The sequence below is a fragment of the Tympanuchus pallidicinctus genome, unplaced genomic scaffold (genome assembly GCF_026119805.1).
Source record: "Tympanuchus pallidicinctus isolate F22 unplaced genomic scaffold, pur_lepc_1.0 scaffold25, whole genome shotgun sequence".
In the NCBI taxonomy this organism is placed as follows: domain Eukaryota; kingdom Metazoa; phylum Chordata; class Aves; order Galliformes; family Phasianidae; genus Tympanuchus; species Tympanuchus pallidicinctus.
The window spans coordinates 9630295-9900494 of NW_026294742.1; the positions used below are offsets into that span (position 1 = coordinate 9630295).

Genomic DNA, 270200 nt, shown 5'->3' on the forward strand with positions numbered 1-270200 from the left:
TAGACATTGTTCCTTAAAGCAAATTCAGGACCATATATATGGAGCTTTGTGTCACCATGTCTTCAACAGAATTTTTTATGGAGGCACAGCATGCCGATGAAATGAAATCTTTGCTTTAAATCCGAAGAGAATTAAAAATGTGCAATGCCGTTATATAAATCAAGATCAGCTGTTCTGAAACAGCACTGCAGGAGCTGAATGCCCTCAGCCTGCCTGCTGGAAATGGGCCTCCGATGCATGGAAGGAACTCCCACACGTCCCCTGTGCTGGGCAGCGCTGGGTGCCCGGGGCCGGGGGTGGGTCTGGGGGTGCTGCCCCCTGCATGGCCAAAATGGAGCACGGCATGGGCTCTGCTCTGCTCTGCTGAGCTGCTGTGCTTTCTGCCAGAGATTTGGTGAGAACTCACTAAATGTTCCCGGGATGTAAATAGAAGTAGAAACAAGAGTGTTTGAACAGCTACCCTGCGCTGTGCTGGAGCACACCACGTGTGCGAGGGCTGCAGGGCTGTGAGAGGTGTATGCAGGTGGGTTTGCAGGGAAACCTTTGGTTTTCTCCTCCTGAGCCCGGTGTGCCCAATGCACGCACACTGTGAGGCTGTCTTTGCATCGGCCCTGGGTCCTCAGAGCATCGTGAGGGCAGCTTGCACTGCAGTGCAGGGATGGACCTGCTGCCATGCAGGGTAGAAGCTGAACCCCAGCAGCACACAGAGCTGGAAGGGGGACAGAGCCAGGAGTGCAGCTCTGAGCTGAGTACCGTGCATTGGGCCTGTCTGCATCTCTTGTTCAAAAAAGAGAAGACAAGCAGAGTGGATTGCGGCTGTTTGAGCTCTTCAGAGACACAGTGAGCAGAGCTCTGCACAGAGCTGCAGCATTTATGGCACGCAGAGAACATCCCTTCATCTGCAGAGTTTGAAATCCTCTTCCAGGGCCACCTGTAGGACCGTGCTGCTCACAGCCTGCCTGAATTCACATGGCAAAACACGTGAAGGGACATCAGGGCTGGAAGACAAACCAGGCAATGAGTTGGGCGGGATGGATTGCGACGGCTGCTGCAGGGTGGAGCTGTCTGAGGGGTGTATGGGCAGCAGCAGTGCAGCACAGGGGCAGGACTGCAGTGCAGACAGCGGTGCGAGCAGCCATCCTGCAGCCCTGCAGCCGGAGCACGGTGTGCGGGGATCCGAGTCGGGGCGGTATTTAATGTTTGATGTCTCAGTTGTTTCCAAATCTGTTTTCTTCCCCAAATGCCAGAACAAATCAGTCTACAAACATCACCACGTTACGGCCTGAGTGCAGTTTTCTGCCTGTGGGAAAAAAAAAAAAAAAAGAACAATTCTCCTTCAAGCAGCGCAGTGAGAACATGCAAAAGCATCCGGGGAAAGGTGCCGACTTCTGTCTATTGCTGGGAAGGAGGACTGCTTGCTCCCCGGGCCGTGCGGCGGCTGCGCTCTGCTCACACTCGGCAGGGCTGCGCCCTCAGCCCAGGCTGTCCTCCCGCCCTGCTCCGTATGGGGACGCGGCTGGGATCCCTCCGCCCCGCAGACGCGGCCAAGCCGACCGGGGACGCAGGAAGGCGCGGGCAGCGGTGAGCGGACACGTGAGCGAGCGGGCGATCGGCAGCGCCACGTGTGCGACGGGCCGCGTTGCCACGTGCACCGCGGCGACATGGAAAACGCATCGGGCCCCGCCGCTGAAACCTGAGGCGATTGGCCGTGAGAGCGCACGGCCTGGGACCGAGCTGATGCCGTTACCCGGGACTCCGCTGCGGAGCCGAAGCACGGCGGAGCGGCGCGTTGCTGCGATGCACGGCGCTGCCCGGCGGCCCAAAGCTCACCGGAGGCCGAGGCGCTGCCCGGGGAGCTCTGCCACAGCTCTGCCCTCAGGGCCCGGCCGTGCCCCTGCTCCCCAGGCTGCTGCTGCGTGCTGCTGGGCCCGGCGGCCCCCTCGGCCTCCGCCTGTTCCTCCGTCCCCGGAGCTCTGCGCTCAGCCCTGCCCTGGGGAACCGCGGCCCGGGGCCTCGTGCTGTGCCGCCGGGCACCCGATGGGCAGCAAATGCTGGTGAGCAGCCTGGGCCCGTGGTGCCACCGCGGGGAAGGAGCGGCGCAGGCACTGTGAGCGGCGGAGCAGGGACCGGGGAGCTGAGCACCTCGGCGCATCAATAATTCATAAAATGCCAGCAGCAATGAAGGGAGAGAGGGACTGGAAGTAGGAGAACAGAATATCATAAAGCTTTTTAATGGTCTTTTTCCATTAGTGTCAGATATGTGGCTGCTCTTCACGCAGGGGACGTTCCCCGGACTCCCACGGAGTTCAGCGTTCCCGGCACGCTGCGCCCTGCCGCCACATCCCAGGCGGGCGCTGCTCAGGGGCTCCCCATGGCTTTGGGGGCATCCACAGGGCCAGGCACCCTGTGAAGGCGCTGCAGTGCGGAGCGGTGCTGTGCCCACCAGCAGTAAAGCTGGCCCAGCTTTGTTGGCCGTGTTCACTCCCTGACGTCCAAAAAAGCCCAGGTTTGAGGACCCTCTGCTCTCGCTGCCAGAGGGCACCCTGCAACCTGTCCCATCTCTGCAGCCTCACCTCAGCCGAGTGCCGTGGTCCTTTCTCCGCAGCAGCACCAGGCATGGCCAGGGCAGTGTGACCAGGGGGTGGGCACAGGGTGCCAAGGGAGGAGCATTGTGCTGGGACAGGGGGATGGGGGCAGCATCAGAGAGGGGGGAAGGACAGACCGAGTGTTTTCTAACTGCACAGCAGCTGATGCAGCCAGATTTCTGTTCTCTTACGAAAGCACCTGAGCTGTGCTGAAAGGAATCTGTATTTTTCTTCACGGAACAATAGGGAAGGAATGAGGCCAGAACAAGTTGCTCTGCGCCCGGGGACTGAGTGCACTGTGCTTCGTGGCAGTGAATGTGGCATGCAGAGACACACCTCATTAAAATTTAACCACAGGCTCTGCCCCATGGCTGAGCACAGTGCTCATGGCAGCCAGAAGGGTGTGAGGGGCATGTGCTGCACGTGGGGCAGGGGATGGCCATCACCGGGCGTCAGCCCTTACATCTGCCTCCAGAGCCATTCAGGCTGCTGTGCTGGGGCTGTGGTGCCAGGAACCAGCATTGTTGGAGGATGCCCAGCACAGACGCTCAGTGTTCCTGTTTGCTGCATTGTTTGCTATGGGTCTGCTAGCAGCTGGGGTCTGTCCCAGGCCCCTGTGCAGACCCTGCTCAGACCGAACCCATAGCCCTGCTGTACAGCACGAGGGGTGAGGGAGGGCAGGGAATGGGGACACTGGGAATGGGGACATCAGGTATGGGAATGCCAAGAGTGCTGCCCTCCCCCTCCAGCTGGGCTCCCCCACTGCTGCCTGATGCCAACCCAGGGCTTTGGCCCTGCGACACAGCACCCCTGGGTCTCCTTGGCAGATGCTGGCACTGCAGTAGCCTGCAGGCCCTGCAGACAGCCCAGGGCAAGATTTTTAATTCAGCATCACACTTCAACCTGAAGTCTGAAACAAAAATGGAAAAAGGATGACAGCATGTCAGCACCTCTGAGTGTGTGGTGGAGCTGCTGGATGTGGTGGGGTTGGGGCAGCATGTCGGGGTGCCTGGCACAGTGCTGGGGTCAGCATTTGTCACATCGCTGTGAGCGGGGAGCAAAAGGCCACCCGATGTACCCAAAGGAACTTGGGAATTTGAGCAGATTTGGGAGGGAGCAATCACAACATGGAACTCCAAGCATCCTTCCCATATGTCTGACAGTGATGTGGGACCACTTAAAAAATACTCTTTTAAAAATTACAGCAACCTGAACACTTGGAAAGGTGGAACATTTAGAAACCTCCACAAGAAAATACTCCCTTCCCAGTGACCCCGCAGCAGCAGCTCCGTGCTGTGATGCTCAGAGCAGAGCCAGCTGCTGCTGAGCTGCCCGGAGCTGCAGGGCCATGGGTGCAGCACCAGAGCAGCATGGAGGAGCAGCAGAGGAGCACAAGGCTGCAGCTGCCGCCCCGGCTGCAGGTTTTACAGAAGCTCTCTGGACACCCCTCTTGCTTGGAGACATTTCATTCGCACAGTCACATCTCTGCTTACTGCCCGCAGTCACTGGAGCTAATGCAGTGCTGGGTTCTCCATGAAGGGGTCCAACCCCAAGGCCAAGTGCTTGCTGAATCCACACTCCCCCAAGGAGCAAACCCAAGATGTGTTTCCAGCCACGGCCCTGAGGATTTCTGCCCACGCTGTGCATTACGTGAGCAGCCTGGCCCTGCTGGTGGCTGCGTCCCACTGCTCCCGTTTTTTCTCTATGCTCCCAGAGTCCTCTCAGCTGTCAATTAGCGTCCCTCACACAGCAACTTGTGGAATAAGAATATAGAATTCAACTAAATTCTGGGTAAAGTTTAAACCTGGGTATTGAAAATGCAATAGATGGTACCATTTCCAAAAGCCACATCGTGCTGAACAGCCGGCTGACATCAAATTCATCACAGCGACTTGCACATTGCATCTCACAATTAATTGCTCTTGAAACAGCTGCAGTCTCAGAATTACTGACTGATGCTTTCTTGAGAAAACAAACCTGAGCAGCGAGGGAGGGGCTGTGGTGAGGGGCTGTGTGTGGAACGGGGCCAGATCTCTGCTGAATGCAAGAAGGGGGCCTTGCAGATGCTCCTCTCTGCCAGCCCGTAATTAATGAATTATTGAGACAATCCTGAAACAAGCAGATGAAAAAAGAGGATGAAAGACGCTAGTGGCAGACAGACAGTCCCACTGTTTGGGAGGATCTAAGCAATCATGTCCAAAAATTGTTTTAATTCCTGCTGTCACAAAGCACAGCGTTCCTGTTGGGGCGCAGGGTGGGGATGCTCAGCCCGTCCCGTCCCTGCAGAGCAGCACAGGCGCCCATCTCACTGCACGCACAGCTCCTCGGGGTGAAAGCAGCGGGGCTGCGCTGCCGGGAGCCCCAACCACCCACAGCTGTCAGCTGCTCTCACGGCTGCAGCGACTTTGAGCAAAACTCATGAATAAAGAAACCGAGCTGCAAAATCAAAGTATCCAACAATCTCTTCAGCACAGCCCCAGCAAAAAGTCCCTTAGTAATTTCAATTATTATTTAAGAAAAGACGGATTTTTATTTTTATTTTATTTTCTGTGACATAAAGAAAGAGATGGGAAAAGTGGGACGGCAGAACCAAAGCCGGCTGGGACGAGAGGACCCGGCGAGCCCTGCTGGGGCTGTGATGCTCCTGGAGCACCGTGGCCTTGCAGGGACGTGCTGAGATCCGCCTCCTGGCGCTCTCAGGCGCTTCTTGCCTTTGAAACATGCAACTCGGCAGTGGGGGCTTCTCAGCAGGATGTTTTATAACGTCTTGCATCTCAAATGGAACATCAACGCCACACCTGAGCTCGCAGCTCCTGCAGCCGGTTCCTACAGGCTGTACCTACAGTCTGCTCAGCCATCAGAGCAGCCGAGCCAGCGAGTGTGCCACGGAAATGCCACGGGGACTGGCCGTGTGTTTCAGCGACGTGAACAAACACAGTCGCGGCTGAGCCGCTGAGCTACGGCCGCATTTCCCGCACAGACTCCTCGACTCCCGGCCGGCTGTGCCCGCATTCCGACGCTTCAGCGCTGGGCACGCACCTCCAGCCGCCTTTTGCGGGCAACATCCCTGCTGAGCGGAACGGGGCAGCGCCGCTGTGCTGGAGCTGCGGGCGGCCATCGTTCCGCATCTCTCGTGGGATCGCCCCGTCACCGGCACCCGCTCCCTGGGGCCGCGGCAGGACCGGACCGCGGGGCTCCCACCCCAGGACTCGTTACGGACGGTCCTCCGGCACGGATCAAGCTGACCGCAGCTCAGGCGCTGCCCGCCGCCCCCCAGCGCCGCCCAGACGCGGCCCCTCGCACGGCGCAGGGCGGAGCGGCACCGCCCACACGCGGACAGGGCGGCGCGGCGCGGTGCGGAGCGCCCCCATGAGGCGGTGGAGATCCGCGCCCGCTCATTGGGCGCCAATTCGCCTTTTGCGATTGGAAGAGCGCAGCCGCCTGCGCGATCCGTTTGGTGCACGTGTTCCACCCGCTCTGCCCGCTGATTGGACGCGGTTCCCGTCGCTTTTTTTCCTCCCGCCTGTTCCGGCGGACGTGACGTTATTTCCCGTCTTCTCACTGGGTCACGCCTCACGTGACTGCTTCTCGAGCGGCGCCGGAGGGACTCCGGCAGCCAATCCCGGTGCGTCTGGCTTCCCCCATTCAAAGTCGGCGGGCGTAACGACCAATCGCGGGGCGGTCCCGCCCCCGCCGTCGCTGACAGGCGTGGGCGGCAGCCAATGAGGCGCGGCGGGGCCTGGCCGGGGCGGCAGCGGCTCGGCGGCGCTGCGAGGTGGCGATGGCGGAACGGGGCGGCGGCGGCGGCGCGGGGGCTGGCGGCGGCGAGGGGGAGGCGGCGGCAGCGGCGGCGGAGCGGTTCGGCGGCGAGTTGAGGTACCGCGCGGTGCGGGCTTCGACCGGGCGCCGCGGCCACGACCGGCCTCCCGCGGCCTAACCGCGGCGCGGCCTGAGGGGCTGAGGGAAGCCGGGCTGCGGGCTCCGCTCCCGTCCCGCCCCGCCCCGCCCCGTCCGCCTTTGTCCGCGCCGCGCGGGGCCGTGGGGCTGGGCTGGGCCGGACCTCGCGGACGGGCGGGGAGTGCCGGTGCGGAGCGGGACGCGGCTCCTCCTTCCGGGCCTGGCGCCGGGCCGTGCCGCTCCCCGCTCCCCTCGTGCCGTCGCGGCGCAGTTCCGCTCTCGGAGCGGCGCCGGGCGCTGCGATCCCCGCATGTGTGCTGCGCTCGGGGCCTGGAGCCTGGCCTGGCGGGGCGCTTCCAGCCCCAAGCGGTTGTTTCTCCCCGTGCGTAGAAGTTAACGAGCGCCGTCCTTTGAGTTTGCGAAGGGAAGAATCTGCTGGAGGTTGCAAGTGGTTTTTACATACGTAGTGCAGGCTTGGTGTTTTTTCCTCGCGCGGTTGAGCTTTGTTAGCTTTTTTTCTGTTTTAACGAGCATTGATTTCCCTGCAGCTCAGCAGTGAACGATAGCGAGCTCGGTTTCTCTCCCCTCCCCGCAGGATGGCCCAGCAGCAGGCACTGCGGTTCCGCGGCCCGGCGCCGCCCCCGAACGCGGTGCTGCGCGGCCCCCCCCCCGCTGATGCGGCCTCCGCCGCCCTTCGGGATGATGCGGGGCCCCCCGCCGCCGCCGCGCCCCCCCTTCGGGCGCCCTCCCTTCGACCCCAACATGCCTCCGATGCCGCCCCCGGGAGGGATCCCGCCGCCAATGGGACCTCCGCATCTGCAGGTAAGCCGGGCAGTCCGTCCTGTTTGTGGGAACGGGGAGATGAGAGCGGTGAGGAGGGGGAGGAAGGCAGCTGGGATGGCACGCCGTTTCTGTGTGGCATTATGGAACGCAGGCTGACGTGTGGCAGTGTGAAGAGCCCTGCATTCAATTCCTTACAGCAATTCTGTGTTAATGGTTTAGTGAGTTCACCACCTGTGTTAACCAAAACCCAACTGCACTTCGGTGCCCTGTGGCTGTGCAGAATGCAGAGTTAACTGTGCACAGCCCTCTGTGCTTGGAAAAACGCACAGCTGATGTGTGTGTCGGCCTTCTGGGGTGTCCTGGTGTGCTGTGACTGCTTGCTGGGCAGTGGTGAATGAGCACAGACTGGCAGAAGGTACTGTGGTACAGTGAGCTGAATTCTACCTGAGTTCCAGCATGCACTGTAATGGCAGTTGCTGTGGAAGTTTGCTGCTAGTTCTCACTGCCAATCGACCGGTCAGATAGGCAAGCAGTAATTCTGATAAGCAGATCTGTAATCAGCGATCGAGTATGTTTTGTTTCAGTGCTGTATTCAGAAGGTTATGTCAACAGTGATGCACCAGAAATTGTCAACGGACAAACACTGAGCAAACATCTGAAAAACCTGAGAGTAGACACAGGGTTTGACCAAATCATCAGCACAAAGCTTTCACACTGACATGAGTCTGTGTGTTCCTTTGTCTGGGGGAGAACCTTCTTTACCTCACAGTACCTTTAGTGCTTGTCTGGATTTTGTTCTTTTTTAACTTTGAGTGCTCCTGGCATCTACAGGATCAGTCTGAGCGCATCGTGAGCCTGTTGGGCTCAAGTCAGGTGCATCTCTGCTCACCTTTTATCATGTTGTATGTTTAAGTACTTCTGCTTACTTTGCAGATACCTAGACAGTTTGAAAGGCACGACATATCTGGGAGTAAGAAAAGTTCTGTTGTAATAGCAATGTAGGGGTGTCAGGACGGTGTGATTACCATGCAGGGCTGTAGGTGGTGCATAATACTGTGTGGTGTTTAAATAATAGTTTAAATCCACGCTTTGTAGTGGAATACTGAACACTTCTGTGCTGTGAAATTTATTTGAAAGAGTAGGGATGTGAGCAGGAAGGAAAGAAAACATGGTGACGTGGGTCATTCTATGGTATTGTTGGTACTTTTATGGTATTTTTGGTCTTGATTTGCCTGTGTCTTTGGCAGAGCTAAAGGAGCTCTGAGCTATAGGAGCTTCTTTCCTCTTCACTCCTAATGCATGGGAGTGTGTGGCTCTGCATGTAGCTTTATGCAAGTGGTGGAGCAGTAAGAACGGAAGCAAAGCGGCCACCAGTGCAGGAGCAAGGAGTTCATGTGGATTTCACGTGAAATAAACCAACATCAGACTGCAGTCTCATCTTGTGTCCTGTCATCACCTTGAGTATGAGATCTTTAAAAAAAAAAGTGTGTGCTTCCCACAGCAGGCTTTTTTTCCCTTGGACATGAGGCCCAGTATTAGAAATTGGCAGTGTGAAGCAGTTGAAAAGACTTGTGGAGTTGAAGATGGAAACAGTAACTTTGTGGGATGTCAGCAGCCACAACTCATCTAGTGCAAAGTCGTCTTTTCTGTTCCCTTCATCTGGTACCAGGACCTTGTTCTTGGTCTTGGATGATTTCACGCTCAGCTTAATTTTTTTTAACACTATTTCCATATGCCATGCCTTTCTCTTGGTGCTCTGTGGTCCCGTTTTCCCACTGATATGGTGTTAAAATTCATGCACCCATTCTCAGACTAGAGAGATCCGAAGGAAATGAAGGTGTGGGACCTGGGAAGGAAGCACAGGACCACGCTTCCTGGTGCCTGCACCATTTCAAGAATCAGCCAGTTAATTTGAAACCCAGAGCCCTGACATCTCATTGTTTTGTGTGCTTGATTTATATTCTGAATGTGCTTTTGCTCTCAGCTGTTAGTTGTGGCTGTTCAACACACCATGCACTAAATGTCTTCTACAGCTCGTTGCCATACATGAAATTCACACACCAAGCTTGTCTGCGTTTCTTCGTGCTGTCGGCACCACGCTCTGCTTTGCACATGATTCTGAAGGTGATGTGGTGCTCAGTGGGGAGCTGAGCTGTTTTCTCGATCCCCTGACTGCACACTGGATCCTCTTCTCTGCTCCTCGTGCTGCCCTGCATCCATCCAACTCGTTTTTCTTCAGGAAGCAGCAGCAGCAAAGTCAAAGTGGGCTACTGGGGTTCTTCTTACAAGCTGCAGGGTAGTAAAGATAGAGATCACCTAACGGCCAGATGGAGGAGCTGCAGAGAAGTCATGAAGAAAGGAAGTCACCTGAATAGCTTTCTCGTTAGTTTTTAATCCTGTCGGTGGCCTTTTGTCTTCCTTTACAGTGGTATGGAGCAAAAATCAGAGCTGGTCCATGAGTTTAAAAAGCAGTTAAAAATGCAGCTCTTAAAGCAGAGATCTCGGGAAAACTTTCAAAAGAAGCCAAATGTGTACAGGACCCAAGGATGCTGCACCCACTGAACACTGCCATGGGTAGGACTCAGGTTCCAGAGTGTGGGTGCAGCTCGGTGCTGGCTTGCACGGCACATCCCACTGAGCCACCCAGTTGCTGCTAATGGGGTTTCCAATGTTGTGATGGTGAAACATCACCGCTTCAGCAGAGCCTTCGTCTGTCCTGCTGTGTGTGTGCATTTCTGTATGGAGCCAGTCAGATAGGAGGGTAGGGCTGGAAGCTTTTGTGGTGTCAACTGTCTCGGTATTGCTTTTGCAGGAGGAAGTCTTCTGAAGTTTAATTAAAACAGGAGTTATGTGGATAATTGGGCAGTTGTAGGTGCCTGCAGAGTGAATTAAACAAGTTGATGAATTTTGTCGACTGCCGTTTTTTATAGGGGAGCATCTGTTGTGCTTGTTACACACAGGAAATCTCAGAACAGTCCAAATAAACAAGTGAGGTAAATGAACGTACCTCTAATTAGAAAACCAGGCATTCAGTTTTCATGTGAGAGCGAATGTGCAGGGCAGTTCTGGATTTCTTTTCATCATGTGACAGTGAAGGTGTGTGATTTTTTTTTTTAATTAGCGTTAGCTGGTGTTGTAGTTAATGGATGTTTGAGATGCATAGAGGATTGTAATAAAATCTACAGCTCTACCGTGCTAATTAACGGGATGCTTGCTTGTGATTTTAATCTTTAAATAATTATCATTGTGTGACTGCAGTAGTAATGCAAGAAATCATTTTGCTTCACAGTGTGAGCAGTCTGAGGGGCAGTTGCTCAGGAGTAGTTCGACCACTCGTTCTTTTTTGCCTAGGGATTTTTTCTCCTTGTTCAGAGCATAGTTTTCCCTCACCCCGCTCCTTTTCATACTGCTCCTTGCTGCTGCTTTGCATTTACAGCAATGTCTCAGGTGTGCAGTGCTTCCCTCTGCTGTTCCGCCATGCTCGGTGGTTTGCTGGGGAGTTCTCTGAGCCGAGGTTGGTTTGTTAAAGCTCTCAGGATGGGCAGTTACCCTCAGCGTGGCTGTAATGAGTGTTGATGCTTCAGTAAATGCAAGCTTGAGTATGGTATTACATTATTACTGTTGTTTGCCTTCAGAGACCACCATTTATGCCTCCTCCCATGGGCAGCATGCCCCCGCCTCCCGGAATGATGTTCCCTCCAGGGATGCCGCCTGTCACTGCGCCTGGGACGCCAGCGATGCCCCCAGCTGAGGAGATATGGGTGGAGAACAAAACTCCAGACGGCAAGGTGAGACGGTCACCAGGGACAGCAGAGCCACGGGTGTTGGCTGCCGTTGTCAAGGTGTGGCCTTGTACAGCCCTACATGCGGGCGCCCCAGATCTTTAAAGAAAGCTTGCGTGGTGAAATCCCATATAATTCTATGGATGCTCTTGTTAAAGTTACGTAGTTGCGCTTAGAGCAGGAGTAGCTGAAGCACTGATGAATGCTCCCTTTCTGCACTGCGCCTGTTTGATGGTGACATCCTGAACTCGTAGGTCTATTTCTACAACGCACGCACGCGTGAGTCAGCGTGGACTAAACCGGACGGGGTGAAAGTCATCCAGCAGTCGGAGCTGACGCCGATGCTGGCAGCCCAGGCCCAGGTCGGGGCCTCCACACCAACAACCAGCAGTGCCGCGTCGCCGTCGACCTCCTCGAGCACTCAGTCCTCCACAACCTCTACCACAACCACGGCCACGTCGGTTTCACAGACAAATTCCAGTGAGTCCCTGGGGGCTTCTCAGCTTTGCGCTGTTGGGGTGCTGCTTTGGGGAGCTGCTGCAGCGAGAGCTGAGCATCCAGCAGGAAGCAGTTTCCACCTAGAGTGGGATGTGTTCAAAGTACAATATTTAATCCAGGAGAACATTGCATGGGTTTTGTTGTTGTTTTTTTTTCCTGATTTGGAAGAGTTAGAGTAGTACTGTGCTGGGGTAGGCGAATCTCGGTCAGCATGCAGCCCTTTTTCTTTAGGTCTTTGTGTGTTGTTGTTGTTTTTTTAATCACATCATATCAAAGCTATTATACATTCATTTCCTTTTGACTGCAGTTAAAGCAAAACTGGTTTTAAAAGTACCTCTCAAAAGAAAAAAACTAAAAAAAATTGAGGTAGGAATTACAATTGTACCAATTTCCTCTGTTTCCAAAACTGCATTTGTTGCTTTAAGAGGAAATCTTTCAGTGCTGCTTTTGGGCTACGTAGAATTGGTTGATTGCAGAATAGAGCTGCTTCTGATGTCTTATTTTTACCACTAGTAGCTTTCTAGCTGAGCCTCATAAGTTTGCATTTGCTGGAGCTGCACAAAAACGGAAAAAGAAAGTCCTTAGCCCCATTATTAGTCACAGATGACCTTTGAATAAGACTCCGAAGATTACTGCTGATTACATGGTCTAAGCCTTTGCTTTTAAGGATTTTCTTACTCAGAAACCCTGGGAGTTTAGGGGTCTTATTTATGCAGCATGGACATAATGAACGTTTGTATGTAGCAATAGTTTACAATACACTTTGGCATATATATGCTCACAAATGCCTCTAGAGCATCGACACAGCTTCTTATCTTAGGTACTCCAGTCTGTCTGCATGCACATGTCACCAGCAAACAATTGAGTAAAATCGCAGTGTGTGGACAAAGCAAGGCATGCTAATTAACAAACGCTTTGGTTTGTGTTCTGCCCGTGTGCAGGGCACTGAAAGCACAGCATCTCTGCTGCTCTGGAAGCCTGTTTAATAGCCGTTGTTGTGGCTGTGCTGGCAGAAACATGTACAGTGGGCTAGGCAAAATCCTCTGCAGAAGATGAGCAATTGCTGAGCTGTCTGAACTCCAGCTCTAGCACACAGATGCGTCCCACTGAAATATTTGACCTCAATGCTGTCACAAGAGGGACAAGTCAGGCTTAATTTTTTTAACCCAAACTTCTGGTATCTTTGTTTGAAAGCAAGTGACATTTGGGTAACCCACAAGGTATGGTTTGTTAGTCCTGGAAGGAGGTCAGTGAAGGAGCAAAAGATCTGCATTGCTCAAAACTTTTCAGGGCTTTAATATGAAAGATAAAGCTGTGATCAGCTGCTGTGTTGAAATAGGTCTGGTGTCATCACCTGAGGCTGCGGCCATTTTGTTGAGAAACTGGAAGCAGGCAGAAGGTGAACGTTTGGTGCTGGCATAGATTCTGAGAACTGCTCCTAGTTTTGATGTCGCTCTTCATGCACCTTCTCTGAAGCAAAATGTCTTGGTACTAAATGCTGAGAGTCTGTTCTGCTTCTGCCTGTTCTACCTGCTAAGCTTTGTCTTTGCTTTCAAGAACTGTGACTGTTGGTGTCTGTGCCCAGGTGATAACATTTATCAGTTGAAATAATTTTACAACTCTTGGGCTTGGCCTGTAAAAGTCTGGGGCTTCTGGTACCTCGTCTGGTACTGATTTGATGCAGGCCTTAAAACAAATCACCTGCTCACTCTTGGCTCTGTTTCCCTAAATTTTAGGCTAAGAACTCTCTCTCGTCCTGAAGCACTTAAGAACAACAGACCAAATATCTTCTTCTAAGTAGCTTAATACTGATACCTGGTTGGGAGTGCTTCTGGTTATGGTTAAATAAAGAAGGCATCCAGGGTGCCCATGTATCATGTGCCTATAAGCTGGGAGTTTTGGTTGTTTTTTGTTATTAACACATTTTTCAACAGTTCCTCCTCTACCAAACCTCAGAGTATGAATTTCAGGGCTGGCCATTGACTTCAGGCCATCAGGTCTCTAGTTTCTGTTGTGCAGCACTGCTCCTGGTTACATGCTGGTTTCAGGCATGCTACAGGGATTGCTGAATTGAATGCTGGTATTGTCTTTTTCCACTGCGAGGCACTGAAAACCAAGAAAGTTCTTGCAGCTTCTGAACAAAAAGTACTTTCCTTTTCCGTGCTTAATTACACGTTCCTTAATTGACATTTGTCCATTCTTGGATCACAAATCCATGAGCATGGTTTAAATGAACTGTTGTCATGCACGTGCTGGTTATTACGCTCACTACAATGGAACCTTTGTTAATTCAATATAAGAATAAGCTTTTTCCATTTGAAACTTTCTGTAATGTTCCCTTTCTGTTCTTCTGAACAGGGATGCAGAGTAGAAGTTGATGTATTTACTGAATGAGCTCTGTCCTTTGCTGTACTCTTGCCTCCATACGGTCCTGTTAGCAGTAACGAATGGTACAAAGTAAAATCTGAAATGGACTTCCTTTGTGTAACTCAGTGTTACAGAGAAGGCAAAAGCTATTTTCTGTCCAAGAGCGTCTTCCTGTTGATTCTAAGCATACCTGCTTATGTAACATCTGCTGGGAAACAGAGAGCCAGTATGTTTGCAGCGAATATATTGCAGTATCTGAGATACAAGGTGTTCTTTGTTTTTTTGTTTTGTTTTTTATCAGCACCTACTACACAAGACCAGACCCCAAGTTCGGGTGTTTCAGTTGCCACACCATCAGTCAGTGTTTCAACCTCTGCTCCTTCTGCTACACCTGTGCAGACTGTACCCCAGCCAGTCCCACAGACATTGCCTCCTGCAGTTCCTCATGCAGTACCTCAACCAACTGCAGCAATTCCTGCTTTTCCACCAGTAATGGTACCTCCATTTCGTGTCCCCCTTCCTGGCATGCCTATTCCACTTCCAGGTAAATTGGCAAACTGTGATTGTCTTGTCCGCTACATGTCCATGTTGTCAATTTGTTTGCACTCATGTGTCCACTGTGTATGGAACTTGCCTGAATCCTCTCCACTTAGGGCATTTTTGAAAGAATTCAGGGATAGCAGACAGACTTTTTAATTAACGGTGAGCGTTAAATTTTTCACTACTAATTCTTTGATATCCATATCAGAAAATAGGTACATCTAACCATGTAAACGTTTTTGGTTTTAGATTGTTGAAAATAGCAGGGAGTGTTTAGTGCAGTTCTTGTCTTACAGCAGGAGTCCATCTCATCGGCCCGTTTAAGGGTGAGATTCTGGGCAGAATCTATACGTGGCTGAGAGCACGGGAGGACTGCATTCTACCAATCACAGTTTCACTTCAATTTTATTCTGCTTGCTCGATTTAGACCTGAGTCTTGTTTGAGTATTAGTTAGGACATGGGTTGTGTGCCCCTCCCCCAGAAAAGTAGATTAAAATAACCTGTGAGCAGGAAAAGTTACCATTCGGATGCACTGCCCTTGATGATGTCAGGAGTTTTTAGCTCTTTTCTGTTGCAGCTCTCAAGTATGATGCCGAAAATTGAAGCAAAATGTGGAGGTTTAAACTGGGGACAATTTAAATGAAGGTATTCAGGATACTAGATTCAGATGCAAAGTCTTAGGGGGGAGCTCTCTGGTGTCTACGTAAATCAAATTTTATCAGGTTTCAATCAAATGTTTAGTTAGATACTGGAGTATTTTAGGCTGGCAAAACTTTGGACTTGCTGTTTGTAATCGATGAACGGGTCCTGACTGATTCTTAATTAGATAATTCAGTTTGCAGTGAGTTCCCGTTGAGTTCCTGCTCTAGTTCAAAAGTGACCACCTTTTTTTTCCCCTATGTGCAATGTCATGAACTATACACTGATGGTTTTCTGTTGCAAGGAAAGGTTTTAGGTTGTGTTGGATATGAGTTAGTTCCTACCTACGAGGAAGGACTCTCAGCTGCCTCCTTGTGCTTGTGGACAGACAGAGCAAGGTGACTCTTTCTCCTGTACCTTCAGTACATGGGTGCAGTACATAGGAGGGGTGCTCTTGACCTCCCAGTGAATGGATTGGATGAGAAATAATACTCTAGGACAGTTCCCACACCTTCTTTTATCAAAGGGTAGAGATGTCAAGGCAGCTGAGATGGAGATGAGTTTTGCTGATTAGTTAGAAATGCGTGGAATAAAAAGCATTTTTTTGAGAGACAAGAAGAGAGGACTGACTTTACTTACAGTCACTCTTTCTAAAAGAGTATTTTTTGTCAAACAGTGAGCTGTTGTCATCTGTGCTGTGCTTGGAAAGGCTGTCACAGTGCAGCTCTCACTGTTCTAGGATAGGCAAAAATATTGTTCTGAGCATAATATCCAAAGCTGAATGAAAAATAGATGAAGGATACAGGGAGGATGCTGATGTCAGTGTGTTGTGAGGTTTAGAGAACAGCAGAAGTGGCCTCAGAAGCAGTCAGCCAGCTGTTCTCAGCAGCAGTTCTTGACATTGTCAGCAAGGGGTCAGCAGAGCGTGAAGGGTTGGTGCACGTTAGGGGGATTTGGTCAGCCACTGAGGTGTGAACTCTGCTAACGTGGGGATGGTTGAAGCAGCAGAGATGGGTGCCAGTGGGATGGGCTGGGGCTGTGTGGTTGGTTTGGTGCTCTTTTGCTTGTTAAAGAGTTCCTTGGGTATTGCAATACAGGAGGAAAGACAGAGCGTCAGTCTTCTTGAGCTCATGTTTGAGAACATGGTTCTTCCAAAGCTTTCCTGGTACTGCCTTTGGTGAGATGAGCCTTCTGGGTTGAACTCATTACGTATGGGAGGATACCTGGCAGCAAAGAGTCCGTTCCCACTAATGAGTCTAAGTTGCTAGTTTGCCTGATCACAGGATAAAAACAGCTTAATCCTTTCAGCTAGCTCTAGCTTGATTGTAATAGTCATAGCCACCATCAAAGAGAAGGAAATCTTTAAACTACAATGAAGAGAAAGTGAAAAGAAGTTAAGACGACTCCAAGGCAGCACGAGGTGAATTCCAAAAGGCTCATAAAGTGTAATGTACAGATATTTGGGACTTTTGGCACCTTGCATAAAGTTAGCTGGATTGTTCTCAAGTTGCAGAGACAGAGCTGATGAATGCCATTGCCATGTGATTTCAAAGCTGCTCTCTGCATTATGCTGTAGTAGGACGGAGCAATGGAAGAGTTGATTAGTGATATGTCGTAATCTCAGATCTTAAAAAGTAAGTCTGCTTTCTCTTAATTCGTCTGTTAAAAGTAGCTGTGTGTTGGAGCTTGGCAGAGGAAACAGCTCGGGTGTTGCTCAGTGTGATCTGCACTGCAGGATCTCTGCACTGCGATCCCGCGGCGGCGCAGGTCCTGCTGCCCTGCTGAGACATGCTGTAACTTCCGTAACAAAACGAATCTGCTCGTTCGTCTGCAAGTGCATAACATGATTCCTCCACAATTTAGACAAATACTTCATTCAGTGCTGTTTGAGTCAATGTTTTTGTGTCTCAATTCACACTTTTTTTATAAGACTTGTTTTGGATTCTTTCATGGAAGTATTTAGTAAAGGTCATTGCAATTCTATCTTCTCACAAATATTTTTGAAATAAATTGGCAGTATTTTTAGTATGCTTTTGGTACTAGATCTCTACTGAAGAAAAACAGTAGTTACATTTGTTATAAACACAGGGGTTTAATTTCACTTTGTACTGGAGGTTTTCCAGCTTTGCATGGGGGTGTTGATAGAGGTTAGGGGAAGAAGTTTCTGAAGCATTCCTGTTTCCGAGTCAAAACCTGACTAATGCAGAGAGAACTTCTGCAGTTTCCTTCCATAGCCAAAAATGAAGAGTTTGGGAAATGCATTCTCCTTCTCCCTATCTAATTTCTTACTAAATTTTCCATCTGATTGAGGAGGATTTGATGCTTCCCCTTTGGGCTGTGCCATTTCTTAGGAGCTGGAGAGCAGAGAAGTTTGTGCTGCTGCCTTTTGAGGGCTGATGCTGTTTTTAGAGCATTTTCAGCTCGCAGCTTTCTAGGAAATGAAAAACGAGGGCCATGTTTGTTGCCTCTGCAGCAGCACAGTGCCGTGTACCTCTGCAGCTTCGTGGCTTTTACTGCTGCACCCCTTTCTTCCAGCCGCAGCCTTCCCCTGCCCCGCGTCTCCTCCGCAGTGCAGAGTGCAGCTCTCACCCCACAGCTCCCCGCTGGGCTGCCTGTCCTGCTGCCCTTCCCTGCACCTTCCAGGCACAGCAGCAGTGCTGATAGCTTCACTTTGCTGCTGCTGCTCGCATGGCTCTGCCTGAGCGAATGCTGTCTGTGGAGATCATCTCCATTAGCAGAATCTGCTCCCGTGGTGCTGCCCCTGCATGCAGGGCTCTGTTCCCCCCCTGAATGAACTTAAACCCCTGAGTCATCAATGCACACTTATTTTTTCTAAGCAGCATCCCAGTAATTGCTGAAAAGATGGTTTAATGGAGGTAGAAACTGTTGCTACAGCTTAAGATTGATTTGAAATTGGATCTGGCATAAAATATCAGTGTGAAAAACGTTTGTTCTCTTGCCGGGAGGCTCTTGTTGCCTGCCGAATGGCATCCCAAATTGTGGCAGGAGGTCTTAGCCCCCAGACTCCCAGTGGTAGCTGACGTACCATGGCAGCTTTCCAACATGCTTGCTTATCCGTTTTGCAGGTGTAGCAATGATGCAAATAGTCAGCTGCCCGTATGTAAAGACAGTCGCTACCACCAAGACCGGTAATTTTCAAACCCATCTTAGTTCGTTTTGTCTGTAAGTTGGCATGGTAGTGAATGTTGTGCTTTATATTTTATTTATTTATTTGCTTCTCCAATTGATTGAATATATATATATACACACACACACTTTATTTTCAAAACCAGTGTAAATGCAAATGCCGTGTTTGGCCAGGAAGTAGCTTTCCCAATTAGCTGTTAGCGTCAGCTAATTTTGTACATCAAACCCAGGACAGTGTTCTGTAACCATTGAGTTCTGTGATAGCTGTGTCCCTTTTCATGCCCATACTTCTCAGTTAACAGTTTCCTGTGTGTGGATTTTTGTTTTCCCCCCTCATGTGCAGTGCCATGGTTGTGCTCGCGTGTTGGTGTGCGTGTTTGTGTGTCTTACTATGAAACTTACCATTTTTCAAATTGTGCACTTAAGAGAAGCCATTTACTGAAATAAGTTCATGGCAATGTGTAGTGTGTACCTTCTCCTTTATTTAAAAAGAAACAATTTTCACGTCAATGTTAAAAGTCCAAAATTGTGATCTCGTAGTGCTAGTCATATCCAGCTTGCTCTTCTAGAAGTTGTCCCTCAAAACATGGTCAGCATATCCATTTTGTTTGATAGAGCAGAGAAATAATTATGTAGCATTTTGGTTGTTTTATTTTCCATATTCGCTTGTCATTTTGCTTTAGGATGTGAATAAAACGTTTTTTTCCAGTCTTTGCTACTAAACAGAACCATCACAAACTCTGAAATAGTTTCATTCTTTTTGCTTGTAATCCAAGGCTGTAAATTGATGCTAGGATGAAGTCAGGATTTAAGACTTAGCAAAGTTCTGCTCCTTAACGTGTCCTGTGGCTCAGAGTCAGGCCAGCATTGTTTCTTTTCACAGCAGCTGTAGGAATATCCTAAAATGACGGAACTATTCCGCAGTTTAAATCACTCTGAAGAAATAATAAAAACATATGTTAGAAATACATCTCCTTTTGATGTATTAAAGCAAACATCTAAAGCCCAGCTGTCCTTGTGCTATGCAGAATTGAATATTAATTAAAATTAAGTTGCATTTATGTAACTTTCCTGGTAGTATGGGCATTAGTGTTCATTAATATGTAGGAAGAAAACCCAGTAACAGTGCATTGCTTTCAGTCTCACGTAGAAAATAACCTTTTTTGATGTGGGATGATTACTTGTGAAGTCAGTCAGAAACGTGCCAGGTTTGGGGTCTCTGGTATTTCACTGTCACTCACTGTTCTGTTTCCTTCTCTCCTCTCCTGTGTTTGCTGCCCCTTCCTGCAGGTGTCTTGCCAGGAATGGCGCCTCCCATCGTTCCCATGATCCACCCTCAGGTCGCCATTGCTGCTTCACCTGCCACTCTGGCCGGAGCAACTGCAGTCTCGGAGTGGACAGAGTACAAGACAGCGGATGGAAAGACGTACTATTACAACAACAGGACTTTGGAATCAACGTGGGAAAAACCCCAAGAACTGAAAGAAAAAGGTGCTGTTTTTATAGATATAGCTGTGGGGGGCAGAACTGCTTAGACTAGTGATGGTTGTGTTCGAAATGTGAACAAGAAGTTCTCTAATCCCCCATCTGTCTTAAATGAATCTTCACACCTTGATTGTATGGATCCATTCAAGTCACGAGTCTGAGGTGGCAATCTAAGATGCACCTTTCCTCTCCTGTAGAATCTAAGTACTGTACAGACTCACAAATTTGAGGAGACCTCAAGTACAAGAAGATAGAAAATAGGGGAAAAGATCATTTATTTTAATGTTTGTAAACCAGGGAAAATGAAAGTCATTAAAATTCTGAAGGCAGAGTGCGAGGCTGAGTTTGTAAACAGCTTTGAAGTATGAAGAAAAAGGAAATTGCCTCCTGTCTACTAAGTCTGAAGTTGTGCTCTGGTCATGTTCTGCAACTTGCATTTGTTCTAATCCACTTTGTGTCCGTGGGTGTTGTTCCTTTGGAGGAAAATACTTGTATCAGAAAGAAGTAAGAAAGAGGAAAAATCTCGTGGCTCTTATTCAGTGTGTAAGGTCTTTTTTGGGGAAGAAAATCCAGTCAGACCAAAAAGTCCTTCCTCTTATTGTCTGATGGTTCTTTTGGTAACAAGAAGTCATTGTTTAGACATTCATACGGTTATTTAAGTAATTGCTCTCCATCTTTCTAATAATTCAACCAACTCTAGCCCATGTCACTCAGTGACACATCTGCCCTTTTCTTCAACACCTCCAGGGACAGTGACTGCTTCCCCGGGCAGCCTGTCCCCGTATCTCACCATCCTTTTTGAGGAGAATTTTTTCTTATTATCTTAATGTCTCCTCTGGTGCAATGGGAGGCCATCACCTCTCATCCTGTTGCCATTAGCTGGGAGCAGAGGCTGACCCCCACCTTACCACAGCCTCCTTTCGGGCAGCAGTAGAGTGATAAGATCTCCCCCAAACCTCCTCTTCTCCAGTTGAACCATCCCGGCTCCCTCAGCCGCTCCTCGTAAGACTTGTGCTGCAGAGCCCTCGTGGCTGCCTTGTCCTCCTGTGGACACGCTGCAGGGCCTCGGTGAGCACAGTGTGGAGGTGCAGCCTCACGCACTGTCTGCTGAGTGCAGACAGCAGGCACCTCCCTGCTCCTGCTGGCTGCGCTGAGAGCATCTGACACAGAGCCGGGGTGCCGTTGGTCTCTTTGGCCTCCTGTGCGCAGTGCTGGCTCGCGTTGGACTGACTGTCAGCTGGCCACCCCAGATCCTTTTCCTCCATGCAGCTTTTGTGCCAGTCTGCCCCGAGCCTGTGGCGATGCATGGTGTTTTTGTAACCAGGATGCAGAACTCAGCGCTTGCTCTGGAGGGTGGTGCGTTCAGCTGGCTTTTTAATGCATTGTCTTACGGTATTTCCGTGTTCAGTCCCAAGTAGATCTTGCACTGGAGATGATCACGTCTTTGTAAGCAGACGTTGTAAAGTGCAAGAATGGAATGTGGTGAAAATGCATTGAAAATAAGTTTTGGTTTTGCTGTTGTGCTGGACAGTCGTACTGGAAAAAACACGACTGTTTCTATGATTGTTTGTTAACAGTAGTAAGGAGAATTTTATCTTTATGCAGAAAAAATGGAAGAGAAGATTAAAGAGACAATTAAAGAACCTACAGAGGAACCCTTACCAATGGAGACGGAGGAAGAAGAGCCAAAAGAAGAACCTATAAAAGAACTTATAAAGGAGGTAAAAGACCTTGCAACCAAATAGTATCATCATTTTAGTTCCTACATCCTGCGGGGTGGATGCATCTGTAGACCAGGCATTATTGACAGGAAGCATGGTTAGTAATCTGAGTTCTTGAATTTCTGGGGGTGATTTTTGAAAGCCTTTTTCTTTTTTTTTCTTCTTTTTTTCGGCCTTATAGCATTTTTTAACAAAAAAAGACAACTTAAAGAAAAAAAAAAAGGAGCATGAATTAAGTTACAAAATTAATATGAACATAGCAAAAAGAAAAAGGTAATCTGATTGCACAGACGTAATCATCTTTTGCTCTTCTTAAGGTGTTCACAAAAATGAAACTTTTCCTTTAAAACCCCTGAATAGCTATTGCTTTGTTTCTTTACTACTTTGAAACAAAAGTTGCACTTTTCCATGTGCTGTAACAATCCGTTTAGTTTGTTAGGAAGGCACGAGCTAGAAGGTATTCAGTGCTTGTGCTGCAGTAAAAAAAATCAGCCTTTTTTTTCCTGAAAGGGATTTTGTCATGCTGAAAAAGCACAGGTTTTGAAGATGCCAAGGTGCTTGCATGAAAATAAATGAAATAAATGTTTTTATATTGATTTCTGTGAACCTGTATGTACACTTCTTAGCAAAAACGCAGAATTCAATTATTATTTTTGCTACCCTTGTGTCCTGTTTACTTTTGAGGTTGCAGCTCGTTTGTTTATTTGTTACAAAGGTCATTGCAGAATTTCGACTGTTCCATGCTCCACGGCTTTGTTTTGGATAAATGGATTTTAAGACCAAATACGTATTTCTTTGCCCCTGCATTTTACTCCTTGATGAACTACGTCAAAGATTGGTGCAGATCTAGGAAAGTATTGAAGTAAGGTTTCAGCGAAGCAAACACCTGGAGGTTTCCTAGATTGAGTTTTGGAGCAGCTCTGACAGTGTGTGATGAAATTCCAGTGCTTTTGTTTGAAGTGTGGTTGAGGTGAATTGTAAGCTGGTGATTGGCATTGTTTCGAAATACAATTGCTCGTTCAAAACAAGTACATTGCCCTGTAATAACCAAGTAATTGCCAAGCTATCATTGCCTAAATCCTGTAACTTGATTTTGTTGTTTGTTTGTTTGTTTCTTTGTTTGCTTGCTTTTATCTTGAGGAGCCAAAAGAGGAAGAAATGACTGAAGAAGAAAAAGCAGCTCAGAAAGCCAAGCCAGTTGCAACCACCCCTATTCCAGGAACCCCTTGGTAGGTACTGGTTTTCCCTGCAGCCTGCAACTGGAGGACTGAATCATCACAAGGAGTGTTGCTGGATAGGTAGAACAAGTAATAGTGCATGAAGATCCTTTCATGGCACACTTCTGATCCCAATAACATTGGATTCCTTCAGGCAGCAGTCTTTGTAGCATAGTCTTTGCATCTCACGCTCACTGCAGTCTGGGAGGTACATTGCCAGCATAGCTTCCTTAGCCCATTCCCCTTCATCTGCTGCCGGTTCCTCCTGATCTGGTATGAAATTCTGGCCCCTCAAAATTGTTTGCTACTTCTGCCCTGTGCTTTGGGGAAGGAATAGGTGCAGCTGCCAACCAAAACAATCCAGTCTTTTGAAGTGATGTGGCAATATGAGCACGATGTAACGAGACAAAACGAGACGTTCTGTTGTCTGTTGAATTTCTAGGTGTGTGGTGTGGACGGGTGATGAGCGTGTTTTCTTCTATAACCCTACCACACGTCTTTCTATGTGGGACAGACCAGATGACCTTATTGGAAGAGCTGATGTAGACAAAATTATTCAAGAACCTCCTCACAAAAAAGGGATGGAAGAAGGGAAAAAACTCAGTAAGAGCATTCTTTTCACCTTCCTTTAAAAGTCTGAATATAATTTATCATTTATTTTGTGTTCATTTCCAAAATTAGTGATGTCCAAACAAGTGAGAAAAATGTAGGCATGTCAAAAAAATGCATATAGTTTTGGAATTTCTTCAAGAAAGAAGGTGGGAATGCAAGGACATCAGCTACAGTACAGTTTGAAAATAGCTGCCAAGAACAGAGAGCACGTAAGAGGCTGCTCAGCTGAGGCATCTTTCTGATATGAGTTGTAGTAAATGATCCTGGGATGACACATGGGCTTGGTAGTTGGAGGAGAGCAAAGTGCAAGTATGTAATCAGGAGATCCAGATGTGCTTTGTTAGGCTGCTTAGTCTGATTTCTTTCCTGCAAATAAAAGGTCAGCGTTCATCATTTTAAATGCAAAGCCTGCCATCAATCTGTTAGTGCCCCCAGAACGTTGGGATGGCATTTTTCTGGAAGCAACTAAGAATGCCTCTTCCTTTATCAGAAAGCAGTACTGCATGCATTGTCCATCCTCTGATTTTGCATAAGGCTTCGTGTGTGAGTTACCGAAGATAAAAACCTAAAGTAGTGTTGAAATCTCTTACAGTTAGAGAAGAGCATGAATCTATAGAAGAAGCAAACGAGGATGAGCCAATCAAAATTAAAAAGCGCAAGTAAGTTTTGAGTTGGTGTTTGTCTTGCTTATGAATATCTATCTTTGGTGGACGAAGTCCAGCAGTCTAGGTTTTAATAGCAGTTATTTCTGTGAGATTTGTTTTCTCTCTGTTACGGTAGTTTAAATGCTTTATTTCCTTTTTCACGTTGCTCTCTGTAATGGAAGCAGTGGGCCTTACTTTAGTTGGAGTCGTTTGTAGGTGCTGTTTTACAAACAGTTTCACAGGTTTTTTTGTTGTTTTATACTCTTAGTGGTGATCATGAAGTTGTTGATAGTTTGTGAGTTTGTGTTTGGAGCTAAGCACTTTTGCCCATAGTAAATATAAATCAGCAAATTGTGCATTTCTTTCCAGAAAAGTTTTGATGGATAAATTTCTATTTCTATTACATTTTCTGCTTTAATCATTTTAAGGTATTCTCAATTTGAATTAACTGCTGTAGTCTTTTTCACAGAGCCTCAGTCTTGAACAGGAGATGAGAGAATTAGTGCAGCTAACCTAAAATCTAGTGCACGTCTGGCGAGGCCTCTGAACACAACCAGACCGTGTTCAGTTCTTAGGCTCGTTTGTTGGCACTGAAGTTGTTGAAAATATCTTGGTTGCTTGAACTCTTTCAATACGAAAGCATTCCTATCCAAGTCTCAAAGAATGGTCACGACTTGTAAGCCTGTACTTCTGAATTAACCTGTCCCATCTGCTGTGTGACCTGTCACCATTTAACCTCTGACCCGCAGAGCTGACTTGCTACTTCCCAAGTCATACTGTATATTTAATTTTCTTTCTTTTCCCAGGAAGGATGATAACAAAGATATTGACTCAGAGAAGGAGGCTGCTATGGAAGCTGAAATTAAAGCTGCTCGAGAGAGAGCCATCGTCCCATTGGAGGCTCGGATGAAACAATTCAAGGACATGCTTCTAGAAAGAGGGGTTAGGGAAATAATTGTGTGTGTGAATGAGTGACTGAGAGGAGGATCAGACAGAAATCTCAGTTCTTAGCCAGTTCAGGACCTGCAGCACTTTATGCAAGGAGAGCAGTTTCGTAATTCTTCCAATTCATGGTTGTGTTTGGTACAAGAGCCTGTATTTCAGTGAATGTTAAAATCAGCAACATTTCATTTCTAAATAGGTGGAATTAAACAGTTTAAAGATGGAGGTGAGGGGCGAGGAGAGAGGAAAAAATTAAGATAAAATAAAATCCAAGTTAAGTAAGCATAAAATTGGAAGATGCCAGTGAAAATAAATGAGAAATGGACACTTAATGTTTTGGGAGGTGTTCCTACATGGGAAAAGCAGTAAGTTCCAGTAAGTAGTAAAATTCGGTAGAGAAGCAGTAAATGGTTTGTACATCCTTATCCTTAAATGGAAGACTTTTTATTTTTAGCTAACTAAATTGGGAATTTGCTCTGTACCAATCAGTTCTGATAAATAAATTGGACTATTAGAGTGTAAATTCAGTTTTTTTGGAAGTTAAATATGTGAAGTGGTTCCAGCTGCCAATGAGCTTTTTTTAGTTTCAACAACTAAATGTCATGGGTTAATTGTAATAAGGCTTTCCTAAGATTAACTTGAGCCTGTTTAAGTTGGAATCTCTTGTACCAGAACTGTTGTTTAAAAATCATAGCATTTATATCCAACATCTGCTCTGTATTTTTTTCTAAAAACACAAAAGCTCAACAGTGACTTCTCAGTTTTCTTTTAATGCCACACAGCAGCAGTTATTTTAATGAGTAATTAAGTGTGTGTTACTATTTAAAGTTTTCAGAGCCAATTAGTGTTGGAATTTGCTCTGGCCACCCCCCATAGCTCATCATCTATTAGTGATGAAAACTTCATCATGAGTTTGTCTTTATCTTTTCATGCCTTATATTTTTTAAGCAAAACTGTACAACCTCTGTACATTCAAGATAAATTAAGCCTCAGTTAAAGTCTGACTTTATTTTTAATTAAAGGTCTCTGCTTTTTCGACGTGGGAGAAAGAGCTGCACAAGATAGTTTTTGATCCTCGTTATTTACTTCTCAACCCTAAAGAAAGGAAACAGGTAAAGAAGTGAAATTCACTCTCCTTCCAGCTGCTGCTGGTATCTAAATCCTCCGCCAATTATTTTTGCTCCATGCAAGTCTTTCTGAGTAATCTGTTGGAAGAGATTTTTGTTACGATTGGGGTTTGTTGTGAAATTGGAAAAGCCAAAAGAAGCTGGTTGATGGTTCTGCTGTATGCGTACAAAAACTTCCAAAACCTGAATGAAGTGATCAGAATCTTCAGTATCTTGTCAAACGACTGGAGTAATGATTAATGCAGTTGAAAAAATAATAGTGATAAAAAGTAATTAAAAAATCCCAACCACCTCATTTATTCTTAAGCAAGTTCTCACTCAGGAGGCTTTGAATGGACGAACGGAAACAGGAAACTCCAAAACACAAGAAGTGTCTGCTTGCTTAAACACAAGTCCCAGTGAAATGTGAACTGGAACATGTAAGGAACCGTTCGCTGTTCTCAGATCACACGCTCAATATATTGGAGTAATTCACATACTGAAGTGCAAAGCACTCGTAACCATTCTTTCTGCCTTGTCTGTATTGGTTCTGTGGTGGGAGGAAGGGGCCAGGGGAAAAGGAAAGCAGTGGGATTTTCTCCCTCCTTGCCTAGAGCTGGTGTGGGTGCAGGTTTTATGTTTGGTGTTGTTTCTGCAGGTATTTGATCAGTATGTGAAAACCCGGGCAGAAGAGGAGCGCAAGGAGAAGAAAAACAAAATAATGCAGGCCAAGGAGGATTTCAAGAAAATGATGGAAGAATCAAAGATTAACCCGAGGTAGGAACTTCTTTGTCATTCGTGTGCATAAGCACTGTAGGAACCAAGTATTTTGGGTGGTGCTAGGCAGATTGCCTTCATTAACCTCGTTCAAAATGGTGAAAGAGGAGAAAAATAAGGTATTAAAATCTTTTTTTGCTTACTGTATTATTCTATAAAATAATAGAACTTTATCATGCTTAATGTATTTTTAGTCATTTTGAAGAAATTCCCACAACGTTCTCTGGACTGTGAGAGGTTTCAAGGTCCACCACAGTTCTTCTTTAGTAACCCTGTTTTCTAAGAATATTTGTAGTCTCTGAGAAGTGTTAGGGAAGATTCCCCAGTTTGAGAGTTTGAAGGAACATTTTTCTGTTTAAGTGTCTTGATAATAATAAGACTTTTTAATGTTGTGATTACTTTCATATGAAAAGTGTTACTTACCCTTCTCAGCCAGGCCAGCATGCAGTGGTAACAGTGAGATGATAACAGTAAATGCACTAAGGCTCAAGATCACGTTGCTAGAAATGTTTGTTTCACAACTTTCTCACACAGAGCTCATGAAATAGGTGCTTATGTCTACAGGTGAGCGTTCTCTTTCAGCATCTCTTGGCTTACTTGGCATTAATTCTTTTGCAGTGAAGTAACTGCTTGTTCGGTTTGCTTCCATTTAATTGTTTTAGTGATCGGCGTTGGAAATTGATGGAACCCAGTGTTATGTAAATTCTTACATGACTTCAGATGTGATTAACTCTTACTGTGAAGCACCAGTCTGCTCGTTTAACGAGGGCAGAAAGTTTGGTAGTCTAGGACGGATGGAGCCATGAGAATGTTTTAAGAAAAAATGGATCAGTGAGTTCCACGTAGCGTTCACAGGCTAACACCAAAGGTTCCTGTTAGCTGTAGTGTTCTCAGCTTCCAAGGTATCTGCAGTGTGTCGGATTGGGACTAACTCTTACTTAATTATGGACTGGGGTGGGAAAGAGAACTCCGACTGAAAGACTGTCTTGTTTAATCTTATCCTTTGTCTTCTGGTTTCAGTGTTTGTCTAAAGATATTGCTGTACCTCTGTGAGCGTCAGACTGCTTTTAATCATCTATCTCAGTCCAACATGCTCAAGAGTTTGTGTTCCACTTAAGCAGCTCTTGTTCTTCAATATAGCTGTACATTCATTTTCTAATCTTTTTGAATAAGCTACCAAATTCTCTTCTTGTTTCAATTTACCCTACAGCAACAGTAGGCTGGATTTTCCAAGTCTAATTATTTCCATGCTGTGATGAAAACATTCGTATGATTATAAGTGTCTCACGTATTCTTGGGGCCAGATTTGCATCAGAGCTTGGAAAAAGCAGAATAGTGGTTTTTTTTGAGGTAAGTGGCAGTACTATATCTACTGCACAGATTGGAATCTGGCCCTGGAGGTGAGAGAACTGCCAGGAAAATGCTATGGGGATAATGGGTTAAAAGCCCAGTACTGCTGCAGCTGCCCATAGTGACTGAAGTATTTTCAACTCCATGTGTTTTAAGATAAGGCAATATGGTGTTCACTGTAGGGGAGGATTTCAGCAGCCAGTGTTACGTTGTGACTAGCACAGAAAGATTGTTTCCTCAGTAAACTCTTAGCATGGTTTGGCTGCAAGTGAATGCATGCGAAGTTTCTAATTTCACAGGTGTGAAATACCTGGACAAGACTGGTGGCTGAACTGCTTACCCACAAAAAAGACAACTTGTAGTCAGCTGAGTTTTCATTTCCTTTTCTTGGTTGTGTTGTAGTTTCTCTTCCTACACCTGCATGTTCTGCAGGTAGCTCTATTAAACCAAAACAGCAACAAACCAGTACCTTACAAGTGTCTAATGTGTGCGTGCCTACACCGGACTCCCTTCTGTAATTCGTTGGTCAAGCATCTCTACAGTGAGAACATAGGATGGTTTTTCTCTTCTTCTTTTTGGTTTTCATTGTGCTCTGGCATGTTTACCAGCAGAAGAAATGTTTTCTCTGCTGAACCTGCTTCCAAGCAAAGACAGCTCTGCCACATTAGTTCACTTGCCATTTTGTTGCAGAACTACTTTTAGTGAATTTGCAGCCAAGCATGCTAAAGACTCGAGATTCAAGGCAATTGAAAAGATGAAAGATCGAGAGGCCTTGTTTAATGAGTTTATCGCAGCGGCAAGAAAGAAGGAAAAAGAAGATTCGAAGACCAGGGGTGAGAAGGTAAGGTGAATTTTTTTAGCTCAGCGGTGTGAGTGGTGTGAGCCTGAGTGAGATGGGACAGAGCAGTGCTTGGTTGGCAGCATGCCTTGGCCGGGACGTAGTCCTTCCCTTCCTGTAGATGTTTTACAATGTAAGCACTTCACGGATGTCTCTTTGGTCTTTCTAAACTAACTGCTTTTAAGTTTGCAGGTATACTAACGTAGTGTGTGTTGAGCTCATATTTGTGACCCTGAGAACAGTGTAAGATGCCGTCCCTAGGCACTGAGAGGAGCACAGTTCTTGTTCTGCTTGGCTGGGAGGCCCAGAGCCGGCCATTATCTCTCTGTTCTTAGTGAAGGCAGTAAGATCTTAGAATTCTCTGCAGGCTGCTCCAAGTAAATTTCAAACAGCTTCCATATTTTCTTTGCATTTAAAGCTAGCACTTCCGTGACTTAATCTTTCAGTAAATATATCTTATGTATAAACTGCTGCTTATTAGAATTAAAGGTCAGCTATTAAAGATTAATGAATTCCAAATGTCATCTGACCGTAGTGTCAATAGTCAAGAGCAGGCTTTCATAGAATCAGAGAATGTTTTGGGCTGGAAGGGACCTTTAAGATCACCTACTTCCAGCCCCCTGCTGTAGGCAGCGATCCCTCCCATAGCCCAGGTTGCTTGCAGCCCCATCCAGCCTGGCCTTGAGTGCTTTCAGGGAGGAGGCATCCACAGCCTCTCTGGGCAGCCTGTGCCAGTGTCTCACTACCCTCACAGGAAAGAACTTCTTCCTAACATCTAGTCTAAATCTACCCTCTTCCAGCTTAAAACCATTTCCCCTTGTCCTGTCACTACCTGCCCTTATAAAAAGTCCCTCCCCAGCTTTCCTGTAGGCCCCTTCAGGTACTGGTAGACCGCTATGAGATCTCCCTGCAGCCTTTTCCAGGCTGAAAAGCCCCAGCTCTCTCAGCCTGTCCTCGTAGGGGAGGTGCTCCAGCCCTCATCATCATCACAGCCCTCCTCTGGACCTGCTCCGACAACTCCATGTCCTCCTTGTGCTGGGGGCTCCAGAACTGGGCGCAGTGCTCCAGGTGGGGTCTCACGAGAGCAGAGCAGAGGAGCAGAATCACCTCCCCTGTGCTGCTGGGCTCCCTTCCCTTGCTGTGCTCTCAGTGCTAGGAGAGCAATTAACTGCAGAGGTGATGCTGGGTGTTACCACCAAAATGTGCAGCCTTCCTGCCATGTCCCCGTGTGGTGTGTGAGTGGAGAAAACCTCTAAAGCCTGATTTTTAACATGTTGAAGTTTGCAGTGTTTATTTCGTAGCATAAAGTTAATGTATGTTGCACTTAGAATACTTGCAGAAGAGAAAAATGCTGAACAGCACATTAGATTTGCAGACAGTTTTCTTGTTCAGTAAGTCTCATGTATTTTTTTCCTTAATCCAGGTACTCTGGTCTTTTTTTTCCCAAATGTTGCCTTATTGCTGATATTTTCAATGAATAATTGTGCTCTTAGAGGAGAACTGATGTATTTCAGATCTAGAATTTTACATGCTGCGTTTTGGTTATGAATGAGGAACTTTAAAGCGCTCTTGCAGCTTAGTGCAAAGTAAAATGCAAAGTAAAATGTCGTATTGTTGCATGACTGTTCTTAAGTTAAAGTTAAAAGAAGAGAGACTGTGTTTGTTTGCTTTTGAAATAATGTTTTTTTTTTCTCCAAAGCCTTTTGTAACCATTTTATGTATTCTGTTTTATAACAAGTGGATAGACTTTACAGTTATGTGCTGTGCGGCCTGTCAATCAGTTCAGTCTGACAGCTGTCAATCACTGACACGCAAATATTATGGGATTCCCTAGTGAGGAAAGAATTGGTATCTCTGTGTGGTGACTTTAGCCTCCCGCAGCTCCGGTACTTTACATTTTTTTAGTTTTTTTCCTTGTGAAGTGATGAGAGTTGTACCTGCAATGTGTTAACTGCCAAAAAAAAAGACCTAAATACACCTGAAATATTTTCGCTCTTATTTTCCTTTGATTTTGAAAGTGTTTAAAGCAAAAGAAAATTTAAAGCATTGAACTTGAAGCTTTCTCAGTCTGTTTTAAAAGTCCAAAATCTCTATTTAAGGAGGATCCGCTTTACAGAAATCTTTAATGTAAGGGTTTGGGGTTGTCCAGTATTTTGTTTTTTGCTGGGAGTTGTGGCTCACTGGCTGCTGATGGGTGCTTGGGTTTTCAGCTGCCGCTCAGCGGCTGGGGGTGGAGGGGAGCAGGCAGGAGCAGATCCCTGTGCTGGCGCTGTGCCGGGCGGCCCTGCCGAGGGTTCCCCCTCTGTGCTGTTTGTCAGCTGGTTCCTGTGTTAAATGCTTACGTGCACTGAACTTCACATCCAGGAGCTGCGATCCCAAAAGGCCGTTCTTTGGTGAGACGTTCTGGAGTTTTAATTACAAAGCAAATCGCAGTGCTTCTCTGTAGATGCTGCAGATGAAAGATAGCTCTGGCCGGGGTTAAACCCGTGCTTTGGGAGTCGCTCATCTTTCTTAGGAAGGAATTGGCTCAACGCTCCCTTCCTTCTGCAGCCGTTGCTTGCGGAGCCCCGGTGTGGGGCTGGGCGGCGGTGGGGCAGGCGGTGCTGGGCTGGGCTGCCGTCCCTGACGGAGCTCTGGTCAGGCTGTGGTTTGCGCTGCCTGCAGTGCTGCCTCCCGAGGTCTGACCGCCTTGTTCCGTGGGATGTCTGTCACACGTTGTTTGTGCAGGGGCTTCTGGTTAAGCTCTGAGAGACCCTTACTTTATAGACTTCTGCATTATGATCTGGGCACCGTCTGATTTTTGACGTATTTCTAATGCCATGGCTTAGAAAGCTTCATATTTTTATACTGCATGCATGTTTAAAGATGTTTTGAAACAGCATTCTTTATCTTAAAATGAATAAATGGTTTGCTTAGCATTTTGTTAGCTTCTTTAAGCAAAATGATAGTGCTGTAGATACAGAGTAACTCCTCGGCTGGCTCTAACCACTGTTCTCTAAATCTCTGCTTACTATCTGAACCTTTCTGAGATAGTAAAGAAAAAAGTCTATCAATCCTTTATGTTTATGTATTAATATTGTGAAGGGTGCAAGTTATGGCTGGCTCAGCCTGCAGAATGTTGTTCTGAGCTTTGTTTCATTGGTGCCGTAACACAGAGCAGCAGGTGGCAGTTCTCTGCAAATGCAGAGTGTTCTCCTTTGTGAACCTCAGTGTTCCAGAGCAGAACTGCTTCTGGCGATGTTCTTTTCCAATGGACGAGGAGAGCTGACAAGTATCACAAACTGAAGGGCCAGTCCTTCTGAACCGATGGTTTTAGTGGTGTGCCAGGGCCGGGGACTTTGTTCCATCGGTCAGCGAGGCTCGGGCTGCTGCGAAGGCAGCGTGCTCAACCTCTGTGTCCAGCCTGTCCATTCGCTGCCTGCAGGCCCCTCAGGGAGCGAGGCTAACGGCTCCCTTGCTTCTGTTCTCACGCACGGGGTCTTAAATGTCAAAGCAGATTTCTGCGGCACCAAGTGTTGGAAATAAAAAGGAAAAATCAGCTAGGAGTTAACGCACATCAGGAAAGAGGGAAATCATCTACCCCAGAAAACAGAGGTGTAATAAGGCACAGGAGTTGCTCTTGTGACGGCTGATTCTGGGAGTTTGGGTGAAAATTGGTTGCTCGCTTTTGTCTTAAGATTCAAACAAACAACAACAAAAACGAACAAATAAACCAGAACAAAAATCCAGCAGGACTGATGCTCTGCCAGCCGTTGGTGGTGCTGTCATTTTGGACAGAGTGTTGACGTCCCAGTTAAACTGAAAATGTAAACTAAAAATTTTCCTTATTTGCATACCTGTCTTCTAATGTAATTCACTTAATTACTACTGCGTGGGTTCTTTATTGGTTAGATCCATCTTAAGATGAGTAGATCCAAGAGTTTACCTCTGTTTATTGCACACTTGGAATACGAGTCCTTAAATAGACGATCTATTTAGAGCCCTGTTTAAAACTGCAGAGCTTCTGTGATATTGATAGTACAATGCTACAGTGGAGAATCAGTAGCTTGTTATTTTGATATGTAAAAGCTCAAAAATAAGCTGAAATTGAAGAAATAAAATTGGTGAATCATTCTTTAATGAATATAGCTCATCGTAGATTTAGCAGATCTTCCTGATGTGAAATCTTCCCAAAGAGGAAGTGAGTTGTAGATGTGAGGTCTAAATTCAGAGTTTTAGTAGTTTTAATGCTTTTTCTAAATTAAAATGGTATGTAATGTTAGTATACTTCCCTCTCATGGAGGTAAGTTCATTTCTTCTTTCATAAGAGCAAACTGCTGCGTATCAAAGTCTCTTTCTCAAGTGTTATCTTTCTGTTATTGTCTGTAAAATAGATCAAAATGGACTTCTTTGAACTACTGGCTAACCACCACCTGGACAGTCAGTCTCGCTGGAGCAAAGTGAAGGACAAAGTAGAGACTGACCCTCGTTACAAAGCTGTGGATAGCTCTTCACAGAGGGAAGACCTTTTCAAACAGTACATTGAAAAAATAGCTAAGGTACGTGTGTGCCATTGGGAAGCAATTTTGCGTGTCCTGCTGTTGTGTTGCTAATGATGTGTGAAGGAACTAACTGTAAGACAGCCTCACGTGTGCTTTCTTTCCATGTTTAAGCAGGCTCTGCACGGGGGTTATTTGTAGCAGTACCCTGGAATGACTGCAGCAGATCTTAGCAGTGCTGTCCGTGGCTCTGCTGCTGCATGGTGTGTGCATGCCTGCATGCGTACATTGCATACGTGCACGGGTGAATTTAGTCAGCAGAGCAGGAAAAGCAGAGTGCTGTAAGGTCATTGGCTATAGAACTTCAGAACGTGCAGACACCGCTCTGATGGCTCTGAAACAGAATGGGCACTTTCCCGTTCTGTGGTTTTCGTGTCAGCTGAACTTTCAGGATGGCAGGTGGCTCACACGCAGCTCCTTCGCTGGTGCCCATCTCTGAGTGCAGCGTTCCTGCTTTTCTCTTCAAGGAATTAATGGTGGAGTGGGGAAAAGTTGGCTAAAGACAGTTATACTGCTTCCCTCAGCCATTATTCAGTGAGGGGATGCACTCGTGAGAAACGTCGTTCTGTGGTGAGAACAAGTGTGTGTTGTAACCTGGCTTCTTTCCCCCATGCAGCCCCAACAGCAGTTCAGCAGTTCTTGAAGCAGAGTTTTGCAGATCTTACATCGCTTTGAAGTATTTTGTTCTGAGATACTTTTGGTTTGATAATCCTTTAATTTGCTAACCTCCCTAATGAAAGCATGAAAGATGTCACGTTGTTTTTATTGAGGAAAAACTTCTATTCTTACATTCCAGAATTTAGACTCTGAAAAGGAGAAGGAGCTGGAAAGACAAGCTCGCATTGAGGCAAGTTTGCGTGAACGAGAAAGAGAAGTGCAGAAAGCTCGATCAGAGCAAACCAAGGAGATCGACAGGGAACGTGAGCAGCACAAACGGGAGGAAGCTATACAGAACTTCAAAGCACTGCTGTCTGACATGGTGAGGCACCAGCACGTTCTCTCTGATTCACTCCAGGAGCGTGGCAGTGCATTCTTTTCCAGTCATGCTGTGTATGAAAAGCACTTTGGCTTATATAGAAGTAGAATTGTCTTCACTTTCTTTACAAGAGAGTACTCTTCCAGGACAGTGATTTCTCCTCCTGCATTTGCACTAATGCATAGTGCTTCCCCCAGCTGCTGCTTGGTTAGTGTTTAACAGAAAGCTGCTGTTGTCTCTGAATTTTTTTGAAGAGCTTTAATTCTTAATTTGATCTATAGTTTAAAAGAAGGGATAGAAGAACACTAAGGGCTGGGTAACAATTGTCAGTGAACCACAGGGCACCACATTGACAGCAATAATCCTCCTTGTGGCCAGGTGCGTTCCTCAGATGTGTCGTGGTCTGACACCAGAAGGACCCTGCGCAAAGATCACCGCTGGGAGTCTGGCTCCTTGCTGGAGAGAGAAGAGAAAGAGAAGCTCTTCAATGAGCACATCGAAGCACTTACCAAAAAGAAGAGGGAACACTTTAGGCAACTTCTGGATGAGACTTCAGCGGTAAGAGCGATATGTGCTCAAACTGAGATATTTGCAAGTCCATGTTGGATTTTTCAGTTTTCTGCCAGGAGTTGATTTTTGTTTGGCTTTATTTTCTGGGACTGTTTGCTTCACCAGTCTCTTTTCTCCATAAGAAAAATGTAAGCGTTACGTTTCCTTGCTTATCTTGAGTTCTGTTTCACTTTAACATACAGTTCATTTGCATTTAAGCTTCTAATCAGTGATTTTTTTTTTTTATCTCCTGCAGGATGTTACGTTTCTTCAGTATTGAGTTGCTTGATATTCCTTTCTATATGGCATCTTGCTCTTTCAAATAACCAGTGTGTTTGTCTCGATACCAGTAGATGATCTTTTGTCTGTCTGTTTTAAGTCATGCTCTTTAATTTGAACTTCTGTGCCTGTCATCTTCTCAGTGTGCTGTGAGGTTCTGGAGAGTCTTGGTCTTTTAAAATTGTGTGCAAGCTTCAGTCAGCTTTCTTGACCCTGCAGCTTTGAGTGTTTTTAAGGCATTGGTTAAAAGCTGTTGGAACAGCAGGCAGATCTTAGTGTGACAGGATCATATGGCAGATGTTATTTTAAAGCAAGCTTCCTGTAGGTAATTTTTCACAGCATATATCCATAGATATGTTCTAGAAAAGGATCTTAGAATGTAAATGGTGTTTGGGAGGATGTTGATTCAAAAGTGTCTGAAGAAAAGTAAATGTGTGAGATCATATAACAGAAAATAGCAGTATAGTAATAGGAACGAGAAAAACCCAACACTTGGATACAGCAGTGATTTTGTTGGTGTGCTCTGGGGATATTTACTTTCAGATGTGGTAATACTTATATTCCACATCGGTAGGATATCATTTTCCTTGCAGTCTTAACTATTTTTGCTTCTTTTGAAAGATAACTTTAACATCGACGTGGAAAGAAGTAAAAAAAATCATTAAAGAAGATCCGAGGTGCATTAAATTTTCTTCAAGTGACCGGGTAAGAGCTTTGCATTGCTGTTGTTGGCCTTCACTGTGGTGCAGGACACGGAGAAGGAAAATCAGGGACTGCTGACATGGTGCCTGCTTGATGTGAACGTCATTAGTTTTTAATTAAAAAATGCAAGAAGTAAACAGAAATACATTCATCCTGTGACTTGTACTTATATTCAGTGTGTTGAGTTGCATGAAGTACTTTGTCTGCATTCGATGTTCTGGGTTCATCTTTTGTCTTTCAGAAGAAACAAAGGGAGTTTGAGGAGTACATTAGAGACAAATACATTACTGCCAAAGCTGACTTCCGAACACTTTTGAAGGAGACCAAATTTATCACATACAGGTGTGTAGCAGAATGTCACCCAGGAGCTCTTTTTGCGCGTTTGCATGTCAGTGGCAAGAAGCTGCTCTTTTGTTCCCTAGAATAGTCTTGCCTACATTTATTCTATAATTTTTTTCATAATCTGTCAAAAAAGAAAAATATATGTATGTGTGTGTGTGTGTGTGTGTGTGTGTAGTTGACAGAGGATTTGTTTTGGTTTAACTTGGCATTTCCTAATGGTTAACAAATAATGAAAATCAAACCAGCACAGAGGTCAGGTTGTCTTTTGCTTCAGAATAGCACTGTGTGTACCCTGGCTGCCAGGCAATGGGTTCATTTTGTGGTGAGGGCCATCTCCTGTGCTCGTGTCAGTCCTTGCCCCTCCAGTCATCACTGGAGTGTTTTGGAGTTTTGGTTTCAGGTGATGCTACTCAATGAGCAAATCACAGTGCTGTCAACTGAGGCAGTGCACACAGTTTAGTACCAAAGCTGTGAAATCCTAATTGTCTGCCTCAGTTGGATGCCTAATTTAAAACTCTAGATTTTTGTCCCCCTAGGTTTTGGCATTTAAACAGTTGATGTAGTGCTGTACAAGGCCACAGCAGCCAGACTCAGGTCTTCCATGATGCTTAATTAATTTAGCACAGAGGCTGCAAACACTCTAGCTCCTGTGCCTTGATACTGCCAGATACTTCAGCATCCTGCTGCTGACGGAGCAGAAAGCGCGCGTGGCCCAAAGCTCCGTGCAGGTTGCTGGCGTTGCTCCCCCCCCGGCTGCCTGCACCGCTGTGAGGGGTGGCACCCAGGCCCCGCCAGGCAGTAATTCCTTGCGCCTGCTTCCAGATCCAAAAAGCTGATCCAGGAGTCAGACCAGCATCTGAAGGATGTGGAGAAGATACTGCAGAACGACAAGCGCTACCTGGTGCTTGACTGCGTGCCGGAGGAGAGGCGCAAACTCATCGTGTCCTACGTGGATGACCTGGACCGCCGAGGTCCGCCCCCCCCGCCCACAGCCTCGGAGCCGACGAGACGGACGACGAAGTAGAGCTGAGTTCACTTAAGGCAAGAGTATCTGCTAAATCAAAAAGCTTGCATGAGCCATCTGTCAGGTTTATACATATACATTACCGTGAATATATTGCAAAACCATCTTAGGAACAGAGGAGAAAGCAGTGTTTGTGAGCATAAAGTGGTCTCTGTGTGAAAATAGAAGATGTATATAAAAAGAGGAAGAAAAAAGAACGTGGCAGTTATTTATGAGTGTCTGTAGGGCGGGACGGCGGGCCCAGCTGTGCAGGCAGTGTCGGGGCCGTGTCCCGCGGCGCAGGAGGAGCGGCGCTGTGCAGCTCCCAGAGCTGCGCGTGGGGCTCAGGTGTGAGCGTGGCCCTGGGGCTGCCTGGCTGTGATGGCGAGATGCTGCTGCAGCTGATGGCTGAGGGCCACGTTATGGTAACAGGTGCTGATTCTGTGCTTGATTTCACCCTTGTACGTGGTGATAAATCCGTTGGAGCCCCGAGTTAAAACTGAAAGGAGAATTAGCACTACAGAGACCAAATCAAATTTGCTCACAGGTCTGCTTTGTTCCTTACCCTATCCATGGATTAGAAACAAAATCAGGTTGCTCTGCCCAGGCAAAGATCTGTCCAATGATTTTTACTCCAGTTGGAAACACGTGGCTGGTAGCAGTGGCTACCCAACAGAGCAGGACGGTTGTATAAATGTTTTTATTTACGATAAGTGATCTTTGCATACTTCTGGATTAGACTGTGGATTCCCCCTCTGGGCAATTCTTGTAAACTATACTCCTGTTTTGAATGTTAAACTTGTGTTTCTAAAGTTTAATTTTGAAATGTTGGGATTGTTCAGTTTATGTATTTGAACTACAATAAACCAACTCCTTTTTTATATGGATTGTACAGGCCTAATGCCAGTTTTTGTTGGGTTTTGTTGGAGTTGTGAATTCAAGAGCAGAGCAAAGAACTGAAGTCCTATTGCCTAAAATGTTGGCTGTGTTTTGCCAAACTGTGTGATACTGTACAGCATCAAATTAAATTTCATAAACATTCAGATCAGCATCTGTGCAGTTCGGTGCCAAACAGAATTATTTTCCAGTTCAGTTCTTCAGGCTGTGGCGTTTCTTCCTTTGCCTGCACATGTGGTGTGGGTCTGTCTCTCCGGGCCAAGGAGTGGTAGATTAAGGTCATGCCATTAATATGAAGGTAAATGAGCGCCTGTTTGTATAACATTGCCTTTGCAGCATTATCCATGCCCTACAGCTTCTAATTAGGTGCCTCTGTTTAAATTCATCACCAGCAGCAGCTGAGAATTAGCGCTTGGGCTGTGGAGGAAGCAGCTCAGTGTCGCGTGTTACCAGTAATGAGTCCTGTCCCCGTGGGGGCGCAGGCCGTGCAGCTCTGTGCAGCGTTGGGTTTGGTTTCATTGTGAAACCAATTCCACTAGCAGCAGAGATTGCAGCTGCAGGAGAAGCCAGCGCCTGTTCCTGTGGTGGTGACTCCTTCACCCCTGCCTCTGTTCTGATGGCTGCTGCTCAAGGCGTTGCTGCCCTCAGCTGCGCCCCGCTGGGCAGCCTGGGGCCAGAATGAACTCTGAAGGACTCAGCACTGCAAAGCTGGCTGGGAGCTGCCAGTGCCCCCAGACACAGGGATGGTGCCCTGCGCTGCAGCGCCTGGGCTGGGGGCTGCCCGGCTCTGGTGCCCCCCGGCTCTCAGGGCTCCCTGCACCCCCCAGCGTGGCCCCAGCTGCAGCCGCCTGGAAAGCACAACAATCAGCAGCTCCACACAGGCACATTTGGAACAACTTTACTTCTGGTACCAGAGTGCAGGCTTTCTGTACAAGAACAAAAAAAAGAACATTTAAAAAAAAAAGTTACTTTATCTTGGCTTTTTTTTTTTTAACCATTTAAAAAAAAGGTACTCCTGGAAGCCACCACTTGTAGTAAATGTGTGAGGCAGTGCACGTCCCCCCTACTCATCCCTTTGGGATGGCGAATGCCCCCTGCTCCTGCCCCACAGATCCAGGCAGGGCCTCCCCAGGCTCCTCTTTAGGGGCTGAGGACTGGAGGCACCGCAGGAGCTGCAGGGCGTCCGAAGCGCGCAGTACAGGAGGGGCAGTGGGCAGGGAGCACTTTGCCCTTAGAGTGGGGTGGAAGCTTCCTGTGGGACACAGGTGTGGGGGATGCAGCACAGCTGCTCAGCAGGGCCGCCCTCCTGGGGACACTGCTGGGGTGGTGCTGCTGAGTGCTGCACTGACTTCATTTGTTCACTGGGTCTTGCAGGAGCGGTTTCCAGACTGAAAATTATTTTTTTAATTCAACATTTGCTCGAGTAAAAAAAGGATCTGAACAATCTTAACAGTAGAAAGGGGGAGCCTGGCCATGCACAGAGGAAGAGTTACTGATTTTATTATTGTTATTATAATCTAGGACCGTGGGCAGCCCATGGAGGAAGCGGTCAGGTGCTGAGAGCAGTGTTGGGCTGGATTCTCTTTTAGGATGTCATAAATTAGCAACTTACACTTTTTCTTTAAAAAAAAACAAAAAGAATAAATAAATAAATTAAAAAGAGAAAGAGTATGAGGTGCAGGTGTACAGCAACAGGACAATAACAATGACCACAGTGCAGGAAAAGAAAAAAAAAGGAAAAAAAATTAAAGCCCAGGTTCAGTTTGGTTTGCAATCAGTGTGTTTTGGAAGCATCATTTATAAAGGTATTTCATATACCCAAAAGGCACCACAGTATTGACAAAGCCAAATCCTGGGGAGTTGCCTGGGAGCTCCGGGCGCAACAATTCCATTCTGTGTTTGGTTTTGCTGTTGGTAAGAAGAGGAAATGATGAGGGCAAAATGACAGATGTGAAAAATGGGGACAGGGCTCTGATATCCTGAACCAGTAGCTGGGATCTTTAGGATTAAGCTTTAAAGAATCGGCACGGATTACAGAAGCCCAGCACCCCGCACTGCGCTGCACACAGCCGCCCCGTCTGCTCCCACTGCAGCTGATGGCGCCCCGCGCTGCCGCCCTGCCACCCATCAGCCACCTTTACAGCAACGCCTCGGGGACAGCAGGAGCTGAAGCCCCCCCAGCTGCTCCGCGCCGAGTCGGAGCTCCCAGCACTACATGGAAACTGGGAGCTGCTCAGCCCCGGCCCCACGGCAGCTGATCCGCCTGCCCCTGCACACTGCCATTCCCAGAGCAGCAATTTAACAGAGGAATGGGAAAGAAAGGAAAAAAAAAAAAGAAAAGAAAAGAAAAGAAACATTTGGAATCTTGTGTTTACTAGTATTCAGTACATGAGAGACTCCTAAAGAATAACTTGTCCTCCTAGTTAACCTTGTCCTGGAATATATACAGGTTATTTGTCGCTGCCACAGCAATGATGTTCTCTGAAGGGTGCCAAGCCGTATGCAGGATCTTTTTGCTGAAGTCCAGACTGTCCACGCTGATCTCATCTTTCCTCCTCTTGCCTCCCACGCAGACCTTGCGGGGTTTGAGGACGGCGCGCGGTTTGCTGTTCTCCCGCGAGGCCTCCAGCGTCACGTCGCGCTTGGTGTTGCGGTCGAACATGCGGAAGAAGTTGTTGTAGGAGCCGGTCATGATGACGCTGTGAGGGCGGAAGGGCGAGTCAGCGAGCACAGCCACGGCCCGGCACCGCACAGCGGACACCTCATGGAGTTGTGGAGAGGTTTGGGTTGGAGGGGACCCCGGGATCATCAAGTTCCAACTCCTGTGCTGGGGCAGGGCCACCGCCCTCCAGGTCTGAGCAGCTCCAGGGATGGAGCATCCACAGCCTCTCGGGGCAGCTGTGCCAGCACCTCACTGCTCCACCTGTACAGAACTCCTCTCTGACATCCAACCTAAGCCTTCCCTCCTCAAGCTTAAAACCGTCACCCCTTCTCCTGTCGCTGTTGACCCTTCTTTTTATCATCCCTTTTTAAACACTGGAAGGCTGCAATGAGGGCTCCCTGCAGCCTGTGCAAGCCCAGCTCCCAGCCTCTGTCTTCGCAGCTGAGGGAAAGCTCATGCAGGCAAGAATTTCTTCCAGGCTAATTACACAGATATCACTCTTTATGGCAAAGATTTGGCTGACCCAAACCAAGTGATTGTCACACCTTTTTCAAGGCAAACTCTCCCTGACTTAAATGGAACACACAGAGCTGTAACATGATTTAGATCAGACTCAGAATTCAGGCCCAGCTGTCTCACTGTGAGGTAAGCAAGGAGCCACTGCCCCGGGAGCCAGGCACGCAGCCCCAGGCACCCCGCACACAGACCCCAGCTGCCCCACAGCCACCCCTCACCTGTCAGAGCCGTTCCACACGCACTCGAACTTGTCGAAGATGCAGTCGTTCTCATACAGCGAGCACAGCTTGCTCCGCAGGTAGTCGTGGACCTGGAGGCAGGGATGGATGGGATGAGGCAGGGGGCATCCGCGCCAGGCCCCACGGCCGCTCCATGCTCCCATCCCGCCCTGCCCGCAGCCCCGCTCTGCCCACCTGGTAGGTCTCGATGGGCCGGTTCTCCATGTTCAAGTCCCACACCTTGACAGTGAGGTAGTCCCGGGTCATGATGTACCTGCCGCTGTGGCTGAATTTGACGTCGGAGATGGAGGAGATGATCTCAGAAAAGAATGAGCGGTTACTGGGGTCCTCAGGCTCCTCAAAAACTGCAAGAGAGGAAGGGACAGGCCTGGCATCGGTGACCCTGCGGGACCCGCTGCCCTGCCCAGCACACGGGAGGCCGTGAGCACCCTGAGCCTGCAGTGCTGAGCCCACTGTGAGCGCTGGGCATGGCGTAAAGCGAGCACCTGTGTGTTATGGACTCCGTGCACTCAAGTGCCTCCATTTTTAAATGAGTGCAATAACCAGGAAGGCTCAGCAGAGACCCATCCATCAACAGCACAAGAGAAGACCAAAAGATTTAGAGCCTCGTGTACCTTTTCTCTATAGAAATCAATGCGCAGTATAACTGAAAGTCAATGTAAATATTTTATAGCTACTGCAACCTACAGATTTAATCCGATGTCTTTGAATAAATCACAGCCTGTACAGCCCAAAGAGCATTGATGAAGGTCCAAATTAAATGCATTTACAAATTCAATTTCAAAGTAACGTCAGCTGGACAGGCATAGCTTTAAAGAAAACAATAGATCAGCACCACTGAACAGGCTGCATTTGGAGTGCATCTGTCAGACCTTTTCCTTCCACCCCTACAGACCCCTCACCACCTCAGCACTACAGAATACTGCTGGGGAACAAGGAGAGGCTCCTCCTCCTTCTGGAAAGAAACCCATTGTCCCAACACTGACTTGGCCATAAAGCTTATGAGCACGAGCACTGCCTGGCACCCACACTCCCTGTATCCAGAAAACAAAGGCAGGAGGAGCTGTTCCAAGAGCCAGGGCTGGGTTCGACCATTCACCTCCACTGCCCCAGCCCAGCCTTGTGCTCATCACAGCTATTCTCCAACACAGCAGGGAAGGCCTGACATAGAAATGGAGCCCTTTCTTAGGGCTGGGGATATTACACTTACAGTGAATAAACAACCATAGAAGTAGAAAGCATCAAACTGCAGATTGAAAAACCAAGATGCCTCAGAGACCAAACTCAAGAGGTGATGGCAGCACCAAGAACACAAGCAAGAGGAGAAGGGCAACAGCAAGAAGGGCTGGGTTCAGATCCTGACCCCGCAGTGCTGTGTGCTCTGCACGGGCTGAGCAGCGCCACGCTGCACTGCGCCCCGAGAGCCTGCAGCCCAGAGCAGCTCCTGCACAGCGCTGCTGTCCAAGCTCCTGCATGGCTGTGCGTGCAGCCCGAGGGCCCTGCGGGCAGCTGGGAGCACATGGCTCCTTTCCATTCCTTAGTGAACGCAACCACCCCTCCATTTCTGTAACACCAATTCAAACCCCGTCTTTTCTTTCTCTCCTTCATTTAAACTCTAATCGGGACCATTGGCCACATGTACCAGGAAATCCAAAGCAGCACAAAGCCTGTGGCACAGCACCCAGAGCCCCCTCTGCAGTGATGTCCCGCAGGGCTGCAGAGCCCACAGCCATCTCTCCAGGCTCTGACTCTGTGCTGCAGGCCACAACAGATTTCTCACTTAAAATGGAGATTGGGGAGTGCTGCAGAGGCAAAGAGGTTTGTTTCCTCATTAGCTAAATGAGCCCAGGGTGGCAGACAAGGTTTGTCATCCTCCGGAGATTCTGCACAATCAGCTTGTTAATTTTTAGCTCGAGGTCTTGCCAGGCTTATTACAGCATGCAGCAGGACGTCGTTAGCCGCTGCTCGGGGCTGAGGAAGGAGGTGATTTGTTTCTGGAGGCACTGCCACATCTCAGCTCTGCACCGGCTGTGTGCTGCCCCAACTGACAGCAGGCAACGAGAGCTCTGCACCACGGATCCTCAGCCCCGGGCAGGATGTGCTTCATGTGTCTGGAGCAGGGAGTTCCTAATGTGAGAGCAGATCCTTGCACCCCATTTATGTGCCCTTTTTCTAGTATAAAAGGCTTTGGTGAAAAGGAAAACAGAAAAACAAAACAAAACAAAACAAAAAAACAAGAGAATATTCTGTCAACAGGAAGGTGACAGCAGTCGTGCAGCAAGGTGTGCCTGTACCCAGGGCTCAGTCCTGTAAGGCTATAGCACAACGGAAAGTGCAGCAATAACCAGGGGGTGGCAAAGTCCTGAGCTGCAGCAAGTGAGGATTTGCTCAAACAGAACAGCTGTGAGCACCGAAACTAAAGGAAAAGGCTGCTTACCTTTGGAAGGCTTCAGATATGCAGGGATCTGTAGTGAGACTCCCTCACTGCCAGCCCTTAAATGAGGGCCCGGAAGGGGTGGATCCTGGCTCCAGCCCTTCCATCAGGTACATTGCATACAGCTGAGCTTCTCTGGGTCAGCCCTGCCTTCCCACCAGGTGCCCAATCACTGCTTCGAGCCACTGCCAGCAGCCTCAGCTCAAACAGGATGGCAGAATTTAATAGGAGATCATTTCAGTAAGTCTGCCCCTAAGCTGCAAAGTGTGTCTGTCTGATTGAACACAACAGGGATGTGCAGCGCTATCACAGAATGGCCCAGGTTGGAAGGGACCTCAAGGATCATGAATCTCCAACCCCCCTGCCTCAGGGCCACCAACCTCCCCATTTAATACTACTGACAGATATTAAATACCCCTGCTGGAGAATTTGCCTCCAAAGCCAATGTTGCTTTTCATTCTGAACTCCGATGAACTGTCTCAATTTCAACTTACACATCTGCTGAGCTGCAATCAACTCAGGCTGCTGCTTCAGAGGTGCAGAGGGAAATCAGTAAGAAAATTTCAACGGAGAGGTCAAACCAAACTCTTATTCACTGCTGGTCGGCGCTCACTGTGGGCTGAAGGATGTGGCAGCACCAAACAAAGGCAGTGGCCATGTAGGGACTGCTGCCTCCAGAGCATCAGGGAAAGGGATTGCCTTAGCTGTCACTGCACTCCAAGTCACTGTAGGACTGTGAGACAGTCATGAAGTGCAAGAACAGAGAGATGCGTTCTGCCAGGGTTTGGGATTCACAGATTCACAGAATTGTAGGGCTTGGAAGGGACCTCCAGAGACCATCGCGTCCAACCCCCTGCCAAAGCAGGCTCCCCAGGCATCCAGGCAGGCCTTGAGCATCTCCAGAGGAGACTCCACAACCTCCCTGGGGCGGCTGACACTTTCAAGTCTCCAGATGTCCGTGCAAGCTTCCCTCTGCACCTCCTGTGCTGCAGCACACAATGGCAGCTCGCACAGCACTCACACTTGGCGTGGCGGTCGCAGAGGGCGGAGGTGCGCATGTCGCACAGCCGGATGGTGCCTTTGCTGCTGCTGTACACGAAGGTGTTGCAGTGGTGGGGGTGGAACTCCGCGGCGGTGATCACTTCCGTCAGCTCCTCCATGTTGGCCGGCTTGATGTCCACGATATCTGGGGGTGAGTGAAGGAGCCCGCTGCTCCCTGCGTGGAATTGGTGCCTCGGGCCATCAAACCCCTCAAGCTTTGCCTAAATCCGCCCTTCGTTCACCAAAATAAGCAGACATGGCAGCGTTGCTCAGATGTGGGCCCCCACCAACCACACGCCTGTGGCTGCTGAACTCCGGCTGCCTAACGCTGCCACGTGCCCCCGGGGCTTCTCAGTAGAGAACACGACATAAATACCAGTGGCGCTTAGTGCCCCGCCGTGATTATTTCTGATGCAGCAGTTAGGAGGGTGACAGGCATGATCTCATTTGTGCGCCTGTGACTGGCAGCCTGTCACCCTGCTGCGCTATTAAGATTTCCCCTCCCCGTCTCCCCCAGGGCATCTGTCTTCTACATCACCCCCCATCCCTCAGCCCTGCAGGCAGAACTCAAAGCGGTGGCAGTGGGGGTCCCACAGAGCGGGGGGGCACAGCGCCCAGCACCGCCAGCACACTGCCATGGCTCAGCCCAGCAGACAAGCACAAGCAGCAGTGACTGCTCTGGGGATGAGGACGTCCGAAGCTGTGACCAAGGGTGCTGTGGGTACTGCGGAGCACTGAGCCCTGCGGCTTTGCTGTGCTCTGTGCCTGCACCCCCATCTCTCCTGCACCAACCTCCTGGCAGGATCTGGGGTAACTGGCAGTAATGAACCTGTAATGAGCAGGACCAGTTAGGAACACTGCCAAAGAAAATCACAATGGGTCGAACCTTTACCTTGGTTCTCCCTTGTCTGGGTCAGAAAGGACTGAATGCTTCCCTGTGCGCCCGGCCCCGTGGCTCTCTGTTAATACAGCTCCTGGCAGCAGAGGGGCCCAGGGACACCACGGGGTGCACGCACCAAAGGATACTGAAGCTCTGATTTGTGATCTCAAAGTTCCAGAGGTTTATCCGCAGGTCGTCAGCCGACATGTAGGTCTCGTAGTCGCTGTTGACGGATATGGAGTTGATGTGGTACGTGTGCGCGTTGGCAAACACCCTGCGGGGGGTGGCCTCCACCATCAGGTCCATGGGCCGCAGCACCGGCACCTGCAGGGGACGGGCAGTCAGCAGTGGCACGGGATGCTGGGAGCCACGTGGGGCAGCACCGCAGCATCGTCTGCTTTGGGAGACAACAGTGCCAGTCTGGAGCTCTTCTGCAGCAACAGTTCCTTCTTCGGTCAAACAACAGCAAAACCTCTCCTATTTTGTCACTTCGGAATGTGAAATTCCTGCCCCGCTGCTAACAGAAGTGCTGTATTAAGAGCTGAATCAGCTCCGGATTTTCTTTCAGATTTTCAGGATTTGCCCCACAGTGAATGGTAGAAGTAAAGGAGGGGAAGAGATAGAAGGGAAGGAGGGGCAGGGACAGATGGAGGAAATAGGAATGTTTGCCTTTGGATTTGTAAGCATAACTCACATAAACATGAGGGCATGGAGGGAGGCATGAAAGCAGCATATGCAAGGAGAGGTGTACTTAATAACTTCAGACATTGTGCTCTTAAGGCAGCTGCGTGCACCAGTGCTCCCCCCGCCAGGAGCTGCGCCCTCCAGCCACTCCATCACAGCAAATGTTTTCTGTGTGCTGCCCAAAGAGGTTTCCCATGGCTGCAGAGGTGGGGATGGGAGCATGACAGCCAGATCAAGTGACACAGGAACACAGGAACTGCCAGCCTGGAGCCTGAGCTTAATGTGATGCGCCTGCTTCCTAATTCAGCCTGACACACTCAATGATGCATCGTTTGCTGCTGAAGGACTCTGCTCAGCCATCTGGGGACAGAGGCTCGCATTGTGCTCAGAGATTGCAGGACGTGGGCTGTCACTCAGACCGTCAGAAACATGATGGTTTTGCAAAGGGTGTGGGCTCAAACATTACACTGGGCCACTCTGGACGCAAAAATAAATCATCACAGGCTCCGGAGCTCAGCACTGCTGTGCAGCCTGACTGCGTCCCAGTCAGACCCATGGCTGCGCCCAGCCCGAGTAGCACAGCAAACAGGGCGTGGGGTGACCTGCAGATCCAACACCTGCGTGGTCCCAGCCTGGTCTCAGTGCTACTGACACCGGCCGCAGCAGAAGGGAGCAGTGCAGCTGCAGGGCTGCACTCCGCCACCTCCTTCACCAACAGTGAGAACTCCTGGGTGCAGCCCTTCAGTTACTGAGTGGACCTGCAGGGTAGTGCCTGGTATTACATACACCCATTATTAAAGGGTAATTTGGTGTAACAAACCGCATCAAGTACATAGAATGGCTGTCAAATAAAATAAAGCACTAATAAATTACATTACTTCCTGTTCTGTGGAAGAGGGCAATGCCATTCATTACTCACTTTAAAAAAATTATGTCTTCATTTTTCTTTTTGCTTTTTACCAGGCACCTCCTGCAAAAAGCGCGCAATCACCACCCAACACGTCCCACCCCGCCGCTCCTCACCACGCTCATGGCAGAGCAGCAGCTTCACGTTCCTCAGGACTTGGCCTTACCGGGCTTTCCTGATGCCATCTGAGAAGATCCCTTCCCATAGAGTCAAACCTGCTGTCTGGCCCCTCGCCGTGCGCTGATGGAGCTCCTGGTTCAGTCATTTCCCCAGCACAGCCCTGCTCCCGGCCACCCGGTGTGCAGCGCCAGCAGAGCTCCAGGTGTGGGAGAGCCTTTCCTATGGGGGCCCAAAGCGCCCCGCAGGGCCTGGCCGGGGGAAGAGGGGCTCAGGAGCAGCACCTGCAGCAGTGAGGGCAAACCCAGCCCTGCAGCGCAGTCAGAGCACCTTGGAGGGGTCGGGGCAGTGACTGCCAGCCCAGCCGCCCCCCTGCCTTTCCTTGTTTTTGTAGCAGGACAGAATCCTTTTCCAGTTTGTAACTGAGAATCTGTCCCTGCTTTTACATTTCAGAATGACTTACATCATCTGCACCTGAATTCTGCAGTAAGAATTCAGAAAACAAACGGCCCTCCCGAGGCCACGGGTGTGTGTGAGCATGGATACATTTGATACAGGAGAAGTAAAGAACAAACTCTCCATGAAGCAGCACCCAGAAGCCAAAAAATATGAATGTTTTGGCAAAATGGGAGATATGAAACTATTTATGATGGATGCTGTCGGAACTGAGTGAAACAGCAGCTCTTAATCACCAACAGCACTGTGACAACAGCAATCGCCGTGCTCCTCTCGGCCCCCTTGTGCCGTGCAGGGATCTAAGACAACACAGTCCTTATTCAAAGGGTTTTCAGCCCTGGCTGTTATCTGTGTTAACGATTCCTGCAAGCAGCCCCCGGCGCACAGCGGTGCAGAGGCACTCCGGGAGCCCCGTGAGGTGGTGCAGAGGCTGCGGGCTGGGACCTACCCTGATGTGCAGAGCTCACCCAAAGAAAGCAAAGGCCCTTGTGGTCTGAACAGAGGGAAATAGTCCTGCATTGCACGGGTTAGAAATTCCTCAGGTAACAATGCTCATCGAGTAAATCCAAACCATTACAGTGAATAGGAAGAGATGACTGCAGCAAGGTGGTTTTAAATCTTTTTTCTTGCCTGCAGTTGAACATGGAACCATGGATGGATGAACAAAACGTGAGCAGCAGAGGAGCATTAAGTGCTCAGGATACACCAAGCAGCAGTAAAATCGAGAGCTATGTAAATATCTGCCTGAGGAAACCCATCAGTGTGAACTGGAGCAGACTGAAGGCTGCTCTCTTTTGCATCCTTAGGGACAGAAGGTGTTGTGCACAAGGATAGCAATACCCATAACACCGAGCACTCACACTGAGCTTTACCTCTACCTGCTGATATGGAGCAGGAATCACATGTTCCCATGGGGCTGCTTGCTATAGTTGTCAGGAAACTGTAGGGAGCATTAAAAAACACCAAAAAGGCAAACTTGTGCAGCCAACAAGCACCACACTGAGATCCAAGCTGTGACTTTGGGCTGAATGTCTGCAACAAATGCCCAAGTTGTTCTGACCCCGCTGCAGCCCAGCAGCTGCCAGTGCCAACGCCAGGATGCAGCCAACCTCTGCCAGCCAGCGCCAGCAGCCAACTGTGCAGACAGCAGCACGGGCTGGGAAGGAAACCCGGCAGATGTACCAACACCAGCATCACTTTGAAAAGCAGTTTGTGTTGGAAACTGAGACAGGCGTCTCTTCTACCCTGAGCTCAAGTTACTCAACTGCAGTGATACCCCTTAATGACACCATCCTTTAAAAACTCACCTGTATCCCACACACAGACAGTAAGCACAGCTCCTACAGCACCAACACCCAGACCCCAGGAAGGCCCCTCCTGTGGGCTGCACTGGGCTCAAACTCTGCCTGAAACGTGGCAGCAGATGCAGATGCATATGAAATGAAATGTCTCTGACTCAGCGAAGGAAACACCTGCTGGCCCCAGAAGCACCTGGAGCAGAGGTGAGAACTGGGTCTGAGGTTCTGGGAGGCTCAATTGGCAATGAAGTCTGAAGCTACAAAGTGAGCCAAGGGCAGACATATCAGCAGTGTTGTATTCATAAATACCGAACTTGAGTACTTAGAATGCAAACCCTGACAGGAGGTTAATAAATCACAAGCTGCTCTGGCTGATTAATGCCACCATGACATTACTGTGTAGCTGGAGCTCCCAGGCCTGCAGGTGAAGGGAGACCTTCAGTCTCTGCTCTGAATTCAGGCACAGGAGTGTGGCCTCATGGTGCAGCCCCCCCTCAGGACCTCACACTGCCCAGGCCAGGTCTCTGTGCACAAATAAAGTTCAGAAACAGCCCCGGGGACCCTCATAGGAGGAGTGGGTTCAGCTGCACCTTCTGCCAGCGCTGCCAGGCACAGGGTGACTTGCTTTAAAGGGTCCATGCCTGCATCTCTCTCGCAATAAATGGCACACATAGCCTAGGCTGTTTACACCTGACTCGGGAGGCCTGTTGTGATCCACCCAGGTGGCCAGAAAACTCACAGAGAAGGAACTGCTGCTGCAGAATCTGCCACTGTGCTGCAAATAGTGCAAAGGAGGCAGCTCTGCAGCTCCATCCCAGCAGGACAGCAGCTCTGGGCACGGCTGTGGGATCACTGTGCTCACGGTGTGCCTGCACCCCCAGCCGTGCAGCACTCCCCATGCCCCCAGCAGCCGTCAGCACCATCCCTGGACACACAGCCCTGCCAGCACTGCTGTCTGCATCCCACCCCCACAGAAATGCACCGCGCCGGCCGCTCACCCGCAGCGAGGTGATCATGGAGGGGTCTCGGAGGCGGCCATCCTCATCCTTCAGGTTGTAGCCCTCCGGCCTCTTGTCGCGCTCACTGACCTTCCATAGCTTCACAGTTTTATCTGCGAGAGAACAGAGTCACGTCTGGCTGCTGCTATGAGCCCCCTCTCCTTCAGGGTCGATCTCTGTGCCACGTTACTTCGAGAGTGAGAACGGAAAGAAAAAGGGCAACGTGGGAATGTGTTACAAAGCATCGCTTTATAACTCGCTACAATACGAAACACTGTCCTAAACACAGAGATAATATCCCTGTTAATCAAAAAACTGTTTAAAAACTCAATTAACAGATCGCCGTGCTCTATAATTAATCTTCATTGCATTTCAGTAATTCTCCCCCAGATGAGTTTAGTAAATCTTCGAATTTTATTACAGTGATCAATAGAGTCAATTCTGTAACACAAAGTTAGTTGGTTACGGGAGATAATTAGAATCCTCCTCGTCCCCTGAAGTAATTAAGTCACATCCATCCTAGGGCTCCATTCATCCCAAGTAATATTCCTGGATCCTCCTGCTATTTATCTGAATATAACACGGAACTGCTGAGCTGAGCGCAGCTGCGTGTAGAAACACAGCAGCCACGGCTTAAAAAAGCCAAAACAACAACAAAAACTTCACCCAGAGAGCTCAGAAAATGCCCAACAAGAGCCATCAGCAGAACAAAGCGCACAGAGGAGCCCCCCCTGCCTGCACCACACGCACCGTTGGTGGACAGCAGGAAATAGGCGGCGTTCTGCTGCGGGAGCCATCGGATCTTATTGATCTTCTCCTCGATCTCCAAACTCTTCAGGTAATCGAACTCCGGCTCGTGGCTCTGGAAAGTGCTGTACACATTGTACTCACCCCTGCGATGGGGCTGGTTCTTGCTCTGAGGAGGAGGACAGAGAGGATGTAAGACTTGGAGAGAACATTTCCCAGTGACTTCTTCGCCCCCAGGTTCTCTGCACATCTGACCCAGCGCTGCCCTGGGGCTGGGAGCTGAGCTCTGCACTGAGCCCACAGCCCTGCACTGAGCCCACAGCCCCCAGGGGACAGGTTGGCCCGGCACAGAGCCCTGAGGCACAGACTGCGTTGGGAACAGCACCACAAAGAGAGCCCATCAGGATGGGAATCATGCTGCTGGGAAAGGTGACAACGTCTGAGAACCATCTGCCCAGAGAGGCACAGTGCCTGTCTGCCAGGGGCTGCATTTCTCCAAATCACACAGAGCTGTGCAGCATGGGGCTCTGAGTGGGGCTGGGGCAGTTCTGAGGATCTGTGCTGCAGGTCGCTTCCTGCACACTCTGATGTTGGTCCCTTGGAGCAGAGGGCTGTGGCAAACAGGAGGCGGACAGAACGCATCGCAGGTGGTGTCAGGGAGGTGGAAGTTCAAGAAAAGTGGGAGAATAACAAAAAAGAGAGAAATATGAAATGGAATAGTAACAGAAAGGCCAACAAAGCATCTGTGTGTAACCTCATACTGATCAACTTCCCCCAGCACACACAAAATACTGGGCAGATTTAACGTCGGGAGAAACGTAACCCATTGATGCCCCATAGCATTGCTGGTGGCCTCATGCAGTGCAGCCCTCTCAGAACCTCCCGAGGAGTTCAGCAGCTCCGAGCTGAGGGCACAGTGCCCCAGGCCTGGGGGGCTTCTGAGGGTGGGACAGCATGGCCAGGGGTGGATGGCAGCCAGCTGTGCCTGTGCTGGGCTATGGGGAGCTACAGCATGGCTGGAGGTGTGTGGGAATGCAACATAGCATTTTAGAGCATTCTACCATGTTACTCCTGGTCTTGCTGCTAATTGCCTCTTTCCGATTCTCGGTCGGCTAGGAGAGAACTGAGGTTAAGAGTGACAGGCACAGATTAGGAAACAACAGGACACTGCTTTACAAGGATAAAATGGCATTTTGTACTTACCTCCTGCTCACGCTGAAATATGACAACCCGACCCCCCTTGTCCCCTGTTGCCAGCAATTCTCCGGTGTGGTTGAATTCTACTGTAGAGATAATGTCAGCTGAAAGGAAGAAGACAAAGACAATTTAAGTAACTGCAGAGTGGCTTTCACAGGCATCTAAATGCACCATTCCCACGCAGCTCAGGCAGCGCACACTGTCAGCGCCTTCTCTCCCCTGTGACATTTCCATGCATCTCAGCTTTTCTTTTGTACATAATGACAGTTGCAGCATTTTGGAGCCCTGCTCCGTGTCCCACAGCCTCGGGGCGCAGGGATGCTCCCACCATGGCAGGGGACAGGCGGGGAAGCACTCATGGATCTGCAGCACGTAAAGACTTTAATCTGCGCGCTTACCCTTGAGGCAAAGCAGGAGAGCTGCTAATGATTGGATTTATTGGGGCTATTTTTAAAAGAATGTCAGAGGTTAATTCCATGACAATTACTGCCCGACTGGTGTCACCAGCTGCCTCGAGCACAGCGCAGCAAACAGAGCAGGGGACAGGGAAGGGTGGATGCAGTCTCCGATATTTGCATCCCCCTGGAACACCCATAGGAGGCCACTACAGCAGATTGGCCACAGCCTCGTCCAGAGCACACGGCTCAGCACAGAGCAGACCCTGCCATCACCATTGATAACACACAGTCACTATTTCTGCCTAGCAGGAAGCAAAATTCCTCCTGGCTTTGTGCCCTGAAGTCCTTTAAATGTCTGTGCTTTCCTAAATGGAACCAGTGAGCAGTGATGGCTTTGCCCCACTTGCGTTGCTCCTGAGATGGTGGATCCCCTCTGTGCACCAGCCCCAGCTGTAACCACAGCCCTCAGCTGTCAGCTGCAGCTCCAGAGTAACCGCAGTCACTGGGACCTTCATAAGCTCACTGGAGTGAGTGAAAGCTTTGGGTGCTCACTCAGTTCCTGCATCCATTCAGCCTGGTGATGTGCACAGAGCCCCATGTCTGCCAAGCTGGGAGAATCCAGATGGCAGCAGGCAGGTGAGTGATGAACTCCACCCTGCTGCCATTAACATGCAACACGCGCTTCTCTTCCCCACATTACCCCATCTCTCCAGCATTCAGCAATTTGTAATGACACATGAACGCATTCCAAAGTTTGTTGTAATTCATTTACAACTTTTGGTGGCTGCGAACAGCCTCGGAAGCCCATTTCCCTGCACATGGAGATGGAACTGCAAAGACAAACCCCAGGGACCAGAGGTGAATGAATGGGACCAGGAGTGCAATGGGGGCTGAGGCACTGCATGGGAACGCTCCTCAGCAAAGCACTTTGTCCTCTGCATGGAGCCCTTCTGCATCAGCCTGCACGTGTGGGCAGCAGAATCTGCCGGGAAGGTTTTAACCATCTGTTACTAACATTAATAGAAGCACCGAAAAGCAAAGCAGAAAGGCCAGGCTGGCTCAGAGCCAGGCTAAGTGCAGCAGTGCAGGCTGCATCGCTGAGCACTGATAACACCTGTTCGGAATTTCACTCTTTTGGGGTTCATTTCAAGCTACCAAACAGATCCTGAGCTCCTTCAGACACACCTGTTATTTTCTGCTTGGCTGGATTTGAATTATTGCTTAAACATCATTCCCATTTTGCAATTGAAAAGATGGGGATGGGAAGCTTTCCTGCCTGTTTTCTTCCCCATGGAGTTATGGTAAGAAAAAAAAGCAAAAAATGGGAGTGAGAGCCCAAGTGTGGGTGGCAGAGCAGCCCGCAGCCCCCCGTGCACTCACTGCACCCACTGGGTTCAGGCAGAGCCCCCAGCTGCACAGGCTGACAGCACCACTGCCCACAGGCGATACTGAGGGGCGCACAGAGCCTTCCTCATGCTTTTAGCCCAGGCTGCCCCACAGCTGCACCCAGGAGGATGCGGTTCTGATGCTGCTGTTAATAACCAGCGCTGGGAAGCGCTCTGCCCCAGCACCCACTGTAACCGTGCTGTAACCTCAGATCTGCTGGGTCGAAGGCGGAACTGCAAGGAGACACAGAGTTCTGTGCACCAGGGAAAGCTTTGCACAGAAACCGTGCTGCATGGGCCTCCAAAATGAAATCAGCAGCACTTCGGTGAGCAAAGCATCCACCGGCACAGTGCCCTTCCGTCCGGTCCCCTCACTCAGTGGATGCCTCCTGCAGGCCAGGACAGCTGTTGGTATCTACAGCCCTGAAAAATCAGTCCAGAAGACATTTCCCTACATCCCCAGAGCAGATACGTATCTCAGCTAAAACGAAACACACTCAAACACTGACAGACTTTGTGCTTGGAACCAGATGGGGTTCAGCAGCGCCAGGTTAAGTCCTCATACAAGCCCAGGTTTTCACTGCTAATGTTTTCCAGCTGTCACTGCCTTGGACGCAACAGCTCAGGCAACATTTGCAACTGCAATGTTACTTTCCAGCAACGTTTAGGCAACATTTTCTAACTCCTATGCTACTTTCTAGCACAGTATAGGCAACAGCTCCTAATTCTAAGGCTACATCCCAACCACACACTGCTGCTAAAAGCCTTGTTTATCGGGAGGGCAGCAGCAGCCACAGCCCCGAGCAGCACAGCGCCACCCGCAGCGCTGAGGGCAGAGCAGCCCTGGGTACGGAGCGCAGGGCAGGAAAAGGCCCCGACTCCAGCAGAGCGCAGCGCAGGCGACCTCCAATGTGGTGAACATCACCACGGCCCCTCTGCCAACTCCACGCCGGTAGAAACGGCGCCTGGAGAGCACAGGGACAGGGCTGAGCAGACGCCGCTGCAGCAGCGCAGCTACGCAGCACAGAGCTGCGCCTCACACTAGGAGGCGTTTTTCCTTCTGAAACCCTTCCCATCAGCAGCTCTGCTTTTAGGTCACCGCATTTGTCAGTGCGTTGCAATAACTTCCCCTGCTGCACTGAGACAACTCCAGACAGCGGCCGCTCGCAGCGCTGCCAGACTCAACCTGCAGCCTCCCCCCTCCTCAGCACAGCGCTGCGATCCAGGGACTCGAGCGGCTTCTGCCCCAGCGCAGACGTCGTCCACAAACCACCAGAAGCTGCCCAGAGGCGGGCAAAGGGCGGCTGAGACACTCGGCTCATCCCCGGCTCCTGCCCCGGCAGCGGGACCTCACTGGGGTGCGGTGGGCCGGGCCTGGGCTCTGCCCCAACACCCTCAGGCTGTAACAGCAGGCGGGCAGCAGCAGGGAGAGCATCTCCCAAGGGAGAAGGACGGAGCTTAGAGATGACGGCGCAGCAGCGGAGCAGCGCTGGGTCCCACGCCAAACTTGCGGCCCCAGCACGGCGCACTGCGCGCTGCTGCCCGCCGCTCCCACCCCGCGCTCAGAGCAAACCGGCAATTATTCATTAAAATTCCTGTGCACGCGCATTGAAATGATCAGTAATTGAAGTCCAGTTCTCCTAAGGTTCCTATAGTAGTTTTGTGACAGTGGGAAGGAAAAATGCTTCTTTTTTTTTTTCTCCTGTTTCTATTTCCTTCATTGCCTCCTACACGCTCAGTGCCCCGAATGTGGAGAATTTAAAGAAAACTGTTTCCATGGAGACCCTCCCCTCCGAGCAGCACCAGCCCGCAGCTTTCCCTTCTGTGAGCATTAATGTTCCTTCACGCTTTCATGCTAAAAATATCGAGGGCTGGATTTGATTTTCACCCTAGCGATGCGGTTTTATCAGAAAAATAGAAAATTTATAATACACACACCCTGGTATGCACACGTGCTGCTGAATGGCAAGGTGTCCCTTCCCCTCTCCTATTGTGGGAGGAAGGCACATTCCCCAGCAAAGGGACAACGAGTGGTTGTTAAACATGGATGAGAAAGCCAGGGGCTGCCCTGGTGCCCAGGGCCCACACACCCCATCCGTGCTCCCAGACACCCCCATAACCCCACACTGGGACAGCCCACATCCCCACCTCTCTCTGAACACCTCCCCCTGAAATCCCTGTGTTCCAAGGGGCAGAACTGTGTCTCCAGAGGTGCGGTGGGGCAGCTCTGCACATCACGTGTGCAATGCCTGCTGGCACAGCAGCACGGATGCAGCGGGTTGTAGCACTGCACTGCTGCCTCATCACAGCAAACCAGGGCAAGATTCAAAGCCCAGGAAAGGTAGGAACACCATCTCAGCTGAAGCACTTCTGGTGGATGACCAAATCTCTGCAGTACCTCATTACAAACACATCCTTGATGTGCTCCCAGCACTCACAGCCTGTCCCACTGCTGCAGCAGCGCAGGCAGTGCTGGTGGGGATGTGCAGCTCCATTGCTCGGACCCCATCAGCTCCAAACAGTCAGCACATGATGGTATTTTCCCTCCACCCCCCTTTGCTCTGCAGCCTGGCAGCCACGCAGGTCTCCTGCATCCTGCTTCTCTCCAACTGCATGGCAGGACCATGGCACACACATATATTTTTATAAACCTTCTTTCTCCATGAACTGAAGAGAAAACGCTTTGGAGGCAGCAAGAGCATTACTGTAAGCATCATTATGATAAATTGGCTACAGTGGAAGATTGTGAATAGCAGATCTTATGTCTGAGATCCACAGATGAGTCAGGCACACAGCTGCAGTCAGTTGTTTCCAATCTAGCCAGGCCCAGAGCTGACATCTCCACGTCACCACACACAGCTACCCTGCAGCTCCACACCTTGCACAGCTCCTCTGCTCCACACAGCCATTGCAGACCCCACATGTCCCCATGTCCTGGTGCTGCTCAGCCCCAGGCAGTGCATGGCAGCCAGCAGCACCCCTGGGTCCTCCACGCCATGTGGGGGGCAGATGTGCCCACCCCACATCCCACTGCTGACACCACAGGCCAGCCCTGGGAGAACCCCTCACACATCTCTCCAGCTGTAACTGAGGCGTCCTCCCATAAAGTGACCCCAGATCCCTTTCCAAAAGCGACACAAACAGGTGCTCCTACTGCACTGGGACAAAGCAGAGCTTTGAGGGGGTCTCAGGACCCAGCGGGGCACTGAAACCCCGTGTTCTGTCGTTGGTAAGAATCACTCGGCCAATGGCAGCACACACAAAGCCTCCAAGCCTGCAAATGGTGATACATTGGGAAGCACCATAAATAACAGCAAACCAGGCTGCCAAACGAAGAATGGTTTAGATCATTCAAAACCCATGCTATAAGATGTCAAATCCAGTTTAACACCGATAAGTGTGGGATAGAAACTCACCATCAGCACATCTCCCACCCAGGGCAGCCCCCCAGCACTGTGGGGACAGGGATGCCGCAGGTCCTGCTCCTGCAGGAACACATTCACCTTTCACCACTATTGGACACAGAGAGGTAATGAAAAACTGAATGGTGCAGGGAGAGAAGCACAGAACTCAGCCATGTGCTGACAGCAGAGCCAGAGCATCAACTCTGCACCTGACTGCTGCATGGCACAGCACAACCCTGGAGCTCAGGAAGGGCTTTGAGGGCACAGCCCCTCGGATTCCTCCGGACAAAGCAGTGCAGATATGGGCCTCCACTCCAGGAGGATTCTCAGCCCTGAGCCCCATGGAAGCCTGTGGGTCTTGTCTCACTCAGGAAGTGGTGAGGCTCGCTGCTTTCACTGCTTAAAAGAGATTTCTTCAGTTATCCTTTTCATCTGCCTCCCAACAAGAAGGGGAGTGTGAGGTTTTCCCATTACCTGCAATTCACCCGATGTCAGCTATGACAACTTTGTGCCACACATCAGAACTTTAAATACACATCTGAAGTTTTGAAATAGAGTTGCAAAAGCACCAGTGCAAAGCTTGCACACTGCACAGCTTTTTAACAGGAGCTCTGTCCTTCTTTCTGTTTCGTAAGTTTGTATTTACAAAAGAAAATAAATTGACCTGCTCAAAACAAAACACTCAGCCCCAAGCACATGTAGGCAAATGGTGCCTTCCCTCCACAGGTGTGACTGGCTGACAAATGGAGAACATTTCTGGGAGCAGAGCCTCTGTGACCCACACGTGACAAGGACTTTGTGTATGGAACCTGTGGCACAGTCCTGGCCAGTTCATGGGCTTTGAGGCTGCACAGATCCCATTCACCTCTCCCAGTGATGGAACTGGGAAAGGCTCCCATAAGACAAAGCAGGGCTGCGGGTGGCTGGGAGCAGCAGGGGGTGAGCAGGACACGTCCTGCCTCCAGCACAGCCTGAGAGTTGCAGAGATGGGCTCTTCCCAGGACCTGAATCTCCCACTAAATTCCTCTGCGACCTTCTGCCCTGCCTGTGGAAAACGCCAAGAGGAAACCAAACAAGAAGGGCACCAAGGCTTCTGGGCTACAAAAAAGATGGACTTAAAAGGAATACTTAGGACACGTGGTGGGCATGCAGGGATGTGCTCCTCCAACCTACGTGAACACAGCAAAGTTTGGCTGTGGGTCACTGGGGTTGGGCTGGGCAGTCTGTCCTCCTGCAAGGTGTGGTGCCATGTGGTGAGAGCACGGAAGGGAGTGGGACAGCAGAGGTTCAGCGTGGATCTAATGACATGCAAAATCACACGTGATTGATCTGCATTGATTTTTCCCCACTGCGGGGAATGATAGGCTGGCAAACAGAAATCAATTCCACTGCATTAAGCCCAGTAAGAATCTCGTACCATCAGCATAATGCCCCACAACATTATTACACACCAACAAAGTGAAACACCGCACTGTGCCCATCCGAGCCCTCGCACTGCACCTCTGCAGGACTGCACCTCCAGCCCCTCCCCACAGCATGGCTTGGCACAGGAGGGCTGGCAGGGTGCAGCGCTCAGCAAGATGGGGACCATTTCCCAGCAGCACAGTGCAATGCTGCTGAGATAGCAGCAGCTGCGAATCTTTCCCAAAATGGAATAAATCTCCTAGATTTAAACGCTAAAAATACCATCACATTCAAAATTTCTCTGCCCTTGTTACAGTGCAGAATAATTCAGTGCTGCCGACCCAAACTGAAGACATTTCCATCTGGCAGCTCCTCCAGAGCAGCTCTGCAGCTTCCCCCACCACAGTGCCTATTTCCAAGTGCTTACATGAAAGAACGTGAATTTACTTCTCTCCCACTGTCCTCACAAGGCTGAGCGCACTGTCACCGCTCGACGCGGGCGCTCAGGAGCAGCCAGCCTGGGGGAAGTGCTGAGCACCGCGGTGCCCAACTCACCGCTCGCAGGCTCAGGGAGCCCTCACTGCCCACCTCCAGGGTGATCTAAAATAAATCAGATGTAGACAGCACCTTAGCATTGATCAAGTCCTCTGCCCTTCTCACTTTAAAACCTCTAAAAGCTCCAAGGAATTCCAAGAACCATCTAAGCCTCGCAGACAGCTCCATCACCGTGGGATCGGGGCATCAAACCCTGGAGCACCTCTGGTTCGTGGCACACAGCAGGAAGCAGCCAAGGAAGTGATCTGGTTTCTAAACACCTCCCGAAAGCCCATCGGTCCCAGTGACACCACATTGCTGCAGTCTGAACAGCTGGTATCCCAACTCCCAGATATTACCAGTCCTTTAGGGATAGAACATCTTTACGCTCAGCACAACTACAAAGATCTCTTTTCTAGCAGACTGTGTTGTGCTGATGACTACAGCAACCAGCTCTGATCATCATTACACACGTATTCTCCAGACAGCGCCTTGCAGGGCAAGGAAACCCCGATGCACGCGCAGCTCCGTCAGATCGCCATGGCAGCAGAAGGCTGGCTGTGCTGACAGCGGCACCGACGCTCTGCCAAGCGCTCAGCACGCCACGCATTCTGCCTTTCTGGTCATCTTGCCGAAGCCATCTGTCAGCTTATCACTAAAACCTATTGATTTTTAAAAAACTGTAATTAGAAGTACCCAAATGTCAGCTAAGTGAGTAAAATTTGGAAGCTGCGAGCTTTCCTCTCGTAGCCAGCAGCTGTTTTCAGCTTATGACTGAAATTTGTCACATTTTGCATTGATGTCACTTTCTGTTCTTCCACCATTACTCCCGTTTGATGCACAAGGAACAAGCAGGCAGGGTGAATGCTGAGAGCACGACATGCAGCAGCTCTCACAGACTTCCTCCTGCTGGGGGTTCAGGCAGGGCACTGTGACGGGGAGGTAAGGAATGGCAAATGCCGCTCGGCCGCCAGGATGCAGGGACAGCATAGGGGTCCAAACCCATGGGGAATGGGAAATCCAGCACAGAGTGTGCCTGATGGGAGGCAAACAGCAGCCCAGAGTGGCTGAGCCACCCCAGCATCTCTCTGCTCCAGAGGAACAGAGCGGAAACCACAGACCAGAGAGCACTGCATTGGAAAGAGCACACCTAGCATCCCAGTTCTGTACTTAGGAGAAAGTAAACACAGTGAAGCCACACACAGACAGTCGCTGGCATTTGTGGCTTGGATTAGAATTTAATCAGCTACAGATGGCTTAATCCAACATCTGGAGCAGTATTGAGGTGGAGGCACCAAGGAAGGGTTTCTCTCTGCTGGGCTCCAGCAGCACTGCAGCCCCTGCCAGGCTGCCCCACGGCCCAGCAGTGCCTCTGGGGGGCACAGCCCTTCTGGGAGCAATGGGCACAGCAGGGGAAGCCCAGCAGCCCCACACTGGATCTGCCCCCAGCGCTCGGGTTAAAGCTCCACTTCTGGCTCCCTTAGTGCTTCTTTCCATGGAAGATGAGCACTGTGCCACCACTTGCAGCCTGCCCTGAAGGAGATCGCTTCAGGACAGTTTCCATGCAGTGTTTTAATTAAACTTTCCTTTCCTCATCTTGGCATTAAGTTCATAAAACGAGGTTCTGAGTCTCCAAAATGAATTGCTTAAAAGTAATCTGTGAAGCAGCTGAAGACAGATTATAAATGAATTCATCTTCAGAGCTTGGCATTTTGCTCACATTGGTTCACACTGTGTGCTGTACACAGGGATGCTCAGCACCCCCCACTGTAAGCACACGGGTCCCCACTGCAGGCACCGGCCCCACCAAGGCTGTCCAACATCAGCACGAAGCTGCAGCAGCTCGCCCAGCTCTGCACACACCGGGCAGAGCCCACAGCAGTGCTGCCAGGTGTGCTGCTAGTAAATAACAGAGAGCCAAAAGCAAACAGCACCAAACGGCACCAAACCCCACCTGTTCTATGAGCTGTGAGTATCACAACAAGTATTTTTTTAAAACCAATCAGGGGTTTCTGTTTCAACAAACACACGCCTGCCTGTACTGCTCTTCTCCCAGCTCAGATAAGGATCTGGTACACAGCTGAAATACCATCTCAAGTTTGCCCAGGAGAAGTTACAACCTTGCTTACTTCCCTGCACAATAAATCACTTCACTCTGTCTTTGAAATGGAGAGGCCATGGCCATGCTATTTCTAGGGCCTGTGGTGCTGTGGTAATAGGAATTCGTCTTTACTATTGGAGAACGAATATCCTTAAGCTTAATGATGCCAACTGTCAGCATCCCCTCCACGCTGCTCATCGTCATCATCTGAAAGAAATAAACACAGCAGAACTTTGAGAAGCCCTCTGGTAGCACACAGACCTGGGCACCTGCTGGCTGCTCCCTGCCAAAGCCTTGCGTTACCACTAAAGCATCCTGCTCTCCTTACTGTGAGCTGAGCATGCAAACAGCTCAGTTTAAGAGCTGAAGGAAAAAATGACCTCCAGAGCAGCCCATGGGGTTCAGCCAAGCACCTTCCTGCTGGATGTGTGGGCTCCATGGGAAGGGTGCAGAGGCAGGACAGAGCCCTGAGCACAGCCCCGCAGCCCTCCAGGGATGCCCACCAGTCTGTGGGGCAGCCCAGAGCACTGCTGCTGCAACGCCCTTCCAGCCACCAAACTCACTCCCTGCCCCCTTTGCCTTTCATTTTTAATTAACCATCCCTCCCTGGATTTTGTCCTCCTGGGAGGAAATTTCCATTTGGCTTTCATTCTAGTCAATCTTTAGTGGCAACAGGCAGGCAAACAAACCTCTCTTGTTATTAGGGAATAAACTCCAGGATGTAAGAAGCTTCCAAATGGAAGTACGGACATTCATTAGACCAAACGAAAACCCTCTCTCAGTCAGATGGGATTTAATTAAGTTGATTCTGACAGGGAATTAAGGATCTTTGCTGGGAGCTCTGCTCCTGGTGGTGGGGGCTGTACCAACAGGTGATGCCCTGCCAAGGCAGCCATCCTCCCCAGCACCCCGCATCCCACAGACCCACTGACACTGGGGACAGTGGTGTGGACTGCACAAATTGTGCTGAGGAATTGCTACTCACTGCAATGGAAACCTGGGCATCACCAAATCCAGAACAGAAATCGCGCTGAGGGTTGTGAGCACATGTTTGGGCTTCTTTCAGAAGGGGAAAAAGTGAAAATGCAAATTAACCTCAGCTGTTGGAAGAACACCCTGCAGAAATGAGACTCAGAATGGGTCACAAATCAAAAAATAATAATAAAAAAAAGCCACAACGCTCTGGGGACATTAAGCTATTACACAGAGTTGTTATTTGGCTGATTTTCACACTTCATTAGCATATGCATAATTTAACAAGGGAACGTGCTGAGGGCTGGCAAGACATAAGAGCCACTTTCTCAGAACATGAACTGTAAATTGGGGCTGCCGCAGTTTGAATTTTTTTTAATCATGGCAGAAAAGCAGCAGACACCAATTCCAGGCCCTGGGCAGAAGGGACCAATGTTCAGGAACCGAGCACCAAAGGACAGACAGACTGACAGACTGACAGCTCGCCCTGCAGCAAGGCTGGGACGGAGCGCAGCACAGCCAGCTTTAGATGGCTCTGAGCTGCTTAGAAGCACTTTAAATAGAAATAGAGAAATGTAGGTGAAAATTACGCAGCGAATCCATGCCTTTCTACCACAAGAAGTGCCTGTGTTCTGCCACTTCATGAGGAAATCAGGAAACCAGTTCACATGTGCCAAGTGAACAGCCTGTGCCATTGGGTCTGGCTACTCCAATGCACAGATACTATTTTTTGCAACAGCAAAAAAACACTAGGAATAATTTCCCAGCCTGTAATTGTGGGAAGAAGGAACTAAATTTTTTCATGACAACATTTCCATCCAAACTTCTTAAATTAAAAGCAGAATTTCTCATCAGAATTTCCTCCCAGGCTGCCCAGCTTCCCATCTCAGCCCACCCCTGAATCGTGCCCAGCTCTGCAGCTCTGCCGCACAGCACAGCGATGTCAGCCCTGGGCACACACTGCTGTCCCGCTGCAGCCCAGCTCTGCACCATCACAAACCATCACTCTTGTGCCCCTGGAAGCTGCTGCCACTGCACTGAGCACTGACTGCACCTCGGGCAGGGCAGCATTACCTCCACTGCCTAATTGCTGCAGTAATTAATGAATTTTCTTCGGCCTGCCAGTCCCTGGGAGCATTGCTGCCGCAATCACAGGAAGAGAGAAAATCTGACTCACTGGCACTTGGGAAAGCTGGAGCTCACCCTGCTGCTGCTGCCCTGCTCCCCCACCCCATCTCTTTGGGTGGGAGCACCCCCTTGGCCTCAGCCATGGGATGGAGGCGTTGCCCTATGGGGCACCGTGGATGGAAAGCTGCTCCCACAGCCATGGGCACCACCAGAGCTTACTGGGAGCTCTACATGGGAGATGGGGGCAGGAAACAAAAGGTCCACCTGTACCCAAGGCTGCTGCAGTTGGATGGAAAGGGAAACCCCAGGGCCAGCCACAGCACACGGGGCTCAAGGCCACCACCAGCCCTGCCCACAAAGCAGGCACGCTCTTCACTGCCACCCACAGCTCCTGGGTGCTGCACTGAGCTGAGGGCACAGCACGGGGAGGCTGCAAGCTGACAAGGGCCATCCAAAGGCAGAGATGAGCCTCTGTGGGAAACGCCCAAAGACATTGCTCCTTTTCCTCCCCAGACTGTGGCAGCAATGTTCCCAACAACCATTCCAGGTCTAATTTCTCCAGATTATAGCAGATGTTCTGTTCAGGAAACTGCAAGAGGATTTAGGATTTAAATAATGCCATGAGACCTGGGAGATGTTTCTTTACGTGACTAACTGACCGCAGCTGTTTGTTTTACAACAAGAATACTCAATGATCTGTGCACACAGGTTGATTCAGACCCTGCCTACCATAGCGGCTGATGTCACTCTGGCACACATCACTGGCATCTGAACTCTGACTGCAGGGCTGCGAGCCATGAAAGAAGTCCCCATGGCTCTTGAAGATGGGTTGTAAGCTGGGGCAGAGCCAGTCAGCAGGGAACCCCAGATCACAACGAGAGGAACCTGACAATTAGGAAAGCAAATTTCACAAGCAAAGCAGGCTTGGAGAAGCCCCCACTTTCAGGGCATCCCTAGCACTCCAACTGCTGGCACTATTTTTGCACGGTGCATCCAATGTTTCCAATTTTTTTAATGCAATATTTGCTGCAAAGACAGCAGGATGACCTCCCCACTACCCCACAGCTGCCATCCAGCGCCGCAGGGCTCAGCCCTCAGCCCCACAGCAGCTCCAACTGCTAATGAGCAAACAGGAGCCCAGGGGATGAGCACCTCTCGGGCAGAACGCAAGGCAAAAGCTGACTGCTTTAGCAAAGAGTCTCTACACATAAGTAGTATTTTTCCATTGCTGTACAGTGAATAAACTGAGGGGAAGAAAATAATATCCCTGTCATATCCTAAAGCTCCCTGACATTATTTACAGCTGAAATCCTGCTGTACTGAGATGCTGAGCAATAACTGGCATGTGAAACTCACACTAACCAGAAGTGGATGTGACAAATACATCTTAACTGTCCAAACTGAACAGCTGATGGCAATACCTGTCATCATCCAGGTAACTACACTGGCTGTAAGCGCTGCATTTCAATTGGTCCAACTGCCAGGAAGGGCAAATGTTAACAGACCCTTGAAAGGTTATCCTTACTCTGACTTTTAATGAAGGTACAAGAACTTTGTGACTGTGGAAGAATGGCTGGAGTTTCCTCATTGGAAGCAAAGTCTTTAACACCGGGATGGCACTTCATGTTGTTTTGTTTTGCTGCACATAAATAATCACCAGTGAGACTGCAGTACTTTGAAGTTGAACTTATGAGTACGAGCAAAGCTACAGTGAGGGTAATAAATTATGCAGAACTGTTTGTGCTGGGAATGGCAATGCTTCAAGATGATGCAAATAGGCACTTTCTGAACCTCTTCTAAAAACCCAGAGAAACCTTGGGACCAAACCATATGGCTCAAATCAGCCACCCATAGCAAGCTTAATGCCTCAGCCAGTCAGCGAGGACTTGGGCAATTAGGTTATTAATGTGTTTATGCAAACACAGAGAAAAAGAGTTGGGGAAAGTCTCCTTGATTTCTCTCTACCAAACCTACTGAGCAGCACAGAGTCGAGAGAACATCAGTCCGGAATGAATTTAAGGGAGACGGAGCAGCTGACGCCGTGCCCAGAAAAGAGCACCGACAAACCAGCCCCGCAGGCAGCGACCCCCCGAGCAGCACCCAGCCGCCAGCCCAGCCCTGCCCTCACGTCCTGCTCCGCACAGCCGCTGAGCTCCCAGCCCAGCAACCCCTCAGCCCGCGGCACTTTGGGTCGCTCTGCGATCAGCTGAGAGCGTCCGTGTTCACACAGTGCCCTGCAAGGCAGCACAGCATGCCCGTGTCTGCAGGAGGGGAAGGCGGCTCCTTCAGAGCGAGCTGCGTTTTGCTAGGGGTCAACGGGAACAGGCGCAGCGATCCCTCGTGTCCTTGAAAGTCTACCAAATCTGAGGAGGAAATCTGCTGTATCGGTTACAGTTTATTATTATATATCCTTGGCTCAGGAACAGGAATATTTAATTACACTAATTGCTTCTGGTTGGGGAAGGGAGCCTTTACGCTTGGACAAAGCTGCCTATAAACCACTGCGCTTCTGCCGGTTCGGGCTGCGGGTCAGGTTTTACATGTTCTGAGAAGATTAACTTTACTCCTCGTGAAGAATTTAATTACAGGAAGTGATTAGCCAAGTGCTCCCAGTCAATACAACTGCAGCACGAACTCCTAAGGAGTGTGTTTTCTATTACATGGGTAGCCAAAGAATGGCGAAACTGTAGCAGGGCCATTTGGTTTAAGTGATACCAGCGAGCCCTGGGTCTCCACAGGAAAATTACAACATGCTGACTCAAGCAACATTCAGCAGGGCAGGAGAGGGGGAAACCAATAAGAAGGCAGCAGGAGACCAAAACTCCATTTTAAAATACAGAAATAACACCATTTTATAGGCTTCTTGCTTTCTAATTGCAGTGCTGCAAAAATCAATGGCTTTTGGAAAGTAAAAGAAACGCACACAGCAAACTGCTGGAAACCCCACTAAGCCATAAACCAATGCTTAAGGTAAATATCAATATTGCTCCCCTCTCCCCCCCCTTTTTTTTTCCTGAAGGGAGATGGGACAAGGAATAGACCTGCTTTGTCATTTTTCACTCCTGGTTAGGAAATATAATTGCACGCATCTCATGAGGGAGAAGACTCCATAATTCAGCAGACCGAACACAGCAGCATCATTCAGAGGCTGGAAGGCTAACAGCACAACAGAAGGCAACTGCAAGTCTAACCAAGTACCTTTGCATTCCCACCCTGGAGATAACAGAGTGCAGTGCCTACAACAAGCTGCCTTCCTGCTCGCTGCCATGCAGAGATTCTTAACCAGCACAAGGGAAGCGCAGCCCCTTTCTCCAGATGGGGATGTCCAGGATGGGCTGCCTGGCAGCATTCTGTGCAGCACAACAGAACAGCCCCACGGATCACCCTGCACACAGCTTTGGCAGCTGTGCAAGCAGAGCTGAAGGTGCAGCACATCCCAGAACCAATGCCACGTGGGTATCTGCCACCTGAACGGGACATTAACTTCACAGAATTACAGTATTTCCCAGCACTCTGTCAAAACAGGATTTTTCCCAACAAACCATTCCCATAAGCTCAATCTAGATGAGTTGTTAGTGTTGTCTGCTGGGAGCTTCTTCTCACTTAATGAATCCGATCATATTCATAGTCTGTCAGTCTCACTTGGCAGAGGCAGCCTGTCGCTGGGTGACTCCACCAGGCAGCTCCTGGCCTGTGGTCAGACTGCCCTCCGCATCACTGTCACTTCAGACTTCAGTGACCCTCACCTGCACCACTGGCACAAAACTGAGCTCCTGGAAACAGGGAAGGTGCAAAAAAATTGCATCTCGAGACAGGCTTAAAAGCAGAATTGAGGATCGCTCCCTTTGCAGGGGACACAATTGCTGCACATTTATCCAAAGAGAAGGGGAGGGTTTGGTGAGCAGTATCCAGCTCCTGGGGAAGCAGAGCTAACAAGGACAGCACCCTGGTGTGTTCCTCCCCTGCCAAGCACCGCCTGCACCGCCCCATAGGAGAACTGCTGGGCCCTGCGGTCACTGCCTGCAGCCACAGCTCTGCAGCCAGCAGCAGCACACGGGGCTGAAAGGGCGGAGGTTTCTTTTTGGAGATGAGTTGCATTATGAGGAGGAAAAAAACTGCTTCTTTCTGGCAAATCCTTGTCCACCAGATTTCATCACCTTGTCAATAACTTTACACATTGTCAGAAACAGATTGCAAGGAAAGAAGGAGGTTTGGTGAGACAGGAGCTCCGCAAAACAGGGAGGAATCGAGAGAACAAAGTGCTGCAGCACGTCGGGATTCCGCTCTGCAGTGGTGCTCCAAACCAGGCCAAGTTTCCTGCCTGGATTCATGATGAACATTTACAGCCAGTTAAGTAGCAGCTGCACATCCATCAAACTCATTGTATTAGCACCTTGAAAACATAAAAGTCATGAAACAAAGAAGGTAGCTGCAGCGCTCCCTCTGGGAGGGGAACACAGGTGCCGGCCGCATCTCCTGCAGCCAAGGCTCCCTGGTGCCCAGCCCCAGTCAAGGAGCACAGTGTAATGAGCAACGTAACCAACAATGAGCACAGTGTAACAGCAAGCTTACAGGTTGTGTCAGTGGGAGCCCCGGCGGGTGGAGGTCAGGGCACTCATACTGAGGAAGACTCAGCAAATGTTTTCTGCTGCCACAGTGCAGAGGGTTGGGAATGGGCCATTACTGGAGGTTGGGGCAGAAACAGGCAGTGTTGGGAGAACACTGTCACAGAGTCAAAAAAGTACAGCCTATAAACCAGCCGGCAACACCAGGTGTAACCCAACCTCTGCACCCATAGCAGGAGGTGGGGCAGGGCTGCCAGCACAGGGGGCAAAGGCACCATGAGGATCCCATCCCACAGCACAGCAGCACCAGGATGGCAGAGCACCCCCCAACCACAGCTGGCCTTAGCAGCCCAAAGGGAAGCAGAGCTCTCAACTAAAGGCACAAAGTCCTTAAGAATACAACTGCAAACTCCTGCTGGTTTCCAAGGCTGCGTGGGTCCTTGGCAAGTGGAACATGCCAGCCGTGAGCACAGCTTGGAGCCATTTCTGGCAGTTTCTCTAAATCCAGCTTAGTGCACAGTGCTTCCCCTTGCCTCCAAGAGATCCCCATCTCACCCACACTGCTCTGCAGCCCCACAGCTGCCAGCAGCTCCCTGGCACCATGCGCTGCCCCTGCAAGGGGATGGGTGCAGAACAGGCAGGTTTGTGTGCAGAACAGGGGAAGAACAAGGGCTGGTGCGAGGATGAGGAGAAAAAAATAGAGATTACAATACAAGGAAAGTGAAAAGAGTCTAAAATTAGCAAAGACAGACAAAAGATGAAAGGGAAGAGGAGAAGAGCTGACGGAAGAAGGGCTCAAACTGTGCAGAAAGCTGTGCAGAGATGGCTGCCCATCTCCTCCAGCCCCACTGCCCAGGGCAAGGATCTGCATGGCAGCAGCTCTGTGTGGCAGGATGAGAATGCCCTGCAGGCTCTTGAGCAGCTTAAGGAAGTGTGAAATTCCAGCAAAGGATCTATGAATGATGTATTGAATAATGTCATGGTTCTTTAACTTTAGCAGCAGATTTACACGGTTATGGAAGCAGGAGGCAAAATGCAATTTGGGGAATAAAATTAACTGAAATTCCTGAGACTCTGAGCAGAGCAAAAAATAAACTCAAAATCCTCAGCCATGAATGTATCACATTTGCAGCCACCAGCAGTGGAAGTGGCTGGGTGCTGCAGTCCCCCCACCTGCACTGCCCACAGCCACACACCCAGCCCACAGGAGGACACACCATGAGAACTGCACCCAGCTCACCTGAGCAGGGCTGAATTTACAATAACACAATTGCAATTAACACAGCAGACACACCCCACTTGCCCTCCTGAATGATTCCAGGGGGAGGCAGTGAATTTTTTCCCCTAGTCAAGAATGGCAAGCAGAATGTTCATGAAAGTTAATTGCAAAGCTGGGGCTGGTCAGTTAAGTGCATGGGTACATGAGGTATCAAGAGAAGGCACCAACAACCACTTCCAGCTGTAAGGGCTGCCAAATGCCCTATCCCTTGAGATAGGAGCAATGCTCATGTCTCCTGTCTTTCTGCTTCCTCCTGCAGGTAATATATCCCTGTTAGAATGGGAGATTTGGCTTCCTGTACAGAAAACCATCGTGCAGAGAGGGCAAGCTGCACTCCAGTTGATTCCAGCTTTTAACAGAGAAAGGCGAGTCCAAACCCTTAGCAGCCAACAGCCTGGGACAACATGGATGAGCAGCAGCCCAACACTTCTCCTATCCCAGTGCCATGCAAACCCATGGGACAGTGGGATCGGGAAGCTGAGGGTGTGGATCAGAACCCTGCTTGCTATCGAACAGACAGCACTGCTACTAGCGCCACGGCTGAGTTCTGATAACAGCCATGAGCAACAGGAGGATGTGCCGGGGGGGTTTGCATGGCAGGGCCCCAGAGGAGCTTCACACAGAAAGCAAGGGCAGCATTTGGCCCTCAGAACTTAACTTAGCAGGCCTAATTGCATTAACTACCACACAGCCTACTGCTTCATCTGTAGTGAGTTTTAGGATTCAGAAGCTCAGAATTGCATCTGCAGAAGCAGACTTGCAGGATTGAGCTATTAATAGCCCCTGGTCCACACTTAGTTCCAGTGGAGAGACGCAAGGGGGAGGAGACAGCCAGAAGGAGATAATGCACTTGGGTGACACAAAGCCAAAAAAAGGCTGATCTGCTTCCCCACCCCTCACACACAGCTCTGCCTTGCAGCAGGGAGCAAACAAAGCATCATACAATTAACTCATAAACATTCTAATTAGAAAGTTCTTACATTCGATCTGATGCCCAAACACAATGAGACTTCACTGTCTCCTCCTAAAGCCACGTAAAGATGAGGTAAGGCTGCGAGCTTCCGCCCAGCTCCAAAGCAGCACTGCCAAGATCTGCCAAAATCAGCACGTACCCTGGAAGGGCTTTAATGGATGCGAATCAGCACATCCACTTGTACCTCTCAGGCAAGAAGCCTCATCTCCTTTGAGAGGCGCTCTGAAATCTGCTGGTGTGAGGCTCTGGGTCAGCACTGGGACCATTGCTGCCATGGTGCAGCAGAAAGGTGCCCTGGGCACAAGGGTGGCAGCGCTGTCCCTGGGTCACCCCTGGCTGTGAGAGCAGCACAGCTGTATCTCGGGGAAGCAGACAGCCCCAGCCAGGAGGTGACCTCTGCATGGCATCGCAGGCAGCGCCTCGGGAGACTCAGGCAGGTCAGGTGTTGGCCTTTGGCTGCATTTTTACACAGAAGGAATGCTTCTTTACTACCTCCACATCTAAGAAACATTTAACAACCTGTTGCTGTACTTCAGCAGCAGTGCCCAGCTGCTGGATTTTGCAGCCCTCCTCATGAGAGCACCGTATCAGTGTCACACAGCAGCATGAGATGGGCTCTGTCCCAGCTGCGGTGCAGGAGCTGCTCTGTGCACAAGGAGTGCATGGCTCATGGCACCGCACAGCACAACACCACGTCCAGCATCAGGCAAGGCTGGCAGAGATGGCTGCTCTGCAGCTTCCCCGGCACACACACAGCCCTGGTACACCTGCTGGCATCAGCTTGAAGGCTCCTCACTGTCACCATGCCTTTCCTTCCCACCCCTGAGTTGGATTCTGCTCTGGCACATGATCATGGCAAATGCAAACATCAGCAGCTCAGAGCACAAGTCAGCACATTTCCCAGTCCAGCACAATGTCTGGGATCCACAGGCACTGCCATAGGGCTGAGACCCACTGCTATAAGACCCAGCTGTACTCTGTATAGCTGTGGACTGGCAACTGCAGGAACCCATGGCCCCGAGATCTGCGGGAGGAGGAGAGACACCTTCAGAGCACAGCCAGAACTCAGCAGCACATTGCTGCTTGGAGACCTGCAGATCCCAATTCACTTCAGTCTCTTCTAACATAATGACTTTTTGCAGAAGATAATTGCTGTGGAGACGCTTGCAAGGATTTTGATGGGCCTATGCAATGACACCTTGGCTTCTTCCAAAGAAACAAGCAAACAAACCACAGGAACACCAGAACCTGCATTACTTGTATCCTCCAGCTGAGAGTGTCACCCCTGAGCCGATCCTCACAGCCAGAGACAATCTCTCATCTATCGTACCATTCGTGCTAGCCAGAATTACGCAGTGGGGAACCAGCCACAAAGCAGCACTGCCAACCCTGTTATTATAATTAACGACCTGTCAGGCACAATCCAGGTCAAGTTCACCTAGTGACCTCTGAGGAAGGCCCTCAGAAACCTCCTCTCATTCTGCCTGCTCCACCCCAGCCCTCAGCAGAGGATCACTGCCCTGGCAGCCAGACAGGCTCAGAGTTCCACCCGCCGCTGCTTAGGGCTCACCTGCAGGGTAGCTGCGAGCATCCTCCCTCCAACAGCCACCACATCCTCTGCTCAGACAACAGCTACCTGCAGGCAGCCGGGGACTGGCTGCAGCATCTGATTTCAGAAGGATTTGTTTCATACTTATCTCCTTGTACACGTTCAGATAACTCATATTAAAAGTGTGAGATGTTCAGCTCCCTCTAGATTTCGGTAGATCTTGTGTGAATTAGCAGCCTATGAAAGCACTTCCTGCTGTATGTGGTTGGATGATGACCGTTCCCTTCCTCTGCATAATCCCATTGCCTGTGTAGAACAAAGTTCAACCACTGCCACAAGGGCAATTTCCCTTCCTCAGGAAGAACAAATTGTGCCTTAGCACTCCCTGCATCCAGACAGCTCACCAGAGCTCTGCAATCCAGGTATCATCCCTATGAACCATCGTGGTGTTTCACAACAGCATAGCTCAAAGCACTTCCCTTAAAATGAAAAGACTAAAGAAGAGCAATTCTCTGAGCTGTTCATAAGGGAGCTGGGAACACACACAAGCGGCTGCAGAGGCAGCTGGGCTGTTCACTTCTCTCCCACAATTCACGATCCTTGGAACACAGCAACAATGGGCTTCAGCTCCACGTCACCCCGCAGGGCCCCTCCGAAGCGCCCAGCGTCAGGGCAGCAGCAAGAACCAGCCTCACCTCAGCTGGAGGCAGCGCTCAGCAGCACCGCGGTGACAGGGGCTCCTCACCCACCTCAAAGACACACGAAGCACCGGGCGCTGAGGACACTGCATCTGGCAGCAATGCTGACGGGCCCTGAAGAAGCAAAGTTCATTTTCTCCCTGTTCCATGAGGGATGAGCAACCCACACCTGCACACTGCAGCTCTTATGGCATTTCCTGAGGTTGTGCTCTGCAGAGCTGCCACATTCCTGCAGCACCATGACAGACAGAGGATTCTTCCAGGAGCTGCACCGTGAACACAAGCACTTACTGCTCTGCAACATTTATCTGACCAAGTTTAATGGCAGCAGCCAGGTGTTAAACAAGCGATAGCTTCCCCCAGACAGCAGTCAGCATCTGGCTCCCATCAGCCTGAGCTCTGCGTTTGGACACATCCATCAGTGCTCACTGCAGACACAGCGAGGCGGAGAGGACGGCTCCTTTGCACTCTCCTGACCTCTGTCCCCTTCTCACCCAGCAATATTTACTAAACCTGCAACTGAAGCCATCAGTCATGCCTACTAACATTGCTCATCAGCTGCTAACTGCAACAAGGCTGCACAGGAATGAATTGTCAATAGCAGGTACTGACATTTGGCCTAATGCTCATGTTTGTCAGGCTGCTTTTCATCAGTCAGATTACTTTTCCTTTACTCACTGAGCACAACAAAGGGAACACAAGGAAATGCCTCATGATGAACCACTGGGCTGCACAGCTCATTTCAAGAGCAGTGACACAGCCTCACGTGAGCAGGATTGCACCTGGGGACGTGGAGCTCCACTGCTATGGGCTCAGCAGCAGCACCCGGAGCTGCCCAAGAGAGCACTGGGCTGCAGAATGCTCCATTAAATAACAGCTGGTACATTTGTTATTAATAGATATGTCAGTGAGGACCTCTAAATTAAGTATGAAAATGCTAAGATTAAACTTAAAGAAGAATCAAGTAGCTTCAAAAGTCTGCAAGACTCTGGAACCGATGCGCACACAGCTGAGCTCACTGGACTGACACCAGCGTGGTTGTTCCATGACACTGCGCTCCTCCTGCTCCCATGTTTCCTGGGGAGCATCAGCACTTTGTTCAGCCCCCACTCCCGTAATGTTCTCTAAGAAGAGCTGCAAATCCAACCAAACAGCCAACAGAATTTTTACACTAAACTAGAGATTTATATCAAATCCACTTTGAGGATGTTATCGCAGGGTTAACACCCACTCAGGCTTCAGACAGTACAGCAGCAATAAATGGTAACGTGCACTAAAGAACATGATTTAGATTTTGCTGAGCAGGCTTGGCATCTATAAATCTCAGCACTCTTAATATTTAAAGTTATTATTCCAGTGACAAAATAGACACGAGGGAGATAACAGTCTTCATCGCCATTAATGTTTTATTGTTATTCAGAGAATACGGACATGGACTGATCCAAGCCAAATCATGGCAGCTTGTTCACATACTTGGGGGGCAGAGATAGTGGTCGTGTTTTATGCCCGCTCTTTGAGCTGAACCACAGGGCAGAGGAGATCAAAATGGGGGATTAGTTGTCTATTTTGGTTTCTGCTTTCTATTTTCATTACCTTTCCATTCAAAGGATCTGCTTTAGCATGGATTTAGGAGAGATGACCGGCACACTGCTGAGCAGCTGACTGCCTTGCACACACACAAGAGAGCAAATAGCTCTAAAAAGAAACAAAAAGGCTGTGCAGAAATTCTGCCTGGAAATGGCTCTCTCCTGCAGCCCTGAAGCCCAAACCCCTGTGATTCCTTTAACCTCCCACAAGGTTGCAAGAAAATGCACCTAACCTACTTGGAGTCTTTCTTTCTTCCTAAGGTATGCATTGCACCTCAAAGCACTTCAGCATCCTTTGCAAGTTGACCCCAAAACAAAGCGAGCTGAAGCTGCAGTAAGGGTTGGTTTGAACTCAGCAGCCTGAAGCAGTAAAAGACTGAAAAGCAACAAAACAGAAAAGCCACAGAAGCCACACAGCCACCTCCACAGCTCCTGCATCTCCCATGCTGCTCAAGTTGGCACTGCTGGTGCCCAGGCACCCACCCCATATAGCTGAGAAGAGGTACCACCAATTTGTGCCTGTGCCTCCAGAGCTGCCAAAGGCCAACAGCACAGCACAAAGGGAAACAGTGCCGTTCTCCACCCCTCCATGGCTGCAGCCACTATGGGAAAACAAAATCTTTCAGTAAAAATCCATCAAAAGTTTCCCTTCGAGAAATTAGGCTTATAGTAGTACATCAGGAGAAAAGTAACAGTGCTGCAATGACTGCTCTGAATGGAGATACTGACTTCAATTGTTCAATTACACCTTTACTGGGGAGGACAGCAGGATGCAAGTTGTGAAAAGCACTTCTGACAATGCATGAACAACATCTCCCATCAGAAATGGGAGCTGCCACACAACTCACACCCGTTTCACACAGAATTACACTTCTGGGGCATCTGGGAAACCAGGCACTATGGATGGTGCAGGCACCACGAGGTGCTGTGTGCCCACTGCCTGAACCCCGCGGTGCAGGGGCTCCTGCCAAGGAGCAGAGTGGCTCCATCCTCTGGCCACGTCCACCCCTCCCTGCCTCAGCCTGCATGTCGACCTCCTGCCCCTCTGCACTGCACAGAGTGTTCAAGCAGCCGTAGCTGTGCTCCTGGCCCTGGTTCTGCCACTGCAGGGCCGGGATGCTGCCAGCACCTGAAGGCACAGCTCTGGGGAGCCAGGAAGAGCACAGGAGGAGCGTGGGATGTGCAGCCAAGCTCTGCAGGGGCGCTGGGAGAGGAGGGCACGTGCTGGGTGCTCAGCATCCAGCTCCCCCAGCGCAGCCCGGCGTGGCCCCACTCTCCCTGCGGTACCCATCCCCGTGGCTGCAGCTGGGCTTTGTGCCTGCTCAGCACGTCCACATAAGCATTTCCAGCTCCTGGTCGCAGCCACGCAGCCGAGCTGGGGAGGAGCAAGCAGCTGCTATTTTTAACCTGCTTGATCAGCATCCTGCCACGTCAACAGCAGCCTCAGCCCCGCTGTGCTGTTGCTCCACTTCCTCACCTCCACACACCTCTCACAGCCCATGCCAGCCCATTTCCAGCATCTCATACAGCTGGATTTGGTTTTCAGAGGATCTCTTCCCCCAGCTCTCCAGGAGTGGAATGTCTCTGCTCCAGTCCAGACTTCAAGTCAAGCAGCAGCTGACCATCAGCTTTCACGACCTTGCCCGGTTCTTCTTGCAGACACTGTTCACAGAGATCTAACGACCCACAAGCTGGGAGCTTCCCAGCTGTGTTCCCCTGTAGGTAACTGCTGCTCTGGGGAGGTTTCAGAAGTTTCCCCATCAGAGCTATCACACCTCTGTCCTAGCACAGCCCAGGGACACCACAGCCCCAACACGGCTGCAGGACGCAGCCCGGGGTGTGAGCACTCTGCATGGCTGCAGCCCCATCAGTAGTGGGCCTGAGTCTCAGCATTACCCACTCCCAGCACTTCCAGTAATCCAGGATTACAGAGCCCCAAGCAAATCTATTCTCTCATTAATCCACAGATTAGAGCATCCCAAGTCAGCTTTGACGCGGTACACCAGGAATGGCCAAGTTCGGCTCATCCCTTTAGCAGCGACCCCAGGATTAGATAGGAGACATGTCCACAGCCCTGCAGAACAACTGGACCACGTGCAGGGAGAGGTCGGGGAGCCCCATAATGTCTGTGTAACTGAAATAATATGAATTTTGAATAACTGAATATGAATTGAATAATTTTGAAATAATGAAAAAAAAAACAAAACCTGAAAGCACAAGGATGGAATTGTGTAATCAAAGTACTTATGTGATAAAGCAACCACTTCAAGGAGGTTCCTGGATTAATCAAATCTCAATCCAGATGATCCCCAGACCACAATTAACATCATTCATAACAACAAAATACCTGGTAGCTCTCATCCCGAGCCAGGCACGGGGGAAACGCCTCACTTCCTGCTTCTAAGAGGACTATGCATAGATGGAAAAAAAAAGCCACTGTCACTGCCACAGAAAGCTCTTAGCAAGTGGGCACTGAAAGCGAGAAAGCTTTTAGGCACTCAGCACAGCGAGACTCAGCTCCAGAGAGCAGCTGATCCATCCCTGCAGCTCTGTTGGTGCAAGGAGAATGCAGCAGCCACCCAGTGCCACCTGTGACCTGAGGGAACAAGTGGCCAGAGGCGTCCAGGTTTGGGTGCATGGATCATTTCTCCCTCCACAAACCAGAACAAAAGAGCCCTGAGGAAGCTGTTCACAATCCAATGCTCCTGGGGCCCATGGGGCAGGGACTGCTATGCATGGGGCACACCTGAGTGGGAATGGAGGGTGGCAGAGGAGCTACAGCTGGGAGGAGTGAGATTAAACTGGGAAAAAGAAATGGGGGTTTAATGACAGATTTCTTACTGGCAAATCCATTTGGTTTTGGAAACACAGTTCAGAGCAATTAAAGATTCACTGACCAACACCAGCGAGTGGGTGTGCAGGCAGGAGCTGCATCCTCAGCACCTGGCAGAGCCCTGGGGCCACCCCATGCCCCACGGACGTGGCCATGCTGCCAGAAAGCAGGGTCGCTACTGGGACAGCATCAGTTGGCCCAGGGCAGGAGCCAGGAGCGGCTGCTGGCGAGGCCAGGTATTCTGTACAGTTCCCCAAAGTGATCTGCTGGAAAGTGAGTGTGCCAGGGAAATGCCAGCCAATGCCTCATTGCCTGGCGCTGGGGCACTGGCTGCAGTGCGTACAGCCGGGGCACACAGCACACAACACACACTGCAGACCATTCCTCCCACAGCTCTCCTGCGTCTGCAGCATGGAAGGGAGCAAGGGAACAGACGTTTGGAAAGGAAGGGCACCTGTCAGGCCTCACACTATTTCCCTGTGTATCATACCAGGCCAGCAGGAAAGCTCTCCAAGAGCCCTACAGCAGGGCTGAGCTGCATGGGCTCTCTGCAATTGCAGCCCTGGAGTGCCACAGCAGCATAAAAGGTACAGACAGAGAGGACAGGAGGACCCAGTCCCACCAACCAGGCATCTGATGGGAGATGCACCCCATGGCCACACACACCTCCCAGAGCACAGCCCTCGTTCTGCCGTTCATCTGATGCCCCGCTGGCTGAGCCCTGATGGCCACAGCTCTCATCCCATCCAAACCACAGGGTACAAGCTCCCGGGCACCAAGCAGAGCAAAGACTCTTCCCCTGTCTGCAGGCATTCGCCCAACTGCAGCTATGGGAAGGGCTCAGAATGGCCAGGTGGGTGGGAGGGCTGCACAACTGCGGCTCACAGCCCAGCTGGGGGCTTCAGGAGATGATGCTTTTGACTGGGTTGCTGGGAACTGCCCAGCTTTAGGATAGAGGTGTGAGAAGCCCTTCAGCATCTCTAGCAAGCACATCTCAAAGTGGAAGTTATTCAGATGGTTGGTTTATATTCAGGTAGTCTTTATTTGTCCTGTTTTTGACTGGGAGCTCAGCAAAATTTCTAATCAAGATGGATTTCCGCGGCACAACAAAGCCACCCAGTGTTCCACACACACAGCCCCCACTCTGGGGACACACTGCGAGGCCCTGGGCCACCAACCCTGGGCACTGCCCTGCGGAGGACCCCGGGCCCGACCCCCTGCTGTTGTGCACCACACCTCTGAAACTCGATCTTCCCTGGCAGCTAGAGTTGAATTAGCACAACGGGTGCATCTCCTTCATTAGGATACTTCTGAGAGTCACACAACAGGGCACTGAGTGTGTGCTTTTGAAATACCATCCTCGCCCCGTATTTGCATAAAAATACCAGACCTATTTAAGTGACACTTCACTAAACCACGTTACATAAGTCTATTTACTTCCTCAGCTGACACACCACAGACAAAACAAGTCCTTGCCCTCCGAGCAGGCTTTGGGAGGGTTTTTAACTGAAGGCAGGTTATCAACCAGATCACTTTAGGAATACGCTGCTTTCGCACGCAGTAAATAAATAAATAAATTCAACATTTTCTTTCATAATTTCTTCCTTTCACGCCACACCAGTAAGCCCTTCCACTTCAGAGCACACACAGCTTTCTGGGGCAGAATAACTACACCTAGAATCAGAAGCAACGGGTTGCCTACAAACATTTCTGTCTATTTCATGTCTATGGAGAGGATTGGTGGAGTTTTCTAGTGCTGTTTGCTACACCACTCTGAAAACACCAGCGTACAACTTCGAGAAATTTACCATGGATTACCAGACCAAATCTTATCACTGCAACAGCAGGCTAGAAAATCCCCGGCTTCCCGAGTGCCACCGGCTGACCTCACTGCAGGCGCAGCTCAGCCCCTCGTCCCTCCCAGCCAGGTCACAGCAGGGCAGCCACATTCCATCTGCACTTTGCTGCCTGCCACAGTCATGGTAAGCTCATCCTTCCACAGACCACAACCAAGGCTGCCTGCCAGGTGGAAGCACGGAGCTCCCCTGCCCTGTGTGCACTGCCCCATTGGAAGCCCTGTCTTGCATCATCCCACAAACACAGAAAAGTCCCCACCTGTGCAGGCAGAGCCAGGCCAGCACCACAGCCCTGCCCCGTGGATCGAGGCACATGGGGACACGGTGCCAGGAGCCAGCAGCACTGCAGCTTCCCTACACTGCCTCCAGTCCTTGCCAGCTCTGAGTACTTGCATTTCAGCTACACACAAGCAGTGCCAGTTTGCACAGGATCTTCTTGTGCAGCTCATCAGGTATCCAAAACTCCCAGTTACTATATTAAGGTGTCATTTTTCCAATAGATAGATTAACTCTCCTTGAGTGATGCCCTGAAGTCATAACTTCCACCAGTTCCACCAGTTCGGTCCTATGCTATCTCTCTCCAGAGCCTTACAGGAATGAACCAATAAGGTGAGCAGTGTTTGGCTGCTAACCAAGCAGCTGATCAGCCTGTCCATGCCCTCTGGTGTGGAGGCTTTTTCAGGGTTTCCAGTAAGGTGTCAGTTCTGGCAGGAGAACCAATAACTGCCCAGATGGGGCACTGGGTTTTATCTCAAAGAAGCTGCATTTTCCTCTTGAGGCAGAAAGCAGGAGGGCTGCACCAGTGCTGATCTGTGGCTGGCTGCGCTCCGGCTGCCTGTTTGCCATAGATGAGCACTTTGCAGTTCACTGTTCAACCCCTGAACTGAGCACAGCCTCACTACCTCCCCTAACCCAGAACCATTACAGGAAATTCATGTCCCAGTGCAGCAGTGGCCAGGGCCCAAGGCTGAGCCAGGGCTATGACGCTGTTAATGTCTAACAGGCATCTCCTCACCTCTGTAATACACAAGTCAGAAAGCACGTTTCTTCTTGCAGAGGCTTGTATGAAGAATAGCCCTGAGACAGCCACTTAACTCCTTTAACGACAATTACACACATTTATACTTCCTAGGCCTGCAAGAACAGCTACTGTCCAAGGCTACTTAGGGAAGCACCTATACAATCATAAGATAAGGAAGCTTCTTTTGACCCTGTGCCCACCCACATCCCCCAAGCCTTCCCACTTAGCACAACAGCCATCAGGAACACTCACCCTTGCAGGGCAGCAGCAGCATGAGCGCTTTGTTGCAATCAGGAATTCCTCTGCTCCACAGCAGCCCCACATGAGCTCTGCTGACTCCCACGGAATGGAACAGGCAGTGGGACGACGAGTCCCATGCTCACCTGGCCCATACAGCCGTGCCCTGACACAGCAGCTCCCCGAGGAACGGACACACACCGGTGACACACACACACGCGCTCTCGAATCTGCAGGGAGCGGCTCGCTCCTGCTCAGGCACAAACCCGGCGCTAAGCGCTGCTGGCACTGCCCCGTCCCATCGGCCCCATTTGGGCTCCGCGGTACAGAGGCATCCGCTGCCCTTCCCGAGAATCACAGAGACGTCGGGCAGCTCTGGAGCGCGGCGAGGAGAAGGGCCGGGACTCGCGAGCGCTGCAGCGCTCCCAGAGCCTTTGCTACAGTTACGATCTTCTCTGACTCGCAAGCAACTGCGGAGCAACACACCGGATTGCGGCTCCAGCCCCTGCGGTATCCGTTGAGGGACAGCTCTGACTGACACCCGAGAGGCTCTCGTGCATCCAAGATGTCAGACCTCATCCTCAAAGCCGGATCCGGAGAGGACTGCGGCCGCAGCGGGCTGGCAAGCCGCGATGCTGGTGGAAATGCACCGGGTCCGGCGTTGCTGAGTCACCGGAGCGGGGTAACCGCAGCCCGCACGGCTCTGCGGGGCTCGGCCCGCGCCCCCTCCCGCTCCCCAGCAGCAGCTGTCGCTGCCAGGCGGGACGGCCGCAATACCCGGCCCCGGGCGGGCCGAACCGCGCCGCGCTCCGGGGAGATGTCGGGGAGGAGGAGAGAGGTGCCGGCGGCGCGAGAAGAGGGAAGACGGAGGCTCGAGGGGATGCTGCCGGGGGGCGGCCCCCACCTGCTGCCGCCGTCGCCCCCTGGGCGCTCACCTTCCGTCGCATAGCTGTGGTCTCGCAGGAAACTGCTGTTGATCTTGCGGGTCTCAACGTCCTCCTCCATTGACGGCGGGCTGGCGGGCTCGGGGCGTCAGCAGCCGCAGCCGCGGATCCATCATCCCCCCCCGCGCCCTGCTCCGCGGCGGCCGGCCGCGAAATGCGGCGGCGTGGGGGGAGCGCAGGGGCGGTGGAGCCGCTGGCTCCTCCCATACGGCACCGCACGGCTCCGCGCCGCGCTGCAGGGCGTGCCCCGCTCCTCCCGCCCCGTCGGGTACGGCGCAGCTCGGGCGGGCGCAGCGGCTCCAGGATGCTCCTACCGCGGCGCAGCTCTCGCCTGAAGGAGAACCGGGACTGGGAACGCGGCCCCTCACGGCCCGAACCGCAGTGCGTTGGCGATCTGACCGCAGGCCCCTTTTCCGGCAGAAGAGAAGCCGCAGCGCGTCCCGAGCCACTGGGCTGACCGCGCCGCCAGCAGCGATACGGTGCGCACCCGGGGCTGCTCCAGGGGGGTTCGCCGTGCCTCAGCTGTGGAAAGCGATCGGACTGCGGGGCAGTTATGGCTGCGAGGGTCAACGCACTCCAGGGGAGCGGTGACACCACGAGGTGAACAGCACAAGCGCAGGAACCACTAGGAAACTGAGCGTCCTGCACCTCAGGGAACATTTCCAACAGGACAGGCTTTGTTCCGGACGTGGCACCCGGTGCACTCCAAAACGAGACAATCACCTATTGGGTGCATTTGGAGGGAATCAGCCTTGGCAGTGACTGAGCAGCTGTCAGACACAGAAATACACTAGAGGGTGATTTCCTCTGACTCCACCTCTGTTACTTGCTGCATCTGAACTCAGAAGTAGAACCCATACATGGTGTTGATATACAAGATATCCCCAGATGGGCAGTGATGCGTGCCCTGGGAACCAGCACGAGGGGACAGGCACACCTCCATGTCTCACACCAGAGCCACAACTGACACACAGCTTTCCTTCACCCCATCGCTGCCAAAGGAACACGGGCACATGAACACAGCCTGCGTCCTACCTGGGTGCCCACCTCCTGCAGCCCCTCAGTCCCTCCACAGAGCACAGTGCCACATCGGAGCATAACTGTTACTGTGATGGAGGGGAAACTTGGGATGCGGAGGGAGCAGTCGCAGATGTTGGGTGACACTGTAAAATACATTGCTGCACTGCAGTTTGATTTCTTCTCCTAACTGTAGTATAACTAGAATCTCATTGGCAAGGTGCAGCACTTTATAGCCAGCAGCATTCTGTTGGGATGGCCCTGCCTCCTGGGGAGGTGTTTATTTCAGGGGAGCACGGGAGACAGCTTCTTCTGGTGAGGAAGCTGAAGGACTCCATTGTGCACCTTGTGGGCAGGGCAGGGCCATGCCACGCAGCTGAAGAAGCTCACAGGTCCCCACACAAACAGGTCTGGCTCCTACCAGACCAGATACCCCAACCTTGTGCACTCCCAGGTCCTCAGCTGTCTGGCCCCCCCCAGGACCAGTTCTGACATGCTGTCACTTGGAGGCTGATAGCAGGTGTTGTAAAACTGCACTGTGGAGAACACCAGCACTTATTGCTGACCCTGGGCAGGACAAACCACACCTCTGCACTCGTGTTCTTATCCACATCCATTTTCTGTCTGCAAAGAGGAGCTAATGGTCCCACAGTAAAAGAGAGAAGGAAAAGAAAGATTAAATGCATATATATAGACACACAGATATCTGATGATCTCTACCTACTACGCTTGCTTGCCTGCAGGTAGGAACTTGCACCCTTTAAAGGATGCAATCTGACTCAAGTAATTCCAACTCCAGAAAAGAAAGATGAAGATAGATATTTTTGAATAACCAAATGTTAACTTCCTCCCTTCAAGCCTCAGATGGCAACTCTTGGTCAAAAGGCAGCACGCAGCTCAACCACAAGCTCCAGAAATGGTTGTAGATATTATTATTGAAACATAAGCACAAACCAGCACCTCCTTCCCTTTCTTTCCAGCAGGTTCTGCTTTCAATGTAGTTCCACTTCAACATGTGCCAGCTCCTTTCTACTTTATTAACTAGAAAAATTCTCCTCATTATGCATAATTACAAATTCATAAGTCCTGCAAAGTTTCTCAATATACTGTAATATACCTGCGAGCCACCTTTTTGTTATGCAATGTGCATAGGAGCTGCATCATGAAATCCATTTATTCTCAGCTTTTTAAAATCCAGGAACGAGCCTCCACAACATCTGAAAGCATCAGCTGTCCTAAGCAGGAACCCATTTGCAGATTAAATTCGCCAAAGGTCAGCTTGGAGCTGTCACTGTTTCCCAGGCTCCCAGGTGTCTCCACGTTCTGTACTTTGACATCTCCTGCAGAGCCAGGACACTTTCCACTCCACTGATTTTGCTTCAATTAGAATAGGCTCTGTGCATGGTTTTCTGCAGGACCTATGCAGCGTATTAATAATAACTGAATCAAGTCTGATTTGATTCTCAGTATGAAGCTCGCATGAAAAAACTTCCTTCACCGAATCTGTTTTTACCTTCACATCCATGAGTATTATTCTGTTTTCCTAATTGCTGGTATGTGTTAGAAAGGCATCTTTTTTTCTTTTAATTGTTTAATATATTATGAGGTAGCATTCCTTTTGAACCTCGAAGGTCTCTCTCCATTACCTTGGCTCTTTTCACTTTTGGAGGCCACGACTCATTTGAAAGTTCCTCCCCCTCTGATGTCACGCAGTGCACACCTATAGTCTCCATCCCGAATGACGCTTTGTGACAACAGATACCTTAAATGCAGCAGAGCTCATCCAGAGGATACCAGCACCACTGCAGCAATGCCCATTTTAACAATTGCCATCCTAGGGAACAAAGTCTCTCTCCCTTTGTACGTACAACAGTAGCTACAACTGAGCTAACGCAACTCCTTTTTTCAGTGTGAAACTGCTCTCTATTTTCATCTGTATTGCCAGAACTGCATGCCTAAGCACACTTGTGGCTGTGTATACTTTGGATACATTATTCATTTCCTCCATTAATTTTATCTTTCTTAGTTGAGGGACAATCACACTTCCTTTGGGAACTGTCTTCTATTCTGGCACACGAGCTGATCCGGCATATACTCATACATGTACCGCCTTAGGGTTCTCTGCTTAGCTCTTCTCATAGTTTGTTTTCCATTTCCTTGGGTCATTCTTAGCTAGCATCAGGATTTCCCTGAGGAACTGGTCATCTGCTGACTGAAAAAAGGTTATGCAGTTGGTTATCCACCTCATCCCTTACGGACATGGAACCATCTTATATCTATCAGTGACGCACCAAAAGCACAGGCAGAGTTACTTGTGAAGTCTGTCTCACTCCACATGTATACATACCATTTATACATATATATGCACACCTATATTATGAATTGAAAAGCTAACTAAGCAGGTGGAAATAACAATTGAATGCATTTAAATCAGAAAAAGAGATGCCGTTTGTGTGTCCCAAAGAGCAGACCTGGATCACCTACTGATTATTCCATAGCAACCCGCCTTGTATTTCTGCACCTGCAACACCTGCTGTCCTGCTGAGAGGGGCACAGACCAGCAGGCAGAGCAGTGAGCAGCACGGCAGCTTTGTGGCTCACACAGCCCAGCATGGGTTGCCAGCACTCAGCCTACTTGGCTCTGCTTGCCATCCATCCCTACCAGCCCGGCTTGTGCAAACAGGGACAGATCCCACCACCATGCACTGCTTCTGCCCATCCAGGCAGACACGGCCCACCTTCACACTCGGCCCACTGTCATTTAGCTCCCTGTAGCAAACTGCTTCCCTTGGCAGCGTTCCGACTCCAACCGCATCCTGCAGGCAGGACTGGGCCGATGCTGACCCTGCCTGTGTCAGTGGCACACAGCAGAAACGCACCATGCAAACTGCACTGCCCCCAGGATGTTTTGTATCCATGGGATCAAACACTGTTCCTTGGTTTTCTACAGAGGAGTTTGATTTCAAATGCAGCTTTTTGAAAGCCAAAACGTGTTTCTTTTTATCCAACCACTCCTGATAACACAACAGATACCCTAACTGTGAAACTGCAGTGCAAACAAAGCCCTTCCAGGGAAGACTTGTTACAAACTGCAGCTTCTATTCTGCAAATTATCTACCACTACAAACACATTTGTCTCTGCATTATTTCTAAACTACATTACTTCAGAACACATACAACACTCCCAGAACAGAATGAGACTATTTCTTTGAGGATCCAAGACTCCAACAATTTTAAAGGTTGTAATGCGACGAAAAATTCACATGTTCCTCACATCAGAGATATAATTAGCTTAAATAATTACTCAGTAAATAGGATTTCCCACGTCTAAAGATTAAGGCCACTTGTTATAGCATCAGTGTACCAGAACTCACTGAGAGCAGTTCATGCTAAGGAAAAAGCTTCTGCTTGAGAGCAGTGCTTCAGCTGAGGCCTCCTGTTGTGGTTGGGGCAATTTGCTGTCGTTGGCCTTTTTGTGTGTCTTAACTTTCCATACAATCCACCAAAAATGACAGCGGAGTGACAGAAAATGATTTGTGTTGGTTGGGTACCCAGGTCTGAGATCAGTAGAAAGGATGCAAGACAGTGCTGGAACATTGTTCACAGGGTAGCCATTACAGGAAGTCTAGAGCCTAATAACTAAATCTAGTGAGCACAGGGTGGAAAAATAAGGGCAACATTCCCCTATTGATTTATTTCCAGTTGATGAAAAAAAGTCATACTGTTAATTCCGATGTATTATGCAGCAATATAAATACAACAACATTTTAGATTTGGTCACTGTATAGAAGAACGTGTGAATTTGCATGTGCATTTGAGCAAAAGAAACACTGTAAAACTATACTAAAGATAGTTTGCTCATCCTCCCAACAGAAGCATGCTTCAGCTTCACGCACCCTTCATCCACTGCTCATGGGATGCAATGTGAACAGGCCTTTAGGGACCAGATGCTGTTGGTGTCCGTTCCAGTGAACAGCCCTCCAATAGCATCCTTCCTCATCATTCACCACCATCCTACTTTAAAAAGTCTGGTCATGGAGCCAAGGCTGAAAAACAATTCCACGGTGCAAAGACTGCAGTCACACACTTCAGCAGCTAAGAAAACTGGAAAGCTACCAAACAACCAACAGTCTGTAACCCAGTTATCCATCAGCTGCCTGACCAGAAGCACCACAGACGAGAAAATCAGGTTAGTTAGACCCAGAGAAAAGCTGAGTTTGTCAGGCAATGCATTTCTACAGAGCACTCAGAAGCTTCCCCTCACAACCTAGGATGAACATAGTCAGCATGACTATTTAAGATTTATTTCTATTAAATCAACACTAAATACACAAGATTTTGCATGGCTCCAAAGGTGGATGTTATTTGAAAGGACTTATGCTAATACAAGGCACCAACACATCATCATTTTGAATCATATATCCTAAACTGTGATTTCTCCACTGCCTTCATTTCGTTTGAATGAAATGGACTACACCAAAAAGTAATGAAATCACAGCATAAATCTAAGCAGGGCTGCCTACATCTTATAGCACAAGCACAGCCAGTTCTACAACACTGCAAACCCTTGCACTAGGATTATTACATAGGAATCATCCTGCTTGTGTTCAAATGTCATCTAACAGCAGAACTGAGCAGAATACTTGCATACAGCATGGCCATCCATATAAAACTGAAAGCACACGGGCTAATCAGCCAGACAGGATTAATTCCCCAAAGAAAACAATATTGCACGTCTGGCAGAGCAGCAGTTCTGACCTGCATTGGGATTAGTTTGTTCTGCAGTCATCGAAGGATGGCTCCCAACCATCGTGGTGGGAAGCTCAACGTCGGGTAAGGCAAAATAAAACAAGTGTTGGCTGCAATACTGGAAGCCAGACGATTCAGGAAGCCCAGATCAGCCACCTGCAGGCAGATCTCTGCGCTGACTGTTCTGAAATTCACAGCAGCCTGCACATTTTTAGTGACCCTTCGCAGAGCACCAGCGCACACTGCGCTCCCTCGTGCTCAACGCCAGCTCCTTCCTCACAGCTGACTTGACAGAAAGACACAAGTCTGCAGGCAACAAAAGTAAGTTTGAGATCCATTTGAGTGCTGGAAAGCAAGCCCAGCCCCACTCATGCTTCATTTCATGGGGAATGTATTTTAAGCACAGAACTATTTTGGTATGAGAAAAATCAACAAGTCATCATAACATACTCTGATTCATCACTTCTTTGGCACTGTAAAGCCACGCTGTTCTACAAGAATGGCAGGGTTGTCACAGGAGATGACAGCCGTGGCATTCAGCACGTGAATTTCCTGCCACAACACAGCTGAGTAAAGGGAGCAGGAATGGAAAGCACTTGAAAGGAAAGCAGTTCCGCCCATCCAGGGCTGCCCGTCGGCAGGGTAGAAACCACGCGATGCTCACATCACACCTACACATGCATCTCATCATTATCTCCTATAAAACTAAGCCCTTCAGATAATAATCTCTCAGCTTAAATCACATTCGTATTTGAAGTGTCTGTGTTTTGATGGAAGGCCGAGAAATGTTACGCTTTTCCTGTTCAACACTGCTTACATGAATGTGCTGCTGAAGTCAGATGGCAGTGCTCCTTCGCCATGACTCAGAGCCACAAAGAGGGAACAAAGTCAGCAAATCCAGCAGTCCATGGCTCCTCTTTACACCCAATTTCTACTTTTGGAAACCTCCAGGAGGAAAGACGGCATGCGAATGTTGGTCAAGGAAATAAATGCAATGAAAGAACATCGCAGAGACAGGATACAGATGGAGAATGCTTTAGGACATGGGCCAGGTCTGTGCTCTCCATTCACAGACACATTTTAACAAAACACAGCAATTGTGCTTCCAGATCAAAGTGAGCAAGGGTACCTTGGGAACAACAACAAGGGCACCATGAGGACCCTTGGAAGTTTGCACTGTTTCTCAAAACACTAACGCTGTAAAACTAATATTTGTATGCCACTGGTATTTACATCTACTCTACCTCGTCGTGTGGAAAACAAACCTGAAAAACTGTTAATTAATAAAAGATATCACGTCTTATTACCGTTTGTATAGTAATTACAAAAACCACAAATCCATCTGTTAAGTAGTCAGCAAACAAGACAAATGACTCTGTTCTGTTAAACAGATTATAAAATGCCTCAGGGAAGGAATCTAATAGCCCTGACCAACCACGAACCAACAGCCTGCTCTGCCACACGGGTTACAAGCAAGCACCAAGCGTGCGTGCTCTCACACAGATCTGCATTCTCAAAGGCATTTCCTGCACTGCACATACTAACAATGTGAGCAGTGAGGCCACATTCCGTGCAGAAGAGTCTATATTGAAACATACTGATGTGACCATTAAGATTTTATTGTCCCTCTGAAAAATTACTTCCTAAAACAGACAGCTATCTCCACCAAGATGAAACTGAAACAATATGCAAAGTAGCATTAAACCTAATTGCCCAATCCATATGGGAATGCAGTTACTTTAATCCAATTTAAGAAACAAAATTGATTCTATTCTTGTCATGTTTCCTAATGATTTCTGAACATTTGAAGGAAGAAAACACTCTTTCACGGGGAGTAATTGATTCATTTGTACGTTCTGTGGGCACTCAGCACAGCACCAAGGCAACAAAACACCGAGCATCTTGCTCTTCACGTGTTTGAAATTCTGTGCCAGTTGCTCCATGCCATGGCCACTCACCTAGAACAGTAACCACGCTGGCTAAAGAAAAAAGGCATTGGTGCATTTCAGGTGGTTATCCTGAGTTCACACAGACTAGAAACTCATTCAGCCTGGCCTGTAGCAGCACACACCAGAACTGCTGCAGAAAGATGCCCTAAGATAAGAGATTACACACTCAGCTTCTCCCAGACAAAGCACAGATGTCAGCTCCTATGAACACATGCCTTGCTCCATCTCCTGCAGCCCTCCTATCCAACTCCCCACCTAATCAAAGACCTGAACCCTATTTTATATCTATCCACACAGCCTCTCTGCTAAGGTCTGTTAGCAGACATTACTGTGCTTAATTTTTCCAACACTCACATTTATGAGAATAAAGTGCCAAGAGTATGACAGCAACATCTTCCTCACTCCTGCCCTCAAATAATGCATCAAAAAGATGTGGCTGTGACATTCCATCAAACCTACTTTCCTTGGCCACCTCAGTCACACAAGTGAAATTTCATCAGGGGCTGAACTGCCCTTGGAAAGCAGCAGGGGAGCAGCTGTCTGTGTGCAGGCAGCAGAACGAGCTCAGCAGTGATGCTGAGGACACACAGCAGCTGCTCCAGCCCAGCAAGAAACCACATACGGTGTGGAGAATGCAGCCCCAAAACCACACGGGATGGGGAGCCCCTCCCCGACCATTCTGCTAACCATTCCTGTGAAAATTCTGTAAGTACTTCGTTCCAGACTAAGACAACAAAGGGAATAAGAAAAACAAACATCCATCGTGATAGAACACTGCATTTGAATACAAAACACATCCACAAGAAGCACCAGGTCCTGACCTCATCCCCATTTGCAGTTATTTTTCTATTCTCTAGCTTCTTAATGCACAATGCCTTCATAATGACGTTGTGCAGATTAATTAGGTAATGTTTTAAAAGCCTTTTTGATGCCATTTAGTGCTAAATGTCTTCATTATGCAGGTGGGCAGAGAAGCTGGAATAGGCACAAGGGGAAGATATTTGTGGCAGAGATCAGACAGCATGGTGGAAGAACCAGGCTGAATTGCACTGAGCTCAGATACACGGGAAGAGAAATAAACTGGTAAGGACTGAGTCCTGAGAGCCATGGAGCATCTGCTGCTCCCTGCACAGCCAGGGAGGCCACAGGCATTCCACAGACACAACCATGACTGTTCAGTGCTTACAGGAATGCAGCCCATAAGAAACAGAGCAATGCACGCCAAAAATCACACGCAGCTGTACACACCTACACTGAAGAACATCTGATGAAGACCAGGAGTCCCATCTCACATCCATCCCATGCAGCACTGCACCACACTGAGTACAGCCACATGTCTTTGCATCCCTCTCCCCTGCACACCCGCAGCCTTCTATGCAGACTCAGGTCACCTCAGCTCCACACTGAGGACATCAGAGGGAAATTCTTAAGAGAGAGAGTGGTAAGGTGCTGGAACTGCTGCCCAGAGAGGTCATGGATGCCCTGTCCCTGCAGGTGTTCAAGGCCAGACTGGATGGGGCCCTGGGCAGCCTGGTCTGGTATTACCGGTGGCCCTGTGGCAGGAGGGTTGGAGATTCATGATCCTTGAGGTCCTTCCAACCCTGGCCATACTGTGATTCTTCTTACACACAGACCCTGCTTGGCAGCAGCGGGGCTCCACCAGCACGCAGGGCCCTGGCACTGGGCACAGAGCTCCCTCCCTAGAAGCCAGACCATCGCATCTCCCCGGGCACCATGATGGCCTTCTCCCTCTGCCCACATCACAGAGTTGGTGTCTCTCACACCTCCAGCTCCCAGTCAAGTCCAGCAGAGTAGAAGTGACACGGATCCACGGGAATCCTGGTGAGACCTCAGGGACAGGCAGAAGGACCTGCTGCTGCAGGAACACGATGTCAGCACACTGGGGCCGTTGGTGGCTGCAGAAGGATGCCAACCAGCTGGCAAACTGCCTCCCATTGCACCGCCTCACATCAATCAGCCAGTGAGCATCACAGCCTCACACAGCTGCACCTGGGCTCCTCCCAGGGGTGAGATAACAGAAAACAATGTTTTGTTATCCCCAGTGACTACTTTGTTGTTGTTACAGCCTCCTGGGCCCACAGCATCACATATCCTGGAAGGAGGAACAGGAATCACTTAGAAACACACAAAGGTCTGTCTCAACTCTCATGAGCCCCTCTTCAGTGTGCAGGAGGATGCTGAGGGGCAGCAGCACTCACTGACCTCCCAAGTACCTGGACACAGAACCAGCACAGTGCAAAGCAGGGGCGCTCCACTGCCCACCCCCCACTGCTGCAGCGCTGTCCCAAAGCCCAGTGCCAGGCACCAGTGCTGCACCACCCTCAGGGAACACCAAAAGCCTGAAGTATGGGCTCAGATAATGAAGTACAAAGAAATCACCCCAAATGCATTCTCTCTCTCTCATCTTTGACTCTCTACCTCTTAAAAGACAAAACTCTGTGTATTAAAGAGAGACTTCAAGCTGAGTTCCTAATGGCACCCTAACATCTGTCAGTGCCTCGTGCACTTTTCCACACTGAAAGTGCTCTGAGAGCATCACCATTCAGACAGAAATGCATCTGATTGCTTTCTATGGCAACAAAAACACACTGCGCTGAGAGAATATAATTGCAACTATAAAGCTCTGTTTCTGCGAGAGCTGAAATAATCACCATCTTCTATAAATTCCCAAAGGCGATACAGAACAAAATAAAAACCTGTAAGAACATATATGAATAATGAAAATGTTTTTGTTTTCCTAAGAGGCCTTGAAATGGACAAAGGAAGGGAAAATACAAAGCAGATGCAACAGTCACAGCCAAGGAAAGATATTTTCAGCTCCTGAGTTACCACCACAAGAATGCGGGTGCACCATTCATCCCAGTGGAGAGAACAGACCCGTGCCTACCACCTATACGCCTGAATAGCAATGACTGAACCTGGCAGCCCCAGACTGGGGCACCATGCCAGCCTGTGAGCAGCACTCTGCTATCAGAGCTCCCCATCACCTCCCGCATGGGCAGAGTTTGTTATTTCTTGTACAGAAGAATCCAGACAGGGGCCTGCTGCTTTCCTCCTCTCCCACTGAAGCTCATTTCCATGTCTGGCACTCAGCAGGAACTGCTGCTGACACATCCAGAAGGGCTGGACTGTGTTTCAACTCCACAGGAGTAAAGACAAGCAAATAAACAGAATTTGATGCAAAGAAACAAAGCCTTAAGCTTGCTAGAAGGAGAAATAGTTTTTCATATACAGTATTTCGTTTTCGCACTATGCCCATCATTTTGGGCAAAGTATTCCCCCTTCCCCCTCACTAGAAACAATCCATATCTTTATGGCTGCACAAAACTCCGTTTGCCATTACAGAAATAACAGAGCAGGCAGGATTCCTGCACATGGAAGGATGCAGTGAGATTAGGGGGAAGCTGATACACCATTCCATCCAAAAAGTTGAAAACAGCTAAATCAGAGAACGCAATTACCGTAGAAAGCTCAGTCTCAACTTAGTATTCTCCTCTATGGGCAGCCTGGGCTAGTATTCAACATGGAGGTTGGTGGCCCTGCCTTTGGCAGGAGTCTGGAGCTTCATGATCCTTGAGGTCCCTTCCAACCTGGGCCCATTCTGTGATTCCATTGCCGTTAAACTAATGGCCTCTCTAATTAGAGACTGCTAGTTACACCAACAGTATTTGCATGCATATACACCATCACTGTGCCTATAGAGCACATACCAACCTGCAATATTAGCACTGTTTCAAGTGCAATTTATGTGTTCTTCTTCAGTGCAATTCAGAGCAGCTGCAGAGCTCCCACCTGCTGCTGCCCGACCGGCTCACCAGAGAAACAAACACGCGTGGTGCTGCACAGTGCATAAGGCCCATGGCAACATCCCCAGAAACGAACTAAGGAGAGCCGGTGCCTGTGGGATCCCTGCTGCCAAGGCTGTGAACGTGAAGCTGCCGCCAGGACTCGGCGCCGGCTCTGCACAGCGCGGCACGGAGCCGGGGAGCAGGACGCTGCTGGCCCCGCTCACACTGCCACCCTGCGGCGCTTCCCTTTCGCTGATGTTTAACGCCTGCTTAAAGCACTTCCATCGGCTGCCACACGAGCGGCCCCTCGCTTTGCCTTTACCGCCTCCCCCGCGCTCCGCAGCACCTTCACCGAACACCGCGCTTCGTGCAGGGCGCCGCTGGAATTCCTTTCTGCGCTCACCGCAGAGGAAGCTGCTGTCTGGAGCACGCGAGGAAATAACCTTTTATTTCTCATATGCGTTAATCAAAAATACTCTAAATGCCAAAATCCAAGCCCAGAGGTGCCCCCGAGGCAAACAGCTCAGTTTTAAGGTGCCTTTGGTAGAGCTACGGTGTTAAAGATCCCCTAAAACTCTCTCCCTCGAGCTTAAGCTTTAACATCAGCTCGAACGTAAGTGAAAAAATGTTACGGCCTTCAGGGTCACCTCCAGAAAGGCAAAGCTTCAATGAAAACAAAGTTACAGTTGCCTCTGAGATCTGACACGCAGACACTGCTGTGCTATTTCGTAGCCTTGCTGAGAAAAGTCATCTGGAAATTAAAACCTGACTTTTAACTTAACAGGAAAGCCACATTTTGGCCTCTCAGTGACTGAAACTTGCAGGTAAATAGTCCATTTAAATGCCATTTTCATCACATAGTGTATTTTTCTTCCACTAAAACAGTATTCAATCTCCAGCTAAGCTCAGTTCTGTTAAGCTCCTAAAGCAGCAAATCGACATCCTTAAAGTCATCCCAGCAAAAGAGGCAAGTTGCTCCAGACTTCTCATACCACATCTTGTGCTGTGCAGCCTTTTGTAGCTCTACTTTGTCAAATAGTGACACTGAACAGAGACCACCCAGGACACACACCTGCAAAGCGTATTTTCATGTATTACACAAACCTGAATAGCAAGCAGAGCCCATGCACACCTGAGTGCAGGGTTGAGGTGCAGAAGGATGTCTGAGGCTCACCACAGCCCCAGGCAGCCCGAGTAGCACCACCTCACAGCAAGGCCAGCAGCTCTTGGCAGCAGCTGTGCTTTCTGCACAGACCCAGCTGCACACACAGGTGACAGAGCCAAAACTGAGATGCAGATCTGGGCTCAGGGAAACAGAGGCTGCTCTGCAGGAGACCAACAAGTTGCCATTTTACCAGGTGGCAGAGATCATAACTAATCTGTGTGCCATTGCCCTCTGCGCACGCTTCTGTAGCTTTTGAAGAAATGTGGAGGTGCTTTATGTTTAACCTCCCCACAGGAGGGACCCCAGCTGCGGAGGGAGGAGAGCTCACTGCCACACGCAGAGCTGCACGGACACAGGCTGGCAGACGAGCAGGGGCAGCACCCAGCTTGGGGTATAGCATGCCACGTCCTGGTGCTCCCCAGTTTGAGCCCTGTTGGCTCTGCCCTCCCTTGTGGGGAAGACACCGGGGACAAAGGCGCGCTGTCCTTGCAGGGAGTGGGGCTGTGCCCACCCTCACTGTGCGGCCCTGCCAGGCACTGCCCTGTGCCACCACACAGCTGCGGCTCAAGCAGAGCATTGCCTGGGAGCCAGCCATTGTCCAGAGGCCATGAAAGAAACATTCAAACGTGTCATATTTACCCCATCTATTCATTTAAATCTATTTATTCAGCTGCACGTTCAGCCCTCGAGCACTATGGCTGCAGACAGAGCGCAGTGGCTGCTCCGCACAGAGCACTCTGTGGGGTCCCTGCCCAGGGTCACGGCAGGCCCAGCTCTGCTGTTCCCATCTGCTGTCAGCTGGGATCTGTTACAGCAATGTCATCAGAGCAGCTCTGCTGGTCAGCAGTGCTGACAAGATACACAGAGCCTGCGAAGGATCCCAAGATGGACAACGAGCAGGAGGGCACTGCATGCACCAGCACAGCACAGCTCCAGCCCAGCATGGCAGCTCCCACACAGCCCTCCTCCGACCACCTCCCACCACAAGGCCTGGAGCTGTTCTGAGCTGCAGAGTGAAGCCCTCATCCTGGGAATACTTCTTAATTAATCTGATTGATGTTAACACAAAGATGCAACCAAGGACTGAAGATTCTCCCCAGAAGAAAGCAGATAAAACAGCAACAATCCTTCCAAAACATCATCATGCTATCTATTTCTTCCAGCCCTGGTCCAATACTCAGATCCCCAGGCAACATGGAAAATCCACACTTGTGCCAGTGATCCTACTGAGCGTAGCTCAGAATAGGTAAATCATTAACAATACCATCTCCCAGCAAAAAGTCAGCACTAATTCAATAGAAGGGCCAGATAGCAGCCAGCAGAGCAGCAACTGTAGCCAGGAGGATAACGTCATAAAGACAATAGAGACAGCAACTAATGAGACTCACACCCAGATGATGCCTTGTAATTGTACAGCAAACTCTTTGTTTTCCAGTTCTGCAGCTGTGATCCATGACTTTTTTCTGCACCCCAGACCACTTGTTGTTCTCTAACAAGTTACATTTTACCATTTCTCCCTTCACATCTGCATCTACAGCTGCTCAGATGAAGCATGGCAGGATTTCAAAACCCTTCGTTACCAGTGGCAGCTACTGCTCAACTGCACCACACAAAGCAAGCTGCACCATTCACGTGCTGCCTCGGTTTGGGGTACAGCTGATGTGGAAAGTCTCTTCCCCCTCCTCCCCCCACAACTTTCCAAGCAAACAGAGATCTATCCACAGTGCAGTGAAACATTGTTTTCTCCCCTCCACAAGAAAGAAAACCGGCCAGCACCAAAATTGCACATTAACAATACAGACCTCACGTTCGGCTTACTGAGCATGATCCCAAGGTACCTGCTCTGTAACCTCTTGCTGAAGTCCTCAGTTTAATCAACCTGCATTACTTGCACAAACAAAGAACGCACAGAGCTGAGCTGCAGCGTAATGCCACACTCCTGGTCAGCTCTTCAGGAAACACTGAGAGGTGCTGGTGCAGACAGATGCTGAGTTTATCCCCTGAGCCCACACACAGCACCAACTCAACTCCAACCTTCATCTCATTCTCATTAGAGTTAATGAAATAGTATAAAATCTTCAGCACCTATTTCTGAACTTAGTTTGAAAGCAGCAGTGATCAGTTCTCATTGTAGCATTCAGAATTTTAGCATTAAAGTATCAGAGCATTAAAGCATCACTCACATTCTGCGACACTAAAAACTGCATCTGCACCTTAACAACCCTGATCTCCTGGGCACATCAACAGGTTTAAGGGCGAGGAGTCTCAACTCAAGGACAATTAAATCTCAACTTCAGCTGAAGTATCCAAAATAACACTTGGTAGAGCAGCCAGCATTTCTCCTGGAAACACAGGACTACATTTCTGTGTTAGGTCTGGAAGAAAAACACACGCATGACCAAAGCTTTGTAACCGTGACCTCAGAGCTCTCACTTCCCTTCTTTGTGCTCGCTTCCTTGGCTGCAGGAAAGGACATTGTTTGTGTAATTCAAAGGCTTTTTCCTGAGCACTACTTAGCTCAGGGTTTAAACAATCATCCATATCCTTGAGTTGAACATGTTGCAGAAACAAAATTTGTTTTTGAAAAAAAGCAGTTATTGTGATCAGCCTGTTTGTGTTCACACTGCTCACACATCTTGTGTTCACACGTACTGAAGTGCTTTGTTGTGTAACACGTTCTCCAGGTGTATCATTGCTGCAGCTCCTCCACTGCTCCAAGCCAACCTAACACTAACATGAATACAGCTCCATCAAGGAACCATTTAACCCTTTTTCAGCACATAGAAACTATTAGAAGTCCACAGCGCATATTCTGTATCAAAGAAATATTTGGATTAATTTTCAGTTCACACGTCACCATGAAAACAACATAAATCCAAGTAGTTACTTTGCAATCTAAGTGAGAGATTGAGAAATGCTCTTCTACAGCAATACTCCACCCTCAAACAGCTCAGGAGTAGCAAACCAAGTCCAAAAAGTTACAGAATTTGAGCCAACAATGCAAACTCCTCATCTTCAGCCAAGCTACAGGCACTGCCTTTAGGGCCAGTGGAACACAAGTGTATGTTTCTGTGCATTTGAACAGGTCTGAATTCAAACACATCAAATTAAACACCTGTTTGAATGCTTCACTGAGCTGCCATTGAGGCTCAGCTTGCCAAAGCTCTGACAAAATCTGAGGATGCAGATGCTGCTCTGAACCCTGTCACGTGCACCAGCACGAGGAGGCTGGCACTTCAGGATGACATCGAGCACCAAGAGCTCAGTAGCAGTAACAAGTCACATTGCCACCAACATAGAGGTTAAAGGCGCCAGCTCCCCCCAGGTGAACCCTCTCCTTCTGATTCATTACCATAAACCAGCACATTCACAGGAAAGGTAACAATGCTGCAGCATTCTCATGGCATTAGAAGTGGGTGCAGAGGAAGATCTCTGCCAGGACAGCCACGTGTGTGGGGTGATGTGCAGACGCTGCTGCTGGGCTGGCAGTGGGAAGGACCTTCTCAGTCCTACAGGCTCAGCCCTCCTGCATCATCATCTGCTCGTGGAGCAGAGCCTGAAAGACCTGCCAAGGAAGCCACGTGCTGGGTGCAGGCCTGGGCAGCATCTGAATCCCATCACTGAATCACAGCTTCACCCACAGAAGTTCCATCATTTGTGAATGTCTGTGCCCCACTAGATCAAGCTACAGCTCCAAGTGCAGCTTTACCAGTCCAACAGTCCAGCACATCAGGCTCCTGCTCCTGCCAGACCCCACGCAGAGGATTCTTGTCTGCTCCATTGGCCCTTACAGCCACACAGGGGACTGAGAAAAGAACCTTCCTTGTGCCTGTTCTCACCTCAGTTCAGACAGCAATTAAGCCTGTAGTCACTCAAACCCTCCAGATCCCAGTTTCACCCACAGTTAAAGACACATCTGATAATTGGTATGAGAAGTTGCTCCATATAAGTTTCTTTTCTTTTTTCAAAGGGATGAGAACAGATAACACAACAATACAGTACTCCTTAACTTTTTTTTTCCTCCCAGTACTCCCCCATGACCTCTCCTAAAACAGCAATATCTTTCTCTGTTGCATAACTCATTTCAATAAAGCAATCCAAAAATTACTTATTTAGAATATCTTAAGTGCCTTTGGACAAAGTCAAAGCAAAAACAAAAGAAATGTTCAGAGAAGAGGTTTTCAAAGAAAGAACTCCAGAGTAACTAATGCTGGAATTAGTCTGAGTCATTCTAAGCAGATAAAATTATCCCAATAGATTTCAGAGTAATTTCTTTCTTAAAGCCCATCCTGCCTGTTTGAAGCAAAACATAGCAACCAAGAGAGACAGAACAGTCCAACCTGGAGTCTATCGCCCTGTCCTTCCCGCCCAGCCCTTCCTCTGCGTATCTTAAACCTGACAACGTTCTCAGCCGAGCAGCAGAAGCCAAGGCAAGGTATTGCCTGCCACATCTCCTTGCAGCTACATCATGCTGTGCAGAGATTGAAGCCAATCATCCAAAAATAGCCATGACTGCACATCCCTACAGTAATTGTCTTGATAGGCATTTTGTTCATGGATGTGGTTGGTGTTTCATTCCATGTACAGCCTTGAAGCAGCCAAATTAGTATGCAGAAAGCTGACTGACAGGAAGGCTACTTTCCCTTATTGAGGAATCACCAGATGGCTGTAGTTTTCATGCCAGAATTCCCCTGCATGTCCACTGCTCACACTGCTCACTGTATCACATTCAATCACCACTCCTTCCTTCACTTTTTCAGGTTTATACATAAGCATACTTGAATGACCTCAAAGCAACATTGCCAGTACTGGTCCTTATCCACGTGTAACTTAAGAGCTTTGCCTCCTAATTTCTCCTCGATTCTGTGTCTTTGGTAGCACATGTACAGTTGGACATTGCTTCTCAACAAGCAGATTTATCCTCCACAACTGACTACAGCTGGGGAGCATGAGGGAAAGTGCTGCAACTCCACACAGGGAAGTTGGGAACAACTGAGCACGATTCACAAAACAGCTAACATTCATGCAGTCATCACATGGGATTATCAATCAGTATGAGAAAGGACTCCCTGTGGGAGAGCTCTCACTGAAGTCTCAGCAAAACACAGCCCTACTGCTCTCATTCCCACGTGCAAAACATGAAGTTCAAGCACTGTTCAGAGCATTACAATTAACTCAAATAGTTGCACAGCTGCTTTGCTGAGACCTGGAAACAGGCTTCCCTGAGTGAGGGGAAGAGCACAGACAAGCAAATACAGGATCTGCAAGATGTGCTGGGTTTTTTTTTCCTCACTTTTCTTCGGAGCGTACAGATGAAGCAAGCACTCCAGTCACAAACCACATAAACCTGTAAATCACGCAGGGCAACAACTAGAAAGTCTTCCCTTAAGCCAGACCTGCTGCTTGCTGGTTCACACAGTTAGCGCACACTTGGCACGTGCATTTACAGAATCAAAATCATTTTCTGCTACGCCTATCCAGCCTTTCCCCCCGCCTTTCGAGCCCTCTCCTGCCACATCACCCCGCTCCAGCCGCCGTCCCCGCGCCCCGCCTGGAGCGGCCGACTGCTGGGGCAGAGCGCCGCGCTGCAGCCGCGTCCCCCTCTCCGCCCCCCGCCGGTACCTTCCGTGTGGCAGCTGGAGGAGAGGATGGTGTTCGCAGGCCTGAAGATGTAAGGCAGGTAACGTGAAAAGCATTTCATCTTCCAAAAACGGTAATTAAAAAAAGGCGAGAAAAACATCTACAGCTTAAAAAAAACAAACCAACCAAACCTCTGAAAATAAAGGAAAACATGAAGCAAGCCCTCCTCACTCCACGAGGATCTCCCCCGTTTCCAGATAGCCTACATGGCGCAGGCAGGGGCTCGCCGCGGGGGCTGCCCCGCCGGCCCCGGCGCTGCCCGTCCCCATAACCGCCGGCCCGGCCGAGCGGCCCCGGCCCCGGGAGGAGCCCCGCGGGCGGAGCGGAGCTGAGCGGGACGCCCGGCCCGGCCGGCACCGGCGCGGCATTGGCTGGGCGCGGCCGGGCGGATCGCTGACTCAGCCGTCCTGCCGGGCCCGGCCGCTGCCCCTCCGCCGCCGAGCAGCAGAGGAGCCGCGATCGCTGCGGCCGCATGCGGCGGGGCGGGGGGAGCGCGGAGCCTGGCCGGCCATCGTGCTCTTAAACGCCGCCGCTCTCCCGGTGCAAAAGCAAAACGCGAATGAGATTTCCAAGGTAACGTCAGTTACGTGCTGCCTTCGGGGGTCAGAGCAGCAGAGTGGCTTTGCTCCCTCAGATTGCGGGTGGGGGACGGGGAGCAACCTGAAGGTTCACAGAGAGCACTGGGAAACAAAGCGTAACACACAGTCACAACGTATTTCGCCGTATTTCAGGTTATTCTAGAGAGGTACTCGTAATTCTGCCTTCCTAACACCCAGTTACACACACAGCATTTAGGCAGCAAAACAGAGCTCTCGTGGTTGGAGCTTAGGGCACAAATCTCACAATCCGAGTGCAATCCAAACCCTGCACCAGCTCTGTAGCACCACTCAGGTGCACATGATGGAAAGTATCAGCTTCAGGAGAGCAGACTGGAAGGGCATAGCATGACAAGTTGCCAGTCTAATCTCCCATTTTCCTGATGTTTAGGTACTCCATGGACAAGTTTCTGTTTTAGGACCATCTCACCCAACATTGCTGTGTCATGTGAGCACAAGATCAGTTTGCTGTTCAGTTTCATCATCTCCCTGCAGCCTCATTTGCATTGTCAGACAATGACAATATGACTGCATTTATACCAACAAGATGCAAAGCACCTATGGACTGAGGAGAGAAGCTTTTCACTGCACATTTGTCTCTTTATTAAAAAGATACTCTCTGGTCTTGTAAGGAAACTGCAGGTCTCACTGCAAACAAGGCAAAGCCATCCTGCTCACTACATCTGCATCACACAATAATACTTGATCAGCCACCTTCACTTGTGTACCTTAAATCCACCCCAGGAAATAAGGAGGCAGTATTTTACCAAGTACTCTTTATGGCAACTACCTGCATACGCTCATGCATGACTCACACAATGACATTATTCCACACTCTCATCTGGAAACATGAAACTACCTCTGAAACAAACAGTGCTGTTTATCTGGACCTGGAAGCCACATCCAGGCTCATCTGAGAAAGTGATAAATATTTCCTGTTGTAATTACAGAGGAAAGCTGGGTGTGGTGTGCGTAATTAAACCACATTACAGATGTGAAAACTGCACTTAGATTTCTCTGATGATCAAAGAGCCTCAGTTATCATCAGTGTTTTAGAACAACATCTGGAAAAGACTGTGCACAGCTAACTGCATGGATGGACAGATTTGGGAGCCAGAGAGATTTTAGAGAAAGCCCCAAAGCCGCATCATCTGAGAACAGTTCTGAAGGAAACATTCAACTTCTACAAAAAAACCCGTGTGCATGGCTCTTCTAGTTGCACCCTTCCCACACTGCTACGCCTGCATGTGCAGGAGGGCACAGGGAGGCAGCACACACATGGTTACCTGCAGGCAGTGTGACAGGGAGAAACGGCAGCAGGCGGCAGCACGCCGGTGTGCTGCTTTATTCAGGACAACCCAGAGCTGGGTCACCCCGCAGTGAATGAACCGCCTCGTACTTCGTGGGCTCTGAGGCAGCATTACCCTTCTGACTACGCAGGATTTGAGGTTTATAGAAGTTCCCATGGAGCTCTTGGCAGTTATCAAGTCCCAAACAAACTACTCCATCAGCACAATCTGCTGAAACTGAAGTGAGAAATCAGTTTAAGAGAGGTCTGTGCCCAGGCTGCCCTGTCTCACAGTCTGCTTCTTGGTGGTTCCACCTCTCCAATAAACACAGTTTGTTCCATTTAAAGACTTCAAAACAAGCAGTTTCTTTACTAACAATCAGCTGTGTCTGCTTCTTATGCAAGCATACCTGAGAAAGTTAATTCTTCTGGAATAAGGTCAGCCCATGCAGAGCTGCACAGTGACTTGCTTAAGGTTTACCAGGAAATTCATCATGGAACAGAAGCCACCACTGAGACCCACATGTAGAACAAATATGAGTGCCGTGCCTCTCTGCCATGCTCTGTATGGATGTGGGTATCTTCCACCAGTGCTGAAAAATAGGCACTTAAAGACAGACACAAACATTCCCTAAGAAGATTCATTCCACTTCATCATAGTCATGTAACAAAATAAAAAGCCTTCACCATCATTATTGTGGGCTGCACCTGTTTGAATACAGTCAGTTTTTATGTTCCATTGACAAATGGAATCTCACCTCGCATGCAGGGTTACACACCTGAGCTTAATTAGCAAGAAACACAGAAATGAAAACACACGGGAGCATAAAGCAGGCTCTGAGTCAGCTTGGTGAGCCCACAGACAGCCATTCAATATTGAAGGAGTAAACAGCCCCTCATTTGGAGCTACTGGTATCACTTGTGGACAATGGGGTGAACAGATCAGGCAGCTGTGATAAAACCTCAGGTGAGCTGGAAGCGGCTGTTGGTGGCAGAAGCCTGCTAGGACTGGGGGGTGTTCCAGCTGCACAGTATTCCAGACCCCAGGAAAAACATCTGACTGCAGTGAGGCCAACATAACTGAGCCACTCTCAAGGTGGTGTTTCTCCAGCAGGCAGCTTTGCTATATATGCTCACAGGGCAATTGTGACACCACATTCAAAGATAAAAAAAAGCAACCAACAAGAAAAGAACTGAATGATAGAGTCCATGAGTATCTCTGTGAGGGTTTATATGTGCAGGGAAAGGAACAAACACAGAATTATTCTCTACCGCAGCTTAGATCTAGAATAATAGCATTGCATCCAGCTTAAGGATGCTCTGCCTCACTGGAAGGTGCAGAACTCCATCAACATAACAGTAGCACCTCCTTTCAAATATAACTGCATGCATCCCATTAATAGCCAAAATTCAGACAGCTTGAATATTACCAAGATTTCTGAAGGTCAGAAATGTGCCATGAAGACTGGCATAGAACAAACAAGTTACAGATGAACTTCTGTTGAGCAGAAAGGGAGGTGTGATATAGGCACAAGTAGAACACATAACTCTTATTACACACATCTGAACACATACGTGCCTGTATTCACACACAAGCACAAACAAAACCAGCAAAACAGAACTCTTAGTCACACTGAGCCCATGTGCACCTGTTGATCAGACCTGACGAACCCAGACACCTTTTTGTCACTGGTTTCACAGCCTTATCTGTATCCCTCTTCTGCTCTCTGTCTCCTGAATACCCCAAGAAAAAGATTGCAGGTTCTTCCTATGTAATGTTATAACGTGATAGAACACACAGCAATGACAGTAGAGCAATAAAGCACCAGTCTGCAGCAGGTGAAGATACACTCAACACAGCTATAGACACCAAAACAATGGAAGAAAATCTGCTTACCCTTACAAGATCTCAGGACCTCCAGCAAAACACTCACACCTCCACTGCAGAGCCTTAAATGAGGGCTGGGGTGGGGTGGATCCCGGCTCCAGCCCTTCCATCACTCAGTACATTGCATGCAGCTGAGCCTTCCACCAGGTGCTCCATCACTGCTGCAGGCCATGACTTTGCACTGTCACTGCACCCTGCCATTGCGGCTCTGCGTTCCTTCAGCACTGAGTCTCAAATTTAAAAAATAAAAGCTTATGGTCTTCAGTTTGTGCCTGGCTACACTAAAAAAGGGAAAGTGAGTAAGAAGAGGAAACCTTGTGTTTCATTAATCAATGAACAAATGAATAATGGACCAACAAACAAGTGCTTCGGACCACTTGAAATGATTTCCTGATTATACAGTAAAAGCATGAAACTTTTGAAAATATTTTTGCAAAAAGCACCTTAGTAAGTGGAGCTGTGAGGAGCAGCACTTCTAGCAGCACCTTTCCATACCCTGCTGCATTTCTGGGCAAGCTCTTCCCCAGGCCGCTCTGTCAGAGGGATGAGATGCAGCCCATGCTGTCTGCGCAGCGCTGCCTGGCAGCAATGTGAGCACTGCCCTGCCCATGCACTTCCATCCCACCAGTCAGCACCCTTGTGTGGTTGTGCCTGTCTGGCGCATGGCGAGCCTGCAGCGGGTCCTCACAGAACAGTCTGTGCTCTCCAGCACATCCACAATTACACAGCAAATGCATGTGCAAGTGCAAAAGGTCTCTATGCTAACAGCAACTGCCTGCTCTGCACGTCAGAAAACAGAACTTCTCTGCTGCGTTTGGCCTCCCTGCAGCTCCAAAACACTGCACGTGCTGGGAGGACTAGAAGAGGCAGGTGGCACTCATTTGTCTGTGAGAGACAAAGTACAGAGGGGAACAAAATGTGAAGTAAAGGAGGAAAAGAATTGATGGATTAATAAGCAATGCAGTAAGAGAAAGCAAGATAGAAGAGTGAAACGGGAATAAGAAAATATAGGAGGAAGCCCAGTATGGAGCTGAGCACCAAATGGTCATCATAGGAGGAACAGGGCAGCATGAACACATTCAGTTTTAAGGGCAGGAGAAAGGAATGCATTAATTCCTTTCAGTTGCCCATGTGTTTGCAGTTCACGTGTTGGTTGAACGCTTGTGGATGGAAAAGTACCAAAGCGATTCATGAGCTCAGATCACCCTGAAAGCTGCAAGCTCCCCTAGCAGCTACCCTCAGCTCCTGAACCTCCCATACACCTGCACCAGCTCCTCCTTACCTTTGAAGATGCATGTATCTCATAGATACATATCTGTGTCTGTGCAATTAATTTTTAATGCCAGTACAAGAAAGGGCAGCAAGTCAATGTTATGTCACCCAGGAATGGAACCCAGCTGATTCTCAGGAAGGATGTTACGGTGGAGCAGTGTGTCACACACACTAAGACATTCAAGCAAATAAAAGCTCAAAAACAAGGAAACGTATTTCAGGTATTATTATGCTATTAAATAAGAATGCCCTCCAATTAAACCAACAGCTAATTTTGGTTACCACCCCCTCTACCATCTCTACACCAGGAAAGCAGGAGAGAAAAGAAGTGCGCCTTCTCTCTTCACCCACCAGCACCCAGGCAGCCCTGTGCAAGAAGTAGGTGACAAATGAGGACTTTGTGACTGCAGCCAACAAAAGGGGAAACTGAACCTACCTTCTGTCACCCCAACATCGATGGTTCCCTTCACCTGACTGAAGCACCACAGCACATCCTGCATGAGGTTTCCAAGTCCTGCCGAGGAAGCACATGCAGAATGAAGATGCGATGACTTTGGAATACAGGTTGCCCTTTCTCAAGAAAACACATACATACGTACACATAAACTGGCACAGGAATATCTACAGTCTCTGTGAAAATAAACTCACCTGGTATCATTCTCCCCCCAGCACGCAGGGTCAGTGTGGCAGTGCTGGCAGCATTGTGCCTGCCCTATGAATCGCCCGTCTGTGTGCTCTGTGCCATCTCAGGGCCAGTCCCAGAATGGTGCAGTCGGAGCCGTCCCCTCACATCACAGCAGCACACAGAGCAGTCAGGAGGCCCCGCAGTCACACTCTTTGTCACAGCCTCTCTCCATCAGAATACTAATGGCCCCAACCCTTCCCACCGCCGTTAAAGGGAGAGTCAAACAGAAAATGAGAACTTACTACTACCACTGACGTGGTATTTTTTCCAACTTAGGGCCCGTCTCATGGTGAGTGATTGCTAACAAACCCCATCAGAATGAAGTCACAGTACAGTACATCACACCATTACCAAAATCCCCTCGGAAGCAGAAGAGCACCGGAGTTGCTTTAAAAGAGTACTGGAGGCACGTCGACCAGAGGGCACACCAGCAAGATGCAGCTCTCAGCTGTTCTTGCTGCCATAGCAATACTCTGTTATAATATCAGAGAAATGAGGATTTTATCTACTGCTACCCCTCAGCTTATTGACAGCTCAGCAAAATTTCCCTTTTCACATCACACAAAAATTCCTCAGCCTCAGAGGACAACTTGCAGAGCATTTCCCAGAGCATTTCATCCTGGAGCACTTTTTGAACAAGAAGAAAGCAGCACAGTGGATCTGCAAAGGCAGGAAGTGCCATCATACCTGTATGACACACCAGGGAAACCTGGAACAGAAAATCTGAGCACCTTGCAGTGATCTCAGGCTCACGTGGGAGTCACACTGAGATACAGCCCAAACCTGATACTTCCCCCCAGAAGAAAAGGAACACCTGAGACAAGGAAGATAAGATGTGGTCCAAGATGGAACTGAGTTCCTCAGATTCTCCCATGGCCCATCCGTGCAGAAATCCATGAGATTTCTGTCTATTTTTGTTTAGTTTGATGACTGGGTTTTGTATATTAATAGCAGTCAATCTGTATCATGTATACATCAATGCATACATTAAAAGTGATCTGATCGCCCGGCGGTGCTGCAGCCCCGAGGAGCCCTGCCTGGTTTCAGCATCACCAGATTTACCCATCGGAGACTAAACGGCACTGCTGGGACAATGTGCTCACAGCTGGCGGAGTTCTTTGGGTTGCCAGAAGATGACTTTTGCTAAGGGAATACGCTTCCCTGGCTCGTGTTTGTTCAGCCTCCTCCCAGAAGGATAGGAGGGAGAACATTTATGCAAGTTAGTTCATACAAATCAACAGCTGTTACAGCGATTTTTTCCCCCACTGATTTGAAGTGTGAATTATAAAGGCTGGAAAGCAAACACGGCAATCAAGCCCATCTGAGACAAGAATATTTTTACATGTGGGATTTTCTGTATGTGGCCATGACAATAATAAGATTTCTGATTCTCCACCCCAAGCAAACCAGTGAACAAATACTTCCTTTTCTGACTATGGTGGTAAAGTTTATGGGGTCGCTGTTTTCTTCTTACAAGAATTTTACTATTTATTGTTTAGTCACTGTGGGGACGCTGTAGGAGCCTCACACGAGGTTCATAGCTGTCATCTGATAACGTTTGTCTGAGGAACAAAGTGTCTTTTGCTCAGTGAAGGAGTGAACGCCTCGCTGTGCTCCCAGCTGCTTTAATGTAAGGGGTGGGGTTTTATGACATGTGGATGCGCTGCAGGAATGGCCAGGTCCCAGTTAAATCTGCTGCATCACCATTACTTCTGCATAAGCACCAGATTGATTTGAGCCTTTGGTCCTTATTCTTCTGTTTGCTAACCTGTGAATGCTTTGTGTTGCAGCTTTATTAATGCAACACTTGCATAAGAGACGTCCGACGTTTCAGACGAAATTCACTTGCTGTCACTTTGCAAAGATTTCTGTGTGTGTAAACACGCCTCATTTTGTGCGACTGTTCTGAGGAAGACAAACACCACATGTTTGATGACATTCTCTCCATGTTTTCAAAGTTTTCCCAGGCACAGCTGCTGCTGAAGATGTTCATGAAGAGCTTTCAGCAATAGGAATGTGAAGTTAGATGTCTGAACTCATCCAAATGCTGAACACGGTCCAAAAGAAAGCCAGCTGTTTTGTGACTCAGAGTCAGGAGCTGGTGATGCAGTTGTAACAGTTCCACAGGTGTGCAAGGCATTGAAAAAAAAATACACAGAGCTCCCAATTGCCATTGCAATCCCCAGTTCTTATGGCATGGCCTTCTGCCTCTACAAATGGAATTCAAACAGACAAATTAAAAGTTGCCTGAATAACAGATCGATATCTCCTGAATTTGCATTCAAGCAGTCCCTCTGTGGCTGGATGTAAGCTTGCTAGGAACTTCGCTGTAGTCTAGAAATGATACGAATCACAGAGCTGTAAGGATTTGTGCCAGTAGGCACAGCTTCCATTCATCCACTGCAGAAACTTGTAAAAAAAAAAATTTTTTTTTGAATCCTGTCAAAAAAACCCTGAATCCTGGCCGTGCCTTTGTCACTCCCTGTCCTCAGCCCTGCACTGCTCACATCGGAGCTTTCTCTCCTGCACCGTGCTGGTCGCACTGCGCACAGCAGGCAGGACTCCTCGGCCTCCGCAACCTCCTGGCTGCCAGAGCATCGCTACCACAGTACTGCAGAAACCAGGCTGGAAGTACGGCCTCTGGCGGCCGAGTCTCCATTTGGCGTGTTGGAGAAGAATTGAATGAATGGTGCCGTGTTTTTACGCTCCATTACTGACTGCACGAATTCTCAGCAAACCACGTGGAGCTGCTGTGCCAGCCATCATCTGTAAGTGTTGAACTTGTTTCCTTCAGAACATCAGTTCCTGCAAGGAGAGGATTTCAGTAGCAAAGTGTGTGTCATGATTCTGATGTATGAAAAAGCCTGCCTGCAAACCTCTCTCTTCTGCGTGCAAATTCAACACTCTTTTATTCTGAGAAGTTGGAGATCTCCCTGAAACCAAATCTACCTGGGGAAGGGCTGCATGTGAGTGCAGACTGGCTGTGTGCTGTCAGCTGCCAACAGCACTGCATGCCATTCTGGAACTCAATGATTGCTGTACAGCAGCGGGAGAGCATCCACCTGAGCTGTGTGTGACACCTGTGGGTGCTGGGGGGACTGGGTGCTGTGCACAGAATGAGGACATTCCCCGGTGTGCCTGAGGTTACAATTTGTAGTAGTTCAAAGGAGGGGAAGTAGGAATACTTTTCACTTCCCAATCCATTTATGATTATATCTCGTAACTACAAACCAGCAAGTTTTGGTGTGTGTCTGTTTTCACTGCTGTAAGGCTGAGCTCAGAGTCTGTTGGAGTAATTTTTAACTTCCCAGCTCCTTGAGGAGACCTATTAAAATAACAGGGTTTTTTTCCTCTCACAAAGCTATACAGAAAGCATTCATTTCTGCAGAAGCTGACCCTCCATAGAGCACTTCTCACCCTTCAGATCTGGATATATTCATACGCAGTTAAGATTCGCTGCTGACCTTTTCAAAGCAAACGCAGCCAGCTCTGTGCCCCGGTGGCACCGTAGCAAAAGGAACGTACAGCTCAGGGACCGCAGAGCTCTGCGCTGCAGGAGATAAGGGCGAGGGCACTGCTCTGCCAGCGGATGCACACAGAGCGCGCCGTGATGGGCAGGATTTTGCAGGCTCTTCACCAGGAGTAGAACCGCAGAAGGAATATGGAGCTTCAGTGAACAGTACCGTGATCGCACGAGGGGCTGCCCAGCAGTCCTCCGAGCAGGCGATGTCCCCTGAGGTCCCCGCGCTCCGAGGACCTGCTCTGCCGTAAGCTCCGGTGTCCCCTAGCGGGACAGTCCTGCAATTTCACTCATGGCGGGGTGCAAAAACTGTTGGCGTCTTTTCCAAACTGGAGATCAAACCCTAACAGAAACCTTGCAGAAGTATTGCTGGTATGTGTGAAAATTCTCTCGAACAGGACGAACATGCACAGCACGAAATGAGTGAGCAGGCACTGGCATTCCAAATTCACAAGTCTATGCCAAGAAGCCCAGCAGTCACAGTGCTCTCCAGGCATGGGGCACTGCAGGCTGGTGCTCCCTCCATGTCGTCCTGACGGCGCTCTGAAGGGCTCCTGCAGTGCAGTGCATTGGCAGCAAACAGCAGAGCTGCGCTGCTCCTGCTGCAGGTTCCAGAAGTCAGCAAGGAGCCTTCCCTGCCAAAGCTTTTGGGAAATTCATTGTTGCCTTCATATGAACCAAGGGAGATGAGCAAAGGGTTAAAGAGAGGACAAAGTTCGAGCTGCTGTGTAAGATGACTGGAACTACCCAGAGAAGGTCGTCCTGGCTGTGGGAGGAGCCGCACTGTGCAGCCCAGAGGCGTGGGCCACTTAATTGTTGGGGATGAAGGGTGTAAATGTATCTGTCACATTAATGATAAAAAACCTCCAAAGCCTAACAGGGCTTCTCATTGTTCAGCTTATCCATCTCTGTCTAGAGCTTTCCAAAGCCTTTACTCAAGCCAAAGCGCAATGTTGGCACTGGCTCACAAGAGCTGCGGAAGACAGTGATGTTTTTGTGCAGTCATACTTGAAACCGTGTCCTTGGAGAAGGAGTCTCCTCTCAAGATTTTTCTTAAGCAAATCCAATCTCTGGTGACTTTTAAAGACCCTTCAGAAGAATAGTGCTGTTCCTTCCCCCACCTTGGGGACGCATGGGCGCTTCGATCTTTTTTGGGTGCTTGTTAAAGTGAGCCCATTCAAACCATGACAGGCTAGCAATGGCTATTAAAACACGGTCTGTGGAAGACATAATGTTAAACATTGCCGAGGGTTGCAGCTGAGATATGGATGCTGAATAAAGTTTCAATCCTTTTAGGGTTTAATGTTCCAGAAAATACGTACTGTAAATGAGGTTAAACATCCTGGGCTTGGCAAGCTATTGCTAAAAGTGAGTTTGGTTCCTGAAGGAAAATAATTCATAATTGGCTGAACAGTGAAATTTTTAGAAGAGTGAAAGAAAATAAAACGTTTTTCTCTAATTTCTTTGCTCTCTTGGCCCCTCTGGAGCATTTCGTTCTGCTGTGCGTGCGAAGCTGCAGACGGGCGGGGAAGGGACGATGGGTGATGGAGATGGGGACGGGGAAGGGGACGGGGAAGGGTGCGCAGCTGAAAGCGGGCAGCGCTGGGTGCTCCGCGGGGTCCTCCAGAGCGCAGGGACCGCTTCGCCCCTGCTCCGTTGGGCGGCACCGGAGAGCCGCGGCTCCGAGCTGCCCGCCTCGCAGTTCTGACTCCTCAAAGAGAGCTCAGTCTGAAGCAAACTGGGGAAGGGGGGAGGAAATTGTTATTTTTTTGAATGTGCCTTCTCTTAATGGAGATTAAACGCAGTCTCACCTAGAAGAGATTGGGCTCCCTGTTTCCTATGGAAAATCAATCCTGTTTCATCTCTCTGCAGGGGCAGACGAGCAGTGCCCTCCGCTGCTCAGTGGCGGATGGGAGCCGCACCGCTGCACGCAGCTCTGCTTTCTTTTTCAGCCCTTGTGCTCATCTATGAGCCAATCTGATTTTGTGCATTTCTCTAAAATTCAGATCGTTTCAGGCGAGCCCAATATGTGTTTCAGCTCGTTGGTTCTTCTCCAAGTAACAAATGAAGGCAGTTAAATTTGGATTAATCACTCTGACGTTTTCAGCTGCCCTGGAGGAAGAGCTGCTCTCCCTGGGAGCCCCAGGGGTACGAGCACATGCCAAGATCTTGTGAATGAGGGAGAAGTCAGTACCTAAAGAACACGAGCAAAAGGACAAGAAATGTAGTCTCTGCACTTTTACAGGAGTCTTTCAGATAGGAACGAGTTTGGAAGAACAGACAGAGGTGCCACCAGGACTCGGCAATGCCACGAGCAGAGTAACACAGGCTGTCTCTGACAGGGTTCTGCTCACCTTCACACCGTGAAGTCCCACCAAATCACGCAAAGCACGGGAAGTGGGCAGTGCTCGAAACTAGAGAAGTAATGGAGCATCAGCGCCTTGAGGGGCCAATCCCTTCTCGAAGAGGACAGATCCTTGCTTTGCGATGTAGTGCACCTACCTGAGTGGGATGGAACCCCGGACCTTCTCGTAATAAAAGCAGTAAAAATCTCTGGCACTGCACGAGTTAAAAAGAAATAAAACCCAGACAGGCAGCAACAAAGGGAACAGTTTGCAAACACATCTCGAATTGTCAAAACGTTTTCCATTGTGGCGGACGACCGGATCGTCCTTCTGTCGTGGCAGGAAACGCCACGCGCAGAGCGGCTGAAAACTGCTGATCTGGGAAGAGGACAAAAGCCGCGCCGTGCCGGCGGAGCTCCGCACCGCGCCCCGCTGCCAAATCGCTCCGCGCCGATCCCGGCGCCGCACCCGCAGCCCCGCGCCCCGCTGGGCTCGGCCTCCCCACCCCCCGCAGCTCCCCTGCCAGGGGCGGGGACCCAACCCAGCGCATCCCAGCGCATCCCAGCGCATCCTCTCGCGGCACCATTCGCCTCCTCGCAGCTGCAGCCGCTCTGCCGCTCCGTCTCGCTGCCGCTTCCTCCCCTCCCGCGAGGTAAGCGCTTTCTTTCGCTTTATCTCTGGGGCTCCTGACGGGTCTGCTTCAGCATTGCTCTGTGTCCCCCGCTATCTTCCCTTAAGTTCTGTATGGGGTCTCCCGTGCGGTTCTGCAGCTTGCAATATTTTCTTTTTTCCATGTGACCATTAACTTGGTCACTTTCTGCAGTAGGGTAGTTGTGCTACAAGGTGAAGGGCTGCAACAGGGCAAGAAACAAAGATGACACTGAGCAATATCTGCTTTCCTCCTCCGAACTTCCCTGCAGCTGCTCAAGTGTTCCAAATAATCTTTAGTTTCTGTGGGACAGAGATGTCAGTACTGAAGTAATAGCATGTTGTAACGTTACTGCACAGTTCCGTCTGTTCAACAGAACAGCAGCATCCCACCACTTTGGCAATCGAGTGGTGATGAGAGAAATAATTCCTGGATCCCCACCAGTGGTCCTCTTCAGAGGAAGCTCAGTAGCTGCCTGACAGTGATGGCTGTATCTGAGTGAAACTGCCTGCTCCCTGATAAACAGAGCTGCTGCCACTCTGCCTGCAGAGCCACGAGTGCTCCGAGAACAAAACATGAAGGCGTTAATGAAAATGATGATTTTAATCATTCAGTGAATTTGCATTGTGAAATAGGAAAAGATTTATCATTGTTGAGTATGTATATATTGAGTACCTCTTATAAAGATACAAATCCTAGTAACTGCTATCCAGACCACTTAGCTCTGAGGAATACCTGTAGCCCTTCCCCAAAGCTTTTAGATCAATGTATTTTCAAAAACAAATTAAGCTACAGACTCCTTCACAAGCAAACCTCCCAGAGCAGACAACCTTCGTGCCACCGATGTGATCTCTGATGTAGAAGCATCTGTGTGCAGAACTGACCTGTGGCTTTTATTTCTCAAGGTGTATTTTTACTTTGAAGCACAAGTTTTGGAGCTTGGAAAGATGTGCTTGCGTAATTTTGTTCCAGACTGATGGCACTGTTTGTTCCACTGAGGGGTATCATAAACATCTGCTGCTTTGTTTGCTTTATTGTTTGATCACATTTCAGGCGAGAAGTCAAGAATTCACCTTCTTTAAAAACTGCTTTTTGGAGGGGGAGGAGGGTTGTGAACTGTGAGCTTCCCTGACCTTTGCTACAAATCGAGAGCGCTGTCTGAGCCACAGTAGGACGGTGGGCTGCATTCGGCTTTGTAAAACACCCTGTGAGCTGCATCTGCTTTGTTCGAGATGCCCCTGGGAGTGCTGAGGAGATGTGGGGAGTGCTGGGGGACCTCTCAGCTCCATCTGACCGAGGCGTGGCAAACCCTGCTGCATGCAGCGTGTGGCTGAGCCGCGGATGGACTCCCAGGACTGCAATGATGGGGATGGATTTTGCATCCCTGCAGAGCAGTGCAGGAAGATCCATGAATACAGAGGTAGCTTTAAATTTCAGACCAGCTTCGGCACTTGCTTAAGGTCGCTGATCTGACCCAGGGCACGAGGCTGGAGCTGAGCTCCCGGCTGAGCAGCAGAGATAAAGCTGAAGTTCACTGGGGAGGAGCTGAGTTGGTGTGTGGAATCAATGGCAGCCCTCATTCCTTGCATGGTGCAAATAATTACCTTTTCTCCAACACTTTTTTGGATGATCTCTTCCTTTGTGTATCATTGGCACGATTTTGTTACTATCAGGCAAAAAAGCAAAGCTGCTCAGTGTTTCCAGAGCGTACATCTGAGAAAAAATGAATAAGCTGCATTGCACCCTGATGTTCAATGGAAATGTGAATGTCTTGGAAAGTACTCCAGGTTGGACAAAGTCCAGATTGTGCTGCATTGCTGCTCCTTCATTTCAATCTTTTACAGGCTTACAAGCAGAAATAAATGCTGTGTGCTTCACATGGATGTCCATAGCAAAGCAAGCATATAAAGATCACTCTCATGTAAATGCTTTAAAAATCAAAGCTGCCACTGCGCCCACATAAGTCTGTGAAAGCAATCTTTAATGTCACTGAACTACAAGAACCATGTGCTCCAGTTTTCAGAGATGTCTGGGGGAGAATTGGGAAATTAAAACCTGTGCCGTTTAAATCAAAAGGTGGACACTGAGTTCCTTGTACAGTTGTTAAAACTTCTTGCGACCTTCTTGGTCAAAAATGCCTTTCTGATTTCATGTATCCAAGTCATTTATTTTGTATACTGACATCGCTACGGTTAGTCATGCTTTATCATCTCTAAATTGGTCATAACAGCACCAGGGCTGCAAAGCTCCGTGTGTTAGATGATGCTGCAAACACAAGGCACGCCCTCAGGCCGCTGCCCTGCTGGTCTCTGTACCTCACCTCACTCAGCAGGCAGCTGCTCTGGTCAAGGAGGCAAGGTTACACTTTTCCTGAGTTTCTCTGCTCAGGTCCGTTTTGCTGTGCTTTTTCTGATTCTCAGTTTTGTCCCCAGAGCTCTCAGTGTTCAGTAGGAAATGTATGGGCTGCGAAGTGTTTCTCAAACCTCAGTGGTGACACATTTGGCCTCTTGTTTTCCCCAGGATGCACCAGCAGAGCACCACACCGCGGGCCCGCCAGCAGTGACCCACGGGATGACAGCCCCGCACACGCCTGGCTCGTAGGAGAAACGTCAGGGGGAGGAGCGGGAGAGCTGATTCTGGGCGGGAGGCAGCATGGGAGCAAACACCTCCAGCAAGTCGCTGCCCTTCGGTGAGAATGAAGAAGGTAAGAGCTCCGCTCTGCAGAGCGGTTGGTGTCTGAAGCTGCGAAGTCCGCATAGAATATCCTGAGGGCAGCACGGCTAGGAGTCACCCCAGCTCCGGGCACCCCAGCGAGGCACAGCAGCGTCAGGCGTGCTGCAGCCCCGCGCCTTGGGGCCCGCTGTCGGTGGCCACGAGCTGAGCACAGGATGGGGGCACAATTGGGGGGGCTTTGAGACGCCTGGGGACGCTACCAGGCAGTCTGAGAGCAGGGAAGAAACTGCTGTTCTGCAGGAAGGAAGGTTTGTTTGGAGCACAGCTCAAGGAGTGGGATGAGGAGTAGCAGAAGAGCCCGGCGATGTGTGTCCTTCAGAGCTTTAGGTTCGGTGGGAGAACTGCTGCAGAGCTGGGCCGACAGCCCCAGCAGGAGGGGCACTGAGAGCAGCCACGCAGGCTGGTTTTGCTGCTGCCAAATGGTAGAGGTGGCACTTAAGGATCATTCCATAAATATAGTTCCTGCTGCATGACTGAGCTCATTAACTTCCATATGGGCTTTCCCATGAGTACAGTAACAAAGTGCATAGATAATACAAATAAAATACAAACAAAAGATGAGAACTTAGATGACTCATAAACTGTTCTTACACAGAGAAGAATGCCAATCAAATATTGAACAATCTTGAATTGTTAAAAATGAACAGTCGAAATTCTTCCCGAGTGAAATTCTCAGTTTGTTCCAATGCTTCATAGAAAATGTGTGATGTTTATCAGGCCCAACGAAATGCTGAGTGCTACACATGTGGGGAAGGGCAGTTAGGGCAGATCTGATCAGGATTCCTCTGTACTGAAGTTTACTGGCACAGCTGATAGAGACACGAGGGAGAAAAAACATCAGTGGTGTGAGGCCTTCCTGGAGATCTCATTCCTGGCACATCCAATGTCGAATAGTGGCATCTTCTTTCATGAACACTGCTTGTGCTAACTCAGGTGGCTGACACTTCTCTCTTTCCTGACCACCTTCCTCAGGGTGCTGTGTCCAGGCTGTGAGATGGAAACTAATCTGATTTTCCTTGTCTGCTCCCTCTGCTGAGTCCTGCCTGGTTCAAGGTGCTTTGTGCCGTATCAGCTCCTATGGCTGAGGAATAAATGCCCTCTGGAGCAACACAGCGACCTGCGCAGGTGCTGTTCTTTGAATGGGCAGAAGGGTTGGAAAGAAAAATCTGCTAAACCCCAAATTTTAAACAACCCCATGTCTTCAAAAACAACAGGAAGATGCTGGAGGACACTTCAGGTTTTTTTCTCTTGTGAAGAATTAGAAATAACTTCATCCAACTGCTGCTCAGCCATTTTGCATTTGAATGTTTGCTGTTTCTTGCAGTCACCTTCGACCATTTTGAGATACTGCGAGCGATTGGGAAGGGCAGCTTTGGAAAAGTAAGTAGTGTGTGAGTGAATCAGCATTGGGAGAGCTGGAAACAACGGAGAGAGGGGGAAATTAGAGAGGCTTTAATGAGAGCAAAGAGAAGAAAAAATGCTGCACTGTCAGTGAGATCTACTGAGCATCAGCTCATCAAGCTGGTCAAGAAAGAATCAGAGCCAATTCTTCATCCACTCCATAACCACAAACGATATTACAGGAGGTTAACACAAAACTGATAAATCAAACGGCCTGAATTGTCTGTGTTTCTGGATAAACATCTCCCAAGTTTCTGCAGCAAAACACTGAATATCATGATACGTATTTAGCAAAGGGCTACACCCACATAAAAGCCTTGGTGGTATCTTTTTAAGGGAACATCTGTCTGTGAAACAGTGTTTGCTATTAAGCATCACATTACAGTCACATCAGTTTTATTTTTATTGTTATGAAATTTCATGGGTTTAGATGTTAGCAGAAATTTCAAAGGTCATTTCCCCTTTTCATGAGGGCACGCAGATCCCATAACTGAGATGTGCCTCATGTACAGAGTGAGAGAAAGGCTTGTGGGTGGAAAAACAAAAAAGGTTGATAAAACTTTGCAAATTCATCCCCAAACTGTCATGGAAAGAAATCTGGAGAGAGAAAGGAGGAAAAACCCTAAATATTTGGTTTTGCACACTCACAGACTCAGTTTTTCACTGATACGTTCCTTCCCCTCATCCTCCCACAGCAAAAACTGTCCTCTGGGAGAACATGGGATGAGGTGTTCGCTGAGGTTCTCAGTGGCAATGTCTGAGCTGCAGAGCAGCACATGGAGCTGGACTTGGCTGAGGGGCTCTGTGAAAGACACCCAGAGGCCATGCTTCATCTGCGTTGATTTGTTGGCAAATCATCTCTGATGGATCACTCATTTACTCGTTTAGGTCTGTGTTGTACAAAAGAATGACACCAAGAAAATGTATGCCATGAAATACATGAACAAGCAGAAGTGTGTGGAGCGTAATGAAGTGAGGAATGTCTTTAAGGAGTTGCAGATCATGCAAGGCCTGGAACACCCCTTCCTGGTTAATCTCTGGTAAGGCATTTCTCCTTTGCTCCCTGGTAAGTCTGTTGTTAGCTAGAGAAACCTCTGAGCATGTTTATGCCGTGGCAGGTACTCATTCCAAGACGAAGAGGACATGTTCATGGTGGTAGACTTGCTGCTCGGAGGGGACCTGCGGTACCACCTCCAACAGAACGTGCGATTCCAGGAAGGCACTGTGAAACTGTTCATCTGTGAGCTGGTGTTGGCCCTCGACTACCTCCAGAGCAGACACATCATCCACAGGTCAGCTGGGTCCTCCATAGGCGGGTGGAATTCGTGGGCTGCAGAAGGGGCTGATTTTTCCTCCATGATTTGATAGGACAAGCAGAACCTTCAGAGCTAAACAAACTCCCCCACGCACATTGGCTTTTGTGTAAAACGGTGTACATTTTTCAGAGAAAAGCATTTCTCTCGTGTGACATTTCCCATTCCTGATTTATTAAGTGATGTAAACCTCAGAGGTCCAAGACTTTTGGCTCAGCGTTGGCTAACTAGGGCGTCAGCAGGGATGGAGTTAGAATGGGTTAAAAAACAGGGCGAGGGCAGAAAATTATCACATTTATAATCCCAGAGACAGCATTCTTGTGAGGTGTAAAAAATAAAGCATGGCACAAATTTAGGGTTGACATGATCCTGGTGGTTAGCAAAAGAAGGAATGCACTATTTAAGGCTGATGAGCACTTGCTTCTGTCCAGGAGCATACACCTGCCATTCCTGATGTGTGAAAGCAGAAAGGTTGCCTCCATGCTCCGGTGGGCCCTCCTCATTTGCAGAGAACCCCAGCGGACCAAAAAGATTTTGCTCTTCTTTCTTATGAGACAGGCTTCCTTACATACAGCTGCCAGTTTCTCAGAGTCTTATTTTTCATCCCTCTTGGATTGTTTGCATGAGTCCTTCTTTGTTTGTATGAATACCTGCATAGATTTCTGCCCCACGGTACCCTGACCTTGGCAAGCAGCCGGCACCCTGCTCTGCTCCAGCACTGCGTGCAGCGGAGAGACAGCGGGCACTGAGCTGTGCCTCCACCCCACACCTGCCTGAGTCACCCAATAATGGATGAGCATGAATTAAACATTGGGAAGCGCACACTGAGCTGCCTTTGTCCTGGGCAGCCAGGAGCAAATCTTTGTGCTGCAGGCTTGGTCTAAATAAATCATGTCAGACATGGGTACAAGAGAAGCACAAGGAGGAAATCTTCTCTACCAGAAATGTGTTGCAATCAGTGGCATTTCCAGGGCTTGTGGGCAGGAAGAGCTGCACAATTTATGATCTGAGGAAAAGTCTGTTCAGGAAACAAACTGCACCTGGTAAAGGTGAGAGGTAACTGGGAATTGATGGTCCCTGTTCTGGGCATGGGGATGCCAGCATAGCTGTGCAGTGCCCCAGCACCCACTCCAGTTGCAGATACACATGGAAGAGCCTGGGGGCAAAGCTGCTGCGATTTCCCAGAGGGTTCTCTGCAAATACAGGTTGGATTGTGGAGGTGGAGTGCACATGTGTCCAAGGACAGGTCCCCAAAGGCTGAGTCTGATCCACAAGGCGTATTTCAAGCAGCTGTATGCAGTACAGTATCACAGTACAATGGTTCCACGAAATGTACAGCGAGCTGCAAAATTTGCAAGAGATTTAATAAACGCTGTATCTCAGCGGGACAGTATCAGGTAAAGGGACTCAGCTGAGGAGTGCAACATCCACAGCTGGGAATGGCTGGGAATGGCAGGAGAGACGCAAACAACTGTTCTCATTGTCTGAACAGCGCTGTGTGCAGACAGCAGAGCGATGCCTTCAGTTATTTCTCTCTGTACACAGAAAGGTAGGAAATGGCTGTTAACCTTTTCAGGCTAGGAAAGGTCTGTGCTCAGCCCAGGAGGAGCAGGATTGCAGAGGACTGAAAGCTGCTATGTGGTAATCAGATATATGTTCTCTCCTGGATCACAGATGGCCAGGTGAGGTCAAAGTGTACCTTTTGCAGTTGTAAAGGCTGAAAGCTGCTCCCTCCTCACCGTGCCCTGTGCAGCATCTGCACACCCAGGGCATCGCTGTGCTGCCCCCACTCCGCACCTCCCACAGTGCCCAGAGCTGTGCTGGCTCAGTGTGAGAGCAGGCAATGGGTGCTGGTGTAATTAGGTCATTAAGAGCAGCTAATATCTTGTAAAGCCATTCAGGCGCACTCAGGAGGTGTATCAGGTGTACATCTCCCTTCAATGGAACGCCTTTTATTACAGCTTTGCTACAGGGCTTTGTTGCTCTTTTGTTCAGGAACAAAGCCTGCAGGAACCAGTTTGTTTCCAGAGCTCACGGCAGGGATGAGCTCAGCCAGGCATCTGCAGCTCCTCTAATCAAAATAAATGACATTTACTCATTTCCATTCACTGTTCTCTTAGTAGCAGACAGAGAAAGCAGGCCACATTCTCATGGACTGGAAGCGGGGTTCTCTGCAGCACTTCCACAGAGAACAGGTTCCTCTTAGGGTTATTCCTTCCATTTCTCCCTTACGGGATGGGGCTGTTTTCACAATTTGTTATTACAATCACTGTCACTTTGTGCTGCAGAGCACAAGCCGTATTTTGTTCATCCTTTTTCTCCTCACTTTGTATTTTTCTTCTCCAACCTTTGATGCCCCTCACGCTCCCTGCTGTTACCCCAAGGGTGAGGTAATTGTTAGTGTGCCCACAGTTGGTAACTGAGATGCATCAGATGCAGTGGTGATGAATTTCCCTGCTGTGTCAATTTCTCAGTAGCCTGGAGGAAAGAAGTTTATAAGCAGCAGCATGGGTGACTTTTATCCTTCTGAAGAAAATGAAAGCATTAATCAATAAAATCCTAATCAGAGCATCAGAACATCTGTTCTACTTTCTGTAGGGTCTACATATTAAAAGCCAAAGATAGAAATTTGGCAAGCATTTAAATGAATGCAATTCTGATTTTGTAATTTTTGTTCCTGTAATACAAAGCACACTTTTTTTAGAGAGCCTTCCTGCTTTTGCACCTTTTGTCCCTCATTGCAGAAACTCCATTGTGTGCCATTAAGGCGCACAAACACTTTCCTTGTTGTGCCACTCTGATGTTCCACCTGCAGCTGAATGGCTCCAGTGATGCCAAAAGAATAAGAGCAACAATGGACGCCATTTGTCTGCTTCAATCCAACATGTGATTTTTACTGGGTAAACAGCAAACAACTTCCATAGAGTATTATATTGAGATAGAGTATGAAGTGACAAAAAAGGTAAAAAGCAGCTTTTGACACTGTGGTTGGAGAATCCGGGTGCTGCTGGCCCTGGCAGTCACACCTCTACCTCTATTTCTGCTTTTGCTGCTTGAGAAGCTGTTTTCCTGTGCTGAAATCAAACCCTGCAGAAACATCAGAGCTGAAGAACTCCAACAAAAGATTTTTCTAAGGTGTAATTCCCTCTACAGCCTACAGCTTGGTTACTCAGAAATCTCCCGCAGCGTTGCTTCACGCCACATCCCCAGCTGAATGGCTGTTTCCTTCTCTCTTAGGGACATCAAGCCTGACAACATCTTGCTGGACGAGCACGGTAAGTGCCGCTTATCCCCTAGTCATTCATATGTATGAAAGCAGGGATAGAAACAGTAAACCTGTGCTGAGTTCTCAGTGCTCACAGCTTTCCTCAGTTTGTGTTGCTTTCTTTTTTGGTCCACAAGCAGTCTGGAGCATTATTGCCCTTCTGTGCTTGGGATGATGATGACTTCTTTTAGAGGAGCAGCACTGGGTGCACTCAGAGCACTGTGCATCCCACACGGCTGGGCAATTTCCTGGGGTTATATTGGTGTTTAATCAACTCTGCTGTAGACTGATTCAGTGGCATTTCTGGAGGGCGTTGCAGGTCAGATGTATTCTGTGCTGTTTGGACTCAGCTTCCAAGCAGTTCTCATTTCAAAGCCTCTGCAGTTGCTTTCAATATACCCAGAATGTAGTAATCCGAGCAGAAGTGTAAGCACAGCTGTGTGTAACTTATGCGCATAAACAGAACGTGTTACAGTTGCACAGAACATCTTCATTCACATATTTCTTCTTTCTTGAGCTGTTATCTTGGGGAGGAAGCTCTGAAGAGGACTTAGGCCTGGATGCACTACATAGAGAGAGAGAGCTATACATTTTCCTAACTATAGTCCTGTTCCATCACTGAATACATTTGGTTTTACCCTGGCAAATTTGCTCCACTGAAGAGCTGTTCTGACACTGATTAGTTTTTAAGTCATTAAAAAAGAAATTAGTATTTCAATATTTTCTGGAAATACATATAGTGTCTTGTGAGAAATCTTCATTAACAGCTCCAGTAAAGCTATTTCAGGAGCAAGTGCCAGCAAAGGAGCAAGGCGTATCTGAGTGCGTTATCACTGCAGGGGTTTCAACACTGATGCTGACATCCTGAAGAATCACTGCTGTTCTCACACGTAACCAGGCTCCCCTGCATCCAAGCCCAGGCTCCCAGTTTGCCCATGGCCTCCGCTCTCAAAGCACCAGTTTATTTATGGAGGAACTGCAGCACAGCAAACAGGGGACCAGCACTGCCCAGCCACGCAGTGCCCACACAGGGCCAGATGCCCAGGGCTACTCTCCGAGCAGCGCTGTGACTCCAGGCACTGCAGGACCACAGGAATGTAGGTCAGCATCCTTGCATAGAGGAAGGCAGGGCAGGAAGGCACTGTGCGATCTGCAGCTTCGCAGTGTGGCACCTACAGGCTTCCATTACAGATCACCTGCAGTCCTCCATTATGACTGCAATTTGGGATGATTTTTGAGCCTGTTCTCTATCACTGTGGTGTTTTAAGTGTCTGTTGTAGAGGTTTCAGAGTTATTTCTGGCGAACGTGGCCTTAGAAGCATGGCCATAAGGACACTGAAGCCATTTCTTTTCCTCTTGCATCTTCAGCTAAAAATGCATCCTCTTGTGCATATAGAAAACTGTAAGGGGAAACAGATTTTTCTGTCCCCTGTGTATATATTATTAGGGCACATTTATCTCCACCTAGCCTCACAGATTCTGCTTGTTCTTACTCATGGAACAAAGCTGAAGAACCTCATTCTCCCTCCTCCTTCACCAGGCATTCTGTGCTGTTATCAAAAAATGCACGCTGTTTACTAACCATGGTTCTTCACTGAGATCAGGGCTCTCCAAACATGAGGCACCTAGAAACCTTCAGCAGTCCAGCTGCAGCCTTTTGCCCCCATTATCCCCATGCTCCCAGCTCAGCCCTTCAGCAGTAATGTGCCACCTTCTGTTGTCACCCTTCACCCTCCTGTAGTTCAGCACAGAAATGCAGTTTTGCCTGTTGCAAAGCTCAGTGCAGCTTTGGTGCCAATGCCTGGCAGGGCAGAGGAGCCCTGGCACATCTCTGGCTATGTGGAGGAGTCTGGTTCAGATTGCTGATGGTGCACTGCCTCATGATACTACGCACTGACATGTATCACCTGCTGCAAATTGTTACCAACATACCTGACGTGCTTAATATTCTTTAAAACAATCTTAGCTGAATTCAGAGAAGCCTTTGTTTTTCTCTCCCTTCCTCCTTCAGAGGTGTTCTGGAAAGGTAAAGGGATTATGTAGTAACAGAAGTGCTGCATTTAACAGCAAACTTCTTTGCTCACCACAGAGCACAAAGTCCTTCTCCGCTCTGCATGCGTACTCACAGGGGAGCGTTGCACTCTCAGAACCCAAGATTTGATTTGGAAGTGCCACTTCCCAGCAGACGAGGAGATGTGGGGAAGGACACGTGCTCAGAGTGCAGCTCTGGCTGTGCTGCTCAGACACCAGCTGCAATTAGAGATGCTGAGCTATCAGGAGAACACAGGCCTTGGAGTCTGACTTGAAAACTCCGCGGCAGCACACAGTGCTCTCCTCCTGTCCACCAACAGCTATGTCTGCTCAACCTGTCCACTCTGCCCTGTACAGCTGCAGTTCAACACAACTACATTCCATGAAGTCCCACTGCACAGAGCTCCTTCCTGTTGTCCATGCCGTTGTTTGATGTGCTCCCAAGTGGGAACATTTAAAAACTTGTGGTTTGTTTGAAGTGAATCACTGAAAGGATGCATCCAGAGAAGGGGCACATTTATGCTTGGAATAGCAAATTCTTACTAAGTCTCTGATTTACATTTATCAAAACACCTCCCCACACAGTGGAATGAGAGATAAAAGAAAAGAATACAAGGACGTAGAGGACATCTCAAGACAAGAAAATCCTGTATCATTCTTTCCTTTCAAGCACTCCCCAGCGATCTGATCACAACTCCTTCACAGGAAGGGAGGAAGCAAGGACCTGACTGATGTTGTACAGCACTGACAGCAGCAAGGAGGGACGTGCTCCAAACTTGCGGCATGCGAGAGATTCTTTGCCTCTCACCCAGGGTCTTCCAGCAGTTCACATGGCTCACAGAAAGACCTCTGCATTTCTTCCTTCAGAATGGAGCCTGGAAGCACCACAGCTCTGTTAAGGAGCTGTTTTGTGTCTCAGTGGAACTAACAGCCCACAGAGCACGCAGTGAAGAAAGGTCTGCCCCAATGAACAACTGGCAGACAGGCTGTCCTGTGAGCAGTGCGCAGCTTCCGCTGAATCTGACAGAAAACGAAGCTGCTGAAACACCAGACAACCACTCATGGGAGGGGGCCAGAGGATGAGTTTGTCTTTTCCAGATGCTGATATGGGGCTGGAAGTTCAGCGGCTGAGGAATGATCCCAGACCAATGGTACTGTGGGCTGCCCGCCTGCCCTGCACACCCATGCTGTGCTCTGACCATGGCTGATTCAGGGCAGGGGAGAGAGAGCTCCTGCACTCTATGCAGTGTTGTTGGAAAGCTGCGTGCAGAACAAGGATGTGATGCAGGATTTTCTAGCTAATAATGAACTGTACTTCTGTTCCCTTGTTTTCTCCAGCTAGATCAGATATTTGCAGCAGGCAAATTTGGTCACTGCTCACACATAAAAAATTTCTGTGCAAATGTAAGGATTGGCTTCAATATTTTATGGCATCCAGAGAGGACAGCATATGTTCACTGCCAAAGCACAGATTTTTAGCCATAAGGACAACCACATTCCACTTTAACTCATGAAGTAAAGCAGCAATGAATTTCCAGCTGCTGAAATTCACGAGTGAATATTGTCCCAGCACCTCCATCAGTAAAAACCACTTCCATTTGATCTCTGTGGTTAAGAAAACAACAGCAATTCAGCCACCCCCTGTGGCAGTGTCTGCAAAACATCATCACAGCGTTCCCTGGATTTAATTATGAGTCCAACACTGTCAGAGATTAAGTAGTTCATTGCCTTACGAGAAAATGCACGAGACCAGGAAGAAGCCAGCATTTAATCAGCAGAATTAGGCCAGGTTAACCTCTAAGGTTCAAAGAAGTTCACTTCAGGGAAGTCGGCCCCGTATGGATTACCTGCACTGCTGTACTCCATGGGTTTGCTCATGATAGTTCAGGGAATAAGGAGTAATAAATTAAGTACTTGTCAAAAAAGAAAAAGTAACCAATCAGCCACAAGCCCCGTGGAGGTGTTTCTATTCTCATCCCTGCTTATCACATTCATCTTCACATTTCCTTCTCAGTTTGCAGGCAATAGTTGCACACATTGCAGCACATTGAGCAGAAACCATGCTCAAAAACACCAAGAAATCCTTGATAAAACAAACACCACTGAAACGAGCTCACAAACATCACAAGGGCACATTCAAAGACAGAAAACAGTGCACAGTGACAACTGTGAAAACACCGATATTTCACTGCTAGAGGATAAATAAGGGTTATTTCCTCTAACAAGATACAGTTATAAGCAGCCTATAAGCTAAATGCTTTCTATCAGTTCTGGCATGAGAAATTTCCACATGGAAACTACTTTGCATTGGATACTTTACTTTGATAACCTTCTGATGGAGGGTTATTTCTTTGTGAAATTAAAGCAAATCTGTTTACACTTCAATCTCTGCCTTCCAGGACACGTGCACATCACCGACTTCAACATTGCCACAATGCTGACTAAAGAAACACAGGTCACCACAATCGCTGGCACAAAGCCGTACATGGGTAAGAGCCAACGAACACTGTGCTCCTGAACTGCCATCTTCCAGACCTGAATCGATAACCATGGTAAAACATCACCCCAGTTCCTCATCACACAAGCACAGCTGATAGAGCAGAATACCTCTGATGTACCTGGGAGAAATCAGGGCTGGAGTATGCAGGAAATGAACCACAGAGAAACCAGGTGAATGCTAATGGAGCTCAGGTGGAAACGTCACACCAAGAAGCCTTTGCATTGAAGAAAGCAGGGGCGTGACACTTCTGAGTGAAGCAAAAGCACCCAGAAGTCTTTCTATACAGCTAACACTAAAAACAAAACTCTCACAAACCAGTGTAGTCTCCCACAAAGCCCTTCCCAAAGCTTCTGCAGACATCAGGCCCTGGGGAGGGGGATAAGGAGGCTCCTTCTCATCAGGACCACCTCAACACCACCTGGCGCAATCACTGTAAAGAGGAGCAAATGCACAAAAGGAAAATGCTGCTCTTTGGGTTTGGTTTTATTTTATTCAGAGCAGTTCTTCCTACCCATCTTGTAGGAAAATAACTACAGTATTTTATTCCCTTCATCTTAGAAGGGAAATGTATTGGCTGAGGAGGAGCCTTCCAGCCCCTGCCCACTCCATATTGCTGACCTGCCCTGAAAGGTTGTGGCTCTCAGACTCTGCTCAGATAAATTGTGCCTGAACACACCAGAACTCAGAACTTTGGGTGCTTTATGTGATACGGGAAAGTGAGCCTGGAGAGCCTCTACATGGTTTGGGGAGTTACATAAAGCATTCTGTAATGCAAATAATTTGGATTATATTTCTCATATAGACATTCACATCACATTGGTGGCTGCTCTGAGACAGCTACTGTGTGGCCTAACAAAGACTGAAAAATGAAATGGTGCAAGCAAGCCCATGCTTCAAGCTTGTGTAGCACCCTGCACCCCTTAGTAAGGGGCCAATAGACCAGCCATGTACCCTTGTTCCAAAGTAAAAGCAGAAATGGGTGTGTAATGCTATAACACAACAGAGAGCACTGACAGCAGAGTAGCTAAGTCTTTGACTACAGCAAACGAGGACAAGCCCAAATGCAACACACACGCACACAAAATGCTGCTTACCTTTAGAAGACCTCAGGTTTGCAGGGAACTCCAGAGAAACACCCTCACCTCTGGACTGGGAAGAGGTGGATCCTGGTTCCAGCCCCTCCATCAAGTACCTTGCATATAGCTGAGCTCCCCCGGGTTGGCCCTGCCTTCCCACCAGGTGCCCAATCACTGCTTCAGCCCATAACTCATCATTTCTGCTACAAGGTGATCTGCTGATTTGTGCCCTGGGATGCTTTCTGTGTCACTGGATCAAGCATTCTGTACTGCTGCTTTTAACTCAGGATTGCAACAATGTGAATGATCTCTTTTCTGTATTTCACAGCACCTGAGATGTTTAACTCTACAAAACCCATCGGCTATTCCTTTGCTGTGGACTGGTGGTCACTTGGAATCACTGCTTATGAGCTGCTCAGGGCCCGGGTACGGAGCACACAGTGCTGATGCCTCTGTCCCTCTCTTTCCTTAAGCATGCTGTTGGAAGGGCTGATGCTTTGTAACAGGGAGGAAAGTTCTGAGACAGATTTTAGGCCCTAAGGTTTATTACAGCATGGGCAGCAGAAATTAAATCTTCATCAGAGCTTTTGTGATCACAGCTATGATCACATTGCCATTCAGAAGAGCACATTGCAGCAGCTCCTTGCTCTGTCTGAGGGCTTCTCAGGTGACCTTACTTGCAGGCAGTTGATCAGAGCAGTGCTTTGGAAGCGCTGTGTAAAAAGTGGGATACCATTTTTTGAATGACATTCTTCTAAGCTAAAGGCGATTGAAAACCTTGAGAGGCTGAAGGCTCCGTTTGGTAAAGGAGGGCAAAACACCTTTAAAAAATGCTGCAGCCAATTTTTGCAGGGAGCCTAAAAGTATTTTTCACAAAAATGTGAAGAACAGAGGGTGAGCAATCTTGACAGCACACATTAAGGGGATGTCAGTCTGAACTGACTTTTTATATTTATATTAATACAAATCTGAATTTTCTATTTGTAAATTTCAATTAATCGCAGGACTGCCCATGGCATTGGATTTTTGACTTGGTGGTAGCAGTGGATACATAGTGAGGGACTCAGGGGGTCGCGGCACAGCGGTGAGCAGTGGCAGCTCTGACAGCAGTGGCACTGGGCGGACCTCGAGGTGCCTTCGGTGCCTGTGTGTGGTGGCACCATGCACGCAGTTGCATCTGACATCGTGTCCGTGTTGTTTAAATGCACTTGTAGCAGCTCCCCACGCACACACTGTAGAAATCCGGGAGTTAAAGATGCTTCCCAGCAGCACTCTGCCATTGCACGCAGTATCCAAGCACAGCAGTGCGGTTGCTCCACGCAGGGGCTGGGAGGTGGCTGTTTCCCCGCATGCAGCCCGGCAGCTCAGGGTCGGGTGCCCGACAGCCGCGCAGCCACGCATGCAGAGCGTCCTGCAGTGCCGGACCGGCGGCTCTCAGCCTTTGCTGGGACGGCGCTTTTCCATGAGGCGTGAAAAATCCCGCTCCATTTCCCTTCTGTCACAGCCAATATGAGCAAAGAACTGAAAACACAGAGGCGTCTTACGGGAACATTGGGAACGCTGGCGAGGCTGAGGAAGACAAAGCTGGACACTGACTGATGGCTCCTATCTGTCACCCAGACATCATTGCTGTCCTCTGGCATTATTACTGTGCTTATTTCAGATGAGCTCAAGACTTGACAGGCAGAGATTTCAGTGGGGGGGTTGGGGAATGTGCTTAGAGATTTTGTTTGGAGCCGCCTTGCTCTGAAAAGATTTCTGAAGGAGCTGAAAAGATACACTAAAATACTTTCCTTGTTGCACTTTTCACAGAGGCCGTATCATATTCGCTCCAACACTTCCACAAATGAAATTGCTCACGTATTTAAGACTGCTACAGTGATGTACCCTGCTGCTTGGTCTGAGGAAATGGTGATGCTGATCAAAAAGGTGAGGGCTGCTGTGGCATTGGAGCACGTCGGGGCTGGGATCCACTTCCACTGCGCCCCACTGACATTTCCTTGAGGGAAATGGTGGAGATTCACTGAAAACTGTATCCAGACTCAGTGCTGGTGACCTTCAGGTAGTGCTGTATGTCAAACAGCCAGCTTTTAATGACAGAGCTCGTTAATGTCGCCATCAGCCAACAGCACTGCTCTCTGTGCTGATGGTGATGGTGCTCATGTTGGCAGCCCAGGATGGATCTCTGCTGAGGACACAGCGTTCACTTCCAGGGTTTCTCCTACAACTTCGTCTCTCTGGAGTGATGTAACTTAGAAGTACTGATACATATGTCCACAAATTTGACTAAAAACTTGCATAAACATTTTATGTTTTTTTCCAATAATGAAAAGATTTGCAAAAAAATGCTGATAATATTGAAATCCCTCAATGCCATGAAATTTATGCCATTTCATGTGGTCAGGATGGGAGGGCAGGTCTGTGGGAGAGTCTGAGCAGGCACACCGTTTTCATTCTAACCTCTTTCCTTTCACTCTTGCTACAGTTGCTCGAGACTAATCCTGATAAGCGTTTTTCTCAGCTGAAAGATATCCAGGACTTTCCCTATCTGTCAGATGTAAACTGGAATGCTGTTCTCCAGAAGAGGATAATGCCAGAATTCATTCCTACGGTGAGCAGTGTTAAGTTTGAAAGGTCCTTAACGTGCCCAGTCCCCGTCACAGCCTGCATCCTGTCCTTGTGCCTTCAACCAAATCACAGTGGGCACATCTCACCATTTCCATAAAAACAGTAGGTGCCCTTAGCACAGGGGAGGACAGGCAAGAGCACGATTTTCACTTTCTGGTGAATCTGATGAGGTTAATGGGTGGTGACTGCGAGGAATGGGCGCCCCAAAGGTGATCCCCTCTGTTTATAATAATCTCAAAGTTTCTGTGCACACACGTGGACTTACAGGGCATGAGCACCATTGGCTCTGCAGATAAAATACAGGATGCTGTTTGTTTTGAGCCATCCTCCAATGAACCACCTTCTTTAGCAGCCCTGTTTAGGACCAGCACTCCTAATGCAAAAAATAATGAGCTGAGGGCTCGTTAGCAGCCTGGAGATCACTGTCCATTACAGAACTGTTTCTTCCTGAAGTGACTCTCCCTAACAAGTCCATTGTTCACAAGAAAAGAACAAATAGGGTAGATTCTGATTCTTTTTTAATCAAATTAAAGCAGCACAGAGGTAACGTAACCCTCTTTGAAAATAATCCAAGGACTGCTCTGTGCAGTGATGCTCCAGCCGTTTTTCACTTGCAACCAAACAAATGGTGAGCTAAACTGAATGAATATTTAACTGCATGTATTTCCCCTCTGTCAGTGGTTTTCTGTGGTGGATGTATGTGTATTGCTTCAAAACTCATCATGCAGGATTCTGCACGGCCTCAACAGAGGCTGTCACTTTGAAGCAACCAATGGGTTAAATGTAAGTAGTAAGTGTAAAGGGAGCAAACACACCTTGACAGCGCTCCCCCAGCTGAGGGAAGTGCTGAAATATGTCGGATGTGCAGCAGCTGTTCCAGCTATGTGTGCAGTTCTAATTAGTTCATTTTTTACAAAACCCAGATCCCAGACCTGCCCAATTAATGACCAGCACTGCTCACTTAAGACAACATTTCTCTCCCCTCCAGAAAGGAAGACTGAACTGTGACCCAACCTTTGAACTTGAAGAGATGATCCTGGAATCCAAACCTCTTCACAAGAAGAAGAAGCGCCTGGCTAAGAAGGAGAAAGACATCAATAAAAGCAATTCCTCACAGGTAAGAGCAAGCAGGTGCATGCGTGTGGTGAAGGAAGGCTTTCATTCTGTGTGAAAGCCAACTATCACTTAGCAGTACTGCAGCAACCTGTTTGACAGACTGTCTCTTTTCCTTCTGACCAGCTTTAATCCCAAGAGATCCCCCCATCCCTCATCCAGCTGCACCCCTCACAGTGCATCAACCAACACACACTATTGCTTTTCCAAACCTCCAGTTAGGCTGTTACTGTTTTGTATTAGCAGAAACCTTTCTATTTTATTTCCTCTGAAACATCCTCTAGAAAGAGGGAATGGTAACATGGGAATATTGCATTAAGAGTTTCTAAGATGCAAAACACTCCAGAAGCATTGTGCAGGTTTCATGGTGCTGGAGAGCCTTTTTGGGTAGGAACTCTTTCTTTGGTTCTGTCTCAAGTGCTGCGAAAACAAAGAACATTTCCAGGGCCAACAGTAAGCTGAGAAGAGTCTGTGCTTTGAACATGCAAGCTGTTATCAGAGGGCAAGCTTAGCCAGGTCCTGAGTTTGAGATACTGTCCTACACAGGAATCGATGTCAAAATTCCTACTGGCTTCCACAGTGCCAGAATTTCCTCTGTAGATCATAAGGAGCGCTTTGGCTTTCGTAAAGCTTCATTATTTTTCATGCCCCTAATTGTTCACTATTGAACATTTCTGTAATAAAGTAATTTAAAGGTCAGATGTGCTGTTGAACATCTTCAGTACTTAAAGATGGATTGGGCTCTCAGGGCTTGGCCCTGCGTAGGGTTTGGCTTTCTCATGCACTCCCAGCCTGCAGCCTCCTCCATTGGCACTGGAGCCAAACACTTGTTTTCCATCCCAATGGCAAGAGTCTGGATAAACTGCAGTGTTGAGACAAGAGTCATACATTTGTTTGGGCATACAGCTATGCAGTTAACACAAGCAACCTGAGCCTGAATGGCTTCTTTCATGTAGACCTTCCACAAGAAATAGCATGATACAGGTCCTGAGCTGTTGCCTCCCTCCTGCACGGTGCAGGAGCTCTTGGGGTAAACCTGAGCCCTGGAAGGCTTTGCTGCATGAGCAGTTTTATGCTTCTGAAGTCTGAGCTTTTTCTGCAATAGAAAAATGCCTGTGGAAACCCAACATAAAATTTGAAGCCTGTATACCTACTGAGTTCTATGTGAGGAGAGTTGTAATACCATTCTCCCAACTGCTGTGCTGGTGTTGCTTTGGAGCTAAAGATATTGCTGTATCTCCTTGAAAATGCCCTTGCAACATCTTTTTGTGCCAACTGTGCATTTATTCAATTTTTCTTCATCTTTTTCTATTCAAATGTGAAAGGCCTGCCATCTTCAAAAGCATCTAGAGACACTCCAGAGGGACTTCATTGTTTTCAACAGAGAAAAGTAAGTACTGATAAAAAGGCAGCGTACCAAATCCTGTTGCAGAGTAAAAGCTTCAGGCCAGTGGACATGGATGGGCAGCGACGCTGCTAATGCTGGTTTGAGGCCGGGCTGGCATCCTGTCCATAACAACCCTGCCGTGGCCGGGTCTCTGGGGCCAGCTGCCCCAGCAGCAAGGAGGTGCCTAGAGAAGCTGGTCTGGGGCAGGCAGTGCGAATGGGCAGCCTGCAGGCATCCCCAGCCCCACCAACAGCTCTGCCTCCTGCTCTGCCCTAGGGTGAGACACCAGCACAACGAGATCCAGCAGCAAGCAGCGCTGGCCAAGTGCAGAGGCATGCACAAGGACAGCCAGAACAGCAACCTCTGAGAACCACAGCCCTGGCAGCAGGAAGCTCTGGGACCACCCCTGCAGCTTGCCACCATTCACTAGAAGCAGCCCATGATTTTGCCTTCCCTGACAGCAGCAATGTGACTGCGTGAGAAGGGTGAGCTGCTCAGCACTCTTCCACTGGGGTTGGCCGGCTGGTATCACAGCCTAGTGAGTACCAGGCACCCACCCGCAGAACGTCACCACCAGCCCTTGTCATGGTGGGATCTGCAGCTGTGAGCCCTGGCTCTTTGGGCCAGGATTCCTGCATGGTCCCTACATGGAGCTGATTTTTCCAGGTGGAAAACACTGCTCTGACTTGTGGCGCCGTCAGTGGCACGCAGCAGTAGCCTCAACTTGCAGAGATCTGCAAACATCCTCAGAAAGGCTGGTGCTGGCAGCAAGCCTCTTCCCCAGATGGGCAAGGGCAGTGAGGTTCCATTCATGCTCCCACTCCTCACTGCTTGCAGAGCCACCTGGTGCAGAGCCAGGCAGGCACACAGCTGAACAGGGAAGTGATACAGTGACAGCCCATGAGCAGCATCCCAGAGCTTCTCCAGGCCATCCTGAAAAGCCATTCACAAACATGTTAAACTGCTGCAAATTTCTGAGTCTGATGGGTCGTGGCTTCCAACATCAGAGGTAAATTTGCATGCGTACTTTTCATCTCTCTGCTGTTGTCTTCACACTTGATTTAAGCAGCAACAGCTGTGCTCCTGGTGCAGGCTTTGCCAAGAGTGAGATTGACCAAAGCATCTCTATTATGGTAAATGCTAGGTATTATGCTATTATTCAAATGTTTTTGCAGACCAAACCTTTCACCTCTTTATTTGACATTTTTCCTTATCTCAGCAGTATAATAAACATGTGATTAACTGTCTGTCTCCCATTTGCCCAAGGGTTCTTGTATCCCCTGTGCCTTCCTGTCTCTCTCCTCTGGCTGAATCTGATTAATTAAAAAAAAATCCAAATAAAACAGACAGCAAATGAAAGACTCCTTCCCAGGTAACCAAAAGCCACTGTTTCTTCTGAGGTCACTTGCAGTGCAAGGCAGAATAGGTCTGGGAGGGCTGAGTAAAGGCAGGCTGTGACAACAGCCATACCTGTCACCTGCAAAGCACTGGGCTACAGCCACCTAGGAGAGGTTCACACACCATAAACCCAGACAAGGGAACTGGCCCTGCTCCTGGCTAGGACAAAGATCAGTGCTGCTGTACTAGCTGACACACACAAAAAAAACCCAAAACCCTGGAGAAGTTGTATGAGAACGCTGCACCTTTAAAAATTCCCCAAAAGATCTCCAAAACAATCTCTGAGGCACAGCCTCAGCTTAATCACTAACAGGCAGCAGCAAAAAATCTCTAATTACTTCATAGCAGAAGTTCACAAAACTTCCAAGTATGAGCAGTTATCCCGACCCCGCACAACTATTCTGGCTCAGCCCCTTTGAGGACTGCTGCACAGACGACTCATCCTGTCTGAGCTTCAGGCATGCAAAAATAAATATTTCAGGGTCAAATACTTCAGGAAAAAAAAAATAAAAAAGGATTTATTTAGCACTGCTTAGATTGACACTCAATTTTATCTAATATGTAAAAAACAATCTCATTTTTTTGGATGCTTTGCAACCTGGAGAAGGCAGTGACCCACAGTTGGACACCACCTGACACAGGGAGAGCAATTAACTCACAGGTGTCCACAGCCTCACAATCAGCCTCAGCTGGGAAGGCCTGGGCCACGTCACCACGCAGCTGACAGGCACAGCCCGCAACGGCCACACCAGGCAGCGGCCAGAGACAGCATGGCCAACGCCAACAGTCTCACTAGCACCAGCTCCAAGCTGTTCTGTTCATACTTTTGCTTTTGCCCAAAGCTGTCCCAGCATCCATACTGGTCCCCCGGTGCTGCACACAGACTCCCTTTGGCTGTGCATCTCCCTCAGCTCAAACAGCCCCAAGTTGCTCCAGGAGCCCTGCACACATCCTGCCCCTGGGACACAGCCTCTCTGCCCCTGCTGTCCCCAGGGCCAGGCAGGCAGCCACAGCTCAGAGTGGAAAAAAGCAGCCATGACAACAAGTTATTTGAGGAACAGTTGTTTTTTTTTTTTCCTTTCTTTTTTAATAAAGTGTACAAAGTCGTAAATTTCCTTACATGAGGTGCTGTGACAGCTGTTACAGAGATGTTCTGGGCTCCTTAATGGGCATCGTGGTGAAACACTGCTGAGAGCCAAGACAAAGGAACACGGCGCTGCCCCGGCTCACACTGCACCCCCACCTGCCCACAAGCATTCAACACCAACAACGACCTGAACCAAGTGACCTGTCTGAGCGGCATGCATACAAAAGGAAGAGGAGAAACACAACCCACCCAACCCACAACAACAACAACAGAATTTTAAGGCTATGCATAAAATAAAATGAAGCAACATCTTTAAAGCTAGGTAGCAAGTAGCTTTTGTGAAAAGTAAGGCTTGAGGCTTACTGATTCTTCAGAACAGGTTTATTTGCTTTTCCTTCTTAAACACCAATGCACCCCTTTTTCTTCCTTTGCTTGCACAGGGATCACTGCCCTCTCTGTGTGGGGCTTTAGCTGAGGGAGGTTATGTTGGAGCGGCCTCCCGGCGGTGCCACAATGCGCTTGCTGGCAGAACGAATGCCTTCATCAATCTGGGTACCTGGAGCACGGAGGGAAAGGGAAAGTGACACCAAGAGGATTTTTCCCACTCAGCCACCGGGAAGGCTGGGGTCTTGATGAAAGGCTCTGGGCCACCGATGGCAACCTCTCTGCCTCTGACTGAGGAAGGACCCCAAGGAGAGAAGTGGCCACTCCCAGAGCAGATGGTCCCTCCACGTGTGGACCCACACAGCACAAGCAGAAGCCCAGGGCTGCACTATGGCTGCAGCCCAGCCCCCCGGCCCAAGGCACCATTCTCTGCCAGTGCCATGCTTACCTGACAGGCTGAACCCCGACTGGTGGAGGTTCCTCACAGGGGGTGTCTGCCGTGTGGGCGACCCCCGGGTGGATCCCACAGGGGTGCCACCCTTGGGGGTGGCAGTCAGGTCAAACACAGGTCCATCATACATGCCCCGGGGCACAGCGTGCATCTCCGCCATCTGTTACCAGAGAGGAATGGCACAGTGACACTGCAATGCTTCCGCAACGCCTGTGAGCCCACCAACGCCGCCAGCATCCTGGCACATGGATTCCAGGCTCCCTCGTCCCACTGCAGAGGCCACTCACACTGCCAACCCCGTGCTCACCTGTCCTGCATGCCCGAGACCTCTCTGAAGCATGGAGGTCTCATCCTCACCTCCTACACAACAGCCTCCCACTGCGTGCTGAGGGACTATGCAACAGGCACCCCCCGACATGGGTTTATTTTGTGCAGATAAAGGCCCTTTTTGCTCAGTCTCCTTGTTTTTAACTCAACTTTTCCCTGCAGGTTCCTGCTGCAGCAGGAAGGCAACAAGGGAGCAGGTGGACCTGCAGCACTCACTGCTGACTCAGCCCCATGTCCTTCCCCTCACTATAGCACACCACCAGCACAGAGGTCACAGCTCTGCCCAGCACTCAGCAATCCCCAGTAGGTTCAGCACATACAGGTTTACAGCACTTTTTCCATCTTATCAGATACACTGGAGGGAAAACAATCAGCTAGCTGGGAAAGGGGCAATTTGGGTTAACAGCTTCACAGCTCTTTCTGCCGGCATCCCCATCTCCTTACCTTTCTCCTGGCTTTGATCCGCTTGTAGACATAGTCAGGGAAAGGGCTGCAGGGCAGGAAGCGCCCAGTCCCCTGGGTCACATGCAGGTTGCCATCCTCCAGCATGATCTTTCCCTGGCATATGACAACCAGTGGGGCCCCACGCAGCTCCATCCCTTCAAAGATGTTGTATTCAGCTGCCTGCAGCAACCAGGGGTGACAGTCAGGAGAAACACAAGCACTGTCTGCCCAGTGAGGGCTGCTCAGTCCCCTCACCTCACTGACAAAGCCTCCAGGGCAGAGAGAGCACACCTGTATAGCCTTGCTGCCTCAAAGGCCTCCTGCCCTTCACCAGTCCATCACACCAAGAACCCAGCTTAGCTGGGAAAAATTTGGACTCAGAGGAGGAGAAAAGCCCATTGCAGGCTTGGCATAAGGAGAGTGCAAGGTAGCTCGGTGAGAAACATGCTGCAAGCAGAGCCCAAGGCTCAAAGGCATCCTATCCTGCAGTCACACCTGCATTGCCCAGAGCCTGCATCTACCAGCAGGGCAGCACCAAGCTCCTTGCAGCAAGATCACTGTGTGTAGTACTTCCCACACCCATTCCCAGCTTGAGCAGAGGGCTTACAGACTGGTGGGTTTTTGCCGTGACGATCTTCACTGCATCAGGATCCCAAATGACCAGATCACTGTCTGAGCCCACAGCTATTCTCCCTTTCCGTGGGTACAGGTTGAAGATTTTTGCAGCATTAGTGCTCGTCACTGCCACAAACTGGTTTTCATCCATCTTTCCTGTGGCCTGCTCAGACACAGAGAGAACAAAGCACCCTTTTGGGGAAGGGAAGAGGAAAAGCCCAGGTCTGGCATTAGACAGACCAAAAGCTGGAGCGATGCTCACATATCATGGCTATTCGCCCTGTGGCAGCTGTTTCTCCTGCTCCAGCTCGGTTCAGCTCACAAGCAGAAAGCAGACGTGCCACTGGGCACTCAGCCCTGCTGGGGCAAGGACACAGTGCTGCCCATTAAGTCTGCCCACTCGCTGCTGGGCTGGCTCTTACCACTGCTTTGTCCCAGATGACAGACATCCGCTCCTCGATGCCATTGGTCCCCTCTGGGATCGCTGTGAAGTTGTCTTTTCCAATTGCTTTCTGCGCAGTGCTGAACGTGCAGTGGGCACTTCCTGACACCTGCAGGTCACCACTGGCATGGTGATAATAAGAGCATCCTGAGCCATTTCATAGTCAGACAGACGCAGAGACACGAGGGACTAGGAAATGCTCTGCGTATGGGCAGCCCCCACCCAGCTCTCTGCCAGGAGGACAGGACAAGGAGCTGAAAATCAGCTGGGTTTGAGGGGAGCTGCCACCAGGTGGAAGGGAACAGGGGCCAGGCCGGCTCCTGCAGCAGCTGGGAGGGAAGGGCCTGCAAGTGCTGGACTCCTGGCCCCAGACCTCTGATGGCACAGACGCAGCAGCTCTGCACAGGGCCACGAATCATTCATAATCCATTGGTAATCTCCATCTTCCTCTGATAATTTCTGCCATATGTCTGACTGACTGCAGAGCCAGAGATCCAGCCTGATGACAAAACATGCTTCCTAATCTTCACCACCTTTGCTCTGGTGAAAGAAAACAAACCAGCCCTGCAGCTGCTTCTCCTGCCAAAGCCTCAAGAAAACAACTGGGAAAGGCACTGGGACAGAACTGTATTGGCTGCAGGGCTCAGAGGTGCTTCTGCCTCTCCTCTGAGGTCTGGGGTAAATTTGGTATTGAAATAGCAGGAAAACATCAAAAATCAAGTTCAGGAGTTGGGCTCACGTTTTGCTGTTTCATTAAGACCTGCATCTATCTTGTATGTTCAGATCAAGCAGAAGCACACGCTGCTCACAGCCCACAGCAAAATCCCAGGCGAGGTGCACATTCAGACCCCATATGCATGGGCACCTCTCCTGCCAGCCAAAGCAACTCCACACACACTCAGCACTGCCCCTCACTGGGGCACAATCCCAGCTTATCGCTCTGCTATCACACCTATTTCTGACCTGGCATCCCATGCTCATCTCAGAGATGTTTCCAACATTACCTCAAAGGTTGTTTCCATTTGTCCCCAGGCAGCCCTGCCCAGCTAGCACAGAGCAGCACCACACACAGCGTTCAGCTGCAGATGCAGAGCAGTGAGGCTCGCAGCTCACATGTAAGCACAGCCAGCAAGCAGGCACTGCATCCCTGGCTGTGGTGCATGCCTTTCCAGTGAGAGGATGGAGGACAGCTTTGAGGGAAAGGTCACCTCAAATTGTTGAAGTGCTTCTATTGTTTGCTCTCCACTTTCAACAGATCCCTTCCCCCAGTCCCTGCCTTTAGGGTAAAAATCATCTACTAATCCTGCCAGACGAGCACAAGCTGTCCCTAAGGGCCTCATACTCCTTGCAGACTGTTCTACTGTTCACCTGTGGACAAAAAGCCAGAAAGCTATTTGGCATGTGGGTCCCCACCAGCTATGCCACCTGTGCCCCCAGACCTCCTCATGCACAGCCACATCCCAAACCTCACCTTCTGCTCCTCCCACAATCACACAACTTCTACAGCTTAGTCAATGCTGTCACTGACAAATTCTGTGTTGTCTGGCCCTCATTTCTTTCCCTTCTTCAGGGCATTTAAAGCTGTTTGTGACTGCGTGCCCTAGTATTTTTGTCATTACTGGCGCTATGCCTTCAGTGCCTCCCCTGACAGCCATTTCATCAGGCAGCTCATTAAATCCCTGGGGTGAAATGGTTCATACTGGAATAGTGTCTAGGCTACCTGAATACTCCCTGGCCTCATCTCTGACTACTCCAGGCCAAAGGTGCTGCCTCCCACTCGTAGTCACTGGCAGAGCCACAAGACCAGGCACAGCCTGCCTGGCTGCTACTGCTCACCTGGCCAGCAGGGTGTTAATGTAGTCAGGGGTTGTGGGATCTGGGCTTAGGGGGGGTGAAACCACAAACGCTGCAGCCTTGGCCCAGTTCTTGCTCCAGTAGTGTGTTCCATCAGTCCCCAGGCTGGCTGTGATGGGCTCACCGAACACCACGTTGCCTGGAAAAAAGAGCAGAAAGGACACAGGTTTGGTGATTACAGCAGTCTGATCCTTGTCTACCTGTTGTGGCCTCTAGAGCAGAGGGGAGGGACTGCTGGGCCAGAGACCTCTCTGCTATCACAGGAACTGTCCCAGTCCTTCAGCTCCAGTCACAGAGCATGACGGTGGTGCAGACCTGGAGGCACATCGTGCCATAGAGGCTGGGGATGTACCCAGCAGCTTCAACCACCTGCATGTGGATGGTGTGAGTTTCCCCAGAGAAAGCCCTTCACGGAAAGCTTTAGTCTCCAAGACCCTCTCTGACCCATGCCCACACCTTGATGCTACCTGATCCCCGCAGCCCTTTGCAAATCAGGTAAAACCTCAACCCCCCCTAGAAGAAGGGGTAGCTCTGGGCTGCTTAAAGAAGGGGTCTGAACCCAACAGCCAGGGCAACACCAAACCCAGGACTTCAGTGGCAACAGTGTGGATGCATACAGCATCAGCTCACCCTTTTTCCTGGCTTGTGAGATGAGGTCTGCAGCACTTCTGCTCATCACTTTAGTCACATAGAGAGGGCAGTTGGTCTGGCTGGCAATGATGATGGCTCGGAAGACAGCTTCTGCTTCCAGCTGGAAGAGAGAACAGTGTAGCTGCAGAGGAGCAAGCACAGCAGGTAAGGAGGGCTCACTGCTGGCTGTGCTCCCTCTGGTACCTGGGGAGGCTCCAGGGCCCAGCCTGCAAGTGGCAACTCTGCAGGGCTGCAGCATGGAGCTGGGCAGCCACTTGTTCCCCTGCCTGGCTCCAGTTCTGTCAGCAGCAAGAGGAGCTCAGGGCCAGCCGTCCACACCTGGCAGCACGGCTGCGGCCAGCACAGGCAGACACAGCTCTGCCTCTCTAAGCTAGTTTAATCGGACATTGCCCTGCTGATGCCTGGGGTGCTGCAGGCTGTGCCCTGCTGGGCTGCTGGGGTCCAGCTGTTCCATGAACCAGCTGCTGAGTGTCCCAGCCAGCCTGCCGCTGCAGCAGGGCCCATTTCCAGCACACGGTTATCTTTGAACTATGACATCAGCCCTTGCTCAGCCTGAGCTCAGCTCCAGACGTTCTCTAAGTGTTAGCTCTGCAGCTTGGCTTCAACCCTTGGCCTGAGACAGTTCAAAACAGAAGCCTTAAAAAGACAACGCGCAAACCAGCCAGGAAAGGCAGGCACCGTGCCATTGCTGCCTGCAGCTGGCAGCTGCTCCGTGCTCCCAGCAGCAGCGGGCCACTGCGCTCAGACAAACACACGAGTGCACCTCACACACTTCTGAGCACCATCCATCAGCACAGTGAAAACAGTTTTCTTCTTCTGCTTACGAACTCTTTTGAAAACATAGCAGCACACTTACAGACTTGAGTGGGCTTTAACACATGGCCAGGGGCAAACAGCCATCACTGAACACCCTTCAAAATTGATCCAGTCTGGAGCACCATCCGGCACTACCGAATCCCAGCACCACCTGCTACAAGAGCATGTCTTCAACGCCCACAGAGGTCCTTCCAGGACACAGCAGATCCTTGGACCCTGAGCCACCCTCCCAGTGCCTTGCCAACCGCCTGCAAGTCTTCAGGAAGGTAGCACATCACTTGCACACCACTGAATGTTTTCCCAGGTTGAAGATGTGCTGGAAGAACAACACTTTCTTTTCAAAGATAATGATATCTGGGATTGGCTGAACAGACTGAATCTAGAGCTTTCTTGCACTGCTCTCAGTTGCCTCAAGCTCTAATGGCATTTCAGGATCAAACACTCCATAATGCTTTATTGGCTTTGGACAAGAAGAACTGCAGCATTGTCTTATGATAACAGGAGAGTTCTCAAATCCTGGCACAATATCCTGTAACTGCAGGTTAACCTGCCAGCTAGTGGCATCAGGTCTAAGGCCATAAAAAAAATAAGTGTACATTTGCACACAGAGGAACTATGATCTGTTTTTTACACTGAGTCTTTTCTCTTTATTGTCTCACACTTCAAAAACAGTAAGCACTGCATTACACTAGGCTCTGTCATTACCAGCTACCACACAGTCAACTTCTTACACTGTTAATTTAAGCCAATTGATTTTATTTCTGCAGACCCCGAAGTATGTATCTGTCACTGCTCCCTACTCGGTTCTGCTGTTGTTTTCATCTTTCACATGCCACAGAAAGTTAAAAGCAGCTCTCTGCAGGGAGCTATCTCAAGAAAACCTATCTAAAATTAGACACAACTCAGATTAACAGACCAAACAGAAAAATACCCTGCAAGCTAAAATTAGAAATAATCTAATTAGTGTCTTCACAATGACTTGTAACCAGGAAATTCCCCCTTTCCTCCCCTCCCACTCCTTCCACCAATGGTTTTGTCTGTCTGACTTCGAAACCCACATTAGACCCTAAGCAGAGATTAAGCAGGAAGAGGCTGGAATCTGTCTGTGCTCAGACACATGAACAGTGACCTTTCAGAGGGACTAAAACTTGCCCTTCTATTCTCCTCGGGCCTCTTACGCTCTGGAATCCCATAGAAAATGAATGCTGCCAAACCTGCCCCAAGTGCTGCTACAGCTGTACAGAATTTTTTGTTGATTACTTAATCTCTGAACAACTCAGAAGCCTTCATTTCTGCTAGGAGACTCCAGTTAGGTGGAAAAACGCTGGTGACAAAAGAGCATCTCACTCTTTCTTGAGCTGACCATGAACAAGACAGTATTATACGCACGTTTAGCCGTGTGCAGTACACCCTACCACAGCTCAGAAAAGCTCTGCCATGCACACTGCTCTTTGCCTTACCTCCTCAGGTCTGCTCAGCACATGGCCCTCTGGGCCGGTGATTCCCATCTCCAACATCCTGGCCTGCTCCTAGGACACAAAAAGGACAAAGGAGTGTTATCAGGCTTTGAACCTGCCCCCACCCCTCCTGATGGCCCAAAAGAGCTGTCACCACTCTCCGTACTTAGGACAGGCAGATTAACAAAGGGTCTCTCTTCGAACCTCACAGAGGCTAGTATGAGAACATGAGAAATTCACCCAGATGAGAAGTGCTAATCTTCCCCTGAAGGGAGAAAAAGTGGCCATTGTTGGTGACAGCACACCAGGCAAAAAGAAGCAAACAGCCGCAGGACAGCCCTGTGGTACCAAGGAGCCACCTCCTTGCTGACATGAGGTCCCCATGGCTGCAGCACCCCCCCCACACTTCCTCTCCCAGAGCCCCCCAGTGCCCTGGCTCCCCTCCCAGCAACAAAGAGCTCAAAGACAGGAACCACACCGGCCTCTCAGCAGGACGCAGCCAAGGGCACCAAACCGGAGAGCAGCTCAGCTGGTTCTCAGCACCGCTGGCACCTGCAGAGCAGCACTGGCACTCACTGCCATGTGAGATTGACACCCAGCACTCACCAACCCAAAGCCTTGGAAGAGGAAAACTGCAGCAGTTTCCAAAGGGCAGCCAGAAGGGAGTGATGGCAAGGGAATGGCAGTGACAGGCTGCTGCTGACAGCTCTGACACTCAGACAGGGCACACCGGTCCCAGAGCTCTCCCACTGCTCTGGGAAGGGCAAAGCAGCAGCTGGGATGAGACATCTCCTTACCAGGACTGTGGGTTCAGATCTCACTCACGCCACTGACAAAAGCTTTGCAGTAATAAATTCCCCAGTTATCTGGTGGTCCTTTAAAATCCTGATGTTTTCCTGGAAAGTTCCACCCATTCCAAGTTTCTTTTAATTTTAGGAAGAAAAAGAGCAGCTGGGATCTGCTTTCTTTCATCTATCAGCCTGTCTTTCTAATCCAGCAGGAAACCATCTACTTAACAAAACTTCAGCCAGCGTGGGTTTTTTGTGTTGTTTTTTTTTTTTGCTTTAATGTCACAAATATTTTCACTGATTTTGTTTTAAAAAAATAATAATTTTGCAGTACCTGATATCCCTTTAAATTATCTGGGTTTTTATTATCTCTAGAAGATGACAGTGCTTCCTGTTATAAGAGAATCATACACTTCAAAACAGTTGTCCTTCTGATTCCTTGGTTTATCCGTCACGCCCATTTGAAATGGAGTTTTACCTACTATTGTTCCTCAAAACACAGAAATACCACGAGGCAGTTCTATGCATCCCGAAGAACAATGCTGAAGGGTTTCACAAACTCTTTATTGCAGCTCCCACCAGATACTTCACAGCAGAAAATCTCGGTAAATCTGATACTGCTGCTGAGCAGCAAAGAGATCACCTTGCAAAAGGTGCCCACACAGCTTTAGTGTCACATTACAAACATCCCACGTCCAATCAGCCCAGGATAGATTTCCAGTCCCCGCACACCTGAGGAGTAGCTACCTGTGCAATTATATCCCCGTTTTCAGCATGAACTTGAGCTATGGCACCCAGCTCTCCCAGGCAGCTGAATATCTCATACAGCTGAAACAGAGACAAGAAGAAGAGATTACCGCGCAGGCAGACACACTGCCCTGGCCTGCACACGACCGTAAGTCTCCCGCGCTGTGCCCCCAGGAGAGCTGTGCAGGAACAGGGGCAGGAGGACCCGGTATCAGCTGCACAGAGAACGGCCTCTGTGGTCGTACTGGCCGTGCCTTCAGGATGCTGCCTGCTCCCTGAGGCGCCCTCTGTCCTCTCCTGCCCACCCCCTCTGCCTGCCACCCTCTAACGGGGAGCCTGGCCACTGAGAAGCACCTCAGGGCTTGTGAGCGAGCAGTGCGGGGCTGCCCGAGGGTCCGCACCGCTCAAGGCAGCAAGGATGAGCAGCGAGCAGCATGGAAACCCCTGCAAAGCACCTCACGTCAGGTTGCGGAGCTATGACCACACAGCACTGCTGCTAGCACTGCAACCACACACAACCAAAGCCATAAAGGAGTTCCTACCTCAGTGTTTGACATCTGGTACAAGTCCTTGTAGGCCATGTACACCATGAATGAGTTGACTCCTAGGGGAAGAGCAGAGAGGAAATTGAAGGAGAGCGAACCAACAGTTTCCCATCCCCAGACACAGGGGAAGCACTGAGACCTGGGGAAAGGGCACAGGAGTGGGCTGGCAGGAGAATCTCTGCTTCAACTGGAGGTCCTGCCATTCATCCACAGAATGCCAACTCTCAGCTCAAGGCCAAGCAGGATCCCATCACGCTCACAGCCAGAGGAGCAGGGGTAGAGCATGTGCCACCTTCCCCTTTCTGCCAGGTCCCCCGCACCCAGCCAGGGCAAGGAAGAAAGGGCAGCAAACCTTTCTCCTGGACCATGGCATGCAGCTCCTGCCGGACGCGCTGGCTCCAGCGGGGGATGTCCACGTGCAGCGCATAGTCACAGCAGGCCTTCCCATCTGCCCACTCCCGCCACTTCTCAAATGCCTCCACCAGACTGGACTCGGGGTCAGGCACCACGTGGTCCACTGCAGGGTGACAAGGAGTCGTCAACAAAGGCTCCTCCGCCAGACGTCCTGATGTGCACCCCTCCGTACCCCTGCATGCCACAAGGCATCTCTACCACCCCACACTTGTCTCCCAGCTGCTTCCGGACAGCCCTCAGCATCTCTATGACTTCCATCGTCCCCTTCAAATGCAGTTACTGGGGGGAAATGCACACAGCTTTTACTTAAAAGCTTCTGGCAAAGGACCATGGGCTTTTACAGGCTTCTGCTGAGAAATGAGCTGAGAGCTTCAGGGCCTCATTCCTCCTCACCCCCACTTCCACCTCATTAACACGGTCTCCTCCCACACTGCAACACTAATGCACCTATTACAGCCCACCACATAACTTTGAGCCTGCCACACCATGATTTTTTTTGGCCCAAGGGAGAAGGAGAACTGGCAGCCCACTCCTTTACTGGAAGGATCAATAACTACATCCCATGTATCCCATTTCCTGCATCCCATGAAAACCTGCAGTGCACACTGCTGTGGCCACTGCACAGCAATAAAGCTTGGATCTGCAAGCACTGCATGCTCACGGTCTTTTCCTCTAAAGGATCTCAGAATGTCCTTTCCTTTTTCATTAGCACTGTTTATTTCTGAGCAGTGCAGGATGCCAGGACATTGCTCTGTTTCTCTGCTCAGCATCATCTGAGCATCACACTGCCCTATTTTTATTTAACCAGGCAGAAAAAAAAAAAGCGTTCTTTATTTTTTTGTTCCTTTTCGAGGTTCTTGTGGGCACCAGCAGCTGCAGATGTTGGAGCACTGCAGAACACAGGATCTGAAGCTGTGCAAAGGGCCCTGTGCACACTTTTATTCCCAGCACTAAGGGTCCCACAAATTCATCCTGCACTTCACAGCCTGCATTAACAGACAACGCAGAAAAGATGAGCACATAGTCATGGATCTTTAAAACAAAGAAGACCATGAAAAGCAAGCAGGAAAAGAAATAACTGGGCAACATTCCAAAAGTGAAGGAAAAACAAAACAAAAAAAAAAAGACTGAGGAGCTTCACTTGGATTGAGGTTTTATTGCAAATGCCTTCCCCAGCTCAGAACAGGACCACGTCCAAAATGCACTGCAAAAAAATGCTTGACTGGGGACATGGGAGGGAACTAACAAGAGCTGGTTCACATTCGCACAGCTATCCTGATGTACACCCCCTTCACCCTCAGGGGCTGCACTCTGGTGAACTTGCCTCTCACTTTGGCCTCTCACTGCTCTGCCTCCCCAAGGCAGCTCAGAGGTGAGCTGTGCCATACCCTGTGCTTTACTGCTACCCTGCACTCACGCAGGAGAGCTGATGCTCTGAGAGGTTTCACACTGTAATACCCGAAGAGACCTTTCACCCACTGGTCAGAAAAAGTAATTTCCAAGGCCCTCTTAAACAAAAAGATCCCAGAACTCTGCTCTACTCAGACCTGCCCTGCCACAAGTTGCTGGTAGCAAAAGCTAGAGCTGCACACTTGGCTGCAGTTACTGTTCCACTCGCTTTTCCATTAGAGACGCCAGCAAGGCAGGGAGAAATGTGGGCTGGCCTGGCAAGGACAACAAACATCCTCGACTGAGTCTCTGAAAAACCATCGATGCCAAGATGGCTCTCTGGTCTCTGCCACTTTGCCTGCAAGTTTCTGAGCTCCCAGAGGGACTTCCCTTCCCAGTCCTCTCCCGTATTTTCCCAAGCATCAGATGTGTTTACGCTCCTAACTGCCTCTTCCAGAGGGCAACAATGACAGTGTTGCTCATCTTTCTCTTTCTCCAAAATTGCCCCTAAATCTTCCTTGTCAGCTGCCATCTCTGTCCCTCTTTGCTGCCCTACACAGGAACTTCAGCACAGCCCTCTTTGTACACCCTCTGAACAACAACAACAAACAAATCTTCAGAAGTCATGGAAGTCAATATCAAACAGATCCCATGCAGCTACAGAACTAACACAGCAGAGCTTTAACTCCTCTCAAAAGCACAGAGCCTGCTGGGTGTTGTCACACAGGGGACCTGCCTGCTGCACTCACTGATCATTGTAGTCCCACCAGCCAGAGCTGCTTTCGTCCCTTGGAAGAAATCATCCACTGCTGTCATCCCCTTGTACGGCATCTGCAGGTGAGTGTGGACGTCAATTCCTCCAGGGATCACCATCTTCCCATTGGCTTCTATGGTTTTGACCCCTCCAGGGACAATGAGATTGTCTCCAATCTGCCTGATGAGACCACATCAAGATGGTGAGCCACACACAGAGGAAAACCATACACCATATAATGGATCAACAGGTCAGGAGGGGGCAGGCCAACCCCAGCCCAGCAGCAGTGCCTTGCTCCTTCCCAGGAACCAGAGGTGAGACCACCTCACTGAGCAGCCAACTGTGAGGTTGTCCGGCCTGCCCAAAATTGCAATCTGCGTCGTCCTGGGAGGGCTGCCATCTGTCCACCTGCTTTAGCAGTGCCTATTGTGACACCAGCTGTCTGGGGCAGCACCGGCTCAGGGTGGCCAGGAGCATGGTCTGATGAATACTCAGATCTCTGCACTGTTGGTGAGAAGCTGCCCAGGTCACCTCATGCCCCACTGACCAGGAGCCAGGCACCTGCAAGCATTCCCAGAGCAGCAGTCCCACCTGCTCAGCTGGGACTAGTGCTCCCCAAGCCCTGACACCAGCCCTGCCTCCAGTAAGCTGCACCCCTAATCTCCCCTCACCCCCGTCCTTCTGCCCACCTTAAGTAAGGCTCAAGTCTGAGGCTTACTTACAGAGAAAGATGATTTCCCACTGTAATGCCACAGCTGCTAGGCCAGCTCAGGGCTCGGCAGGGTCTGGCAACACTGCTCCAAGCACAGAACCCAGTGGAAAAAGGACAGACCCTCTCCCAGGACCTTCCTTCTCGCCTGCTGCCCTCGCTCACCCCAAAGGGTGCTACCAGCAGGCCCACACGGTAGTGAAGGCAAGACCCGAGGTACACCAAAACACCTGAAAAGAACAAGCTTAAACCTCCACTATACATCCACTCAGAGCTCATACTGAGGGCCCTCAGGAGAACAACTGATATTCTCCTCCCTGGATACATCAGTTCTTCTGCCAGAGCACCTGAATGTGGGGACTCCCTTCACTCAGCCCCCACCCCCTCAATCCCTTTATCTGCCCATATGTAGCACTCAGCCTTCAAATCTCTTCTTTCAGAAATCCTATTTTCAACAAGCCTTCCACAGTCTTTCCAAATAAATCAAGATAAAAGAAACACCAGTTTTACTGGAAGACTTCTGATTTCCTTGACATGCTGGGGAGGCAACTGAGCAGCAAATTCCACTTTTGCATTTCATTCAACATATCCACTTTACAGTTTTTTTCTTTAGAATCCCGCAAGTTCTGCAGACAGAACTGCTTACTCCGGTGTCCTCGCGGCAATACATCAGCAGCTCTTCCCACCATTTTTTAAGATGAATCCCTCAGCAAAGGATTTAAACTGCTCACTGTATTTTTAACAGAATTCATTTGTTGGAGAGTTCCAGTTCCGAGGCAATGGAATTCTGCAGCCTTCAGGCTGCGGACGAGGCAAGGGATTTGCCCAGGAATATCCACAAGATCTGCTCAACTGCAGGACCTGACGCTGGTCCGTGCCTGGGTATGTGCAGCAGTCAATCAAGACTGTTCTCCTCCTTGAGCTAAAAACAGCCCTACAGAAATACAGTCCCACTTCCTGAAGATTATTTATCTACTGCTAGATTTTTAAAAGATCAGTATTTTCCTCTTAGCATACAGCAAAAAATGGCTTTTCAAGTCCCTCTGCTGCAAATTGTCGCGGTTCTTTCCGTTCACCCAGTTTGGAGCTGGTCCCCATGAAAAATTTGCTAATTTTGAACTGCAGCTTTTAGACAGCAGTTACCATTGCTCCTCTGTAACAAATGAAGAAGCCAGAGGGACCCAGAGGTTTGCATGCAGTTCCTGAAAACCTCAAGGAGGAAGATAACATCCTGAACTCCTCATTAGTGCTAATGAATGGGATCTTGGGCGGGGTCCCTCATGCTAACACTGCTGACAGAGGGGGACACGGGAGGCAGAGAAAAACTTTGTTCCTGATGCAATTAGATACAGCTTAGTTGTACAGTGAACACTGAGTCACCAGGTCACCAGTCCAGCTGCAATTCAGTCACTGGAGTCACTACATAACCACGTCCACTTATAGGTGGAGAGCTGAGCCTCCAACCAAAGTGACCTGTGACGTTTCAACAGCTGGCAAGCAGGATGCAGACTGCATCCACAAAAAGCCAATAACCATCTAACCAGAAGCAAATTTAAGGGGAGACAGAGTGGAACTGTCGAAGTCCCATACTTACTTTATGAGACCATCTTCCATGTAAATGTCAGCATAGAATGACTGATCATCATTGACTATTCTCCCTCCTTTAATAAGGAGACGATCGCTCTGTGAAGAGAAAAACACAGCAGAAGTCAGCAGCAGGCAACACACATTTCTCAGATACCAATGGAGTGCTTCTCCTGGGTGCTCTCCTGCATCACACAGCTCACTGCAACAGCAGATACTTCAGGAAGTTTGCATCTGCAATAACATTTGGAAAACAGAACAAGCACAAGGACTGAATGTCACCCAGACCAGAAACGCTCTTATGTTCCCTCCCACATTCACACTTTTGGACCTGGGCAACTGAGAGAACAGAGACTGTGCTGCAGGGAACACCCTGTCCTGAGGAATATGAGCTCCATCTTCTACCTCCCTCTGCACAAGTCTGAGTGCTGGCTGCATGTGGTACCGGGGCTAACACCCTGGCCTCATACATGGGTTCCATGTGTTCAGGTGACATTATCTGCTCCTGCTTTTCTAGAGGACATGCAGACTTCTTGATTGCTTAAAACACACCCAGCACCATTCCCAGCTTTCAGCCATCCCTTACTTCCCCCTTTGCTCCTGCAGATGCCTGCAGCCCCAGCTTCAGGGTGCGAAGCCCCTTCTCTCCCCACCACCACCACAGCACAAGCCCACACCCAGCTGCTGACAGCCTCTGCAGTTTCACATGCAGAAGCATCTTGAGGAGCTTGCACCATTAATTACTCTAAGGGAGCTGGGCTCGCTGCTCTGTGGGAGGGGGGAAAAAAAAAGAAAAAAAAAAAATCACTACTGCACGGTCATTCACAGCACAGAATCCCCTCACACCCCGCAGCGCACAGCCGCCAAAGAGCAAAGGCTGGTGCGCATTGCAAGGCAATCTCACTCGTGTGGCTCAGACAAAGAAACTGGGTGGGGAAGGCAGAACGCAGCACGGTGCTCTCAGCCGCTGCAGTTCAGCTTCCCTGGGCTTCTCCCGGGCAGCACTGACAGCCTTCAGCAGCCCGAGGCTCCACAGCTGAGATAAGGCCACCAGCAGCACAGCACCGGGACCCTCAGCAGCGCAGGCTGGAGCCATGCCTTACCCCTCACACACACCGTCCTCTCCGAGCAAAAGACCCAGCTCAGTTCTCCTCTCTCCTGACTGCAGGTGGAACACTGAGGTCTAACAGAGGTTTGCATGGAGATAGCCAGCAGGTCACTGCCTGCACACGGAGTTGCTAAGTTGGCTGGTGGCATCAAGGTCACAGGCACCTCTCACTTCCATCTGTCTCTGCTGCAGCCCAGCCATGCATGTTGACCAGGAGCACCAGGTCTGGGCCCACCCAGCTGCACACCTCAGGGGATGCCCAGGCTTGGGGCCATGGAGCTCAAACACAGACAGTACTGCTAACAGACCACTGATCCTCCTCAGCACACGGCACTTGTCCTCCCTTCTGCTTCTATACAAACGTCATCTCACTAACAATACTGCAATTTTAAATTCAGAAAACACTAAAAGCGTGGGACCACAGACATATCACTATAGCCTGTCAGTCACAAGGGAAAACAGCTGAGCTGTGGCTCCTAGGGATGCAAAGGACTGATATTTAAGTATCACTATGAGAAAGGCAGATAGCAATTACCATGCAGCAGTATCAGGCACAGGCTGTAAATCAGGGCTATGATCAGAAACACAACACTCCAGTTAACTCTACGTACAGTTTCTCCCATTTCCCCCATATGCCATGGCAGACCCTTGTTTGTTTTAGCTAGCCTGCTGGAAGAGAAAAGAGCCAACCTGCCCAAATCCAAAACCAGACTCCGGTATGTCACACCCACAGCCTCTGCACCTCCTGACTTCCCCTTCTGAAGTCCTGGGAGTCCATTCTTGCCAGCACGCAGAAGCAGCAGCACACACTGACGCTGACCACCTCTTACTGCTCATCAGACACCGAAAGGGCACACGGGCACTGGTGGTGTGGGAAGCAGAATGGAACACTTGACAATTGCTGAATAAACTGCTAATATAAAGTCAAAAAATACACCCACACACAAATGCAAACAGTCGCTTTGTGACAGACATGAAGGGCTGCTCAGTACTCAGCTAGTTGCTAAATAAATAAGGTTGCTATACTCACTACAGCTGCAGCACAAACAGGGCCTTGACTCAGGGGTCAGGCTCTGCCATGGGGCCTGCCCCACGCCTGCCCACCACAGCACCCCTGCGCACAGCAGGACAAGGGCTGTGCTGGTACCGCCTGATAACAAGGAGGAAGAATGCAACAAAGTAAAACAAGGAACATCCTGACACCCCATCTCCAGGCTCTGCATTACTCAGGGGAGCTCCCAGACATCGAGAAGACAGGAAAGCAGAAAGGAAGAGGATGAAACAGTTGGGAGGAAATGAATCTGAATTAATAGGCAGCTTCTGCAGCACATGCATCCAGAGTGGCCCCAGATCACAATAAGCCCACTGTTCTCCCACCAGAGCTAGGCTGTGCCTCTCCACACCCACCACAGGCCACGTCACTGGCACTGCCAGCAGATGGGAGGCAGCCCCTCTCCTCCCGACCCACCAGCAGCACTGCCGCGTGTGCCAGGGCCGGCAGGGCAGCAGGCAGCAGCCTGGCTCTTACAAGGGCTGCGTGTGGGTGCAGCACAGGGCTGAGAGGTGCCCCAGGGCACACTGCCAGGCCCTCACTGGGATCTCTGCCACCCCACACCTCTGGGCAGCTCCATCTGTGTGCTGGACACTCTGTTGCAATGCCTGCTTGCATTCGGGATCAGTGTTAAGAAGCTTTCAAAACCATTACCCGTCTCCTCATGCCCACACTCTGCTCTTGATGCTCTTAAGCATCATCTGGCTATTTGAGATCCTGAAGTATCAGGAGAATTCTTAAAATCTCTTGGTGTGATGCGTAGCAGGGAGGGAGGCAGCTGCTTCCAGAGGGATGCTGTATCCAGCCAAGAGCACTGCTCACCTCACTAACTAAGCACAAGGGCATCATTAGGGCAGCACAGAAGCAGGTGCATGGTTGTACTGCTCTTTACCTTGAAAAAGAATAGACACTAATTGCAAAGGTGTGACATCAGCAGCTAAATGTGTTCTTATTAAGGGACTGCACGAGTGTTGAAAAGCCTCAGGCTGGAATGGCAGTGACAGCAGAGCTGCGAACTAACTCCTTTTTCCTCAACACTTATTGCCAGGTGTGGAACAGAACTGCCCAGTTGGTAACTGAGGCTTTTCTCCCCACGCAAGATGCCAACCAGCCCCATGCAAACCTCTTTATTTCCAGAGAGGCTACAGATGTCACAGAGATGTTGCCTGTGGGCTCCGATGAGATGGCTGAAAGGAGTGAGCACAGCCCATATCATGAGATGTGGGAGCTCCAGACCATCTGGGATAGAAAAGGCTTTTGTGACCAAAACAAAAAGACCAGAATATTTTGTTCCAACCAACAGTTCCACAGATAGCTATTCTGTGAAACTGTGGTAAGGCATTTCCCTTCTTTGAACCTCTACTTCTCTTTTCTGCAGGGATAGGAAAACATACTGTCAACAGAAGGAAAGGAAATATTTTGATTATGCCAGGGTGGGGGGAGCTAGCAAACATGCAGAAGGTTTGGGGTGACTCCTGAGCTCAGTGCCACAGCATTGGCACGCATCTGGACAGTAGCACTACATCTACTGGAGTCTGATGCACTGTGCGCAGCGTGAGCTGCAGTGAAGAGCTCTTGAGCTGATGAAGCAGGCACTGAGAAAGCCAAAATATTTCATTAACCTCCCCCCTCCTCTCCATTTTTTAATCCACACCACCACCAACACACATGCCCAGACTTCCAAACCTCCTTTCAGTGGCCACTGCTTGCTTGTAACACTGTGACGTGTCACTTTGATCAGGTTCTTCCAGTTCAGGTTGGGAATAATTTCACACCAATTCACCCCATGCAAACAAATGCACCCCTCACTTTTTCAAACTGATCAAACATCAGACAAACACTGTTTTTTCACAGATCGCTGTCAGAAAACAGCCTTCACTTGTGACAGCAACAGTGTTGAGTATAAGAAGAAATAGGATGGGAGCATCTGTGCATCTCCAGAATTGCCCAGGACAGTTTTAACAATAGCTGCCAGGAAGTAAAACCACTCTGATCTCCAATATCTGCAAAAAAGTCAAGTCTGCCTGTTCCAGGGATGACAGGCAGTGAAGGCACTACTCTGCAGGCTCAGCAGTGCTATCAGTTTGAGACATACAGGTGGGCTACTGCCAGCACAAGGCACTTCTAAGAGCTTTCAGCTGTGGAAAGGTTCCTGAGCTATCCCCCATCCTAATGGCACAACACAGCCTCTTCTAACAAGCACAGCTTAGCTGACACTATGTGTCCTGACAGGCAATAACAGCCCCTGAGATGGAAGCATAGGGAAGAAGAACAAACAAGTGAAACCATGCCCAGGGGAGGCACAATCTGCATAAAGCAATGCAGTGCCTTTCTTCTAGAGAAGCCACCATAGCTGAGACTTTCTTTACGCCACACTACTGAAAGAGAGAAGAGCACCCCGTCCATGACTACTTCATTGCCCACCCTGCACCTCACAGCACGTGTTCACGACGTAAGGCCACTTGACCCAAATTTCAGGGCAAGTGCCAGGGGGCCATCACCAAGATGCATGGGACACAGGAAAGAACTACCTGTGGTGTCAGCTTCAAAGATGCCATTCGCTCATAGCAATTCAAGCTTCAATAGGCTGAGGGAAGGATTTAACAGAGAGAAATAAAGCAAATTGTGAGGCTTTGTCACCACTGCAGTGAGAAAGTCCTTGCTGGATTCCAAGGGATCAGGAACCAGCCCCACATACCCACATATTGACACCTGTAAGGTGGACTGCATTTTCCTTGTGGAATGAACCCCAGAGAATGCAGGAAATCCCACCTGCAACAGCAAAGTTCTGGTCACTGCGGTCTGGGATACAGAAAAAAAGATTTGTGCAGAGATTTGTGAAAAGGCAATGTTACTTGTTAAAGTAATTGGGTGGAGAACCTGCACTGACAAAAGAATTTCTCTTCATAGTAGCTGTGCTTCTTTGGGAGCAATTTGTTCACACCTGTACATAAAAAAGAATGAAGCTCTGCTCTCTCTACCCTTTTTCTTCAAGAAGCCAAAGCTCTCCTCAGGAGGAAAAACGGGCAATACAAAGTCAGCAGAAAGCCACAAATACAAGATGAAAGACCTTTTTGCTTCCCAAAAAGAAATCCCCACATGGCTCCTCTAAGGAGGGCAGGGGGGAAAGCAGCTGCACCCCACGGAGGAAAGCATGAGATGGATCAGAGCATGAAAACCTGACAGAGAAATCAGCACAGAGAGGCACCACAGCGACACTGGTGCAGCTGGACTGCCCGCAGCTTCGAAGGAAACATGTCAGCCGCCTCTTCTCGCTGGGTGGTGGCACAAACGTGCTGCGTTCATAATAGGTGCGGTCCCCTGCTCTACTGCACTAGCAGAGCGGACGCCGCACCTGACGCGGCGAGAAAGGAGATGGGCTCAGAATCCAGCGCACCGCCCGCCAGCACAGCGAGCATCCCGCAGACCACGGACACGAACGCACCAGCCGTGCTGCGGCCCCGCCCGGTCTCTGCTCGCCCGCTCCACCTGCGCTCCGGCCGCGCACCGCCGGGGACAATGGGAACCGGCGCAGAGGGTCCGCGCTCACGGCCCGGCGGCGCTGCCGCTGCCAGGCGGGACCCCGCCGCGCTGCCCACGGGGAGCGGCCGCCCGCAGAGCCCGCGCCCGGCCGGCAGCTCCCGCGTCCGCATCCCCGCTCGGGAGGGAGCCGCGCGGAACGCGACGGCTGCGCCCGGACTTCTGGCCGCTCCCGCCCGGTGCCGCGATTCGAGCAGAGGACGGAGGCAGCTCCCGGATTGCCGCCGGGCCGGACCCGCGGGCGCTGCCCTGGGAGCGGTCATTGCCACCGTCCGCCGCGGAGGCTCCACCAAAGCTGCGCTTGGCGCGGCCCTGCCTGGCGCGGACACCTGCGCGGGCGGCGGCTCTTTGTCTGCTCGCCGCCTCCCCGGCCCGAGGCGCGGGGCTCCCCCTTCCCCGCATCACCCCCGCCGCCCGCGTCCCCGACAGCACAAAGGGACGACGGCACCGGAGGCGCCGAGGCGCTCAGCCCCACCGTGATACGCGGGATGTTCTTCTTGCCCTGGTAGGACATGGCGCCGCGCTGCCCGCCGCCGAGCGCTGCTCTCCGCTCCGCACAAAGGCAGCACCGCGCCGCGCCCACCGTGCCCGCCGCCACCGGGGACGGGAGACCGGCCCGCCCCGCCCCGCCCCGTGCCGCCCGCAGCGCCGCCAGGGGGCGCCCCCGTACCGGCACCGCTCACCGGGCACCCAGCGGCGCTCGCCGGGCACCGCCCGCCTGGAGCCGCGCACCAAACCGGGCTCCGCACGCCCGACGCCACTCGGCCGGCACAGGGCAACGCGCTGGGCTCAGCCCGGTCCCCCCTCCTGGGGAGGTCCCGAGGTTCGGGTCGCTGAGGTTGGGCGGCGCGGCCACTCTGCTCGATGCTAACTTCGTGCCCGGGTCCTGCCTGCAGAGATAGCAACCAACAAAGGTGGCCACAAATGGGGTTCCTTACCAGCTAAACATTCCCTTTGTAATAATAGTGAAGAGATTTCTAAAGAATAGCCTAGATGGTACAAATGGGGCACCAAAAATCACCTTATTTTTTTTTTTCAAAAGCTCAAGAATCAAAAGCATTAAAACAAAAACAATAACAAACCCTACGATGCATTACACACACGACTCAAAGAACCAGGTGCCCACTGTAAACACTGCCAGTGCTGGCAGTACTATGGACCTCTGCGTTACGAAAACTGCCATCATAGTGAGGCTCTTACAAAGTCAGACTGGATACGTATTTCTTCTAAATCTGACAAACATTCACCTGCTTAAAGTGAGTCAGCAGCTTCTCCACAACTTACCATCACTACCACCATCTGCAACGTTCCCCAGGCTGCCCGGCTCAGCAGACCCACAGCTGGCAACTCACTGCCCCTGCCAGAGCAGCCCAGGGAGCACAGGGAGGGCTGAAAGCTTCCCCAACTCCCTGCTGCACCCATCTACTGCAGGAGTCTGCAGGTGCCAGAAAGGGAGTCGGAGCAGGGCTGGGCTGGAGCCTCTGCGACAGAGGAGAGAGCAGGGAAGGGATGTGGCAGCAGACCGCACCATTCCTGCTACAGTGCTGCAATGCTCCAAGAGTCGGTCATAGATTCTGGTGAGATAAGATTGGCTGGGCCTGCGGTACGAGGACACCCAATCCTTCTCATCAAACCTGCTGAAACTCCACACATCTATTTTCTAGAAAGTTGAAGAGCTGTCCCCCCACCGTGTGGTACCGTGGGACATGGTGTGCTGTCAGGGACAAAAAGAGCAGCAGTTCATCAGTCACTTACAGACAGATGAGACACAGACACGCACCGCTGCCTTCAGCACTCAGGCAGTTTCAGCCCCCTGGATGTTGGCCAACCACAGTGACCTCACAGCCTTCCTCTGAGGAGATGCGCTATGTGGCTGCTCCTGGTTGCTATGTGACACTTGCATAAATACACAGCCAAACACACCTCAGCAGGCCCCAGACATTGCACATGGGAAAAGATTTCATAGGGCCTTTTTCAGGTGCAGTCAGAGAAATGTTACTCTCAGGCTTCAAAGTATTCCCGACAAGAAGAGGTAAGGCACCTCAAAGTGGCAACACCCTTACAGCCCTCAACCTCCTCAGAACACCTTCAGGGAGAGACAACCACAGTTACATGTCAGTGTCCCACTGAGGTGGGTGAAAGGAGCGCAGCGAGGAGCAGGGCAGTGTGAGCAGAGCAGCGGCCATGCGCTACTGCAAGGACTTTGCCAGCAAAACAGACTCCATCTGACTGTGGCGTGTCAGTGCTCAGCTGCCAGGCTCAAAGAGTGTCACGAAGACAGGAAGCTGCTGATCTAACCCTTGTGCAAAGGATGAAAATAGGTTCAGCAGCCCTGCGTGTCTTTGGTCAGTGACGCTCTCATGAGGTTCAGTGAACACAACCACTCATGGAGCAAATCAGACTCCAGTACTGCAGTGTTCAGCAGGCACGACAGGACAGCCCATCCCCACACACACCATCTCCTCCCTGCCACATTTGTTCTTTACATAAAACCATCCCTTCTTCTCTCGTAACGGTCAATTTCTCAGGGTCTGAACTACCTTGGGGTACCTCTGAGCACACCTGGCCACTTCTGGGGGGATTCACCTCCCAGCCATGAGCTCTCCTCAGTGTTTGATGACCGTGCTGTCAGTGCTGCTGGTTCCAGCCTTCCCAAACTCTGATGCTCAACTTTACAGCCAGGGGAAAGTGGGAAAAGAGCCTACTGGCTCTGTTACTGGAAAATACTCACTAGCTATCCCCATCATGCTAGCTTGCCCATCGTTCCCACCATTCACATCATCTCCCAGAGGCAACATGGAACTCTATAGACTTTCAAACTCTCACTCAGAAGCAGATACGAATGGGATGGAATCTGAAACTCAGATGCTTGCTCTGGACTTGCAAGGTCTGCCAGGAGGCAGCAGAAGAGCCTCCATGCTGTACAAGGCATGGGGGGACCATGACATCAAGGGATGGGAAAATTATTTCTTCTCTTTGCCAGAAACAAATGAGGTTGAAATTAAGCATGTCAAATAGAATATATCCCAATCTGTACATGAGTGACTGATGCTTTATAGCCAGCTACAACACAATTACAGCCTGAACCTGCAGGGCAATGAGCTGGGTGACTCAGCGAATGCCCTCCCTTTCGTGGTGCACTCGAGGCGAGGGCAGGGCTGGGAAGGAGCTAGCAGCCCCGGGCTGGCCCAGCAGCTGTGTGCCGAGGCTCCATCCCCACTGTGCTGCCCAGTGCCACTGCCAGCAGCACCTCGCTTCAGAAACACGATAGAAACGAGGAGAGTGCAGCAGAGCGGCAAGCATGCCTTGGGTTTATGACAGATCACAAACATAACAGCTCTGACACAGCCGTGGCCTCCCAGGGCTTAGTGGCCAGAGCTGTCCCCATGTCCCCTCCCATACCTTCACATGGGGACTGCTGGGACCCGGCGAGGAGCAGAATGACACGAGGTAAAAAGGGACGGGACAGAAGCACAGGAGCAAACGGGTGGCACTGGGTTTGCAGACACAAGTGCACACGGCGCAACGCCTGCCTGTAAATGGCCTGGAGGGACGCAAGTGCTTGAAACCTGACTGCAGGAGTTCATTCCGGACAGAAGCAGCGATACAGCAAAGAATTCAGCGTACAGCCACGTTTGCAGGGGAACAGTGCGGGTCGCCCAGGCTCAGACTTGGCTCTCGGTCAGAAGAATTGCTCTTCTCCCGGCCCCCCGACTGCAGAGATGCCCGGCGCTGCTGCCGCTGGATGTCACCAGAGAGCGGGGCCGTCCCCTCGGAGCTCCGCTCCCCGTAGGCTGCAACCCGCGGGCCGCTCCTGCAGCTTGGAGAGCGCAGCGCTACCCGGAGGGCACTGCGGTACCCGCACGGCAGCCGCACACGGGCGCGTTTCATTCGGCACTGAGCCGGGATGTGGAGGGCACCAGGGGGCACCGGGCGCTGGCCCAGGTTGCAGGTCGCCATCAAAGTCCTGCGCAGGGCACGGAACAGAATGAAGGGCCGGGTGCTCAGCTCAGCCTCGCTCCTGCTCGCCCTCAGCTAAACGGGAAGATCCACCGCTGGATCCAAACCTGCTTGCTGTAAAATGGCATTCCGCCATTCCCAGCAGAGCAATGAGAGCTGCTGGACTGAACCCACAGCCAGGAGTCAGCCCAGCAGAGCGAGCCAAAGTACTGCTGTATTTTCCAGCTCCTCTGCCTCGTCTCCAGGAAGAATGCCGGCATGTTTGATTTTTGTTTCTTCCTCCTGTTTCCTCCAGTCATCATAGCAACTGCTTGTGAGCAGAAAAAGCACCATTCCCCATCTCTCTGCATAGGTAACGATGGAGGAGTACACATAGGGAAAACTTGTGCTTGAAGCTAAACATCAGAAGTACGGATCTAAGTGGTCAGCGTGGTGGTTCTCCTCGGGATTAGGGCTGCCAGCAACCAGCTCTGCACTCGCTCAGACCACTTCTGCAGAGCAGGCCACACTGACGAGATGCTCTTCCAGATCTCACACTGTTTCTGCTAGAAAGGGGGCTTGTCAGCTGCCCCAGGCCTGGAATTGTTCAAGGCCAGCTTAGATGGGGCTTTGGGCAACCTCATCTAGAACAAGTTGGCAATTGGTCATCTTTAGGTCCCTTCCAGCCCAAATCATTCTACAACTCTATTCCATGACTCTAAAAGCTGCTTGCTTTGATGCCGTTTGCAATGGCAAGGCAAGTTTGCCTAGGAAGCCAAGGACAGAAGGGCAGGAATGAGCAGTCGAGGAAGGGAGAAGCTCACATTCAGAGGGATCACGGTGAACCCTGTGGGTCTCACACATAGCTGAGCCACTGCAGGCCTGCTGGCCCAGCAGCCTTGGACAGTCAGGCTGAGCTGGATTCTCATAGAACCACAAAAATTAAAAAAAAAAACGGAAAACCAAAACAAAAATCTCTTCTCTGCAATCCTGAGGGGGGTGATACAGAGGTTATGAATCAATGCCATAGAAGCGCTTTATGATCCTCAGCATAAATGCAAGATTTTAAACTGTTCTGAATGGCTGTGCACAACCGCAATTTCTTGATCCCACTCAATTTGCCGGTAAGGAAAAGATTACTCCTGGATCGGTGTCTCTGCTATAAATTACTGGCAGTGGAAACAAATTCTGGATGCTGAAGTCATAGCAAATGTTAAGAGTGTCAGAAAAAGAATAACAGAGAACAGAGTTAGCTTCAGCTTTGTTCTGCATCAGAAGCAGCCCTCCGCCTCACTCTGTGTTCTGTCACCTACAGTCAGAGCGGTGCCACACAACTGCAGGGCAGGGCCTGTCAGCTCCAGCTCAGCCAGGAAGAAGCCGGACCCTTCCTCGTGCTGGCCAGAGCAGCCTCAGCCTGTAGGGAAGCTGTAATCCCCAGTTTGTGGGCCCACAGCCAGTTGCCTTGGAAATGACAACTTCACTGCAGAACCACACAGCAGGATGGGATGAGAAGTCTGGGGTAAGCATGACAAGCCAAATGCTCCCCGCCCACGTTACTGAGCAAAAGGGTGGAAGAGTAAGAGCCCTGTACGCCGAGCAGCAGGAAGGGCAGCTCATGCAGGGCTGCCACAGGCTGCTCTATACCATCCCAGGCACCAGGCACTGAGGAGATGCCATGCCTGTGAAGTTCAGTTCACCACCCCTCACAGCCGTGCTGCCCTGCAGGTGCCCAGCAGAGACGTGCAGGGTGCATTTATCTGTCATCAATGCCCAGGGAATGCCCTCACCACAGGAATTCAGAGGATGCTGTCTATGAGTTCCAGAGAAACTTTCTCTGACTTCATTATAGTAAAATACATGACGCAATCCACACATGTAGATAAAAAGCATGGCAATACTTGAGAAAAACTGCATGGAACTTCACAAAGGTAGAGCCCACACAGAGTATTACTGATGGAAACCTGCACTGAGCTCAATTCCACTTCTTAACTAAGGTCCCTGCAATGCTCCAGAACAATGTACCGTTCCTCCAAAACTTGAGCATTCTGCAACAACAACCCCTGATGCAGCAGGTCCCAGATCTGGGTAGCAGAGAAAGCCCCAGGCACAGCTCTCACCCATCTGCACCGGGAGCAGGCGAGCCCAGAAAGCCATGCAGGTGCTCAGCAGCCTCTGCACCACTGCCCTGGCTCAACCATCTCCAGCTTGGAGGAGTGCTCACCCTCACAGTCCCCACATCAACCAGCAGAGCTCAGATTCCCACTGATAAAGCAGTCAGGCACCTGGCTGCCTTTGCAGTAAATTAGTGGAATGATTTCACTGCCGCCTTCCCTCCTTCTCCAAGAATATGTTCACCGAAAAATTACCCGATACACCCCATCTGCTGCCCATGCACAAGCGAGTCCTTCACTCTCAGCTGTTCTAACAAACAGTTACTTGGTCAAGGGTAGATCACTTAACCTTTCTTTCTGTTTCTTAATCTTGAAATTATTCAAAAAAGTTTAATTTATCTCAACAAAGGAGCCTTTGTGTGCTCTGAATCTGCAAAGCGTTCAACATAAGCAAACTCTTTGTGACTGCACAGACACACTAACCTGCCATAGCGGGGGGTCAGTGTGCCAGAGGGGCCCTTCCCATTGGGGCTGCTGTGCTCTGGGGCACTCCTGAACTTGGAAGTTGTAGGAAAAAGTCATATGATTCCTTCTGGCCATGCAGTAACAAGAACATTTATATGTGAAGCTTCCCACCCTCTCAGACAAGAAGAGTAGATAAAAAGGGCCTGGTTTCTGATGCTTATCAAATGGAAGCCTTCAGAAGAAGAAATGTGGGAGCAGAAAACACCAGAAAGAGTTGTTGAAGGGAAGTATCAACTACAAAATTCTGGTAGAATGGTCTAAACAAGACCTTAAAAGGGAACGAGACTGCTCCAAATACTGGTACAGCTAATTAATGAAAAGCTTGCAGACAAGCCCGCAAACAGACTACAGCAAATTTCTGCTTCTTTTTCAGCAAGCATCAGCTTAATGTTATTTCAGTGGTCTGCTAATCAAACCATACCGACAAGGCTTGCACTGATAGGAGCAGCATCAAGTTCGCTCCTGACTCTGTACAAGGAGCAAACTGCAAGAGCAGGAACACCCAGTATGCCAGTAAGAAACCTGAAAGCAGAGACTGAAGAAATGAAAGCACAATGAAGAAAGCTCACAGCATCCAGCTGCCAGGCTAGAAGCTCGTACAGAACACAGCGGACCTTGAGAACAGCTTGATGTTTCTCCCGAACACCAATACAGGCCAAATCATTCACACCACTGCTTCTGCACCCACCGGGCTCCAGCTGAGCTCAGTACTCCAGATGAGCAGGGATCTTTACCAGTGGTTGTGCTCTGGACACAAGATGGTGTTTCTGCAGAACCCCAACATCACCACATCACTTCTTCAGGCTAAGCTGCCCTCCTGCTGCTGAGTTTAGTGATTTTTGTTTCCAGTTTTAAAAACGGGCTTTATTTATTTGCTCTGTTAACCCTTGAAAAACAATGCCCTTAGGACCACTGTTTACTACAAATTTCACCCCCTAACTCACTGAGCAGCAGGCCGGCCTGCAGCCTTACTGCTTCACATATGTATGTGAGCACCAGATTCACTGAAATCCTAAATGACATACTTACTCAACATCATTAACTTAAAAATCCTCCTGCTAAACTCACACTAACGTATACGGAATAAGAGCCAAAAAAGCAACCTCTATCTGAAGAATCCATGCTGCTAAGATAGAAGAGTATTTATTTGTTCATATGAATTTAGTATGAGTTTAGAAACGTTGTGCCTAATGCTGCCCTTCAGAAGTGCCACTTCCAGGTCAGCGTGAGCTCTCTGGCTTCTGTGTCACAGTGAGATCAGGGCTGGGCTGCAGTTACTCCAAAGAGTAACTCTAAAGCGTCTTTTTTGGGAGTGGGAGAAGAGGATGTCCATTCATTAAAGCATAAAAAGAGCGACGTAATAGAAAGAGTCAGCAAATCTAACGCTCAGCTTTACCATTCTTGGTAACGGGGTGTAGATCTTTTTATTATATTTCCAAAAATCACTGACATCCCAATTCGCAGAGAGGAGCGCTGCACGTTGGAAGATAACAGGAAAGCCTTCTTTCCTTCCCTTAAGGAAGACCGGGAGGAACTGCAGATCCTCCTCCTGGTAAACCAGAGAAAGCAACAGCCCGAGCCGCAGCAGCAGCTGAGTAACAAACTTTGCCTTGAGTTACCGCCGCCAGGACGGAGAAAAGCAGCGGCGCCTTCTGCCGCCCCGCCGCAGAGAAGAGCTCCCGCCCCGCACCGGGACAAGCGTCCGCCGACCGGCCCGTACCTTATCGTCGTCGGGGGACAGGTTCTGCAGCCGCTCCTTGTCCGCGGCGGCGCGGACCTCCCCGGGGTCGGGGTCCGGGACGGCGGCGGGGTCCGGTTCGGGGCGGGCGGCGGACGGCGTGGCACGGCGCTGCCCGACGCGCAGCGCGCCGAAGTCCAGAGTCTTGCTCTCGAAGGCGCCCTCGACGCTGCAGAAAAGGCCGCCGCGCTTCTGCCGGGGTACGGCCGCCGTGCCCGGCCGCGCCAGGTAGACCGGCAGCTCGTCGCTGCCGCGCCGCCCGCCAGCCGCCATGCCCGCCCGCCTCGCCGCCGGGGAAGGGGCCGGGGACTGGGCCGCGACCGGGGCGGGGGCTTCCCCGCGGGGCGGGGAACGGGCGGGAGCGGGGCGGCCCCAGGGGCAGGCGCGGGGGCCGCTCGACTGGGCGGGCCGGCTGTCGGCGTGTCGGGGCCGCGGTGCCGCCGCCCGCGGGGACGGGAGCGGAGAGCGGGGCCGTCGAGGCCGTCGGCGCGCTGGAGGAGCGGGCGGCCCCGGTGCGGCTTTCCTAGAGAGCGTTTGCCGAGCGGCGGGCGCTAAGCTGAAGCCGCGGAGCGGCGGGCGGCTGACGGGGCGCGTGCAGGCGCGCTGCCCGGCGGTTCGTCCCGACCGTCCGGTCCCGCCGCTGCCGCGCCGGTCAGGGCGCTGAGCGGCGCTGCGATGTGTCCGCGCGCGGGCGCATCTCCGGCCTCTGCGCAGCGATGGAACAGGGAATCCGAGGTGGAAGTTCGGTGCCCATCCCGCTGTGGTTTTGCTGGCAGTGTTCGCTAGGGCTCGCTGCCAACGAATAGGCTCGAGCGTGAGTGCCCGACTATCACAGATGGCGCTTTGGTGAGCTTCTGACTTTACGAAAAGTGGGTGCTGCCTGCAGGCGAGCTGTCACAGGCAGTGTGGCATTGCGCTCACGTCCGCAGTCACTGCAGGAGCACGTTGTCGTTCATACCTTACAGATAGACGCAAGTGATATCTGCTGCAAAAACTGTCATGCAAACACAGCCAGCATAAAAGCTGCATGTTTTGGCTAATTTAAGCTTTGAGATTTCCATTGCAACCTCATTTCAAAAGCACGGGAGATCTGAAAGACAGAGAGGCAAGGCTGAGTTTTAAATATGCAAACTGGTGTTTAACTGAGCCTATCAAATTCATTACACAGCAGCAAAACCGGAGTTCTGACTTAAAATTATTTTTCCAAGCACTTATTTTTTGTTATACAGAACATTTGTACATCATACCTGGGCTTAATATCGTTCAAAGTAATTTCTCACACCCCCTATTTGTGTTCTGTTGTTGACTAAGAGATGTCGTTTTCCAACATTTTCAAGAAAGAAAGCAGAACCGTTGTCTGCCGGTCCTCCAAGGGTTGGTGGTTCTCACACAGCAAAGCGTCCATGGAACCTGACCCCATCACAGAGAACAATGACCCCGCGTGATGGTAGGGGAGGCAGTTTGTGGCTGCTGGCTGACACAGGCCTGAAGTGAAGGGAAATGATTTGGGATTGTTTCCTTCCTTTTGCGCCCTGGGAAGTAGCCTGCATTTGTTTCTGGGTATATACCACAATAACTGACTGTCCCTTTTTTCCCCACCTAAGCAGAACAATTTTCAGGACCTTAAATTTTTAACTAATTATTCAGGTTCAGAGGGCTAGGAAAACAAAGGGCCCACTAGATATAAATATTTATAACCATTGTGTGTCAGTAAACTTGCACGAGTTACTTTTAACGAGTAGCAGAAGAAGGAAGCACCCGTCAGACATCTGAATGAGTTTGCTGCAGTTTCCTCGACTACAGCACAGGCTTTCCATTCGTAGCCAGCTGCTTACTGGGGAGACTGCTGGCACTGCTCAAACCACTGCATGGGAAGCGGCTGCTCAGTGGGTTTCTGCATGAATTTATCTTCTTTGTGCTGCAAGCAAGGTCTGCTGAGCACACGCTGAAAACTGGGCCAGCTTCTGCCCCAGCAGTGGGGGATGTGACACAACTGCTGCTCTCTCCTTGCAGAGCAGCTCCAGACAGCAGGCAGACCCCTGCCAGGTCAGAGCTCTTGAGGAAATGACCCTTCCTTGGGGCAGAATGTGTGCTCTCAGCCCCGCGCTCAGGAGTGGAAGTGTAAAGCCCTTGTTTGGGCAGGGACCCCTCCTATGGCTGTGTACAGAGAAGGAAAATTCCTTGGAACGGGGCCTGGCCTTTGTCTGATTCTAGAAATGTGCAAAAGTTTCTGCACTGTGCTTTAACAGAAATATTTATTTAAATCTTGGTTCTTATGTTTATTCTTCCTAGTACTTTGCAGCAGAAATTACTGCATTGAATTTGTTTGCTGGAAAAGGAGTATGGAGGCTGTTTGAAATAATGGAGGCCTTAAAATGCAACCGTTAATGGAAATTATTCACTGTATAAAAGCCAATTCTTGGTTTTATTTCTCTGCCTTCTACAGCAGAATCTTTAGATCAAGTTGCCATTCACTATTAAGGATCTTTTTGTTAGGTGTTATAAGACCATTTGTGCAAAACTACTATGAAAACTGAGGCTTGGGTTCAGTATCAATGCAATGGCGTTGCTTTTGAGCCCGGAAGAATGCGTATTTCTTTATTTGTATGTCTGCAGATCAGATTTGAAGCTTAACTGCACAATGACAGAATGTTTGTCCTCTGTAATTAAGCGTGATTTCTTCAAATCATATGTTTATATGCCAGCTGGCAAAGTGCTTTTCACGTAGTCATGAGTGGAGTGTCTTCAAATCCTGCTGGCAAACCTGATCTCTCATTGTTTGTCTATGCAAAGTGGCCAGGAGATACAGATCAAGGAGGGGATTCCATGACAAGGCTGCCGTCCCGCCCGGCGCAGGAGGATGCAGATGGCAGCATCTGAACGCCTGTCCTTGGGGGCTGCCACAGGACCTGCCAGAACCACATCAGCCCCACAGCGCATCTCTCTGGTTTCATGACTGCATTCATTTCCTGACATAGAACAAGATTCCCAGGAGTCTGACTGAGCCTTCCTGATGGTTGTTGATGATCATATCTTGAAATAAAAGAAATAGGATAATCTGATTTGGGGAACAGCATGTATTTTATGGGGAATTATGTTTTGTGCTCAAACTTCTAAATTTATGTTCAATTACACTGTCCCTTTCTAGCTGAAGATGAACTGTTTCTGTTAAGCAGCACTCAGAAATGGAGATGAGTCACAGCACAGGGTGAACCATACTAGTTATGAATGGGGGAGCAGTGCAGCCTTCTTGGAAACGTCCTTTAGCCAAATCCCTCTCCAGAAGGATTAGTTAATGCGATGGGACATAATCGCCCTGTCTGGGGTGTGCCTTGTACACCCTGCCTCCTTATAGATTTCCTTTGTTGTTACTCATGTGCTGCAAGAGCACCAGCTGGGTTTCCTGCTAGCACCTGGGCAGGGGATCACAGGCTTCTGCCCAACAACTGCCCAATCGCTGAACAGCCAGGGAGAGGCACCACACGTGATGCAACTTTCACCAGCATTTTCTCAGTGAGGCTGCCCATATAGCAAGAGTTACCTGCTAAGTGTTTAAAAGGGAGTTTAAATTGTCCACTGAATCATTTGAACACCTGATTCCTGGTTTCCAGATGCACTACATGATGTGATTCTGTGTGTAGCAAAACCAGAAAGGAATTAAAAAGAAGTGAGGAATGTCCCATGTTGTGGTTTCTTGCTCACATAATTCCTGTGCCCCTGGGAGCTGCTCGATGCACTGGGAGGTTCAGGCCATGCGGCGAAGGCGAGGCCCGCAGAGGCCCATGCCTCCCTTGTCTCACTAATATGATGGAGGTCATTGGCCCTCACTTTTGTGTTAGACTGCTAGGGGAGCAGAGCCAAGAGCTAAGTAACAGAACTTCACAATGTTTAGTGCTTTGCTCTTTATTCTTGTTTTTTTTCTCTGGAATTACTCAGCCTGTTTAAAGAAAGAACCGCTGGTGGTGGGGGCGCATTTTGGGCTCTGTAGATATGACCACAATGCTCATTTGACTCAGGGAACGTTGTGTTACTGGAAGAAAATAGACTGTTGACTTCAGCTGACAATTGCCCCCTCTGTTGCCAATGCTCACAAGCTCAGGCAAAGGAGAGCCATGTCGTGAGTGAAGACATTTCCTTCCTTCAGCAAGATAACACCAGTCTCTCTATCTCACATGCTTCCCACAGGATTTTACAGGTTGCATTCCTTTGCTACACACAAGACAAGTAACAATGAGATTATCTGAATTAACTGAGTTATCTTGTTTCGTGCTACTCTGCATTCCTTATTTATTTATTCAAGTTTCAGAAGACTGCCAGATAAACAGGATTTCTTTGCTAATTCATTCTTGCAGCAATGTCAGGGCAACTTCCAGCACTGCGTTTCCTGTGCCTCAGGAAAACTGAGGCTGAGCACAGAATAAGTGGAGGAGCCAAACTTGACAAGAAGAGTCTGCTGTCCTGTTTAGATTTAGAGGCAGAGGTCAGAGATGAGTGGCTTCTCCCATTTCCCAAGAAATGGCACACTTGTTGAGAGCAGGCTGTTACCATCATCAGTCAGGGAAGGCAAGTGGATTATGCTTTATCTGCCAGTTCATACTGACATTTACAGATTGTGATCAAATTGTATGTAACCTTTTCTTTGACGTGACAAAGGTTGTGTTGTTGTCTTTGAGAAGAAACCACAGACAGTTTTCCAGTCTTTCTGCTATGATTGTGTCTGGAGGGATGGCAGTTTTTGGAAACGCAGGCAGCTAGAATTGATGACAGCATGGCAATAGTACAGCAATGTTAAATACATCCATGTGTACTCACGTTTGATATGTCTGTTGAGACATCAAAGAACTGGTGATAATTGTCTTCGCCACAGAGTCATGCTGGGAGCTGATGTTCAGCTGATTTAAGATCAGTTTTCCAGAACACAGTTTACTCATAGGAATGTCTTTGTTCCCAAGCATATGAGTTTATGTGGGAGCCTATGAACGTGCCATTTATTTGACTGGGCCCAATCTGGGCACATCTGGTATAGCAGTTGTGCTGCCCTACACACCTGTAGTTAAACAAGGCAATACAGACCCTGTCAGCTCTGCTTCGTGTTGGATATGCTACAGTGGATGAGATAAGTAAATGGGTGAGACTAGAAGGGCATACTTTGTGCTGCTGGAACCTGGCAAAGAAGGCAGGATGGGTATCTAATATGGAAGAGATATGAGGTGGGAAATAAGCCTTTACATCAGGTACTGGTGAAAGATTTCATCACAGGCACAGGCAGCATCTGACAAGCTGCTATAAAGTAGGGTGGCAATTTTAATGAAATATTTCAGCAAAGTCAAAGAAAAAAGATTTGATTGTCAAAAGCCTATTCATCATTTCATGTTAAAGCCACAAGGGAAAGCGGGTTCATAGAATGTTCATATCTGTTTCAGAATTCTGTTCTACTCCTAGAGTGTATTCCTTCTAACAACACATACAGATTGACTTCAGCACGCTCTCAGTCTCCACGCTAACTGAGAACACTTACCTAATGTTAAAACAGATCTATAATCTTCTGTGCTGGGTTATTCCAAGAATACTTCTGAAATGGAGCAATGCCTTTTGCTTCCAGATTTGCTTAGTGCTGAACAAAATCTATAGGAAATTCTCTACACGTTGGATTTTTGTCCTGAAATGAGCTGATAGTCAAAATGTTAGCAAATAACAATTGTGAAACAGGAGTTCAGAAAATTTCCCTTTGGGAAACCTGGCCTCTGCTTCTTTCTCCAGACCTGAAGTGGTCTCCCCTTCAATCTCCCTGCACACAGCCTTGTTCCTAGCCTCAGGAGAGCACACTGATGCTCTACAGCAAAAACAGGTGGTGCATCTAGAGATAATTAGTGATTATATGCCAGTGATTACATGCGTATAATTAGTAATTAGATGTTTACAGAGTAGAATTACAGTGGATTTAAAGGTACAATGTTTGTTTATATGGTTTCTTGTGATTGCAAAAATGCAAGCAGTGAAATATATTATGACCTGGCTGGAGAAGTAGGCAGGAGTTTCCCCGTGCACATTTTCTGTCACTGCCCTACACCTACTGGTACAGCCCAGGACATAAGCACCTTAAGTGCATAAACACTGCAGGAACCAGACTGCAACTGAGAGATCACAGACTGCTTGGCTGTCCATCCAGCCACACAAAGCATTTGCCATCACAATGAAGCAAAAACCTCTTCCCTAAACAGCAGTGAGCACCACCTCACAGGATCTGGAACCTGTGCTTGCTGTGGTCCTGACTACTTGCTGATTTTCACAAATACAGATGAAAATAAGTGGGCTGGGAAAGCATCGTTATCTCAGGACATGTAAAATTGTGCTAACCTCATTTCACGATGCTTAATGTGACAAGAGAGGTGATTCCACTGCCAGCGGTCCTGCATCAGTCTTGGCTCAGCATCAGCCACCAGTGAAGCATTAGCAACAGCTGAGCAAAGCCTTGGCTCCAGCACTGCTTGCAGACTCTGCTTTTCCCCCAGTGAGTCATGACTTTATTGGGATGAACTGTAACTGGAAACAGAAATGACAGGCCAGTGACACAGTGCATGAGCAGCAGGCAGGCTGAGCAGGCTGCTGATGTCAGCGTGACAGGAACCAGCCTGCAAGGAGCAGAAAGAGGCCCTGGCCCAGGAGGGCTTGACAGTAGCAATGTCATTGCTGTGTGTGGAGCACAGAAGTGGGTCCTGGATGCTCAGAATGGGGTGTGGGGCTCCCAGAGGCTAAATTCAGGTTCATTTGAAGTTGCAGGCAAAACTGTTGTCCACTCAGCTTGCGATGCATTTGGTTTCCAGCATTGTCAGCACCACTGTTGCCTCACAGAGCAAATGTGTTACATTGCCTGGTTTATCACCTCAGACAGCACAGTGGGCTCATAAACCCAGCAGCTTCACAGGAGAGGCCAGGGAGACACTGAAACCACCTGCAATGAAACACAGAGACAATTGTTCCTACAGGCAGATCCCTGCTGTTGCTTTCCAAGAGGCAGGAAAGTCCACTCTGCCTCCAGCTCTCCTGTACAGATGCTTGCCTCTCACCAGGGCTCTGGCCCGCTCAGGATGGTTGATAGCAGCTGCTTTTACATCTTTCTATATCCTTGCCATGGTCTCTGCTCACAGTTTGGGTTATAACCTTTTGTTTACCCCCCCCCCCTCAGCAGTGCAAAATACATGGCAAATGAAAAGCGAGATCCAGGTCTTGTAGCAGATTACTACAGAGATTTGTACCGAGGTGACAGATGCTGAGCAAGGACAGAGCCACAGAGGTCAGAATACCACCAGTCCAGAGGAAGTCTGGAAGTATTTCTGCTTTCCACTCCATACCTCAGAGCCATGTAGTAACCACTGAAGTTTTGTCTTCCATCTGTTTGCAGGCAGAGGCGGGGAGAGAAATCATGAGATAGAGATTTATTCCTGTTGGCCTGAGAATCAAAGTAAATCCTGGCTGAAATCCCTCTCTGTTGAAGGAAGTCGCTTCAGGAGAGAAGCATTCAAATGAAAAGATAAGTTCTAGAGATTTTATTTAAGCTAAAACAATCCCCTTGAAGGTTTTATGCAAAGAACAGAGAAAAAGAGCCTAAACACCAAGATCGCCCCAGCTCACAGGGACACCGCAGCCATCCAAGCTCAGCCTTGCGAAGGTAGCTGTTACCGCAGCCTGACATACACACCAGAATTACCAGGTCTGATCCAGACCAATAGTTGCAGCATTCTTCCCCCACCACCATTACAAAACAAGTTGGTGACTGGACCCACATTAGGCAGTTGTCTGTTTTTCTTGTGGTGCAGCCAAGATGGAAGGGGATGCTGACATTTCTCTTAGGGACTGACTTGCAAATGTCATTCGCATGAAAAATTTACCCATCCAAACTTTACTTGCATTTCTACTTCATAGTGGTTCCTGTTAAATGTATCCAAAATAGCAATGATGGTTTCATCTTGCTGTGTTCATCTTGGCTAGGAGAGTAGGTTTTGTCACATCCTTATTTAAAAACATCGTCCCAGCTGAAACTAAAATATATAATAAAGTAAAAGTAAAGCTGGATTAACAGAAATGTGGCTCCATAGAGATAGATCTGTGCAAACCCAGTGCAGTTGAAATCACAGTCAGGCTTGCTATGTTTTGTAACAGAGGTAAACATTTCCTCTTTTTTCATGGTGCTGGCAACAAACGATGTCTGACTCCATTGGTCAGGCAAAGCAATTACGTCTCTGAGGTGCGCTGAGAAGAGGCAGGCAAGAAATAAATATGCTCAAGGCAGTTCAACAAAGTCCTTGATGCTGATACTACTCCTTGCTGTGCAGCAAAATTTTCCTATGGATAAAGAAGGAAAGCAAGACAGTAAAAGGAGGAAACTTTCAGCAGATCTGGGACCAGCAAGTCACTCCCCTCCCCCCATTTTACGAGTAGTTTTGCTCAGGCTGTTTTCACTGCCCTACATAATTTCTCTTTGAAAGTACTGCCAAATTATCCTACAGCTGTTAAGGACTAGTAGGCTATCCCTTCAAGAGAAATGTTAAAATAGATCAAACAGATAATGTCCATTTATGGAGCTTGCTAATTATACTGAAGACAAAAGTAAGCACAGCTTATGACAAAAACAAGTCATCTGTATTACCAAAATCTATCACCAGCACACATCCTGACCTTCAGTTCTTTGCACATGGTCCTGGAATGAGCTGTTCCCTGAGCTCACTTCCAGTTCCTCACATCAAGCCCACATCTCTTTAAGAAGGCCAGAACCCAAACTCAGCTGCGCTGGATGCACCTGGAAGAAGTGAATTAAAAAGGCAGACCTTGGCCAGAGTAAATCCCACCACGTTCACTCAGCCTTAGGCTTGTGGTGCATCCAGAGAGAGGGGAGTTGAGCAAGTTGGTCCAATTTCAGACCACGTGGACTAATCCTGTTTCCCAGCGAAATTCTTATCCGAATAGATTTTCTTCCTGACTGAAGTGTGATGTGCACAGCTGCTAAGGGTCTGCTCCGCTGGGCCGTGATAGGAGGTTGCTCTGCAGCAAACCTTCAAACATGCAAGACGTACTTGCAGGGTTATGCTCCCAGAGTGCTGTAACTTCTGTTTTTTCCTTCTATTTTCCTTCTCTGTGAAGACAGTAGAGACTTCAAGTACTAAACTGTTCCTGAATGCCATCCAGATTTAATTTCAGGACCCTGTCTCAGAAGCTGGAAGAGGAAGCTGCAGGTAAATCAGGATACTGTAATGTCTGCCTGGTTCTGCACTGCTTTCCTCTGCAGAAAGATGTGCAGAGCAGGCAGTGGAGGACTGTGCTCCATTCCACCCTCTGCTGTGCATAACTGCTCCCTGAAAGGGTGAGGCAGTAAAAGTCATGCTACTAAACCTCTAACGCTTCTGGAAGAATAGTTTAGATAGAGGTAAAGTGCTACATGCCCTTACAGGATTACAGACACTATATTAACATTAAAGTTTTGTCTTTATATTATATGTTTAAATCCTCTTTTGTAAGGTCTGAAGGGGCTTTTCCTCATTTCCAGCGTGGTTCATTCATCTCAGTTGCCACGACTTCTAAGCCAGTGTCTCGTCTTCACATACCAGAGGCAGACAGCAGTGAAAAGAATCAGACAGACTCATCACACCACAGGCTCGTTCCTGTGCTCCACAGCATACCACTGTGCTGAGCATCACCACTCTAAGAATTTCAGCAAACGTGAAAAATACAGAGCAGAGAGAGATGATCAGATAAGACACATGCTTCCTTGCCTGAGAGGCTAGAGCCCAAGGCCCAGATTGAAGCATTTTGATGGGGGCACTTTAAGAGCACCGACAAGTTATGAATGTCAAATGGCTGTGAGCTTTATGAATAAAGTGAAGTGCTTTGAAATGCAAAGTTGTAGAAAGCAGCATTCTGGTCATTTCCCTAGGAAAGCGTATGAGTATTGTACCCACTCATGACAAGCTTTGAATGTCTGAGTTTGCAATCAGTCTGCACCCCAGACACACTAATGCCTTGGCTGCAATATATCACAGGATGTCCTGGGTTAAAAAGGACGATGATCATCTAATTTCATCCCCTGCCATGTGCAGGGTTGCCAAACACCAGACCAGACTGCCCAGAGCCACATCCATAGCTTTCTTACATCCCACAAAACATCCCAAAAATATTTTAGGGATTTCAGCTCTGTTACTGCCAAACGTACCATTCTTCAGAGCTTGCAAACCAAAAAGTTAAAATTCTTTCCTTTTTCCCCCTCTATTTTCTCCTCTTACTACAGATTTCTGAGTCGAAGACATGGATAACATGGCAGGTCACCTTTGGCACGTGGTCTTTCTACTTCACTGTTTTTTCCTTCTACCTTTCTACTATTTCTGATGTGCATGCTCTGACATAGAAGTGATTATTTGAGTGTGTGCAAGATGCTTGAGCAGCTTATGTCTATGGTGTGCTCTTGCACAGTGGCTGTCAACATCAGAATATTCAAATCCTTCGTTCAGTGCCTAAGATAACTGCTAAAAACCCAAGCAGCACTTACCATGGTGAACTCTGAAAGTTTCCACATGCTTTGTTGTGAAGGTAAAAATAAAGGCTTGTGTTTCTTGCTAAGCTGGAATGCTCAAATTCTTTTTACAGCCCACATCAGTTAAGCTACCTTAACTGTTCTGGCTGGTTTACCCAGGACAAAGAATAAAGCTTGGCAAACTGGTCACTGTTTCATATACAAAATAATCTAAATTATTGTAGCTTGTCTTTTTATTATGCTTGGTAGATACTGTTGTTCTTAGCAGCAAGATGTCCCAGGGGCTGTAGCCTGTGCTACCTGCCTGAATGCTCATGGAAAATTTCCTCAGGTTTCATTCATGAAAATACATATATTTCTAGATACCTCATGAAAGCAATCACATGGAATATTTCCAAATCTGCCAACTTCCCTTTTCCTTTTTCAGTGCATACTCTCCCTTAATTCAAAAAACCCATCCAGTTGTATTTTAATCATGCCTGGACAAAAGTTCAGATCCTTAACTTGGAAACTGCTGTTGAAAAACATTGCATAGTGCCAGCTGAACTTCTGGAAGGGCAGGGAATTCCCCACTGAAAGGGAAAGGCACCGCTTTCAGACTTCCCCTATCTGCCTCTAGGAAGCAAAGCTCATTATGTTTCCCCTGGACTTCGCAAAGCAGAATAATAATAATCTTGGTTGGTAAAGTATGTTTTGTGTCAGGTTAACATTACTCAACTTCTGGGACAGGGAAAACACAGAGAATGTACAAAAGACTTTATGCTCCAGAAGCTTCTCCATTCAGATCTCTGAATGCACAGAACATAATCAGGGCTATTATAGGAAACTAAGAACTAACGAGTCACTTCTTTAATGTTAGTGCTGAATGTATGCTGCAGTTTGTTCATACAGGAAATAGCCTGCCCCAGAGTGGAGCCATGAAGGAGCAGATGTAGTTCAGCCAAAGAGATGCTGACACACAAGCACAGTTTCTGTTGTGCCTGACTCAAGACTGTAACAACAGAACATACAGAGTCTGCTGTGCTTTTTAGCAATGGAGAGCAGCATCCTTCCCTGCAAGAAGTAATTGTGGGTGGCCTGAGCCACTCCACTGGGAACAGATCCTGGATACAGAACTGAATCATATTAGAGCTACACTGGCTCCTGCAAAGCACTGCAAGTCCTCCACACAAGGCAACTTTGGAACAGATGTCCTTTGTGGGCGCATATCAATCTGCACGTTTGCAGTTTAAAGGTGTTCTGTGGCAGTTAGATCGTGTGTGTGGCTGACTGCAGGAAGGAGAGTTGTGTCCACCATGAACTCACTCTCTTCACTGCTGTCTGACTGAAGTGTCAGCTGTGTAGCAGATGGAAGCTAACGCATATAGACTGGGGAAATGTGAAAACGAGGAGAGCTCCCAGTGTCCCTAACTGGAGGCATGGCCCATCCCATTCAATGGTGAGACTGCTCCCTTTAGTTACTCTTTAAATGCTCAGGAAAGGCCTCTATTTAACTACTTTCAGTATTCACTATGCCACATTTCTTTATGGTACAAATTGAGCTCTGTGTATAGAGAATTGTTAGGAAACCCATTCCAAGACGAGACTGAAATGCCATCTCATTGATAACTCGTCTGCACACTTCCAGAAGCCCAATATCAAAGCACTCAAGCTGGCATTTCACTTTTGGCTTCAGATGGGCCTAAGGGGAGTTCAATCACCAGATAATACACTTGTCCTGGGAAGCATTTCAGCGTACGCCTGTTGGTAAGTGCCAACACAGTTATCTCCTGCTCGAGTTCCTGCTGAAAGCCTTCCTCGCTCTGCCTGCTGCTCGCTGCCACGTTCCACCCTCTCTTACCCTCCTGGACCTCTCAGTGCACAGCCTGCAGGTCCACTGCCCTGGGTGAGCCGCCTGCCCTCCTGCCCAGGACAGTGGTGAAGCGCTGCTCAGGGTGTGGTGAACAGACAGCTGTGTTTGGGGGCTCAGTAATATGATTTCGTGTTACACATCAAGCAAGAATGCAGTAATTCAGCAACTCTGTTTTATGCATCTAAAGGAAACCAGATGAAGCTACACAATTTTTTTTTGAATCTCCAGATTCCTTTTGCAAGTCACCTCATTTTGTAAGTATTCATTCTCCCTGAGTCCTCTGCAGATCAGAATTTAATAAGTACACATAGTTGCTTGGTTTTTTTGGTTTAGACTTCTCACAAGAGCTCCAGGTACCATTTACAGAGAGAGAAAACACCATCTTAGGAGCAGGGTGAGATTCACTTACAAAGCCCCAGCTTAATCCAGCTTGCCAAGATACATCTTCAGTAGTTACAGCATGCAATAACTTACAGTCAGTTATTCAGTGACACAGGACCACAGAAGCCACAAATACTGCTGTAATGCTTTAATGTGATGGAATGCACAGCAATAATAGCAGGGTGACAAAGTCTCCAGCTACAGCAAAAGAGGACAAGCCCAAATACAACAGCCACAATCACAACAGCATAAGAAGAAACTCTGCTTACCTTTAGAAAGCTTTAGATATGCAGGGACCTCCAGGAAGATACCCTTTCCTCCACTGCCAACCCTTAAATGAGGTCTGGGCAGGAATGGATCCTGGCTGCAGCCCTTCCATCACACAGAACATTGCACACAGCTGAGCTCCCCTGGGTTGGCCCTGTCTTCCCACCAGCTGCTCCATCACTGCTTCAAGCTCTGACGTAGCATTTCTGCTACAGCTGCACTCTTAGAGAACTCATGACTGCTGACCTTCACTTCAGCAGATGAGTTAGTGGACCTCAAATGCTCATTTCATACAGCCAAGCAAGTGCTGTAATACATTCAAGTTAATACTTAAATATACCTCCTACTTCATGTCTTGCTTTTTATATACATGTTCTTTTGTGTTTGCCGTTCTCCAATATTGAGGAGAATGTGTATTAATATTAACTAATTAATACTGGTATGTATTAGTACAGAAAATTATACACCTGAATTGCCTAAGACTTTCACCTAAAACTATTTTTCATTTTAGAGAAAATATCTACTTGAATTGTCATCTGTGAACTGTGAAGTAAAACAAAACAGTTGCATACGCAGTTTGAAATACAAACCTTGTGGTTTGCTATGCACATTCCCATCTAGAGGAACACACAGACAAACAGATGTAGTAGATATAGATGTAGTAGAATTTGTAATTATTATGCAGGTCCAATTTCAATTATCTGTAGATGTTTAACAAGCAAGTTCCAGGTTAGGATTATTTGATGAAGATGCTCACAGATGTACTGAGCAACACAGACATCCACCTGCAGGAAACGCATCCAGGAAACGCAGTGCTGTTTGTCAGTTGAACTGATGTTTATAAATCATTCTGCCCTCTGTAGTAAGGGGAGAATATGGTACCTCCTACGTACAATGGCCAGATGGTAACTCTGTGTATTATCAGTCAGGATGAGATCTGCATTAATGTAAGCAACAAGATTACAATTTAATTATTCCTAACCTTAAATCTAAACCAAATATTTTACTGTTCATAGTTTTCCTAGTAAACCATTAATGAATTATATTTGTAGGAATCACCTCTGTTCCATAAAGAAAAAGGTTCATTTTCTTTCCAATTCAGAATCACTTTTGCTCCAAAATAATAATTATTATGCTAACTATTGACAATATTATTGCTGTTAAATACATTATGGCATTCCAGCAAATACCTTAACCCCCTCATAGAATCACAGAATGGCCAGGGTTGGAAGGGAGCTCAAGGATCATGAATCTCCACCCCCCTGCCACATGCAGGGCTGCCAACCTTCCCACTTAGTACCAGCCCAGGCTGCCCAGGGCCCCATCCAGCCTGGCTTTGAGCACCTCCAGGGACGGGGCATCCACGGCCTCTCTGGGCAGCTGTTCCAGCATCTCACCACTCTCTCTGTAAAGAATTTCCCACTGACATCCAACCTCAATCTCCCCTCCCTCAACTTAAAACCATTTCCCCTTGTCCTGCTGTTATCTGCCCTTTCAAAGAGTTGATTCGTCTCCTGTCTGCAGGCTCCCTTTAGGTACCGAAGGCTGCAATGAGGTCACCCCGCAGCTTCTCTTCTCCAGGCTGAACAAGCCCAGCTCCCTCAGCCTGTCTTTGTAGGGGAGGTGCTCCAGTCCCCTGCTCATCTTTGTGGCTCCTCTGCACCCCCTCCAACAGCTCCCTGTCTTTCTTGTACTGGAGGCTCCAGACCTGGACACAGTACTGCAGATGGGGCCTCACAAGAGCAGAGTAGAGGGGGACAATCACCTCCCTGTCCCTGCTGGCCACCCCTCTGCTGATGGAGCCCAGGACACCATTTGCCTTCCGAGTTGCAAGGGCACACTGCTGGCTCATGTTAAGCTTTTCATCTATCAAGACCCCCAGGTCCTTCTCCGCAGGGCTGCTCTCAAGCACCGCTCCTTCCAGTCTGTACGGATGCCTGGGATTCCTCCGGCCCAAGTGCAAAACTCTGCACTTTGCTGTGTTGAACCTCATCAGGTTCACCCTGCCCACCTTTCCAGCCTCTCGAGGTCCCTGTGAATGGCATCCCTGCCTTCTACTGTGTCGACCGCACCACTCAGCTTGGTGTCATCAGCAAATTGCTGACGGTGCACTCGATTCCATCACTGCTGTCATTGATGAAGATGTTAAAGAGCACCGGTCCCAAGACAGAGCCCTGGGGGATGCCACTCCTTACCGGCGTCCACCTGGACACAGAGCCATTGATGACCACCCTCTGTCTGTGGCCTTTCAATCAGTTTCTTATTCATCGAGTGGTTCACCCATCAAATCCACATCCCTCCAATTTGGAGATAAGGATGTGGTGGGGGACCCCTGTAGAGTTCCACTACCCACACAGTGTAAGTTTACTGGACAGTGCACGCTCCAAAACATTTCTGTGTTGAGGGCCAGACCCCATGAAAACTTTTCAGTGCAGGTTTAGCTGAACCAACACCAGAAAGACTAAGACAGCTATATCCTATGGGAAGCAGAATGGCAGTGGAGAACACAAATCAGAGCACAACCTTCCTGTGCCCGTAGGCACAGCACTGCCAGCATGGCTGGGGCTGAGCTGCGGTGCGGAAGGACCTCTGTGACAGAGGCAGGAAGCCCAGAGGTGCTGGAGGTGTGCCTGTGGCCAAACAGAAGCTGCAGGCCTTGCCCTGCTCTTAGCTTGTGTGAGCAAGGGATGCAACACAGGCAGGATTCAGCTTTGCAAGGACCCAGGAACAGGATTCACAGCACGTGGCTGGAGTGCAACGACTGGCATCCCACCAGCCTAGAGACAGTATAGGCAATCATGTCAGGCTTATTGTTAAATCAGCATTTCTGACTGGAAACATTGAAAAGCTGATTTGATGACTGCATCTCTCCACATCCCAGGTTTGTATTATTAATCTCTGCAATTGCCTTGCATTTATGCCTGTGGATAGCAGATGTCCTGAAGCCATGAGTATAGAAATGTATGAGTACAGTGTACCAGAAAGTTGAATCGCTTGAATTTCCTGCTCCTCATATGCTCTCGTGGCTTGAATACTGATGAGAGCTTGACTGGTGAGTGTTTTTCTGAGGCAGTCAAGGAATTCAGGACACACATAACATTAGGGTGCAGGCTAGGGTAGGAGTTCAGTTTAGTCATGGCTATGATGCTCAGGTAATTTCTCCATTCTATTATGTAGATTGCTGTAGTATAAGGCCAGAAGTAAACAACTAAATTTTTGTTAACCTCAATACAATGAGAGGCAGGATGTGTGGCTGCATCTCAGTTAGGACTTCTGGACTTAAAGCACTGCTCAATTTCATATGTGCTAAAACTTTTTGTAATCCCTGCTACTAACAGGTGGTTAAGAAATTGAAGATGATGAAGTTTGTTATCTGTTCTTACACGCTGACCTGTTTATACAGGAGAAATGTGTGCATGATTTATGTCTAACTCTTGAGGAGGTATCTGTCACTGAGGGCTGGGTACAGCTGTAGGCCATGCCTTTGATCGCACATGCAGATTTTTCTGGGCCCTTCCCAGCTCTGCTATCCTTGTTTTCAACATCTGCAGTGGCACAGAACTCCATGCAGCATTCAGAAGCACAAACGTGTAAAAGGTTGATGTGGTGACAACATCTGATTCTGTCCCCAGTTATCCCTAACACTGCATTCTGTGTCGAATGCTGATTTGCAAGATTCCTCCCTGGGCTGGCAATTCCACTCAGAAATGGTAAGTGTCAGTCTGTAATTAGGGACTCTGTAATCCATAGATTAGTGGCTCCATACTCCGAAGTCTCCATCTGTTGTGCACACCGGAATCATTGTATGTCTGGTCTCAGACCTGCTTCAGGCTTGAACGTTTTTTTGCAGGATTTTCTTTGTTGTGCAAAGCGGCCCATTTGTGCCCGACGCTCGGTGGCCGTACGCTGCGGCAGGCACTGCAGGGCGCCTCGCGTCAGGCTGCGGGCTCCTCTGTCCAAGCACGGATGGGGCTTTGCAGCCTATTTTTCTCCCATGCTCAGAAACTGAGCCCCCCTTAGCAGAGCACACGACACGGTTCCAGCCGTGAGGGTTTCGGTACGTTCGGACAGTGCCACGCAATCGGAAACCGCTGCTCTCCAAATGATGCAGAGAGAAGACGGACCCTTCGATGCGCACGCAGCCGCACTCAGAGAAACGGTGAGCGTCGGCCGTGCTGCCCAAAGCTGCAGCTGCGGCACAGCGCGGTTCCTCGCTCACCGAAGGCTGTTTTACGTAAAGGCTGCACAACACGCGCGGCTCGGCTGAGTGGCACAACCGGAACAAACTTCTTTCTGCGCGCAGGAGTCACACTGAGCTCTGTGCGACCACTTGGGCGTCTTTCTGAACAAGCTAAAGCCTCCTAAGAAGCATGACCTGAAAAGTTAAACGCATGTGGTGCACCAGGATGGCAGTGGAGAACATTGGCACCCCAGGAAGATGAAACCTGGCAAAATGACAACTTGTTCTCCGTCATTTTCGTTGCATCTTTATTTTTTTCAACCCGCAATCAGCTCAGTCCTCTTCCCACGCGGTTTGTTCGCACGGTATCGCAGCTTGCCTTCCAGCGCTATTCGCGTCCACCTGCACGGAGCCCCCCAGTTCTCTGACTTCAATGCCGAAGTACTCCGCGTACAAACGGACCTCGCGCCATTACCGCCCCAGCAGCCGCGGCGCTGCCCGTCCCGCCCAGAGCGGCACGGCGCGCGCATCGCGGGCCCGGGGAGCGGCCGAGAACGGCGGCGCAGAGGGCGGCAGCGCCACCTGCCGGCCGGCGGCTCTCTCTGCGTCCCGCGGAGTCGCGCGCAGCGCTCGCGCGGTGCTGGGGAGTCCGTGGTAACGCAGAGAACGGAGCGGCGTTCGGCGCAGGGCGCTCTGCCGCACCGACCGACAGGGCTGTGCATCACCTGCGTACCGCGCGGCCTCTCCGCAGCAGTTAACTGAGCCCCATTCTTTTTTACAGGCTGCTGTAGGAAGTCAGCTCTCAGCAGCTCAGAGCATTGGTGTGCGAAGAGTTTGTAAAATGAATTCTGATGTCTTTTTCTCAAAGTGAGGCAAAGCTCGATAAGGGCTCCCCATCTACCTGAGCCACGCGAAACAGGCAGCATCTTCTCTTTATTTTTTCCCCTCGGTACACAGGTGTAGCACAAAGTCAATAATGCAAAGATGGGCCCACGCTGGGAGAGCTGCCTGCCCTCCTCCCACCAACCAACCCGCTCAGCACAGCCTCTGCAGCTCTCCCTGCGCCTGCGCTCCCCACTGTGCTGCGCTATGGCCCCCTGGGCCCTTCCACTCTCCCTGGAGGCTGTAAGCAATCAGAGCAGAGCAGGCCAGGAAGGTGCGTTCCGTATGTCTTAGTTGTTCAGCCTCGACACAGTCACAGAGCCACGGCGGTTGGAAGGGACCTCCAGGGCTCCCCTGGCCCAACCCCACACAGCAGGCTGCACAGGAACACGTCCGGGAGGGTCTGGATTCCTACAGAGGAGACTCCCCACCTCTCAGCGGCTGGGCTGGGGCTCTGCCACCCGCACCACCAACCAGATTCCGGACAGACACTAAACATCTCTGTGAATGTAAAGTGAGATTTTTTTAAAAAATGCTGCTGTTTTATTTTTTCTTTATACAAACTAAAACACCAGAGGTCATTGAATCCTATATTAAATACATAAATTAAAAAATAACCATTCATAAAACTTTACATACAGTAAGGATTCTCTTCTACACATTAATACATATAATACAGATACGTGTCCAGTGGTTTATCAAAGGGTTTCTGCCAAATCATTAACACTTCTGTTCTGGAGTAAACACCAAAAAAAAACAAAAAAAAAACAAAAACAAAATTATATCTAAAAACAGGTGCTGATGTGAAAAAGGGCAGGGAAAAACAAACAGAAACAAATAAAAACTTTCAGTCACCAGCCACTGTATGGCCGTTCATTGAACCTCGCCCCAATGAGAAGAAGCCTGGCCTATCCAGTTCTCATGGAATGCCAGGAAACTGAAAACTTTGGAGTTTCAGAGGATGTTCCCCACTGAGATGGCAGCAAGGAGTTGGAAAATGAAGAATGTGTGCAAAAAAAAAAAAAAAAAACAAACCACCAAAAAAACAAAAAATAAAATTTACATGGGTCTGCAGGCACGCCAGTGAGAATAGAGCTGTGAGCCAGGCTGGTAATACGGCAAGAAGCCCTATTTCTTTCTCAAACCAAACTGCCTAAATTCGTCTCACCAATTACGTCTTTGTCTGAAGTGCTTGAATTGAAGTGTCTCTGAACTCTCCTGATTTGGTGGAGAAAGGGGAGAAAAAGTGGCAAGTTTGATTTTTGTTCAGCTGACTTCCATCATGTGTGTGCCTCATCTCCTGCTGCGACGGTGTGGAAGTAGTGGAGTGCTGTGTCCTGCTCTAGTACAAACAGGAGGAATCAGGGCTATGTCTACCATCCTCAAGGACTGAATAAATTGCTGTGGGTTTGCTGGCTGACTTGAGGGAGGGGCTGCAGAGACTCGTTTGAGAGGACTCTCAATACCTTGTCTCAGAGAATATCGGGAAAAACAGAAAGCCTTGGATGACAGCTTCAGGATACAGAATGGTGGAGGGAGAAAGGAAAAAAAAAGAAAGTAAAGTAAGGAAGAACAGAACCACAAAGAAGTACCACAGAAGATGTAAAACTAAACCATGAGCGCATCAGCTGCTGTAGCTAAACAAGTCTAGATTGAATTCCCCATACCTAGGTTGGAAATACATTTTCATAACCTATAGCAATGATTTCCTATATACAGTAGTGACCAGACAGATAGATGTGCATATATACTTATATGTATGTATCTATATGATATAGATACATATGTATATATAGCCAAACATTTTGTATCAAACTCATTTTTGTCAGGCAGAGAGGAGGAAACTTGTATTTTACCAGCAAGTGTGTTTTAGGCATGGCTCATGTAATGCTGCAAGGAGAATAAAGCAGCTGTTGTTCAGTTCTCTGGAGGGACTCCAGCAATCTTTCTGAAATTTGCAACACCACAGTACCCTGTGGATGCTCTGCCACCTCCCACCCCTCCCTCAGCCCTTGGAAATACAGCACCTACACGCATATAACAAGAAAGAGTAAGGGAGGGGAAATCAGGCAAGAGAAATGAGCACAAGATGTGCGCAGCGCAGGTCATAGGGCCTAAATAATGAAGCCTGTCACAAAATCAGCAAGGTATGTTCTAAAACCAGACAGTGTTATCTGCTATGCTTCTGCCCTGTGATTGTCTGTAACAAACATTTCCAGTTTTTATTTTATTTTTTAAACTAAAGTAGAGATGGAAGTTACTGCACCACCATGAAAACACATGCTATACTCATGCTTCTCAAAGACGAGCCTGGCATTATAACGTCTAGGGAAAAGTTTCCAGGCTGCATTTACTTCCCACATACTACTGCAGCCAAGTACGAAACAAACTTGTGCTCCAGCAAGGGAGAAAGAATGGTGGAAAGGGGAAGAAGGAATAACCAGACAGGAAAAAACAACTTTTTGCACTTAAGAAATTGTGAAGTGATCCCAATGTGTCACAAATGTGGAGGAGGCTCTCAAAGGGCCTGACTCCAAAGTTTCATGATGAATTGGCAGCAGCACCCTTGGAAAGCACAGGTGATAGGTTTGGGCCAACCTTATCCATAGATTCTTCTGCAACACAGAGCATGCAAACATACCAGCATTCATGTAACATACCTGCCTACAAGCCTGTTACAAAAAAATAAAGTAAAATGGGGCCAAACAACATATAGCTAGTGCAGAATTCAGTAAACCCCTTGACTAAAATGGACTGCTTCACGCAGCTCCATTCATTTCGCAATTTAAATTAATTTTAAGGAGCAGAAAGTTGCTGGTAGCTGCTAACCTTTAATGGAGGGCTCAACAGAACTTCCAGACATGCATGAAATGAGGATCTTCTCAGTCTCTGACAAACAGAACCCAGTGTTGGACATTAATGAGTAAAATCTATTCCAGCTCCAAAACATTTGAGGGGCAGGCATCCTCTGCACTAGATGAACTTCATTCCTGCTACAGCCGAGGAATAGCTTCTGCCCTACTGAGTTGCTGTGCAAGTTACTTCACTGCTTTGTGCCTCAGTTGCTTCATCTGTGAAAATGAACAAGCAAGCAAAGGCAAGACTCTTTGTAAAGCACTTTTAAAGCTTCTAGTATGCAGAGTCTGTGCGCATAAAATTTGGAACACCTGAGCCCTCTTTTAAGGTTTAAGTAACGCACAGGCTGTCTTCTACACTGTTACGTGGAAATCCATTTTTTTTCCCAGCTGAAATTAAGGCGCCGCTGTGGAAGACACAGCTCAATTAAGCTTTGCTACAGGAACCTGAAGTCTGCACAGGCAAGACCCTGTTTCCAAGGAAATAAAAACAGAGGCAGAGAAGTGCACTGCTGTGCCTAGCTCACACAGCACACCATGAAGAAAGGAAAGGTGGAAGCAAAGGTGCATCCAACAGACACAGAAGCTTGGCAGGGTTTGTTGCAGGTGCCAGCTCTCCTTGGGGTTTGCTTTTTACCGACTAAAGGGACACGCAGCTGCGAGGGCACTGCTTGCCTTAGGGAGACAGCAGGACTGGGTTCCAGACTTGGTCGTGAAAGAGATACATAATGCTTTGAAATGGAAATGACTTCTAGTTATTATGGTAATATCTAAATGGACTAATGACGCTACTTCTCATATCTAGTAAAGATGCCTTCACATGGCTTTCCCCACTATTTGGTAAACGCATTCTTGGTCAAGAAGCCAGCTAACAAAATCCATTTGACAAGCCAAACCAAAATATTTATAAGGGCTTCTTATGCTCAGTAGGATCAAGGCTGGAACAAAATATCTGAAAGCTGATGCTCTGAGGATCATACAACATAGACACTGGGGACTGCTTTCTTTCCTTTCCCCTTGAACACATCTTCTCAGAAGCCACACTCTAAGTTCAATCCAGTGCTCCTCAGCATGTTATTCTTTTAATGAAACCAAATATGGAAGTCTGAGAAGTATCTGACAAAGGACAGGCTTTTCTTCATGCATGGAGTATGAAGAGATAAGACAACTCCTCCAGAAATATTCCTTATGCCCCACATCTGATTCTTCCCTTCCTCTGCCATGTACAATGGTGCCTTATAGTGACCTCAAATACAAAACATGGTGGTTTGTCCTGCCCACAGTGCAATAAGCCAGAATACATTTCTCCTTTTTTTTTGCCCCCACATTGCAGCTGTCATTGTTCCTGAGGTGAACACCAAAGGGAGAGAGAAAGAGCCTCCCTGCAGCGAGAAAGTCCGACAGTTTGAACAGAACACCTTATGGTCAGCATCTCTCTGCACAGCCTAAGCGTTTCTCCTGCTCTTTCCTCTTATTTTTTATCTGTTTGTGGGATATCAGATTTAAACAACTGCCCTGCACAGCAGGGATAGATTTTTCTGTTGTAACTTTGGTTCCATGCCCAAGACACACTCTGACTCAATCAGCTGGAAGCGGATCCTTGCTGATTCCATTTAAGTTTTTCTTTAGCAAAGTAGGTTGACAGTTTATATTTCTTCCCCTTTTGTAATTTCAACATATAGAACTTCATTAGATGCAGCATATATCATAGCTTTAGACAGGAACTGTCCGTTAATGAATCTTGAGTGATGGCTTTAAAATACAAGGTGGTTGTGGTCTTGGCTACAGGTTGTTCATTTGTTTTTTTGTTTTTCTTAAACAGATGTAAACAAGGTTCTCTTCATTGGGGGGTTGGAAGCATTTGCTTTTCTAGGGACAAATCTGTGTGGCCGGGTGCTCTAAAAGTATAAGAAAAAGAACATCTGTATCAGATAAGTGATAAGTTCACTGCCTACCTATCCAGCTGACAAACAGAATCTATCAGAAAGGTGAAAGGATTTTTTTCTTATATTACCAGCTAACTTGGCAGACTGTTTCTGCTCCCCATCTATTGGACACTACAGAGTACAGTCTTCTGGTCAACTGAAGTTCCCACAGGTATCCTCAGGCAAATAGTTACACATCAGTCCATGGAAAACTGTCAGTAACTCTTGTACCAAAGTTGCCTAAAATTTACCAGATATGACAGCAGGTGATACATTTGTGGTTTTACCCCAAATCTAGGACTTTGGCTGATTCAGTAATGAGTCAAATGCAGACTACTTCTGGTTCAAGGAAATCTTCCCTGTAATATGGAAAAGAATTCCGGGTTTCAGATTTAAGTGTGGGAGAAAACAGCTTAGTTTTTCTTTGCTTCCTCAGCGTTAAAATCCACATGGTAAAACTCACTGAGTGTGAGACTGAGGCAGACCAGACTTCTTTATGCAATCGCAAGTGAAAATGTACATACAAAGCACCAAAAAAAATGCAGGTAGTAAACTCCCAGAAGGAGCAAGAGAATTCTGGTCTGGATGCTAAATATGCTGCATATGGCCTCATTCACACACATTACATTCTGAACTTGTTTCAAATGTTGTCCATCCTGATCTCAAAAGAACAGCAACGAGCTGTGCCTAATCCTGTCAGAAAAAGAATCCAGAAGGAATCATCTGCAATTGTATCAGTTTGCTCTAAGAGTTGAGAGACTGTTAAAGGACAAACTGGAGCAGCGCTCCAACAAAACCAAAGTTTTCTCGTTATCAGATTGTTCCTTATGTCTATTTCAAGGAGGTGCTGTAAGTTTTTGTTGTTTTATTATAGATCTGTTTGAAGTCTCTTGTAAAGTTAATCAAGTCAACATACATCCAGTGGAAGTCAAGCAGTTTTGCAGAGATCACCCTAATGGTATTCATCTTGGTAATTCTAAGAACCAGAAACTTAGATGGCACAGTGAATTTTACCTGCTGTTCTCTTAATTATTTGATATTATGAAATTCCTGTTGGCTTTAGTTTTTGCAATTACAAATGGCATAGTATAATTAGCAAGCTTTGTCAGTTCATTCACAAGAATGTTGGACAGTGTTGGTCTGGCTGCAATGCCATCTGTTAGATCAGCAGTGATCACTCTCCACAATGAACTTACAAATTGCAAATTGACAACGACTTCCCAGATTCCTGACTCTGGACGTGCACAGAACACACGAAGTCTGATCCTCAGCACAGCGCAAGAAGTACCAGATTTCAGGAGAAAAATAACATAGTCTTACCTTTTCAAGAGGCACATTGACATCAAGGCCAAAGAATAAAGGCAAGAGAGAAGAACAAGAATAGAAATAGAAACTGCAGAAGAAAAAGACAGCATAAAAATAAGAAGTCATGGCATTGTAAGCACCAGGATTAGTTCTTTTTGCACTCTGAAGGACAAGTAAAGTAATTCTATGTTCAGAATACACTGTATTTCCCTAGTTACATCTCAAAGCGTCACATTACAAACAGATGCGATTTATTTTGGTGGCAAACTAGAATTTGCACCACATTGAAAGCCTGAGATACAGCTGTCACTGTAAGCCACTGTGGAATGATGGAAGACACAAAGCTGGACATCAAAACTAGCATGAGTAGTATTTTAAAGTAGGTTAAAAAACAGTGCCTGTCATTTATGCTGGAAATAACCTGCAACTGTAAGTATACACAGTGTTACACAATATCAAAACCTAACCATTATATTTTGAAAAAATTGGATGTGTCATTTTAATCACAAATGATCTCCTGGAATGTGAATTTTTATGAATAAAAAATTCTGTGGAATACTGACACTAAAGAGTCTCGTACTCAAGGTCTCCATATGACCACTGCATAGATTTTATTTTTGTTTTGATTTTCACTACAGATTATGAAATATTTCCATGTTGTATACTCAAGAAAGACACCGAGTTCTTGTGTCATGAAAATACTGACAGAAAAGTGGAAGGAATTACGTATATCAAGTTTTACACTGAACTCATTTGTTTCACTTAAGGAACATACATACAAACTGGGGGGGCTCAGTGGCACTACAGTCACTGTACTGATAAAGCCATGGTTATAGCTCACATATGTACTTTGATATTCACTAATACGACTACATGGGCAAAGCTCTCACTGGAGATGCATCTTACATCAGTACAGCATTCCTAGAAAATACATCAATGGCAAGATTATGATGCGCCCACACTGATCTTTCTTCAGCAATCCTATCTAACCTATCAAGAATTAAGACAAGTTAATGTGACAAAGAAAAAAGCAGCACAGCTCCGTATATATTTATGTGTATCTTTGTATATATAGAGAGAATGTGGATATGCAACTTGACAGGTCAGCCAGGAGCAAGATTCTGGTACTGCATTCATATTGCACAATCAATTGCAAACTTCAGTAAACAAGAGAGCACTAGAATCTGAGCTCCCAAAGGACAGTCTCTGTACCTTCACTGAGCTTCATTTGCTCCTTCCTGCTCACTACCATCACCCTGCCTTAATGGATGTACTGCTTGGAGACCAAGACAGCCTCTCACCACCAAATAAAGGTTTCAACATTTGGCCCAGTATCATTCACCATAATTAAAAAGTGTTCAGAATTTATTTCCTAAAATGAAACAATCTGTTGTGGAAGAAGCTCTAAGATTAAAGTCAGAATACACTAAAAGGCAAACACTGAAAAAAGCATAGTAGAAAAGCACTAAAATGTACAGCTGATTAGGTATAAAAAGAAATCCACGTAGTTCAAAAGAATTAGGTCATTACTTTCAAAACAAGCCTGCTTCAGAAACAAAACAAAACCAACCTTTTCCTCCAGATCCTTAATTTGTCTCTTTTGGATGTCAGTTTTGTCTTCTAAATCTCGGATCCTCTGGAAATTAGAAAAGAAAGCAACTAGACTCAGTAGCTCTGCTCAGCTGAAAGCAACCGAACATCTGAAGTGACAAAAGCCCAGAAATTAACGAGCTCACTTCTCTGGCAGGTATGAACTTATGGAGCAGCACAATTCTAGCCACTAGCCCTGCCTAACAGTGACTTTACCTCACGTATGACCACTCAAAACATGATGTTGTGTGTATTTTACTGCATCCTCAAAACACTGGGAATTAGCATCAACAGTGGATGTTTGATAGTATTGATTTTACTAATCCTGTGGTAAAGATATGGAAAGTGTACAGTTGTGATTATACTGTTAGAAATATATCAAAATTAAGATTTCTCACAGTATGATGTATTAAAAAAGGACTAAAATGTTATCAGATGTGAAGTGTTAAATGTTTATGGCTAACACTAATTCCGTGGTTAGCTGGGTGTGCTAAACTCATACTCAATGTGGTTTTAACAGAGATAGATACTTCTATAAAAACTGCGTAATACAACTTAGAAGTTTAGCACAATGGGAAGAATGATCCCACAGAGTTACAGACTACAAAACTGAGACCTTGAATCTTTGTGTCTTTTTTCTACTTAGCCAGAGTCTATGACAGATGGCCAGTAACCAGGAGAAACCCAGAAGTGGCAGGAAAAAGATACTTCTATGCGACATGCACCAGAACAATTTATGCAGTTCCTACTGAGACAAGTCCAATAACTAGGGCAGCCACTTTTAAGGATGAAAACTGCTTGGATTAGAATTTTAAGACTCAAAATACTTCTAAAGACCACTCCACAAGCTAATATTAAGGGTTTATGTGCACAGTAAAGACATGAAGTATAAAACAACTCAGGAAACTAGATGTCACGCATGCCTGTGACCTGGAGCCTGCCCAGATTTGGCCTCAGTTTTTACTCTTACACTGCAAAGCTGCATAGATACACATGTGCTTTTTTCTTTTTACCTGATGAGCCTGCTGGAGCAGCTCCATCCTCTCCTGAAGAATCTGGCAATCATATTCTCTGCTTTTCCTCAGCATCTGGCGTCTTAGCTTTTCTACTGCTGTTCTGAGCTCTTCCTGCTGTTTTTCAGTGAGCAGTTCTCCAAACTTTATCACTGTTTCTTGCTGCAAAGCATTGTACAAGGTGGCCTCAAGCTCCTGGATCCTCTGGTCGATGCAATACCAAAAGTCAGTTAGAGACAGAATTTTTTTTTTTTTTTTTAAAGAAAGGGAGGACAGGGAGTTGTGGCAGATTGAGGCACCTGCATGATGGTCCCTGTGCTCAAAAGTGCAGGAGTGTGACAAGCAGAACTTACAGAAGGGCCCAGTGCTTAAACCAAAGAAGCGCGCACTTATTTGCATGGTATGCTAATACTGTCACTGACACCTCTTGGTGACTTTTTTTTTTTTAAGTGGTTATAGTGATGATCAGGAGTTGGACAAAACTTTCATATGTATTTCATAATTGCAATTAAAAAGATGAATATTTCACCAACTCTAAAGCTGATTCACTGCACTAGAAATAAGTCTTAAAACAAGACAGACTGAAAGTCAGTGCTAGACTAATTTTGCTCTTAACCCTGCTAGTCATGAGCATTGCCATTAACTGACAAACCAAATATGCTGAACTTGTGTGGCTGTTTACCAGACCTACGTATCAGAATTTGGTACAGCAGTGTTTTACAGCAGGAAATCTTGCTCTTTGTGGCACATCATCTTCTTGCTATGGCATGCACAAAATGGGCCCTCTAAGATTCCAGATCTGAGTTCTAGTTGATTGCACTGACTCCATTTGGACTTGTTGACATTAATGAGCAACATCTGCCTTCAGATGACAGAAGAGTTTTGGACTTCAGGAGCTCTGCCTTTTTATGATGTGCCAGCAAATCCTAGGCGCCCTTTTGAAGTGTTGCAGATGCATGGGTAGTGTGTCAGATAAAAGATACCAAGAGGAAAGCAAAAACCTCTCTTCTTGATCCAGATGGAGCCTGTGTCGCACTACAGTGCGAACCAATGTATGCTGTAGCACTTCCTTTGTACATACCATGTATGCCTGGTCAAGAGCTTGCTTCCTGTAGTCTAGTTCTTCCTCCAAATAACCTTTTATTTTGCAAAATTGCTCCTACAACAAAGGATCATTTGGACAGAAAAATGAGTTAGTTACTCAAAATGCTTGGGAAGTTTTATTAAATCAACGGATATCTGACTTAGGTAGGACTAGAAGACTGATCTACAGCTGACACTGCAGGGTTATTGGTATTTGGCTATCTCAGATAGAAGAGTAGGAACAAAAACAGCTGTGTTTGCTTTTCATGATAATACATCTCCTACATAAAGCTAAATCTATAATCTCTTTTCTTAGTGGTGCTGCTTAGCATTTCAGTAGTAGCATTTCAGTTTTTGTGCAGACAGCAGCTCTGGAGGCATGGACAACACCTTCTGTTGATCTTCTTATTTTGGAATAAGTGTGAGAGTGCAATCAACAGAACAGGAACCGAATCAGGCATTTTCATGACCATGTTATTTGGAGAAAGATGCTGCATTTAAGTCCTCAACTTAAGCTTAATCAACTTAAGTATGGACATGCCAACTCATGCTGGCAGGCTAATTTTAAAAGACTTCCACTAACTAGAATAAGAGTAGTATAAAAGTACTGTAGCAAGTTTATCTGTGAGAGTTTTACCTTAAAGATTATATAGGTTTAAAGCACAATGAAATAAAACAGCATGAAAATTATTTCCCACTTATCTATAGAGAATAAAATGCAGTACCACTACTAACTTTTAAACTTTAATTGTTTAAGTTTAACATTAAGGCAAAGAGTGTGGTCACTTACATCTCTGAAAATCACCAAGCAGCATCTGAGTCTTTGTATTTTTTAATAAACAGTTATCTTAATAAAAAAAGTTCTCAAATGTCAACTGTTTCTCTTTCCTTTATTCTGCTGTTGCACATGAAAAAGAAACTTTATGGACTAATAATCACAGAAAGCCTCCATATGTGTTTTGCCAAAAGACCAGTTTTTAATAGCTTGTGGCACGTCAAGTGTGACATATTTCTAAGAAGTCATTCAAAGAAAGTCTGCCTACCATATCGCTCTCCAGTTCCATCATCTTCTGGTGCAGAGCAGCCTCAGCTCCCTCAATCTGCTGAATCCACTGCAGGCAAAAGAATGAGAGCTGTAACCTGCTGTGTTTTCTAGGCAAGTAATGTTTTATTTTACTTTGTATTTCCAGCTATTCTGACCACATTGCTCGTGTCTGGTAAATCTGACATCTCTGCCACTTTAGCAAGGTGTTTGGGACTGTGATTACATTTACATTAAGGTATTCCTATCCTTGCAAAATCTCTAGTTGATGCACACTAATATAAAATACTGCTAGCAGGGTTTTCTTTTTCCAAGAAATTGCCTCCTATACTAGAAAGTTTGATTATATTTCCAACAACAGAGCTGAAAATTGACAGCATTATATGAGTATTAGATAAGACTTGAGAAAAGCAAGCACACATTTTACCTTTTCTGCCAAAGACAACACAGTGGAAGCCTGAATTATAGCCACTTGCTCCTCATTTCTTAAATTCTGTGAAGAGAAGGAATAAAAATTAGCTCTAGTTTCCTACATGGATACAGATTATCCATGCTATACACACTAGGTCTACATCAAAATGTCCCAGGTCTGCTAACATAAAAGAAAGAAGAATGCTTTATTTCTTCACAAGCTATGGACTATGTTTTCACACTGCTGCACCTCAGGAGAAATCTAAAGTTAGACCCATTTGCCTTTGGGGTAGCTTCTCTAAACCAAATTTCCATAACTTCTTGAAAAACAATTAAGCTAAAGCTCATCTGTTTCAGTACACACAGAGATAATCACGATCCTTCTTTTACTATTTCTTATGCACTCTTATATCTGCATATCTACAACATATCTAATGTTGACCACAGATAGAGGATATTCTCTTTCACAAGGATGATTAAGTGGGCAATGTCTGCTTAGAAAGCCACACAGCGTTTGGTATTTCTTGCCTATTTATGAAACTTCTTTCAGAGAAATCTTAGACATGATGAAGATGTGGTGGGCTTATACTGCCAAACTAATTCATCACAAGTTTTTGCTGAGTGCCTGGATTGCAGTCAGGCCTGGTTCCAGATGTCATTTGGCCTCTGGACACGCATTCTTCCCAGTCTACCAAACCAGCTGTTAAAGCTACTGCTTTGTTACACATCCTCTGATTATAGAGGTCCAACAAAAGCTAAAGTTAAAGGTACATGTTCTCTAGAGGAACAATTCCAATATTACATGATTTAACAAATACCTTAGAAAACAGTCAGTTACAGGTTTCACTTATCCTCTGTACAGAATGTAGCTTGTAAAGAGAAAATACCTCCCTCTTAACTTACCCCATTATCACCTAGGATGTCTAATTGTTTTATGAGGTCTGGGATGCTGACATCCTGCAAATAGAAAATAAGATAAAGGCAAGGCACACACATTTTTATCATGTCTGCATTATTTGTCCTTCCTATGAAAAACATTGAGATAAAACATGGAAATGCAACACACACTGATTTCAATTGCTTTTGCACCAGGTTTTGTAATCATACTGAAAACTACAACTACAACTCCATGTGTCAAACAAGTTTCATTAAACTGATTAAACCTGAAAATTTACTGGAGTTATTTGCAGAGATCAATGTAAGTGATTACACGGACAGCCACTCCTGTAGGGAGCCCTGCCCAATGAAACTGACTTACCTTCACCCCTTCCTTCATGCAGTATATCTGTAGAGCACTCACACCGTCTGAGAATGGGTGAATTTGAAGATTAAATGGTGGGGACCGTCTCTCTCTTTCCTGAATATTCATGAAGATGACACCAGAGAGCATGTTAGCATGAATGAGATGCGTAGAGAACTCAGCAAAAGCCACGGCTACTGTTTATAGCATGCTCTACAAACTTCAGTCTCCTCACAGTAGGAGAAAAGCGTTACATCAGCATTTGACAACTGCTGGTAACATCTAATGGCAGGACTCTAGGCTAAGAATAGAGTGCAGAGCAGCATAGGATCCTAAATTCCAATTAATTATTTTACGGCACGTTATTTATTTGATGAATTATGTATGTTTGCAAGTTGTCTGTCGTCGGCTAAGACTGTCATTTAAAGTGATTTGCTCAGTAAAGTGTTGAAAAAAAACTATACACTGCTGATAGTACTACCTTTACGAGCAAATATTTTACTTAAGACTACAAGGATACTTGGATTACATCCTTGCCCATCCTCACATCACATGTTCTACTACTCATGGAAAGCAGCAGGTTCAAGGAAGTTGATAAACATAGCTGTTTATACACCTTCACTGCCTAAAGCCTACAAACCCCTATTTTAAAAGGCCAAAGAAAAATAAAAATCTGAAGATGTTACTTCACATTCCTTTTCTTAGTCAGGCAAGCACACAAGATTAAATTTCACCTTGAAATACACTTCTGGCTTGTGAGCATTTAATTCAATTCTTCATTTCCATGAGAAAATAAACAAACAAGCTCACAAACAAAAAAACCACAACTGGATATCAGCAGCAATTTTGGCTGCCAACTAGGATGCAGTCCTAAGTAAAGTACATGAGGATGGAGTTTAAATCTTGTTCACTGGGTCATTTCAATCCAATTCATTTCTGTTAATTTTAATAGACTCTGGCCAGCACTGTGCATATATCCCCCAGGCCAGCAATAAGGACAAAGCATGCTGACAACAGACTGCTCTGAAGTATGAGAAAAAACATACCTACAAGTGTGATAACTTTGCACAGCCACACCAAAGTTAATCAGCTAAGATTAGCCTTGCTTACTAGGCATCTGGCTCAGACCAAAATGAGTCAAGTACGGAGCTTACTGTTTCCAGGACACTACAGCCCACATATTCCCACAAACTGCAAATAAATGTGCTTGCACTGATTAATTTCTCTATCATATCATTACAGTGTTGGTGTAAACAGTCAAAGTTGGTGTCCAGTGTGAGTGAACTGGTTTCATCTGCTACCAGCTCTACTGCAAGCAGAACATCACTACCTCCAGCTCCAGGTTGCGGAACTCCAGCAGCTCATTCTGGTCCCGGGCATCCTGTAGCTCCTGTTGCAGACGGTTGTTTTCTGCTTCCAGTTTTTCTATCTAATAGATATACATAAATTCATTATCTGCATGACTGTTACATGAGACACTGAGTATTTGTCACGTAACAGTTTGGACAGCATAGGCAGTGTAAAAGCCAAACCTCTAGAGATGATTCTCTAGCTGCCACGTTAACTCAAAGAGTTCATAACTTACAGGTGAACTTCTGCTCACCTTGCTAAACATCATAAAATGCTCACATTAAAGGTTTTCCTAAAGCAATCCAATCCTAGCAAACATCAGTGGGAAGGCTGATGGAAACATCAAGCTAGCTATTGGATTAGTCTGTATTAACTATAATGTGCATTGCTCTCATGGTAAAGCACTGGAATAGATGGTTTGGAGGGGAACTGTACAGTCTTAGAGGACTCTGCAAACAGCTTGGATAAGCACCTATCAGGAACACCTGGTCCTGCCTTGGAGGAGGTCCTGGGCTTGATCAGAGATTCTCAGTGTGTAGCACAGTCGGCACACAGGGACAACTGTCTCTGGATGCAGTTACTCAAGCAGCTATCCTGTCTCATTCGAGCACTCCTCAAGAACAGTTCTGTCAATTAGCAAATAGATGTGAATAACATGCACTGGCCAATTAGATACAACTTCGTTGCTCTGGACAGTTCCACCACTGATCCCCTATAGCCTGCTCCCTTCCACAAGTCTCTGGCCAGTGCCAAGATCTATATTTTGCAATGAGGTTTTCCGAGTGGAGCCAATACCAGGACAGTTGATCTGTATCAACATGCTCCCAAATGAGCCCCCTTGGGTCAATTCATCTGGCTGGGGAAGTATGACACAGGGCTGGAGACTTAAAAGACTTGTTTATGGAAGGGAAGAAGCACAGCTAGGATGCCCTATCTAGAGAGGTGAAAGAAGTTAGGAGATCCATTGCTGGGTGTTAACGGCCTCATGCTGATGGCAGTCATACGTACAGCCACTGCTGTAACTGTTGGTGATACGCAAGCAATGCTAAGGTCCTTCATGGGCTTATATTGCATGACTAAAAATGCATACATACAAATATATGGATATACATATGCACATGTAAATGCTCCAAGTAAAAGAGCAGTGCAAGTTCACAGGACCTAGGGGTGACTCAAGCCCTTAAAAAACAAACAAACAAACATACGGACTATACTGAGACCAGGAGTACAAAAGTCCTGATGTTAGAGGATGACTTCATTTCTGCTACCATTTCATATCAAGAAGCTCAGCTCTGATTGTCCTGTTGAGGCAGCATCAGCAAACTCTTCGAAACAATGCTGCAAGAGCATAATGTTGACAGCAGAGCTGTAATGCTGAGCAAAACTTCCAAGTCTTAGACTAGGATCATCAAGAACTACTACCAACAGTGTCTTATCAGTGGTGGACAGGCCATATCTATCTACATCACTCTATCTGTATATCCTGTTCATATTCAAATACACTATGCTATCCATACACTATTCTTGTAAACACTAGAGTAAACATCCAAAAGGCGTATTTTAGGATCAAGATTACCCTACAGAGTGAACACAATCATCACCAAGGTTGGATAAGACCTCCACGATCATCCAGTCCAACTGCCCACCTATCTCAGTATTTCCCACTAAACCATGTCCCTCAGTCCAACATCTGAACATTTCTTGAACACTCCCAGTCAGTAACTCCCTGGACAGCCCATAGCAGCACCTGATCAGTCTGTCAGAGAAGTACCTTTTCCTAACATCCTAACCTCAATCTTTCCTGGCACAGCTTGAGGCCATTCCCTCTATCTGTATCACTAGCTACATTGGAGAAGAGGCCGACCCCAACCTCACTGTAACCTTCCTTCAGGTAGCCATAGAGAGCAATAACATAACCTCCCCTGAGTCTCCTCCAGACATGCAAAACTCAGGAACGTACCTTGTCTAAAAGCTCTTGGTTCCTCTTAATGAAAAGCTGTTTGTCTTCCACCCAATGGGAGTCCTGTTGAATGAAGCAGTTCTGTTACAGAATAATCAAACCTCACAAGGCTGAAAATTGGAACCACAATACTCAGGTTTTAAAATCCTACATAAACAAATCATGGATCACAAAACAACAGCATATTAGTTTAGCAAGCTTTAGCAAGGCTTCTAAGCACGCTATACCTGCCTGTTTATTAACAGAGACATTACATCTTGGGGAAGTCTATAATGAAATTGTGCTAGGTGTATTCTAAACAGAGTGAAGATACAAAACAGGAAAAACAAAATACACAAGAGGTGCTTACCTGTCCTTTTTGTGCTAAAGTTTTCTCCAAATCTTCTATTTTGGCTTTGTATCTCTGGACTTCTGCCTGGAGCTGCTCCTGAGCCTGTCGAAGTCAAACACAGCATTCAGCAACAATCAAAACAGCAATGTGACTGACTTAAAAAAAAAAAAAAGAAAAACAAAATGGATCTACACCATTATTTCTACGGCATGAGTAATCACTACAAAGATCCTAGCTCTGTAATATTTGTGCCACCTTACATATGCATACAGATGGCAAAAGGGGACAGAGCAGTAGTTCCACTCAAGTCTGTTAATAAACATGCTTTAAACTGGAGCAGAGCAATGGAAGGCCAGATATTCAGTGTGAGGCTCTACTCAAAGACCCTAGTAAGAGCCTGTAACACTACAATGCAATGGAAAGTATAGCAGCAATAGCAGGATGGCAAAGACTTCAGCTGCAACAAGTGAGGACAAGCCCAAACGCAGCAGCCACAGATACAGAAAAGAAGGGAAAAAAAGCTGCATTCAGGTGGGTATTTCTAAAGTTGGTGCAATTTATGCCTTTATGGAAAAACATAGGCCTCCATTCACACACACACACAAATCCAACCCCTTCACACCTGGGCAAAACAGGAGACCATTCCTGTGACTCTGTGCCAAACTACAGAAGCGGCTGCTTCAACATGTCTGTCTAAATGTAAGGGTTTGAAACAGCCAGAGAACAGACCCTTGTAAACAAAGCAATTGTGTCCATCTTCAGTCATCACTCTCTTGAAATATACTTGCCAATGAGTGAAATGCAACAGATAGATGTCCATGAATATTTATCTTCTTTTCCGTGCATGCCACTATGAGAAATCAAAACATTCTGATAGTAATGAAACGCTTTGTCTCTCAGACCACTACTGACCTTGGCTTCTCTTTCAGCATCTATGACGCCTCCTGTTTGCTCTTGCAGTAGTGCATAAGCTCTCTGCAGGGCCTGATATTCCTTTGTCAACTGTCGAAACCGCAGCTCTGATTCTTCTGCAGCTAAACTCTGAGGAAAGAGAAAGGACACGCCTAAGCACTAGACAGCACAGCACTGCCAAAGCAAAGAACACAAGTGTAAGGTATTAAACACAAGTTGGTTTGCAGATCTTGATTTAGAACAGCTTTTATGGTGATCCTGCTGTAATGAGAAGTGATAAGGATGTAGAATTAATTGAATTATGTGTCTTTAAGCTAAAAAGAAGCATGACAAGTTCATTTTCTTGGGAGACGAGAGGGAAGAAGTCACCTCAGACTGCAATGAAGTCATAGCTGTAGAGTCCATGGACTAGACTTTGAGAGAACTTCCCAGTATTTGAGTATATGAAAATGAGGCCGAATTTAATGAAGAACTTGCCATCCAATATGCAGCAATAAAACCCAGGTCACTTGCTTTGGAAGTCAGAATCATTTGAAGATTTGTCCTTGCCTATGGAAATCGAGTCAGATCTTACCTCATCCAGATCATCATCCGGAGTTGCTGGTGTTCTGTCTGTTCTGTATGAGGCCACTGAGGATGTTTCAGAGTCCATGGAATCATCATCATACCCCAAAACTGTGTCTATCACGTGTCTCTAAAGAAGGAAAAACATGGTTTCTGAAACTGCCTGGAAATGGCCAGTATGGGTTTCTAATTTGGAGGATTAGTTTCAAGCCCTATTACCAGTAAAAGGAATCTGAATCCAACAAAACAAAACAAAACAAAACAAAACCACGAGAACAGAAGATGCCAATCAACTTTTACATATCTTTTTTTAATTCATAATTTTTCCTCTTACCTTAATTGGCTTTGAACTCCTTTTACTCCTTCTGCGACGAATGAGTTTTTCCCTGTCCTGGTAAGTGAGATTGAAAAGTTATTGGACTCAATTTTTACCTCTATCTTCTTTTGTTTGCAGCCCCAGAACATTAGACCTACAGATGAGATAAGTCACTGCTTTTCCACTGACTGCTACATTTTTCAGAAGCAATATGATTCCAGGTAGAAGGGAAGATTCATACCTAAATCTGTCTGCCAGCTGAAAATCACTTGATGAAGAGGGAATAGCAGAACAGCAGCCCCTGCTGTTGTGTAGCTGCCTTGGCAGGCGGCTGTCAGACAACAGACACTGATCAATTTCCTGTGAAAGTCACCAGGAGGCTTTCATAGGGCACCCATTTGGGTTCATAATGGGAAGCAAACTGCCTTCACTGCAAAGGTGGTGCTTCCTCTGTCTCAGAGTTATTAAGAGATACACATGTTGATTTCACCACTTCTAGCAATGGTGCCTTAGGAGAAGAAACAGCCTGCTTTGGAGTATCTTTCTCCTTCCCCTCCACAAAATGCAAAGTTATCTGAAAAAGGGATTGTCAGTGTTAAAGGATACAGCATAAGAACTAGAGAACCACTAGCACCATGCTCTTTCCCAGCACACAAAGGGCACTGCGTTGTGTGCATGCATTTTTTTCTCCAGCATGGTTACCTCATACGCCAGCTTGTCACAGCCCTGCCTTGCAAACGTGTGTGTATGTTCCTGAGCTCCACTGTTCAGTCTGTTCATTTCTACAGCTCAGTTCACACATCAATGTCACATTTTCAAGTTGCAGAGACAGCATCCCATAAAAAAAGCTGTTAATCCACACCAACACACTCTGACTTCTAAAGCTACATAGGTGTTAAGAGCAAGGAAGATATGAAACCTCAGAACTCTATTCATAATATGAAATACTAGTGGCAGTTAACTTTGTACAGGAATTGCTGCTAATTTCCTGGTGTTCTGGACATACCCTTGTTAACTCATCAATTATGTTCTGTTGTTCTATGACCTGAAGCTTTAAAAATTCTGTTTCTTGTTCTTCATTAGCCTGATCCAGGTCATTTAGAGACTTTAGTTTCTTTAGTGGAGGATGCGAGGTCATTTTTTCTCTCTGTAGTAAGAAGACATAGATAAAATAAGATGCAACAATTAAACAAGAAAAACAAACATTCTAAATGAAAAGTTCCACTTAATTTATAACTGAATGTACCATCATATTAATATGCTTCTGCTAAATAATTTGTATAACTTGTAATTTTATAATTCATAGTATCAACTATACAAGTTTTATAAACCACAAGCAGTTCTTAACAACAAAGCAGCACAGAAAAGCTGAGTTCTGCTTGAAGAACAATACGGACTTACATCTATTTATTTTGTGGTAATCTAGCTTCTACCCCTTAAAAGCCACATGCATTCAGAGGCCCACCGCATGGCAAATACATTTATCCCCTGTCCAGGGGACATCCCAGTATCTGCTCCATGTCCCCACGCATTTGCTGATACCCCTCAACTGACCATATACAGTGAGCAAGTGGACATTTCAGCTTTGTGAAAAACTCGTATCCTGCCAAAAGAAGAGGAAGGGGAAATAATGAGGCACCATAACTATTTTAACTAGAACACTGTGTGCTGCCTGCTCTGAGCATGTGTGGAAGAGGAAACACCTATAGCCCAAGAATATTATTCCAGCCACCCACAGCCTGCTAACTTGCATAATTTGTGCATCTACACTACTAAAAACAGATGGCAACTCTTGATAGTGGAGCTAAGTTGCCATGCGCACCCATATGCACTGGTGGTGCTGTCCCCTGATGTCTAATGCATGATCACTAAAGTCTCTCCTGCTTGCTGTGAGAGAGGCCAAGGGGCTGTGATTTGCCATCCACGACTGCCATGGAAAAAGAATTCTAATTTGTAATGTCTGCAATAAGTTTGTGTGTCTTCCGGGCATGGGTGAATTGCAGAGTCTTAAAACTGATTAGCCTTGTAGAGTAGAACATAACTCAATACAACTTCTAATTCAGCCTCAAATATAGTTTTCAGGATATTAAAGACTGATTTTATGCGTTCACTCAAAAATACTGCACACAAGCATAATAGACAACATTATGTAAGGCTATTATGCACAAACCTAACCATTGCTGAATCTTGTCCATAGTAGTACACACACATGTATGCACTCACCATGCAAACGTTTCCACCAGAACAGACATATATCATGCAGTAATATGCAATTTTCTCTTCAATACTGACCATTTCTATGTTTTCTTTAGTGACTGCTTTGAGTTTATCTTCTATGCGCTGCAAAGACTGCATCAGTTCATCATTTCTCTTTGTGAGGCACTTGTTCTTCTCCAGGAGAGGTTTACATTGTTTTTCAGCTTCTCGGACACGCTTCAGCTGAATTGATAACAATTGATTTGTAGCAATTAATAATGGTAAGTAGTCCAAATAAGAGATATAGTTCTCTTTTGTGAGAAATATTTTTTGTTAATCTCCCCTATAGGACTCCCGTCACACTAAAACACCAAGCAAAGTGATTACTGGAACTGGCGAAGCCACCCTAGCAATGCTTATGTTTTTACTGATAGTTCTATCAACTGGAAAACTCACTTATAGAGATGAAGCAAACTGACACACTATCAGATAACTGCAAAGCTGCTGCAAGAACTGTAAACGAAACCAAGACCCGTGTTTTATCTTCAAGAAACTCATGGACTTTCTCATCAAAAGACAGATTTACGTAGGAACTTATGCCTATGCACAATGAATGTTTGAGTGAACAAATATTAACTAAAAGCCATTTAAACTACAAAGCAAGCACAGTATCTTATGGCATCTTTGGAAGTCCCAGTATTAATACAGCTAGAGTCTTAACCAAGTTCTTTTCCTCCACAAAATTAGCTCTGTCTGGTAAAACCCAGTGTTAATACACAACGTTTCTTTTCCTAAGGAAGGATAAAGAAGATGATGTGTGCCCAGATTATCTACTTAATGAATGCAAGAATCAGCTCTGTATTAGCATTCATCACTAGGAAGTTCCTGCCTGATGCAGTTCTGCCCTAAAAAAAAACAGAGAGTTCCCTGTAGCTGTTAAGGAGAGTTAAGCACATTTCCTTTTATCATCATATCATCTTACCCATTGATTTTGCTTGAAGCTAGCAAGTGCCTGAAGACCCCTTCTGCTAACAGGAAAGGGAAGAGCTGGTAGGAGGTGGTTACATCTTCCAACAGCATCACTGTTGGCAAAACTACCTGCCTTACCCTACAAATGAAGAAAGCTATTGCCAGTCTGATTGTATCTCAAAGCACACGTGCTACAATCAGAAAGATTAACGTGGTGGAAGGGGATATAGGAGTGTAAGAGCAAAGGGACCAGCATGGATGGAACCACGTTACAAAGGAAAGATGCTCACCATCTCCAAAGACCTAGGCAATCAGGATAGACTTCACAAGGGAGGGAACTTCAACCAGAGATCCTGGCTCACTGGCAGTCAGCCCTTAAATGAGGTCTAAGAGAGGAGCAGCCAGGCTCCACCCCTTCCTGTCCCACAGGTAAATTGCTGCACCTGTGTTCCCAGGGCTGACGGCCCTTTCCCAGGTGCTCCATCAGTGGTTCAGGCTGTGACTCACTTACCTTACAACATGGTATTTCCAACAGTTCCTGCCCACATTTAGTATGTATTCTTTATAGTCACATTATGCAAGATAGAATTTTGAAGCCTTTTTTTTTTAAAAAAAAAAAAAAAAAGGTTTTTTTCTGTGAAAAAGTCGGCTGAAGATTTAATGGCATGAGACAGCTACAAACTATTCAGTATTGTAGAAATCTGAGAGCTTTTCCTAATTGAAGAGAGGCATGTGAACACATTTCTACTGTTATTACAAACTTGTTATTTTGAAAATATTAATTTAAAAATATTGAGGAGGCTCAAGCCAGCCATACTGATATGAAAGGAGTGCACCGAGACTCCTATCTGAAGAACAAAATAAATAAAATATCAGAATTGAATTTCAGCACCCTCATTCTTAATCATGGAAGTAAAAACACTGAGTGATCAAATCACCACCTAAGAGTAAATCACATACAGAAATCAGTTTACTGCTGTCCATTCTATCTATAGCTGATTCTTGTCTCTTCTCAAGTATAGGACTACAGGCATCATGTGATTTACATCACCATATACTGTTGTATGCTCCTGAACTCTTGAGAAGGTCAAGGAAGGAATGCAGTCACACAGAAACCAACAAGACTCTTCCATTGTGATTTTCGCCCTGATATAACTTTACTGAGATTACTCAGTAATTCTGGAGTGAAAAGCCACCCCAAGTGCCCTAGGAGACAATCCCAATGGATAGAAAAGGCACATTTACCACATGCTTGGAGACTCCTCTCCTCATCTGCCCTACAGCTCCTGGCCTCCCCTCTCTGACAGCACAAAGCTCACATACCAGTTCATTTCGTTCATCAACCAACAACGTGTTCCTGTCTTCCAGTTTCCGGATTGTTGCATTCAACTCAGCTATCCTCTTCTGGTTCCTGCGCAAGTCCTGTTCATCAGTGACAACATAACACAATTACTGATTCTTCAAAACACATTTGGGAAAGCAATCACCCAAAGCTACATACCAGTCAGCACAACCAACAAATTGTACTTGTTATTTGTTTTTTAGAAGATCACACATCTTGGCAAAAATGAGTTTTTGGGAGAAGAAAACATCTACTTTTGGGAAAATTTTAAGATTAAAAAATTTTACTTCTAAAAAATAGTAAAGAGATCCTGATGGTTTTTTTTTTTTTTTTTTTTACTATTATTACAGGGGAAGTAAATTTTACAGGGGTAGTATATTATTATAAAGCTGAAATATTCTAGTCTCAATTGATTTTTCCTATACGCTGCTGGGCCACTAAGTCAGGCAAAAAAGTAAGGACACCCCTTTCAGTATCAACTTTCTTTACCTTCTTCTTCCTCATTCACGTATATGTAAAAACACGCATGCATACACACTTGTTGGGTAAATACTGTGCTTAGTCACAAGGAGCTGCATTCCTTGTTGTAATGCTGTAACGTGATGGGAAGTGCAGAATAGCAGGGTGACAAAGACTTCGGCTGCAGCAAACAAGAACAAAGACAGCAGCCACGAACACAAAAAAAGAAATAAAAAAGAAAAGGCTGCTTATCATTGGAAGGCCTCATATGCAGGGCTCTCCAGTGAGATCCCCTCACCTCCACTGCCAACCCTTAAATGAGGTCTGGGAAGGGGTGAATCCTGGTTTCATCCCTTCCACCCAATCAGGCACACTGCATACACCTGAACTCCCCTGGGTTGGCCATGCCTTCCCACCACATGTTCCATTCACTATTTCGGGCCATGAATTTGCATATCTGCTACACTTGTGAATGACAGCAATAGCTGCACATGCATAAAGCAAGACAGAAATAGGAGGTACTCTCCAAATCTCCTAGGTTCCCCACAGCCTTCTCTCTGCTCATCTTCCTGATTTCTGTTTGTTTTTGAGGATGCAGGCTATCCGGATAGTTATGTTCATCAATCAATGCTTTCAAAGCAGTACTGATTTTTTAAACGTTTTCCCAGGGGCCAAGACAACATTTAAGCAAGAGAAACGTTGTGTAGAAGTCAGTAAAACCTGCATACAGGGCTGCTGCAGTGCTCTGAGCCATCTCCGGCCCTTCCTGGGATCTCCCTCTTGGGACTGCTCATGTTACACTCTGCCTCTTTCACCAGGAAAAGCTGTTCATCCAGAGCTTCTTTCTGCAGCTGCAGCTTCTGCACATAGCCTGTTTGTGTCTCCAGTTCTTTCTCCAAGGAAAATATGATCCTATCTTTAGCCTTGATCTCATCCATCTGATGAGAAAAGCACAAGAGCAATAACGTTAAGTGTGTAAAAACAAAAGCACTTCAGCCTCAGTGAATATAGTACAATAGGATTTACTAGTGTTCACCACTTAAATCTGCTAAGTCTTACCACCCAGGCTTGAAAATAATATACTCCGAGGTGTCAGCCACACTGTACACCACTGCAGTAACAGCTTTGATAGCCTTACACAAAGCAAAACTGAGCACAATGTGATGTGCAAAATGGGAGGGGACACAGCCAGGACGGCTGACTCAAACTGGCCAAAGGGACACCCATACCATGTTGACACTGTGCTCAACAGTAAAACTAGGAAGACTAAGCTGGGGCTGCCATGCCTTAATGACTGAACGGGCATTGGTCAGCCAGAGGTGAGCAACTGTGCTTTGCATCATTTGCATTTCTTCTTCTTGGTTTTTAGGATTTTTTTTTTTTTTTTTTAAATCTTTTCCTCTTTTACTTCTTAAACTCTCCTTACCTCAATGTTTTTTATAACTTGTTACTATACGATTATTTCTACCCCCTCACTGTGGGAGCAGAGGAGAGGTGAATGTGTGAGAGGGGGGTGCATAGCTCCCTATCAATGTTCAAACACAATGCTTTAAAATAAAAAATACCACTCCTGACAGTATTTACATCACTGTTTCCTTCTACTGAACTGTCAGTTTTCATGCCAAATGTTCCAATACTGCAAGCAGGCCCAGTTCCCTAGCTATACAAAAAACACAGCCACTTGCACTACTACTGGTATAGGTTCTTTTTACCCATTCTCATTAGTATGAATTCATTGAATGCTATGGCAAGACCAAAGCAAAAGGTCTCTTCCCTCTTGCCATGATTTGATGTGTTTAAGACACTAACATAAGGGTTAAAGAAACTAATAACTTCAAGTGCAGATGTATTTTCTAATATTTCGCATGGCAGATATATTAGGATCTTGGCAAGCCAAGGTCTTGATGAAATCAATCACCATTACTCTGTGGTATTAGCTGCCCACCCAATGGTTGCTCTAACTGACTCACTGTGAGCTATCAGCCACAGAGATACAGCAACATGAGGTTTTTGTTACTTCTTCAGACTGAGCTGCTTTGCAGAGTTCTAAGATTCACCAAAAAACTGAAAAGCAAAGGAGACAAACTCACTACAGAATAAAATACATGAGACTTTTTGGTGCAGGGAAGGGTTACTAACCAGGCGGCGAATATCCCTCTCGCTCTCCCACTTGATCTTAGAAATGGCTTCCTGGTGGGACTGGTGCTCACTTCGAAGATCACCTGCTTTGATCTTGTCAGCTTGGATCATATTGTTCAAGGCCTCATCTACCTGCTTTTTGGCAGACTTAAGTTCAGTAATTTCCTGCAGAAGCTTAAGGCGCTCAGAGTCAAACTGTTTTCTGGCCTCTTCACGAGCCTCAATAGTCAGGGCTGTCCTTACTTTATCGCTGCTGCCATCCCGCAGGGCACACAGCGCTGACTTGAGGCGCTGGATTTCACTGTCTCGGACTTTCACCATTCGTGTCATCTCCTGCTCATGCTGTTTGATGAGGTTCTCCCTCACAGCCTGCAGCTCCTTCATTTTCTCCTCATGGAGTTTGGCTTTTAGCTCTGTGATTTGCACAGTTTGCTTGCGCTGCTCCACTTCACGGATACGCTTTGTTTCTTGAGTCTTCTCTCTTTCAAGTTTAGCAATCTAAGTTGAAATAAAATGAGAGTCAACTGCTACCAAGATACTGCTACCAAAACAAGCTCACTTGGACATGCAGCCATGTCAGAATAAGAAAGGGTTTCCTGCAGACCCCAGTTGTTCCTCCATCCTCCTCCAACAAAATACGGGCCAACTCCTGAAGTCTTCGCTTAGATACTGCAATGTCTTTACTGAAGATAAATACTTCAGTTTTTCCTTAAGAAATAAGTCCTTGTATAGACATTTGACTAACAGCTTTCTAACTCAACTGTTAATTTCAACCAAATTCCTCAGAGAAGTAGAAGGCTTGGCAATAGCAAGATTCATACAGATTTCATGTGATTCATGACTGTAGGAAGTTAGAGGAAAGTGCGTGCTGCAAATCTGAACATCCAGAAAACATCTAGTCTTCTGTAGATGTTCTTAATCATAAGTGAAACTTTCAGGTAGTCAGCTCTTGGACATGAAACTAAAGAAAAGTGTGCTTCACTGGTCATTACAAGGATTGTTCTTTGTTGCTATTTAATATAAACAACTTTTAAGTTATTTGTCCATATGTTTGGAATCAAAGTTACAGAGCAGCCTTCAATACATTTACACTAATATATGTCTAAGCCCAACTGGAGACCTCTGAGCACTTTCACAGCACAATCCTACGTGCACCTACACATAATACTCAGTTGATTTTTAAGGAAGTTTAGCTATCATACTGAAAAGCTGGCAGATCACTGGTACCTGAACAAGCCTGAAACAATGCATACATACCTTAGTGCACATGACAGAGTTGGTCTGTACTGCAAAAGGATTACAAAGGTCCATATGGACTTTCATGCTGTACACTTAAGGACTACTTCACTCAACTTTGAAATAGAGATATATTTTACTGAAATAAGCAGTCATTCAAAACAGCAACACTATACAACTTCTAGGCACTGGAATTTTTTAAAAATGGTATACTTAGAAACAATTTGAGCAGATAAGATGAAAAATCACTAATTGGAACACGGGCAAAGATGTTACAAAAGGCATAATGCTTCACTGTAAGGCCAGAGGCTGCTTGAATTTGTACCTCAGTAAAAAGAAATCTATTCCAGTGAAGGAACATCAAACTGTTGTTCAAGAGAAGAGTTTTGCTGCATCTCTTGATTTCCGTTCTACTGTTTTCCCCACATTTCTTTCCTTCAGTGCAGACACTTCTTTAAAACCAAACCCTCACTCACCTTAGATTTCTCCTGATGCAGCTCAATTTGGATGTCCGTTAGCTTGGTCCTGAGTTCCTCATTGGCAGCCTGTAGGGCTACAATCAGTGCCTCAGGCTTTTCGCCTTTGCTACGTCCTTTTTTGGACATGATTTCTTATCAGTGAGAGTCCGTATGTTTAATTATTTCAAATACAGACTGCCATCTTTTTTGATCCTTTCTGTGCCAGTTTGTTTAGCACTTACTACATGGCATTCCTTAAGGTTCTGTCCTCAGCTGCTTTGGAAGCCCTGCAAGAAATAAGACATACTATTATTTGCCAGTGGACGTTGCAGCATGACAGTTCACATGGTTACAGAACACAGGATAGCTCATTTCTCAAAACACTGCAGTCTTTGTCTGAAAACCTACAAGGGAGATGCCAGCACAACCAGGCTTCTGCATGCAAGTCTAACATACCAGTAGAGATTTCGTACGTACTCTTTCCCTTTTCTCATAAAGGCACAGCATGCAAAGAAGATACAAATTTGATTACAATAAGGATTAAAGCTATCGAGACTACAGAACTGGAGAGGACAGGTCATTTAATTCAAGCCTTACAGTTTGGGATCATGATGGAACAGGCATTTTAGTCCAAAGGTTCTATCAACAATCTCTTCCTCTTGCCCTTCCCAATCCCTTGCAATCTTCCAAGCCTCCCAAATTCAGGCTTTCACGCAACAATTCTACAAACTGCTACAGGAAGAGAAAAGCACTGACATTCTCACCACCATTCGAGTTTCCTTAGAAGCAGAGAAAAAAAATGATATGCAAAACCCCCAGCCAGGCTAGAATTTGCCTCCTTTGCCATTTTGCAAAGGAGACTCCATCAACAGTGTCCCTCAGCCAAATTTTGGAGAAAATTCCAACCTTAGCCAAACTGATGCAGTAAGTTTAAACACAGTCACATCAGTAAGATATGCAGATTGGGAAGCTTTGCGAACAGCACACTAAAACACAGATGAGCTGGTACGTCTCGAACATTTTGAAGGCATCCCTGCTCCACTGTAGGAGCATTTCCTGCATCAGCCAAGGGTCTGGCAACACCACATATCCCGCCCATCGATACACAGAGCAAATGAGCACCTTTAGGGTTGCTTTAACATGCTAAGCACAGGCAGAGTCTTCAAAGTCACTCTCCGGCCATGTCTGAGTCTCACTTATAGACTTAAAAAAACGGAAAGAAACTCAGCGTGGTTCAGTTTCCAGCAACAGTATCTATCACACAGTGTAACCCTCGCTGTCAGATCTGTCAGTTGTTTGCACACCTTGCCTCTTCAAGTGGCCTAATTCCCTCCTTGCTAAGCTGCTTCCAAGAATCTTGGAATGCAGTCTGACACAGATTGATACTCTTTTCCAGCTTGAGTTATGCCTACTGATTTACAAAGAGTTGCTTTTATGTCACAGAAAGAAGAGTGTATGCTGTTGGATTCAAGCATACAGATCTGTAGGGAGACTGTAATAAGGGTCCTTTATTAACCTAGTTTGAGGTTTGGGCCCTTGAGATCTGCTCCAGACCACTCTAGGAAAATGGGTGGAAATACGTATTGAACATACGTTGCAGACCACACTGTGGTGAGACTGGCTGTCTGCAGCAGCACTTAAGAAACCCTGCTGTAATGCAACGTGAGCTGGAAGCTGTTCTGGAACACAATGTGATCCTATGGATAGAGAAGAGACCACGGCGCACAACTTCCAGGTTCTTTTTCCTACCCCTTCCACTCGCTGTTTTGGTTTGTAACTTTGGCTATTCTGCTTAAGACAGTGACTTACTTTGCAAACCTGTAATAATCATTTCACTTAGGTAGGTTCATAATTAATGAAGAGAACTCTGTAATCAGTGTAACTTTCACGTTCTTTCAGCACATCCTTTATATTATTAATGAAGGGCTAGATTTTTGCTTTCATTATTTCTTGAATTAATCACAGCAAACCATTACTGCAGTTAAACCATTACCGGCAGTTTTTCACCTAGGAACAGAAGAACTAGTCCTTCCTAAATTGAGGTCCCACATTGTAACCCTGGCAGAGCTAGAGCACAGAGGGGCTGGGGCACAAAGTCCTGTAGGCAGAAGCTGCACTCCTGACAGAGCACAGACCTTTCAGTTTATTAGAGTGAAACAGATGATCAGCAAGAGCTGGGCTCTATCAACACTCCAGCACAAGGAGAGGTAGCAGCACAGATTCCCACTGCAGGTCAATACTACTGTTATTTTCTGCTGAAGCAGCAGGATCTACTTGCCAAGGAGGTCAGAGAAGATTTCTTTCCAAGTGGCATCTCTACCTTAAGTCTACGTGCACCCTTCACAAATTATTCTGGCACAGTAAGGGCCTATGTTAAGATTTGCATTTCTTTTTAGTAATCAAAACCTTCACTAGTGTAAAACTACCCTTCACAGAGGAAACTGTTGTTATTGGTCATTTAGGAGATCTGCTGGACACCTTATAAGTACTGCACACACAGTCGTGCAATACATAGATGGCCTCCACTTGCAGTAAGCGTTCTCCTCACACACATTACTTTTGAAGAGAAAAAGGAAAATATATGGCCGCTTCAGCAGGCTGCATCCTCCAGGAGATCTAAGTGACGTGTGGTATCCAAAAAAACTGTCTGTACAGAAAGAGACAAACGGCCTTTGCAGCTATTCATTGCGCTTCCTTGGCATCCCTTAATGGTTAATGCATCTCAAACACGCGTAGCATAAATGACTTCATGCCAAATATCCTTCTCCTAGGACTTCCCATCACCCCATGTCCACAAGAGTTAGAAACGTATTCTTGATTGACTAGAAAGTACACCAGCTACCATAAGGGTAACAGAAAGTTGGACATCTCTGTGCGTTTGCATGTGAGCAGATCCTCCACATGTAACAGCTCCACTGAAATAGAAGTTATTTTTAAGTACTTGCAGAAGATATAAGTACTGAGTAAGCTAGAAGTAAGAACACAAAATGCTGACCAAAAGATAAGCGTTCATTTCTTTATGCACTAAAAATACACATGGAAGACTGCTATCATATTTACTGAAATGCAGTAAAACACACACAATATATTGCAATACTGTTAAAAGCAAAAGTAATGAGAAACATTAGGCTTATATTATTCTAAATCTATCATCTCTGTGCTTTACTTTCTTTTTGGGTAACATTATTTCCCTGTTTCTCCCTGAAATTGCAGTATCATCAGTATAGAAAATAATCTTATTTGAAAAATAAATCAAGATATTCATAGAGCCACATAACTTCACAATATCAACCTATTAACTAGCAGGCTGTCACTATCCCTAAAGTTGTATTTACTCTTCTGAGAGTGAGAACATTAAATTCTAGACCAGATCATGATTAATACTGGAAGACAAATCCCCTCTGTGCAACTTCTAAATCTCTTCCCCTTCTCAGCATTTAAAAAAAAAATTAAAACTCCTGCAGGATGGGGGAGGGGGTAAAGGGGCCAAGTCTAAGTAGATTTCAATGCAATCTCTAAGTCTAGAGCTGGTTAAGAAGAATATATCTCAAAATTTATGCAGTGTGGAAAACCCTGAAAATTAAGAGTATCCTTCAGAACAGAAAAGAAATGGAAACTATTATTACTATCTGGAAAATACTGAAACCATCTTACTGCATTGCTTTGCTATTATGAAATCAATATATAATTATTGAGATTGCTTTTTTTATTAGTATACCTGTCATGGGTTTATGATTTTTGTCACTGGTATTCCACACCATGTAGTGAACTGGGAGTTAAAAGGTTAATCACAGAATGGCCTGGGTTGCAAAAGCCCACAGTGCTCATCCAGCTCCAACCCCTGCTGTGTGCAGGTCGCCAACCAGCAGCCCAGGCTGCCCAGAGCCACATCCAGCCTGGCCTCGAATGCCTGCAGGGATGGAGCATCCACAGCCTCCTTGGGCAACCTGTGCCAGTGCCTCACCACCCTCTGGGGAGAAAAGCTTCCTCCTAATATCCAACCTAAACCTCCCCTGTCTCACTTTATGACCACTCCCCCTTGTCCCATCACTACCCATCCTTGTAAGCAGCCATTCCCCCTCCTGTTTATATACTCCCCTCAAGTACTGTAAGGCCAACGCACCAGCTGTGAGGATTGCTGGCATTCCCAGCAGACTGACACTGTTCCATTTCTGTTTTCCTGCTCACCAGTCACAAGACAGTCCTTCTTTTGCTGTTCATCTCTGCAGTGCTCCCCAGCCATCTGTCTTCAGCTTTAGTGTCCAAAAGTGAAGGCCTTACTCTATCTCTCATTTTGATTTATTAGTTTCAACTCCAGTGATACTGTATTTTACTGTGCAATCTCACATTCCACTACCACATTTAGTAAATTAGTTTTCTCCCTCTGCTCATTGCCACTGTTTTATTTCAGGCCCATCTCCCTGCCACTTCCCTTTGTACCCTTCCTGCTGAACCCGGCACACTGGGCCAGAGCTGCTGACAGTAGTATATAACAATCATGAAACACCTCTGTCAAAACCAGATGGCTCTATAACAAAACACTAAGAAAACTGTTATGAAATCTGTAGCAAAAGGTTGTTTTGGCTCACAAAGCTCTGAGCTTTGTAAAGATTTATATACCAAATCTGATGTTAGTAGTTGTCCTACAGAATGGGTTTTACAGCACAGAAAAAAAATCTCAATAGACAGCAGCCTATTCTCTGCTATTCTCAAGCTGTTCTGCAGAGTTGTAAGAGGACTTGCTTCCTTCATGGATAACAGGGTGAAGGAGCTGCAAACCCTCATTAACTTGGATTCTAATGTGTATTATCACAAAATGTGCATTTCGTAACAAAATCACAGCATGCTAACCTCACAAAGGACACTGCCTATACAAATTATAGTCAGGCCACTCCTCTGCTAGGTTTTGATTTTGTGGTCTCCCTGAAACTAGGCTGCTGTTCAGAGTTTAATTTGTATTTCTACAAATTCCATACGCTCCCTCACAGCGTATGGTGTCTGATATGGTTTATTTCCCATAACAGTAAACTTGATTTTGCGATGCTTATTAAAAAGTAAGCAAAGTATGAGGGACTCCTCTTTTGTGATACTGGCCCAGTGTCACAGCAGATGCTGGCAGTATGGCAGCAGATGTTGAACCTTCCTGTCATTATTGCATTACGTTTTGTTGCCATGTGACGGCAGAGCAGCTAACGAAAGATGGACAGCATGGGCCGTGTTTCCTTGGAGTGACACCACAGCTGTGAAATAGCAAGTCACTGGCAAGCGTGACATGCAGGCTCCTGGTCACCACTGGTGAAAATGTGTAACTAACTGCAGTGACTGTGTTAAAAAATAGTGTTTTGTAGCTAAGAGTTTGTCCTACTGATTAGCATTATTGCACTCTATGTATCTGTTTGCATCTCCACAAAAATAAATAGGAGGCATTATTTTCAGAGCAACCTAGGTAACAACAGGTTCCGAGGCCTCAACTCCTCTCTGCATGAAAGGGCAATGGAAACATGAGCAACCACCACACAGCTGACAGTCACCATTCAGCCGTATTTAAAAAGTATTAGCTCAGTGACCTGTTAATTGTAATCAGGTCCATTGGCAGCAAGAAACACTGCACCCACAATCAAGTTTCATTACTCCGAGTAGTTCAGAGCTAAATTCACCTTTCTTAGACGCCTCTACCAAAAAGGAAAAAGTGTTTTTAAAAGGATGTTGTTATAAGCAATAACTCATATCCTCTGTCCATTTCAAGGGATCAACTGTCTGTAGAAGAGCAGATGGATCAACTTTCCATTCTCTGAAATACACCAGGGGCCTAGAGGAAATTTCTGGGGATAACAGCACCTGAAACAACAGAGGGAGAATAACGGAAATTCTTAGACTGCATAATTTGTTTGCTCTTATGTGTTTTACTAAGGTAGTCTCATCACCTAGGCGAGTTGCTTTAACAAAGAACAAGTTGATTTTATCTTAAGTTGCAGTTAAAAGAACTGAGCTTTATTCTTCCTCACAGCACAAGGGTCTCACCCCATCAGAGCTCGCTCTAAGGGCCGTACTTAAATTATAGTTATACTCCAGTTCTCTGTTTTCTCAGGGCAGCAGATGGTAGCCACCACAAGTCTCTCACACTTCCAAAGCCCTGCTCCACTAAAGGAGGTGACATTTGTTTCACTGGGAGGTGGTTCTAACAGTATGAAAAAACAGAAGCTATTGAGCCTAAACTGACAATCCTTCAGTATTTCAATTCTGGCCAGAAAACAATTCACATGCTAATTCAGCCTACTCTCCACCTGAGAAGGATGCCAGGACAGTTCAGTCTACCCCATCTCAGTTTTTTTCCTGACTCTTGACCCAAGCATTCTGGCTATGGATTCCAATATTCAAGAAATCCATAGCACTCCATTCTTTGTGTTATGTCACACAATGGAAAAAAAATGATTAATGGAAACTGCAATTAGAAGAGTGGTCTGCATTATTTTTGTATGAAATCACAGTTCAGCATCCCAAGGCCAACCCAAAGTCTTAAATCAGACATACTGTAAATGCTTGCATGCCTTCACACAATTCTATTCCATGCTTCTTTTTATAGTGAGGACATGGCAAACTTCACACGCTAGCAGCTAACATGTTTTACTTCACCGAATGGTGACAAACAGCTCTTCAGAAAAATATCTGAAGCAACTCAGCTTTTAACAGAACAAAATTCATAGTCTAATAGTTACATATTTACTCAATACCACAGCAATTTTCAATAATACTGAAATTCCTCCAGGACTACACACAAAATATCCGTCAGATTCAGGCTCAACATAAGGAGCACAGCACAAATCTGGTGCTTCTAGGCTGCTAAAACTACCATTGGCCCTTGCTCTATAAAGTGAGCCAAACATTTCTACCCAAGTTGCTGGCAGCACCATGGAAACAGTCAAAAGGGGACAGAAGCATTATTGTTATCTGCAGCAAAGCTGAGAGATATATTAAACCAAAATTCTAGTATCCTGTGGCTAAAATACCATCTGCCTCCTTTTCACAAAGTTCTTTTCCTAGAAGTTAGCACAACACAGTGCTCACCAAGAACACTACCGGTAAAAAAACAAGATTCTTCCCTGTTCTGAAGGGAAATCAAAGAGTGAAAGATACATGGACGTAGATCAGATGTGGTAGCAATTAGACAGATAATACAATGGAAAAAGGTGGTGCAACCGAGGTGTAAAAACCAGAACGATGAGCACAGTAGAAAGGTGCCGTAAGGGAAGAGAAGAAGATTGCTTACCCACATCAGAAGATTCCAGGCTCACAGAGGAAAGCTCCACCAAAGAGGGATCTCCAACCAGAGATCCTTCCCTGCTGGCAGCCAGCCCTTAAGTGAGGCCTAAGAGAGGAGCAGCCAGGCTCCACCCCTTCCTGTCCCACAGGTAAATTGCTGCAGCTGTGCTCCCAGGGCTGCCCGGCCCTTTCTCAACAGTTCCCATACAGACATTCAATTTAAGAACAGCAGAACTGTCAGAAAAGGGATGAAGTCCAGCAGCCGTCCAGCTCACTGCAAGGCGGTGATCTAGAAGACATTTTGGCGGTCCTGTGCTTCCAACGTTACTCCAGGCCTACCCGTGGTTTACCAAGAAAGCTGTTTTGTAAAGGAATGTTATGCAAGTAGGATCACACTCAAATCCCATCAGAGAAACACGTGGAGCCTGAAAGATAAATACTGCAATTTCCATGATTTATATTATCAGGCCCTTCTTTTGATTTTGATTTTGATAAGCCAGCAAATACATATTTTATTTAATCAAAATGCATACAAGCAAGAAAACAAAACGTTCACCACTAAAAGCTGTCAGATATTTAAATACTACTATTAAAAGTGGAGTTAGCCTGTAAGAATTTCTGCCACCTTTAGCTAAATTCTTCCTGCAGTTGATGAAAGGGGATTTACATAAGATGTCAGAGTGAATAAGAAAACTCTGTGTTCTAATCTCCCTTCCTCACTTCTAACAATGTAGATCTCTCTGATAACTTTTCCTTCTTTGGACATCTTGCTTCTGACCAGATCACTTCATTCCTACAGTTCATTGTAAGTTCAATATATCTTCAAAACATGTATGATTGTGTGATTCCGTGGGGTTTTTTCCTCTCTCTGCATCACTGTCAGTGCCCTTCAGAACCTGATGAACATATCTTTCTAACTTCCCGTGTCCTGTATCTCACTTAAGTTGTCTGGGATAAGACTCTGCATGTTCCCATTACCACAGGCTATACTCCAAGCTGTACAAATCTAAGCCAATGTGCATTACAGTTTGTCTCTTCAGATCAGCTTTCCAGCAGAAATACGAGTATGTATGTGAACGTCCTCTTATCTGTTTCAACACACCTTCGAGTCAAAATGCCTTTCTTTAGAAACAGCAGTGCTAGAAACAGAATTCACTAGAAACACACAGATTATTCACTTAGGGATACAATATTACCAGAGTTGCTCTTTTTCATTTCTGATTGTTGTGATTTTTACCCTTCTATCGTACGTTGAAAGATAGATGCACCAGTCTACAAGCCCTCAAGAGCCCTACAGTCTGCTTTCAAGAACAACGCTTACACCTTCATTGACTTCATCCTACACAGGTCACCATGCAGATCACTGACACTGACCACATATTTCAAGGAAAGGGCAACATGTGTGTCATTCTGTGACCCACAAAACATGCAAAGCAATTCAGAAGTGATCTGCTAACGCAGACCTTTGCAAAAACAGGCCAGTCCGTTCAGCCAGTAATGCTTACCACTGAATATACGTGGATGCTGATTTGCAGTTAGTTGTGCCTCTAAAGCGCTGGGCACACTCTCGTCTTATAGCTTAATTCCTTAAAGCATTTCCAAATTAATTAATCCAACCACTCATTCAGTTACAAGCAATCAAATAGTAATCCACACAATTGTTCTTTCAGCTGTAAATTACTACATGTACTTCAAGTGCAATGGTCTACAAACACCCTTTGTTTGTCTGAGAGTGATTATAACTGATTATAATTTCTATTCAGGGAGGGGAGATGGAAAGCGAATATTACTAAGGGCCCTATGAAACTGCAGCAAATTCTCTGAGCTGATTCTGCAAAAGTGACTGCATCTCATTTTCCTCCTCATTGATACAGGCAGAAAACATCAGCTCACAGAACCTTGAATATTAAATACAAAAAAGCATAGCGTAAAAAAAAAAAAAAAAAAAAAAAAAAAAAGACTTATCTACTAATAACAGAACTTCAGGAACAAAAAAGCATTTATGTTCAGTGAACTATAATAAAATGTTATGGATTAACACAATTCCAGGTCTTTTGAATACTATTCAATATCTTATTTGTACACCAATCCTACATCAAAGACATACAAAACAATTGAGTACAGGTTATAATTAACATTGAGTTATATGGATTTTGCATACACTGCACAAATTAATAATGAAAAATATTTATGCATCAATTAAAAAAAAGTCTGCTTACTGAATTTTAACAAACCAGTGCTAATAGAAGAAAAACATGCTCAGAAAACCTGCAATTACCATTTCTCCCACCTTTACATGTTCACTCATTACTGATTACTCTCATCTACTCTGGACACTCCATGCAAGTTTTAACTGCATTTCTTCTTCTTTTCAATTTTAATTTCCACATTTGTTGGACATTTAGTTGAGCTTATTTACTGATATCAGTGGTTATCAGTTAATTCAAATCAGTCATTTTGCTGTATTGTGTAAAAATAAGTTTAATCTGATTGTTTTATTGTTCATCACAGAATTATAATTCAACTGAAGATAGAATTGTGGCATATTGGCTCTTCGGGTGTATTCATTACTTGTTGGCTGCTGTTACACAGTTCACTGAGAGTATTCTCATAGTGTAGTCATGTACTTAAATACTTTCTGCATTCATTTGCCTCTTTCTCAGGTAACTGCGAGGCAGATGGGCACACAACTCAGTCCACCTTGCTTTTATTCTGACAGCAGTGAAGGGAAGTGGCTGCAGTGTCCAAACATGATCTTCCAGGAAAAAACCCACACAGGCCTTAAGGTTTCAGGATGTGCCACAGTTTGTCAGCAACCCACCATGATCCAAACTGAAAGCCTGCATCCAGAAAAGCACTTGCTTATCTCTATTTTTTCCTTTCAAGTTCATCAGATACTTCACAGTGCAATCTGCAGCTTTTCTGTCATTTACCAAAAAGTTGCTAAATACACTCGTTGCAACTTCATGTCAGCATCATGCTGATAAACTTGCTATACAGGTCCCCAACTCCTGCAACAAATAAATTAGACTGGAGGGGAAGGGGGGGCATTTAGGATTTTCAGTCCTGATATTTTAAAGGAAAAATTCAAATAGACCTTAAAGATACAAAAGCAAGTAATAAAGATTCTGGATCTTGAAAGCTGATGGCAGAGTTGCACTGATGCCCTGCACAGACGTAGATGATGACTAAAAAGAAGGCAGCAGAGAATCTGTCTCTGAAGACAGGAAAACACGACTGTTATAATCCAGTCAAGAGCAGATGTTGAAGTGATACAGATCTATACAGGAACTTTGAAAAGCTTCCTGCCTGGGAATTAGAGCAGTCTAGTTGTTATAGAAACATCCACTGCAAACATACTGTCGTAAAATCAATTAAAGTAATTATTTTAATCATTTATTTTGCAGTAACCAAACATTGCGATGCTATGATGCACAGGGGTTGCAGAGAAACCTGGCTGAACATAGAAGATATGGAGCATGACAGACCATGTGATCCAAATTTCAGGTAGCTGATGAGAATTATTTTGCTGTTTCACAACTTCACAAAGAAAACAGAAAGCATAAATACTGACCACAGTGCAAAGCAACCCCCACTCACATTAGTGAAAATTTCACAGTAGTGAAAAATGAGTTCACAGCATGGTCAGTCCCAAAGTTCATTCAAAAAGGTGGAAAAGATAAAAGTTGTAATTCACAAACTACTTGGATTTCAACACCTGTACACCAGCCTTATGACAGTAGAATCCATTACCATATCTTTTTTCACAAGTTGACGGGCTATTATTATACAGTTTTTAAACCACAGTACCAGTAATATCAACTGGATGAATAGAAAACAAAACTGAAAATTACTCTGAGCACCGTTCTGACAGTTGTGTTTCACAGTATTTTCCTGACTTGAACACCCAAGGGCTACTTATCCATTGTAATGGCAGAGAAATTATGCAGCATTTTCCAGCAACTTGATAATAAAATGTCTCACAGACCCTACCGCACATTTACAAATTAAGAAGTGGGGTGTTAAGAACAAAGGCAACTTTCTTCTTAACACTCCACCACGATGCAGCTGTACTTTGTGTTCATTTCCTAGTAAGTAGGACACAGAGGCTCTCACTCATAAGACATATTCGGGAATGGCCAGTGGAAGAAGAGAAATTGTCAAAAACCACCAAAATATGACAAGGACAAGGTTATCAAACACTCTGCCTAGGAGACTGGGCACAGAAAGCCCGGATTACTAAACAGGGCATGGTATATGCACACACACGCAGAATCTGACCGAAAAGACGAAAGAGACTGAGAATAAGAACCCAAGGCATCACCTTACTGTAATGCACAGGGCAGGCTCAGAACGCAAAGGTTTCAACAACACGCGTCGTTATTTTTTTCCTTACAAGAGTTCAAATTACGATTTCAAAGAAGACACATCTCTATGTTCCCAACCTACAGGGCATGCTCAGCATCTTTTTTATACGTATATTCAGAAAAGAAAACAGAAACAGTCTACAAATGAGCGTTCAGTGCCATAAACCAGCCCAAATGCATGATGCTGTCCTAAGCAGCCATCATGAAGCTGAGGGGCAGCAATTCCATGACCTAAGAGTAAATTGTGCATCAGCCTAATTGGCGCATTCCATCAGCTAACAGCTGTCCAATAATAACAAAAAAAAGATGTGTTGCGCGTACAAAGGGGCGAAGCTCGCGGGGTCTCACACACATCCACAAACCCACCAGCTCTAAGACTCTGAGACACGTACAGGTGCGTTTCCAAAAAAAAAACCACAGAAATAAACCTCGTGCAACGCTGAACAGGCAAAGATGCTCCACAAGTAAAAATAAACCAGGGGAGTTCCATCACAGCTGCTCCTGCTCAGCTGCGCCAGCGCCCAGCTCAGTGCCATCTCACCGAGGCCCATCGCAGCTGCGCCGCTCCGCGCATCGAATTCAGCTCCGTAAAAATTCCTTCCGCCGCAGGCAGCGATTTGCAGCACCGCGTGCCGTGGCGAGGACGAGACAATGACGGACCTGGAGCACAATGGTGCGGGATGGAGGCTGAGGCGGGTTCCGACACGGCTGCGGGCTGCATCCTTGCCACACCTCTCTCTCCATCGCCGTCGCCATCATCACCTGCATCCCTGCCTCCTCTTCTCTCCTCGCTCCCATCTGCTTCCCCTCCGCCTCCTCGGCCTCCATCTCAGTGCCATCGCTCGCCCTCCACGCCGCCGCCGCCCCGGCCCCGCTCCCCGCTCCCCGCTCCCGTCCCGGCCCCCCGCCGTCACTGTTGCGGCGCGGTGGGAGCAGGCAGCCCCCGCCTCTTACCGTGCCGCGGACAGGGGACGATGCTGAGCGGCGAAGGACAGGTGCGGCGCTCCCATCTTCCCGCTGCCGCGGCGGCTCCAGCGCGCAGCCCCGGCCGCTGCCGGCCTCCTGCGCGCCGACGCTGAGGGCGGGCGCCCGCCCCGCCGCCTCCCCGCGGCGGAGGCCTGCGCTGCCGGGCCGGGGTCTGCGGCAGGCGCCGCCCCGCCGACGCTGCCGCCGCAGCGCCGCAGCCATGGCAACGCCGCGGCGGAGGGGGCGCGGGGCCGCCGGCTGGTAGCGGTGCCGGGGTCGGGGAACCGTGGCAGCGCCCGTCGTAGCCCAGCCGCCCTGCGCCAGCGGCGGGGCGAGAAATCCGGGACCCCCGAGGGCGCGGGCCGCCACAGCGGAGAGGCCCGTCAGGGCGGAGCCGCGACGCGCCGCTCCCAGCGGGCGAAAGGAGCGCCTTTCCACAGGACGGCTCCCCAGCTGAAAGCCCTGCCGAAAGGAGCGAGAAGGCCGCAGAGCCGGCCGGAGGGCGCTGACCTTTACGGCAAGGCGTCCTTTAACGTGCCAGTTCAATCCCACACGGACGCAGTGGGAACTAGCCGTAGATCTAAATAAACTGCAGTGCACTAAGACTTCTTAGGTGTAAGCCAAGCCCAATGAGAGCCACGGCCACAAAAGACCCTGCTCTTGGGTTCCTCAGAAGCATCCTCATCTCTAAACGCTCAAAGATGCGGTGTGCCAGCCCATGAACACATCCACCATTCTGTCTTTCTTCTACTGCTTTACAGGGGAGATAAACCTGAACCTCCTCAGGTAAGGAGTTTGTTCTGCAAAAGCAAACTCTTCTGTTTACAGAAAATCTGAAGACATACACATTTTATTCTTTGTTGTTACCCGGTGTTGGCTTTTGCTAAGCATTGCAACACAGGAAACAAACCACTTTAAGAAACAGATTAAAGCTGGTGAGGGGTCTGGAACACAGGCCATATGAGGAGAGGCTGAAGGAGCTGGGAATGTTCAGCCTGGAGAAGAGGAGGCTCAGGGGAGACCTCATTGCTCTCCATAACTTCCTGAAGGGAGGTTGTAGTGAGCTGGGGGTCGGCCTCTTCTCTCGTGTCATCAGTGATAGGACCAGAGGAAATGGTTTCAAGCTACGGCAGGGGAGATTCAGGCTGGACATGAGGAAGTGTTACTTTTCAGAAAGGGTGGTCAGGCACTGGAATGGATGCCCAGGGAGGTGGTGGAGTCACCGACCCTGGGAGTGTTCAAGGAAAGGCTGGATGTTGTGTTGAGGGACATGGTTTAGTGGGAGCTGTTGGTAAGAGGTGAACGGTTGGACTGGATGATCTTTTAGGTCTTTTCCAACCTTGGTGATTCTATGAGTTCTGGATTTGTACTCTTCTATGCTACTGTCTACTTCTGCTGTAGGTTTATTATGTGGTAACTCGTATACTCCATCCATGTATTTGCTCCACACTGACAGCTTAATGGCAGCAGTGCTTATTCCAGGTCAGTCTTTGACCAATAAAACTTCCTGATACTAGAGTACAACATAGTTACCAGTCACTGACTCCCCATACATTAAGAGCTGTTTGTAGTTAGGATTCACAAGCTGGCAAAGGAGAGTTGAATTTTCTGAGACACTGACCACTAAGAGTAATACAGAGACAATGTGAAAAAGTGTTATAACTCACATGTAACCAAGGCACAGAACTTAAGATCTAAGACCTGCAGGAAAGGCCTCTCCCATGCTGGCTGTGGAGAGCAGCCCCTGGCAACACTCCAGGCTGGCACCTTCTCCCAGGGTCTGAAACTGAACCAGGCTCACCTGCGAGTATTACAAGGCAGCCCCTATGCAGACCCCCACCTGCCAGCTCCCAGCCAGGGTGAACACAGCCCTGCAGCTGGCATGCACCAGCCCAAGTGGGCAGCTAGCAGCACCACAGCTAAGCCCAGCAAGGGACAGGCTGCTGTGACTGCCACATGGCTGTATCTACCTCTACTGTCATCTGCTATAGCACCCATGAAAGCTACATTATGAAGGAGTCCAAGGACAGTAACTTAATCATTTTATTTTTCTGAAGTTGTGCTATCCTACTGGCTGCCTTTCTACTCAGTCAAAATATCTGCTGTTTTACCTGTGGTTCTAACAAACAGCTGTCCTTCGTGGTTGTCTGAAATTCCTAACACTTTTCAGTCCTTTGACATAGGCATGGAAACTGTCTTTATGTGTCTTATACTGCTTCATCATCTCTGTAACTCAAGACAGGCAAAAATTCTTAAGCAGCCAGGCAGACAGAAGGTTATCCAGAGAAGTTCAGAGAAGGACCAGAGGCACACAAACTCATGAAGTCAGTCTCCTGCCACGGTCTATTAGCAGACCCATGTATTGGAACATGTCTGCTCTCTCAACCGCAATAACTTGGTGAAAAGTAGAGCATGTTCTCACATGTAAGAGTAGGCACTTTCAAGCAGGCTGCACGTTTGCCTATTTGGGCAACCCGTCTTCAGCTGTGGGCTCCAGTCGCTCTTTACCCTCCTTCCTCACCCATGAAGGCAACACCGAACATAAAAATTTCACTGGAAAACACTAGGTGGTTGCAAGTCCCATCCACAACATCACATTCAACACACAGGTGAGAGGTACCAGCATCGCTCACGGTGTAACAGAAGACAGATTGAGCGGGGAGACACGACGTGTGGGAGTGCTATTGGCTGACAAGGATGCCGGGAGGAAAAAGGGAGTAGCAATCTCTGTGGAGGAGGTCTCTCCTTGGTTGCGAAGCTGTAAGATTTGCCGCAGCAGCGCCTTTCCTTCTTCTCTAGTCTGAAAACAATTTGTAAAAAACAAAAACTGCACACTGATGGATGAGTGGTTTCTGTGTCAAATTCAATACACAATCTGTCTAAATTTTAGTAATTTGTCACTCTATAAGGCCATCATTATGGAAGATATTTAAGAATGCCCTCAGAACATTAAGGTATGTCAGACTTCTTAACAATAATCCTCCCTCTTTTCACCTTATTTGCATATTACTTGGGTATTTCAGACACTGGTACCATCAACCACTGCAGCCATCTAAATATTCCATTTAGAAGTAGATTGGAGAAGCTTCAAATAAGCTAAATTCAAATTCTTTTGAGTTCCAGACAACTCAGATAAGAACCGGGCACACAAACCCCGCAGCAGCCTTTGTTGGTGGCTCTCATAGGTTGGAATTTTAAAAAGTCCAGAATTTTCTACTTACAGGCTGCAGAAAATCTCAGAATATGAAGTCACTTACAAAACTCAAGCTTTTTGTCCCCACTTTCTACATTTACAAGACGAGCAACAAGAAGCCACGTGAGTAACCCCACTGTAGCATGGGGCATTCTCAACTTTTAACCATCTCCCCACCAAGATTTTCAGCAGTCTTAAGGCTGCCATCTGCAGCCTCAAATTCTTTTATTTAGTGAACACCAAAGTAATGAGACTTGATCCAGTTTTACTTATCTATGCCATATTCCCTGACTTGAGTCTATCACAAAAACATTCAGGATGAAATTGTTCATCTACGCAGCAGATAGCTCTCATTCATTCAGTGAAAGATTGGTCTACTCATAGGGTAGCCAAGATTAAAGTCAGTTATTCCCCAAGTAAGACCCCAGGAATCACGCAACTACTCACATCATTGAATGAGCAGCATTTCTGAGCACAAGCTGAGGCTTCATCCCAGAGCTTGCACTTGAAGTAGTACTGGGCAAGGTAACGGAAGGCAGTGCTAACCTCCAGATGCTCCACTATCTCCTACAGTGAAGAGGGTAAAAACAGCCTGAGTGTTTTCCAAGGTAGTTCTACATCGTGTTTACTTTTCCTTTGCTCTCCAAGAGATAGTCTTACCCCACAGGAATAGATATCCTGGATGTATTTGATATAGCACTGAGCAGCCTGTTCAGATTCATTCAGCTGTTCATGCAGCCTAGGAAAATACATAAATAAATGATATGAAATAGCCACTGGAACAAGATCACCTTGTCAGACTTCACTGGTCTATGAGAACCTATGAGAAGTGTGACCTTAACTAGAGCCACTTTTTTTTTTCTTCCTTAAGAATTTGCAAAACATGCATGTACTGTCCTCATAGAAAGAAATGATCCAGCCTGAGAACAGCGACATTATCAGGAAGGCAGTCAGTCAGGTGTCACCTGCTAGAAGCAGTGCGGATACAATTAAAGCAGGAACCTTTGTCTGTTCTGTTACATTCCAAGTCTGTAACAGAGTTTTTCCTTCCTACTCTTCCAGAGTTCATTCTTTCTCCATGTTCCAAAAAAGTCTTTATACAGCAGCTCCATCTTTTACCTGCCCATTTCTGCGGGCGGTGCTCAGTGTGGCGGTACGTGGGCTAAGGTGGTGCTGGTGACAGGAGTGGTCCTGGGGGGCACTCAATGGGTCGCGTGTCACAGTATGCAGGCAGCTGTTGCGCAGCGTTAAACTGGCACTTGAGCTGCACCCTACGGAGCGCGTCTGTCGTGTCCCTGTGCTGGGTGGGGGTGCAGAGTGCCGGGTGCTGATAAGGTGCTGTGGACTGGGCTGGAATTGCGTGGAGGTTTGCAACAATTTCCTTCCCCTCCACTTTTTGCCCCCCCTTTGCATGTATTTTTTTCCCAATCAAAAGTTGGTGTTATCATCACTGTTCACATTTTTTTCACATTAGATCCTATGCTAAATGTCACATTCGTATATGAGGAGAAAAAAAGGGCGGAAGGGAAAGGAGATGGGGATGAAATAATCCATCTATGATTTTATAAAGCATTAACACCATGGATTGGTTTAAATTTCACTCTAACACCGACAGCACTGAAATCATCCCATGATTTGTAAGTCTCTTGTAATGCATCCCACAATTTCTTCTCTATTTGCCCTGACAGAAAGTTAAAGCTAAAGCTGGATAACAGTTTGTAGTCTCTGCAGACCTTCTAAAGGTGACATATATTACACATCTCCAGAAGCAATACTATCTACCAGCAGCTGCACTTGTTTTCCATCTACCATTTTATCACTAGGTATCAAAGTGCTTTTGTTGCATTTAACACAATATCGACAATTCAGTGCTAATACATACTCACTTTGCTAGTTTCACCAATGCCATTTTCTCCACATCTCCCACAGCATAAGCCCTCCAATAGCACTATCAAGGAAGAAGAGTTAGTCAAGCACACAAGAAAAATGACTCTACATCATGATGCACGCGAGCAAGACAGAAACAGAAAACTACATGGCTTTAAAGCAAAAGGTCACGTATCAGCTGCACTCAATTCTCTCTGCTACTCTGTTTATAGAATTTCCCATTTTAACTGCAACAAACGTTTTCAGTAAGCTCCTAACATGCTATATACATTTCCAGTAGCACAAGCCGCACTATTTAACTGCAACTCCACCTAGTGTCTACAGGTGTCTCACTTACCTTCTTAGCTTCCACCAACTGATTGAGTTTCTCATAGCACTCTCCTAGAGCAACCAGCATACGAGAATCATTGGGTCTGTAAAAAAATAAAATTCCTAACTGTAGTTTAATGGACAGCCAGCTGATATTGCAGGGGGGAGACAAGAGGGGAAGCAAACCCGCATCTGGCAGTGTCCATCATCTTCTCTTACATAAAATTTCACTTATTAACCTCAGGCATCAGAACAGGCTCCCAAGCAAAATGCTCACACCACCAAGCCTGACAGAATTCAAAAAGCATTTGGACAATACTCTCAGACATACAGTTTGATATGTTAACAGCTAATTAGCATAACTAAGAGTGTGGAATAGTAACACTGCAAACCAAATAGTGCTGATACTCTTCTTTCTACCCCTGTATAGCTCCTGTATGCAAATTCCTCAACAAGCAGACATCAGATGGTAAGACAGCCTACCAAGGGAACTGCCTGCTAGCTGGATGTTTACAAATAACAACCTATGGAAGATGTGGAGGTCAGAAGCTGTCATGCACACAGCAAATGCAAAATGATAGAGTTATCTATCCTTGCTGAAATCAGGAGAGAGGTTGGATTAGATGATGTTAGCAGTTTCTTTCAACTGCAGTGATTATATGAGTGAATGCCCATTGACATGGCTACGTTTCCCACTCTACCTGAGCTGGTGGGCCCGTCGGTAATAATAGAGACAGTAAAACGGCATTTTAAGGATTTCATAGGTTTGCCCCAAACCATACCAGGCTCTGTAATCCCTTTTGTTCACCTCTATTGCATGCCTGCCAAAGAGAAAAAAACAACGTAGTCAGAAAGCAGTCAGGATCAGAGTTGGGCAAAAGACTAAATACCATTTTTTTTCCTTAATTCACCCCAAATATATGCAAATAATGTTGTGTGCAGCATGATTGATACCTATAAGCCTGGATAGCTGCAGATGTGTTCTTCATTTCCATATATTCATGTCCCATAAGCGTCCAGGCTCCCAGATAACGAGGATTCAGTTTCAAGGCTCTCTGGAAATACAGTGCTGCTTTTTCATGTTGGCTACGTAAGCTATAATAATTTCCTAAAGCAAAAAGTCACAATATTTAAATAAATAGAAAACAATTGCAGAAGAAAAAAAAAACAAAAAACAGATGGAATAGGTATAACCTAAGTTAGGAGGTACGTAATGCTATAATGTGATGGTAAGTTCAGCAATAATAGCAGAGCGGCAAAGTCCCAGGCTGCAGCAAATAATGATAAACCCAAATGCAGCAGCCATGGACACAAAAATGAATAAAATTTGCTTACCTTTGGGAAGGAATACCCTCACCTCCACTGTCAACCCTTAAATGAGGTCTGGGATCCTTGCTCCACCCCTTCTGGTCACTCAGGTACACTGCATGCACCTGAGCTCGCTGGGTTGGCCCTGCTTTCCCACCAGGTACTCAATCACTGCTTCGCGCTCTGCCTTAGCATTTCTGCTACAGAGGCAGTAGGTAATTTGAGCAGGATATATTACAGGCAGATGTGCCTGAAACCTCAAGAGTCCTAGTAGTTGTATCTTCTCCAGTGTTCTCACCAACTCCTTTACCAGCTGCACCTATCAGTTAAGATCCCATCATCTGCTCAGAAACTCACGGTCTGATCTAAAAAAATTTATTTCCCAGACTTGACGCACAACTGTTTCTGTTGGAGTTTGAGGACTAAAGGGAATTATCAGCTGCATGGGCCTTCATAATGTTTTCTTAACTACTTTCAGCTCTAACAGTATTACAGCAGCTCTTTCAAAGCTGAATGTGGGAAAGGTGGTACTCCCATCTGCTCTACTTTTTAGGCTGCCTGAAATCACATTCACCAAATGTTTTTGATGGCTCTGCTGGGTCATCATTTTCACAGCTATTACTAAAATTGCTTCCCAAGCCTGGAGACGGCGCAGTAAGAACACATAAAAGGGTTGGCTCTCACCAATTACACAACAGGTCTCAACACGATACTTGTCTATCTCACAGAGATTGTGAGCCAGGTAGCTCAGCTCAGGCTTCATGCTCTAGTGAAACAAAGAAGTGAAGGTGATGAGTAAAGGATCATACTACAGTTTCAGACAAAGACCTAGGCAGTGGACAATGCACACATTTCTGCTTTGCAACTCCACAAAACGGATGCAAACAGAAGCTGAGAGCTTATGTTCAGAGAAACTAGGTAACAGCAATTGCTTTGCCAGCATTTAACTTACCTCTGAAAATAGTATCATCATGGACAAAGAACAGAAAGGGTGCTTACCCTGACATACAGCAAGTTGGAGAAAGTGTCCATATTTTCTATTCTGTAAGGATCTTGTTTCCTTAGCTCATTAAAGATAGATAAAGCTTTGTCAATATCTGAAGAAAGAAGAGAAGATGTGAGAACAAGAACAACAAAGGCTAAGTTTGCATTAAAAGGCTTACTCCTATTAGTAAATATCACTGACCTCGTATATTGTGGTAGGCAACTGCAATTTGAGAGATGATATATGTGCTTTTAGAAAATCCTGCATCAATGAGGCTCTGATACTTCTGCAGAGCCTCCTCTATCAGCTGGAGCTCTGTATAAATGTGTGCAAGAAAGAACTCTTTCATCCATGTATCTGGCAAGGACAGGAACTTCAACTAGCAAGAACCAAAGAAGAGGAGGAAGAGATGACAATCAGTAGTATTCTAAGAGCCACCTGTGGCAAAGAATCCATTATCTTCCCTCCCATGAGCTAGTAGACAGTCTTGAGGTAGAAGACTTTCCTGTAAGCGCTTTCTTAGGCCATAACACCAGCTATGAAAGAACAGTATTAGGACCAAAAATTAATGCTGAGCTCTTCCACAGCAGAGGCTAAAAAACGTCTACAAATTAAGAACACTGGAAAATGAAAAAGAGCATTGAGATGCCTATTCTAAGAGGTATTACAGTATGGACTACATAATTCCATTTAGTCACTCCCAATCTACTCCAGTGACTTGAAATAAAAAAACTGATGATTTTTCATTTGGTCAATTGGTGAAGAAATGATTGTTTTCAAAGATGATGGCACCAGCTTTCTCCTTCAGCTACTGGCTTAATTTTTACATTAAATTCAAGACTCCTTTAAAAGACTATTTTCTTCCCATCACTATTACACACATGAGGTTTTTTGTCTTTTTTTTTTCCTTGTAACAAGCTACATGTAGAGAATAATCTAAATAATCTCACACAAATTAATTTCCTGTTCTTCAAAAGATCAGTAAGGTTCTCTTCTGCACCCTCTTTACTTTCCAAAAATATATCTATCAGCCAGAATTGACTGAAGAATTACAGGAGTGGTCTCATAAACCCCATGCATAAAGACAAAAATCACCTTTTACATGAAAGTTCAATTCTTCGATACAGTTCATCTCACAGAGATTTTGTATTTGACAAGGGAATATCTACATTAGTGTTTTAGCCTGAATCAGCTTTTCAGATGATCCCCAGAAGCACATTTTATTTCACATCATGGAGCTGTATCAGAGTATCTTAGATTCTCTCAGGATAAGACTAAATTCAAGAGACACACTCCCATTACTAATAGATATCTAAGCCACAAAACCCTTATTAAAAGACTTATTAAAGGCTTATCTTGTTCAGTGGTGCCCACTGCTCCCATATCATTGCAAATGATTTGCACGATTGTAACTGACAGGAAAAGCACAAATTTCCAGTCATTAAAAAAAACTGCAAACAGTGATTCTACACATACACCCTCAATTCACAAAAAACTTGGTAGGAACTGCAGAACTAGAGTGCTCTTCTCCCCCTCTCCGCCGCCCCAAAAAAACCAACAACACACAAACTACAAACACACACACACAAAAAAACAAAACAAAAAACAAAAAACAAAAAACCCACAACCAACCTCAGGATGAACTCATTCACGTCACAAGTGTCTTTAACAATATAATTTACAATCCTGGGTTGCCCTGTCTGAGAGTCTCACAGAATACAGCAGTGGGCAACACTAGTCTTCTGACAACTGAACCAGGCTAAACTCTGTAATTTGTTATAACCACTTCACATCTCCCAAGTTTTACCATCTCTTTATCTGTAATCAAGTTGCAAAGTTCCAGCCAAGCTCCCCAGTGCAAAGGTAAGACATGAGTAGCTTCAACAAATACATCTATTGCTTCTTTAGACAGGTCCAGCTTTCGCAGCACAACACCATAGCTGTAAAGCAAATTAATCACTCATAAAACTGCACGTCCACATCAGTGTAGACAAATACACTAAGAACACGTGCAGACACTTACAGATAAAGGCCAAATCCATCCAGTTCCTGTGCTTTGTGCTTCTTACTGAGCTCAACTCTAAGCTCTCGTAAAGCTTCATTTTTCACCTGTCCTTTTTCCAGTGGTCCTGCATGTGAAGAAAGTCAAACACCCAGCTTTCATTCAGGAGTCTCAGTACGTTAACTGTGAAGCCAAGGCTACATTCAGAATCATCACCAACACAACCAGAAAGCTTCCGAGTCCGTGACTATTCTTCTGTTACAAAAATAAAATCTCCTAGTCCAATGACTAGCAGTTTAATAGAATAAGTAAGAAAAGAAATTCTGTAAACTGTATTAAGCCAATCAACTGAGAGAAAACGAAAGCAAATTATGTTACAGCCCACTATTACTCAAACATCAATGGAAAAGTCATAAAACCAAAATGATTTACATGAAGATGTGTTATTGGAAGTTTCATCATATCATCTCACGTTCCTTGACCGTAGAGCCTTACCCAAACTATCCACTGTCTCATCATCCTTCTTCTTTTCCCCTGACTGTGGAGAACAGAGGAAAATCAAAATTATTCTACAACAGCATATATAAGGCATGGTACATTCTACATGCGGAAAGGAAGCAAAGCCAAGGAATTCAGTGCTTAAAGGCAAGTTCTTCTATCTTACCAGATATCTAGAGTACATATACAAGAAGTAAGCTTTCTGACTCTTGCAGCCCCGTAAGAAATATGCAGCTCTGTCATATTCCTTTAGATCAAAGTAAGATTTGGCTAAAGTGTAGGCATCCAGATCACGAGCATCCTCCTGCAAGAACAAAGAAGAGTTAAATACCTTAGAAATTCTGACATCAGGTAGGAAAATCACCCACTTACCATTTACAAGCATATCAATGAAGCTGCCTGGAAAGTTAAGAGAAAAAAACTGCACAAAAATGCAACCACAAAACTGGCTTTTTGTTCACATTTGAGTTGAGTACCGTCAGAAAGCTCTCTCCACTCCTTCACACCATTGGTACTCATGGGAGAACAAGGATTCTGACAGGCTGGAAACATTTGAAATAAACAGTTAGGTTCCAAAAGATAAACTGTGGCAAGTCACCAGAAGGCAAGAATTAGCTGTTCAAGTAAAATGATAACAAATAAGAAAAGTACTCAAGAATTTCATATCCAACAATATTAACCTGCTCATTTAAACACAAACATTTCCATGGTATCTATGCCTTGAACAATTTATTGACAGAAAAGAACCTGGGAGTCTTGGGGGATACCAAATTGTACACAAGCCAGCTTGCTACAAGGAAGGACAAGGGTATCCTGGGCTGAACTATGTAAAACATTGTCAGCAGGTCAGGGTAGGTAATCCTCCCCCCACCACTCAGCACTGGCGAGGCCACATCTGGAATATTGTGTCCACTTCTGAGCTCATCAGTACAGAAATGACAGACATACAGGAGAGACTTCAGCAAAGGACCATGAAAATGAAATGACTAAAGCATTTCAAATATGAGAAAATTTGGAGAGTTGTGACTGGTTCAGAGGGAAGTTGTGGGAGGGAAGGTGCGGGGGGATCTCATCAATGTACATAGATACCTGAAGGAAAGCTACAAAGAGGAATGAGCAAAGCCCTTCTAAGTGCAGTCCGGTGACAGGATGAGAGGAAACAGGTACAAACTGAAACAAAACAGTCTCTGTAAACATCAGGGAGCACTTTCATACTGTGTGGGTGACAAAGCACTGTCACCAGGGCTTCTGGTGTTTCCCCCCCGGAGAACCTCAAAGAACACCCAGACTTGGTCCTGAGCAACCTGCTGTGAGTTGTCCTGCTGGAGTAAGGAGAGTGGGACTAGATGGCCCTCAAACGTTTTTGTGAAATGCATTTATGACATGTTACACTGCAATAACTTAAGGAGTATTACACCTACAAGTCCTACAGTATGTCTATGGCGGTGCTGATTACGACACAACTCACTTTTCCTGTGTCCTAAAGAGCACAACTTTACTGACAGAAAATAATTTAGACCGCAGTAACTTTTAAACCTTAGCTAAAAACCCTTAGCTAAGATGAATGCTACGTGGTGTGATTTCAAATTTAACTTACAAATTTCTCATTTAGGACACAGCAAAACGGCTTCATCTGGGAAGTACACTCAGGTCTGTCCACCTTCCCGGAACAAATATACAACAAAAAGGAACTTAACGGCGCTGTAAAGAGACCAGCACTCAGAAACATCTCCTGCACAGCAGCTGTTAAGAATACCGCTATCGCACTTCTCCGTAGCAGGTTTGGGGACGACTGAACAGTAGGTCGCGGCTCTGCCAACGGGAAGCTCTGCACAACCCCCTGCACGCCCCAGCCATCCCGCACCGACGAACGCAGCCGGGCTCGGCCCCACCCCGCGCTGACGCTCGCTAACGGCGCGGCAGGCGGCCGAGCCGCTCCGCCCGGTGCTTACCTCCGTGAGCGCAGGCGGCGGCGGCAGCTCGCTCAGCAGCAGCGGCTCCAGGGCGAACGCCAGCTCGGAAGCCCTATGCGGAGAGACGGCCGTTAGCACGGTGCCCACCGGGGCGCGCCCGCCCGGTCCGTGGCGCTCACCACTTCCCGCTGTGCTGCAAGCCGCGCTCACGGCTGCGCTCCGCCACGCTCAGCAGCTGCTTCTTGATCTCCCGCAGGTCCGAGAAGTCAGCGCTCCCCAGCCCCGCCGCCGCTCCCACGGCCGCCATCCCGCCAGCGCGCCCTGCAGCCAATCACGGCTTCGTGTACTGAGTTCCCCTCCGCTCTGTAGACGCAGTCTTCTCATTGGCCGAGCTCGAAGTCTCGTTCCCAATCACAGAAGATGCGCTGAGGTTTTCATGTCTGATTGGTCGGCCGGCGCGGGGGCGGCATCCCACCGCCCTGCGGCCGGAGCGCGTGTTCCTGCGGGCGCCGAGGCGCGGTGTCTGCTGTAGCGGGCCGCTGTCCTGGAGCGCGGGAGAAAGCAGGAGACAACGGAGGCAGCGCTTCCAGAGAGCTCTGGAGAAGGGTTGGTGCGTATAGGGGGCTTTTTGAGTGGTCTTCCCCAACTTAGCAGCAGCTGAAAATCTCACTTACTACTGATTTTCCAGCAACACCTTTGATACTGTTTCTCACAACGTCCTTCTGACAAAGATAAATATGTACTACGGTCAGTAACTGGATGGCTGAGCCCAAAGGGCTTTGGTCCATCTGCACGACGGCCAGGTGCTAATGGGACCCCACAGGGCTCCAAGTTGGCCCAGTTGTTGTCAGTGTTATTGAAATGATCGGGGTACAGGACTCAAATGCACGCTGTATAAGTTTGCAGGTGATACTGCATTAAGGGGAGATGTTGACTCCCTCCTGCCTTGCAGAGAGATTCTAATAAATTAGGCTGGGCAGTCACCAACTGTGTTAAAAATCAGCACGATCAACTGCTGCGCTCTGCACCTAAAACAGAGTAGGCCTGGCTCTGTGTACAGGATGGAGAATAGGAGGCTGAAGTGCAGCCCTTCATGAAGCTCAAGTGACAGCAAATTGAATTTGAGATGGCAGCTCCTCTGGCAGCCCTAAGGGCCATCTGTGACCTGCAGTGCCCCAGACCCAGCACTGCCAGCTAGGCCATGGGATTGTCCTGCTCTGCTTGGTGTGACCTCACCTCAAGCATCGGGTGCACATTTACATGCCACAATATCAGGAGGACATAGAACTATTAAGTGCCCTATTAGAAACACTATTAGTGCTCTCTAGATTTTAGCCAGATATATTTTAAGTTCAGTTGTAGCTTTGACTAAAAGTACTCTGCCAGCTCACATACTTACACAAGATGTAAGTAAAAGTTCTTCATGAGTCTTACTATTAGGCAAAGAAGTCCAATCAACACACAAAATGCCTATGGCTCATTTCTCACTCCCCCTGCCCTGCCCCAAAACACAATTGAAAGAGACTCATTTTTTTTTCCTGCATATAATTTATTTTTTGTTAGCCCTACAGTCTCATATCCTTCATATTTGGGGATGAGCTGTTAAAGTGAGTTGCTCTATATTTCCAGTAATTTGTATTTGATATTTTCTTTATAATTGCATTGTTTTAAGTAAAGATCATAAAATAATACGAGTGAATTTTAGCAAGGCCTATGAAGTAAGTTTACCAAAGTCAGTTTATCTTCCCTTCCCCCGTTGTGTGCTGTTTTCCTGGTGAAAGCATTCTTAGTGCACTCTATGAGATCTCAGTAGGAAATATGGTGCTTCCTGCAAAAAGCACACGAGGTGCTGCTACCATATGCATGTAGCAAAATATCCTTTGTGTCACGTTCTGGATGTGCCCCACTTTGGCAGCGATGTTCTGGCTACTTATATGATTGCACTTCCGGAAGAGCAGCAGCTCTATAGGTATGACACTCTGAGCTGTTCAAAGAAAAACATGGGTTTTTCTCATCCCCAACCCAGCAGATCGGTAGGAACGCTGTCCTGCAGCAGCCCTCCTGCTGCTGACGCTCGTGATTCCAACCGCTGAGCAGAAGGTGGCGCTGCGAGCTCTTGAAGTGATGTAAAAAGGCCAGAAAGGGCCTGCGGTGGCGAAGAGTAATTGGTAATTCGATTTCTCAAGACTTGCCTCACGATGAGAACTCATAATTCTTTCTGTCATTCCGTTACGTAATAAATGTATCTTTTAAATGACACCCAAGGCTGGCTTTTAGAGCAGGAGAATAATTAAATACTCTGCATGAAACTGATAATATCTGGAAGAGATACTGGCTGACTTAGTTGTGCTGAGTGCCTCTGGAGCTTGTTTGCTGTGTCACTGTGCAGCTATCTGGCTGGGTCTGGCTCTCATCCCTCACAGAAACGTGGTAATAAAACCAAAGTCAGTACCTATCCATTGTACCAATGCGTTGCATTAAAAAGATTTAATTTTTCAAAGTTAAAAACTTCAGAAGTATAACCATCCCTCAGTAAGATCAAAAGCAAATGGCCTTTACAAATAATCAGCTGCCTTGCTAGGACAGTGAATTTCAGCTGTTGGCAGATGTTCCAACCACAGTTAGAAAAATCTTGATTTCTTAATTACTTAGTTTCTTTATTTTGCTTCTCTTAAGCTGCACTTTTGAATTTGTTTAAAAATCAAGCATGATTAGAGGTTGTCTTATAATTTTACACTGTAAAACCTTCAAATAATAAAAGCTTTTCTTCCACTGGTGCCTGGATTCTCTGTGCACAACAGTTATGCAGCTCCTGCTATTACTTGTTAGAGTTTGCCAGAACATTGTTAAAATAACAGCTTGGAAACCACGTGATCCTAAAATGAAAGGAAACTACTTACACTTAATTTGCACCAAGATTGAAGATTAAATTCTCACAAACTGTGAACAGTGTTCAAAAGACAGGAGATTGTCTAACAGGTGTGAGAAAGGTTACCAAGAAATCTGTATCAGCTCCGTGATGCAGTTGTCAGGGTCTTGAGCAGGGAACTTTTGTTCTTTGGGGGTACTCTTCTCAAACTTTTCATCCCATGGAGACAGCCATTTCTTTCCACTAGCATTCTTACCTGCAGAAATGAGTTGAATTGAAATTGACTAATCAACTGAAATTTGATGGCAACTTCTTCAGAAGTACTTATTAAAATAGGCTGTATTAGATACATGTGCCTTAGTAGGGCCTTCAGGAGGCTCTGCTCCCTGGCACAGAGGTGAGACAGACTGGCCTGCAGTTCTTTGGAGTTTTTTTTCCCCCCTTCTTGAGAAGGGGGGGAAGTTACATTTCTTATGCTTCCCCTTTTCTAGTCAGTGAGAACTTTAAACTGCCGTGACCTCTGGAATGTGATGGCTTGGCAGCTTCATCCACCAGTTCCCTCAGAACTTGGAGATGGATCTCAGCAAGTCCCATGGACTTGTGCGCCTTCAGGTTCTTTATATGGTCTTGAACATCATCTTCACTTAGAGCAGGTAGATCTGTCTTCTCCAAGTTCTTATCACTGCTTTCTTCAACTTGGGTGATGTGGCTAGAGCCTTATTGGTGAAGACCGAGGCAAAGTGGTCATTGAGCACTTCAGCCTTCTTTGTATCCCCCATGACAAGGTTTTCAGTTTCCTTCCAGAGAGGGCCCACATCCTCCCCAACTTCCTTTTTATCACTGATTTACCTGTAGAATTTCTTCTTGCTCCTCTTGATGTCCCTGGCTAGATTTAATTCTGTCTGGGTTTTGCTTTCCTAACCTGATCCCGGCTGCTCAGACAGCTTGTTTGCTGTCATACCAGTTAACTTGTTCCTGCTTCCACTCCCCTATAAAATTTCTTTATTTCTTTTTGAGCCAAAGTCAGTCCAGGAGCTCGCTGTTGATCCACAGAGGCCTTCCAGAATTCTCACCTGCCTTCCTTTTTCTTGGGATGCACTGCTTCCAGGCTTGGAGGAGATGGCCCTTGAACACCAACCAGCTTTCTTGAGCCCATCTTGCCTCTAAGGCTTTCCCCATCCGTGTCACCTTGCCAAGCAGCTCCCTGAAAAGTTCAAAGCCTGCTCTGAGTGCAGAGTAGCAGGCTCACCGCACGTCTTTCGCACCCTCAGGATTTCAAATTGCACCATTTCACGGTCACAATATAGCCAAGGCTTTCCTTGAGCTTCACATTACTCACCAGCTCCTCCTCAGTGAGGGCAAGGCTCTCATAGCACCTTTTCTCAGGTGTTCCTGTACTACTCAGAAGAGGAGGTTATTGTCAGCACATTCCAGGAACCTCTTTGATGCCTGGTGCACTGCTGAGATGTCCTTTCAACAGATACTGAGGTTGTTGAAGGCCCCTGAGGACCATGTTTTGTGTGCGCGAAGCTGCTCCTATCTGTTTATAGAGGGCCTCATCCACTTGGCCTTCCTAATCAGGTGACCTTTAAGCAGACTTCCAGTCACTGTCAAAACAGTAGTCCAGTTCCAAAGTGATGTATAATCACCCAGCTGTTAATATCCAGCCCTCTCATTAGTAAAGAAGTCAAAGAAAAAATAGATTTATGATTGAAAAACTAACCTGCTTATTCTGTTGGAGTATGAGAACTGGGTGAAGAGCTCATGTTAGAAATCAGACACTGTACAGGTACAGAAACAGGTCTGCTGACAAGAATGGCACCAATGAAAGCTTCTCTAATCTGTGCTAAAGAGTATCTGCCCTTGTTCTTAAGGGCATTAATGCAACTTCAGTGTTGTAGCTTCATAGTTCTGGCGTACTAAAACTGTAAAAACGGTGAAAAAATACAGAACAAAATGGGAATATTTGGAAAACAGAAGAGTGCGTATCATATGAGAGATTGCTTAACATATTACTAACAGATGGAGTTGCTGAACTATGGGAGAATTACTTGTAAATAAGCAGGAAGAGAGAACTTGCATCCAGGAATCCTAGCATAATTCCTTGGAGAGATTTGTTATGTTATTTTTTAGCATTTTTTGAAATGCTAACATATATAATACTGTGCCAGTTTTTAAGGATGAGCAAGAGAGCTTCCTCAGCTGACAGTCATCTTAAGCTGGCAGTAGACTCCAGATCCCTGCATAAGATCACTGCTTTAATCATGGGTCAGTTTGTTCTTTTTGATTTGGAGGGGTGGGCAGGATCAGTTGCTTTCAAACTGTATTTCGTTCTTTGCGATCAGAGATTTAGCCAATGAAATTGTTTTTGAAGAGTCACACACATACAATTCTGCAAGGGGGCTGAATTTCAGATTTTGTTCACATTACACAACATTAGGTTTAACTACCCTTCTTTAGGCACCTTCTGTGGTTAAACAAAAACTATTGCTCACTGCTGTTTAATAGCTGTTGAAAGAGACTGGTTATTCAAGAGGACAGTTTAAAGTACATGTTTACCAAGGTGAACTGCATTTGGCTGTTGAACATTTGAATCAACAGTGTGTGATAAGCTGCTGGCACATCAATTACCAGCAAGTACTCAGGCAATCAGTAAGGGTAGTCAGAGGACAGGATAACCAGAAAGGTATATGGCTCATTTGGTAAGCTGAGCTTATTGAAATGAGCCACACAATCTGTACGGGGGGGTATTCTGGGAAGCATTGACAGTGGAAAGGATGTGGGAAGCGGGCATACAAATAAGAGAAAAATATTTTTCCCCAAAGGCTGCTCTTGAACCTCATATGTAGATAGCATCATCTTTGGTATGTTTAACTAGAAATAAAGAGCAAGGAAAACATTTTACTTCTGTCCAAAACCATAGCAATTTGTCACAAAGCCTGGGTCCTATTCAGCTAACTTTTAACACTCGCATTCTCTTTCTATAGAATTATAGCCTAATTTATATTGGGGAAAGTTTGGGGTCATCTCATCTAACCCCTGAGCAGAGTAGGATCAACTGTAAAGCAAGATCCAACTTAAGATGTATACCTTCATTTAACAAGGTGTGACTTTTTAATTCTAGTTACATGTCTTAGTTTTTCCTCCAACAAGTTGTTATTGGGATGGAAAAGTGCTGCATGGAGCCTCTCGAGCAAAAGCAGGTCTGCCATGGTGTAGAACAGAGCTGCGATCATTAGTACATAAAGATGAAACTTTGGACTATCTCCATGCAGCTCCTCTGATAGCCCTGCTAATACCTGCATTCTTGATGCAGTTATTTGAGGTAGCACAGTGTAGGAAAGAAGTAGCAGAACCATTCTGGGAACATGAAGTGGAAGTGAAATGGAAGACTGGGAATGAGAGGAAAGTTGATAGAGCATCTGGTTTAGTTAAGGTTACACATTTTGCAATTCATATACTTTATATTTAAGGTAGTCTCACTATTAAGAAGCTTTTTGTGTTACTAGAACTCTAGAGACCTTCACATAGCTGCAATAACCCTTGAGATTTGTCTTTTCGATCACTTCTCTAGAGCTAGAATACTTTCTGGTTATGTGTAGAATATGATGTAGGACAGTCAGAAAGTAAAACAGCAATAAAGAAATGTCTCAGAATAACATAACTGACCTGTGAACTGCAACGTGAAGGTGGTACTAGAACAACAATGCCAGAAAAAACAGTAGCAGCTAGAAGCTTACAGCAAGTTGTCTTCTTTGGAACTATAGAAAAGCACCTTGTGATACAGAAGAAATACTGTGAGAAAATTAGACTGTCATACTATAACATGATGAAAAGTACAGCAATAATAGAGAGCAGCAAAGTCTTCAGCTACAACAAATGAGCGTAAACCTAAATGCAGCAGCTATAAACACAGAAACAAAGAAAAACTACTTACCATTAGAAGACCCTACACAGGCAGGGAACTCCAGCAAGATCCCTATGGCTTCATTACCAACCCTTAAATATTGGCTCCACTCCTTCCTATCACTCAGGTACATTGCATACACCTGAGCTCCTCTAGATTGGCCCTGCCTTCCACCAGGTGCTCAATCACTATTTCAGGCTGTGACTTAGCACTTCTGCTACATGGAACTGTTGTTTTCTTCATTTGCAGCACATGTACGTTAAGTTGGGGGAATGTTTTGAAACCAAATAACATGTTACAGTACAGCTCAGTAAGCTTTAAATCTTATCAGCAATAATAACTTAATTGGTATTAAGCCAACAGCTGAAATAACTTCTCTGATTCAAAGTAGGTGGGTTTTCTTCTGTCAATACTTTCCTCTCTCTATTTTCTTGCTTTAATACTGAATTCCAGGAAATCAGTCTGTGACTCAAGCAATACGGTACTATGACATCAGAGTAGACTGTGTTGTCAGTAATTGTCTTCTTTTTCTCTCTCCTTCTTGGATCTGAATTGCTTTCTTGGAAGGTTAATTGAGATGAAGTGACATAAAGTGCTTCTGAGGACCCTGGAGCCCTTCAACAGAAGTATTTGCTGTGTATGAATCACTTATCGGTGTCTGAGAAATCTGTTTACTTATGCCATTTGTTTTCTGTTTTGAAGAGATTTTATTTATTTGCAGTTTCTGCTGAACTTGGATTTAGTATCAGCTATACCTGCATTACTAGCCCAAGGGCTCTGAAGAAGTTGAGCACGTGCCATTTGCTTGCTATACTTTCCAATTAAGGCCCCTAGAATTGCAATGAAACTGTAAAGAACTGTGCAGTGTTGCAGTGATTCTGTTGTTCATGAGCAATGGCATTGTGTTAAACTGCAGTTTCTGTCTTACAGGAGAATGGATTTGTTCTCTTTTCAAGATTTCAAGACACCTATTTTAAGTAATCTTTAAAAATTGTACTTAGGCTGACTGCTAACAACAAGGTTAGTTTGACTAGATTGTGTTTTGTGTGCAGTTAGGCATCTTGGAAGCCACGGAAGAGAAGAGAGACTAGAGACAATTCATTCAGTGTTCATCTTTATCTTGCAGATGAGCAGTAGGACTCTATGAATGATGAGAATGTAGAAGCCCACTTGCTCCTGAGATACTGCAGCTGTGTTTCTACTGGTGCAGCCATCCAACAGAGCCCTATGCTATCACTGGAAAGGTTAGTCCTACACCTTCTGTTCTAGTTTTGATGCTACTGATTGTAAGTCTAGATGGTGATGAAGGAAGGGCCACAAAGATGGTGAAGGGCCTGGAGCATCTCTGCTATGAGGAAAGGCTGAGTGAACTGGGTCTGTTCAGCCTTGAGAAAAGGAGACTGAGAGGGGACCTGATCCAGGTCTATAAATATCTAAGGTGTGGGGGGCAGAATGGCGAGGCCGGACTGTTTTCAGTGGTGAGTGGAGACAGGACAAGGGGAAACGGCTGGAAACTGCAGCATAGGAAGTTCTGCACAAATGTGCGCAAGAACTTCTTTACAGTGAGGTGACGGAGCACTGGAACAGGCTGCCAGGGAGGTGGTGGAGTCTCCTTCTCTGGAGATGTTCCAGACCTGCCTGGATGCCGACCTGTGCGACCTGCTGTAGGGAACCTGCTTTGGCAGGGGGTTGGACTCGATGAGCTCTGGAGGTCCTTTCCAACCCCTACAATTCTGTGATTCTGGGATTCTGTGAACTGTTTGAGCTGAAAATCCATTGATATTTTTCATAATGTCAGTGGAATCAGCACAGGAATGAGGGCAGTGAATGTGGGAAAGCAAACCCACTCCTTTTATTATTTGTTTATTATTTATTTATTATTTATTTATTATTTATTTATTATTTATTTATTATTTATTTATTATTTATTTATTATTTATTTAAGTTGGAACACAAAAAACCTATTGATATGCAGTGATTTTTTTCCCCTCCCTTTAGGAATTGAAAACATGCTGGTTTAGATTGCTGCTAGTTTCCTCACACATCAGGGCTTTGCTACTGAGCGAGTCAATGCGGGTTTCCAATGCCAGGAAACCTTAAATAAATAAATAAATAAATCATTTCAGCAGATCCTTATTTGTATTTGGTCTGTCCAAGCATTTTTCCCCATTCTTCTTCATATTTACACAGCTGGCTTATGGCTTACCTTCATGTCCACCAGGTTCTCCAAGTCCTCTTATGCAAAATTGCTTTCCAGCTGGGTGACTGTCAGCATGTACTGGTACCTGCCTTAAGAAAGTAGTGTTCTTTCTATTTCATAGGCCCATCATTAGAATAAAATTTGAAAGTGTTTTTTAAAGGGTAAGTTCTAATGTGATGGTGATAAAATTAATTTTAATTTACTTTCCTGCATAGTTACAATTACTCCTCAAATTTTATCATTTCTTTTGAAACTTTATGATTTGTAAGCCTTGCTTGAATTACGAATTTCTGGGATGTTGAGTACATTCAGGTAAACAGCAATTATAAATTACAAAGCTAATTACACTAGAATTCCTAGCTTTTAACTGAGTTGTACCAATTCAGATGGAAGATAAAGTTGAGGACATGCAGACTTCTGTTGTGTTGATGGATTGCTGCAAAAGAGGTTTCTATTGTCACTGGATCTGATAAAAACTGTAAAATTTATTTCCTTGATGTAAGAGTGTATCATATTAAGCATCCTGAGGAAAACGAAGTTAAATGTTACTAAACTACGTTCTGCACATAATTGACTTTGTTTTCTTTAATTGAGGGAATGATGCTGTTCTCAAACAGAATTTAGTACTTCAGAATTGTCTGCTGGTTGTCATATTACAATGGATTAGAAAGTTGAAGAAACCAAACAGTGATTTCTACGATGTAATCTATTTCCAGTTAATTTTCTACAGTTCGCCAGATATTGAAGTGCTAAGGACCTTCAGTTGAAGTGGTGTTTTAACTCCAGCGCTTGTATGTTTTGTTAGTTCAAATCATTGAGATACTTAGCTTCATAATATCAGTAATACATGCTTGTGAACTATTTTCAGAAGTTTTGTGACACTCGGTGATGAGGATTGGTGGTGGGACCGGTGCTGTTCAACGTCTCTGTAGGTGACATGGACAGTGGGATCAGGTGCACCCTCAGCAAGTTTGCAGGTGGCACCAAGCTGAGCGGTGCAGCGGACATGTGGAGAGAAGGGTGCTATCCAGAGATAGGCTTGAGAGGTGGGCCCGAGCCAATCTCATGAAGTTCAACAAGGCCAAGTGCAGCATCCTGCACCTGGGTCGGGGCAATCCCAAGCACAGATACAGAGAATAGCTTGAAAGCAGCCCTGAGAAGGATTTGGGAGTGTTTATTGATGAAAGATTGAACATGAGCCGGCAATGTGCGCTTGTAGCCCAGACGGCCAATCCTATCCTGGCTGGAAGTGTGACCAGCAGCGCAGGGGAGGTGATTCTGCCCCTCTACTTTGATCTCATGAGACCCCACCTGGAGCACTGCGCCCAGTTCTGGAGCCCCCAGCACAAGGAGGACATGGAGTTGTCGGAGCAGGTCCAGAGGAGGGCTGTGATGATGATGAGGGCTGGAGCATCTCCCCTACGAGGACAGGCTGAGAGAGCTGGGGCTTTTCAGCCTGGAAAAGGCTGCAGGGAGATCTCATAGCGGCCTAACAGTACCTGAAGGGGCCTACAGGAAAGCTGGGGAGGGACTTTTTATAAGGGCAGGTAGTGACAGGACAAGGGGAAATGGTTTTAAGCTGGAAGAGGGTAGATTTAGACTAGATGTTAGGAAGAAGTTCTTTCCTGTGAGGGTAGTGAGACACTTGAACAGTGTGTTTATATATATAAAATTATATACATACAATTTATTATATGTATATTATAATACATATATTATTATATAGTCAGGGTACACAAGTATATTCTGGGGCAAAGAGGAGGTTTTTTGTACTCCCTGAAGCAATACTTTCCAGCTCTAATTAAAAGCTGAAACTGGATCAGGTACATGTATTCTTGCTTAGTAATTTACAATTTTTCTAGCAGTTCCAGTTCAAGGAACGTTGGTGTCCCATCCTCAGCCTCCTGGCCACTCTACATAAGCAAGTTAAAAGAGCTCTGTTGGTACGTACCTCACCTAATTTATTCAGTTTAACAGACAAATCAAATTAATAGCTAGCAGAGACCCAAGAGAGATGGTTTTAAAGAGTCTGGAGTTTCTGGTGAATGGCAGGTACAATAAACAGTGATGACCAGATGGTTTGTAAATGGAGAAGTCATCATTGGTAACGTGTCACAAGAATGTAAACACATGATTTATTTGAGGAACATTTAATTAAACTGGAAGGCAATGGAAGATGGAGCGTTCAGCTCCTGCTATTATGGAAAGTACTCTGTGGCTTAGATGAGTTGTTACTGGGGAGAAAAAATGGCTTTATATTTTTTCAGGACACAATATGAAAGTGCTGTATAACATTTGAAAGTGGCACGGATTACTGTGATGTGACCTTCAGAATTTTTGTTATGCAAAGTGGATTTCTAGACTGTACATCCAAAAGCAATACATTCTGGTGGCCTATATGAAGAATTTGGGTTACTATAGCTTAAAAAAACGCTTGACAAATTCAAAAAAAAATCAGCAGTGGAACAATAGCATATAGCCTGTTGCCTTGTGTCAGCGTGTGTTTTGGGAACGATGGGCAGTTCTTGGTAGGTGTGACACCTTGTTAATATACTCTGCTGTGTCATTGCATGTTGTCTGTTAAAGTACGATTGTGGTTCCCTAGAAAGACTTGTCACGTTTTTTCCTGTTTTGTTTTTAGCGAAGGTAACATAGGTGGATGTGCTGCTTGTCAGCTAGAGATTCATTGTGCTACACGTTCCTGCTGTTGGGCAGTTATGCGTTTTGTATTCAGTAGACGATGCCATGCGTTTTTCAGAGGCATCATTTTTAACAACAGCCGTGACTGGAAGTTAATTGAGCAAGAGCTTCAAGTTAATGTAGCGCTTGATGCCGTGAAGTGAGTGAATGTCAGTTTTCTTCCTGGACTGGGCTGTAATTTTTTTTTTCCAGCTGAAATCTCTGACAGTTGTGTTATGCAGTGAGTGCTGCTGATCCTTACTTTAGGAACATTTTGCTTATTTAAACAAATGTTCTGTGCACTGACTTCAAAAAGACCAGTTGAAGACAGCTCTTTCCATTTTACATTACACAGTAATTGATATAGTCTTCCCAGGTCCTCGATTGTCACTGTATTTTCCAGTAAACTGAGCAGCATGGACTTTACTTGTGAAACATCTCTGCTGATTTGACCTGACTTATTCCTCCCGTTTAGTGCGGTAACTCCAGACATAAAGTTAATGTCCATAGATGATAGCAAAAGAGAATGCATGACAATCTTTCAGAAATAAAATTAAGAATCATTTGGGGCTGAGGAAATATGACAGAATTTGGTAACATTTGGATAGATTGTTTGAAAAACTGAGTGGAGCATACTAACCCAGCTGAAAGTGTTCAGTAGCAGTTGCAATCCAAAGGTAGATGTGTTACTGCGTGCAGCGTGAGCGTTTTTGTGCGAGCAATTACCTGTTTTCAGGAGAGGGTACTGAAATGTAGAAGCACACTTTGTGTCCTGTTTCAAATGTGAAATAATGAAGACCAAATATGAGGGAAGAGTTGAACAACTTGTAGATGCTGTCTTTTTTTTTTATTCGTTGACATAAATTATGATCATCCTCCTTTTTATACTTAAGTGAGATGTGAGAAAACAAACTACATAATAACGTCTTACAGTAAGTTCCTGGAAATGAGAGGTTATAGGATAATTCAGAATGGGGCATGTATTTTATAAATGTATGTCTTGAAACAACCTTTAAACAATAAAAAGTTAACTAAAGCAATACAGCTTAGGGTCCTTAGGAAGAAAGTGTTTTGAAGGGGGAAGAATATGAAGATTTTTCATCCACTCAGGCCATATTTTATTATTAAGTTCTGGGGCATGTAATATTTCTAGGAGAGATGTCATTGTATTCTAATCATTTCTCCTCTTAGATTTATTCTTAAGTCTTTTGCAGTGGAAACATCTGCTGCCAAGAATCCGCTTACATTGTGACAGTTGAGCTTTTCAAGGTACACAAAAGAAAGCAAAGAAACTTTAATCTGGACAAATAAAAATTTGGTGATGGAAACAGCTTATTGCTTAGCTCTAGGGCATCAGAAAGTTTCTTGATCACTTCCTTTGACAAAACTGTAGTGTGTAGGTGGGCTGCCCAATGGAGAGTCTTGGAATCAGACTTCAGGTCACTGACACAAAGCATTGTACTCTGAGCCGTCCTGGTGTGTGATGTCATGGACAGAAGGGAGATAGGATCCCATATCTGCATTCCTGTCTTTGTCTCCCCCAAAAACGTTACAGTTAGGCTGTGGAAGACACGCTGTCCGGATCATTTTTCCCCACTGTAGCAGAAGGGACATCTTTAGGTCTCCCCTTGTTCTGAAGGAAACTGCTTCTGAGATGATCAGAAGTTTAATAGCCTCTGACAGGCCTATTTTTATACACCTTTGCTTTGAATGTTTATTTCTCATCTCTGCTTATGAACTCAATTCTTGAGTTCATTTTTAGTTCTGACTCTTTTGTATTCTGTAACATCCCTGATGATGTGTTTCTCAATCTGCTGTAATGTTTCCTGATGTTGTGTTTTCCAGACTAAACATGAATAAAGAACATTTCATGTTACTGCTGTTTTCTGCCCTACAGATGCTACTTTCATTTAGCACTTTGCAGATTATAAGCACTGATGTCAGATTGCAGTACCAGTCAGTAGGAGCTGCAGTAGGGTCCTTGCTATTTGGTTATAGAATAATATGGATAGTGTAAACATGTTTCTTCTTTTAATACTGTCATCTTACAGATCTGTTTGTCTCTTATCTTAGTTGAGGTAAAACTTTTCAGAGGAAGCATCTGGCTTCTGTTTATAGCATCTCCTCCACTGAACAGCTAAGTTGTAATGCAGCACCTATGTGCTACCTACCCGAACAGCAAAGATAAAATTCCATACAGTAACAGTAATTTCCGGATTAGGTAAGAAGTACTGCAGTTTTTCCTAGAAAATATACAGAATTAAAAGTGTTTAAAATTTTTGTCATGAAAAGCATGTTACATACATGTGCATAGGCTTGTGAAATGTCATACCGGTTATGAGAGTTGTCAGTTGAGTATTTTACACTTGCTGATTTCAATACTGGTTGGTGGTTTTTGAAGAGGCTACAAATTCAGGATAAAAACAGTCCAATGTGACTGACAGGTTCTTGATTAATGAAGCGTAGGACTGAAATTTCCAAGAAGGGCAGATCTGCTATTGGCAGAATGGACATGGCTGAATTCTACAGGATGGATGGAAGGATGCTTTTCCATTGCTCTTGCTTAAGATAACTGTGAAAATAGTACTATTAATACAAATTGGAAATGCAGTGAGATTTTAATAGAAGCACATGCAGCTTCTCCAGACTGTGAGCTGCCAACCCCCTTTGGGAAAGCTTCCACCTTTGTCTGACATCTTGTTTAGCACTGATAACACTAGAGTCCAATTAAAGTATTTCAAGAAGACATCTTCATACAAGACTGCACTGATTGTCCACTAATGTGTATTGAATTTTAGCTAAATACAGCCTCGGGTGCTGTGCTGGAAAGCAGAAAAGCTTGCTGTCCGAGCTCTTAATTCCCTTTATATTGATTTGGCTACTAATGATATAACCTTCTACTCTAATTAACTGACATCTGCATTAGGCTGAACAAGAGCCTTCTGCTTGAAGCTTTCCACTTGTTTGTGTTATGAAATGTGTCCTCCTTTTATGTTTGATTTTGTCCAGATTAGCTCATTCTGTGCAAAACAGATCATCTAAGCAATGACTTTACTTTTAAATAACTTGCAAAGCAAGTTTGTCTTTCTGCTGTCGACATTCCTACCCATGTGCCCAGGGCTTATGTTGCTGGTGTGTCTGGCCAGGGCTGGTTCACTGACTGGACGCCTGCCTTTCTAATCCTTCTCAATGGATTATTTGTCCCTTTTACTGATGTGAGGCCAGGTGAAAATTCAAAAAAAGGTGGGGTATGAAGACCTGAAGATGAGTGAGCCATCTTCTGTGTATGAGGGCATGAAACATTCATCAGATGTCAATGACATTTAGCTGAAGTTGAACAAATATAAAGGATTTTGATTTAGTAAGTACAACAATGTACAACAATCACTATGCATAGTGTAGCGATTGCAATATATGCTTGGCTGATACTAGACAGACAACATTCTGAATTCTGAAGCCATCCTGCAGTAGTATCCAGCACAAGGGGACTAAGGGACTTGGGAGAAGAGGCAGTCCTGTTGAGAGCTGATGCAGTCTCCAGCTAGAAGCACAGCCTCTCTGCTGGGTAGAAATAACTCCGAAGTCTAAAATGAGCACAACACAGAGCAACTGACTCAAACCCATACTTCAGTTTGCGTTTGCTCCCAGAGCATTTACTCTAATTCATAGGTGGAGGGAGGATGGATCTTTTCATCCCTTCCTCCTCCCTCAAGCATCTGGCCTTATTCAAGTGCTGAGAACAAACAATACAATACGGGTGTTTCATTGGCGAAGGGGATTTTCTATTCCTTTCAGAAGCTTTGCCTCTTCTACTAGGAAAGTCATCTGACATGCAAGAGTCTTGACACATTAAAGGTGCTGTGCTTGATGCTGCTTCTACTTAAGTGGAGTTTGTTTCTGAGAAATATCAAAGATCAGCCATAACTTGTTGCAGGTGGCTTTGTAACCCTTGGCAGGACATGTTCCCCAGTTAGCTAAGTTCTGTGACAGCAGGCGGTGATGTGATTGAACTGAGTTTTAAACATTGTATTTGTGTTTATTTACAACATACCAGATTATCTAAAATTCATTCATCTTAAAAGTAAAACTGAATTACATTACCAAGTACACAGACCATTTGTACTTGTATCTGTGGCATTGCTGTCATTTATCAGAACTGAAATGTGTAAGGTGTTAAAACAGTGTGCTCGATTAAATCTTGGAAATGCTATGTCTTAACTCAAGCAAAAGGCTTCTGAATTTAAAAATACATGCTTAAAAATCTGAATTGAATCACAGGCTTAGGTAGATAACTGAGTAATGCTGTGCTATCATGAATTATTACAGGATTTCTGATGAGATATGCTAACTAGCTGAGATCTGTGCCTGATTTACCAGGCAGAAAAGTTAACTTGGTGATGTTTGAGAACAGAGGCTGATCTTGAGCTTCTAGTGTTAGCATTTCAGTCCTGTAAGAGGGAATCCATGTCCTATGTGGCATAAATGCAGCAGAGATGTTTGTGACAACGTTCTATTAAGTCCCTGCATAACAAGTCATAATCTGTCTGCCTCAGAGCCTTTCTGCGTTTAAAATGAGTATAAAACTTGCATCTGCACTGTGATGTGCAGTTCCTTTTGGAAATATGCACATTGAGAAAGAGGTGATCAGCTCACTAAGATGCTTCTGATATGATACCACAGGAGCTCCAAGCTGGATGTAGAATAGCAACAAGTCATGAAGAATATTTGAGGATCTAGACTTGTGCAATAAAGATTTTGTACAAGATTGGATTGAATATGAGAAATCTCTTAATAGGTTCTACAAGAACTTTCATAAAATAACCAGGTTTTTTATGATCTGAAATTATGAGAGTGAAATTCAAAGAGCTTAAAGCTGGAAGAATTAGCTACTAATCGTATATTTCTACAAAAAGACTGAGCAATTTCTGTTTTACAGACTTGAAGATATAATGGAGCCCTGGGGATTTCTGCCACAACAAGCTCTGAGAGCTGCTTGCACTTAGCAAAATTGACTTCAGTTTACAAAAAAAAAAAAAAAAAAAAAAAAGCAAGCAAGAAAGGAAAAAGCTGTTTGGGAGGCTTCTGGACAAGTAACTGTATAAATGGTTTAAGACATTTCAGCTCCTAGAAGAGTCTCAGTGACCTATAATATCAGTATGTAATGGGCAAGCATAAATGGAAGGGAACTAAAATTAAGTGCTAGAATGGTGGGGGAGGAAAAAAAAGTGAAAAGGAGGAGAGTATAAAAAGTAGCACTTTGCTTACCCTTATTAAAACATTTCTTAGTGCATATGACTCTGCAAACACAATACACACTATGCGTTTATAGGAGTTAAGAGAACAGAATTATGCTGTGTGCATGATCTGTAATATTTACATGCTGCACCACAAAGAAACTTTTACCCATATTCAGACTCACATTCCAGGGACTTTTGAGCCATTTTCCTGAAGTCCTAGGTAAAAAGAAGCACTGAATTATAACTGATACCCCACAGTTCTTCAACTACATACCCTGTTTTGAATAGCCCTGGTAAAAATCTCAGATAGGTGATTCTAAACTACCATGTAGATTAGAAATCCTTTTGGTTTCTCATAGTGTCATTTTCACAGGAGTAAACACATTGTATTGTGTTCAACTTACGACCTTTGAATGCTAGATGTTTTTATAAGTGGGGGCATAAGGGAGATAATCTACCTTTTCTGGTAGTTCCACAATAATACCCAATATTATAAGAACAAAACCAGAAAAATTAGAATGGAACAAACGTTGAGGAAAACAGTTTTGAAAACTATTTGCTCTGTTTGGAGATTTAAGAATGCAAGGAACCTTCTGTGTCACCAAATCCAATCTCCTGTTGTCACAGTCAAAACCTCATACATGTAATTTATTACATACTTGTTTTTCTGAGGGTAAATGTGCTACGATTTATATGTCTCATTATAACTGAATAAATACTTTTATTTCAGTGGGACTTAAATTAGTCTCCTGTGGATGCCAAGGGAATTTATCTGCTACAGCAAATCCAGCATTATAAAACAGCCTGCAGCTGTTTCTAAACGAATATGTCACTGCAAATCAGCAAACTTTGATTTTGGCTCTGTGTGTGTTGCTGTGCACGTTCCTCCATGACCAAATGCCAAAAAGGTGTAGGAATAAATATGGTTTCGAACACAAAGCAGTTGGAAAACTCTTCTGTTTTCATTATCTGTGTAGTACTGGAAGGAGTACGCTGGAGGGAATATGCTAACACCTGTAACTTAGTTTTTAATGTGAATATGGATGATCTCATGGCTCAGTGTGGAATGCTAGATGACTGTGGCGGGAGGAAGAAAACAGAAGCCTGTGCAGCAGTTCAATATTAAAGTGTTAGGGCTTGCACTTTCTTCAAGGTGTGTGTATATATACAGAGTATATATGTGTGTGGTGTATAACAAAGGTGTAATTAAAAAAATAGGTAAATAGTGCCTGCTGCTCTAACCCTTCATTGCTTTTCTAGAATTCTCTTATGTTGCTCAGAGGTTGCTGAGATATAATTCAATTCAAGACTAATTTACTAATTAATTATAATTCGGTCAGATAATCAATAGAACATTTCTCTCCTTTCTACGAGCAGAGATAACTGTAATTTTTTCCTGCATTCTCATGAAGCTCATTAGCAATTGCTGTTATAAACTCCTTCTAGAGGCTCCAACCTACATCTCAGCTCTTCACACATCTAGTTGTGTGAACTTGGTAAAAACAAAGTCAAGGATGATTATCTGTATCAGGATAAGTTATGTGAATGAACTCAATAAAATCTGTCATTGGATGGGGAGAGGGAACAGCTGCCAAAGGTCATGCCTTTCAGGAAAACAGGTGGGACCAGTAAGAAGAAAATATGAGCCAAAAATCACACAGAGTTATCATCTTCTAGCTTAATGGCTGCCTTGTTCTGCCCAAAGGTAAAGAGCTAGCTATCAGTGCCATTTATCGGGTACACAGCTTTAGTATAAACTTGTTTAAAACCGAGTAGAGCCTCTTTTTCATCTTAATTAGACAATAACTCACTGATTCTAAGTGGGCCTTCATTTTCTAATTATTTAGTACATAATATAATGTCATTAAACATCTTTGAGTGGACAAGATTGCTCTAAAAGCTTCAGCTCCAGAGCTCCAGTATTAGGCTTTTGGCAATCATCCCTGTGTGTGAAAAGCAGTCAGTTTGTTTACCAGGAATTTAGATTCACATTACTGGGGGAATTAGCAGTGAGCTATTAGTCTGATACAAGCACTTAACAATAGCTGATCATCTCCTCCTAGCTCGCAGATAATGGAGGTGATCAGCTGTAAATGGAAAGAATGTAGGGCTATTTTCATGAAGGCACTTGGAGAAAGTGCTGTATCCTGTGACCTCTGCTAACCCTACGGTTTGCAAGAAATCCAAACGCCAAATCACTTCCTGGAGTAGAGCTAATCAACCACAAGAAGAGCTTCCATTAGAGGCAAAACCAAGCTCAAACGGCCTTCCCTCAGCTGAAAAAAACGTTCAGCCACAAAGTCCCTGAGGTAGGGGTGATTAGCCCCTGATCATATTTACCAGTACACATTTTGATGGAGGAAGCAACTGTAGAGCAGCAGCTGGTTCTCATTCCATAGCAGTACTGAACGACGGTCACGCTTAGTATCGCTCATTCGCTTCCTGTTTTGCTGTTGCCGTAGAATCACAGAATGGCCTGGGTTGAAAAGGACCACGATGATCATCTGGTTTTACCCCCCTGCTACGTGCTGACGACCAGCAGCCCAGGCTGCCCAGAGCCACATCCAGCCTGGCCTCGAATGCCTGCAGGGATGGGGCATCCACAGCCTCCTTGGGCAACCTGTGCCAGTGCCTCACCGCCCTCTTTGTGAAAAACTTCCTCCTAACATCCAACCTGAACCTCCCCTGTCTCAGCTTAAGACCATTTCTCCTTGTCCTATCACCATCCACCCTCATAAACGGCTGTTTCCCCTCCTGTTTATACGCTCGCTTCAAGTACTGGAAGGCCGCAATGAGGTCTCCCCGCAGCCTTCTCCAAGCTCAACAAGCCCAGTTCCCTCAACCTTTCTTCATAGGAGAGGTGCTCCAGCCCTCTGATCATCTTAGCAGCCTCCTCTGGACCTGCTCCAAGAGCTCTACAGGTAATGTTACCTTCCATTTTAGCAAAGTACCTTTCTATGATGTATCAGGATGCCTTTGCTCTTTGTGGCTGCTGAACCTGTAGGAGTGTCTTGTAAATGTGAAGTTGCCATACACTGTCAGCAGGTTTTGATAGGCATGCCAGGTTTCTGCAGCCAAACATTACATTTTTGAAGTAAAACAGTTTTTCCTGTATCTGCCATACAGATTGTGTCCCCTTTATAAACACCACAGCCACTTCATCCTTCCTGAAACATAAGCATTTGCTGTGGGAAGTAGGAATGATTTTAATGAGGTAAGGCCATGGTAGTTTGGGGAGTTGGAATTCAAGGATTACTTCTTGCATCACCTTGCTTGTGACTTTTGGCAGGAAATGTCAATCAGTTCTCTCACTTGTCAGATAAGATCAACTCATAGTGACTGAGCTCACTGCTCAAAAGAGAGCTGTTAATGTTCTTAGTAAATGCTATGGTAGGCCATGTTATGAAATCTAAAGCTGTGTCAAATTTCTAGATGCTGTGTCTGAAATCTGACAGTGATTTCTGTATAAGTCACTGTTGACATTACTTTGTAAGAGATTTCTTTCCCATAATGCCTCCAGCAGGAGGACACAAACACTGCAGCTCCTACTAAATGCACAGGAAGGCAGAAGACTTCTAAAATTGCAAGATAGATTTTTATTAGCAAGTCTTGGTATTATGTCACACTCTTATGGATTTGTATACACATCAGAGTGAGTACCTACCAATGCAGGTGTATTTAGAGGTGATTTTTGCTTCCAGTTGTTGATGACCAATTGTAGGAGGCAGCTGTCTATATAAAAGTGTATATGAACGTGGAAAAGGGACATTTGAAGAAAATGCTGTGTTCTGTTTAATTTCTGTCTAGAGCAGGATTTTGTCAGACTGTAAAGCATTTTCCTGTGTAATCCAGGACATGACTAGAGGCTGAAATTGCCATCAATAACCTTCTTAGTAGGGGCAAGGGGACTAGAAGTCCACAGTATGATGAATACGAACAACAAAATAATAATAGCTTTTCCCATATCAACCTGACTTAGAGCACTCAAGTGTGGAAAGAGGAAAGTTCACAATGCAGATGAATAGAAGATGGATGCTGCTCATGGAAAGCTATTCCATCTTTCTTATAAATGTTCACACTGATTTCTGGATTATTGTAAAGAACATTTTTCTTTTCCCTGTCATTCACAAGTAATCTCTGGAAATAACAGAACACACCCTACAGTTACAGCCCCACCATATGAAGAATGGCCAAATGTAGATCTCAGAATCCTATAATAACACAGGCAGTTTTCATTAAAGAGAGGTAGCAAACATAGAAACAGCGTTGTCTCTTCAATCACATAGCCATGTTTCAGCACATGGTGGGAAGTACCAGCATTCTGACTCCTCGTAGTTAAGATCATAGAATCACCACGGTTGAAAAAGACCTCCGAGATCATCTAGTCCAACCACCCACCCACCTCCAGTATTTCCCCACTAGACCACATCCCTTAGTGCAACACCTAAATCTTTTTTGAACGCCTCCAGAGATGGTGACTCAACCACCTCCCTGGGCAGCCCATTCCATTGGCTGACCATCCTTTCAGAGAAGAAATTTTTCCTAACATCTGGCCTGAATCTCCCCTTGAGCAACTGGAAGCCATTCCCTGTAGTCTTATCGCTAGTTATGCAGAAGAAGAGGCTGATTCCCCACCGCACCACAACCTCCTTTCAGTAGTTGTAGAGAGCTAAAGATCCGTCCTAAATCTCCTCTTCTCTCCAGATGACATGATACTTGTTCCTTTTGCATGAAAATGCGGTGTTGCATCAGGGGGACAGGTTCTATTGCATGCAATCATCTCCCTGTCCTAGCTGCCCAAGGAGATAAGAGGAGGCCAGAATTTGAAATGGCAATATTACACTGCAGAGACGGACAGCTACACTGAGGTATATGCAGCAATGGAAGATTTTCTAGTAAGAAGGGTCTGACAGTGAATGGGAACCAAAATATATTACCTAGTTGGTACCTTCGTGAGGTGCAGATAAAACACAGTGTAAAAAGAAATTGCCACATGTTCTGCATCTATTCTGGACTGCAATATTGCTCAGCTGTGCATAATATTGTCCAGATCTGTTGTATTTCATAGAATAAACAAGAGGCATTATACACATTATACACATACATGTGTATGGAGAAGCTGCTTTAAGCTGAGTTTCTAGCTATCCTGAAAGTGTGGGTTGGCTGATGAGGCAACTCTTGCACACAATTGATTGTGGACTATTAACCTATGCTCAGAAATCAATATTCACTTAACACCACATTCTAACAGGCCAACGTAGCATAAAATAACAGCAGTTACACAGTGCACACGTTTACATTCAGAATAAACAGATCATGAAGTAGAACTTGGCAGAGAAGGAGACTGGCAGGATTGAAAGGGGAAAATGGCAACTTCAGTGTGTGGAGAGGTACAAACCAGTTCCAGCTCCTGGAGGCTTTTGCAACTGAATGAGCTGTGGTGAATAGAGCATCACCTTCCCTAGGCATTCCTAAAAAGCTCTGGCCTGAGGCCTGGTAACATCATCCTTGGCTAGGTAAATTTACTAGGGTTGAGTAGAGGAATCCCTGCTATTTCACAAAACGCAGGTCTGTTGCTATCCATGATAAAGGATGATACATACAGTTACAAAGGGCAAAACAGAAAGGTGCAAGAACATAAACTAAAGTGTAGCGTCTTCAAGCTGGAATGATATTTTTCGTATATTTAAAAGAATGAACTGAAAAAAATATATGTAAGGGAACTGAAAGTAATTGAGAACTGGTGTTTTACAGGGATTTTATGCTCACTTAGCATTACTTGTAACCGCCCTGCAGTGAGGGCTCTTAATCCTCATCGTTGAATCACCAGCATTGGGAAAGACCTCCAAGATCATCTAGTCCAACCACCCACCCACCTCCAATACTTCCCCACTAAACCACATCCCATAGTACAACATCTACACCTTTCTTGAACACCTCCAGGACCACATTCCAGTGGCTGAGCAAGCTTTTGGAGAAGAAATTTTTCCAAATATCTAACCTGAGCCTCCCCTCGTGCAACTGGAGGCCATTCCCTCTAGTCCCATCACTACTTACGCAGGAGAAGAGGCTGACCGTCACCTCACCACAACCTCCTTTCAGATAGTTGTAGAGGGCGATAAGATTTCCCCTGAGCCTCCTCTTTTCCAGACTGAACAATCTCAGTTCCTTCAGCTGCTCCTCACAAAGCTTGTGCTCCAGACATTTTACCAGCTTGGCTGTACTCCTCTGGACACACTCCAAGACCTCCATGTCTTTCCTGCAGTGAATGGCCAAAAACTGAACACAGTATCTAAGGTGCAGCCTCACCAGAGCTGAATACAGGGCATATCACTTCTCTGCCCCTGCTGGCAATGCTATACTAGCATACTAGTATATTTCTTATACTAGCCAGGATGCCATCGGTCTTCTTGACTGCCTGGGCATACTGCTGGCTCATGTTTAGCCAAGCATCCATCAACACTCCCAGGTCCATTTCTTCCAGGCAGTCTTCCAGCCCCAGGCCTGTAGTGTTACCTGGGATTACTGTGGCCAAAGTGCAGGACCTGACACTTAAGTATGTTGTACTCTAAGCCTATGGAAGAGCTCCAACAGGTAGGGTGGTAGGAAACAGTGTCATGTGCATCCCTCTAGTTAGAAACAGAACCCCACGCAAGTTCTAACAGAATGCAGACTTGTTTTAAAATACTGTGGTTGAATATAAGCCTGACTGTCACTCAAAATGCTAAATGTGGCAGAAGCAATGGTGGGCACCAAATCTGCATCTCAGAGCACACTGATTGGAGGAAAGAGGGGCACAAATCAGGTAGAGGTTTTCGGTGACCACAGTTATAGGCTAAGGCTGTTCCCTTCCTCTTTTACAGAGGCTTTTTGTTTGTTGAGGGTAAATTAGTAGTGGGAGGTGCCTGGATATGGGATAAGATTAATAATATGGGAAGGAAAGAAGTCACTTATGCCAAGTTAAAGTGGGCTCAGCAACAGGGGAAGGAATAGAGACAGAGATGGCCAAGAAACAGCAGCTCCAGAATATACAGAGGAGGCCATAGGCAAACTGCTGTGTTCAGAGGTGTCTTGCTGTGTCTTCACTTCAGCCACCTAGGAAATGAAAAGGAGGAATGAATCCCAGTTAGTCCCATTTGTGCTCAAACACGAATAGCAGAAGGGCCTCAAGCTCTGGACGCTGATATGAGACTGTAGAAAACTTCTGCAGCCAGGCAGCACGGCCTCCAATTTCTGTTTGTCTGTGGAAGGAATATCTGAGTCAAAGCAGTCTGAGTTTTTGCATGCACATGGCATCCCTCACTTTGATGTCCAAAATCACACATTTCCAGGTACAGGGTTTTTGAACTACTGTCTCTAGGCTACTTGACCTGATACTGGAGGCAACAAAACAATGCATACCTGGGACATTTCCGAAGCAAGAGATGTGCTGGCGCTGTCTCCTTGGAAATTTAGGGAAGCTGAATAATATAAGTCTTTCTGTCTTTCCAGACCTGTCAGCTTCTGGTGCATTTGAGACCAAATAGCATTTTCTGCAAACAGAAGCAAAGCGAGAGTCTTATTGTGCTTTTCTTGTAGTATGTAGTATCTCAGGTGGGATGTTCAGGTTATAGGTGTATCTATAGTGCTGTGTGTGAGGCTTTTTGGTACAGCAGTAGGTAATTTAAATAGTAATCTTTTATCTAAAGATAGTTGATTTGTTTGATATACTTCAGAACCTTTTACAAAACAGAAAGTATTTAAATCTTAAGTCTGTTGCTAATATGCTAAGGAGCATAAAAGAAATACTAACTTCAGATTATATACATCATAGAATATACCGAGTTGGAAGGAACCACAAGGACCATTGAGTCCACCTCCTGGCTCTGCACAGGAAACATTTGGACATAGCCTGATTTTTGGAATTGCTATGCTGCTGAATCTGACAAGGACTGTGACAGGAGCTACTCGTCTTGGCAAAATAAGGGCCAAAGACGAGCACAGGACGATCAGCAGGCTGGAGCACCTCTCCTATGAAGATGGGCTGAGAGAGCTTGACTTGTTCAGTCTGGAGAAGAGAAGGCTCTAGGGAGACCTCATTACAGCCTTCCAGTAAAGGAAGATTATAATCAGGAAGGAGAACAACTTTTTTAGACAGGTAGATAGTGACAGGACAAGAGGAAATGGCTTTAAACTAAAGGAGAGGAGATTTACATTAGATGTTGGGGAAGTTTTTCACTGAGAGGGCGGTGAGGTGCTGGAACAGGCTGCCCAGCGAGGCTGAGGATGTCCCATCCCTGGACATGTTCAAGGCCAGGTTAGATGGGGCCCTGGGCAACCTGATCTAGTGCTTGATCCAGCAATTGGCAACCCTGCCCACGGCAGATGATCTTTGAGGTCCCTTCCAACCCAAGCTGATCTATAAAACTATGAAAGGACTGAGAGTGGAAACCAAAACACCATAACCCTGGCATTGCTGGAACTACTCAACAACCTATAGATACAGCACGTCTGACCTCCCCACAGTATTGCTTTTTTGCAACTGCTTCATTTGAATGTTGTTTGTAGATAGCTTCCTAGTGCTTGAGATGAACAGAAGCGCTGAATAAAAATATAGAAACACTTTCAAAAGCAGATCCATGGTAGTCTTGGAGGTTTGTTAGGAGATCATGGAAATGCTGCAGAAGACAGAAGTGTATGCTAGAGCAATGCAGCGTAACATCTTGAAATCAACAGGTTTTGAACTTCCCCGTGCTGAGTTGTTTCCCCAGTTCTGCGACATATTGCTTACCAAGGCATTTGTTGTTCTCAAACATGCCAAGTATCTGGTCACACTTCTCCTTCTGGTTGCCACTGCTTTCACAGGTACACCACAGGGAGACCTCCACGCTGGAGTTACTGATGTAGTTGGGTGTCATAGGCGTGCCTGTCCCAAGCCCCCAGAAATGGGAATCAGGATTTAGTTCATGAAATGAAAGAAGCATGATGAGTCCCCTTGTCCTCAAGGCAATGCTGCCCTGGAGGCAAAAGCCTTCCATTACTCAGAAGTCACCTTGCAGAGCCCCTGCAAGGTGACCCACATCTGGTGAGCCTACATGCAGTCTGCTGCTCTGTGAGAAAGGGTGGAGATTGCTTCCCCTGACTCAGTCAATCTGATGATGAAGCACACTGATAAACCGAACTTTGTGCAAACATTGCACTGAAGGATGTGAAGCATCTGCAGATTCAATGGCAGTGCTGAAACATGGCTCTGCTAAGTCTCATGTAGCTGGCAGCACTCTGTGGCCAAATGCTTTTTTTGCCAAACAAGTGCTACACACCTGTAGTGTGCCATTAGAGCACTGAGCTTATTTGGCATGAAAACAGCAAAGACATCTGGAAAACTAGAAGATATAGTCTAGAATTACAGCTTCTGAGATAGTACGGCATTCTGTAGCTCCTTTGAGCCACTCTGAAAAAGTAAAAACAACTTGGCAGTTAATACCTGTAACTAAAGACAACCTTCCATTCATCAGCTGGTAGTGCTTTGTGTTACTGTTGTTCTCACTGGCTCTGAGAAGACAGTGAGTATACAGTGTTAAAACAGCATGAGTATAAACGTCAAGCAACAAGGGAATGTCAGCTTTACCTATGATCTTACAACTGAATTCTGCTGTGACTGTGAGGCAGCTCCAGCAGCAAGAATAACTTAATCCATACAAGTTGACAGAGACTCTGCGGATGGGTATTTAGAGCACTTTGCATCAGCTGGTGATGCAGACAGGAACGCAAGAGTCCCAGGCAAGTGCTGCTGCTTTGCCAGCAGAGGATGGGACAAAGCAGAGTGATAAATGCCACAAAGGAGCTCTCTTTGTGCTACATTTACCTCAGAAACAAGTGGAAGCACCGGCATCCATTAGGCTAAGGCATGTTCATTGGCATGCTGAGCACTATCACCCTCTTGCAAAGCAAGACAGACCCTCTTAGCATAACAATGAGGCTACAATGTGTTGCCTGCAGGTAACCCTTGATGTTCCTCTGGGCATCACTTACCAATCATCCCCATGTAAGCCTGCAGGCATGCAGCATGGTTGTGCTGAGAGCAACCATCTGGGGACATATCTGCAGGTTGGCAGTTTTGTTGGAAGTCAGCGAGTCGGGATCTGTGGGAATGAAAATGAGACTATCAGTGTCTATGTCTCTTCTGGTGGCCGCTGCCTGCTGCTGCCAGACATACTTGCAGATATGGTCTTCCAAGCAGGAGTCCAGAAGCCAAAGGCAATTGGGTTTGGTGCTATACTGAAAGGAGCAATCAGGAACAATAGTTTTCCGGCGCCGTTCTCCACAGAGTTCATCCTGACATGGACAGAATAGGATCCTTCTAGTGAAATCCTCAGGGACTTTCTCGAAGAAATTCCTTAGCCCTCGATGGCATTTGCGACGGTCACACATGTCCTCACTTCCTGCCCCTCTGGTGCAGATCGAGGCATAGTCTGTGCGCAGCCGAACACACTTCTTGCTCAAATTACAGACATGAGTTGCTTTCAGGCATGGGTTTGTTGCATCTCCTGCTAACTGAGAGCCTATGAAGCAAAAAAAAATCTGTAAACAAAGAAGCAAACCTCCAGAAGAAACTTCATGTAGGAGTAACCCTTATTTGATGGACAAATTGGGAACAAAGTCCTGCTATGTGCTCGTAGTAAGACATTACAGTGATGCTAGTTACAAAATCACGTTTTATTGGTTCATGTTAGGATGTTTTTTTTCAGAGAATACGTCATTTTGAGTTATTCCCTCTTTCATGGGCCTAGGTCTGTAACTGTATTACATTTAAGTGCAAATACAGGCAGGTATCCAGAGCAGGCATTCATCTGGTTGAAAGGACAATCACCTCAAATCCTTATTATTGATGATTTTTAGCCCCTGAAAAGTTAAGAATGGTAAAGAATTGTATCACTTAGCTGTTACAAGCTATTACCTGATACCACAGCTGCCAGTTCATTATAATCTGTTTTCCAGTGCTCTTCAATTGCTGGATTCTCATATGGAGAGGTTTCCAAATTGAAATAACCTGGGCAAGACACAAGGTATTTTATGCAATGAGAGATGTGCCAGCTTTTTTTTTTTTTCCTTTTCTTTTTTTCCTTATATGCACTTCTTCAGGCTGGAGCTGAGAGGTGCTCTGTTCTGTTGAAAGCCAAATGCCAAGAATGGTTCTGCTGGAGATGCAAAGGTGTGACTGTGTAGCACCAGCATTACATTTTGTCATTAGATTTCCTCTGGCTGGAATTTGACCTATGTTGAAATTAGCTTTTTGTCAGCCTCAGTGCTAAGGAGCTGTGCAGGACAGGTAGTTCCTGGTGGCAGGCCATTAGAAGCATCCCTAAAGTAAAGAAGTATAGCTGGAGAGAAGCAAAATGCTGCTCATGGATGCCATTACAATAAACTCATATCCTTTTTCAGTGACAGATGTAAACATTTTGAAGTGACTTACATAGAACTACAGTTAAGTAATTGTCTCAAAGTTGCTACCTTTGTTTGTCGGACTCCCTGGTGTGTTGGAGGGGCAAGTCTCAAACCAGATTGGTTTTCCATGCAAATCATACAGAGCAGTAACGACCAGGAGACCAAAGGGGTACCTCCAGTACTGGGAAGTGGCCTTTCACCAGTGCTATCAGGTGGGAGGGGCAGTGTTGAGCCTTACTGGTACCTTCCAAATTTGTATTATTTATCTCACCGTCTGTCATGCTGGAGTGAACAGTCCAGAAAATGCGCAGGCAATGCTCCTGTCTCTTCATGCGCCGATGGCACTTGCAGTGCAGTAAAGAGCTGTTCCCGAGGTACAGCTCTGCATTCAGACATCTGACCCTGCTATCATGATCCAGCCCGACGAAGCGTGTCTTAGCAAGGTCACAGTTTTCCAGAGTCCTGTAGGTGGCATTGCAGTTGGAGTCTAAGAGGCACAGCTGTTCTGCTACTATGCAGTCACTCCGTGGTAGAGCCAGGAAGTCTCCTGGTAAAGAAAGGAAAAGATTGTAAGGATTTCAATCATGATAAATGCCACACAAGCACCTTGTCATTGTTTTGTAGGCATCCTCAGTAAGAACTCAAGGGGCAGCACTGGTTGGGGTCTTTCATATTGGAGCAGTGTGGAGCAAGAGCAGTCTCCGTTTAGAAACAGAGGAATGACTCATTAGTGTGTGGAAGAGAGAACAAAAGATTAATGATAAATCTCCAACATTATTTTGTTTAATAACATCCCCTCCCTTTTCTTTAAAACCACCTTTAACTCTTTCAGCTTGGCTGGGATCAGGGGTGGCTCTCTATTTTCCTAGAGCAGTAAATCCCTAAGGAAACTTTGGCTTTGTTGAGGCCTTCTTTGAAGAAACTCTCCTATCTGGGTAATAAGAAGCTTAGTGCAATAAGCAGCACTAACACCACATTGTGGTGTAAGTCAGTGCTGCTGCTGTTACTAAGGACACAGGTCACTCTGAAAGTAATGACTCCTATTTATTTCTGCTGCAACTATGAAGATACAAAGCACAATAACACTATTTGATAGAGCAAATTTTCAGCTACAAAACACTATTTTTCAACACAGTCACCACCTTTAGCTATGCATTTTCATCAGTGATGAACTAGAGCCTATTTGTTGTGCTCATAACAGTCTGCATCAGGGAACGTGCCCTACTATCACCACTGCTGAAATGCACCACTCACTCCTTACTGTGCTGACATTTAGCAAGCATCAGTTAAAGTCACTGGGTGCAATGTTTTCCACATGGGGGAACTCAATTCCACTCCTTTGCTTCATATATGCTTCCATGTCAGAGACCATTTGGTCAGACTGCCCCTCTACTGCCATCTGTCACGTGGCAACAAGATGTAATGCACTACTGGTGGGACAGTTCATCCACTGCGGCCGTACTGCCAACATCTGCCTCTGACGTCGTGGACCAACATCATCAAATAGGAGGCATGACTTTTGAAGCAGCCCTCATATATGCCAGTCATTAAGAGCTGCACTGAGGAAGCCATTTGCAGGGTGTAAAAGCAACTAATTTGTTAAGTTGGGAAACTTAATAACAACTATACTTTTTTTTGCATAATAGAAGACACCTTTCATATTAAACACAACTCAGTATATAATCTTCATTTCTGTAGTATATGGATCTGTGTTTACGCTACGAGCACAGCGCGTCACAGAATGGTTTGGGCTAGAAGAGACATTAAAGATCATCTGGGTCCAACTTCTATGCCACAGGCTTAGATACCTTCCACTAGCTGTTCAAAGCTCCACCCAACTTGGCCTTGCAAAGACTTGGAATAAGAACTGCTAACAGAATTTACACATAGGCTAGTAGTATGTTTACTCCTTTCAGGACAAAACTGCATACCTAGCATCTACCTTCAGTGCTTTCTGGATGCGTGATCTCATCTGTCATTCTTTTGTTCAGCATATACTGTAGTACTATTTCTGTCTCTCTTCACTGAAGACTAAAATAAAAAATCTCTGTGCAGCTTTTATTATCTGGCATACTGTCTTCACTGTCTGATTTGTTTTCTCACTCCCTTCAATTCTACTGGCTTTATCCGTTTATTTGCCATATAATTCCACACTAGTCTGATTCTCAAACTTCCTATTCTGCCTTCAATCCAGTAATGCTGCCTTACGTGTCTCCGTCCCATTCATTTATATTTCTTGGCTTTCCTAACAACTTCTTTGTTGTTCATCTGGCTGTTACGTAACGACTACATGAGTTGGTAAGCTCCCTGAAAGAAAGACAAATCTCTCACCAGAAATGCTTTGTACCAGCGCAGTTGGTTTTAGTTAGACATTCCATCTTGGAACAACATTAACGAACACATGGGGTGTGATTACATTCTGTAAGGCTGCAAACAGTGCAAAGTTCCAGTAGCAATTTTCCAGCTTAAATGATTCTATGATTCTGCTACCTCCAAGGTTTTGCGATTCTAAGCTGAGCAAAATGACAGACCTCACAAGGCCAGAGCAGAGTGCCACTGCCCTCAGTGGCCGCAGTAGCTGCCGTAGTAAGTTCATGAAAGGACAGGACACACTGCTATGAGCACTGCTCAAAATTCACCATGGCTTGAAGTGACATTTTCAAACCTTTACAACGGTATCATAATTGACAGGGTAGGGCAGAGCTGAGTGTGAAGTGGATGGACTCTGTTTCTACCACAGGCTCACCAGATGTTTTGGGTGAAGCTTCTGGAAGCATCAAAGCAGAAAAGCAGTCCTCCTTAACTAACAGAATTTAACAGCTATGCAGCCTGAAGCCCTAGCACATAAAGTGTCATTGAAAAAAAAAAAAAGAGTCATCTTACTACTTATAATACCAGATAACCAGGTAAAATATCCAGTACTGTACTAGAAAGCTCTCTGGTCTAGGTTGCAGAAAGCACTGAATGTGCATGTGCATCAGAGCCCCTTTAGCTAAATGAAAAACAAAGTTATAATAATCACTTCACAAACAATGATTATTTACACCTTAAAAAAATAAAGTGATAGTTAATATAATGCCCATCTATTCTCACTTTTGAATCCACGCCCTATCATATACCTATGAAATTACGATTAATGTTATCATTATCTTAGTACCCCTTGTCATCCACACTGTGTAAGAGAGGACAATTACAGAAGGGAAACTTTTTATTTATTAAGAATAGATTTAAAACAAGCACCAGTATTTGGACAATGGAAAACTGTGGGAAATCCATTGTAGTCACGTGGCTGCAAATGCTACTGAGGTCTCAGTGCAATAGCTCATCTTTATCAGAGTCGTGATATTGAGCAGTTGCATTTTTTTTTAATGTCAAGCACTGACATCTCATAGGTAGGGTCGGGTGCTTTTGAAACTTCTTTTAATACTTCTTGTATTTTTTGCCACTGCAACCATGAAGACTGCACGAGAGATGAACGCAAAAGGGGAATCGTTTCTCCCCTCCAGATCTTGTGACTTGGCAATACCGGAGCACAGCGTAAGACAAACAGTTGCATCTTTGCAGGAGCTTTCTGGATTGGTGTTTGCAAACCGAGCCTCATCAGAATATCAGCCTGGAGCGATTCAGAGGGGGAGTGCATGGAAGATGGGTTTAAAAAAAAACAACAAACAACATTTAGCAAAGATATCTCCGGTCCCGCATCTCCTCCGAGAGCTAGAACTGATGCTGTCTTTATGCCCGAAAGGGACGCTGTCTTTACGCCGCGCTGAGGGATCAGCTCCTGACATCGGTCCCTCCCTGCCGCGAGCGAGAGGAGCAAACCGCCCTCCTTTACCTCCGCGAGCTTTGCCTCGAGGAAATTAAAATCCCTCCCGCAGAGCATCCAGCCAGTTTGGTCACATCGACACTCGCAATTCGCAGCGCAGGTCAAAGCAGCAGCGCGCCTTTCCTGCTTTGAAATATGGTTCTTCCTTCGCAGCGGAGCCGCTGCCGAGAGCGGACGGGAGCAAGGAGTCCGGGACGCACCCCGCGCTCCGCACAACCCAACCTCCGGACGGGGCACGAGGGGCGCCGAAACGTCGCCCTGCGCGCCTCTCCTGCCGAGCACCAGCAGCTGCTCGGGCCGGGTCGGAACGGCCACCCGCAGCCTCTCGCCGCCCGCCGGGACCGGGACGGGCACGCGCCGCCGCGAGGCTCTTCCCGCCGCGCTCTCCCGCCCTCCGCCCCGTGCTGTTCGTTACCGGCTCGGGAGAGGAGCAGCCCCAGGAGCAGGGCCAGCCACATGCTGCAGCTCGGCGCCGGAGCCGCCGCTCACATCCCGAACGCCGCCCGCCGGCGTGTGAGCGGCCGCCGCCCCGTCGAGGTGCAAACGGCCAGCACCGCCCCGCCGCACGGCCCGCCTCCACAGCCGGCGAGGTTGGGGCGGGGAGCGGCGCGGATGGACTCCCACCGTGTCAGCGGTGAGGGAGCGCGCGCCCTGGCGAGTGTTTTAGAAGGGGCTCTTTGGAACGGCGTTACGTTCGTTTGTGGGTTCGGTTATTGACGTCCTACCTGAGGGCAAGGCCGGGGATGCTCCTCTCTGCCAGGAGCGCTCACGTGAGGCTGCTTTGTTAAAAGAAATCGAACGTTAATCGGAGGAAATGGCCTCGGAGGGGACAGGTGCTGGCTAGTTCTTGATTCCCTCGATGCTTCTATTGTCTGCCGAAGAGATGGTGCGAGCTTTTGCCTCCTTCTCGTTGGCTTTGTTGTGAGAGTTCTTTCTTCAGAATCTTACAGTTGTGGGCTTGGCTTCTGTTGAGCTGTTTCATTGTGTCCTGTTGAGCAGGACACCTCTGGGAGCCTACTCAGCATTTAGGCAGCCGTGTCTCTTTTTGAACAAATCCTTCTTTTTAGTTTCCATACCAAGATCAAATGAACCAATGTGAAAAAAAGTAATAGTCTAACACGTACACATACATTAATGTATGAAAATAAGGTGAACTTCTGGCAGAACGGTTGTTTGTACAAGAGAGACCAACTCCATCTGTCCAAAAAGCCCAACAGAAAGAGTAATAACTGTGCAAACACATTAAGCATTCACAGTCCAATTCAATGCTGCTTTCTTGTTCCTGGGTTTTGAAAAAGATTTGTCCTTCCGCTTACTGTTGTGAGAGAATTCTTCCAGCTGTGAAGAAGTTACCCACAAACACTGGAGGCTCTCACTTCTTGTTCGAGGAGAGAAAGCATTGGCACCATTCTTAAAGCCCTTACTGAAGTCTAATGGCTGGGGGAACTTAAGGCAAACAGCGGAGGGAATGCAGCCTTTTTAACTTTGAGGAGAATTGCTTCAGTCATCGTTCAGGGAGGATGGAAGAAAGACTTGGAGAAGGAGACTTACTTATAAAAAGGTGTGAGGTTATAGCAGCACAGACATCCGTCAGTGCAGGAGTACAAATGCTTCAGGAGTGGATTAGCCAAGAACCAACATGATTTCTTCTGTAACAGAACAAGTTTTGTAGGGAAGAGAGAAAAGAAGAGCTCATCGGTACTGGGGATCGTTAAGAACAGCTTTCACCAGGTCAGTCTAACTGGGTACCAGAGGACAGATGCGAGAATCTTTAACAGTCCTTTCCAGGCCACTTTTCTGATCTTGTGATTATAAATCTTCATCTAAATCCCACAGAAGTAATTGATTAACTCAGTTCTGAGTTATTCTTTATAGTGGATAAAAATGGACAAGGAAATATTTTCCCTCCATATTAAATGCATTTGCTGCAGCAGTGCTTTCAGGCTGCCTTGATGAGTAGCCAAGCAGAGGAACTGTTGCTTGATGTCTGATGAAGTGCTGACCACTTCACTAGCCAGCACACCAACCTACTGTGATGAAAACATCCTTTTCTTGACTTCTGATTGCTCACGTGTATTTTTGCCTGGGACCCATGACGTATGAGGTTATTTGTTTGTTCTTCCCCATGCACACATACAGAGCAGCACTTTAACCTCATTACGCATCTCAGAGAGTTGGATAATTACCAGCCTCTCATGAGTAGTGCTGCCATCACTCTTTCTGTCTGTAGTTTTATAGGTTAACTCTGACCTATGGGAACCATCTACTAGCGTAATGTTTAATATCTCACGAATCGGTCTCTCCCTGATTCCCTGCCAGGTCTGGGCCTTTGACCTTCTTAAGCAGCTGTAGAAAATGTGATTAATGCTGATCTGATTTCCTCAGCATTTAGCCTCAGTTCCATGTCTTGTTATCTATTTTACTCTTATTGGTTTCACATAGGTCTTGGCTGGACTGGAGTAAGTGAGGTCATCAAGTCCTGTAATGAAACAGACATGGCTGTGGAATATAGGAAGTAAGTTCTTCTCAGATCTTTGTCAATATCTTGCCCAAAATGAAAGTGTTAATCCTGTGCGTAGTTTCAGGGTTGTATGAGAGTTAAACATATGCAGAAATTGGTCACCTCGTTCCTTTCCTTCTTGTCCTCATGGATTTGTTCTTAACATCTAGGAATGGTTTCAAGCTACAGCAGGGGAGATTCAGGCTGGACATGAGGAAGTGTTACTTTTCAGAAAGGGTGGTCAGGCACTGGAATTGATGCCTAGGGAGGTGGTGGAGTCACCGACCCTGGGAGTGTTCAAGGAAAGGCTGGATGTTGTGTTGAGGGACATGGTTTAGTAGGAGCTGTTGGTAAGAGGTGAACGGTTGGACTGGATGATCTTTTAGGTCTTTTCCAACCTTGGTGATTCTATGATTCTATGATCTAGTCAATGCCTCCTGCAGTAAGCACTGCTTTACCATCACTCAGGTACTCTCAAACATAAGCTCTAGAGATAACTGCTACTATTTACATATGGGATCCTGAGGAACAAACGTGCTCAAATTCATCAAGGAAGTCGATCTGCTTGTGAATTCTTTGAGTTCAGAGCTGTGCAGTCACACTTTTCATAGTCTAGAGAGCATTTGCACCCCAGCAACTAGTTGGAGGGTGTAATCACTGCACGTATATTTGTGATTGGATGTTATGCCAAAAGAGCTGAAGGAAACATTCAGTAATGTCATGGTCAAATAGGCACTCAGTTACTTTTCAACCAGAGCCAGTGTTTTAATAAAAGCTGTGCTCCCCTTCTTCTGAGCCCCAATCCCAGGAAGATAGACTTCTGACTGCAGGAGAAAATCATTTCCTCAGCTTTTATCGCCAAAGGTAAATTACGCCCTTCCTGACGCGCATTGAGAGTAAAGAGGACAGCTACGTACAGGCTGATTGGGCATCAGATTCGCATTGCCCATTTCATCATTATTTCATCCTCAGGGATGTTGTGTGGTTTTGATTGTTACACTCAAAATCATCAGCCAAAGAGAGCAACTGCTTTTACAGCAGTCAGGAACTCTCTCACTACCCTGGTACAATACAGGCAGCAAAACTAATACACACTGAATTTCCTCTCCTCACCACCTCACCTTCCCTCTGGAATACAGCCTTACTTTGCTTCTCATTTTTGTTTTATCATTCATGAGTGTGGAGGACCCTCTGGTCTTTGCAGTGCAGATTACAATCCAACAGCCGCTAATGGAAAATATTAGCACCAAACCTTGTGCAGAGGACATATCAAACCACCCCAATAGAAATAAAGTTATTTCCTATATGCACATGAACACACAGTATCACAGCTGCATTTTTCTATGACCCAAATGACTTACTGATAAGAAGTAGTAAAGACTTCCCTAATATTTTGGTGGCAGCAATTAGAATAAATGGATTAGCATAAATGAACTCTATAAAAATAGATCTTAGTGCCTACAACTTCATAGAAAAAAAAGACATTATTGAAGTTGGTTTACTGTTAAATTACTAACGGGAAATCAATATGCTGTTAACACATTGCTAAATTGGGACATAGAGGGATGTCTACTCCAAAGTCATTCCATGAATCCCTGATAATAGTTCACCATAAAAGCTAAGAATTTTGGACACAACTGCTTTTCTCTGAAGTGTCTATTTGCTTTTTACTTCAATATAACAGGTGCTTACTGGCATGCACATAATTTTGTTACATCTTCAAAGCTCCAACACACTTTGGACTAAAGGGGGATAATTTGACTAGCTGTTGATCTTAGAGTTCCAAGTGTCTACTCTGAGTGCTTGTCCATGTGCTACCTGTGAGGCTGTGTGTACCACATGTGATTAACCCAAAGACTTTTTATAGCGCATCTGTATTGTCTTTGTCTAATACTGCATTTGCTTTCTTCTCTCTACAAACAGCAACTCTGAAAACTGGAATGTTTCAGCTTTTCCAATCCACCTGGCTCAGTATTGGATGGGAAGAGGAGAATTAAAACAGCCTTTTGTGCTACGCCTTCATGTACTTAGTTGTGAGGGTGGCTGATGACGACATACAGCTTGCTTTCCTGTTGCTTTTGTGTTATACAGTTCATAAACTTATAGAAAGTCAAGACCAGAGCATGTACAAAGGCCTTTTGTTGCACTTCCTGAGGCAACAATAACTTTGATGAGGGTCCTGATGGCAGTGATCGCATAATTTAAATTGAGCGGGGTAGCCCTGATGAACGTCTGGTCATTGCAATAGCTGTACAGCTCAGTTTCCATGCTTCTCCACATTTTAGCTGAGAAAAATCCAGCCAGACTTTTGTGATGTTCCTTGAAATTCACTGAAAAGATCTCAGTTCATATTCATTTTGCTTTCAGCTTATGAAGAACTAGGCACAGCACGAGAGCTCATCTTGCAAGTTTGGATACATCTATGCTAATTCTAATCATAGACTAGGTGTGGAATAGATAATCCATTTATCATGCTGGTGCCGCTTGCTCACTGGTTGTTCCTCTCTTTGGCTGGAAGATCCCTGGGGTATCTGCAAGAGGTATTGTTTCACATTCCTCATCTGCTCAAATCAACAGCAATGGACCTGTCTTTTCTTTACTGGGGAGCCCTTTTGAATAAATCAAGAGCACAAATTCTTAGTTTCCTCCTGAAATGACTATCTAGCGCTGTACTAGAACATGCAGCAGTGTTTCAGTGATGTGCTAGCCATTTCTTCTCTGCATCTGGAACTGCCACTACCAATGAACAGTGAGACTGACTGAAGTATTTTCCTCGTTCTATGTTCTGAAGTGCAGTGTCTGATGCATGGACTCAGATGTGAATGATCCAGGTCTTTTATTATAAGTTCTCACATGACTTATATACATTCAGAAGTTTCCTTTTTTAGCTTTCCCATCCCCTCTTACAACTTTTCTATCCACCTTTACATATCGGAGCACACTCCTTAACCGTGGATGTGGGCACTTATCCAATCAGAGCCATGAGCCGTTCCTTTTGCTTTCTCTTCTTCTAGAGGGATGCTTGGTTCTCACACTGTTTATCTTGCTCTGCAGCTACTGCTCTGAATAGCTTGTCTTGTATTCCCACACTGAAGTGCTTAGTGTATCCTATTTTGTGTAGTGCTAACCTTCTGAATATGCACACTAGTGATTTCACTGCATTTTGCAAGATTTGATCACTGCAGTGCTTTTTGAGTCAGATCTTCACAGAAGATGCTGAGACTCCAACAGCTGAACGCCAGATGGTTTGTGAGGAGCGCTATCATGTGGGAGTACGACCACCAGAGGCAGCACAGAGAAAGGCTGAGCAAACACTTCTCTGCCTGGCCTAATATTTACAGCGCCACACTCTGCTCTTTACCAGACTGGTAACGGACAGCAGGCACTCACAGCTCATATTAACACCTGTACACTACAGAAATATTAACCCAAAGCAAACAGCCCTGCAGAAGTTAGTGCCTGTATTCACAGAAAACCAAACAAAAACCTCTTTGATTTCCTAGCTTAACTATTGGTTCCCTAAACAGCTCTGGCTGCTCATGGTTGATGATGGTTCAGAGCCTTGACAGCCAAAGCAGTTACCTATAGTTTTCTACCTATGTACTGTAGTATTTGGCCACTTACAGCTCATATCATTTTACTCTTATGTTCCTACAAAGAAAACATTCAGATCTGTTCTTGTATTTTAACCTCAGTATCACTCCCAGTAGGAATATCAGAAGCATTTAGGTGTGGATAGATAAAGAGTCAGGTAACCCAACATACAGACTACATCTTCAGGTAAAATAACTCCCCTTGAAAAGAGTTGTCATAGAAAAAAAGGAAAAAGCAATCTATCATAATAATCATTTAAAGGAAATGATTAGTAATTAGTAAGCTGAACAATAAAGCTTCAACCCCTAGAGACCACAAGAAACATGAAAGTTACATTAACAGAGATCCT

The 270200-nt window shown here is 47.0% G+C and overlaps 7 protein-coding genes and 3 long non-coding RNA genes across 24 annotated transcripts; 4 read left to right on the forward strand and 6 right to left on the reverse strand.

Annotated features, from left to right (window-relative positions):
• Positions 1 to 7078: 7078 nt before the first annotated feature.
• Positions 7079 to 38201, forward strand: TCERG1 (transcription elongation regulator 1). Its single transcript, XM_052689371.1, is given in 21 exon segments — positions 7079 to 7144; positions 7146 to 7304; positions 10901 to 11053; positions 11302 to 11527; positions 14214 to 14456; positions 18179 to 18241; positions 19530 to 19730; positions 21330 to 21445; positions 22586 to 22674; positions 23105 to 23265; positions 23867 to 23933; positions 24725 to 24860; positions 25883 to 25972; positions 26625 to 26743; positions 28784 to 28934; positions 33305 to 33469; positions 34266 to 34448; positions 34824 to 35003; positions 35895 to 35978; positions 36217 to 36317; positions 37140 to 38201. Coding segments are annotated over 21 exon segments (2955 nt in total). The 3' UTR covers positions 37342 to 38201.
• Positions 38202 to 39099: 898 nt separating this feature from the next.
• Positions 39100 to 126260, reverse strand: PPP2R2B (protein phosphatase 2 regulatory subunit Bbeta). Of its 4 annotated transcripts, XM_052689375.1 has the most exons (10): positions 126170 to 126260; positions 105070 to 105147; positions 52400 to 52497; positions 51200 to 51365; positions 50450 to 50562; positions 46136 to 46313; positions 45090 to 45254; positions 41809 to 41978; positions 41614 to 41705; positions 39100 to 40916 (listed from the first exon to the last, which is right to left on the reverse strand). In XM_052689375.1, exons 1-10 carry the CDS (start codon positions 126258 to 126260, stop codon positions 40637 to 40639), a joined length of 1431 nt encoding a protein of 476 aa, XP_052545335.1. In that variant the 3' UTR covers positions 39100 to 40636. The 4 variants fall into 4 exon arrangements, with proteins under 4 accessions (XP_052545335.1, XP_052545334.1, XP_052545332.1 ...); XM_052689374.1 differs by lacking the exon at positions 126170 to 126260 and having other exon boundaries at positions 105070 to 105168; XM_052689372.1 differs by lacking the exons at positions 105070 to 105147; positions 126170 to 126260 and adding an exon at positions 99572 to 99904.
• On the forward strand, positions 111342 to 132879 carry STK32A (serine/threonine kinase 32A). Its single transcript, XM_052689376.1, has 13 exons — positions 111342 to 111835; positions 114353 to 114536; positions 115890 to 115945; positions 116855 to 117006; positions 117085 to 117258; positions 120517 to 120554; positions 124975 to 125064; positions 126480 to 126577; positions 127964 to 128080; positions 128637 to 128762; positions 129768 to 129896; positions 131218 to 131282; positions 131556 to 132879. Exons 2-13 carry the CDS (start codon positions 114485 to 114487, stop codon positions 131644 to 131646), a joined length of 1188 nt encoding a protein of 395 aa, XP_052545336.1. The 5' UTR covers positions 111342 to 111835; positions 114353 to 114484; the 3' UTR covers positions 131647 to 132879.
• A 1248-nt stretch (positions 132880 to 134127) lies between these two features.
• On the reverse strand, positions 134128 to 162457 carry DPYSL3 (dihydropyrimidinase like 3). Of its 3 annotated transcripts, none has more exons than XM_052689799.1 (14): positions 162130 to 162457; positions 148146 to 148234; positions 145838 to 146022; positions 143638 to 143802; positions 143283 to 143344; positions 142741 to 142821; positions 141209 to 141277; positions 138912 to 139032; positions 138264 to 138420; positions 136408 to 136549; positions 135978 to 136148; positions 135371 to 135550; positions 134597 to 134759; positions 134128 to 134320 (listed from the first exon to the last, which is right to left on the reverse strand). In XM_052689799.1, exons 1-14 carry the CDS (start codon positions 162418 to 162420, stop codon positions 134232 to 134234), a joined length of 1965 nt encoding a protein of 654 aa, XP_052545759.1. In that variant the 5' UTR covers positions 162421 to 162457; the 3' UTR covers positions 134128 to 134231. The 3 variants fall into 3 exon arrangements, with proteins under 3 accessions (XP_052545759.1, XP_052545760.1, XP_052545761.1); XM_052689800.1 differs by lacking the exon at positions 162130 to 162457 and adding an exon at positions 154310 to 154436; XM_052689801.1 differs by lacking the exon at positions 162130 to 162457 and adding an exon at positions 149986 to 150036.
• On the forward strand, positions 162260 to 165826 carry LOC128084040 (uncharacterized). The gene is made up of 2 exons (XR_008208315.1): positions 162260 to 162375; positions 164941 to 165826. It is a non-coding gene; the product is annotated as an uncharacterized LOC128084040 (long non-coding RNA).
• Positions 165827 to 166749: 923 nt separating this feature from the next.
• On the reverse strand, positions 166750 to 171800 carry LOC128084039 (uncharacterized). Of its 2 annotated transcripts, none has more exons than XR_008208314.1 (2): positions 170824 to 171800; positions 166750 to 170490 (listed from the first exon to the last, which is right to left on the reverse strand). It is a non-coding gene; the product is annotated as an uncharacterized LOC128084039 (long non-coding RNA). The 2 variants fall into 2 exon arrangements; XR_008208313.1 differs by having other exon boundaries at positions 170795 to 171800.
• Positions 171801 to 179975: 8175 nt separating this feature from the next.
• On the reverse strand, positions 179976 to 219634 carry JAKMIP2 (janus kinase and microtubule interacting protein 2). 7 transcript variants are annotated; one of them, XM_052689840.1, is made up of 22 exons: positions 219509 to 219634; positions 206946 to 207214; positions 205234 to 205731; positions 203823 to 204032; positions 202617 to 202715; positions 200421 to 200567; positions 199135 to 199275; positions 198147 to 198203; positions 197823 to 197942; positions 197249 to 197377; positions 196355 to 196438; positions 196006 to 196068; positions 194026 to 194124; positions 192714 to 192812; positions 192359 to 192412; positions 191472 to 191537; positions 191046 to 191114; positions 190001 to 190078; positions 188920 to 189123; positions 187887 to 187952; positions 186332 to 186404; positions 180649 to 180732 (listed from the first exon to the last, which is right to left on the reverse strand). In XM_052689840.1, exons 2-21 carry the CDS (start codon positions 207072 to 207074, stop codon positions 186354 to 186356), a joined length of 2463 nt encoding a protein of 820 aa, XP_052545800.1. In that variant the 5' UTR covers positions 207075 to 207214; positions 219509 to 219634; the 3' UTR covers positions 180649 to 180732; positions 186332 to 186353. The 7 variants fall into 7 exon arrangements, with proteins under 7 accessions (XP_052545795.1, XP_052545800.1, XP_052545801.1 ...); XM_052689841.1 differs by lacking the exon at positions 180649 to 180732 and adding an exon at positions 184876 to 184984 and having other exon boundaries at positions 188920 to 189081; XM_052689839.1 differs by lacking the exon at positions 180649 to 180732 and adding an exon at positions 184876 to 184984.
• Positions 219635 to 221545: 1911 nt separating this feature from the next.
• CDC23 (cell division cycle 23) lies at positions 221546 to 231960 on the reverse strand. Of its 3 annotated transcripts, none has more exons than XM_052689796.1 (16): positions 231798 to 231960; positions 231655 to 231727; positions 229869 to 230006; positions 229700 to 229742; positions 229226 to 229331; positions 229010 to 229142; positions 227404 to 227581; positions 227217 to 227314; positions 226902 to 226983; positions 225864 to 226017; positions 225611 to 225730; positions 224938 to 225013; positions 224600 to 224661; positions 223374 to 223452; positions 223161 to 223280; positions 221546 to 222347 (listed from the first exon to the last, which is right to left on the reverse strand). In XM_052689796.1, exons 1-16 carry the CDS (start codon positions 231920 to 231922, stop codon positions 222150 to 222152), a joined length of 1785 nt encoding a protein of 594 aa, XP_052545756.1. In that variant the 5' UTR covers positions 231923 to 231960; the 3' UTR covers positions 221546 to 222149. The 3 variants fall into 3 exon arrangements, with proteins under 3 accessions (XP_052545756.1, XP_052545757.1, XP_052545754.1); XM_052689797.1 differs by having other exon boundaries at positions 221546 to 222320; positions 231795 to 231960; XM_052689794.1 differs by having other exon boundaries at positions 231795 to 231960.
• Positions 231961 to 239319: 7359 nt separating this feature from the next.
• Positions 239320 to 243526, forward strand: LOC128083994 (uncharacterized). The gene is made up of 4 exons (XR_008208293.1): positions 239320 to 239411; positions 239518 to 239635; positions 242454 to 242534; positions 243233 to 243526. It is a non-coding gene; the product is annotated as an uncharacterized LOC128083994 (long non-coding RNA).
• Positions 243527 to 254457: 10931 nt separating this feature from the next.
• On the reverse strand, positions 254458 to 265381 carry GFRA3 (GDNF family receptor alpha 3). Its single transcript, XM_052689693.1, has 8 exons — positions 264173 to 265381; positions 260203 to 260478; positions 259444 to 259536; positions 258703 to 259048; positions 258519 to 258628; positions 257278 to 257412; positions 255909 to 256039; positions 254458 to 255602 (listed from the first exon to the last, which is right to left on the reverse strand). Exons 1-8 carry the CDS (start codon positions 264213 to 264215, stop codon positions 255468 to 255470), a joined length of 1269 nt encoding a protein of 422 aa, XP_052545653.1. The 5' UTR covers positions 264216 to 265381; the 3' UTR covers positions 254458 to 255467.
• Between the last annotated feature and the right edge of the window lie 4819 nt (positions 265382 to 270200).

Excerpts from the sequence above, each read along its gene's own strand:
- STK32A (XM_052689376.1), top strand. The coding sequence starts at position 114,485 with ATGGGAGCAAACACCTCCAGCAAGTCGCTGCCCTTCGGTGAGAATGAA. Across the intron at positions 117,007-117,084 it reads CCCTTCCTGGTTAATCTCTG|GTACTCATTCCAAGACGAAG; the intron begins GTAAGGCATTTC and ends ATGCCGTGGCAG. Across the intron at positions 120,555-124,974 it reads CATCTTGCTGGACGAGCACG|GACACGTGCACATCACCGAC; the intron begins GTAAGTGCCGCT and ends TCTGCCTTCCAG.
- JAKMIP2 (XM_052689834.1), bottom strand. The coding sequence starts at position 207,074 with ATGTCCAAAAAAGGACGTAGCAAAGGCGAAAAGCCTGAGGCACTGATT. Across the intron at positions 202,716-203,822 it reads CAGAGCACTGCAGCAGCCCT|GACTTGCGCAGGAACCAGAA; the intron begins GTATGCAGGTTT and ends ACTGATGAACAG. Across the intron at positions 199,276-200,420 it reads CTAAAGAAAACATAGAAATG|AGAGAAAAAATGACCTCGCA; the intron begins GTCAGTATTGAA and ends TTCTTACTACAG.
- PPP2R2B (XM_052689375.1), bottom strand. The coding sequence starts at position 126,260 with ATGGAGGGGCTGGAACCAGGATCCACCTCTTCCCAGTCCAGAGGTGAG. Across the intron at positions 51,366-52,399 it reads TATTTCAGCGTGAGCAGGAG|AGCAAGAACCAGCCCCATCG; the intron begins GTAAGTACAAAA and ends CCTCCTCCTCAG. Across the intron at positions 41,706-41,808 it reads GGCCCATCGAGACCTACCAG|GTCCACGACTACCTGCGGAG; the intron begins GTGGGCAGAGCG and ends CCCTGCCTCCAG.
- CDC23 (XM_052689794.1), bottom strand. The coding sequence starts at position 231,922 with ATGGCGGCCGTGGGAGCGGCGGCGGGGCTGGGGAGCGCTGACTTCTCG. Across the intron at positions 227,582-229,009 it reads TGATTACAGATAAAGAGATG|TTGAAGTTCCTGTCCTTGCC; the intron begins GTAAAACTTGGG and ends GGTTCTTGCTAG. Across the intron at positions 223,453-224,599 it reads GCATTGGTGAAACTAGCAAA|GCTGCATGAACAGCTGAATG; the intron begins GTGAGTATGTAT and ends GTATTTTCCTAG.
- GFRA3 (XM_052689693.1), bottom strand. The coding sequence starts at position 264,215 with ATGTGGCTGGCCCTGCTCCTGGGGCTGCTCCTCTCCCGAGCCG. Across the intron at positions 259,537-260,202 it reads TCACTCCAGCATGACAGACG|GTTATTTCAATTTGGAAACC; the intron begins GTGAGATAAATA and ends TGTCTTGCCCAG. Across the intron at positions 258,629-258,702 it reads TTGGAAGACCATATCTGCAA|ATCCCGACTCGCTGACTTCC; the intron begins GTATGTCTGGCA and ends TCATTCCCACAG.
- DPYSL3 (XM_052689799.1), bottom strand. The coding sequence starts at position 162,420 with ATGGCGGCTGGCGGGCGGCGCGGCAGCGACGAGCTGCCGGTCTACCTG. Across the intron at positions 141,278-142,740 it reads ACGGGGATATAATTGCACAG|GAGCAGGCCAGGATGTTGGA; the intron begins GTAGCTACTCCT and ends TTTGTGTCCTAG. Across the intron at positions 134,321-134,596 it reads GTCGGGGTTCAGCCTGTCAG|GTACCCAGATTGATGAAGGC; the intron begins GTAAGCATGGCA and ends TCCGTGCTCCAG.